Source organism: Vipera ursinii, assembly GCF_947247035.1.
Source record: "Vipera ursinii genome assembly, chromosome: 3".
In the NCBI taxonomy this organism is placed as follows: domain Eukaryota; kingdom Metazoa; phylum Chordata; class Lepidosauria; order Squamata; family Viperidae; genus Vipera; species Vipera ursinii.
In genome coordinates this window covers 4,204,872-4,485,216 of record NC_139516.1, presented here as the reverse complement: position 1 = coordinate 4,485,216, position 280,345 = coordinate 4,204,872, and the positions used below count along the sequence as shown (strand labels likewise).

General features: G+C 45.3%; 3 protein-coding genes across 6 annotated transcripts; 1 reads left to right on the top strand and 2 right to left on the bottom strand.

The window, feature by feature from the left end:
* Positions 1–27,616: 27,616 nt before the first annotated feature.
* On the bottom strand, positions 27,617–36,267 carry TNFRSF6B (TNF receptor superfamily member 6b). The gene is made up of 4 exons (XM_083360977.1): positions 36,094–36,267; positions 30,933–31,308; positions 29,188–29,382; positions 27,617–28,002 (listed from the first exon to the last, which is right to left on the bottom strand). The coding sequence occupies exons 1-4, from the start codon at positions 36,139–36,141 to the stop codon at positions 27,719–27,721; spliced, it is 903 nt and encodes a 300-aa protein (XP_083217103.1). The 5' UTR covers positions 36,142–36,267; the 3' UTR covers positions 27,617–27,718.
* Positions 36,268–74,133: 37,866 nt separating this feature from the next.
* Positions 74,134–221,503, bottom strand: RTEL1 (regulator of telomere elongation helicase 1). Of its 4 annotated transcripts, none has more exons than XM_083360825.1 (37): positions 221,386–221,503; positions 217,587–217,718; positions 212,459–212,657; positions 210,022–210,115; positions 208,353–208,434; positions 206,027–206,087; positions 202,174–202,249; positions 196,415–196,499; positions 195,359–195,424; positions 191,641–191,794; positions 189,042–189,080; positions 187,026–187,104; positions 181,375–181,472; positions 178,008–178,063; positions 166,821–166,868; positions 164,704–164,785; positions 159,293–159,425; positions 152,328–152,441; positions 144,037–144,077; positions 141,999–142,084; positions 140,192–140,269; positions 133,029–133,106; positions 130,428–130,571; positions 129,191–129,306; positions 127,331–127,454; positions 120,772–120,934; positions 116,213–116,364; positions 112,967–113,065; positions 107,579–107,789; positions 104,067–104,204; positions 103,039–103,179; positions 102,215–102,328; positions 98,770–99,015; positions 85,477–85,584; positions 82,978–83,100; positions 78,076–78,179; positions 74,134–75,540 (listed from the first exon to the last, which is right to left on the bottom strand). In XM_083360825.1, exons 2-37 carry the CDS (start codon positions 217,686–217,688, stop codon positions 75,448–75,450), a joined length of 3,927 nt encoding a protein of 1,308 aa, XP_083216951.1. In that variant the 5' UTR covers positions 217,689–217,718; positions 221,386–221,503; the 3' UTR covers positions 74,134–75,447. The 4 variants fall into 4 exon arrangements, with proteins under 4 accessions (XP_083216951.1, XP_083216953.1, XP_083216952.1 ...); XM_083360827.1 differs by having other exon boundaries at positions 98,770–99,012; XM_083360826.1 differs by lacking the exon at positions 221,386–221,503 and adding an exon at positions 221,072–221,169.
* Positions 221,504–229,592: 8,089 nt separating this feature from the next.
* On the top strand, positions 229,593–265,795 carry STMN3 (stathmin 3). Its single transcript, XM_083361043.1, has 5 exons — positions 229,593–229,608; positions 253,629–253,724; positions 262,088–262,263; positions 263,242–263,433; positions 265,340–265,795. Exons 2-5 carry the CDS (start codon positions 253,643–253,645, stop codon positions 265,397–265,399), a joined length of 510 nt encoding a protein of 169 aa, XP_083217169.1. The 5' UTR covers positions 229,593–229,608; positions 253,629–253,642; the 3' UTR covers positions 265,400–265,795.
* Positions 265,796–280,345: the final 14,550 nt, after the last annotated feature.

Sequence of the window (280,345 nt, the reverse complement as noted above, 5' to 3'; positions counted from 1 at the left end):
GAGGGGATACATGGGGAACTCATCAAATTTGCAGACGACACCAAGCTGGCAGGAATAGCCAATACTCCAGAAGATAGGCTTAAGGTACAGGAGTATCTGGACAGACTCGAACACTGGGCACTATGTAACAAAATGAAATTCAATGGTGAAAAAAGTAAGGTTCTACATTTAGGCAGGAAAAATCAAATGCACAGGTATAGTATAGGTGGTACCTTGCTCGATAGTAGTAACTGTGAGAGGGATCTCGGAGTCCTAGTGGACAATCCCTTAAATAGGAGCCAGCCGTGCGCTGCAGTTGCCAAAAAAGCCAACACAGTGCTAGGCTGCATTAACAGAGGGATAGAATCAAGATCACGTGAAGTGTTAATACCACTTTACAAAGCCTTGGTAAGGCCACACCTGGAATACTGCATCCAGTTTTGGTCACCACGATGTAAAAAAGATGTCGAGACTCTAGAAAGAGTACAGAGAAGAGCAACAAAGATGATTGGGGGACTGGAGGCTAAAAGATATAGGGAATGGTTGCTGGAATTGGGGATGTGTAGTTTAATGAAGAAGTGAGGGGTGACATGATAGCAGTATTCCAATATCTCAGGGGCTGCCCCAAAGAAGAGGGAGTCAAGCTATTCTCCAAAGCGCCTGAAAGCAGGACAAGAAGCAATGGATGGAAACTAATCAAGGAAAGAAGCAACCTAGAACTAAGGAGAAACTTCCTGACAGAACAATCAACCAGTGGAACAACCTGACTCCAGAAGTGGTGAATGCTCCAACACTGGAAGTTTTTAAGAAGAGACTGGACAGCCATTTGCCTGAAATGGTGTAGGGTTTCCTGCCTTAGCAGGGGGTTGGACTAGATGACCTCCAAGGTCCCTTCCAACTACTTCTTCTTCTTCTTCTTCTTCTTCTTCTTCTTCTTCTTCTTCTTCTTCTTCTTCTTCTTCTTCTTCTTCTTCTTCTTCTTCTTCCTCTTCTTCCTCTTCTTCTTCTTCTTCTTATTCTTCTTCTTCTTCTTATTCTTATTATTATTATTATTATTATTATTATTATTATTATTATTATTATTATTATTATCATTATTATTATTATTATTATTATTACAACAAACTGCAACAGAACACCCCAGACTTAACAACAACAACAAGACAAGCACCTGCAACATAACATCCTGGACTTAACAACTGTCAATAAGAAAGACAAAAAAGTCTGGATAGTGGACGTGGCAGTGCCTGGAGACAGCAGAATAGACGAGAAAGAACTGGAGAAGATAACAAAATACAAAGACCTACAAATAGAAATGGAAAGACTGTGGCAAAGGCAAGCAAGGGTGGCACCAAGAGTAATAGGCGCCTTGGCTGTAATCCCAAAACAACTGGAGCACCACTGGAACACCATCATCGGCATTGACAAATTCACCATTAGTCAATTGCAAAAGGCGGTCTTACTAGGAACTGCTTCCATCCTGCGACGAGATCTGTAATACCATCCAACATCCACATCTGCCTATCCCGTGTCCTTGGTAAGGACTCGATAGGCAGACAAAAATGCCAAATTCAGTCTGAGCATCTGGCGGACTGTGCGATGATCAATAATAATAATAATAATAATATAATAAATAAATAATAATAATAAATAATAGAGTTGGAAGGGACGGAGGTCATTTAGTCCAACCCCCTGCTCAGGCAGGAAATCCTATACCATTTAAGACAAGTCCCATGACGAGTTGGCCATGGCACACCTCTGGTCAATCCTGGTTAAATGAGGAAAAAGAATAGCCAGGATCAGTTAATAAATGAGTAAAAGTCAGGCACTGCATAGGTCCAGCACCTGGAGAGACACTAAAAAAGACGATGGCCCCCAAAAATTTCATTAGCCCTTGGTCCAGCACTGTCCTGAATGGGATTTGTTGCTCTCTTAACATTATGGAGATCTTCAGCCCAGCATAATGTCCCATGAACCTAGTTTGGTAATGAAACGTATGCAAGAAAACAACCCAGCTCAGAGAGCACCAGGGACCCCACAGTCCTCCTCCTCCTCCTCCTCCTCCTCCTCCTCCTCCTCCTCCTCCTCCTCCTCCCACTGATGATGTTCCCTAGTTTGGTAATGAAACATATGCAAGAAAAACAACCCAGCTCAGAGAGCACCAAGGACCCCACAGTCATCCTCCTCCTCCTCCTCCTCCTCCTCCTCCCACTGATGAAGTTCCCTAGTTTGGTAATGAAACATATGCAAGAAAAACAACCCAGCTCAGAGAGCACCAAGGACTCCTCGTAGGATGAAATTAATGTCTTTGAGTTTTATAATTTACTGCATTAAATGTTTTGTAAAATTCTAACCCATCCAGAATTCTTTGGGGCTGAAGTAGTCTAGAAATGTTGGACACGCACACACACATACTGGCAGTACATATTTGTAATGTTATAAGGCGGTATTTTTCAAGGTTGCCAACAGTGTTATAAATCCTGATGGAAGCAGGTGGAACTGACGCTCAAATTCCTTCCTTAATGCAAATGTTGGGCTGAAAGCAGAGTGACAGAGAGCTGCCTGTAGCTCTCTTTCAGGACCGGATTCTAACAGCATCTTATCCTGAGGTCTGAAGCGGGCTCAGATGGCCCCCAATGAGGCTATCTATTCTGTTAGGTTTTCCAAGGAGATCTTTAGTGAACATTTGCTTCAGATGCAGACGGAGCCCAATGTAAAATAAGAGCTGCTTCTGCAGAATTCAGGGTTGGTTCAAGAAAAAAAATATTACAAGCTTATTTTGATGTAAGCTAGCACCAAAAGTCACTTTGAAAAGAAAGCTTCCCACATCAAAATAGAACCAAACTCAGGCGAAGTATTAGCACTGCTTTACGGAGCCTTAGTAAGGCTGCACCTGGAATGCTGCATCCGGTTTTGGTCACCACATCACAAAAAAGATGTTTTTTTTAATCCCATTTATATCCCGCCCTTCTCCGAAGACTCACGGCGGCTTACAATTCTAAAGCACAAATCAATGTGCTTAGCGATAGGCTTCATTCTATGTATATGCCTGCTTATTAGGGCTTTCGCCCCCCCCCCCAAGTGGCATTATTACAAAGTCAGCTTAATTGCCCCCAACAATCGGGGTCCTCATTTTACCTACCTCAGAAGGATGGAAGGCTGAGTCAACCTTGAGCCTGGTGGGATGCGAACCTGCACTAATTGCATGCAGTGTTTCTCAGGCTCAGCAACTTTAAGATATACGGGCTTCAACTCCCAGGATTCCTCCAGCTGGCCAGGCCTCTTGGCTACAGCCTTTAATCTTGTTTATATCAGGGTTTCCAACCTTGGCAACTTTTAAGACCTGTGGATTTCAGCTCCCAGAATTCCCATGCTGGCTGGGATATTCTGGGAGTTTTGTTTTGTTTTTAATCCCATTTATATCCCGCCCTTCTCCGAAGACTCAGGGCGGCTTACAATCTAAAGCACAAATCAATGTGCTTAGCAATAGCCTTCATTCTATGTATATTTTATTTTATTTTATTTATTTTAATTCCATTTATATCCCGCCCTTCTCCGAAGACTCAGGGCGGCTTACAAGCTTAGCAGTAGCCTTCATTCTATGTATATGCCTGCTTATTAGGGCTTTCACACACACCCCAAGCGGCATTATTACAAAGTCAGCTTAATTGCCCCCAACAATCTGGGTCCTCATTTTACCTACCTCGGAAGGATGGAAGGCTGAGTCAACCTTGAGCCTGGTGGGACTCGAACCTGCACTAATTGCAGGCAGCTGGTGTTACTTAAGGAGGCATTAGCCCACTGCTCCACCAAGGCTCTTAATGTTGAGACTTTGGGGGAAAAATGCAGAGAAGAGCAACTCGCAGGATTCAAGGCCTGGAGACTAAAACATATGAAGAACAACTGCAGGAATTGGGTATGGCTAGCGTTGAAGGAAAAGTCTTCCATCATGGTTCAGTCCAAGCCGGGAATAAACAACATGGCGACTGCTTTAGAAAGAAGGTTGCAATTTATTGAAGAGGAGAGCCAGACAGGAAGATGGCTCTGGAAGAAAAGAGAGAGAGAGCAAATGTAGGGAATGGGTTTTTATACCTTCTGGAGCCTTTTGTTTGGAGTTGTTTCCTGTTCCTGTTTGAGGCTTTGTATTTCCTGTGTCCCTTTGGCATCTGTGGGTTAATCCTATTCTGTCTTAGAGTTTGGGTGGGGGTATCTAGATTTTAGGGGTCTTTGTCTTCCTAAGCTTCTAGCTGGGGCCCTCCAAACTTCCTGGATGGTTTACATCTGCATTTCTAGAGACCTGGTTTCTGCTTGGGGGAGGCAGACATCGATCTGTTAAGAAAGCTGGGCGTGCTTTTCTGCCTCTTGAAGATCCTTTGAGGAAATGTATTTTTCTGCCCTTTTACTATTTCGTTCTCTGTGGGCTGAATTCCCACACTAGTTTAATGAAAAGAAGGACGGGGGGGGGGACAGGATCGCAGTGTTCCAATATCTCAGGGGCTGCCCCAAAGAAGAGGGAGTCAAGCTATTCTCCAAACCACCTGAAGGCAGGACAAGAAACAATGGATGGAAACCAGTCAAGGAGAGAAGATAGAATCAAGATCAATACCACTTTACAATGCCTTGGTAAGGCCACACCTGGAATACTGCATCCAGTTTTGGTCACCATGATGTAAAAAAGATGTTGAGACTCTAGAAAGGGTACAGAGAAGAGCAACAAAGATGATTGGAGGACTGGAGGCTAAAACATATAGGGAACGGTTGCTGGAATTGGGTATGTGTAGTTTAACGAAGAGAAGGGTGAGGGGTGACATGATAGCAGTGTTCCAATATCTCAGGGGCTGCCGCAAAGAAGAGAGAGTCAAGCTATTCTCCAAAGCACCTGAAAGCAGGACAAGAAGCAACGGATGGAAACTAGTCAAGGAGAGAAGCAACCTAGAACTAAGGAGAAACTTCCTGACACTTCGAACAATTAACCAGCGGAACAACCTGCCTCCAGAAGTGGTGAATGCTCCAACACTGGAAGTTTTTAAGAAGAGACTGGACAGCCATTTGCCTGAAATGGTGTAGTGTTTCCTGCCTTAGCCGGAGGTTGGACTAGATGACCTCCAAGGTCCCTTCCAACATCATCATCATCATCATCATCATCATCATTATTATTATTATTATTATTATTATTATTATTATTATTATTATTATTATTATTATTATTAATCAACCAGTGGAACTGCTTGCCTCCAGAAGCTGTGGGAGGTTTTTAAGAAGAGTCTGGACAACCACTTTTCTGAGATGTTGTGTTCCAGATTCCCGGGAAATTCAGTTGTGTAGTTTCAAAACAAAAAAACAAAAAAAAAACAACCTCAAGAGGGTCTGGCAGCTCTTGAGCAAAGGACTTAAAAGGAGAATTACTAAATCAAGAGAAATGGGTTACGAAGCATGTTGGTGCTTTGCTTGACTCCAAATTCGGTTTCTTTGATGCTGGATTTCTGCGATGTTCCAGGAAAATTTGCAGCCATCGAGCAGGATTAGGCAGGCAGCCCTCTGAAGTTTCTTAGTAATGTCTCGGGGAAACGGAATGAGCGGAAATAGCAATTGTGTGAGATTGTAGTCGTTGTGTTCCTTGCCCTTTCCGGTTGGAGAGCTCCAGGTAAACATGAAAACTTGGCCAGTTCAAAATGCCATCCAGCTGGTGTCAATTCCGAGTTACCTGACCATCTGAAAAGAAGCTACGGGTGGAAGCTGGTCAAAGACAGATCCAACCTAGGATTAAGGAGAAATTTCCTGACAGTGAGAACAATTAACCAGAGGAACGACCTGCCTCCAGAAGTTGTGGGTGCTCCAACAATGAAAGTTTTCAAGAAGAGACCGGACAGCCATTTGTCCAGAATGATGTAGGGTTTCCTGTTTGAGCAAAGGGTTGGACTAGAAGACCTCCAAGGTCCCTTCTGACTGGTGTTCTGTTAAAAGGTTTGTTGTGGCAGAAGGACCAAAAATAAAGACCAGGGCTGACACGATAGCAGTCTTCCAGTATTTGAGGGGCTGCCCCAAAGAAGAGGGAGTCAAGCTATTTCCCAAAGCACCTGAAGGCAGGACAAGAGGCAACGGATGGGAACCAATCAAGGGGAAGAAGCAACCTGGAATTAAGGAGAAATTTCCTGAAAGTGGGAAAATTAATCAGTGGAACAACCTGTCTCCAGATGTTATGGGCGCTCCATCACTGTAGGTTTTCAAGAAAAGATGGGACAACTATTTGTCTGAATTTGTACAAGGAAGAGTAGCAGAAAACTGAAGAAGGAGGCTGGACCGGAAGACCTTCAAGGTCCCTTCCAACTCTTGTTATTCTTTTCTATTCTGTTCATCTGGGTTTCCCTTTCAACTCTGTTCTTCTGTTCTTCTGTTCCAACTCTCCCATATATGAATGAGAAGCAACAAGTTAACCAGAAACCGACAGACAACCAATGCAATGATCTCAGGTTGCGTGCAAGTCTGCCGTTTTCCAGATGAGTGTTTCCCACCAGATTATAATTACATATTCATCATGATGTTAGTCATGCTTATTGGATAGCCGTACGTAATTTAATCCATGCTTCAATAGGCTTTGTGGGAGTAAGTAATTGGAAAAAGATGCAGTTTGGGTATTTCCTGAAAGGTGTTTCGTGCCCAGACTAGGGAACATCATCATTCTAGCAAGGAGTGGAGTTTGCTGGTTATGGATGTAGAGTAGCTGGCTCTGCTGGTCTTGAACATAGAACAATAAGGTTGGAAGGGGCCTTGGAGGTCCTCTAGTCCAGCCCCCTGCCCACGAGAGGAATCCTATACCATTCCAGACTTTCTTTGGACTCGATGTAATGGGTACACATGATCATAGGAAGAGTAACAGAATAATAGAGTTGGAAGGGACCTTGGAGGTCATCTAGTCCAACCCCCTGCTCAGGCAGGAAACCCTATACCCTTTCAGACAAATGGCCGTCCAGTCTCTTCTTAAAAACTTCCAGTGTTGGAGCATTCACCGCTTCTGGAGGCAGGTGGTTCCACTGGTTAATTGTCCTCACTATCAGGAAATTTCTCCTTAGTTCTAGGATGGTTCTCTCCTTGGTTAGTTTCCATCCGTTGTTTTTTATCTTGCCTTCTGGTGCTTTGGAGAATAGATTCACACACACACACAAACACACACACACACACACACACACACACACACAAACAAACACCCTTTTCTTTGTGGCAGCCCCTCAGATATTGGAACATGGCTACCATGTTCACTTGGCTGGGGTTGGTTTCAACCTTGCTTGATATTTCTTGCTTAGGGTATGTTTTCTTCTTTGATTATTTAGTTCAGGGTTAGGCAACCTTGGCTCTTTTATGACTCATGGACTTCAACTCCCAGAATTCCTGAGCCAGCCATGCTGAGGGGAAAGGGAGAGGTTTCCAAGCTGAGCCATGCTGGCTGAGGAATGCTGGGAGTTGAAGTCCACGAGTCATGAGGGGGCCATAGTTCCCCCATGCTGGCTCAGGAATTCTGGGAGTTGAAGTCCACGAGTCATAAAAGAGCCAAGGTTGCCTACCTCTGGTTTAGCTGGTACCATTTTCAGTTTATCTGGGGGTCAGCTGCTGGGAATAACAGTCCTATGATTTGCTTTCTTCCTTGACCTTTGATGGTATTTTGATGGCACTTCCTAATCAAATCCAGAAATACTAGTGAATCCCTAGAAGCTTGGCATTGGGACAAATCAGCCATCAACAGGCACAAAGGGATAAATAACATCTACACACCATTCAAAGGAAACAATCAAAAAGGCCAGAAGGAAACAAAAAGAGCGAACTACCTCCTTGCCAACAATCAACACCCAGAGAAATGGATAACATCAAGATTAATGCTAGAACAACAATCAAGCAATAAATAATACGCCAATCAAGCAACTACCAACCCAGACAAGCAATCTAACAGTAAACAAAGCGTAATCAAGGAGCCACCAAGAATATTCTCACCAACACCCACAGGGCAAGCCATGTGTATATAAACAGTGGGCAAACCCCACTTTCTTCTAAAACTGATGATGTTACCTAGTTGGGTCATGAAACGTCCGCAAGAAAACAACCCAGCTCAGAAAACACCAAGGATCCCACAATCTTCCTCCTCCTCCGCACCCTGCACTCCTTTCTAGCACTAATCATGTTACTTAGTTGGGTCATGAAACGTCCACCATGTTCTCCTCCTCCTCCTCCTCCTCCTCCTCCTCCTCCTCCTCCTCCTCCTCCTCCTCCTCCTCCTCCTCCTCCCCCACACCCTGCACTCCTTTCTAACACTAATCATGTTACTTAGTTGTGTCATGAAATGTCCACAAGAAAACAACCAACCTCAGAAAACATCAAGGGTCCCTCACTCTTCTTCTTCTTCTTCTTCTTCTTCTTCTTCTTCTTCTTCTTCTTCTTCTTCTTCTTCTTCTTCTTCTTCTTCTTCTTCTTCTTCTTCTTCTTCTTCTTCTCCTCTTCCTCCTCCTCCTCCTCCTCCTCTCCTCCTCCTCCTCCTCCTCCTCCTCCTCCTCCTCCTCCTCTCCACACACCCCACTCCCTTCTAGCACAGAGGATGGTACCTTGTTGGGTAATAAAATGCCAGGGACTCCCTAACATTTTTGGATTTGAATTGGTCTAGCGAGTACCCCCAACAAAACACCGCCTAAAAGTCTCGGAAGGAAACAGCCCAGAGGGGCTTTCTTCATGGAAACTGACCCTCCAGCTTAACTGGAGGTGGCGCCAGCTCAACAATCAAGGAAGAAAACAACCAAGCTGCAAGGACCTCAGAGTGGGGTTTAAGAGCCAGCCTGGCGTAGCGTTGAAGGCGCCAGGCTAGAAACAGGGAGACTGTAAGTTGTAGTCCTACTTTGGGCAGAAAGCCAGTTTGGTAACCTTGGACCAATCACTTTCTCAACCCCCCCCCCCCAGGAAGGAATCAGTGGCAAAGCCGCTTCTGAAAAGCCTTGCCAAGAAAACTGCAGGGATAGTCCGGACCAGAGGTCCCCGACCTTTTGGGCACCGCGGACCGGTTACGTGGAGAGAGGTTTTTCCGCGGACCGGAGGGTGTGTGGTTTTGTGTGCTGCCTTCATCCCAGGGAGGGGGCTTTGCTTGTTTGCGCAGACTGGTTGCTGGCATGCCGCGGCCCAGTACCAGTCCACATACCGGGGGTTGGGGACCCCTGGTCCAGACAGTCTCTGAATATTAGACAAGATTCAAATGGCTTTTTTTTTAAAAAAAGGAGGGGAGAGGTTATCCTATTTATAAATGGTGATATCAGTCCCCCCCCTCTGTCGTGGGCTGAGTTGTCTGAAGGCCAAGTTCCCAAACATTCCTTATCCTTGTTAGATTTGGGCCTGGTCTAAAATGATGTTTCTTGGCGGAAATTGCCATTGAATGGGTCTATTTGTTGAGGGATTAAATCATAGAGGGTGGAGATTCTCGTTCTCCGAGCTTGTGGGTTGGTTTCCAAAGATTTCGTTAGCAGGCTAGGTGATGGGTCGGGTGTGAGTCATCAGAGAGAGGTTTGGGAGGGGTCTTGTGATGGGGAGGTTACTCCAGGTCAGGGTGGCTGAAGGATGTGAATTATCAGTGATAAGTATGAATGATCAGATTAAGGCCTTAAGGCATGCTGGCTCAGGAATTCTGGGAGTTGAAGTCCAGGAGTCATAAAAGAGCCAAGGTTGCCTACCCCTGGTATAGGTTCTACTGCTTGAGCAGGGGGCTGGACTAGAAGACCTCCAAGGTCCCTTCCAGCTCCTATTCTATTCTATTCTATTCTATTCTATTCTATTCTATTCTATTCTATTCTATTCTATTCTATTCTATTCTATTCTATTCTATTCTATTCTATTCTATTCTATTCTATTCTATTCTATTCTATATTGTATTTCTAGTCCGTTCCGTTCCGTTCCATATTCTATTCTATTCTATTCTATTCTATTCTGTTCTGTTCTGTTCTGTTCTGTTCTGTTCTGTTCTGTTCTGTTCTATTCTATTCTATTCCAGTCCAGTCCAGTCCAGTCCAGTCCAGTCTAGTCTAGTCTAGTCTAGTCTCGTAAACACATATTGGTTGCCAAACAACCAAATGTTGATCACAGGGCCATGGGGATGTTGCAACGGTCATAATAACTTTTAATGGTCGCAATAACTTTTTTTATTGTAAGTTCGAACTATCGCTTAATGAATGACAGCAGTCTTGCAATTTCTGAGGGGGGTGGGTGGGAGTCAAGCTCTTCTCCAAAGCGCCCGAAGGCAGGACAAGACGCAACAGATAGAAATGAATTAAAGAGAGAAGCAACCTGGAACTAAGGAGAAACTTCCTGACAGTGAGGACAATTAACCAGTGGAACTACCTGCCTCCAGAAGTTGTGGGTGCTCCATCACTGGGGGTTTTTATGAAGAGATTGGACACCCCATTTGTCTGGGATGCTTGAGCAGGTGATTGGACTACAAGACCTCCAAGGTCCCTTCCAACTTTATTTTTCTATGTTCTATGATTACCTGTATCATAATGCCCGTATAGCTTTTTTCTCTCTTGTATTATAACTTCAAGCAGTAATAAACAAATGATTTTAAGTCAAGGACTGCCTATATTCCAGAGTTCCTTCTTCAGTGACAGAGAACAGAGTTTATTCCTTGAAACAGGGTTTGGAACACGTTTGCTTTGCAACACACTTATATTTTAAGGTAGACGAAACAAATCTGGACATTCCATGTATTTGCTCATCCAGTTTCTGCTAATATAACTTCTTAGCCAACAGAGAAATGACTGTGACTGCCGCTTCTATAAGGTCAAATCATTCCTTGAAACCTAAAACTTGAAGTTTCATTTCCCCCCCCCCCCCAGTTTTGGGCAAACAATAAAAAATAAAAAAAAATCCAGAAGTGGTTTCCAAATTGAAACAAAACCAGTTAAAGTCTTCCCTTTGTCTAAAACAGTTTTACCAGCTGTGACTCTTTTACTTTTGATGACTCAGCTTTATACTCACTCTGACTCTTTAGCATACAGTAATGAGTATCATGGATATTAGTCATATCTTTTGGACTATTCAGAAGAAGTCCCCCCTTTTTTTTTTACCTCAGCTCTCTGTGTTTCAGTGCAAAATTTAGCAATTGATTATTTGATTAAGTATGAGTTTACAGCAAATGATTGTGAAAGCAATAGAATAGAATAGAATAGAATAATAGAATAGAATAGAATAGAATAGAATAGAATAGAATAGAATAGAATAGAATAGAATAGAATGGAATGGAATGGAATGGAATGGAGTGGAGTGGAGTGGAGTGGAGTGGAGTGGAGTGGAGTGGAGTGGAGTGGAGTGGAATGGAATGGAATGGAATAGAATAGAATAGAATAGAATAGAATAGAATAGAATAGAATAGAATAGAATAAGAATGGAGTGGAGTGGAGTGGAGTGGAGTGGAGTGGAGTGGAGTGGAGTGGAGTGGAGTAGAGTAGAGTAGAGTAGAGTAGAGTAGAGTAGAGTAGAGTAGAGTAGAGTAGAATAGAATAGAATAGAATAGAATAGAATAGAATAGAATAGAATAGAATAGAATAGAATAGAATAGAATAGAATAGAATAGAATAGAATAGAATAGAATGGAATAAGAATGGAGTGGAGTGGAGTGGAGTGGAGTGGAGTGGAATGGAATGGAATAGAATAGAATAGAATAGAATAGAATAGAATAGAATAGAATAGAATAGAATAGAATAGAATAGAATAGAGCTGGAAGGGACCTTAGAGGTCTTCTAGTCCAGCCCCCTGCTCAAGCAGGAGAACCTACACCATCTCAGACAAGTGATTGTCTGCTCTCTTCTTAAAAATTTCCAGTGATGGAGCGCCCACGATTCCTGGTGGCAAGCTGTTCCACTCATTAATTGTCCTCCCTGGCAGGAAGTTTCTCCTTAGTTCCAGGTTGCTTCTCTCTTTGATCAGCTTCCAACCATTGTTTCTCGTCCTTCCCTCGGGTGCTTTGGTGAACAACCTGCCCCCCTCTGCCTTGTGGCAGCCCCCCAAATACCGGAACGCTGCTATTATGTCTTCCCTGTTTTTTCTTTTCTTTAGATTAGCCAAACCCAAGTCCCGTAGAAGGGAAGCAGCAGAAGAACGAGAAGAGATCCATTTTTTCCCATTGGTTGAGAAAGGTATAATTTTATTAGAAGCCAAGTGCATCGCAGTAATGCATAGCCAGAACTAAGCCTTGCACGCCAAAATCCCTAAGTTCAACCTTTCCCTCCCTTAACTGACCCCTGATCCCCTAACTGACCATAGCTAACCCCCACTCCCATGACCAATCAGGTCCAAGCAAGATGTTTTCCGAACGGCCAGTTCGAGCATAGGTTGGTATCCCAAAGGGGCTTTTTGAAGAGGCAACTGGATTTCCTTGTTTTTCTTTGAGGACGTTTCGCTTCTCATCCCAGAAGCTTCCTCAGGTTCTGACTGGATGGTGGGGGAACGGAAGGATTTATACTCCTTGCAGACGGCTGGTCAATTGCCTTCTTTTAGAGAGTCGTTGAGGCCATTTGGAGGATTACCTGTGTCCTCAGGGTCACCTGAGTGGTGCAAATGGGTGAGAAGCCATCTTGGCTGCAGGATGTTTTTCAGCCCTGGGTCCCTCCCCGGTTGAAGACGGGCACAGGATGATGGGGACGAGCCTGTGTTGTGTGCATCTCCAACTGGAGCGCAAATGATTCCTGATTTTCTGGAAATCCATTCATGTTCCAGCACCGTTCAGTCAGAGCCGAAGAAGCTTCTTGGATGAGGGGGAGGGCGTTCTCTGTGGGCGCGCCAGACCTGTGGAACTGCTTGCCGGTCGAGCTCCGGATGGCCCCCGACCTTCGCTCCTTCCGGCGGGATCTAAAAACTTATTTATTCGAGCAATCCGACCTGGTTTTATGGATTAGGGTTGGGGTTTTAATATGGCTTTTAATTACTGTTTATATTTGGGCATAATATTTAATTGTTTTTTAACTTTTGTATTTCATTTTTATATTTATTGCCCTGTACACCGCCCTGAGTCCTTCGGGAGAAGGGCGGTATAAAAATTTAATAAATAAATAAACAAATGAGAAGTGAAACGTCTTCAAAGAAAAACAAGAAAGTCCAGAAAAAGCACCTTTGGGATAGCCGTGACCTGGATGACTGAGAATCCCCATAGACATAGGTTGGCATCCAGCTGCTTTCTTCCCCCAGCTGGGTGGCCTTGAAGCAGCATCTCGGGGAGACAGAGAAGTTACTTTCATTTTCCCCCTAGCAACCCCACTCCCATCCACCCCCCACCACCCCCCCACCCCCAAGTTAATGGCAGACTGTCACCATGCAGCACCACAAGTGCTCGTACTGTAATGCTCAGCGGCCCCTCTTTGACTACCACGCTCAAAACAGCATTTCATAATCTGTTTGTAGCTTTTTAGGGATCCTCAGCCCACAGTTTTGCAACTACAAAGGATCAGCCGTGGTCCATTGTGACTCATTCGTCTACGACTCCAGATGAACACAACAAGGACACAAAAAATAAAGCGGTTAAAGAGGATTGGTTGACTGTCCTAGTCTCCTCTGGTAAATTACAACAGGATGAATTTATTCTACCCTTGAGAACAGTTTAAAAGGAATATCCTGGAAAACATCACCATACCCGCATTTGGAACGCATTAGTTGTACATAACCATCTTGATAGGAAGGGGTTGGAAACAAGAAACGCAATCAAGGAGAAAACACGAGGAATAATCAAAACAGGAGTCACATCCCTTCTAAAACACATGGTCTGGTTTCAGTTAAGCCCTGGCTTTTGTTCTTTTACTCATCTTTAATTGTTGTTTGAGCTTTCCCAAGAGATCTGAAAGCTGGTGGTGTGTTTTTACTCTAGACTAGTTAGAAGTGGCGTTCGGTGCTATTTTGGTGAACGATGCTTGTTTTTGTTCTTAATTGCTTTAAGAGTATTTTCAAGGATGGGAAAGAACATTTAGGAATGAATAATGGCCACCACTTAAACGTTAAATCATTATGCACAAGCATGAACACAACATTATACTGAGAGAAGGGAATATTTGTAGCTCCGGGTTGAAGTGTGGGGTCCTTAGTGCTCTCTGAACCTGGTGGCTTTCTTGCAGATGTTTCATGACCCAACTAGGTAACATCCTCAGTGCTAGAAGGGAGGAGGAGGAGGAGGAGGAGGAGGAGGAGGACTGTGGGGTCCTTGGTGCTCTCTGAGCTTGGTGGTTTCCTTGCAGATGTTTCATGACCCAACTAGGTAACATCCTGAGTGCTAGAAGGGAGAAGGAGGAGGAGGAGGAGGAGGAGGACTGTGGGGTCCTTGGTGCTCTCTGAGCTTGGTGGTTTCCTTGCAGATGTTTCATGACCCAACTAGGTAACATCCTGAGTGCTAGAAGGGAGAAGGAGGAGGAGGAGGAGGAGGAGGACTGTGGGGTCCTTAGTGCTCTCTGAACCTGGTGGCTTTCTTGCAGATGTTTCATGACCCAACTAGGTAACATCCTCAGTGCTAGAAGGGAGGAGGAGGAGGAGGAGGAGGAGGAGGAGGACTGTGGGGTCCTTGGTGCTCTCTGAGCTGGGTTGTTTTCTTGCAGATGTTTCATGACCCAACTAGGTAACATCATCAGTGCTGAAAGGGAGGGAGGAGGAGGAGGACTATGAGGTCCTTGGTGCTCTCTGAGCTTGGTGGTTTCCTTGCAGATGTTTCATGACCCAACTAGGTAACATCCTGAGTGCTAGAAGGGAGAAGGAGGAGGAGGAGGAGGAGGAAGAGGAGGACTGTGGGGTCCTTGGTGCTCGCTGAGCTTGGTGGTTTCCTTGCAGATGTTTCATGACCCAACTAGGTAACATCCTCAGTGCTAGAAGGGAGAAGGAGGAGGAGGAGGAGGAGGAGGAGGAGGAGGAGGAGGAGGAGGAGGAGGACAGCTGTGGGGTCCTTGGTGCTCTCTGAGCTGGGTTGTTTTCTTGCAGATGTTTCATTACCCAATTAGGTAACATCATCAGGGCTAGAAGGGAGGAGGAGGAGGGGGAGGCAGGGCAATTAAAAGGGAAGAAAAGTGACATCCTTAATCATGTGAATGACTTGGAAAAGATTGCTAAAACTCTTTTCTTTGCTTAAGAAAGACATTGCATCTGCAGGGTGCGGTGGCTGGACCAAGATTAGTACATGGGAAAAAGCCCCAACAGTACCAAAATCCTGACTCACGCTGAAGTGTCATCCAGGAATCTGTAATGAAAATCAAAACAAACCAATTGTCATATCAGGAACTTTTCACAAAGTTACGAAGAGGGTAATTCCCTTTTGTTCTGGCTGAACCTCATCGTGGTTCCTTCTACACATGGGAGGGTGGAGGTGTTACACAACCCTGCCGTCGTTGCTGATACTACAGCTGCTTTCAACAACAATCGTGGTAGGAACATAACGAAAAGCTAAGGTTAAGATGTTGAACGAATACCGTAGATCAGGATTTCTCAACCTTTGGGGCTTTAAGGCCTGTGGACTTCAACTCCCAGAATTCCCCAGTCAGCTATAGCTGGCTGGAGAATTCTGGGAGTTGAGGTCCACAGGCCTTAAAGTTCCCAAGGTTGAAAAATACTGCCTTCGATGATGCCTACATCCCGGAAAAGTAGACAGGGGCCAAATCTTATGTTCCCTAATTGGCGTAAATCACAAGGACAGGTAGTCCTCAACTTACGACCACAACTGAGCTCAAAATTTCTGTTGTAACTTGAAACAGTGGCTAAACAAAATGTGTACGATCGCAAATGAGTCCCAAATTTTCCCTCGTTAACCAAGACAGTTGTGAAGTGAATTGTGCCCCATTTTACTATCCTTTTTTTTTTTTGCCACGGTTGTTAAGTGAATCGCTGCAGTCATTACATGAATCACGTGATTGTTAAGAGAATTTGGCTTCCCCTTTTCATTTTGCTGGTCGGAAGCTGGCTGGAGAACTTACGAAAGGGGGTCGCGTGATCCCGGAGACACGGCAACTGTCATAAATATGAGTTGCTTGTGTCTGGATTTTGATCACGTGTCCGCAGGGGTGCTTCAACAATTGTGTGAAGAATAGTCCTAAGTCAGGTGTTTTTAGCGCCATTGTAACTTTGAATATCACTGTAAGTCACGGACCACCTGTATGTATTGTCAAGGTTCCAACAGACCGAGACAAATAAAGCAGAACTCCAAGGCTTGCAAGTTCCTCAAAGAACATGTTTATTGATACAAAGCATCGGCACGTCAAAAGTGAAACCAAGTCTAAATAGATACGTAATGATCCCCAAAACAAAGTTAAGAAACCCCACCCCTAAAACTATGCAAGCTACTACGCTTCCCAATACATCTGCTTGGTGGGCTTTTCACGAAACGCCCAGCCTGCAGTTTCGGGAGCAGCAGATGACCTTGGTTCCCATGGGACAAAAATTTTATTTAAACTAATGAAGCACTTGGTAAACCCCCCTCCCTCCATGCTCTGCGTCAACCGAAAATGAGTAGGGAAAATGACTGCAGCCATGCTCATTTTCGAAGTTGACATGTACAATCCATCTTTATGCCATGGGACAAAGAGAACAGACCGGACAACCGTTTGTCTGAAATGACACAGGGCTTCCTACTTGAGCAGGTGGTTGGACTAGAAGCCCGCCAAGGTCCCTTCCAGCTAATTCTGTCATTCTCGGTCCCAACGGCAACTGGAAGAACTTAGTCATCTTCAGCTATTCTTGTTTTGAGTGACGTTTTTCCCCAACACGATCTTGCTGCAGTTTTGATGTGGTTGAGGGTGCTGGGATCCGCCCAGATGTTTCTGGTTCTTTCGGGCAGCTGTGCAGGGGCTTCAGCGCCCCTCCTTTTTAGCTGCTCCTGTAGCACAGCACAACTTTACAGAGGTAGGCAACCTCGGCTCTTTTATGACTCATGGACTTCAACTCCCAGAATTCCTGACTCAGCATGGCTGACTCATAGTCCATGAGTCATAAAAGAGCCGAGGTTGCCTACGCCTGGGATAGCCAGAAAGGCCCGTTTTTCAAATCCTCAACCTACAACCATAATTGGGACCAGAATTTCTGTTGTTAAGCACGCCAGTTAAGTGCGTTTGGGCCCAGTTTTACTTTGGCTGCAATTTTAAAGCGAATCACTGCAGTTGTTAAGTGGACCATGCGGTCGTTAAGCAGATCCAGTTACTGACATTGTTTGTCAGAAGCGCGCCAGGAAAGCCTCCAATGACAGTCATGTGGCCCTGGGATGCTACGATGTTTATAATTGTGAAGACTGGTTGTAAGTGATTTTTCCCAGTGCTGTTGTAATGGTCACTAAATGGATGGTCGTACGTTGAGGACTACCGGTATTGCACAGTGCTTGCCCAACCCACAGAGCTGGGCCTGTAGCTGATGCACCAGGTAGGTGATGCACCAAAAGAGCAGATGGTTTTTCTGGGTTTTACAGCTATCCACCCCAGCCCTGGCAGGATTTGCATTGACTCACCATCATTAACCAGCCAGGCTGTGGTGGAATGTGGTCTGGATTCCCAGGAGGGAGGGGCTGTATTCCTGAGGACCAAGAGTTAACGACGCTTAGATCATTTGGTTGGGAGAGACTCGAACACTGGGCTCTATCTAACAAAATGAAATTCAATGGTGAAAAAAGTCAGGTTCTACATTTAGGCCAGAAAACCCAAACGTACAGGTATAGTATAGGTGGTTCCTTGCTCAATAGTAGCAACTGTGAGAGGGATCTCGGAGTCCTAGTAGACAATGAGTTAAATATGAGCCAGACGTGTGCGGCAGCTGCCAAAAAAGCCAACACAGTGCTAGGCTGCATTAACAGAGGGATAGAATCAAGATCACGTGAAGTACTAATACCAAATTACAAGGCCTTGGTAAGGCCACACTTGGAATACTGCATCCAGTTTTGGTCGCCATGATGTAAAAAAGATATTGAGACTCCTGAAAGAGGACAGAGAAGAGCAACAAAGAGGATTAGGGGACTGGAGGCTAAAACATATAAGGAACGGCTACTGGAATTGGGCATATCTAGTTTATTTTATTTATTTATTTTATTTATTTTAATTCCATTTATATCCCGCCCTTCTCCGAAGACTCAGGGCGGCTTACAAGCTTAGCAGTAGCCTTCATTCTATGTATATGCCTGCTTGTTAGGGCTTTCACACACACACCCAAGCGGCATTATTACAAAGTCAGCTTATTGCCCCCAACAATCTGGGTCCTCATTTTACCTACCTTGGAAGGATGGAAGGCTGAGTCAACCTTGAGCCTGGTGGGACTCGAACCTGCACTAATTGCAGGCAGCTGGTGTTACTTAAGGAGGCATTAGCCCACTGCTCCACCAAGGCTCTTGTATAATGTTCTTGTTTAATGAAGAGAAGGACGAGGAGGGACATGATAGCAGTCTTCCAATATTTGAGGGGCTGCCCCAAAGAAGAGAGAGTCAAGCTATTCTCCAAAGTGCCCGCAGGCAGGATAAGAAACAAAGGATGAAAACTAATCAAGGAGAGAAGCAACCTAGAACTAAGGAGAAAGTTCCTGACAGTCAAAACAATTAACCAGTGGAACAACCTGCCTCCAGAACTTGTGAATGCTCCATTGCTGGAGGTTTTTAAGAAGAGACTGGACAGCCATTTGTCTGAAATGCTATAGGCTTTCCTGCCTGAGCAAGAGGTTGGAATAGATGACCTCCAAGGTACCTTCCAACTTCATTATTATTATTATTATTACAGAGTTGAGAAGGCTCCTCTCTAGCAACTCTCAAAGGATCTCTTCAGTGAAGGGACCTTGGTGCTCGCTAAGCTGGGTTGTTTTCTTGCAGACGTTTCACAACCAAGCTAGGTAACACCATCAGTGCCAGAAGGGAGTGAGAGCAAACGTCATTCCCTTCTGGCACTAATGATGTCATCTAGTTTGGTAACGAGACGTCTGCAAGAAAAGGCCTACAAGAGCACCAAGGACCCCTCATTTCAACTCTGAACTACAAATACTTTCCTCTATAGCGCTGCAAATAATTGCTTTGGTCTAGCAAGATTTCGGTCTGGAAGACAAGGACAATCCAGGAAACTGCTCCGATGGCATGGATCCATCTCCGGGCCCCTCTCCAGATGTGCGTTTGGAGGAGGAGGAGGAGGAGGAGGAGGAGGAGGAGGAGGAGGAGGAGGAGGACTGTAGGATCCTTGGTGCTCTCTGAGCTGGGTTATTTTCTTGCAGACGTTTCATGACCCAACTAGGGAACATCATCAGTGCTAGAAGGGAGTGGGGTTTGCAGAGAGGAGGAGGAGGACGATGAAGCCTACGGGGTCCTTGGTGGTCTCTCAGCTTGTTTTCTTGCAGATCTTTCCTTAACTAAGTAACGTCATCAGTGCTAGAAGGGGGTGGGGTTTGAGAAGAGGAGGAGGAGGAGGAGGAAGAGGATGACTCTGGGGGTGACCTTGGTGCTCTCTGAGCTTGGTGGCTTTCTTGCAGACGTCTCATGACCCAACTAAGTAATCTCATCAGTGTTAGAAGGGAATAATAATAATAATAATAATAATAATAATAATAATAATAATAATAATAATAATAATAAATAGAAGAGGAGGAGGAGGAGGAATTTGAGTTGACGGAGGAAAGCACAGAGCCGAGCGTGGGCCCGGATCAGGGCTTGGAGAGTGCTAGCCTGACGGAGCAGCCAGATCACGCCAGATCAATCAGACAAGTGACAGGCTGAGGCTGAGTTGGGTGACTTGCAGCTGCAGCAACTTGGCCACCTGCTAGTGATGAGGAGGAGGTGGAATCCATGCCTCCTCCTGATCCAAGGACAGGTGGAGCAGAGAGGAGGCAGGGACAACGCTGATTGGCCAGATTGCTTGCAAGGAGGCAACCTCGTCACTTGTGAAGAGCTGAACTGGCGTTGCCTCCTTAATCCTGCCCTAAGGACTTGAGCGTTGCTGGAGCAATAGGCCCAGTTCCGTGCCTGGTGTGCTTGGGTTGTGTTTACTGGCCTATGTGACTCCTGGATTGCTTTCCTGGACTTCATGTGTTGGACTCGATTTACTCAGTGATTCTCGCTGTGCTGAGCTTGGAATACGGATCTGCGCAATGGGTGTGTGCATGTGTGTGTGTGCTTTATGAGGACCTGTTTGGGTGGGAGTTTGAATAAACGCTTTCTGAAACAGATGACAGTTGGGGAGGCTTTCTAGAATAAGCACAAAAGAGTTCCCCCTCGTTGCACCTGCCTCTTTGCGGTCAGTAGAGTCAGGATGATCATTTGGGGTTGCATAAGAATAAATAAAAATGAAATCCAGACCACTGGGAGGAAAGGAGAATTCTTTATTTTCCCCAAAGCAAAGAGGTTTGCCTATGGAGGCAGTTACAGAGAAAATGGGGCACAGATTGTTTTATGGGGGACTGGTCCTTGATGTGGGCTTGAGGGGTGTGTGCTGGTTCCAGTGTGTGACACTTGAGGGGTGCGGCTGTGTGTACGCGTTGACCCCAGAGAAGGGGGTTGATTAAAACAAGTGTGATGGATTGAGAATCTTCATTGGAACAGTAAGTATTATCATTAGGTTTACATTGTGTTAATTGAATTTTGTGTGTTTGTTCATGGAGTATTTACCATTTGAAATGGGTTTTCAATTAATTCTTACGCTTTCGGTGCGTTTAAAGGATTTTGGAGGCTCCGACACTTTTCAAGAAGAGATTGGACAACCATTTGTCTGGAATGATATAAGGTCTGCTTCTTGGGCAGGGGGTTGGACTAGATGACCTCCAAGGTCCCTTCCAACTCTGTTGTTCTGCTAACCGGTGCAGGTTGTCCTCAACTTACAAGCATAATCGAACCCCAGATTTTTGTTGCTAAGTGAAACATTTGTTAAGTGAGGTTTGTCCCACTTTACGACTTTTCTTTACACCATTGTTAAGTGAGTTTGTTGTTGCTGCAGTTGTTAAGTTAGTAACACATTTGTTAAGTGAATCTGGCTTCCCCATTGACTTTGCTTGTCAGAAAGTCGCAAAAGGACGAAGTGTAGTTCTCTTCTCAAAGGGGGCTGACCCAGGCACTGTGCTTCAGGATCATTACCTCCTGTGATTCGAACTCTGTGCTTCTCCTTCGGTCGTTCACGATGCTGTTGTTGCTGCAGCTGCATTAGGCTGCCGAGTGTGGCCAAAAGCAGTAGTAGGAACGCCACAGTCAAGGTCAGCACGTGTCTCACGTTCATGACGCGCTTCTAGTCCTCATGACGCCACTGAATTCTCATCGAAAGTCCGGTGAGGAAGTTTTATTTATTTATTCAAATTATGGGCCACCCCATCGGGGCCATCAGGACACTCTAGGTGGCTCACACCCAGATACAAACGACAATAGGAAACATTAAAATATTGGAACGATAAATATTAAGATAAACCAAAATAGGTAAGGAAGGAAGCAATATATTTTTCATCATCAGAATAAATGTTCTCTGTGTCAGAGAACCTTTTGGGCACCAGGAACTGGTTCCGTGGGGAGAGGTTTTTCCGCGGACCGGAGGGTGTGTGGTTTTGTGTGCTGCCTGCATCCCGCGGATGGGGCTTTGCTTGTTTGTGCGGACCGGTTGCTGGCATGCCGCGGCCCGGGCCCGGTCCACGGCCCGGGGGTTGGGGACCCCTGCTCTGTATGGTGTCGCTCAAGAATGTTTCAGTAAGTGCAGGCAAAGAAGGACAAGGATTCATGGCAGTGGCTGTTTTGACCCCGGATAGAATGATCTGGAATAATGTGGCAATGTTAAGATGTGTGGACTTCAACAAGCGGACTTAGGCATAGCTCTGCTGTTTCGGGCTCCAGACTCTATTAGATACGTGGTTACACCTGCCACTTATCTTAGTCAGTTGGAGTCAGTAAACCGGTGCCGTGCGTTTCCATCAGCTGCCCTGTACGGCGAGTATAAAAAGACTCCGTTGGCAGAAAGACTCTGATCCTGTGGCTCAGGAGAGGTGGAGACCATTGGACACATACTCCTTCGATGTTCCTTCTACACAGCCATTCGGAAAAACCACCTCCTCCCCATAATTGACAGGTATCCTGGTTTGTTGGGAAAGTATTTATCTCCAGTGGCTGCTTAAGGACGGGCAAGCAATGATCACGGTGCAGGCGGCTAGACTCTGCGCAACGGCACTGGGGATTCGCCAGAAACACAAATAAATATTTTAGATCTTTTTAATAATGTTTTGTAAAAAATTTTATTCCGTGTTTTTATCCAGCATTGGACTATACCCAATGTATTCTTATTCTCAGGCCAGTAGGATTCAGTTTTTCTGAAGGAAGCTAGTTTATGTTGTACTGTCTGTATAACCAAGGCAGACCTCGGTTACCCATTGATTGCATCATTGATTGTAATATATTGCTATGTCTTCTTGTGTTGGTTCTGTCTACTTTTGTTTTATCTGAATGCTAAATTTACATGTTGGCCTTTGGCTGTAATAATAAATTGATGGCTTGAACTCCCAGAATTCCCCATTTTAAGGGTTTATTTTGGGGGCCAGAAGGATGAGTTGTCACAAACAATACCTAGGACACTTTTACCGGAAGAAGAAACGATTTTTGAAATGAGATGAAATGAACCTTTATTGTCAAAGTACAACCATGTGTACGTTGAGATTAGCTGACCCTCCCTTTGTGCTCCCACCCCCCAACACACAGGGACAACAAACCCTCCATCTTACAACACCATGTGAACCAACTACACCACACACCGGCCTCCCAAGTCAATTCTGCATAAAATTCACAAAACTTCACAAAACTTATTTCTCATTCAAAAGCCTAACAGCCCACGGATAGAAGCTGTTTTTCAGCCTGTTGGTGCGGCTGGCTATACTCTTGTATCTCCTACCCGACGGTAGGAGAGTAAAGAGATACCGTCCAGGGTGTGAGTCGTCCCTGAGAATTTTCCTCCCTCTTCTAAGGCAGTGAGTCCTGGCGAGGTCATCCAGTGGTGTCAGGGGACAGCCCACCATGTCTTGTGCTGTGCTCACCACCCTCTGTAATACTTTCCTATCCGCGGCTGTCAGACCAGCATACACAGCAGGAGTCAGTGTATTTATTAACATTTCAGCGACTTTCCCTTAATTGTACACAAGCTTAAAAAAATATAAATCTAAGAAAAATAAAATCTATGTTCTGATAGGACAGGAAGGCCTGGAGGAACGTTGTCCACAGGGTCGCGATGGGTCGGACACAACTTCGCAACTAACAACAACAACATGTTCTAAATCAGAGGTCTTCAAACTTGGCCCTTTTATGACCTGTGGACTTCAACTCCCAGAATTCCTCAGCCAAGCACGCTGGCTGAGGAATTCTGGGAGTTGAAGTCCACAAGTCATAAAAGGGCCAAGTTTGAAAACCCCTGTTCTAAATAATCCACTCTTTCCAGAGTGGCTTAACATGGGTCTTTGAGGCTGTGAGGACAAGCGATAACGAAGTGAACTTACGAAGTCACTCAGAAACGAAGGCACAGGTAGTCCTCGACTTACGACCAAGGTCGACCCCCTAAATTTCTGTTGCTAAGCGAGACAGTGGTTCGGTGAGCTCTGCCCCATTTTACGACCTTCCTTGCTGCAGTTTGTTAAAGCGAACCACTGCAGTTGTTAAGTTAGTAACACGGCCGTTAATTGAGTCTGGCTTCCCCCACTGACTTTGCTTGTCGTCAGGTCGCAAAAGGGGATCGCGTGACCCCTGGGGCCATGCAATGCAACCATCTTAAGTACATGCCAGTTTCCAAGCCTCTGAATTTTGATCACGTGACCATTCGGATGCTGCAATGGCTGTGTTAAAAATGGTTGTAAAGGTAAAGGTAAAGGTTCCCCCGCACATGCATGCTAGTCGTTTCCGACTCTAGGGGCCGGTGCTCATCTCCGTTTCAAAGCCGAAGAGCCAGCGCTTGTCCGAGGACGTCTCTGTGGTCATGTGGCTGGCATGACTAGACGCCAAAGGCGCACGGAACGCTGTTCCCTTCCCACCGGAGTGGTCCCTATTTTTCTACTTGCATTTTGTACGTGCTTTCGAACTGCTAGGTTGGCAGAAGCTGGGATGAGTAACAAGTGCTCACTCTGTTACGCGGCACTCGGGATTCGACCTGCCAAACTGCCGACCTTCTGATCGACAAAAATGGTCACGATCCCTTTTTTCCCCCCAGTGCCGTTGTAACTTTGAACGGTCCCCAAATGAACAGTCGTAAGTCGAGGGCTACCTGTACTAGACAATTTTACAGACAAAACACAAATTAGGTAGAAGGAAGAACTTTTATAAGGGTTGAAAGGCGATTTTCTTGCAGTCAAGGTGGGGGAAACAAGAGCGTTTCTTCGAGAATAATCAAGTCTGGGGAGCTTTTAATGAGACACAGTAAGTCCACGGGGTGCCAGAGGTGGCTTATCTGTTCTCCCCCACCATACCCCAAGGTCCACCTTCCTGGAAGTCCAGCCCACTGATGCTTCATCCCTGAATTTGTTCTGTGCTGCTGGGACCCACCACACGTGTGTTATGGAACCACTAAGATCAGCGCTTGTTGAGAAGGGACATGTCTGACCCAAGAAGACCACCCATCTCAGACAGCACCAAGGACCCCAAAGTCATCCTCCTCCTCCTCCTCCTCTTCCTCCTCCCTCCACACACCCCCTGCCTTCTAGCACTGAGGATGTTACCTAGTTGGCAGTCGAAACACGAGGACTGGGTCAGACGTGTCCCTTCTCAACAAGCACGGCCAATGTTAACAAGGGGCTTGTCAATCATGGTTTGAAAGGGCTTTGCTGGATAGGTTGCTTATTTTAACCAGAAAGAATAAATACAAGGATGTCTTGTCTTTTGGGGCCGCTCTCTTTTAAAGGAGCCCGTCTTTTTGTTCAGCTGAATAAAAAACGTAAAGCTTGGAGGCGACTTCTGGTTTCCTGTATTTTTTAACCAGCAAAACCTCCGAACCTGCACATCGGGTTTTGGCGAGCCAGCCCTTTCCAACCATGACTGACAAGCTGTTGGTGGGAAGCCAGAGGGAGGGGCTGCTACCCATAGCCAGGATTAGATCTCTCACTCAGATTCAGTTTCCCCCAAACTCAGAAACTGGGATTGGCGTGGGAAGTGAGTTCAAGGCTTGACGCTGGAAACGATGACCATCAACCCTTTGGCATGGACATCCCATGCCCGAGAAGGGGAAGACGGCTTCTAGTACAAGGTTTCCCTGCCTTCTCAACATGGATAATTCCCAGAATTCCCCATCCGGCACAGTTGAGAAACGGTGGACTCCTGGACGTTTTTTAAGCTTGGTTGTTTTCTGGGCAGACGTTTCGTGACCCAATTGGGTAACAACATCAGTGCAAAACATCACTCCCTTCTAGCACTGATAATGTGACCTAGTTGGGTCATGAAACATCTGCAAGAAGGCCACCCATCTCAGAGAGCACCAAGGACCCCAAAGTCATCGTCTTCCTCCTCTCCTTCCTCCTCCTCTCCCGTTCTCTTCCTCCACCTCCTCCTCCTCCTCCTCCTCCTCCTCCTCCTCCTCCCTCCACACACACCCTGCCTTCTATCACTGAGGATGTTACCTAGTTGGGTCATGAAACATCGCCTAGTAAACCATGAAGCTCAGGGAGCACCAAGGATCCCACAATTCAACAATGAAAGGTTGAGAAACTCTGTTCTGGTCAATCAGACACCAAATTCCCCAAGCATCTTGTACTCTCCAATATTTTGGGGTACAATATTTTGGCGTGGAGCTCCAGCATAATCTGGAGACTGTCAGCCACCTTACACACAGCTCAGGGCTGGCTGCAACCACTTGATCCATCCAATTTCCTTCCTTGGTTCCTTACTCACAACTGTGGTAATCTTTCCCCGAATGTGAAGAAACAGTTTGAGGACAAAAAAACGTCTCTGACGCTGAAAAGAAGGAGGCGCAGAGCAAAAGTAGACACACTACCCTTGCTTGAAACAGACCAAGATTAGACTAAGAAATGTAGATGTGCAGACATACGCAGAATGCACAGTGCAGAAAAGCAAGACACACAGGGATGGGCCCGTTCAGCTGCCTGTAACTGGTATCCTTGGAAACGATCACAAAACCATCACAACGTATTGGTATTTCTCAGAGTTTGGGTGCCTTACAGCTAGCCCTCAAGTTACGAGCATGATTGGGATCACAATGCCTCTCAGTACGGCATGTGGTCATTAAGTGGAGCTGCACCCAATTTTACAACCTTTTCTGGCGTGGCGGTTAAGCAAAACCACATGGTCATTAACTGAATCACGCCGTTGTTCAGCAAATCTGGCTTCTCCCTTGGTCTCTGCTTGTCACTGAGCCCACTGGGGGAAGGTTGCAAGCTGTGATCACGTGACACACACACACACACACACACCCAGGATGCTGCAGCCGTCATAAATAACACCAGTGGCCAAGAGTCTGATTTTTGATCAAGTGATCGTGGGACGCTGTACCAGTTGTACGTGCGAGGATTGGTCGTAAACAGTGGTGGGATTCAACCGGTTCGCACAGCTTTGGCACAACCAGTAGCTAATTTCTTGTTGCCCAGGCCCAGAATGGACTTCTGGAAGCGGCATCCACCACAGAGAACTGGTTGTTCACCTATTTGAATCCCACCACTGGTCGTAAACCACTGTTTTCAGTGCAGTTGTATCTTTGAAGAGTTGCTAAGCCAACAGTCGTAAGTCAAGAGCTACCTGTCCTTGGCTCTCGAGGTGATCCCCTATGAGGACAGGCCACCCCTGAGAAATTCACATTCTGGAAGAACAAACTTAATTCCTAGAAGCAACACCCCCCCCCCCAAAAAAAATTAATAATTCCTAAAAACAGCATACAGTCGCTCCAAACTAATCCCTAAATATAGGGCTATAATAATGGCCTCCAAAGGGAGGGACAGGCCAGCATGTTGACCCAACAGGATCTGGGCGCTTCCCAAATCTCTGAAGACCTCCACCTTGATCATCTACAGCAGGGGGTCTTCAAACCTGGCCCTTTTATGACTTGTGGACTTCGACTCCCAGAATTCCTCAGCCAGACACCTGGCTGAGGAATTCTGGGAGTCGAAGTCCACAAGTCATAAAAGGGCCAGGTTTGAAGACCCCCCCTCCCCTACAGGGTCAAAACGTTTGTAGCACTTCACCAAAATACACATCTGCAGAGACGTAGTCCTCCACTTAAGACCGGTCACTTAGTGATCATTCGAAGTTAGGAGAGATTTCTGGGTTGCATCCCAGAAGCGAACGCCATTTTCTAAGCAGTTGTAAGGAAGTTGCGGTCACTCCAAAATGGCGGCTTCTGCTGGGACACAGCCGCATGGTCCAAGGATGGAGGGAGGGACTGTTCTGCTTCCCTAAAGCAGTCTGCGCAGTGTTGGGTAGACTGCATTAGAGACAGAGAAAGACACACACACCCCCATTCTTTTCCACAGCACTTTTCTCTCCGCCCCCTCCCCCCCCAAATCCAGTGGTGGGATTCAGCCGGTTCGCACCACTTCGGCAAAACCGGTAGCTAATTTTTGGTTGCCCAGGCTCAGGAACGGACTTCCGGAAGCGGCATCCACCGGTTGTTTGCCTGTTTAAATCCCACCACTGCCCAAATCGATTGCCTAATAGAGACTGGGAAATCTGATTTTTTTTTTTTTAAAAAAAAGCTAGCTTTTGTATAAATAATTGAACTCGACGATCCAGGTCCGCGCAGTTGTGACCGACAATCTTAAGACCTGTTCTTACGACGATAATAAATCCCATATCAAGTTGTTCTCATAAGCCCACGGAGAATCTCTTCTGGATGCTCTGCAGAATGTGCACCAACTTCATCTTCTCCAGGGCTTCCTTGACCATCTCCCACGCTCGCTCTTTCCCGTGCAGGGTCTTGAGCTGGAGCAGGTAGGCGTGAAGGTCCACCTGGAGCTCTTCGGGGGCCTTCTTCTTCTCTGTCCCAGGAGGACTTTGGGTGAGCTTACGATACAGACGCCGGAGCTTTCGCGGGGACTTGAGTTGGAAGGCTACAAAGTCAAGGGCGGCCTCGTGACACTCCCCAGTCCCTAGAAGAGAATAGAGCGGGTGGGGAACACATCAAATAAGAGATGCTGGGCATAAAGCATGCCACTTTGGAGAGCCAGTTTGGTCTAATGGTTAAAGCACCAGCCTAGAAAGTGACAGTGAGTTCTAGTGCCACCTTAGGCATGAAAGCCAGCTGGGTAACTTTGGACCAATCACCAGGAGGCGGTGAGTTCTAGTCTCGCCTTAGGCATGAAAGCCGGCTGGGTGACTTTGGGCCAATCACCAGGAGACGGTGAGTTCTAGTCTGGCCTTAGGCATGAAAGCCAGCTGGGTGACTTTGGGCCAATCACCAGGAGACGGTGAGTTCTAGTCTAGCCTTAGGCATGAAAGCCAGCTGGGTGACTTTGGGCCAATCACCAGGAGACAGTGAGTTCTAGTCTGGCCTTAGGCATGAAAGCCAGCTGGGTGACTTTGGGCCAATCACCAGGAGACGGTGAGTTCTAGTCTGGCCTTAGGCATGAAAGCCGGCTGGGTGACTTTGGGCCAATCACCAGGAGATGGTGAATTCTAGTCCCGCCTTAGGCATGAAAGCCGGCTGGGTGACTTTGAGCCAATCACCAGGAGACGGTGAGTTCTAGTCCCGCCTTAGGCATGAAAGCCAGCTGGGTGACTTTGGGCCAATCACCAGGAGACAGTGAGTTCTAGTCCCACCTTAGGCATGAAAGCCGGCTGGGTGACTTTGGGCCAATCACCAGGAGACGGTGAGTTCTAGTCTCGCCTTAGGCATGAAAGCCGGCTGGGTGACTTTGGGCCAATCACCAGGAGACGGTGAGTTCTAGTCCCGCCTTAGGCATGAAAGCCAGCTGGGTGCCTTTGGGCCAATCACCAGGAGACGGTGAGTTCTAGTCCCGCCTTAGGCATGAAAGCCAGCTGGGTGACTCTGGACCAATCACCAGGAGACAGTGAGTTCTAGTCCCGCCTTAGGCATGAAAGCCAGCTGGGTGATTTTGGGTCAATCACCAGGTGAATTTTAGTCCCGCCTTAGGCATGAAAGCCGGCTGGGTGACTTTGAGCCAATCACCAGGAGACAGTGAGTTCTAGTCCCGCCTTAGGCATGAAAGCCAGCTGGGTGACTTTGGGCCAATCACCAGGAGACGGTGAGTTCTAGTTCTGCCTTGTGTTTCTAACTTGAGGACTACCTGTAGTCTCGGGGGGGTGTGTCTTACCTGAGCCCTCCTCTGAGCCTTTCCCAGGTGTGCAGGAGGTGCAGAGGGTATCATGGAACCGGGTGCCAGGCACGTTGACCTGAAGGCCTTGCACGGAGCAGTTCTGGTGGGCCTGGCAGGGATCTTTGCTGGAATGGTTGCTGGAAAAGGTCCCCTCTGTACAAACTCTGCACTGGGTATCTTCTTGTGGGTTGCCTAGAAAAATGGAAGCAGAAAAGGAGGTCTCGTTTATTCTCAAACTGCTTTCAGTGGCTGCTGCCTTACAGACAGTTTGCAGGAGTTGGGGAACTTTATAAATGCACGTCAAAATAATAAAGTAAAAATTTTAAAATGGGAGAAGAGAACAGAAGGCAAGGGAGAAGAAGGAGAATGGAGTGGGGTGTAGTGGAGTGGAGTGGAATGGAGGGGAGAGGAGAGGAAAGGAGGAAGAAAGTGGATCAGGAAGAAAGGGAGAGAGGGAGAAAGGGAAGAAGGAAGGAAGGAAGGAAGGAAGGAAGGAAGGAAGGAAGGAAGGAAGGAAGGAAGGAAGGAAGGGATCAGGCTCCCAAACCCTAGAAAGACAGACTGTGATTCTTCAAATATCTTTATCGTTCCTCACCCACCGACAGAATCTTGCCAAACCAAAACAGGCTACCTGCCCTATAAAGCATGTACTCTGGGAACTGTTAGGGAGGATCCGTCTTCACCCTCTTTCTCTCACACAAACCTTTTGAACTGAATTGTGTCTTGCTCCTGTAGGATGCAACCCCTCCCTCCTAGAACTGCAGACTACACAGGAAAGAAGGAAGGAAGGAAGGAAGGAAGGAAGGAAGGAAGGAAGGAAGGAAGGAGGAAGGAAGGAAGGAAAGAGGGAGCGACGGAGGGAGAGAGGAAGAAGAAAGGAAGGAAAGAGGGAGGGAGGAAGAAGGATAGAGGGAGGGAGGGTGGGAGGGAGAAGGGAACGAAGGAAGAAAGAAAGAAAGAAAGAAAGAAAGAAAGAAAGAAAGAAAGAAAGAAAGAAAGAAAGAAAGAAAGAAAGGGAGGGAGGGAGGGTGGATGAAAGAAAGGAAGAAATGAATGAAGAAAGAAAGAGCGGGTGGGAGGGAGAGCGGGAGGAAGGAAGGAAGGAAGAAAGAAAGAGAGGGAGGAAGGAAGGAAGAGAGGGAGGGAGGGAGGGAGGGAGGGAGGGAGAAAGAAAGAAAGAAAGAAAGAAAGAAAGAAAGAAAGAAAGAAAGAAAGAGTGGGAGGGAGGGAGGAAGGAAGGAAGGAAGAAAGAGAGAGAGATATAAGAAAGAAAGAAAGAAAGAAAGAAAGAAAGAAAGAAAGAAAGAAAGAGGGAGGGAGGGAGAGGATGAAAGAAAGAAAGGAAGAGCGGGTGGAAGGGAGAGAGGGAGGAAGGAAGGAAGAAAAAAAGAAAGAGAGGGAGGGCGGGAGGGAGGAAGGAAGGAAGGAAGAAAGAGAGAGAGAGAAAGAAAGAGAGAGAGAGAGAAAAAGAAAGAAAGAAAGAAAGAAAGAAAGAAAGAAAGAAGAAAGAAAGAAAGAAAGAAAGAAAGAAAGAAAGAAAGAAAGAAAGAAAGAAAGAAAGAGAGAGAGAAATGACTCATCTTAAAGTTGCTGAGAGTGAGGAACACCAGTGAGAAGAGATGCCTCTTCAGCCTTCCCACCAAGAGATGTCAGCCTGTTCCTGCTCAATCCCAGTTCATGCCCCCCCTTCCCCACCCCCACCCCCTGGAGCAGGGTTGCTGACTCCCTGCCCTGGTACTTACCAGGCTTCAGCACTCCACTTCCCAACGGGCACTTTGAGTGCTTGATGCAAAAGAGCGACTCGGCATGGTAGCCCGGCTTGCACTTGCACACCCTGTTGTGGGTCTTGTTGCACGGCACCACCTCCACCTCCAGGCTGTTACAGCGGATGCTGCAGTACAAGCACCTGTCCAGGTAGTTCCAATACTCGGTGTAGTGCTCGTTGGCACACGGCTGGCACACGGTGGGCCTGTCCTCCGTGCAAGGCTTAGCCATGCTCATCCCAGGGCGGCACTTCTGGCACAGCAGCTTCTTATGGCTGTTGGGGTCTTTCCATTCGAAGGTGTGCTGGGAAGCATGGGTCAGAGCACTCCAGAGCAAGACACTCCAAATCACCCACTATTGATGCGGGGGGGGGGGGGGAGGGGAGGGGGAGGAAGGAAGGAACGTTAGCAGAGATTCCCAGATACAGGCCAGTCCTCGACTTACGACCACAGGGCAGCCCCAAGTTTCCCATCGCTAAGCAAGACAGTTGTCAAGCGGCTTTTGCCCCCCCATTTTACGACCTTGTTGGCTTTCACTTGTTAAGTGAATCACAGCAGTTGCTAAGTGAGTAACACGGTTGTTAAGTGAATCCAGCTTCCCCGTGGACTTTGCTTGCCGGAAGGTGGCAAAAGGGGATCACCTGATCCCGGAACGCGGCAACCGTCGTAAGTACGAGTCAGTTGCCGAGCGCCCGAATTTTAACCACGTGACCCCGGGGGATGCTGCGAAGGTTGTTAAGTATGAAAAAACGGTCGTAAGTCACTTTTTCCAGCGCCGTCGAACGGTCACTAAACGAATAGCTGTAAGTCAAGGGCTACCTACGTAAAGCACGCTTTTCGATTCTGGCAACTTTAAAATCTGTGGACTTCAACTCCCAGAATCCCCCTAGTCAAAGTTCTTGAATCAACAGGCCCTCCCAGCTTGCCCAGGTGGGACAGGTGGATGAAACTGAGACAAGACAGCATCTGGATACCCTTCAAGGTCAGCCCCATGTAGAGTGTATTGCAGTAGTCAATTTTGAACCTGACCAGGGCAGGTGTGACTGAAGAGTTTTTAGAGCTTCAGATCTGAAGACTCTAGGTGAGATGGGCGGCAAAATAAAATTAAAATAATAAAGGAAAATAATGTAAACCAACTCAAATAAACCCTGGTTCTGACTTGTCCTGCCTTTATCTTCCTTTTTTTAAAAACTTTTAGAGGGGTGGGCTTCCACATCCTTCTGATGGGGATAAAGCATTGTAACTGGGGTCCCTCAGCTCATTGGGCTGAGAACAAAGATTCCTAGGACAACCAGCTTAAAGGTCCATCTGAATGGAGACCCCAACATCTGTTTAGACACCCCTTTTTTTTTTTACTAAAAGCTCTTCCCCACTTGCATGGAATCATAATATTTCTTTTAAATGTGTGGCTCACAGTCCCATCTCCTGCTAAACGTCTCTGGAAATTCTCAGTCATCCAGGTCATACTTATCCCGAAGATGCTTTTTCAGGAGGCAACTGGACTTCCTTGTTTTTCCTTGAAGACGTTTCCCTTCTCATCCCAGAAGCTTCTTCAGGTTCTGACTGGACGGTGGGGAATGGAAGGATTTATACTCCTTGCAGACAGCTGGTCATTTGCATCCTTTTAGAGTCGTTGAGGCCACCTGGAGGTTTGGAGGTTTATCTGTGTTGTCCTTCTACAATAGTCCTTTCAGCAGTTCCAAGAAGGCTCCACACCCCTTTGCACCACTCAGGTGACCCTGAGGACACAGGTAAACCTCCAGGTGGCCTCAAGGACTCTCTAAGAGAAGGCAAATGACCAGCTGTCTGCAAGGAGTATAAATCCTTCCATTCCCCACCTTCCAGTCAGAACCTGAAGAAGCTTCTGGGATGAGAAGCGAAAGGTCTTCAAAGAAAAACAAGGAAGTCCAGTTGCCTCCTGAAAAAAGCACCTTTGGGACATCTCCTGCTAGTAAGAGAGGCAGTCATTAGTTCTCCAGAGTTTAAAAGTGCAGCTTCTCTTGGATTCTTAGGGCAGCCTCAAGGTGGATAACAGCTGACCGAGACTCTGTTTCCAAAGACTCGCGAACAAAAGCACGGGCCAGCCATTCAGACATTTTAGGTAAAGGTAAAGGTTCCCCCGCACATGCGTGCTAGTCGTTTCCAACTCTAGGGGCTGGTGCTCATCTCCGTTTCAAAGCCGAGGAGCCAGCGCTTGTCCGAGGACGTCTCCGTGGTCATGTGGCCGGCATGACTAGACGCCAAAGGCGCACGGAACGCTGTTACCTTCCCACCGGAGTGGTCCCTATTTTTCTACTTGCATTTTTACGTGCTTTCGAACTGCTAGGTTGGCAGAAGCTGGGACGAGTAACAGGCGCTCACTCTGCTACGCGGCACTTGGGATTCGACCCGCCAAACTGCCGACCTTCTGATCGACAAGCTCAGCGTCCTAACACACTGAGCCACCGCGTCCCTTCAGACATTTTACACCCAATTAATTTTTTGTTGACTCAGTGACGGGTAGAGAACAGCAATGTGGAACGCTGAGTGCTTTTAGGGAGCCCCAAGCATAAAAGCTGATAATCCTGTGTGGGGTTCATGATGCTCCTTAAGCTTGGTTGCTTTCTGGCAGACATTAGATTAAGGTCATAAGTATGAAGGAGTATGAAGTCTGCTGCTTTTTTATATGCAGTTGCTTACCCTGGCATTGTTGGTGGGAGTGTGTTTTCCTCTCTCTCTCTTGGTAGTTCCTTGATTAGGACATTGTTTTCTACTTGAGTGTTTGTCTGGTGTTAATCCCTGCTTATCTGGGTTTCTCGTTCTTATCTGGGTTTCTCCGAGCTTTGCTGTTTCCTTGCAGAAATTCCATTACCCAACTAGGTAATATTGGTATTAGAAGGGAGAGGAGGAGGAAGAGGAGGAGGAGGAGGAGGAGGAGGAGGAGGAGCAGGAGGAGGAGGAGGAGGAGGAAGACTGTAGGGTCCTTAGTGCTCTCTGAGCTGGGTTGTTTTCTTGCAGACATTTCATGACTCAACTGGGAAACATCATCAGTGCTAGAAGGGAGTGGGGTTTGCAGAGAGGAGGAGGAGGACGACGATGAAGACTATGGGGTCCTTGGTGGTCTATGAGCTTGTTTTCTTGCAGATCTTTCCTTACCTAACTAAGTAACGTCATCAATGCTAGAAGGGGACGGGGTTTGAGAAGCAGGAGGAGGAGGAGGAGGAGGAAGAGGACGACTCTGGGGGTCCTTGGTGCTCTCTGAGCTTGGTGGCTTTCTTGCAGACGTCTCATGACCCAACTAAGTAATCTCATCAGTGTAAGAAGGGAGTGAGGTAATAATAATAATAATAATAATAATAATAATAATAATAATAATAATAATAATAATAATAATAATAATAATAATAATAAAAAAAGTTGGAAGGGACCTTGAAGGTCATCTAGCCCAACCCCCTGCTCAGGCAGGAAACCCTATACCATTTCGTACAAACGGCTGTCCAGTCTTTTCTTACAAACTTGCAGTGTTGGAGCATTCACCGCTTCTGGAGGCAGGTTGTTCCACTGGCTAATTGTCCTCACTGTCAGGAAGTTTCTCCTTAGTTCTAGGTTGCTTCTCTCCTTGATGAGTTTCCATCCGTTGCTTCTTGTCCTGCCTTCAGGTGCTTTGGAGAATAGCTTGACTCCCTCTTCTTTGGGGCAGCCCCTGAGATATTGGAACACTGCTATCATGTCACCCCTCACCCTTCTCTTCGTTAAAATGGACCTACCCAATTCCAGCAACCGTTCCCTATATGTTTTAGCCTCCAGTCCCCTGATCATCTTTGTTGAAGTGACTTGACCTACCAATGTTTGTGGGAGAGTCCCTGGAGGTCCCTTCATTAGGCTATTGTTTACTCTTTAATTGTTTTTCTGAGTTAACGATTCCTTGTTTGAGATATAGTTTGCTATTTGCATTCAGTATCTAGTCAGGTAACGAAACGTCAGCAAAAAAAAACCCCAACCAGATAAGATGTGAAACCTGAATATTAGACTTTGTGATGAATTGGATAATGGGAATTTTGGTAACTCAAAATCTGGAAATTATAATCGATGAATGTTAAATTCAAATACTAACGGGAAATTAAAAATTGGGAAAACTAATTAGGACATGGACTGTCTATAAAGATCGAATGTTAAAATAAGTCGGATAGGTGTCAGCTAAAAACGATTGATTAATTAACGATTAAGAACGTTACTTTTATTCAACTGATATAAAGATTTGTATCGGTTTGAGTATGAGACAGTGAATGCTAAGGAGAAAAGAGAGGAAACATTTAATGTGGTGCTTTGAGGTTGGTATTAAAGATACTTGTGAGTTATTGACTTATCGGTTAACCCAGCTGCCATGTTGCTTCTTAAATACTTGGATGTAAAATTAGAAAATCAATTTTAAAAAAATTAAAAAACAAAAAAAACCCAACCAAGCTCAGAAAGCACCCAGGACCTCACAGCTCAACCCAGAACTCTATTTTCTCCTGTTCAATGCAACCCTGTGCGTTGCTGTCACACCCTGGATTTCAAGGTAAACTGCCACTGGATCTGCCTGCTCAATTTGGTACCCCAGGACTTAACGTTAGAGTAAATCAACGCGGCCGTTCGTTCAGTCCGCCTTGGAAACGCTTTCTTAACATTTCTGGTGCTGGTGATGACCTATAAAGCCCTAAATGGCTTTGTCCGGGATATCTGAGGGAACACCTGCTGCCGGCATCAAGCTCCCTTCGTCCTGTGCGCTCCCACAGGGAGGGTCTTCTCAGGGTACCGCCGGTAAAAGATTGCCGGCGGACAATACCCAGGGGGAGGGCCTTCTCTGTGGGTGCGCCGGCCCTTTGGAACCAGCTGCCCGTGGAGCTTAGGACTGCCCCTGACCTTCGCTCATTCCGCCGGGACCTGAAGACCTGGCTCTTTGAGCTCTCTGGCCTGGACTGAGAGTATTAATTGGGGTTTTAACTGTATTTTAATTGCAATTGGGTTTTTAGTTCAAGGTTAGTGCAATCATTTTAATTGTTTTTAATTTTTGTAATTTGTTGTATTGTTTTTAAAAAACCTTGTGAACCGCCCTGCGTCCTACGGGAGAAGGGCGGTATATAAGTCTAATTTAAATTAAATAAATTAAATTTCTTACCTGGCATGGGTTTTGCTTTTTCTTGAAAAGGCCGCCAGCCCGATTCATTTTCCAGAAACTCAAGGTTTGTGCAAACTCTACGCACGATGCAAATTTCCTTTTTTTTCTTTCCTTTTTTTGCAATTCTAGAGCGGGAAAGGAAGACAAAAGCAACGCATTATTACCTCAAGTCCTTTTTTTTGTCAAAGCAGGAAAAGATTTGCAAGAATGCTTCCACCTGAAAAAAAAATTTCAAACTGCGCTTACGGGTAAAAGCCGGCAGAAAGTTTCTTCACAACCCACACGCATAAAAACGCCCCGTCATCTTACCTCAGACAACGATTATGGTTGCAACTAAATTCAGTTTCCCTTTTTTTGGGGGGGGATTTATTAATGTGGAGCGGAGATTTGCTCTCTCACACTCCTCCTCCTGGGCTCACATGCGCACAGATGGCCCTCAACTGACAGTCGCATTTTAATGCCCCATTTTACAACCTTTCCTGCCACTGTTGTTAAGTGGATCACTGCAGGCGTTCAATTAGCAATATGGTTGTTAAGTGACTCTGGCTCCCCCCCCTTGACTTTCCTCATCAGAAGGTCACAACAGGGGGATCACTTGACCCCGGGGACGCTACAACCGTCGTAAATACGAGTCAGTTGCCAAGCGTCCGAATTTTGATCCATGGGGGGAATGCTGCAATGGTCATAAGAGTGAGAAACGGTCACAAGTCCCCTTTTTTTAGTGTCGTCGTAACTTTGAATGGTCACTAAATGAATGGTTGTAAGCCGAGGACTACCTGTACCATTGAGGTGGCTGGCTGTATTACTTTAATCAATCAATCAATCAATCAATCAATCAACTAACTAACTAAATAACGGATGCCCTGGGTGCAAACCCACAGCATCTGGAGCATCACTTGAATCCCGCTGGCATTGACAAAAATCCCCATCAGTCAATTGCAAAAGGCAGCTTGACTTGGAACTGCTTAAAGAAATAAAGCGCGAAAAGAATGAGATGCAATTAATTCAGAATTTTAAGGGGAACAGGAGGACAAGCAGCCAGGGTGGTGGTAAGGGAGCACCTGAATTCAGCCAGTTTCGAAACTGGTTATTATGGGAAATGCCCCTTCGAGGCTTCCTAAAATCCTGCTGCATTTGGTGGGGGGGGAAGGGTCTTTTAACATTTGCTGAGGGTCTCAGCTTAGAAGATATTCCAGAAAAATCTTCTGCTATCCGCAGCTCTCAGAGTCCTCAAGAACCAGCTGGCGGTTTTCCACCTGCCCAACAGCCTGTGATACCTTTAGCATCACTGAACAGCAACATTTGCCTATCCCAGGTCCTTGGAAAGAACTCAATCAGTGGACAAAAATGCCAGATCCAGTCTAAACCTCTGGCTGCCCTCCAGTCAGCAGAATTAGCCTGCAATACTGCATTTTAACCATTGCATCACCAGGGCTCCTGGTGTGAAAGAATAGAATAGAATAGAATAGAATAGAAGAATAGAATAGAATAGAATAGAATAGAATAGAATAGAATAGAATAGAATAGAATAGAATAGAATAGAATAGAATAGAATAGAATAGACAGATTGTAGAATACAATAGAATGGAATGGAATGGAATGGAATGGAATGGAATGGAATGGAATGGAATAGAATAGAATAGAATAGAATAGAATAGAATAGAATAGAATAGAATAGAATAGAATAGAATAGAATAGAACAGAACAGAACAGAACAGAACAGAACAGAACAGAACAGAATAGAATAGAATAGAATAGAATAGAATAGAATAGAATAGAATAGAATACAGTAGGATAGGATAGGATAGGGTAATGCTGCTTGGCAAGCCCAAGTTTAGGACATTTTGCACGCGCTGTGCAAGAAATGGGATTCTGATTGTGTATGTCTGTATGTCTAGCTACATATAGATATTATATATTATATAATATTATGTATTGCAGATTATATATTATATTAGATTACATATATTATATTTTAGAATTTTATACACACACACACACACACACACATAAGGTAAAGGTAAAGGTTCCCCCGCACATGCCTGCTAGTCGTTTCCAACTCTAGGGGCCGGTGCTCATCTCCGTTTCAAAGCCGAAGAGCCAGCGCTTGTCCGAGGACGTCTCCGTGGTCATGTGGCCGGCATGACTAGACGCCAAAGGCGCACGGAACGCTGTTACCTTCCCACCGGAGTGGTCCCTGTCTTTCTACTTGCATTTTTACGTGCTTTCGAACTGCTAGGTTGGCAGAAGCTGGGACGAGTAACAGGCGCTCACTCTGCTACGCGGCACTTGGGATTATATACATATACATATACATATACATATACATATACATATACATATACATATACATATACATATACATATACATATACATATACATATACATATACATATACATATACATATACATATACATATACATATACATATACATATACAGAGCCTTGGTGGAGCAGTGGGCTAATGCCTCCTTAAGTAACACCAGCTGCCTGCAATTAGTGCAGGTTCGCATCCCACCAGGCTCAAGGTCGACTCAGCCTTCCATCCTTCCGAGGTAGGTAAAATGAGGACCCCGATTGTTGGGGGCAATTAAGCTGACTTTGTAATAATGCCGCTTGGGGGGTGTATGAAAGCCCTAAGAAGCAGGCATATACATAGAATGAAGGCTACTGCTAAGCTTGTAAGCCGCCCTGAGTCTTCGGAGAAGGGCGGGATATAAATGGAATTAAAATAAAATAAAATAAATAAAATATACATATACATATACATAAAATAAAGGGAACACTTAAACAACACAATGTACTGTATTCAATAGTAGGATGTCTTATTTCTGTTCCCTTTATTTTTTTGAGCAGTATACATACATACATACACACACACACACACACACACACACACACACACATGCGCGCGCACACACACACATATATATACATATACACACACACACATTACAGATTATATACACACACAGACATACAGACACCTCTCTTTCTCTCTCTCCCCCTATCAATATAATATATCACATCGCATCACATCATATCACATATCCTATCCTATCATACACATCAGTTCAGGGAACAAAGAAAAGCAAGGTTGCAACCCTAGAAGACAAGGCTAATTTAAATTTAGATCTCCGGTAGAAGCAAAGCGAGACTCGTTTCTTTTTCTTTTCTTTTTTCTTTCTTCCTGCGCTTTCGGCTATTAGTCTTTCTCCACTTTCCCTCCCTCCCCCCGCCGCCCCCTCTTTTCTTTCGTCTGAATTTATACCTTCCTGCTTCTTTAGGGTCTTTTGACGAGTTTTGTTTTTTTAAATATCTAACGAAAGAAAGGCGTCGGGACCAGCCGATGCCCGAGGTGGAGGCAGCCCGGAGGGAGCCTCTTCCTCCTCCTCCTCCTCCTCCTCCTCCTCCTCCCCGAGATCCAGCCTGGCGCAACGCCCGGCCGGCCCCGCTGCCTTCCCCTCCCCTCCCGGCGGTTTACCTTCCAGTCGCCGGTCGCCGGTCCTGTCTCGCCCCTGTCCCGTCCGGGACCTTATATTGTGGACGCCCTCCTGACTCCACCTCGAAGGAGGGCGGTTACACCCTGGAGGATCGTCTTCGCGCCTGGGATCGGCGGGGGCTGCCCCCTGACACCCCCGCGACCCCTACACCGGCCTTGGGGGGGTGGGGATCGCGCGTGTGGAAGGCGGAAGCCGAATGGGACCCTCGGAGGACATCGAGTCGAGCCCCCCCTGCTGGGTCCACCTCGAAGGTGGAGCCCCCCACCCACCCACATACACACTCCCGCGACCCCTACACCGGCCTTGCGGGGGGGGGATCGCGCGTGTGGGAGGCGGAAGCCGAATGGGACCCTCGGAGGACATCGAGTCGAGCCCCCTGCTGGGTCCACCTCGAAGGAGGGGGCTAAAGGCCAGAGGATTTGTCTCCGCGTGGGATCGGCGGGGGCTGCCCCCCCCCCACCCACATACACACTCACGCAACCCCTACACCGGCCTTGCGGGGGGGGGGGGGATCGCGCGTGTAGGAGGCCGAAGGGTGAAGCCGAATGGGACCCTTGGAGGACATCGAGTCGAGCCCTCTGCTGGGTCCACCTCGAAGGTGGAGCCCCCCACCCACCCACATACACACTCCCGCGACCCCTACACCGGCCTTGGGGGGGGGATCGCGCGTGTGGGAGGCGGAAGCCGAATGGGACCCTCGGAGGACATCGAGTCGAGCCCCCTGCTGGGTCCACCTCGAAGGAGGGGGCTAAAGGCCAGAGGATTTGTCTCCGCGTGGGATCGGCGGGGGCTGCCCCCCCCCACCCACATACACACTCCCGCAACCCCTACACCGGCCTTGGGGGGGGGGATCGCGCGTGTAGGAGGCCGAAGGGTGAAGCCGAATGGGACCCTTGGAGGACATCGAGTCGAGCCCCCTGCTGGGTCCAGCTCCGGAGCTTCTTGGGACGGTCGGAAGCTCAGCAAACCTCGCCTTAGCCGCTTTCCCGGTTGGACTTCCCCGCGTGGTTTCGAGCCCTTGGGTGCGCTCTTCCTGACTTTTGGATCGGAAGCGATCTCTCTTTCCTTAACGGATTTTCCCCTGGATCTATTGGGTTTTCCTTACTGACATCGCATCCAAATGGTGGGCTTCTTAATCCGGGCTTCTCCCCCCCCCCCCCACTCCGTAAACAAGCACCCTGCGAGGTAGGTTGAGCAGAGATGGGCAGAAGTCCTAAGAGTGGCAGAATGGCAGAGTCACAAAGGACCTTGGAGGGCTAATAGGAACCCAACTAACTACTGTGGGAAAAATGTATAAATTTAAATAACTGCGTTATAGGGAATAATGTTAATTAACCCGTATCTCCAGAAAGTTACTGGAGTTAACAGAATAACAGAGTTGGAAGAAATGGAACGAAACGGAACAGAATAGAATTAACAAAGTTGGACCTTGGAGGTCATCTAGTCCAACCCCCTGCTCAGGCAGGAAACCCTATACCATTTCAGACAAATGGCTGTCCAGTCTCTTCTTAAAAACGTCCAGTGTTGGAGCATGCAGAGCTTCTGGAGGCAGGTTGTTCCACTGATTTAATTGTTCCAACTGTCAGGAAGTTTCTCCTTAGTTCTAGGTTGCTTCTCTCCTTGATGGGTTTCCATCCATTGCTTCTTGTCCTGCCTTCAGGTGCTTTGGAGACCAGCTTGACTCCCTCTTCTTTGGGGCAGCCCCTGAGATACTGGACCACTGCTATCATGTCCCCCCTCGTCCTTCTCTTCTAGACCTACCCAATTCCTGGAACCATTTATCCTATGTTTTAGCCTCCTGTCCCGCAATCATCATTGTTGGTCCTCTCTGTACTCTTTCTACAGTCATCTTTTTTTACATTTAAACCAGGTTAATGAAAAGCGGAGAGGCCCTCGCCGTGATGTCCCGTTGCCTGGAGGCGGTCCAGGTCTGGATGGGGAGAAACAGGCTTCGTCTCAATCCTGCCAAGACTGAGTGGCTGTGCATATCGGCATCTTGGGCTAACCAGACTATTCCATCTCTAACGATGGGGGGTGAGGTGTTACCCCCCCCCCCATTGATAGGGCTCGCAACCTGGGCGTCCTCCTGGATTCACGACTCAATTTTGAAGACCATATAGGAGCCGTGACCAGGGGGGCTTTGGCCCAGGTTCGCCTGGTGCGCCAGTTGCGACCCTATCTGGACCGAGATGCCCTACGCACAGTCACTCATGCGCTCGTGACCTCCCGTTTAGACTACTGCAACGCTCTCTACATGGGGCTGCCCTTGCCTTGAGGACCACTCGGAGGCTTCAGCTGGTGCAGAATGCGGCCGCGGGAGTTGTGATGGGGGTTTCCCGATACTCCCATGTAACGCCTCTTCTCCGCGAGCTGCATTGGCTCCCGGTTGCCCTCCGGGTGAGATTCAAGGTGCTGGTGATGACCTATAAAGCCCTAAATGGCCTGGGTCCGGGATATCTGAGGGAACACCTGCTGCCGGCATCAAGTTCCCTTCGTCCAGTGCGCTCCCACAGGGAGGGTCTTCTCAGGGTGCCACCGGTAAGAGATTGCCGGCGGGTAACACCCAGGGATAGGGCCTTCTCAGTGGGGGCGCCTGCCCTTTGGAACCAGCTGCCAGTGGAGCTGAGGACTGCCCCCGACCTCCGTTCATTCCGCCGGGGCCTGAAGACCTGGCTCTTCGAGCTCTCTGGCCCAGGCTGAGAATTTTAATTTTAATTTTAATTTTAACTGGGGTTTTATTTGTTCAGGGACGGATATAATTTTTTTAAATCTGTTTTTAACTTTTGTATTTTTTGTTTTAATCACCCTGTAAACCGCCCTGAGTCCTTCGGGAAAGGGCGGTATATAAATAAAATAAAATAAATAAAAATAAATAAATAAAATCCTAGCATCTTGCTTTGGGTTTTAGACTCCCTGGGTGACCCTTCTGCAAACTCAGAAGTTCAGTTAATTGAGTAATCCGATTAAGTATGATGTGGTTACAATAAATCAGGGTTTAAGATAGACTATAGAGGATGCATATTTTTGTTTTTCTGAGTCAGGAACAAGCCCAAATTATTTTATGAGTCTGAAAGAAAACTGTGGTTCACCCGACGGTGTTGCGGGGGCCGGGGACTTTTTGAAATCTGTCAGCAGAATTATTGCTTTGTGTTGAATTTTGATAGCACGGTCTTAAAAGAAGAACGACGCTGCAAAAAAATTGATTTGGCAGACCTAGGCAGTTTTTTGCAAGGGGCTTTACTCATTTCTGGCTCATTTCGTTCATTCATTCGTTTAATCGTTCAGTCAATTTATATAGCCAGCTGCATCAAATCAGCAACTCTGGGCGGTTACGAAGAGTTCAATCGAACTGAATCAAATCGAATCTCCAAAGAAGCTTTTTCAGGAGGCAACTGGACTTCCTTTTTTTTTTCTCTTTGAAGACGTTTCGCTTCTCGTCCCAGAAGCTTCTTCAGGTTCTGACTGAATGGTGGGGAAGGGAAGGATTTATACTCCTTGCAGACAGCTGGCCATTTGCCTTCTTTGAGGCCAGGGGTGTCAAACTGCTGGCCCGCAGGCCGGTTGCATCATGCAGAGGCCACGCCCACCCCGGCTCCGGCAATGTGACAAAAATTGTGATACGTCGAGTTTGACACCCGTGTTTTAGACCAGGGCTTTTCAACTTTTTCACCGATTGTACCACTTTTAGGGTATGGCAATATTCGAATATCACCCACCAAGGTGTCAAAAACTTGATGACCCCCCCCAAAAAAACCCCCCAAAAAAACCCTGTTCAAAGTTGCAATTGCACTGAAATGACTTATGACCATTTTTCACACTTATGACCATGGCAGCATGCCCAGGATGCTTGGCAACCGATGCTTGGATGATTGGCAAGTGATTGGGATGCTTGGCAACGGATTCATATTTATGATGGGTCACAGTGTCCCAGGGTCATGTGATTCCCCTTTTGCAACCTTTTGACGAGCAAAGTCAATGGCAGGGCTGCTATTGGTGGCCAAGTGCTAAGGCGGGATTTCCTTCCCTCCCTCCCTCCCTCCCTCCCTCCCTCCCTCCCTCCCTCCTTCCCTCCCTCCCTCTTTCTCATTCCCATCTCCTTCTGAAGGAAGAATTTGGAGGGGGGAAAACCCATATTTTCCCTCTTCCATATATTCATCAAACAAGGAAAAGCCTCCAGAGACAGAAAAGACAAGCCGTTGAGGGAACTAGCTTAAAAAGGCGTATTTCCCTTTAAGAATTATCTACTGGCTAGAAAGGAAAGTTAAGGAGCCGGCACTTAAGAAAAAAAAATGTAGTAAGTATTGGCTGCCAGCTAAGGCAGCCTCCCCCAAATGGCTCCATTCATAAGTAAAGGATTGCTACAGGCAAAATCCATTCAGGAGAAAAATACTTCAAAATCCCTTGCAGCAAAACTTACAGCTAACAATAGCAGAGCAACAGAAGCTAACACCAGCCATCCGCCAACTAGAAATTGCCAAACATTCCTTAAGAACACAAAGTCCACATTGCACTAATCGGGAAACCCTATATACCATCCCGGACAAACGGTTGTCCAGTCTCTGCTTGAAAAAAAAATCCAGCGTTGGAGCACCCACAACTTCTGGAGGCAAGCTTTTCCAATGATTAATTGTTCTCACTCTGATGAAATTTGTCGTTCGCTCCCGGTTGCTTCTCTCCTTGCTTCTCTCCCATCCATTTTTTTATTTTTTATTTTTTTTTAATTCCATTTATATCTCACCCTTCCCCGAAGACTCAGGGCGGCTTACAAGCTTAGCAGTAGCCTTCATTCTACGTATATGCCTGCTTGTTAGGGCTTTCACACACACACCCCAAGCGGCATTATTACAAAGTCAGCTAATTGCCCCCAACAATCTGGGTCCTCATTTTACCTACCTCGGAAGGATGGAAGGCTGAGTCAACCTTGAGCCTGGTGGGATGGGAACCTGCACTAATTGCAGGCAGCTGGTGTTTTGTCCTGCCCTCCGGTGCTTTGGAGAATAATAGGGCGACCCCCTCTTCTTTGGGGCAGCCCCTCAAAGACTCATGTCACCCCTAGTCCTTCATTTCTCTAGACTAGCCATACCCAGTCTCTGCAACCATTCTTCATCTAATGAAGAACGGACACTTTTGAAGGCAGCCAAGTCCACATTCTGGACAGAGAGGACTGCTAGCTTGAAAGAGGGGTCAAAGAGTCATCCTACATTATGAAGGAGAGCGATATGACACCACTCATCTCCTGTTTACAACACAGTCCTTTCAGCAGTTCCAAGAAGGCTCCACACCCATTTGCACCACTCAGGTGACCCTGAGGGCACAGATAAACCTCCAAGTGGCCTCAACGACTCTCAGAGAGAGTACTAACGACCAGATGACTGCAGGGAATAGAAATCCTTCCCTTCTCCATCCTTCAGCCAGAAGTGAAGAAGCTTCTTGGTTGAGAAGCGAAACATCTTCAAGGTAAAACAAAGAAAGTCCAGTTGCCTCTTGGGGGGGGGAAGCACCTTTGCGTTTTCCTTATCACCTAACATCTGTTTCTTTCATCATATGCTTTGTAGTTCTTTTGTTTCTCATCCTGGTGATGGGACGTGAGATCTTTTGTCAGAACGGATTGGAGCCATTGTAGATCATGGCTGAGGTGTTAAGACTAGAGGCAGTGACAGGTTTTATTTCACCTTCAACCTTTGAAGCTCAGTAGGGATTTAAGTGACAGATTTTATTTTCCTGGGCTCCAAGATCACCGCAGACGGGGACTGCAGCCAAGAAATTAAAAGACGCTTCCTCCTGGGGAGGAAAGCCATGGCAAATCTAGACAGCACACTAAAAAGCAGAGACGTCACCCTGCCAATAAAAGTGTGTATAGACAAGGCCATGGTCTTCCCAGTTGCAATGTATGGCTGTGAAAGCTGGACCGTAAGAAAGGCTGAGCGCCAAGGAATGGAGGCCTTTGAACTACGGTGCTGGAGAAGACTCCTGCGAGTCCCTTGGACTGCCAGGCGATCAAACCGGTCAGTCCTAGAGGAGATCCACCCTGACTGCTCTTTAGAAGGCCAGATCCTGAAGCTGAAACTCAAATCCTTTGGCCACCTAACAAGAAGGAAGGACTCACTGGAGAAGAGCCTCATGCTGGGAAAGATTGAGGGCAAGAGAAGAAGGGAACGACAGAGAATGAGGCGGCTGGATGGAGTCACTAAAGCAGTAGACGTGAGCCTAAATGGACTCCAGAAGATGGTAGAGGACAGGAAGGCCCGGAGGAACGTTGTCCGTGGGGTCGCGATGGGTTGGACACGACTTCGCAACTAACAACAACAACAAGGGATTTAAGGTTACTCACCTCCTGTCAATCCAGGTGCTCCATCTGATCAGCCAACAAAGATGAGCAGGGGAAGTGAGGCTAAAACGTATGAAGAGTGATTAGAGGAACTGAGTATGTTTAGTTTAATGAAGAGAAGGACTAGGGGTGACATGATAGCAGTGCTCCAATATCTAAGGGGCTGCCCCAAAGAAGGTAGTGTGTGTTTGTCAACCTATTCTCCAAAGCACCTGAAGGCAGGGCAAAAAATAATGGATGGAAACTAATCAAGGAGTGAAGCAACCTACAGTGAGGCAAAAGGAAGAATTTGATCCCCCACTGAGAAAGAAATGATCACTCTATAATTTTAATGGTAGATTTATTTTAAGGGGGAGGAACAGAATAACCAAAATAATAATAATAATAATAATAATCTGGAAAAAGGCATTTCAAAAAAAGTTACAAATTGATTTGCATTTTAATGAGTGACATCAGTATTTGATCCCCTATCAATCAGCAAGATTTCTGGCTCCCAGGTGTCTCTTTATACAGGTAACAAAGTGAGATGAGGAGCACTCTCATAAAAGGAGTCTTCCTCATCACAGCTGTTACCTGTATAAATGACACCTGTCCACAGAAGCAATCAATCAATCAGATTCATGAACTCTCCACCATGGCCAAGACCAAAGAGCTTGTGTCAGGGACAAGACTGTAGACCTACGCAAGGCTGGAATGGGCTACAAGACTATTGCCAAGCAACTTGGTGAGAAGGTGACAACAGTTGGTGCGATGCTTCGCAAATGGAAGAAAGACACAATAACTCTCAATCTCCCTCGCTCGGGGGGGCTCCATGCAAGATCTCACCTCGTGGAGTTTCAATGATCATGAGAACGGCGAGGAATCAGCCCAGAGCTACACGGGAGGATCTTGTCAATGACCTCAAGGCAGCTGGGAACAAAGTCACCAAGAAAACAATGGGTAACACACTACGTCGTGAAGGACTGAAATCCTGCAGCACTTGCAAGGTCCCCCTGCTCACGGTGGCTTCACCTGCAAGAGCCTTGGTGGAGCAGTGGGCTAATGCCTCCTTAAGTAACACCAGCTGCCTGCAATTAGTGCAGGTTCGAGTCCCACCAGGCTCAAGGTTGACTCAGCCTTCCATCCTTCCGAGGTAGGTAAAATGAGGACCCAGATTGTTGGGGGCAATTAAGCTGACTTTGTAATAATGCCGCTTGGGTGTGTGTGTGAAAGCCCTAATAAGCAGGCATATACATAGAATGAAGGCTACTGCTAAGCTTGTAAGCCGCCCTGAGTCTTAGGAGAAGGGCGGGATATAAATGGGATTAAAAAAAAAAAGTTCCTAGCCCCTCTCGTCTTAAGTAAGACTAGCCAAGCAGCAACCTCCTACAACGGGTAAACGGAGCTTTCTCCCCGTCTGCAGGAGTTCTTGGCGTTCTCTGAGCTTGGTTGTTACTTATGCTGCCGATGTTACTTACGTTGGGTCATGAAATGCTTCCAAGAAAACAACCAAGCAAGGATTCCACAGTCCTCCTCCTGCTCCTCCTATTCCTTCTCCTCCCCTTCCACCGGCTCCTCCTCCTCCTAGCAAACCCCATTCCCTTCAAGCGTTGATGACATTGTTGGGTCATGAAACATCTGCAAGGAAACCACTAAGTTCAGAGAGCACCGAGGGGCCCTCATTTCAACCCCAAGCTACAAATATTCCCCTTTATTGGTACCACCCAACCAGTATAGAAACAAATGGCAGGAATAGCCAATACTCCAGAAGATAGGCTTAAGATACAGAAGGATCTGGAGAGACTCGAACACTGGGCACTATCTAACAAAATGAAATTCAATGGTGAAAAAAGTAAGGTTCTACACTTAGGCAGGAAAAATCAAATGCATAGGTATAGTATAGGTGGTACCTTGCTCAATAGTAGTAACTGTGAGAGGGATCTCGGAGTCTTAGTAGACAATCACTTCAATATGAGCCAGCCGTGTGCTGCAGCTGCCAAAAAAGCCAACACAGTGCTAGGCTGCATTAACAGAGGGATAGAATCAAGATCAAGTGAAGTACTAATACCACTTTACAATGCTTTGGTAAGGCCACACCTGGAATATTGCATCCAGTTTTGGTCACCACGATGTAAAAAAGATGTTGAGACTCTAGAAAGGGTACAGAGAAGAGCAACAAAGATGATCAGGGGGCTGGAGGCTAAAACATACAAGGAACCGTTGCTGGAATTGGGTATGTGTAGTTTAATGAAGAGAAGGGTGAGGGGTGACATGATAGCGGTGTTCCAATATCTCAGGGGCTGCCCCAAAGAAGAGGGGGTCAAGCTATTCTCCAAAGCACCTGAAAGCAGGACAAGAAGCAACGGATGGAAACTAGTCAAGGAGAGAAGCAACCTGGAACTAAGGAGAAACTTCCTGACAGTTAGAACAATTAATCAGTGGAACAACCTGCCTCTAGAGGTGGTGAATGCTCCAACACTGGAGGTTTTTAAGAAGAGACTGGACAGCCATTTGCCTGAAATGGTATAGGGTTTCCTGCCTGAGCAGGGGGTTGGACTAGATGACCTCCAAGGTCCCTTCCAACTTTATATTATTATTATTATTATTATTATTATTATTATTATTATTATTATTATTATTATTATTATTATTGTTGTTGTTATTATAAATCCCTTCTAAAGGAGAGCTGGATGCTTCATTCCCCCACCTGAACATCAGATGATGGTGCTGGTAGAAGTGAAGAAACTCGAAAACGTCATCCGCCCCTTCCAAGAGATTTGGACGATGTAAAAAAAAAGTGGAGGAGAATGGTCTTCACATCCAAACAATGTGGGAGATCACCCAGCCCAAGAGCATCCTGAAATGGATGGACTAATAAAAGAGGATATTTGCAGCTCAGGGTTGACATCTGGGGGTCCTCGGTGCTCTCCGAGCTTGGTTGTTTTCTTGCAGATGTTTCACGGCCCAAACTAGGTAACATCGTCAGTCTAGTTTGGGTCATGAAACATCTGCAAGAAAACAGCCAAGCTCAGAGGGCATCAAGGACGCCTCATGAGACAATGTTTCATCACAGATGTTGGCCATCGTGCCAGCCTCAGGGCCTTGTGACCATGAAGAGCTGGGGGGGTTCAGACGACTGAGACAGCATTCTTTGAAGCTGGGGCAAAGTGAGGAGAAGGGCAATCTGGCCGGTCTTAACTGTGTTGCAAGAGAACTGGGGACAGTTCCTGTTTTCAGGATTACTCTTGGGAGGGACGGCCAGTCAGATGTGCTCGGGGAAGTATGTGAGCGGAACAGGAGGACACAGACCAGTTAACTTTAAAGTCTCCCCCATGATCACAAGGAATTTCCCTGCCCGTTGAATAACATGAAGGCAACATTTGTAGCTCAAGGCAAGAACTGTGGGATCCTTGGGGCTCTTTGAGCTGGGTGGTTTTCTTGCAGACATTTCGTCACCCAACTAGGTAACGTCATCAGTGCCAGAAGGAAGAGGAGCTTGCGGAGAGATGGAAAAAGAGAGGGAGGAGGAGGAGGAGGACTGTGGGGTCCTTGGTGCTCTCTGAGGTGGGTTGTTTTCTTGCAGATGTTTCATGACCCAACTAGGTAACATCCTCAGTGCTAGAAGGGAGGAGGAGGAGGAGGAGGAGGAGGAGGAGGAGGAGGAGGAGGAGGAGGAGGAGGACGACGACTGTGGGGTCCTTGGTGCTCTCTGAGCTTGGCGGTTTTCTTGCAGACGTTTCATGACCCAACGAGGTAACATCCTCAGTGCTAGAAGGGAGTGGCATTTGCTCCCTGTTTATATACTAGTGGCTTGGTGGGACAACCGAGGAACTACCAGCTCAGACAAGCAGTATACAACAGTCTCATCAAGGAACTACCAAGAAAACAACAGTTGACAATTGTTCTAACTGTCAGGACGTTTCTCCTTCGTTCCAGGTTGCTTCTCTCCTTGATGAGTTTCCATCCGTTGCTTCTTGTCCTGCCTTCCCATTTATAACGCTGACTTACTTGGCTATCTACCGGTGAATGGGAAGTTCAAAGCAGAGACTTCCAACCAGCAGCAGTACCGGCAGCGTGGAATCTGAGCTAGCTGGTTAGAGAAAGAGACTTGTCTTTATGGACGATCCCTTTTTCTTCTGGATGGCTTTTGAGAGACATGGAGAAACTTCCTGACTGTTAGAACAGTTAACCGGCAGAACATCCTGCCTCCAGAAGTTGTGAATGCTCCAACACGGGAAGTTTTTAAGAAGAGACTGGACAGCCATTTGTTTGAAATGGTATAGGGTTTCCTGCCTGAGCAAGGGGGTTGGACTAGATGACCTCCAAGGTCCCTTCCTTCCAACTTTCTTCTTCTTCTTCTTCTTCTTCTTCTTCTTCTTCTTCTTCTTCTTCTTCTTCTTCTTCTTCTTCTTCTTCTTCTTCTTCTTCTTCTTCTTCTTCTTCTTCTTCATTATGTCGTATCCCTCCCACTCTGCTGAGAGAGGGCTGTTCAGTTTTGATCTAGATGGTCTCTTGGACCCCTCTTTCCAACCTCTGTCCAAAATGTGGTCTTTGTCGTCTCCCGAAGAGTGGCCTTAGTCTTTCCAATGCAGATGGACGGCTGAATCTTCTCTTGATGGGATTGTTCTCCCATGTTCCTTACAAAAGGAATAACAAAAGAGTACATGTCATCCTGGACTTATGACCCGACTGGGCCCAAAATTTCTGCCGCTAAGTGTGCGATATTTGTTAAATGCTTTTGCCCTGTTTTATGACCTTTCCTGCCACGCTTCTTAAGTGAATCATTGCACTTTGTCGAGTTAGTAAGACAGTTGTTAAGTGAGTCTGGCTTCCCCACTGACTTGGCTTGTCAGAAGGTCGCAAATGTTGATCACAGGACATTGCAGTCATCATAAATATGAGTCAGCTGTGAAGGTTCATAAATGTGAATCAGTTGTCAAGCTTCTGAATGCTAATCACGTGACCATGGGGTTGCCACAATGGTCACGAGGGTGAAAAATGATCATAAGTCACTTTTCCCCCCCAGCGTCGTCGAAACTTCAAATGGTCACTAAATGAACTGCCGTAAGTTGAGGATCGCCTGCATTCCTTCTGTAATGCATTCCTGATCTTTTAAGTCTTTTTCTTGTTTTGTGACACATCTGTCTGACTCATTTGCAGTATTTGAAGATTTAAGGAGATGACTGGCCCTCTTGTTTTGGCATGGACGTGCTTGCAGGCACACTTCCAGAGGAATTCATGTAACCTAATTTGATTGGCCATCAAGTTCTAAAATATTTTTTAAAATCAGTTGAACATCAGGGATATGGTTTCTAGGCTTTTGACAGAAAAATACTCAAGAGGTTACTCATGCCTTGCTAACCCTCCAAGATTGTGTTGCAGATGATTCAGAATTAAGAAACGTTATTTGAATTGCTGCTTGCACAAGTGATTTGCTGTTATTCTTCATCAATATGCAGATGTCCAGTGAGTAATTTGAGAACCGTAAATTGCCTTGCGATTTTTGTAAAGGATGAACCTGAGGCAAGATGCAAATAAATCGTTCTAATTTTTTACGTGTGTTTTCCCCATGACGAAACAGTAAAATATTTCCCTAATGTTTAAGGACTAAAATTTGCTCTTTTTTTTTAAGTGCTTGCTGAGCAATTTGGGTGGAAGGAAAGAAAATTTATTCCAAATCTTGCAAAACAATTTTGGTGTGTCCACAGGCCGTTTGGAATTCTAGTTTAGATGTCGAACTAAGTTATCTTTGATTTTTATCTGCTTCCTTTGAATTTCTAGGAGACCCTGGTGGGAGATAGTTGAATGGATACAAGTAATCCTCGACTTATGATTGCAATTGAGCCCAAAATTGCCGTTGTTAAATTAGTTGACTCTGTCTGTCAGAAGGTTGCAAAAGGGGATCACGTGATCCCGGGAAACGGCAACCGTCGTAAAAGTGAATCAGTTGCCAAGTGTCTGAATTTTGATCATGTGATCATGGGGATGCTGCAGTGGTCGTAAGTGTGTAAAATGGTCATAAGTCACATTTTTTCAGTGCCCTTGTAATTTCAAATGGCCACTAAACAAACGCTTGTAAGTTGAGAACTAGCTGTACAGCAAAGAAATCTTGTTATTGGTACTTATGGACAATCAAGTAGAAGAGACTGACGGCCCATTGATTTAATTGTATGTTAGCTGCAGCAAGATTATTGTGATGGAAAAATAATGAAATTCCCAGAGTTGGAGGAATGGATAGTGAAAATGACAAGAATTTGTAGCAATGTCAAAACTGAGCTGTCTGGAGATAGAAAAAAAAATAAAAGCAAAATAAAAAACTTTTCTAAAAGACTGGAAATCTTGTGTGGACTTTTTGCTGTCAGAAGAAAAACCACAGATTGATGATTTATGGATTTCAAGATTAAAATGGACGTGGATTACATACAGACGCGGAAGAGACATACAGTATCTAAGTGGGAGAAAAGGCTGCAAGAGTGTAATAATCTGTTGAGAAGGTTGCAAATCATCATATTTCTAACTTTAATCTTCCTTCCTTCCTTCCTTCCTTCCTTCCTTCCTTCCTTCCTTCCTTCCTTCCTTCCTTCCTTCCTTCCTTCCTCCCTCCCTCCCTCCGTCCCTCCCTTCTTTCTGCTTTTATTCTGTGAAAAATTCTTGACACATATAAATGAAAAAAGGAGAGGGTTGTTTGGTAACCTAGATATTCGTTCCAACAGTAGAGAATCTACTTAGAGCTATTCTTGGGTTCTTGCTGTTTTCCACGCTGTGCAGTTTTCTTGCAGGCATTTCGTTACCAGCTAACATCTTCAGGAAGACACCAAAAGCCCAGCAAACATTTGCCTAAGTTTTGGTCCCGGTTCTTTCACACTCAAGAGAACTTTGCATGTTCTGATTGCAATGCTATTTGTTATTTTCAAGCACGGCTGGCCTTTTGTGCAGTCTTTTCCTTAATTGTTTTTTTTTAAAAAAAGAGGCAAAAGGCGCCACAAATGTTGTGGGTGGTGGAGGGGGGAAAGACATGGAGAAGGACAGCGAATGCCTCGGTTATATAAAGATGACACACGAACCCAATCACTGTGATGGAACTTGCATCGTGACTCCAAAATGAAGTTACTACCCAGTGTTTCTCAACCTTGGCAACTTTAAGATGTGGGGACTTCACTTCCCAGAATTCCCCTGCTAGCAAGAGTGAATAATAATTTATTTTTATTTTTATTTTAATTCCATTTATATCCCGCCCTTCTCCGAAGACTCAGGGCGGCTTACAAGCTTAGCAGTAGCCTTCATTCTATGTATATGCCTGCTTATTAGGGCTTTCACACACACCCCAAGCGGCATTATTACAAAGTCAGCTTAATTGCCCCCAACAATCTGGGTCCTCATTTTACCTACCTGGGAAGGATGGAAGGCTGAGTCAACCTTGAGCCTGGTGGGATGCGAACCTGCACTAATTGCAGGCAGCTGGTGTTACTGAAGGAGGCATTAGCCCACTGCTCCACCAAGGCTCATAATAATAATAATAATAATTTTTATTTATTTTATTTTATTTTATTGGATTTGTATACCGCCCTATTCCCATAATAATAATAATAATAATAATAATAATAATAATAATAATAATAATAATAATAATAATAAGAAGAAGAAGAAGAAGAAGAAGAAGTTGGAAGGGACCTTGAAGGTCATCTAGTCTAACCCCCTGCTCAGGCAGGAAACCCTCTACCGTTTCAGGCAAATGGCTGTCCAGTCTCTTCTTAAAAACTTCCAGTGTTGGAGCATTCACCACTTCTGGAGGCAGGTTGTTCCACTGGCTAATTGTTCTAACTGTCAGGAAGTTTCTCCTTAGTTCCAGTTTGCTTCTCTCCTTGATTAGTTTCCATCCATTGCTTCTTGTCCTGCCTTCAGGTGCTTTGGAGACCAGCTTGACTCCCTTTTCTTTGGGGCAGCCCCTCAGATACTGGAAGACTGCTATCATGTCACCCCTCACCCTTCTCTTCGTTAAACTAGACATACCCAATTCCAGCAACCGTTCCCTATATGTTTTAGCCTCCTGTCCCCTAATCATCTTCGTTGCTCTTCTCTGTACCTCCCAGAATTTCACCTCCCAGAATTCCCCTGCCCAGCATGGGTCGATTTCACCTCCCAGAATTCCCCTCCCAGCATGACTGAATGTCAGCTCCCAAGTGCTGGCTGGGGGATTCTGGGAGTTGAAGTCCACACACCTTAAAATTTGGTAAGGCCGAGAAACACAGTCCTGCCCATCACTGTCCTGCCCAGATTGTTGGGGGCAATTATGCTGACTCTGTAATAATGCCGCTTGGGGTGTGTGTGAAAGCCCTAATAAGCAGGCATATACATAGAATGAAGGCTACTGCTAAGCTTGTAAGCCGCCCTGAGTCTTCGGAGAAGGGCGGGATATAAATGGAATTAAAATAAAAATAAATAAATAAATAAATAAAGCCGGGTGGAGGGTCAACGCAGCATCCAGAGACATGGGAGAAAGTGTGTTCTAGTCAGTGCCAGACCAAGGGAAGAGGTAAGAAGTCAGGATTGGCTGGACAGCTGTGTGAAAGTGAGAATCCACTTCTACAAAAGGCTTCTGGTCTGTAATTTTCTAGGGAGTTCCCAACCCTGGACCCACCAGGTGCAAAACGGATCATTTTCCTCAAGGTAATCAAGATCGCTAGGTGATTTCTAGTTTCTTCACAAAAAGCCCTATCAGGTTTTGTAGCCTCAACACCTTTTGGTTTTGGCCTTCTGCCTCGTCATTTCCTTGTCTGGCCTTTTTCTGGGGTTTCCCACTGATTTCCTATCAAGCTAAGCACGGAGTTAATTTTCCTGAGTTCAGCCACTGTTAAGTGCCCCCTCCGAGGAGCACACAGGCTGATTCTCTGCACAACAGTGTGAATGTGCGCACGACTGCAAGGCTCCATCTTCCTCCCCTGCTGACCCCAACGAAGTCTGCCTCCCAATTCAAAAGAGTATCTGTTTTTATCTCCCCCACAAGACGTATTTCTTTGTTATGTTTAAAAATAACAAAAGGCAGGGAACAACAGATTCCGGCACATCTTCCCCACAACAAACCTGTGAGGTGGGTTGGGCTAGGAGAGAATAACTGCTCCAAAATCACCCAGCTGGCTTTCACGCCTAAGGCGGGACTAGAACTCACTGTCTCCTGGTGATTGGCCCAAAAGGCACCCACCTGTCTTTCGTGCCTAAAATGGGACTAGAACTTACCGGCTCCTGGTGATTGGCCCAAAGTCACCTAGTCTGCTTTGATACATAAGGCGGGACTAGAACTCACCGGCTCCTGGTGATTGGCCCAAAAGGCACCCAGCTGTCTTTCGTGCCTGAAATGGGACTAGAACTTACCGGCTCCTGGTGATTGGCCCAAAGTCACCTAGTCTGCTTTGATACATAAGGCGGGACTAGAACTCACTGTCTCCTGGTGATTGGCCCAAAATGCACCCAGCTGTCTTTCGTGCTTGAAATGGGACTAGAACTCACTGTCTCCTGGTGATTGGCCCAAAAGGCAGCCAGCTGTCTTTCATGCCTGAAATGGGACTAGAACTCAACAGTTTCCTGGTGATTAGCCCAAAGTCACCCAGTCTGCTTTGATACATAAGGCAGGACTAGAACTCACCGTCTCCCGGTGATTGGCCCAAAAGGCACCCAGCTGTCTTTCATGCCTAAGGCGGGACTAAAACTTACTGTCCTTCTGGTGATTGGCCCAAAATCACCCAACTAAGTGGCTTTCGTACCTAAGGTGGGACTAGAACTCACCATCTCCCGGTTTCTATCTTGGTGCCTAGACCAAACTGGCTCTTTAAGTAAAATGAGGTCAGGCTATTCTTTTTCTCTGGGCTGTCAAATGGCTCTCGGTGTGGGAAAATGAGCTGATTTTTAGGAGGTGCTAACCTAAAGACAAATGAAATAAACAGTGACAACCAGCAAGACAGAGGAGACGGAGCCAGTGCAGAGAAGAGCAACAGATAATTAGGGGACTGGGGGCTAAAAAGGTATAAAGAATGGGGTTAGACTAGAAGATCTCCGAGGTCCCTTCCAATTCTGTTACTTATTATTAAGACAGCATTTGCAATTTTGCCTTGACCGGTCACACCAAATATCTACCTGTTCTGTACCAGCCTGCTACCGGCCCTGCAGAAAAGGCAGGGACAACCCCTTTTACAAGAAGGCAAGAGGCTGGAATTACACCTGCCAAATTTATTACTACAAAAACAAATGGAACAAGACAAACCAAGAAACAGGAGGTTTAAGAAACATGAACTATCCGAGCGGTTGCCTTCAGCAAACCAGCCCTCCCCACACATTCCCCTTATATAGAGTTCAGGGCGTGGCTTCTCTCTGCCTCCTTCCGAGGAGCCCCATTGCCTTCCTCCTACTTGACTGCCTCCTGCGTCGGGCGTCCTTGAACAGGGCCAGCTGTGGGTCATCTTCATTCACGCTGTCAGGCTCACACAGCTGGGTCTCCGTGGTGACCAAGTGGGAGGGGCCTGGCTGAGGGCTCTCATCAGCAAGATCTTCAACCCCCTCAGCAAGGTCTTCAACACCCCCCTCCTCCTCCTCTGAGTCGTCCGACCCAACTGCCGAACCCACAGGCTGACCCTGAATCACAACACTACCTGCCAGAAGATCAGTAGACCGCTTGTTCCCAACCAACAGGCAGATGAGCAGGAAAAGGGGGCGCAAATTAAAGCCCAAATTATGGGGAAGGGTCTGGAGGAAGAACCCTCCTCAATCGAAAACCCCCACGAATCAAATTCAACAGTGATGGGGAGTTTGTCCCTCTTAATCCAGCCCAAGCACAGAAGGTCATCTCAACTAACTTCCCCAGCAGAGAAAATAACCGTTCATTCCAGATTATGAAAATTACAGCATAAGGTTATTTAAATTCTGGACAAGGGGCAGAGATGGGAACTGCGCTGCGTATTCATATAGGGCTAGCTGGGTTTTCTAGCGCTGATTTAAACTGCAAGTCTGCGGTTTGGAAAGCATGACATTAGATAGTCGGGCAGTCAAATGCAAACTGAACATTTTTCCCCCCTGTCCTGAACTTGGCTACCCCCATTTAAATCAGACATTTCAATCTGAGGGTCAGGCGGTGCAAAACCCCTTCAGAAATCAAAATTTTCTAGGTGCTTTGCAAACAATTTTTTTTTAAAAAAAATGCAATTAAATGGGGGAAAGAATGAAAGACGGAGAAGCGAACGCCCATTCAGACAACTACAGATAACCCTCAACGTACAACAGCTCATTCAGCGACGGTTCGAAGTTACAACGGCACTGAAAAAAGTGAATTATGACCATTTTTTCACACTTAACGATTGTTGCAGCCTCCCCGGGGTCACATGATCAAAATTTGGATGCTTGGCAACCAGTTCATATTTGTGACGCTTGCAGTGTTTCCGGGGTCACGTGATCCCTTTTGTGACCTTCTGACAAGCAAAGTCAACGGGGAAGCCAGATTCACTAAACAACCAGGTTGCTAACTTCACGACTGCAGGGATGCACTTAAGAACTGGCAAGAAAGGTTAAAAAAAAATGGGAGAAAACTCACTTAACAAATGTCTCTGTTAGCAGTAAAAAGTTTGGGCTCTACTGAGATCGTAAGTCGAGGACTACCTATACGCAATTTTAATTAACTTTTAAGGTCAATTTTAAACTACTTTTGTCTCTGCGTGTTTTTTTTTTAATGTTCCGTTTTTATGTTTTTAATCCCTTATTCGTACACCGCCCAGAGTCCCTTTGGAAGGAAGGTGGGCAGTTGCTAAATAATGAGAAATAAAATATAATAATGAATTAATCATTTATGAAAAAAAGGGAAAAGCTGGAGGAATGGAGGCTGATCTCCGCCTCTGGCTTTAATTACCTGCATTGCCAGAGCTTAATATATATATAAGGTAAAGGTAAAGGTTCCCCCGCACATGCGTGCTAGTCATTTCCAACTCTAGGGGCCGGTGCTTATCTCCATTTCAAAGCCGAAGAGCCAGCGCTTGTCTGAGGACGTCTCCGTGGTCATGTGGCCGGCATGACTAGACGCCATAGGCGCACGGAACGCTGTTACCTTCCCACCGTAGCGGTCCCTATTTTTCTACTTGCATTTTTACGTGCTTTCGAACTGCTAGGTTGGCAGAAGCTGGGACGAGTAACAGGTGCTCACTCTGCTACGCGGCACTCGGGATTCGACCCGCCAAACTGCCGACCTTCCGATCGACAAGCTCAGCGTCCTAACCCACTGAGCCACCGCGTCCCTTTAATATATATATATATATATATATATCTTAAAATAGGAGTTTTAGAATAGGAGCTGGAAGGGACCTTGGAGGTCTTCTAGTCCAGCCCCGCTTGAACAGGAGAAGCTATACTTATGTCTATGGAGAGTCTCAGTCATCGAGGTCCTGGTTGTCCCAAAAGTGCTTTTTCAAAAGGTAACTGGATTTTGTTTTATAGCATAAAACAAAGTCCAACTGCCTTTTGAAAAACCACCTTTGGGTTAAAATAGGATCCTTAAAGTTAGCTGATTCCTGGACAGCTATGCATCACATAACAGGGGGGGGGAATTAATTAAAATTAAAAACAATTTGCAGACTTTTAATTGGTGTAATGAACAGTGAGTTTCTTTTTTTTCAGACATTCAAGCTTCCGTTTCACTTTTTATAAGTCTTGTAAAAGCAGACAAATCTTTGTCATTGGCCCTGGATATAGAGAAATCAATTCAAAGAGATATTTGAACATTCTCCAAGTCTGAGGGTTGCAGCTGAGGATAAAAGTATTAAACAAGTTGCCAATAAAAACTTCAACATGCATGGGGAATATTCCAATTTAACTGCAATTTCCCCTCCCCCCCGCCCAACTTTGATGTTTGGTCCATGGCAGCAAGGAACAAATTATATGTTAGCAGTTGTGGGTTTGACTTTTTTCTCCTTTGATTTTCTTTCACAATATAGTGATTTTTGGCAACCAGCAATTGCATGATTGTGATGATGTCGAACAGTCATTTCCTTCTAGAAAACTTGCATTTAATACTCAACTTGGATGATAGTGCCAGATTGATTTTCCAGGAACAGAGGGAGATGTGAAGAGTCAGCCTTGTCACACTCAGCAATTCTTGAATTCAAGAGTGATGGCCAAATCAAGGCAATTGTCCTAGCAGGCACATATCAGTGTATTTTCTTCCAAAAATCTCTTTGCACACTACCCTTAAGGCAAGGTTTTCCAAACTTGGCAACTTTAAGACGGTGGACTTCAGTTCCCAGAATTCCCCATGGCTGGCTGAGTTGAAGTTGCCAAGGTTGGAAATTTGCCTTAAGAGTAGGCAAGGAATTCTGGGAGTTGAAGTCGAATTTTGATCATGGGAACAGGAGACCACTGCAACAGTCATGTGTTAGGACTGCTTGTAAATCACTCTTTTCAGCGTTGGTGTAACTTTGAATGGTCGTTAAGTCAAGGACTAGCTTGTATGAACGAACAGCAAAAATGGATAACTCTATCAACCCTTGGGGATCAATGCTGACTACTTTAACAAATCGTATTATTAAAAAAATCAATCTAATGCAGATGCTTGACATGTTCAGATTCTTCAAGCAGTCCTAATAGTTGCTGTAAAGGAAGGAAAAAAATGTGCCTAATCTAACTAATTTCAATTTGATAAGGTCACTAAATAAAATTCTCACATATATTATGCCTAGACATTACATTACAAATAGATGGGGAAGAAATGGAGGTAGTGACAGATTTTATTTTCCTGGGCTCAAGATCACTGCAGATGGGGACTGTAGCCAAGAAATTAAAAGACGCTTGCTCCTGGGGAGGAAAGCCATGGCAAATCTAGACAGCACACTAAAAAGCAGAGACGTCACCCTGTCAACAAAAGTGCGTATAGTCAAGGCTATGGTCTCCCCAGTTGCAATGTATGGCAGTGAAAGCTGGACCGTTAGAAAGGCTGAGCGCCAAAGAATTGAGGCCTTTGAACTATGGTGCTGGAGAAGACTCCTGCGAGTCCCTTGGACTGCAAGGCGATCAAACCGGTCAGTCCTAGAGGAGATCAACCCTGACTGCTCTTTAGAAGGCCAGATCCTGAAGCTGAAACTCAAATCCTTTGGCCACCTAATGAGAAGGAAGGACTCACTGGAGAAGAGTCTAATGCTGGGAAAGATTGAGGGCAAGAGAAGAAGGGGACGACAGAGAATGAGGTGGCTGGATGGAGTCATTGAAGCAGTAGGCGTGAACTTAAATGGACTCCAGAAGATGGTAGAGGACAGGAAGGCCTGGAGGAAAGTTGTCCATAGGGTCGCGATGAGTCGGACATGACTTCGCAGCTAACAACAACAACAACAACAACAAGAAGAAGAAGAAGAAGAAGAAGAAGACATTACATAACACACATACTCCTCTTACGACCACAATCGAGCCCAAAATTTCCATCGCTAAGCAAGACAGTTTTTAAATGAGTTTTGCCTAATTTTACAAGCCTTCTTTCAACAGCTGCAGCCGTTAAGGTAGGAACCAGGTTTTTAAGTGAATCTGGCTTCCCTATCGACTTTGCTTGTCGGAAAGACACAAAAGGGGATCCAATGACACCGGGACACTGCAACCGTCATAAACAGTACTTTTTAAAGTACTGTTGTAACTTTGAATGATTCCTAAACAAATGGTTGTAAGTTGAGGACTGCTTGTATTCAAATTTGGACTATTCAAAGTAGAATAGAATAGAATAGAATAGAATAGAATAGAATAGAATAGAATAGAATAGAATAGAATAGAATAGAATAGAATAGAATAGAATAGAATAGAATAGAATAGAATAACAGACTTGGAAGGGACCTTGGAGATCTTCTAATCGAATCCCCTGCTCAGGTAGGAAACCCAATACCATTGCAGATAAATGATTGTTCAATTTCTTCTTTAAAACTTCCAGTGTTGCAGCATTCACAACTTCTGGAGGCAAGTAGTTCCACTATTTAATTGCCAACTGTCAGGGAATTTCTCCTTAGTTCTAGGTTGTTTCCACCCGTTGCTTCTTGTCCTGCCTTCAGGGGCTTTGGAGAATAGCTTGACTCCCTCTTCTTTGGGGCAGCCCCTGAGATATTGGAAGGCTGCTATCCTGTTCCTCCTCGTCCTTCTCTTCATTAAACTAGACATACCCAATTCTAGCAACTGTTCCTTATATGTTTGAGCCTCCAGTCCCCTGATCATCTTTGTTTTTCTTCTCTGTACTCTTGAGTCTCAAACATCTTTTTTATATCGTGGTGACCAAAACTGGATGCAGGATTCCAAGTGTGCATTATCTTTCATTATTTTTCTATCCAATAGGGTAATTGGTTCCTGCTGAACAGAAATAGGCAATGAAAAAATTTTAAACATAAATTTTCATATGTACTTTCATGGAAGCATAACAGTACAGTTATACTAAGACTAGGTGGATAATTTAAACATGTGGTTCACAAAGTCACAGCCTAATTATAGAAAGCAACATATATGCAAAAAAAAATATTACAGCACATATCCAGACATTTCAACATCTTGTTCTATTTTAGGATCTTCATGTCATTCAAGGGCTTTTGGTCTAATTTTTCTTCACACCCGATGTCTAGCTTATTTTGAGGAAGATTACTCAATATTACTACAAGGATGTGTAACTTCTTTCGATGTATTGCACAGTCACCTTCAACCTGAAATGTTCTGCTATGCCGCTTCTTGGCAAAAGCCTTTCCATTTAGCTCATGAACCCAGCCAAGGTTGATTCATCTAACACAGGCATAAGTGGTTCAAGCATGGTTGAGTAAACCAGGCAGGTATACATCAGTGATCTCAGATATTTAGGGCACTTTCCATTAAATATGTCATATCTCATCTTGGTGAATAAAGAATTAGCATTATATTAGGACTAATGGTACCTAATTCTGATTAACTGATTGATGACTAGATAACAGAATAACAGAGTTGGAGGTCTTCTTGCCCAACCCTCTGCTCAGGCAGAAAAGATAGGTAAGATAAAAGATAAGATAATTGATAATGACTATAACAGACAGATAATAGAGAGATAGAGATAAAGAATAGATCTATGACTATATAAATATATAAAATAGGTTACTATATAAAATAGATGATACGTAAAAACAGTGCTTTTTTGTAAAAGAAAAAGGTGCCGGAACTCACACATGTCATACAACCCGCCTTGCCTACCCTACAAGGTTCCATCCAAAAAAAGGTGCCGGAACTCCGTTCTGAACATTCTATGAGAAAAAAAGCCCTGCATAACAATATAGGAGACTGTAAAATAGATAAATGACTATATAATCTATCTATCATCTATCTATCTATCTATCTATCTATCTATCTATCTATCTATCTATCTATCTATCTATCTATCTATCTATCTATCTACCTACCTACCTACCTACCTATCTATCTATATCTATCTATCTATCTATCTATCTATCTATCTATCTATCTATCTATCTATCCATCCATCCATCCATCCATCCATCTTATCTATCTAGATCAGGGGTAGGCAACCTTGGCTCTTTTATGACTCGTGGACTTCAACTCCCAGAATTCCTGAGCCAGCCATGCTGGCTCAGGAACTCTGGGACTTGAAGTCCACAAGTCTAAAGGGGGCCATAGTTCCCCATGCTGGCTCAGATATTCTGGGAGTTGAAGTCCACCAGTCATGAGGGGGCCATAGTTCCCCCACGCTGGCTCAGGAATTCTGGGAGTTAAAGTCCACGAGTCATGAGGGGGCCATAGTTCTCCCATGCTGGCTCAGATATTCTGGGAGTTGAAGTCCACGAGTCATGAGGGGGCCATAGTTCACCATGCTGGCTCAGATATTCTGGGAGTTGAAGTCCACCAGTCATGAGGGGGCCATAGTTCCCCCACGCTGGCTCAGGAATTCTGGGAGTTGAAGTCCACGAGTCATGAGGGGGCCATAGTTCTCCCATGCTGGCTCAGATATTCTGGGAGTTGAAGTCCACGAGTCATGAGGGGGCCATAGTTCCCCATGCTGGCTCAGATATTCTGGGAGTTGAAGTGCGCCAGTCATGAGGGGGCCATAGTTCTCCCACGCTGGCTCAGGAATTCTGGGAGTTGAAGTCCACGAGTCATGAGGGGGCCATAGTTCCCCCACGCTGGCTCAGGAATTCGGGGAGTTGAAGTCCACCAGTCATAAAAGAGCCCAGGTTGCCTACCCGTGATCTAGATAATAGAGATAAAGAATAGATGACTATATAAAATAAATGTAGATAACTATATAAAATAGGAAGACAGACAAATTACAGTGTCTTGCTCTGTAGGGCTTCTCTAGAGAAGACTTAAAATATAACAGCGTTTTCTGAAAGCAATCATGAGGCCAAATCACAAAAATCAAATTCAGGAAAGTACAATCCTAGCAAAATGTAATAACTATTATCTGCAGAATTACTGTATTTGAAAGACAACAATAATGTATAAATCAATTTAAAGGGGGGAGAAAGACAAGTAATTGTTACCTACCTGATGGTTAATGATTGTGGATGTTTCCATCTATAAGAATATGGTTGTTATTATTATTATTATTATTATTATTATTATTATTATTATTATTATTATTATTATGACCCAGATTGTTGGGGGCAATTAAGCTGACTTTGTAATAATGCCGCTTGGGGTGTGTGTGAAAGCCCTAATAAGCAGGCATATACATAGAATGAAGGCTACTGCTAAGCTTGTAAGCCGCCCTGAGTCTTTGGAGAAGGGCGGGATATAAATGGAATTAAAATTAAATTAAAATTATTTGTTGGAAAATCAGTTGTAGATCTGCTCTGGAGAAGTTAACAGCATAGCATGCGAAACATTATTACGGGGCTTAAATCAGAAATCATTCTACCAATAAAATAATGATAATATACTTGTGTAGATTAAAAGAGCAATAGATTCTGGAAAATGAAAAAAAAGGGAGCAAGAGAAAACTAATGTTAACTTTTAAAAGTTAAAAAAATGAAACCTTTTTTGTCTAATAATAATAATAATAATAATAATAATAATGATGATGATGATGATGATGATGATGATGTTGTTGGAAGGGACCTTGAAGATCATCTAGTCCAACCCCCTGCCCAGGCAGGAAACCCTCTACCATTTCAGGGAAATGGCTGTCCAGTCTCTTCTTAAAAACTTCCAGTGTTGGAGCATTCACAGCTTCTGGAGGCAGGTGGTTCCACTGGTTAATTGTTCTAAGTTGTCAGGAACATCGGCAAAATGTCCAGGCTGCCTTTGAAGTGAACAGATTCTACTTAAGACCTGTGGATTTCAACTCCCAGAATTTCCCAGCCAGCCATGGTGGCTGGGGAATTCTGAGAGTTGAAGTCCACACGTCTTAAGCCATCAAGTTTAGTGGGACAGTCAAGGTTGCTTTGAGTTGATGTCATGCCTCAGATACCCCAGCAGATGGCAGCACATGGTTGACTTGAGTCTAGCCTGGGAAAATAAGCAAGACACAGCCTTGGGGGAAGGGGGCACCCCACCTGCACCCCAATATCCCTGGTCGGTTGGCTAGACTGTAAAGTCCCAAAAGCCAGGCAGTGTGAGTTACTTGAATACCAATGGCAAGAAAACTGACCTTAACAAAGGTGCTTTAGTCTTAAAGCTCACCACCTTAGTCTACAGATAGTCCTCAACTTACGACCACAAATTGGGAACAGAATTTCTGTTGCTAAGCAAGGTGGTTGTTAAGTGAGTCACGCTTGAGTTTATATGATCTTCTTTGGCTATGGTCGTTAAGCGAATCACAGGTTGCAAATGGGAATCCCATTGCCCCAGGATGTCGCAATCTTAGAGGCCTATTGCCAAGCACCTGATTTTGATCACGTGCTGATGGGGGTGCTCTGAGGGTCAGAACTGCGAGGACTAGTTGTAAATCAGTTTTTTTTCCCTTCAGCACTGTTGTCCACGCTGCAACGAATTTGACCTAAGGCTAAGCCATTTCTACTTGGTTTTCAGTTGCCACGGTATGGGAGGGGGGGATGTGTGCTTTTAAGGTTAGACAAAATAATGAATTGTCCCGTGGGAACCAAGGTCATTGCTGATTGCATTTTGGTGGGCTACAGTTTTTAGAAAGCCCATGCAAATAGTTAATTGAGGAATGTGATTTATGACATCGTGCTGGGTGGGAAGTTCAAGTTTGCAACATTATAACCTTTGGGAGGGAACTTGGCTCACTTTTGATGAGGATATTTGTTGTTGTTAGGATATTTGTAGCCAATAAATAAATATGTTCTTTAAGGAAACTTCCTGCCTTGGAGTTGTTTTTACTGGTCTCATCTATCACAACCATGACAGCTGTTCCAAGTTCAGACAGTTGCTAAGCACGTGACTGTAAGTTGAGGACTATGATGCATATCGAACTACAGGTCGCTCTTGACTTATGATCACAATGGAGTCCAAAATTGCTAAGTAAGGCAGTTGCTAAGGGAGTTTTGCCCCATTTTCCAACTTTTCTTGCCACGGTTGTGAGGTTGATCACTGTGGTTGTTAATAAGTGAATTCGGCTTCTCCATTGACTTTGCTTGTCAGAAGGTCGCAAAAGGGGACCACGTGACCTCGGGACACTGCGACCATCATAAACATGAATCAGTTGCCAAGCATCTGAATTTTGATCGCATGGGGATGCAGCGGCGGTCGTAAGTGTGAAAAACCATAAGAAGTCACTTCTTTTCGGCGGCGTTGTAACTCCGAACTATCGCTAAATGAATAGCTGTAAGTCGAGGACTACCTGTATCCATTTTAAGTCTCAGTGGGTTAGGACGCTGAGCTTGTCGATCAGAAGGTCAGCAGTTTGGCAGGTCGAATCCCGAGTGCCGCGTAACAGAGTGAGCACCTGTTACTCGTCCCAGCTTCTGCCAACCTAGCAGTTCAAAAACACCTAAAAATTCAAGTAGAACAATAGGGACCACTACGGTGGGAAGGTAACAGCGTTCCGTGCGCCTTTGGCGTCTAGTCATGCCGGCCACATGACCATGGAGACGTCCTTGGACAAGCGCTGGCTCTTCGGCTTTGAAACGGAGATGACCACCGGCCTCTAGAGTCGGAAACGACAAGCACGTATGTGCGGGGGAACCTTTACCTTTACCTTAAGGTAAGACATGAAATAGTTCCTCAAACGAAGAAGCCGAGAATCACCCCTGTTTACTGCAACATTTCTACAAGAATCCACTCTTTGTGGGATTTTAGTTTTACAGCACTTTTAATTTCATCCTGCTGAGCACCTGATTTTTCTTCCTAACTGCTGAAGGTAGGAAGGATGAGTTGTTCACCGTGATCAATCGATCCTAATCTGATGAGCCAACAGTTTTATAGAATTGCTGTCTTGATACATGCTGAAATGTGGTTAGGTTAGATTACCTGTTTCAAAAAAAAACACCAAAAAACCCCACCCAAACGCCTAATTTTTTAAAAAATTTCCAGCCTCGTCTTACAATTAAATTAAGCAGCCTTTGGGACTTTACCACCATCAACTTCCACACTGTGCTCTTCTAGCAATTATGCTGACCGTGTAAGAATCAGCTCAATCGTCATTTATTTCTGAAACAGCCCCACGCTTGTTAATGAAGTTGAATTTCTGCAAACAGTTCTGGGGTTTCCAGGTTAACAGTCCGATGCCTGCGGTATGCGAGCATCAACTTTCGAAAGTCAGTCAGATCGTGCAGCCAACCCAGTGCTTTTTTTTGTAAAAGGAAAAGGTGCCGGAACTCACACATGTCATACAACCCGCCTTGCCTACCCTACAAGGTTCCATCCAAAAAAGGTGCCGGAACTCCGTTCTGAGCGTTCGATGTGAAAAAAAAAGCCCTGAGTCAACCTTATCCCACCATCTTGATCGATTGCTGCCATTCGGCCCTTCTTGGGGCTTCCCTTGAAGACCGCGCCTGATCCTCACGTGCTGTAAAATGCACCCGTGGGAAGCAGGGACCCCTAGGGGTGCCAGCTGTTTCCCAAGCCTCGTTCCAGGTGTTTGGTTGGAGTTTGAAGGGTCAAAGGTCTGCCTCCTCCGTGGCTGAGGAACCGGTCTGGATCTTTTAAAAGATGTGCTTGTTGGCTTTCTGCTCTGCGAAATGATTTCCTAAGAAAAGGAACTTGGCGCCAGCCTCCTTTGTCTTTAGGGATGGATTTTTCTGTTTAGCAAGGCTGCTTCAGTGGTAATTAATAGTCGATTTGGCTGCTTGAAAGCATAGCTTTAAAAAAAAAAAGCGCCAGCGGTTCAACCTACTGGAAAGTGGTGGCAGCAGACCTTCCTTTTGATTTGTGGCTCCTGTTCCAAAGGTGATTTTCCACGAGGCCACTGGACTTCTTTGTTTTTCTTCCAAGCCGTTTGGCTTCTCATCCAAGAAGCTTCTTCAGCTGTGACTGGATGGAGTGGGAGGGGAGGGGGGAAGAGCTGAAGAAGTTTCTTGGATGAGAAGCCAAACGTCTTCAGAGAAACACAAGAAATTCCAGTGGCCTCATGAAAAAGCACCTTTAAGGATAACTATGACTGAGAATCTCCGGAGACGTGTGGTGCCTGTTCTTCAGAGGCGGTATTTTATTTTATTTTTTTAAAAAAATGTGATGATGCATGAAACCGTAGCTTTTTTTTAACCACTGTGAGTTTACTTAAGTCACAATTGACCATAGATTGGCCACTTACTAAAGAAGATAGTTGAAACTAATTATATGGAGCCAGTTTGGTAAAGTGGTTAAGGTGCTGCTCTAGAAACTGCGAGACAGTGGGTCCTAGTTCCGGAGCTGCCCCAAAGAAGAGGGAGTCAAGCTGTTCTCCAAAGCGCCCGAAGGCGGGACAAGAAGCAACGGATGGAAACTCATCAAGGAGAGAAGCAACCTGGAACTAAGGAGAAACTTCCTGACTATTAGAACAATTAATCAGCGGAACCACCTGCCTCCAGAAACTGTGAATGCTCCAACACTGGATCTTTGTAACAGATCCAAAGCTTCAGTTATCGCCAGCCTATGGCTTAGTCCTCGACTTACGACCCATTGCTTAGCAACCATGCAAAATTAGGGCAGGCCCCCAAAATGGGAATTTTGACCTGGATTTAAAGTCCTAATGTCCATTTCTCCTTGTGTGTGCTTAGCAACCAGCCTGGATTTGCAGCATCCTGGGGTCACATGACCACAATTGAGGACATTTTCTTTTCCCTGACACTGGCACTTGCTTCCAGTTTCTGGCAAATGCTTCCCCTTAATGACCACTTTACAATCGCCAGGTTCACTTAACAACTGCCCCCCCCAAAATGTTATAAAATCAGGCACAGTCATGACTTACAACCCATACCATAGGCTCACTCCAATGGTCAAGGACAGGGGTAGGCAGCCTTGGCTCTTTTGTGACTCATGGACTTCAACTCCCAGAATTCCTGAGTCAGCTTGGCTCAGCTTGGAAACCTCTCCCTTTCCCTCAGCGTGGCTGGCTCAGGAATTCTGGGAGTTGAAGTCCACGAGTCATAAAAGAGCCAAGGTTGCCTAACCCTGGCCAAGGAATACCTGTATGTTCAGGTCTGAACAGTCAAGATGAAAAAAAAGGGAGACACTCTACTCACTGTAGCCCATCAGCTCTCCCCCGGGGGCTTCTGCCACAATAAAGTACTCTGGCCAGTGAGCCAAGTATTGCAAGTAAAATGGAATTCCATACTGTGAAGGGTTTTAGGTTAAGGAAAGTTTATCTCGACCAATGGGCATTCAAGGACAAACTATGCATCAACAAAAAAAAACCTGCCTGCAGAAGCTGTGAATGCTCCAACACTGGAAGTTTTTAAGAGGAGACTGGACAGCCATTTGTCTGAAATGGTATATAGGGTTTCCTGCCTGAGTAGGGGGTTAGACTAGAAGACCTCCAAGGTCCCTTTCAACTTTATTATCATCATCATCATCATTATTATATTTTATTCATAAAACATGAACTTCAGTCAACTGAACACTCAAATTGACTGGGACTAACGGTTGACACGGGTTGCTGCCAGCATCCTAGGCATCAACCAGGTATCTCCTTAAAATGTAAGATGTTCCAAGTAGCACAGTTTTTTGTAGCTTTGCTGGAGTGATTGCAGGAAGCTGCAATTTCTTGATGTATTTTGCAAAGTTTTTGGACATAGTTCCCAGTGCCATGATGACAATTACGCGTTTCATCCATAATTGTGCAGTTTCAATGGCATTATATTATTATTATTATTATTATTATTATTATTATTATTATTATTATTATTATTATTATTATTATTATTATTCATCGCACAGTCAGCCAGATGTTCAGACTGGATCTGGCATTTTTGTCTACCTATCAAGTCCTTACCAAGGACCTGGGATAGGCAGATGTGGATGTTTGATGGTATTACAGATATCGTTGCAGGATGGAAGCAGTTCCTAGTAAGGCCGCCTTTTGCAATTGACTAATGGGGAATTTGTCAATGATGATGATGATATTATTATTATTATTATTATTATTATTATTCCCACATTAGGCATGAAAGCCAGCTAGGTGAATGTGAGCCAAACAGCAGGAGATTGTGAATTCTAGTCCCGCCTCAGGCACAAAAGCCGGCTGGGTGACTGAGCCAATTGCTTTCTCTAAGCCCAGCCCACCACACAGCGTTGCGGTTAGCAATAGCACTTAGACTTATATACCGCTTCACAGTGCTTTACAGCCCTCTCGAATTGGTTTACAGAGTCAGTATATTGCCTGCAACCATCTGCGTCCTCATTTTACCAACTTCAGAAGGATGGATGGCTGAGTCAACCTTCAGGTGGTCAGGATCGAACTGCCGAACTGCTGGCAGTCGGCAGTATTAGCCTGCAGTACTGCATTCCAACCGCTGTGCCACCAAGTTGTGGGAAAAACAGGAGGATGATGAAGGAATTAGAATACTGTCTTGAGTTACCTATAAAGTAATAAAGGTGAGATAAAAATCTACTAAATAAATAAGTAACAGAACATGTCATTTATTGGAAAAATACGAATATTGTTAAATAATTGAATAAAAATAATAAGATTGGTATTAGACAGATCAAAGGCAGGCAATCCATAGGCCCCAGAACCATTTTGCTACTCTGTGTGAACAAACAGTATTTCAATAGTGTCTTTTTTTTTTTAGTTTTAAAATACCAAACAAAGGCTAAAATAGATACGGAGATAAAAAGGTAAAGGTTCCCCCGCACATGCGTGCTAGTCGTTTCCGACTCTAGGGGCCGGTGCTCATCTCCGTTTCAAAGCCGAAGAGCCAGCGCTTGTCCGAGAACGTCTCCGTGGTCATGTGGCCGGCATGACTAGACGCCAAAGGCGCACGGAACGCTGTTACCTTCCCACCGGAGTGGTCCCTGTTTTTCTACTTGCATTTTTAGGTGCTTTCGAACCGCTAGGTTGGCAGAAGCTGGGACGAGTAACAGGCGCTCACTCTGCTACGCGGCACTTGGGATCCGACCCGCCAAACTGCTGACCATCTGTTCGACAAGCTCAGCGTCCTAACCCACTGAGCCACTGTGTCCCTAGATACGGAGATAGATGTGCTAATTTTGACAAACTCATGAAAAATAGCAAAAAAAACCCAAAACCAACCCATGGATTTGGTTGCCACCATCCTTGAGGGCCTAAAGGAAAGAAAGAAAGAAAGAAAGAAAGAAAGAAAGAAAGAAAGAAAGAAAGAAAGAAAGAAAGAAAGAAAGAAAGAAAGAAAGAAAGAAAGAAAGAAAGAAAGAAAGAAAGAAAGAAAGAAAGATTTCACTGAAAAAAAGAAGTTGACAATTTCCAGTACAGGTAAACTGATGACAAAGTGAAGGATGCTGCATGTGAATGGTACATTTCAATTCCTTGACAGATTAAAAACCATTTCTTTTTGCAAACCATCTCCCTAAAAGGTGATATAGCTGGGGGGAAAAAAAAGATATTTTCCTGTCAAGGAACTCCAGCTGAACTTTCGCTATAAAAACCGGATGGAAAATTCACGGCTGACAAAACTCAAAACTCCTTTTTTTTAAAAAAAACAACAACAAAGCTTCTTCCAAAACAAAGTCTATTTTTTAAAAAAATTGACTAGAAACAAACAGCCCTTGTGATTTCCACAAAGTAACGGGGAAATGTGATTGCCAACTTTTTTTTTTGATGATAAGACTCTTCCGTATACAATGGTTTCTTTTGAGTGATATTCCAGCTACTGCAATTACAGTATTACATTCCTTCTTCTGCTTTTATTTTCTTAAAGTTGATTCTACCCAGGTCCTTCAAAGCCCTTTATTGTTGATCCAGACAGCAGGATGGTGAATCATGGATTTATTCAGTACCATATTAAGAGAGGACAAGCCTGCAGATTTAATCAGATTTATTTTTTCCCCAGTTTACACCAAAATGAAACACAGAGAAAAAAAACCCCAATTACGCAGAGAAGTACAGGGCTCTTAAAAACAATAATTTAAGATGCTGTGATGTTTCAAGCACAACCTGGTGTTCAGTCTGTTGTACAGAACACAGAATAACCCAGTTGGAAGGGACTTTGGAGGTCTTCTAGTCCAGCCCCCTTGCTCAAGCAGGAGAACCTATACCGTTCTGGAGAAATGGTTGTCCCAATTTCTTTTTAAAAGCCTCCAATGATGGAGCACCCACAACTTCTCCAGTTCCATTAATTGTTCTGTCAGGAAATTTCTCCTTAGTTCTGGGTTAGGGTTTTGGCTTGTTAAGTTCCATCCGCTGCTTCTTTGTTCTGCCTTCTGGGGCTTTGAATAGGTTTGACCCCTCCTTTCTGTGGTAAAGGTAAAGGTTCCCCCGCACATGCGTGCTAGTCGTTTCCGACTCCGTTTCAAAGCCGAAGAGCCAGCGCTTGTCCGAGGACGTCTCCGTGGTCATGTAGCCGGCATGACAGGACGCCAAAGGCGCACAGAACGCTGTTACCTTCCCACCGGAGTGGTCCCTATTTTTCTACTTGCATTTTTTACGTGCTTTCAAACTGCTAGGTTGGCAGAAGCTGGGACGAGTAACAGGCGCTCACTCTGTTACGCGGCACTCGGGATTCGACCCGCCACACTGCCGACCTTCTGATTGACAAGCTCAGCGTCCTAACCCACTGAGCCACCGCGTCCCTTTCTGTGACAGCACCTCGAATATTAAAAGACTGCTATCGTGGCATCCATAGTCTTTCTCTTTGTTACACTAGACATCCCCAGTTCCTTCAACTGTTCATCTTACGGTTTAGCCTCCAGTCTCCTAATTCAGGGCTTTTCAACCTTTTCACCCATTGTACCACTTTTAGGACATGGCAACATCCGAGGACCACCAGTCGCCTAGCAAGGTGTCAAAAACCTGATGACCAAAAAAAAAAAAAAGGAAAAAAGTGACGAAGTACAGGTAGTCCTTGACTTACGACAGTTCGCTTAGCGACTGTTCGAAGTTACAATGGGACTGAAAAAAGTGCCCCCCAAGCCACAGTCGAGCAAGACACCTGCCTGCTCGCCTGGCGGCACTCTTCCTCCTATCCGAGTTTTTCATTGTTGTGGGCATTTCTGTTGAGGATTGGCAGCGGGGGTGGGATGGGGGAGGTTGATTTTTATTTCCCCCATCTGCTGGGTGGTTGCAGCAGGTTTGGGTTACTTCACATGATCCTGGGACAGTGTGACCATCATAAATATGAATCAGTTGCCAAGCATCTGAATGTAAATCACAAGACCCTGGAGACGCTGCAACATTCCAGCTGATCGGCACTTCTCCTGGGCTCAGCGGAAGCGCCAGGATCAGCGCCGAGCTACAGCTGGAGACTGGCGCTGATCCTGGTCCTTCCACTGAGCCCTGACAGCCCTGCAGCCATCTCTTGCTCAGGCTTATGCGGTGCTGTCATTCCCCTCCTCCGGTACCACTTTTCTAGGATGGTTGCGTACCACCTACCAGGTGCCACTGTACCACAGGTGGTACCCGTACCACTGGTTGAAAAGCCCTGTCCTAATTATCTTAGTTGCTCTTCTCAGCACTCTTTCTAGAATCACATCTTTTTTTTTTTACATCGTGGTGACCAAAACTGGACGCAGGATTCCAAGTGTGTGGCCTTACCAGTGCAATATAAAATACTATCACTTCATGTGAACTTGATATTGTAGGAAGTCAACCCCCACCCCCACCCCCACCTAGAGAATGAAATATTTTGGGGTATATTAAAAGAGGCAGGATAGAATATTTCCACAGAAGGAGAAATGGAGGGGGGAAAAAATTTCCCCTTTCCTCAGACACAAACCTCCATCTTTGTTAATGGAGATTTGGTAATCCATTCAGGAAGACTGGGGCACGCTATTTATAATGGGCGGAGGTGCGCGCGTACCTCCGCGCAAACGGGCAGCGGCGCCGCTCTTTGAGAAAGCTGCCGCGGCACGTTTGCAGGCTGCCGAAAGCGGCAGCTTTGCAGACGGGCCGTCGCGCAACCGGGAACTGGTTCCATCACACATAAAAAAAATGGCAAGCGCGCGCGTCCACGCATGCGCAAGAAAAAACATTTTGCGCATGCGCAAAACTTTTTTTGCGCATGCACGTGCATGGACGCACGCACGCGGCTCCCACTTTTTTTATGTGTGATGGAACCGTTTCCCAGTGGCTCTTTTCCTTTTTCAGGTTGCCGACCCCTGGCCTAGCCCATTTATGATAGCGTGACGTTTTGTAATTTTTCATTTTTGCAGATGAGTGGGACGCATTTTCTACCAGCGGAACATTATATATATATGTATACGCATAGCTGGTAGGAATGTGGGAAGTGGATGTGGGGAAAAAAGTAAGAGATGTTGAGAATTACAGGTAGTCCTTGACTTACATTCATTTAGTGACCATGCGAAGTTGCAACAGCGCTGAAGAAAATTGACTTATGACCGTTTTTCACATTTACGACTATTGCAGCATCCAAAATTCAGATGCTTGGCAACTGACTCATATTTACGACAGCTGCAGGGTGTCCAAGGGTCATGTGACCAGCTTTTACAGCCTTCTGACAAGCTAAGTCAATGGGGAAGCCAGATCCACTTAACAACCATATTAAAAGAATAAAAAGAATAATAGAGTTGGAAGGGACCTTGGAGGTCTTCTAGTCCAACCCCCTGCTCAAGCAGGAAACTCATACCATTCCAGAGAAGTGGCTATCCAGTGATCAAAATATACTTCACTGATCATTGTTGGATTTATGTAATTTATTCAAAGGTCTTGTTTTAAGGATAATGCACAAGGATAATAAATGGTCAATAAATTCAAATGCAATCCTAACAATTAAATCACTATGTCAGCCAAAACATTCACAAATCATCCTTGGTAAAAAGCCAATCCTGAAGTTATTATTTATTTATTATTTAAATTTATATACCGCCCTATTCCCGTAGGACTCAGGGCGGTTTACAGGGAAAATTAAAATACATAGTATACAAAATAAAAATCAATTAAAACTATTAATTAAATTACAGTCCCTGAAGTTAAACTAAAAGCCAATTAAGTTAAATTAAATTAAAACCCCTCAGTCTGGGCCAAACAGCTCGAAGAACCAGGTTTTCAAGTCCCGGCGAAATGAGCGAAGGTCGGGGGCAGTCCTGAGTTCCGTGGGAAGTTGGTTCCATAGGGCCGGCGCGCCCACAGAGAACGCCCTTCCGTTGGGAATAACCCGCCGGCATTCCTTAACCGGTGGTACCCTGAGAAGGCCCTCCCTGTGGGAGCGCACAGGACGATGGGAAGTTGATGCCGACAGCAGGTGTTCCCTTAGATAATCCGGACCCAAGCCATTTAGGGCTTTATGTGCCCCCATTCTAAAATAAACAATGGATCACATAAACATAGAGGCATCATTTAGGTTCTTTCTGCTTTTTCATCACTGCCTCAGCGATTTCACTTAACAACGGTGGCAAGAAAAGTTGTAAATGGGGCAAAACTCACTTAACAAGTGTCTCACTTAGCAACAGAAATTTGGGGGGGTCAGTTGTTGTTGTAAGTCGAGGACTACCTGTAATTTATTCCTTTGTTTAAAATACATGCCTATCCAGATCCCGTGGCAATTCAAACTAATGGGACTTAGTGGCAGCTTCATTTAATTCCTATTATAAGGACGGCAAAATAAAAAATAATAAAAATAAAAAAAAGTGAGAGGTGATTCTTCAGAGACAGAATCGAAAGCGCCACGCAGAGTCCATATTAGAAAGTCCTTTTTAATTTTCCCATAATAAAGACAATAGGCTTTGTGGTACCTGGCCTCGCTGCAAAGATCATTATTAGAAAAAGGATAACAAAACGTTAACTCTGATTTAAACGCCGTCTGGACCGACCGAAACGGACAGGAGCACTTCAGTGGTTCAAATATCTGGAGAATGCTAATGATGAAAACCCTGTGGCTTCTCTTAAGAGAAGAGGAACCCCAAGGGAACAGGGGTGGGGGTGGAGGGTCCAGAAAGGTGACTTAAAATAACTTGCAATATTTTTTTTTAGTTCCTCTTTCACACAGACCAGCTGGAGCAACCCACACAAGTCTGTGGATCCCATTGAGCATCTCAAGTATTCACTCTACTTGTCTTTCACGGGGGGATCTGGCCAGTAAGATACGGCCAAGTGTCTTCTCTTGGTATCCGCTTGACATTCTGGGCACTTCTTGGCAAGCTGTGTGGGGAAACACAAGAGCAGTCAAAATATGGCACTTTCCCCCCAGGATCCTTGATGCCTACACTGTTTAAGACGGTGAATTAAAGTCCAAATTATTTTTTTGTATTCTGCCTTTATTATTTTTACAAATACCTGAAGGTAGTGAACATGCCTTCCTCTTCCTATGCCAACCCCCTCCCGCCCCAAACAACAATCCTGTGAGGTGGATTGGGCTGAGAGAGAGAGAGAGAGGAATTGGCCCAAAGCCACCCAGTTGGCTTTCATGACTAAGATGAGACTAGAGCTCACCATCTCCTAGACTGGCCCAAAGTCACCCAACTGGCTTTTGTGCCTAAGGCAGGACTGGAACTCCCCATTTAATTAGCGCAGGTTCGAGTCCCACCAGGCTCAAGGTTGACTCAGCCTTCCATCCTTCCGAGGTAGGTAAAATGAGGACCCAGATTGTTGGGGGCAATTAAGCTGACTTTGTAATAATGCCGCTTGGGATGTGTGTAAAAGCCCTAATAAGCAGGCATATACATAGAATGAAGGCTATTGCTAAGCACATTGATTTGTGCTTCTTAGATTGTAAGCCGCCCTGAGTCTTCGGAGAAGGGCGGGATATAAATGGGATTAAAAATATATATATAAATAAATGCCAGTCAACACAGAACTTTCCGTGCAGGCACCTGGTGATCCCTTGTTACATTTGGTACCAACTCCAACCTCCAGACAATTGTGTAAGTACCACAGAAGTAGCCTCTGTTTTATGTTACATTGTACGGACTAGTACAGTAGATACGGCACTGACGTTGTGGCTGGCTGTTGCAATTGCTTATCTTGATTAGGAGACTACGCCTGGCAAAACCTTCCATTCCCACTCATTCTAAACTAGCCTTTCTAAAATAGTTTTATCTTGGTATGAGAAACTTTAGAAATAAGACCAGTCAAAGGGATTATTCTGACCACATACCAACCTCTGTGGGTTTCTGGTTAATGATGATAAGCATGAAAGAGTCATGCAATGTTATGTCTACTTTGGCTTCCTGGATTAGCAATCTTAAATCCAAAAACTCAGGACAGCTTCTTGCATTGGTGACCTCACAAATTCCCAAACTGCATCCAGCCAAAGGGCAAGGTGACCACTTGAGTTTCCTGTTTCCCTTCTTTCTTTCCAATCTCAACACTGTTTGGGTTTCCTTTACTAGCGGGTACAGATCTGTGGCCACCACCAGAGCCAATTTTAGTGCCTTTGACCTCCCCTCAACCATAATGTCTGAGACATCTATCTCCCTTTCCAGAAAACAGCGGTCACATTTTTGAAATATGGTTAAACCAACTTGAGGTTTGACGCTCCATGTCGTTTGTGTTCGCCCCGTATTAAGGGAAAATAATGTGCATTTGAAGGAGCCAACTGGTGCTTTACAAGGAACACAAAACTTCTATCCTAAATTTATTCTACACTTCTTCAAGGACAATTTTCACAAGGAAGCATCTGTCAGAATAATAATAATAATAATAATAATAATAATAATAATAATAATAATAATAATAATAATAATAATAGAAACATATACATCAATATTTATGAACTAACACAAAGTATCAGGAAGCTTTAGGCTGCATTAATAGAGGGATAGAATCAAGATCATGTGAAGTATTAATACCACTCTATAATGCCTTGGAATACTACATCCAGTTTTGATCATTGTGATGTAAAAAAGATGTTGAGACTCTAGAAAAAGTGCGGAGAAGAACAACAAAGATGATTAGGGGACTGGAGGCTAAAACATACAAAGAACGATTACAGAAATTGGGTAGTCTAGTTTAATGAAGAAAAGGATGAGGGGGGACAGGATAGCAGTCTTCCAATATTTGTGGGGCTGCCCCAAAGAGGGAGACAAGCTACTCCTCAAAGCAGAACAAGAATTATTTAAATTCTATTATTTAAATTCTATTCTATTCTATTCTATTCTATTCTATTCTATTCTATCCTATCCTATTCCATTCCATTATTTAAATTCTATTCTATTCTATTCTATTCTATTCTATTCTATTCTATTCTATTCTATTCTATTCTATTCTATTCTATCCTATCCTATCCTATCCTATTCCATTCCATTATTTAAATTCTATTCTATTCTATTCTATTCTATTCTATTCTATTCTAATTCTAATTCTAATTCTAATTCTAATTCTATTCCTATTCTGTTCTGTCCTACTCTACTTTTACGCTTTCAATATTTTATTGTATACCATCCAGAATACCTTTCTGGTGGAGATGGATGGTTCTTAATATGATAGATAGTTAGAGATAGTTAGATAGATAGATAGATAGATAGATAGATAGATAGATAGATAGATAGATAGATAGATAGATAGATATAGATAGATACGGTAAATGAATGGATGGATGGATGGATAGACAGACAGACACCCTGAGGTATTTGTAAAAATAATAAAGGCAGGATACAAATAAATAAATAGACAAAAATAAATCAGCTGACGCAATTTAAGACCAAAGGGGAGAAAAAAATGAAAACGAAAGCTAACCTTCAAGGCATTCTCCCAACATTCGTTGCAACATGTGAAGGAACACTGCTGGCATTTAAAGGGCACACCATGCTTAGAACCGCATTTAGCACACGTATAGCCACCTAAACAGGGAAAAGGAAGAAGAATGAAGTGGCTTTCACACCAGACCAATCCTTTGACCTCGCAGCAGATTCTTTCCTCCGCTCGAGCACTTGAAACACAGATGAAATGCCAGTCAGGCTTCACTTGCCAATAAAGGAGAATCTCTGTGGCTCAGGGTTGAAATGTGGGCTCTTTGATGCTCTCTGAGCTTGGTGGTTTTCCTGCAGACATTTCCTTACCCAAACGAGGTAGCATCGTTAAGTGCTAGTGTTGACGACGTTACCTAGTCTGGGTAATGAAACGTCTGCAAGAAGACAACCCAAAGAGAGCACCAAGGACCCCACAGTCTTCCTCCTCCTCCTTCTCCCCACTCCCTTCTAGCACTGATGATGTCACCTAGTCGGGTCATGAAACGTCTGCAAGAAAACCAGCAAGCAAAGAGAGCACCAAGGGCCCCTCCCTACTTCGCTTGCTTAAAGATAATTGTTTTCAGGTTGCGGAACCAAACAGAAGTTTCATGTTGATCTTGACCAGAGGGCCCAAATATGGAAAGATCTCTAGCGCAAAAAAGATGGCAACAGGAAAAGCTACCTACCCATCTCCACCCGACAACCAGAATCAAAGGGAAGTTTACATTTTTGTAATTCAGCCAAAGGAACAAATGTCAACCAAGACTGATCAGACAAGTTCTCAGAAAATAAAAAAGGTTTTCAGTCATTTGCTGAGATGGGCAGTTATAGAAATCAACCCATCAAACCCATCGCCGCGGCCTCAAAACACTCCTTTTTCAACCGGCTGACCTGGACTGGCAGGGATTTAATTATGTTTAATTTTTATTTTAATTATGTTTACAATTTTTAACTCTATTTTTAATTTTTAATTTTAATTTATTGTACAGAGGCCTTTAATTTTAATTTTATCTTAATTTCTGTATTTATTGTATATTATTGCTGTTAGCCGCCCTGAGTCCTTCAGGAGATAGGGCGGGATATAAGCCCCATTAATAAATAAATAAAATAAAACAAACTTCACAACAATATTCTGGCCTAGAAGAGTTTAGTTTCTGCCTTTCCTTTCCTTTCTTTCTTGTGTGTGTGTGTGTGTGTGTTTTAAAAATATTTATTTTAATTTGTAGGACTTGATTTATCAGCTAGCCTGAGAGATTTCAGTCGGGATAAAAAATAATAATAATAAATAATTTGATTACCCCCATTGCAAACTGATGTACTAAACTGAATAAATCCAAATACCCCAAATCAACTTCACAAGGATAATCTGATCTACATATAGCGGTGGTGGTGGTGGGGAATTATTTGATCCCCTGCTGATTTTGTACGTTTGCCCACTGACAAAGAACTGATCAGTCCGTAATTTTAATGGTAGGTTTATTTTGAACCTTTCTTGTCAAAGTACAACCAAGTATACGTTGAGATTGGCTGAGCCTCCCTTCGTGCCCCCACCCCCAACTTACAGTGACAACAAACCCTCCATCTTATTACATCGTGTGAGCTAATTGCACAACGCACCGGCCTTGCAAGTCAATTGTGCATAAAGTTTATAAAATTATTTCCCGTTCAAAAGCCTAACCGCCCATGGATAAAAGCTGTTCTTCAGCCTGGCTATACTCCTGTATCTCCTACCTGACGGTAGGAGAGTAAAGAGGTATCGACCAAGGTGTGAGTCGTCCCTGAGGATTTTCCTCACTCTTCCAAGGCAGCGGGCCCTGGCGAGGTCATCCAGTGGTGTCAGGGAACAGCCCACAATGTCTTGTGCTGTACTCACCACCCTCTGTAATGCTTTCCTATCCGCGGCTGTCAGACCAGCATACCAAACCACAATACAGTACGAGAGGACGCTCTCTATAGTAGACCGGTAAAAGAGGGTCACTAGCCGTTGTTCTACCCTGTTCTTCCGCAAGACCCTGAGAAAGTGGAGTCTCTGTTGGGCCTTTCTGGCCACCTGGGTTGTATTAACTTTCCAGGTAAGATCTTCACAGAGGTGGACTCCCAGAAATTGAAAGGAGGAAACTCTCTCCACACAATCCTCCCTGATGTAAAATGGGGCTGGTTCCTCCTTTTTTCTCCAGAAGTCTAGCACCATCTGTTTCCTCTTGCTGATGTTCAGGTGCAAGTTGTTCTCTGGGATAGTTTTTGTACCTCCCCCCGGAACGCTGTTTCATCCCCACCTGTAATAAGACCCACTACAGTGGTATCATTTGCGAACTTAATGATCGCACTATTGGGTATTATCACAGATACCACCGTTGTAGATATTAAATTGATGTTGAATTTAATTACGGCAGCGAGACTTTTAGTGGCGCAATATTGGAAGAAGGAAGAACTGCCGACTATAGAAGAATGGACTTTAAAAGTTTCTAACTTGGCGGAGATGGCAAAGATTTCAGCATACTTGAAAGAACAATTGCAACAGAGATATACCGTGGAGTGGAAGAGATGGATAGATTATATTCAGAATAAATATGGGACTAAAAAGTTTCACTTAGCATTTGAATAAGTAGCGGATTTATATGATGTATAATTAGCTTGTAGTTATTTTATTAAGAGTTAAAGTGCGATAGAATTTAATATCTTATTGTTGTTTGCATATTTTAGATTATGTTTGTTTGTATTTTTATACCCTGTATTTAGCTCTGGGAAGTCGGGGAGGGGGAAGGGGAGGGGAGGGGAGAGTTGGGGAGGTTTGGGGAGAGGGGAGGGGGAGGGGTTTTGTATTCAAAAATGTACTGTAAAACTTTTCAATTAAAAAAAATGATCGCAGTAGATGGGTCGGACGATACACAATCGTATGTGTACAGTGAGTACAGGTAGGGGCTAAGCACGCAGCCCTGTGGCGAGCCGGTACAAAGCTTCAGGGGGGGTGGATAAAACAGACCTGACCCTCACTGTTTGTAGCCGGTCCCTGAGAAAGTCTTTAATCCAATCGCAGATGGAGGAGGAAAAATTCAAGTGAGTCAGCTTTTCAATAAGGATGCTCGGCAAAATGGTGTTGAAAGCCGAGCTGTAATCAACGAAAAGCATCTTGACATAACTTCCAGGTTTCTCAAGATGACTTGCTACAGAGTGTAGAGCAGTAGCTATGGCATCATCTGTCGACCTGTTCCCCCTGTAGGCAAATTGATGTTTGTCGAAGCCCGGTGTTTATTTTAACAGTGAGACACAACAACAACAAAAAACCCAGTCATAACTGTTTTTGTGTAAAGGCATTCGTTTCATTTCTTCTTCGTCACCCAATGGAGACTTTAATCTGCTTTGCAATATATAATCTGCAACCTTCCATCTGTAGTTCCCATGTACAGGAACCCCTTGGCTTACAACCAAAATCGAGCCCAAAATTTCCATGGCTAAGCGAGAGAGCTCTTGCGTGCGTTTTGCCCCATTTCATGGCCTTTCTTGCCACCGTTGTTAAGCCAATCACTGCAGATGTTAAGTTAGTAACACAGCTGTTAACTGAATCTGGCTTCCCCGTGGACTGCACTGCAACTGTCATAAACAGAAGCCAGTTGCCAAGCAACAGAATTTTGATCACATGACCACAGGGACACTGCAGTGGTCACTAAGTGTAAAAAAAATGGCCATGAAGTGACTTTTTTTCAGAGCGATTGTAACTTTAAATGGTCACTAAATGGCTGTAAGTCAAGGACTGCCAGTAGCTGATAAGCCTTCTTTAGAACGGTGTTTCTCAACCTTGGTTGCTTTATGATATGTGGACTTCAAATCCCAGAATTCCCCAGCCAGCCATGCTGGCTGGGGGATTCTGGGATTTGAAGTCCACACCTCTTAAAAGGTTGAAAAAAATGGATTTAGAGAGAAGGGAACTTAATCTACTTAATCACGGAACCACTGACTGGTTCAAAATTGGGGAAGGAGCCTGGCAAGGCTGTATACTGTCGCCCTGCCTATTTAACTTATATGCAGAGCACATCATGAGAAAGGCAGGGCTAGATGAATCAAAAGTTGGAATTAAAATTGCCGGGAGAAATACCAACAACCTAAGATATGCAGATGACACCACTCTAATGGCAGAAAGTGAAGAAGAACTAAAGAGCCTCTTGTTGCGGGTGAAGAAGGAGAGTGCAAAAGTTGGGTTGAAACTCAACATTAAGAAAACCAAGATCATGGCATTTGGCCCTCTCAATTCCTGGCAAATAGATGGGGAAGAAATGGAGGTAGTGACAGATTTTATTTTCCTGGGCTCCAAGATCACTGCAGATGGGGACTGCAGCCAAGAAATTAAAAGACGCTTGCTCCTGGGGAGGAAAGCCATGGCAAATCTAGACAGCACACTAAAAAGCAGAGACATCACCCTGCCAACAAAAGTGCAGATAGTCAAGGCTATGGTCTTCCCAGTTGCAATGTATGGCAGTGAAAGTTGGACAGTAAGAAAGGCTGAGCGCCAAAGAATTGAGGCCTTTGAACTATGGTGCTGGAGAAGACTCCTGCGAGTCCCTTGGACTGCAAGGCGATCAAACCGGTCAGTCCTAGAGGAGATCAACCCTGACTGCTCTTTAGAAGGCCAGATCCTGAAGTTGAAACTCAAATACTTTGGCCACCTAATGAGAAGGAAGGACTCACTGGAGAAGAGCCTCATGCTGGGAAAGATGGAGGGCAAGAAAAGAAGAAAGGGACGACAGAGAATGAGGTGGCTGGATGGAGTCACTGAAGCAGGAGGCGAGAGCTTAAATGGACTCCAGAAGATGGTGGAGGACAGGAGGGCCTGGAGGAACGTTGTCCGTCGGGTCGCGATGGGTCAGACACGACTTCACAACTAAACAACAACACTTAATCAAAAGACACCCACCACCTATTGGAGAGAGAGGAAGGCTGTCATCGTCTATGGATTTTCGTAATCTGCTGGCCCCTCTCTCGATTTCCTGTGGGTCTGGATTTTGGAGCTGCTGTGGTGCTTCATTCTTGGAAGAATCTGCAGAAAATATTACATAATCACATTGCCAAGAACATACGGGACTCCATTCAGACAGCTCTCCCCACACACACTCCTGTGATATCTGTACAACCTCTCCAAGAAAATTTGCTTTAATTATTACTAAAAAAAAGCAGAATTACAGAAATCTTATAGGTGAAATAAATCAAGGTTTAACTGTCTTGCAGAATTCCAATTGGCACGATTCAGTTAGCCCCTTCTGATCTGCAGATAGGAAAGACGTATCCGATGGGACTGTCAATTTCTTAAATGTTTTCATAGCAATAGCAATAGCACTTAGACCCGTGGTGGCGGACCTATGGCACGTGTGCCAGAAGTGGCACGCAGAGCCCTTTCTGTGGGCATGCGCGCCGTCGCCCCAGTCCTAGGCCTTCAGCTGGGTTGTATAAAACCTTTTCGCTTTAGGCCTCCGCTGGCGTGTGGGGAAAAAAAAGATTCAATCAATCAATTTTAACTTCTCATGGGAAAAAAGAAAGATCTTGCAAAGTTGGAATTGATTGATTGAACTTTTTAGTCCCACTCAGGCTGCCATTACCACCGCACTCATGCCCACCCAATGGGCCACGCCCACCTGGCACCCAATGATACATAAGTGGGTTTTGGGTTGTAGTTTGGGCACTTGGTCTCTAAAAGGTTCGCCATCACTGACTTAGACCTATATACAGTGCTTTATAGCCCTCTCTAAGCGGTTTTACAGAGTCAGCCTATGGCCCCCAGCAATCCGGCTCCTCATTTTACCAACCTTGGAAGGATGGAAGGTTGAGTCAACGGTGAGCTGGTCAGGATCGAACTCCTGGCAGCATTCTACATTCTATGCACTGTGCCACTGGAGCTCTTTTATGGTTTTATGGAGTCATGCAAGTGAGATGGGCAGTATAGAAATTTGATAAACAAATAAAAGGCCAGATCCTGAAGCCGAAACTCAAATCCTTTGGCCACCTAATGAGAAGGAAGGACTCACTGGAGAAGAGCCTCATGCTGGGAAAGGTTGAGGGCAAGAGAAGAACGGGACGACAGAGAACGAGGTGGCTGGATGGAGTCACTGAAGCGGGAGGCGTGAGCTTAAATGGACTCCAGAAGATGGCAGAGGACAGGAAGGCCTGGAGGAACATTGTCCATGGGGTCGTGATGGGTCGGACACAACTTCGCAGCTAACAACAACAATAAAATAAAATAAAATAAAATAAAATAATGAGAGTATCATGATATGCTTTTGCCATCCCATTCCTTCCTCAGTTGGGGCTAACTAAAAGGGCCCCCATGTTGCTATTGGTCCTCTCTCAGCCCAAACTCTACATCATATGCCTAATTTCTAGGCATCTCTACTAAGTTACTAAGCACAGGTAACATTTCTGTTGCTAAGTGAGACAGCTGGTAAATGAGTTTTGCCCCATTGTACGACCTTTCTTGCCACGGTTGTTAAGCAAATCACTGTAATTGTTAAGTGAGCAACATGGTTGTTAAGTGAATCTGGCTTCCTCATTGACGTTGCTTGTCAGAGGGTCGTAAAAGGTGATCACATGACCCCGGGACACTATATCTATCTGGGCTAATGCCTCCTTAAGTAACACCAGCTGCCTGCAATTAGTGCAGGTTCGAGTCCCACCAGGCTCAAGGTTGACTCAGCCTTCCATCCTTCCGAGGTAGGCAAAATGAGGACCCAGATTGTTGGGGGCAATAAGCTGACTTTGTAATAATGCTGCTTGGGGGGGGGGGGCGAAAGCCCTAATAAGCAGGCATATACATAGAATGAAGGCTATTGCTAAGCACATTGATTTGTGCTTTAGATTGTAAGCCGCCCTGAGGTAAGGTAGATAAAAAATAAATACGAGCCGGTGGCCAAGCATCCGAATTCTGATCCTGTGACCGTGGGGATGCTGCAACGGTCGTTAAGTGTGAAAAACAGTCACGAGTCACTTTTTCAGAGCCGTTATAACTTGGAACAGTCACTAAACCAATGGCTGCCGGACGAGGAGTGTCTGTGTGCAGCAGTGTGATGTTTCCTTATAGAGGCTTTGAGCTTTCTTTAGCCCACTTTGCTAAATTTGCTGTAGGGATTTGACTCATCATTCTGAAATCCACCCGGCGTTCCAAGGTTGACAGATAAGTGTGTAATGTTCTACAAATCCAGCTAATGAAAGAAAAATCTGTATTAAGAATGACACCACAGTACGCTTCCCAGGAAGGTAAAACTCATCTGTTGAGTATTCTGGGTTGTTGTTGTTGTTTTTTTTAAAATATATATATATATATTTCAAATGACGACGCAAGCAATATTTTAACGATGAGTGTGGAAGTGCCAGTAAAAGAAGCACTGAAAATTGTCAGGGCGTTGTGCAGCGTAAAAGTTCTTACCAAGGCAATCTTCCTTTTTGTTCTCCTCTGGGAAAGCCATGCCAGTCAGCTCTCCGCACATCTGTAGGAACCGCTCCTTGTGATGCGGGCGGACGAAAGGAGCGAAGCCTATCAGAAAAACAAAGCAGCAGGTCACTTCCAAGGAAAAAAAACAAGAACATGTCTCATCTTCTCAGACAAATAGTCTATATGGAGATTCTCTTATCAGCCAGGTCATGGTTGTTGTTGTTTTTTGTCCCCTAAAAAGGCAACTGGATTTTCCTCCTGTTTTCTTGGAAAGCGGTTTTTTTTTTTTTGCTTCTCTTCCAAGAAGCTTTTTCAGAACCAAAGGAGTTTCTCGGATGAGAAATGAAATGTTTTGAAATAAAATACCAAGAAATTGTAGTTGCCTTGAGGGGAAAACAAAAAAATAAAACAAACACCCTTGGGACAACCAAACAAGGGAAGACTTCTCAGGTCCAAATTTTTTTTTTTTTTTTACACAGTAGAAAGACGAATGAAAATAGGAGCAAAGTAGGGGAGGAGGAAGGGAAGAAGAAAAAGTGAAGGACAAAAGGGACAGAAGGAAGAAAAAGGCATTGACCTCTTTAGCGCAGCAGCGTAAGATAATGCAATACAGCCTCAACCTTTACGCAATACAGGTAGTCCTCGACGTACGGCCGTCACTGAGCCCAAAATTTCTGTTGCTCAGTGAGACTCTTGCGAAATGGGTTTTGCCCCATTATTTGACTTTTTTTTTTTGCGCGCCACGGTTGTTAAGTGAATCCCTGCACTTATTAAATCAGTAACGGGGTTGTTAAGGGAATCTGGTTTCCTCGTTGACTGTGCTTTTCAGAAGGTCATAAAAGGTCATCACGTGACCCGCCCAGGACCTGAAACGTCGTAAATAGGAGTCGGTTGCCAAGCGGTTGAATTTTGATCACGTGACCAGGGGATGCTGATGCTGCAACGGTTGTAAATGTGAAAAATGGTCATGTCACTTTTTTCAGTAATGTTGTAACTTTGAACCGTCACTAAATGAACAGTTGTAAGTGTGAGGACTACCTGTAGTATATACTACTAGCCATTTCTGTAACGACAGCCTATCTCAGCGATGGCGAACCTTTTAGAGACCGAGTGCCCAAACTGCAACCCAAAACCCACTTATGTATCGTTGGGTGCCGGGTGGGCGTGGCCCATTGGGTGGGCGTGGCCCATTGGGTGGGCGTGGCTGCGGTGGTAACGGCAGACTGGGTGGGACTAAAAAGTTCAATCCATCGACTCCAACTTTGCAAGATCTTTTTTTCTCCGCGAGAAGTTGAAATTGATCGATTGATTGAACCTTTTTTTTTTTTTGCACACGGCAGCCGAGTCCTAAAGCGAAAAGGTTTTATAAAACCCAGCTGAAGGCCTAGGACTGTGGCGACGGCGCGCGTGCCCACAGAGAGGCTCTGCGTGCCATTTGTGGCACGCGTGCCATAGGTTCGCCACCACCGGCCTATCTAAATCAGCAGAATTCATAGCCAAAGTTTCTTTCTTTCTTTTCTCCACCTCAAGCACAAAATCCCAAAGTGGTTTCCAAGTGGAAACAAAAGTCAGCTTTATTCTCTTCTTTCACTAGGGCAGGCAAGTTCGCCATCTCTCCCAACTCCATCACTTTTTCCAGCCAGTCGTCCATTACAGAAATTAAAATATCTTTCCATGTTCATACACAGAGCCGTGCTGTTGCTGTCAGCACGTATTAACGACAAAATTCCAAATTCTTTCTTTTTTTTAAGTTCTTTGCCCATTAAGCCTAAAAGACAAGCCTCTGGTTTTTATCTTTATATTGGCTTTAAGAATCGTCTGTATTCAGATGTGAATCTTACTCCCAATTTAAAACCAGGAACAATCAGGTGACTGTATCCATCAAGCTGTGAGGCTAACAATGCCTCTCCCAACAGTGCTTCTAAACTATGCGTTTAAGATTTATGTAGAATATGGCCTTGAGAGGTAAAATACAGGTAAAGGTAAAGGTTCCCCCGCACATGCGTGCTAGTCGTTTCCAACTCTAGGGGCCGGTGCTCATCTCCGTTTCAAAGCCGAAGAGCCAGCGCTTGTCCGAGGACGTCTCCGTGGTCATGTGGCCGGCATGACTAGACGCCAAAGGCGCACGGAACACTGTTACCTTCCCACCGTAGTGGTCCCTATTTCCCTACTTGCATTTTTTTTACGTGCTTTCGAACTGCTAGGTTGGCAGAAGCTGGGACGAGTAACAGGCGCTCACTCTGTTAACGCGGCACTCGGGATTCGACCCTCCAAACTGCCGACCTTCCGATCGACAAGCTCAGCGTCCTAACCCACTGAGCCACCGCGTCCCTACAAAATACAGGTAGCCCTCGATTTATGAACACAATTGAGACCAACATTTCTGTTGTTAAGCGAGACATTTGTTAAAGTGCGTTTTGCCCCATTTTACGACTTTCCTCGCCACAATTGTTAAGTGAATCACTGCACTTTGTTAAATTGGTAACACAACTATTAAGTGACTCGGGCTTCCCCATCGACTTTGCTTGTCAGAAGGTTGTAAAAAGGGGATCACATGACCCTGGGAAAATGGCAACGGTCGTAAATAGGAGTCAGTTGTCAAGCATCTGAATTTTGATCCTGTGACCGTGGGGATGCTGTAATGGTTGCAAAGGTGGAAAATGGCCATAAGCCACTTTTTTCGCTGACGCTGTAACTTCAAAGGGTCACTAAGCAAACTGTTGTAAGTCGAGGACTACCTTTAATGTGTTTTTTTTTAAAAAAAAAATTGCTGAAATGACAGAATTACAGTCACGAATGGGTTAAAACCACAGCATGCTCTCTTTGGAAGGGCGAGGTTGAAATATGAAAATATGGGACAAAATGTGCCTTTCTCTTCCTGACTGAAAACCCAAGTTTTCTGGAAAATTGGAGAAATTTCCTCCCCCGCAAAAAAGAGGTCAACATGCAGAAAGGGGGGGGGGGAGAGAGAATCGGTCCGTGATGAAGTGTTTCCCTGTAACTACAGATTATTGGCTCTTAGGGCATGTGACATCATCCATTCATTCCTTAGTTAAGAAACCATAATATTAGCAGAAGGAAGATGACAAATATCCTTATCTTTTTATTAAGCTAGTTAAAAAAAACAACAACCCGCAAACTTCAAGAGGAAAAGATCGGCCCAGTCTTTACTACTAAGTGAATCATGTGTTCTGAAGAAACTGAAAACGAAGCCATTGTTAAACAGCGAAACGGTCTTCCGAGAACAACGGCGAGCTGTTCCTTGCTGGAGTTTTTCCAACAAGACCTAGGTGGCTCTTAAGTTGACTGCTAGTCTTTCTCAACCTTGGCAGCTTGAAGAAGGGTGGACTTCAACTCCCAGAATTCCCCCGCCAGCCTAGCTGGCGGGGGAATTCTGGGAGTTGAAGTCCATCCTTCTTCAAGATGCCAAGGTTGAGAAACACTGTGCTAGGTTATACATCCCTCTTTCTCCATCTCAGCCACGGGGGGACTTCCAACTCCCAGAATGCCCCGCTGAATTCTGGGAGCTGAAGCCCACCCGTTTGCAAGCGGCTAAGGTTGCTGAGAAACACTGCTTTGGTGGAATCCTGCACGGGCTGTGCAACTGTTCAGTTTTGGAAGAAGCAGCATTTGCAAAACTAGAGAGGGGTTCTCGTGGGCATTCGAAAGAGCTGGTCTAAATGGACCCTGAAGCATTGCACGGTTTTATTATAAGGTCCTTCCTGTGCCTGTATCCTGTGATTCTAGTCACCTGTTGTGATTCAGTGTCAGCCTGTGCTCCCAGCAGCTGAGTCCGAGGAATCTGAGGAGGAGGAGGAGGGGTTTGGAGAGCCTTCGGTGTTGGAGGGAGGCTGATGCACTGCAGGACTCTCAGCCTGGCCCCTTCAGTTGTGTTCCTCATGAGGCTCAGCTGTGTGAGGAGGAGGTGTGGGACTCAGAGGAGTCACAGCTGAATCTGTTCAGAGACGCTAGAAGCAGAAGGCAATCCAGCAGAGCCGAGCAGAGCCGAGCAATGAGGCAACTCAGTGAGAGGAGGAGAAGGCAGTGAGAAGCCACGCCTTGGGACCGATAATAAAAGGGGAAGGTGTGGGCGGGGCTGGTGGCTGAAGGCAACCGTTCGGAGACATTCTAAGGGAATCCTGGTCTGTTCTGGCTACTTCTGTTTAACTCTTGTTTGTTGACTCTTGTCTGATATTTCGATTCATTTCATTCATTGTCTGATATTTCGATTCATAATATTTTGTTGCTTTTTTTGTTTGAACTGTAAGTAAATTTGGGTTGGGTTTTTGCAGCCCATTGACAGTAAAAAGGAAAATAAGGTGTTGTCCCTAACACACAAACAGGGCCGGTCATAGGCTGGAACAGAACATCACCTTCAGCTTTGTCAGACTTTGCTTCTCCTCTAACAGGGATTTTTGAGCAACCATTGAAGCGCAAGAGAAAGAGGGAAGGAAGGAGGAAAGGCAGCCCGCCATATGTGATTCCCTCCCAGGGGTTCTAAACAGCCTTTCAGAGAAGGTGCCAAACAGAGCATTAACAATCAGCACCTCCCTTTTTCTGTTGTGTCTCTTAAAAACAGTAAGATTACAAACAGAAGAGGACATTTGTAGTTTGGGGCTGAACTGGAGGGGTTGCCGAGCTTGGTTGATTTTTTGCAGATGTTTCATTACCAAATCAGGTAACATCCTCAGTGCTAGAAGGGAGTAGGGTGTGTGGAGAGGAGGAGGAGGAGGAGGAGGGGTGCGCTCTGAGGTGGGTTGTTTTCTTGCAGACGTTTCATTATCCAACTAAGGAACATCCTCAGTGCTAGAAGGGAGGAGGAGGAGGAGGAGGAGGACTGTGGGGTCCTTGCTGCTCTCTGAGCTTGATCATTTGCCTGCAGACATTTCATTCCCGAAGTAGGTTACATCATCAGTGCTAGAAGGGAGTAGGGTCTGTAGAGAGGAGGAGGAGGAGGAGGAAGAGGAGAGAAGAAGGAGGGGTACGCTCTCAGCTTGGTGGTTTTCTTGCAGACGTTCCATTATCCAACTAGGTAACATCCTCAGTGCTAGAAGGAAGTAGGGTGTGTGGAGAGGAGGAGGAGGAGGAGGAGGGGTACACTCTGAGGTTGGTTGATTTCTTGCAGACGTTTCATTATCCAACTAGGTAACATCCTCAGTGCTAGAAGGGAGTGGCAACTGTTCTAATTCCCTTTTAGCACTGATGATGATTCAGTTGTGTTTGTTTTTGGTGGATTCTATGGGCCAGGTCTCTTCACATCTTCAGATCTTGCACTACTTCTTGGAGTTGTTCTATGCTGTGGCTGGTGTCAGCTTTCATGGTCTTTAGCCACTGTGTTCTTTGATGGCCTGGTTTTCCTTTTATCGCTGATAATAATAAGAATAATAGAATTGCAGGGGACCTTGGAAACCCTATCCCATTTCAGACAAATAGCTGTCCAGTCTCTTCTTAAAAACTTCCAGTGTTGGAGCATTCACAACTTCTGGAGGCAGGTTGTTCCGCTGGTTAATTGTTCTAACTGTCAGGAAGTTTCTCCTTAGTTCTAGGTCGCTTCTCTCCTTGGTTAGTTTCCATCCGTTGCTTCTTGTCCTGCCTTCAGGCGCTTTGGAGAATAGCTTGACTCCCTCTTCTTGGGGGCAGCCCCTGAGATACTGGAAGACTACTATCGTGTCCCCCCTCGTCCTTCTCTTCATTAAACTTCTTTCTGATTCTTCTCAACATAATTCCTTTCTCCGGTGAATTCCCCCGCGTGACATGGCCGAAGTCAGTGAGACGCAAGTTGTGTGATTTTTCCTTCCAGTGACATGTCTGGTCTTATGCGCTCTAGGACTTCTTCGTTGGTCACCTTTGCTTGTCCAGCACCACAGTTGAAATGAGTACATTTTCTCCCTGTCTTGCTTTTTTTTAAGATCCAATCACCGATGACAACTCAGAAAACAACTAAGGGCCCATACTACGAATAAGCAGAAATAGCCTCCTTTTTGCTTTATTTGTAAAGGTAAGGTAGATAAGCTTTAATTAAAGAGCCCCAATTTGGGTGATATGTAGTCAGCAGGAGACACCTGTCTGTCTTCACACTGAAAGGCATACTGTCAACGCTGCTCACGTGGTTGGATGCTCTTGCTTTGACAACAGATGGAAACGTAGCCATCTTTTCTCTATCGCTTTTAGAGTTCGTTGCTGCTGGGAGGGGGAATGTGGATGAGAGTCCAGCTAGCCATAACAATAATAACTCAGCCGTGGGAACCCAAGGTCACTGGGCCCAGAGTTGATTCAGCTGGGGAGATAGCGCGCATGCTTCAAGTTAATTGGGGAATATATGATTTATGACTGTTAATTGGAGGAGGGAATTGCACTTTGTTACTTTGTACCTAAGGTAAAGGTAAAGGTAAAGGTAAAGGTTCCCCCGCACATGCGTGCTAGTCGTTTCCGACTCTAGGGGCCGGTGCTCATCTCCGTTTCAAAGCCGAAGAGCCAGCGCTTGTCCGAGGACGTCTCCGTGGTCATGTGGCCGGCATGACTAGACGCCAAAGGTGCACGGAACGCTGTTACCTTCCCACCGGAGTGGTCCCTATTTTTCTACTTGCATTTTTACGTGCTTCCGAACTGCTAGGTTGGCAGAAGCTGGGACGAGTAACAGGCGCTCACTCTGTTACGCGGCACTCGGGATTCGACCCGCCAAACTGCCGACCTTCTGATCGACAAGCTCAGCGTCCAAACCCACTGAGCCACCGCGTCCCTCTTTGTACCTAGGGGAGGGGAATTCAGTTCTGGCTTCGATTATGTAGTGCCGATATTTTATTTCTCGAATAAAAGATTCTTTAAGGTTAAAAAAAATATATCTCCAAGTTCTTTTGAAGAGTTTCATCTGTTGGAACCATGACACATACATGGTTTACTCGCGGTGATAATTCTAAAAATTGTCTCGGACTTCTTCCTTCCTGAAAACCTTCCTCCACTGAAATTTTCAGACCACTAAAACAAACAAAGCTACAAATACTGCAGATCATAACTGCAGACAAAATGCTGTCATCATCTCCACTTTAATTTTAAGTATGTTAAAAGCACTATTTCTTCCTGTACTTTCAGGGCAGCCGAGTACAGACTGTTGACATAAAACATTGGCGAGGAATTCCTGCTTCAACTCTTCCACTGGAGTGCACTGGAAAACCCGTTTGGTTTCCTTTTGAGTTGAAATGTGGATTTCTGTTCAGGATTGGCTTCCTCTTCCATACAGTCTTAATATACGGGGAGGGGGAATGCAACATTTTAAAGGTTCTGTTAATAGGCCCTGTTATAAAATCACCTTTCCTAAGGAGGTCCAAGAAAAACCTTTTCCATGATGGCTCTCTCCCTGTGGAAAAGCAATCACCCAGAAACAAGATTGACCTTACCTTGAAAGACCCCAAAGAGATGCTTTTGCTAATGGGCCTAGGGATCCCAGACAGATACAGAGTAACAGATTAATAGAGGTGAAAGGGACCTTGGAGGTCATCTAGTCCAGCCCCCTGCTCAGGCAGGAAACCCTATACCATTTCAGGTATTTTAGAATACCTTGCCGACCCAAATACAAGCCAAACCTTATTGCCTGTTTCAGCCTAACCTAAGGCCATCCACAGGCTGTAGTCGCAACTGTGACAACTCATATTTGTGTAAAATTTTTTGGATTCCCTTTAATTCTTTGTTAGCAATCCAAAAAACTTTACGCACAAACACACATGTATATATGTGTGTCTGTGTCTCTGTGTGTGTGTGTGTATGTATATATATATATATATATATATATATATATATATATATATATATATATATATATATATATATATATATATATATATATATATTTGTTTTCGTAGATTCTCGCGGGTGTCTGTATGTGTAGATCTAGAGTCTCGGGTTTCTTCCCGCGTTCCTTTCATCTTCAGAAAGTTGTGGCGACGTTTCGACGAAATCTCATCCGTCATCATGCCATTTGGAAACCAGCATTGATAGAGAAACGAATTTCAGCAAACAAGGATTTAAAAAACCAACAAACAACCCCAAATGCCACCAGCCCCAGCAAGACTCATCCACACCCAGAACAAAAACTCTCCCACACAAAAGACAGAACAAGTCAAGCAAAAGTGCCATCACCCAAACAGAAGAACGCACACACGAACCTGACTGACCCATACCAGAGATACATAGCAGGTCCTCGAACTCGGAGCCAAACCAAAGCTCTGGAGGCCACTACACAGCCCACTCCTCAGGACACCAAATCACAACACTCAGGATATTACAACACAACAAAAAACCCCACCCATTCAGAACACACCCCACCCAACCAGAAGACAGCCACGCCTCCAACCAATCAGAAGACAACCACACATCCACCCAATCAGAAGACAGCCACGCCTTAGAACACAGCCCCACTGGCAGTTGGAAGGAAAGGAACAGACAGACCACGCATTGCTCCTGAAAGCAGCAGGAGGAACACTCCGGCCTGATGATGACGGATGAGATTTCGTCGAAACGTCGCCACAACTTTCTGAAGATGAAAGGAACGCGGGAAGAAACCCGAGACTCTAGATCTACATATATATATATATATGTGTGTGTGTGTGTGTGTGTGTGTGTGTGTGTGTGTGTGTGTATGTATATATGTATGTGTGTGTGTGTGTGTGTGTATATATTCTTAATAAATAAATAATAAATCGAGACATCTATTTTAGTGCTTTACATGGCAGGGTTTATCCATTTCCTCTCTTGAAAGTGTGGGGAAAAAGAGCTTGCAGCAATTATCGCCTGAGAGGATTCCAAAGACTTTGGGGCCTTTTGTGACTTGGGATCAACCCTGACTGCTCTTTAGAAGGCCAAATCCTGAAGCTGAAACTCAAATACCTTGGCCACCTAATGAGAAGGAAGGACTCACTGGAGAAGAGCCTCATGCTGGGAAAGATGGAGGGCAAGAGAAGGAGGGGACGACAGAGAATGAGGCGGCTGGATGGAGTCACTGAAGCAGGAGCCGTGAGCCTAAACGGACTCCAGAAGATGTAGAGGACAGGAAGGCCTGGAGGAACGTCGCCCGTGGGGTCGCGATGGGTCGAACACGACTTCGCAACTAACAACAACAAGTGACTTGGTATGCTTCACTTAAGGTCCTTAGGTGTGTTGACTTTTTTCAGGAGATCCTCTCCTGTATCTCTGCTCTGATCTGCCACGTTCTTTTGCTTCTAATAATAAGAAAGCCTGAAAACAGTACAGACAGTCCTTTACTTACGACCACAACTGAGTCCAAAATTCCTGTGGCTGAGCGAGACAACTGTTAGGTGAATTCGGCCTGATTTTACCAAACTATCTTGCTCACGGCTGTTAAGGGAATCACTGCAGTTGTTCAGTTAATAAGATGGTGGTTCAAGGCTTCCCCGTCGACTTCGCTTCGTCAGAAGGACTCGAAAGATGATCACGTGACCCCGGGACACTGCAACTGTCATCAGGAGGAGTCAGTTGCCAAGCGTCTGAATTTCAATCACGTCACTGTGGGGATGCCACACAGTTTATTTATCTTATTTATATCCTGCTTTTGTTATTAATTTTTTTAATTAACAGCCCAAGGTGATGAACATATTTAGTACACCTTCCACCTCCTAATTCCCCAAACAAAAACCACCCTGTGAAGTGAGTTGAATCGAGAGTCAGAATAATTGGCCGAAAGTCACCCGGCCGTCTTTCAAGCCTAAGATGGGACTAGAACTCACCATCTCCTGGGGACTGGTCCAAAATTACCCAACTGGCTTTCATGCCTAAAGCAGGACTAGAACTCGCGGTCTCCTGACGATTGGCCCAAAGTTACCCAGATGGGATTTCATGGCTAAGGAGGGACTAGAACTGACAGTCTCCCAGTTTCTAACTTGGTGTTTTAACCGTTAGATAAAAAGGTAAAGGTTCCCGCGCACATGCGTGCTAGTCGTTTCCAACTCTAGGGGCCAGTGCTCATCTCCGTTTCAAAGCCGAAGAGCCAGCGCTTGTCCGAGGACGTCTCCGTGGTCATGTGGCCGGCATGACTAGATGCCAAAGGCGCACGGAACGCTGTTACCTTCCCACCGGAGTGGTCCCTATTTTTCTACTTGCATTTTTTACGTGCTTTCGAACTGCTAGGTTGGCAGAAGCTGGGACGAGTAACAGGCGCTTACTCTGCTACGCGGCACTCGGGATTCGACCCGCCAAACTGCCGACCTTCTGATCGACAAGCTCAGCGTCCTAATCCACTGAGCCACCGCGTCCCTTAACTGTTAGATAAAACTGGCTTTTTCGGTTGGAAGGGGGAAGAGATCTTTCTAAGAGGCAGGAAACATCTTACAATTTTCTGGCACAGAAATAAAAGAAGTCATGAATTAATGACTAAGGGAGTGGAGAAATCCATCCGACAGCCTGTTGTGCTGATCCCTAGATATTATTTGTGAAACCGAAATGCCTTTTTCGAGGCTTATGTAATGTTGTTATATCCATATCCTCTGGCCTCACTTATTTGGGTTATGTCATGTGGGAAAATCCACTAGGGAAAGCCATTATGTTTGGAAGAATTAGCGGTAAAAGGAAACGAGTTGCCAAAAGACATGGTGGCTGGAAAACTTTAAAGCTGACACCGGGCAGAGCCTAAAACATTTCGAAGAGACAATGCAAGATCGGAGGATGTGGGGAGAGACGTGGCCCACAGAACTGCCAAGACTCGGACGTGTCTGAATGGATACCATCATCGTCATCATTACCATTACCATCCTTATCGTCATGATTATCACAATCATCCACATCCTATTTCCAAATTACAGGACCATATCCCATCACTTTAGGGGAATTTGAGGGAAAAAGAACTTGTGCAATTTCCAAACAGCCTTACCAAAGCCATTTCATTTTAAATTCAAATCAAGGGATAATGCAGAAACAGGAAATTAGGAATAATAAGACAGGATATTTTTCACATCTGATATAGTGCAGAGGAATGCAAGAGTGGACAGAAAGACAAAAAAAACAGATCCCTCTTTGTGCACATACTATGAAGATCTACTGATTTCAACAAGTTCATAAAATTTGTCAAGCTCAACTCATTCTGGTCCTTAACTATAATAATTGCTAGCATATCTTCAAGAAGATGGAGCCTGTCCTATTTCCTTTTTATGAGGCTTGACAAACTTCACAGAGGAAAAAGAAACTTTCAACGATTCATTTAGTGACCGTTCAAAATTACAACATCGCTGAAAAAAGTGACTTATGACCATTTCTCACAGTTACGACCCTGCAGCATCCCCCCATGGTCACAGGATCAAAATTCAGATCCTTGGTAACTGGTCCATAATATTTCCAGCGTCCCGGGGTCACACGATCCCCTTTCGTGATCTTCTGACAAAGCAAAGTCAACGGGAAAGCCAGATTCACTTAACAACTGCAGTGACTCACTTAACAACGGGGGCAGGAAAGGTGCATAAAACGGGGCACGACTCGCTTAACCTAGGTTTCACTTAGCAACCAAAAAAAAATATAATTGGGCTCAATTGCGATTGTAAGTCGAAGGCTACCTGTGCCGAACGGGAACCATTTCTAATGCCAAAGCAATGCCAACCAAAAGTTAAGAGAGCTAAGGCACAGTTTTCACAGCTGGGTGAGAGAATACTGGAATTCGTGAACTAATTCACTCAGGACCCAAACACTTCCTCGCCAAGCAATCGACATCCGGATAAGCAGAAATTAACCAATTTAATTCTTTTTACGATGGTTCTTCACCCGGAGTTACTGTCAAGATTAATTCTAGGCCAACAATCAAACCATAAACAGCACCCCAATCAAAGAACTAACAATTCAGGCAAACCAGTCAACAGTAAATCATAGCCTAGTGAAGGGATTACCTAGAACACTCCCACCAACACTGACAGAGCAAGCCACTAGCCCAGGGGTCAGCAACCTGAAGCAGTGAAAGAGCCACTCGGAACCGGTTCCCTCACAAAAGGAAAAACTGGGAGCCGCAAAAAAAATGTGTGCGCATGCGCGTACATGCGCGCATGCGCAGAACAGGGTTTGACCGAAGAGTGGAGCCAAGGCGAGATAGGCACTTACCCTGCATATTTGAATTGATTGGTTGAACTTTTTTAGTCCCACTTTTTTTTTTTTGGACTGCACATGGTAGAGGACTGGGAGCCGCAGGAGACGGCTGAAAGAGCCGCATGTGGCTCCGGAGTCGTGGGTTGCAGACCTGTGCACTAGTACAAAAAAGGAGAGCAACCTGAAATCACTTCCAGCCCTGATGATGTTACTTAGTTAGGTAGCAAAATGTGTGCAAGAAAACAGCCCTCAGAGAGCACCAATGACCTTAGTCTCCTTCCTTCCTTCCTTCCTTCCTTCCTTCCTTCCTTCCTTCCTTCCTTCCTCCCTCCCTTCCCTGTAGCCACCCATCATAAAACAGTAACTCTGGGTGACAAACCATCATAAAAACAAATTGGTTAAAACACAATACAGAAAAGAAATTGAATACAAGTAGCAGCCAAGAGATATTATAAGGCATCCGTGTCAACATAACCAGGAAATGGGGCCTTTCACACACTTGGCCCATCCTAATCCGACTGGTTTTCAAGGGCTTCTGAATGGCAAACAGGGTCAGGGGCTATCCTAATCTGAGGAGAAGGTGATCCCAAGTCTGCATCAGGATGACTAAATCAGGAGCGTTCAACCTTGGCCACTTTTAAGACTTGTGGCTTTGAGACAGCATGGCTGGGGAACTCTGGCAGTTGAACTCCACAAGTCTTAAAAGCTGCCATGGTTGAACGCTCCTGATTGAATAATCCAATCGTGACTGATGTTTGCTTAGGGTAGAAGGACCGACCGCCTGAGAGGATTCCTCTGAGCTTTCTCTATTCCCGTATAGAAATACTTGGGACTTCTGCAATTAATTACTTTCAGATTTGTTTTGCCGCCAGAATTTAGCAGTTGCCGAATTCCTTGGGGAAGGCAATGTTCCTCCCACCACGTGAACCATAATGCCCTTGACCTAACAAGGTATGGACACAGTTCGTTGTTATTAACTGCGAAGTCGTGTCCGACCCATCGCGACCCCATGGACAACGTTCCTCCAGGCCTTCCTGTCCTGTACCATCTTCTGGAGTCCATTTAAGCTCACGCCTCCTGCTTCAGTGACTCCATCCAGCCACCTCCTTCTCTGTCGTCCCCTTCTTCTCTTGCCCTCCATCTTTCCCAGCACCCAATGTTGGGAATGATGGACACAGTTCAGCTTACTCTAAAAACAGCCAGAGAGGCACTTACGTTGTAGAAGGTGAAAATTCTCTGGCTTTTCCGTAGTGAGGCCCACCACCACAGGTAACATTGAGTCGTAGTCGCCTGTCTTCTTGTAGTCGAGGAGTGCTGACCTAAAGGTATTAAAGCCGGTTTTGTCCAGGGACGTCTTGAGGTCATTCAAATAAGCCGACAGACGTGTCTGTTTGTCATTCTCCTTTGCGGTACTGAACAAACTTCGGGGGCAGTCATCAGACACCTTGGCGCTGCTTTCTCCTGAGACAGAACACAGAACAAAGTCTCTAAACACGGCGGGGAAACCCAAGTTACCTGGGTTCATTTGGACCTGCGGGTTTTTGTGGCTACTTCTCGGAAATAACTGAGCTCTGAACACAGGTAGCCTTCGACTTACAGCCTTTTTGTTCAGAGATCCTTTAAAACAGACATGTCAAACACAAGGCCCGGGGGGGCTGGATCCAGCCCGGGAAGTGGTTTCACGCGGCCCGCAAAGCCATCCTGGAAACAGTGAGGGAACGGCCCCCGCTGCCTTGGCCCTGGCCCAGAGACCTTCCTTCTGCCAGAGACCCTCAGATCTGTCCCACTCCTGCCCAGGCCCCCATAGGCACCCTTGATGCCAACGATGTAGAGCTGGCTAAGGCCACCCAGTAGGCCATATGCACCCTAGCCACGCCCACCCAGTAGGCCACGCCCACCCAGCCCCTTGAGGGGCAACCGCAATGCTGATGCGGCCCTCAATGAAATTGAGTTTGACACCCCTGCTTTAAAAGGTACAAGGGAACTGAGAGAAAACAAAAAAAAAAGACTTATGACTGTTTTTCACACAACCACTGCAGGAACCAGAGGGTCACGTGATAAAAATTCAGATGCTTAGCAACTGGTATGCATTTAGGACAGGGGTAGGCAACCTCGGCTCTTTTATGACTCATGGACTTCAACTCCCAGAATTCCTCATGGAGTTGAAGTCCATGAGTCATAAAAGAGCCGAGGTTGCCTACCCCTGATTTAGGACGTTTCGAATGACCCGGGGTCATGTGATCCCCTTTTGTGACCTTCCGACCAGCAAAGTCAGTGGCGGAAGCCGGATTCGCTTAACAATCGTACGACTAGTTTATCAACTGCAGTCGATTCCCTTTCACAAACTGGCGAGAAAGGTCAGAAAACGGGGCAGAATGCACTTCAACGCGTCGTCTTGCTTATCAACGTGAGCTCAATAGTGGTCGTTAGCCGAGGACCACCGGTAAATGGTTCTTGGATGTTGCAGGGACGGTAATGGGAGTCTTGACCCTTTGGAGTGGGAGAAGACTTCTAAGGTTACTACGGAAAGATAAAAGCAAAGAGACGGGTCCTCAAAACAAAGCAAGGTTCAGTCTTTTTGCTGGAGGTACAAATGACCAGACTAAAATAATCATATCGAATTGTTACTCTGGATCGAGTTCCCTGGAGAAGACAAAAGGAAAATTGTCAAGAAGATGGACTTGATTACAGCAGTGATGGATGCACTGTTAAAGAGCTAGGAGACGGACATATCATCCTGGAGAAGGTGTATCTGCTAAGAGATGACACCAACTTGATGGCACATAATCAGTTAATCCTGATTCTAGGTGTGGTCTTCATTAAGTTTAATCCAAATATTAAAAGGTAAAAGTTCCCCCGCACATGCGTGCTAGTCGTTTCCGACTCTAGGGGGCCGGTGCTCATCTCCGTTTCAAAGACGAAGAGCCAGCGCTTGTCCGAGGATGACTCGGTGGTCATGTGGCCGGCGTGACTGACACGAAAGGCGCACAGAACGCTGTTACCTTCCCACCGGAGTGGTCCCTATTTTTCTACTTGCATTTTTAGGTGCTTTCGAACTGCTAGGTTGGCAGAAGCTGGGACGAGTAACAGGCACTCACTCTGTTACGCGGCACTCGGGATTCGACCCGCCAAACTGCCGACCTTCTGATCGACAAGCTCAGCGTCCTGACCCACTGAGCCACCACGTCCCTTAATCCAAATATATCAGGGGTCAAAACACTAAGTAACTTTAAGACTTGTGGGCTTCAACTCCCAGAATCCCCCAGGCGGACTTCAACTCCCAGAATTCCCCAGCCAGCGCAGCTGGCTGGGGAATTCTGACAGTTGAAGTCCGCCTGGGGGATTCTGGGAGTTGAGGTCCACAGGCCATAAAATTGTTAAGTTTGGACACCCGGATATACTTGGGTTAAAATAAAGGCAGGCCACTCGTAATCCATGCAGCTTGTAGAGCAGAGATGTTACAGGAGGAAAGTGAGGGATGCCTATCATTGCATGGCTGCATTCTGGACCAGCTTAGCTTCCTGGTAGTCTTCAAGGATAGCCCCGTGTAGAGTATGTGGCAGCAATCCAAGCTAATCCTGGACCTTTTGAATTCTAAATTAAGACTACTACCTAACAGCAGTTTTCCCTGGTAACATGGTAACCTCTTCGTGATCTGCTTGGTTTCCCTATATCGGAATATCCGGAAAGCGCATATTCTAGCTGGGTGGCTTTGGGCCCATCACCAGGTGACGGTGAGTCCCACCTTAGGCATGAAAGCTGGCTGGTGACTTTGGGCCAAGTCCCTCCATCTCTTTCAACCCAACCCACCTTACAGGGTTATTGTTGGGAAAAGAGGAGGAGGAAAGTGTACAATGCCCTTTCTGCCACCCTGAGTTGCTTATAAAGTAATACAGGGGGAATAAAAAGCAAGCAAACAAATAAATATTTTTTTTTTTTGCTGGGCAGTACGTCAAGCCCTAGGAAATTAGGCGAGATGGAGGAAACGAGAACTTTGCAGATTTTGGAAATGTGTGAAACATTGAAATTAATGTTATTTCTTTTGAGTCTCCCCTCTTTATTGTTCTTGGAAAACCCAGACTTGCACCCCTTTACATCCTCCTTAGCAACTTTATTACTGTTTTCTCCAGGTTGCTGTGCATCATCAGAAGCAGCTTTTGCATTTTTCAAAGCAGAAACCAGAATATAACGCAATAAATTTTCTCATTGTAAAAGCATGTGCAATCCCATTACCGAGAAGCAGACTCGCCCTCTTACATTAGTAAACCAGAAGTGAGAATTATTGCTCCGAGCTACACACGCCACATTTGTTAATCTAGATTCAAAGTAACAGAAATACTTCATTTCCTGCTAAAAGAATTACAATTCTCTGTTTTGAACTCCACACTGGATGACTAATGAGCAGCAGAAGGGTAAAAAAAAATATTCCTTACCTGGGGCCTAAATCTTCAAAAGAGCATTTATAATAATAATAAAATTGGAAGGGACCTTGGAGGTCATCTAGTCCAACCCCCTGCTCAGGCAGTCCCTCTTTCTCCCAATTCAAAGTCTTATTTAGCTTCCATCCCAGTGTGAGTACGTGACTGAATACAGTTTTAACGATGAACTGGAAATGAAAAGCGCCCTACAGATATTATCAGGAACTTTATTTAAGGCGTACCTTTTGCATTTAAATCAGCCGTCAGGTGGGATCCGCCTTTGTTTAAATGCTGCACGGAATTAAGCTGTTTGGTGGAATCTTCCAAAAAAGTAATTTTCTTCTCACATTCCCGTCCTAAAATCAAAGAAAACCAGATAAGAGATACTGGCTGGCTGGCTGAAGGAGGGCAAAGCTTGAGAAGCGATTACCACACTGGTCCCCAAACTTTGCAGCTTGGCGGCCCAGCCTGTCCCAAGGGAGGTATGTTTGTGGCAGGAGCACACGCACAACTCCATTTGTTTGAGTGGCGGCCGCATGGTCCCTCCGCTCACGTGAATACAGCGTGCGAAGGTGGAGGGTAGAGTAGAATAGAAGGGAGCTGGAAGGGACCTTGGGGGTCCTCTAGTCCAGCCCCCTGCTCAAGGAGGAGAACCTATATACCCGTGGTGGCGAACCTAGGGCACGGGTGCCAAAGGTGGCACGCAGAGCCCTCTCTGTGGGCACGCGCGCCATCGCCCCAGTCCTAGGCCTTCAGCTGGGTTTCATAAAACCTTTTCACTTTAGGCCTCCGCCGCTGTGTGCAAGAAAAAAAAAAGGTTCAATTGATAAATTTCAACTTCTCGCGGGGGAAAAAAAAGAAAAAAAAAAGATCTCGCAAAGTTGGAATTGATGGATTGAACTTTTTAGTCCCACCCAGGCTGCTGTTACCGCTGCAGCCACGCCCACCCAATGGGCCACGCCCACCCGGCACCCGATGATACACAAGTGGGTTTTGGGTTGCAGTGTGAGCACTCGGTCTCCAAAAGGTTCGCCATCCCTGCCCTATACCATCTCGGATAAGGTACCTGCGCTTGAGCACGAAGCTCCACTCGTGTGAGCAGCAGGCACTTCAGCTCGCGCACGAAGCTCCCCTCGCGTGCCCCTCTCTCCCGCATCCTGGTTTCGAACAGGCCATGGCCTGGTAGTGGGCCGCGGACCGGGGACCCCTGGTTTAGCAGCAAAAACAACAAATGCATCCGAACACCGAGGGTCATAAAACCCTCCCAAGAAATAATTCAATTAGCTGGCGGTAACAAAGCCATACTCCCCAGGCCAGATAGGCAACAGATACATATTTTAAGTTAAGTAGAAATGTTATTATTGATTTATTATTATTTATTAAATTGAATAACGACACTCATCTCGCTATTAAGCCACTCTGGGCTGTTTATAGCAGAGATCCCCAACCTTTTGGGCACCAGGGACCGGTTCCGGGGAGAGAGGTTTGTCCGGGGTCCTGAGAGTGCGTGGTTTTCTGTGCTGCCTGCATCCCACGGATGGGGCTATCCTTGTTTGTGTGGACCGATTGCTGGCATGCCACGGACCAATACTGTGCTGATTCCTCGCCAGCCAGTGGATCTGGCTGCTGAGTCTGAGGAATCAGAGGAGGAGGAGGAGGAGGAGAGGGGGGGGCCTGGAGTGACATCAGAGTCAGAGGAAGGCTCTGAGGAGCTCCGAGACTTACAGTCGGAAGCTATTAAAACTTTAAGCATGGAAGCTGCAGCATTAATACAAACAGATTTATTGACAGCGGCTGACAGCAGGTGGGAGGAGAAGTTCCTGGGAAGATTCAGGTCCATTTAATCCCAGGGATTTTATCAGTTACTGATGAAGAAAATGGGCAAAGAAACCTAGTCATTTTTTTCCTTGTTAAGGTGGATTTGCTTTCTTTTGAGAGAGCTTGAAAGAAATGCCTCCACAGAGGCAGAAAGCAAAAACTGGTTGGAAGAGGACGCTCTGTTCTGGCGAGAGCATTGTTACTCTTTTCCTGGGAAAGGGGTGGCTTCTGTGAAAAATACATTTCAGTGCCGCTGGAGCTGCCAGTTGGCCTCACCTGCATTTTCAGCCAATAACAATCTATCTTCTTGCAGAAGGTTGTGCTCAGGTTTGTATCCGCAACCGACTCCGGTCAGGGAACGGCAAGCTTCGTCAAACTGCTTTTTGTGCTGAGGCCGAATAAACTGGTAAAACTCTGGCAAATTTAAAAAAAGAAAAAGAAAAAAAAGAAGGAAAGACGGTGACAGAAGTTAATAGGGTCAAACGCTGGCCCCGTTTCTGCCAAAATGCAGAGTGCATTTCAGCAGGTGGAAATCCAGCACTGTGGTTAATGATGCAAACTTGGTTAACGATTCAGTGTATATCACACCTGCCACAACTTAAACCTCTAGGTAGAAACGATCCTTGGCTCCCTTTGTTGAGAAAGGTATAGTTCAGAGGTAGGCAACCTTGGCTGTTTTATGACTCGTGGACTTCAACTCCCAGAATTCCTGAGCCAGCATGGGGCAACTATGGCCCCCTCATGACTCGTGGACTTCAACTCCCAGGATTCCTGAGCCAGCATGGCTCAGCTTGGAAGCCTCTCCCTTTCCCCTCAGCGTGGCTGGCTCAGGAATTCTGGGAGTTATTTATTTATTTATTTTATTTATTTAGATTTATATACCGCCCTTTCCCGAAGGACTCAGGGCGGTTTACAGGGCATTTAAAAGAAAGTCAATACAAACGTTAAAACAAATTTAAAAAGATTAAATAAAACCCTGAGAAAAATAAAAAACCCAGTTAAAATTAAAATTAAAAAATTCTCAGCCTGGGCCAGAGAGCTCGAAGAACCAGGTCTTCAGGTCCCGGCGGAATGAACGGAGGTCGGGGGCAGTCCTAAGCTCCGCAGGCAGCTGAAGTCCACGAGTCATAAAAGAGCCAAGGTTGCCTACCCCTGTTATAGTTTGTTAAGAGATCAAATGTACTGGAGTATTGCAAAGCCAGAACTGAGAATCGTGCCCCAAATCCCTAAGTTCTGCTTTTCCCTCCCTTGACTGTCTCTCACTGCCCAACCCTGCGTAGCCAAGGCAAGATGTTCTCCTAACGGTCCAACTGCAGTTTGGCATGCAGCTCCCTCTTCCTTCCAGCTGGGTGACCTTGAGGCAGTGTCTACAGAAGGCACAACGCTTACTTCCATTTCCCCAAGCATGCCCTCCTTTCATTACCCCCTCCCCATAGTTCATGGCAGTCCGTCACCGCATAGCATTGAAGCACAAGCAAGCACAAGGTGACAGCTGACAGCGTAGGAGTGGCCTATCTGCCAGTGGACCTCCCCCTGCCCTCCCCCCCCCGAACACACATCTTAAGGCTGTTGCCGAAATGGGCAAAACAATGGTTTTTCAACAGTAGTTTTGTTGTTTGGGGACGAAGGTTAAGACAGGTCTGTGAGTCCTCCGGGAGGCATAATGCATCTCTTTCTACCTTAGTTCAACAACTGGTTTTTGCCTTCAGCTGTCACTTAAAAGTCCTTTTAATTGGCAGTATCTTCAGGCTCCACAAGGAGAACTTAATTCACCAAAAAAGCCAGTTTGGTGTGCTAGGAGGCTGTGAGCTCTAGTCCCGCCTCAGGCGTGAAAGCCAGCTGGCTGACTTTGGGCCAATCACCAGGAGATGGTGAGTTCTAGTCCTTTCATAAGCATGAAATACAGCTGGGTATCTTTGAGCCAGTGATTCTCAGAGGGTGTGTCAGAATCCATTTATATCACATTCATAAATGTATGTTTAAAACATTATCCCCCCCCCATGGATTCTGCCATCTCCCGAGGAAGGAGGAGCGCATGTGGATTCAGCCTGCCTTAGGTTATTCCAAAGACCAAGGGAAACCTTTTGAATTGGGGGAACAAAGGGGAGGGTTAGGGAAGGAGGCATCTGGCCTGTGTCTCCATTTGAATCTGTAAAGGAAGAAGGCAATAACCGTAAAGATTCGAAGTTCCCTTTTTCCCACGAAAGGGATGACACGAAGTAAAATGATGGGGGGCTGACCAAATGGGGTTGAGGGAAGGGGGGTTGAACCGGGAACCCTTTATAAAGTTTCAATTTGTAAAACAATACCAAGTCCTGTCTTGTATTTCCACAACCAAGCATGTCCTAGTAAAAAATTCCTTTTGGACTAGAACTGACTCCAAGAGGTTTTTTTTCCTAAAACGTGGATTGGGGTGGGTCCTGACAGAGTGATTGTGGGAAAAATAGGAACAGGAACAGGAGATACATTCGTTAGGTTGGACTGTATCTGTGTTAAGTGTATCTCTGTGTTACTATATATCATATTTATTAACATAGTAATTAATATTATTTAAGAAAATATTATAATAAATAACAAATGCATACGAAGCCAGAATTGAGAAGAAAGCAACAGACAGCAAACACCACTTCTACAAAGAAGCTGGAGAAACAGCGGATTTCCTAGTTTCTTTCTGCCTGCTGCAACAGTGTCACACAGACTTACCACAAACAATGGCATGACAAAGTAGCAACAATAGTAAACGGAAAGATCTGCAAGAAATACCCAGTTGTCTGCAAGCAAGAACTGACGGGACCCCAAAAAGAAAAAAAAATAAGCTAAATTGCTCTGGGACTTTAGAATTCAGATAGACAAGCACTTGCCATATACAATGGTGGAGCAGTGGGCTAATGCCTCCTTAAGTAACACCAGCTGCCTGCAATTAGTGCAGGTTCGCATCCCACCAGGCTCAAGGTTGACTCAGCCTTCCATCCTTCCGAGGTAGGTAAAATGAGGACCCAGATTGTTGGGGGCAATTATGCTGACTTTGTAATAATGCCGCTTGGGGTGTGTGTGAAAGCCCTAACAAGCAGGCATATACAGTGCATAGAATGAAGGCTACTGCTAAGCTTGTAAGCCACCCTGAGTCTTCGGAGAAGGGCGGGATATAAATGGAATTTTTTAAAAAATGTCAAACTGAACAAGTGTCGATAAGAAAGACAAAAAGAAAGTCTGGATAGTGGGCCTGGCAGTACCTGAAGACAGCGGAAGAGGAGAGAAAAGGACTGGAGGAAATCACAAAATACGAAGATCTGCGAATAGAAGCAAAATGACTGTGGCAAAAGAAAGCAAAGATAATACCAACTGCAAGCCCCAAAACACCTGGAGCATCACCTGAATGCCCTCGGCATTGACAAAATCCCCATCAGTCAATTGCAGAAGGCAGCTTACCTTGAAACAGCTGACATCCTGGGGCTTGATGGGGAGATAAAAAGGTGATTATCTAGTTCAAACATCTGGCTGGCTGAGCCACCAACCGTAATAATTAAAAAAAATTATTCTGTGCGCTAGCCATAGCGGTTACTGCGCCTGCTGCAGTACGTGACACCCTTGTTAGAAACCATAATCCCCTAACACTGTAGCTACAGATGCAGATGCAATCAGCAGAAGGAAGCCTTTGGAACTATATTTAAAAAAACCCAACAAAATATTAATCAAAGTATTAACAAAAGGAATGCAAGTACTATTGAATCCCTCTTTGTTATTCATACATACTATTGCTACAAGACAAACCTGGGCACTTCAAATACCTCGCATTAGGACGTGGGTGTTTTGGTCTTCTAAGAAAAGTCCACTCAGCTGAAATAACATAGCATTGAAATCGTGTTTTCTTTTGTACTGATGGAGGGTTTCTGAAAATACATCAAAATTTTGCTGGCTCAGAGATTTCTTCACTGCTGTCATAAAAGCAACAGCTCTAGCTGTCTTGGGGTCCGAAGAATCAGGTACCCCACTAGTTTGCTGTAAAATAAAAAGAGAGAGAGAGAGAGAGATCATTCCCCTGCCTCTCCATATATGCCCAGATTTTTTTAGCCATCTTCATTTTAACTATTTTTTTTCCTTCCCTTTAAATATCTTTACTGTCTAAATCCCCTCCAAATATTTCCCAGAACGAATTTCAGAATTCCAATTGCTACTATACTTATTTTGTTTTATTTTTATTTATTTCTATCCCACGGTTATTATTTTTACAAATAACTCAAGGCAGTGAACATATGAAACATACCTTCCTCCTCCTATTTTCCTTACAACAGCCCAGTGAGGTGGGTTGGGGGGAGAGAGAGAGAGAGAGAGAGAGAAAGAGAGAGAAAAAGAAAGAAAGAGAAAGAGAGAGGGAGAAAGAGACAGAGAGAAAGAGAGAAAGGAAAGAAAGAAAGAGAAAAAGAAAAAGAGAGAAAGAGACAGAGACAGAGAGAGACACAGAGAGAAAGAAAAAGAAAGAAAGAGAAAGAAAGAGAAAAAACGAGAGACAGAGAGAGAAAGAAGGAAAGAAAGAGAGAGAGAGAAAAAGAAAGAAAAAGAGAGGGAGAAAGAAAGAGAGAAAGAGAAAAAAAGAGACAGAGACACACAGAGACAGAAAGAAAGAGAAAAAAGAGAGAAAGAAAAAGAAGGAAAGAAAGAGAGAAAAAGAGAGAAAAAGAAAGAGAAAGAGGAAAAAAAGAGAGACAGAGAGAGAGATTGGCCCAAAGTCATCCAGCTGGATTTCATGCTTCCAAGGCAGGACTAGAACTCCTGGTCTGCTGGTGACTGCCCCAAAGTCACCCAGCCAGCTTTCAGGTCTAAGGTGAGACTCGAACTCATGGTCTCCCACTTTCTAGCCTGGTGCCTTAGCCCAGAGGCCCCCAACCTTTTAGGCACCAGGGACTGGTTCTGTGGGGAGAGGTTTTTCCACGGATCGGAGGGGGTGCGATTTCGTGTGCTGCCTGCATTCCATGGATGGGGCTTCGCTTGTTCCAATGGCCGAGTTTCTGGTATGCCGTGGCCCGGTGCCGGTCTTTGGACCGGGGGGCTGGGGACCTCTGCCTTAGCCAAGAGACCAAACTGGCCCTTAATTTATCTCTTACGCCCTAGTGAATATTTTAAATGTTATCCTTACTTCTAATCTTGCAGGCATCTGTATTCTGTGAAGAATGGCCTAGTTAAGACTTGAAGAAGGAAGAAACTTGTGGAATGTTTTGAGCATTTTCTCTCTGATGAGACATTTTGAATCTACTTGAGGCTGCTTTTTTCCTTAAGGCCCCAAATAGTTCCTTGTGGAGACAAGTAGATTGCAAACAGCCAAGATTACTAGGAAACGCTACCCTGAAGTAAATATGAGTTCAGGCAGATGAAAGGAACTCTGGGTCCTTCAATTCAAGCTTGTCGAATCATGCCAGCTATGATTCTCCTGAATTTCACCAAAATAAAGTCTGCTTCACCAAAATAAAGTGTGCTTCAAAAGCAAAACCATGTAGAGTTCATGGCGGTAGTCTTACTAGGTCCTCAACAGTGGAACGGCGGCTTGCCTTCGGAAGCTGCGGGTGCTCCATTACTGGAGGTTTGTAAGAAGAGATTTAAAAGCCTGTATCTAAAATGGTATAAGGCAGGGATAGGCAACCTTGGCTCTTTTGTGACTCGTGGACTTCAACTCCCAGAATTCCTGAGCCAGCCACGCTGAGGGGAAAGGGAGAGGTTTCCAAGCTGAGCCAGGCTAGCTCAGGAATTCTGGGAGTTGAAGTCCACGAGTCATGAGGGGCCCATAGTTCCCCCATGCTGGTTCAGGAATTCTGGGAGTTGAAGTCCGCAAGTCATGAGGGGGCCATAATTTCCCCCATGCTGGCTCAGGAATTCTGGGAGTTGAAGTCCGCGAGTCATGAGGGGGCCATAGTTCCCCCATGCTGGCTCAGGAATTCTGGGAGTTGAAGTCCACGAGTCATGAGGGGGCCATAGTTTCACCATGCTGGCTCAGTAATTCTGGGAGTTGAAGTCCACGAGTCATGAGGGGGCCATAGTTCCCCCATGCTGGCTCAGTAATTCTGAGAGTTGAAGTCCACGAGTCATGAGGGGGCCATAGTTTCCCCATGCTGGCTCAGTAATTCTGAGAGTTGAAGTCCACGAGTCATGAGGGGGCCATAGTTTCCCCATGCTGGCTCAGTAATTCTGAGAGTTGAAGTCCACGAGTCATGAGGGGGCCATAGTTCCTCCATGCTGGCTCAGTAATTCTGGGAGTTGAAGTCCACGGGTCATGAGGGGGCCATAGTTCCCCCATGCTGGCTCAGTAATTCTGGGAGTTGAAGTCCACAAGTCATGAGGGGGCCATAGTTCCCCCATGCTGGCTCAGTAATTCTGGGAGTTGAAGTCCACGAGTCATGAGGGGGCCATAGTTCCCCCATGCTGGCTCAGTAATTCTGGGAGTTGAAGTCCACGAGTCATGAGGGGGCCATAGTTTCCCCATGCTGGCTCAGTAATTCTGAGAGTTGAAGTCCACGAGTCATGAGGGGGCCATAGTTCCTCCATGCTGGCTCAGTAATTCTGGGAGTTGAAGTCCACGAGTCCTGAGGGGGCCATAGTTCCCCCATGCTGGCTCAGTAATTCTGGGAGTTGAAGTCCACAAGTCATGAGGGGGCCATAGTTTCCCCATGCTGGCTCAGTAATTCTGGGAGTTGAAGTCCACAAGTCATGAGGGGGCCATAGTTTCCCCATGCTGGCTCAGTAATTCTGGGAGTTGAAGTCCACGAGTCATGAGGGGGCCATAGTTTCCCCATGCTGGCTCAGTAATTCTGGGAGTTGAAGTCCACAAGTCATGAGGGGGCCATAGTTCCTCCATGGTGGCTCAGTAATTCTAGGAGTCGAAGTCTCTTTGAACCCTCTTTCAAACCAGCTGTCTTCTCTGTCCAATATGGACTTTGAAAGAGTGGCCTTTGTCTCTTAAATGCAGGTGGAGTGCTGATCTTGTCCTGAAGGGTTTGTTCTCCTATGTTGTGTCATGAGTATATGAAGTGGTTGTTTTGTTTCCCCAATGTACAGATCTGCACATGGCTCACTGCATTGTACTGCACATACCACTTTGCTCAGTTCGTGTCTTGGGTGTTTTATCCTTGGGGTGGTCAAGCTTCTGCCTTAGTGTATTTGTAGGTTTGAATTTGAATTCCTTGGACTGCAAGGCGATCAAACCGGTCAGTCCTAGAGGAGATCAACCCTGACTGCTCTTTAGAAGGCCAGATCCTGAAGCTAAAACTCAAATACTTTGGCCACCTAATGAGAAGGAAGGACTCACTGGAGAAGAGCCTAATGCTGGGAAAGATTGAGGGCAAGAGAAGAAGGGGACGACAGAGAATGAGGTGGCTGGATGGAGTCACTGAAGCAGGAGGCGTGAGCTTAGATGGACTCCAGAAGATGGTAGAGGACAGGAAGGCCTGGAGGAACGTTGTCCATAGGGTCACGATGGGTCGGACATGACTTCGCAACTAACAATAACAAAAGGTTTGAATTGTGCACGTATGTTGTGTTGGCTGAAGATCCTCCTGAGTTTTTCCGACATCCCTGCAACGTGTGGAATGACAACGTTGCTTTGTTTACTGTCCTCTTCATTGTCTATTATGGAGGAGCAACTGTTGGATCTATTTCGGGGATTTGACGAAGGCCCACTTGGGAAAGGCCCACACATTTTAAGGGATTCCATGATGTGTTTTAGTTCTTTTTCTTTCCCCATCTTTGTTGTTAGGTGTCCAAATAATTGTCCTTAGCCATACCAACCAGACAAACACAGCTGCTGACTTGCGTCACATGCTGATTATGTTTATTTGCAGCTTAGTGTGTGCAGTAGTGCAAAATCTAACCCATTGGGCCAGCTGATGGTTCAGTGGAGAGGGAGCGACGACGATGAGGAATTTGATTCAAGAACCTAACAAAACAAGAACTACAAGAGAACTACAGTTGCGGCGGAAAAATATTTTGCTTAGTGCTGAGGATCAAGCAAATTCTTGTAAGTACTTGGAGCATTAAGACATGGGCTACAAATAGTATATGCAGAAAGCTAGCATAAAATATTTAGAAGGAAGCTAGGAAATTGTCATGTTTAAAAGGAAACAAAACGTAACACACTTGTTTGTACAGTCACTGTTTCCTACAGACAAAGGAAAGGGGATGGAATGAGTACAACAGCTTTGGAATATCGGTAGTTCTCGACTTAACGTCCGCAACTGAGTTGAAAGTTTCTGCTGCTAAGTAATACAGTGGTGAGTTTTGCCACAGGGCTTTTCTTGCCACAGTTGTTAAGTGAATCATTGCTAAGCTAGTAACATGGTTACTAGCACGTTAAGTGAATCTGACTTCCCCATTGATTTTGCTTGTCAGGTCACAAAAGCTGATCACATGACCCTGGGACACTGTTGTCATTGCCAACCATCTGAATTTTTGCTCACGTGACCGTGGGGATGCTGCTGCAGTCACAAACGTGAAAAACGGTCATTAAGTCACTTTTCTCAGTGCCACTGCAACTTTGAACAGCCGCTAAATGAACTGTTGTAAGTTGAGGACCACCTGTAATAAACATTGTGTAAAAGCCAGGCTCTTATGGACAGAGGTGACCCTATAAAGCAAGGCTTTAAGATCTGTGCATTTCAACTTGGTGGAGCAGTGGGCTAATGCCTCCTTAAGTAACACCAGCTGCCTGCAATGAGTGCAGGTTCGAGTCCCAGCAGGCTCAAGGTTGACTCAGCCTTCCATCCTTCCCAGGTAGGTAAAATGAGGACCCAGATTGTTGGGGGCAATAAGCTGACTTTGTAATAATGCCGCTTGGGGTGTGTGTGAAAGCCCTAATAAGCAGGCAGATACATAGAATGAAGGCTATTGCTAAGCACATTGATTTGTGCTTTAGATTGTAAGCCGCCCTGAGTCTTCGGAGAAGGGCGGGATATAAATGGGATTAAAAAAAAAACCTCCCAGAATATCCCAGCCAGCATGGGAGTTCTGGGAGCTGAAATCCACAGGTCTTAAAAGTTGCCAAGGTTGAAAATCCTGATATAAACAAGATTAAAGGCTGTAGGAGGAAAACACCTTTCCTCCACAACAGGTTAAGAGATTGTGAGAATGGGGGAAGTGGGGGGGTGTGTGTCATCTTTTTACATCCTTTTATAGCCAATTCAAGTTCCACATACCAAACCGCTGACTATCTTGATTTTCTTCCTGCCACTGCCTTTCTGCTGATCCATCATTTTTTTTTCATACTGAAGGGACAGAGTTGACAGACGCTTCGCCTATAAAAGGAACAAGGTTGATAGCAAAGGTAAGCAATTTTTCAGAGATAATTCCAGGAGACCACAAAAACTGATTTGTCACTAAATCCTACAGTCGGTGGGCAAAAAAAATAATTTGATCTGCGGGAAGACCCTTGAAGTGAAGAACAAAGCATTTATAGCTGATAGTTGTAATTTATTTCTTTGTTCATTCATTCATTCATTCATTCATTCATTCATTCATTCATTCAATATTTATATTTATATACAGGTAGTCCTTGACCACAATTGAGACCCAAATTTCTAATGCTAAGCAAGACAGCTGTTAAGTGAATTTTGCCCCATTTTATGACCTTTCTGGCCAAAATTATTTAGCGAATCACTGCAGTTGTTAAGTTAATAACACAGTTGCTAAGTGAATCTGGCTTCCCTATTGACTTTGCTAGTGAGAAGGTCGCAAAAGGTGATCACATGACTCCGGGACACTGAAACCGTCATAAATACATGCCGGTTGCCAAACGTCTGAATTTTGATCACATGGCCATGGGGGGGGGGGAAATGCTACAATGGTCACTTTTTCAGAGCTATGTAACTTCAGATGATTACTAAATAAACTGCTATAAGTGGAGGACTATTTCTTTGCGGCTCATCTGGGAGGCTTACAGCACAGCATTTATAGTGCTTTATTCTTATTATATTCATATTGCTGATTGCTTTATTCTTTTTAACATTATAAGCCACATCCAGAATCACCTTGTGGTTGAGATGGGTGGAAAATAAATTTAATAAATGAAAAAATAAATAAAGCATAAGCAGCGGAGGTGATTTAAGACAGAAACCCATGATTTGAGCAAGTGGGATTTCCCTCCTGAGAAATAAATGCTGACACTTAAGTGCCAAAGAACAGTCAAATTGTTCATCTCACACATCCTCTCCATGTTAAAAAAAATACAACCAAAACACTTGAGCGAGTACAGAAATTACTAGAAAGAAATCCAACTCAGAAAGGAAAAAAAAAGCAAAAGGTGAAACAGCAGAATCAAACATTTCTCAACTAAGCTGTACGATTAGCAGTGCAGCTAAGAAGAAGTATGCCGAGGTGGGGTGTGTGTGTGTGTGTGTTCTGCTTCTTCTGCAAATGTTTTAATCCTTAATCCATTTGTGAATCAGAGTTTTGTACTAGTTCAAGGGAAAGCAACCCGCTCCTTTTAAACTCTAACATTAAATCACAATATTGCCCAAGGGTTCAGGATGCCCTTACAAATTTAGAAAACTATTGTTGATACTAAAATATCTTCAATCAAATGGAAGACTCACTACGATTTATTTAGTGACTGTCCAAAGTTACAAATGGCACTGAAAAAGTGACTTACGACCTTTTTTCACATTTATGACTGTTGCAGCACCCTATGGTCACGTAATTAAAATTGGGATGCTTGTAATTGGCATGTATTTATGACGGTTGCGTGTCATGTGATCCACTTTTGCAAACTTCTGACAAGCCAAGTCCATGGGGAAGCCAGATTCACTTAAAAACCGTGTTAGTAACTTAACAACTGCAGTGATTTACTTAACAATTGTAGCAAGAAAGATCATAAAATGGGACAAAATTCATTTAACAACTGTATCATTTAGGAACAGAAAATATGGGCTCAACTGTGGTCATAAGTCGAAGGCTACCTGCATAAAAGATTTTTTTTTTTAAAAAAATATGTATTTGATTTATTTAGTGCAGCATCTAGGTCAGGGGTATCAAACTGCCGGCCCACGGGCCGGACGCATCATCCGGAAGCCACGCCCAACCCATTTCCGGCAATGGCAAAACAGTCCCGATACGTCTTGCGACGTCACGTGACATCACGGGTTTGACATGTCTGATCTAGGTCTTTCCCAAACACAAACTTCTCAAAACAGTTTACAATGAAATAAATATTATACCATGACTCATCCAGTGGTGGGATTCAAAGAGGTGAACAACCGGTTCTCTGTGCGGATGCTGCTTCTGGGCCTGGGCAGCAAAAAATTAGCTACCGGTTCTGCCAAAATGGTGCGAACCGGCTGAATCCCACCCCTGGACTCATCCTTCAATTTCAAGAGTTTTAAGGAAGAGAAAGGGAAAGAGAATGCCTGCCTTGCTTAATAGGTCAACTTCAGCCACCCAAATAAGCTCACTGAAGGCAGTGCCAGCTGGGGACCGCGGAAATTTAAGAGCAACGTATTTAGAGAACTGTTTATGAAAACTGACTTAAGAGTTACTGGAAAGATCACAGTATTTCCGGGTATCAAATTCTTGGCACTGAATGCATGGGAGTTCAAGTAGTTGTTAGAAGTGGACATATGACTAGGCAAAAATCTTCTAATTTCGGCACTATGCGGCAAGTGAGGTTCCTAAACAACAGCTAGAGCCAATCTTGAAAAATCAGCAGGGCAGACTTAGAAATTAATAATTAAGTTAACAATTTAGGTAATCCAGATCTGTTTTATCATCCATCCATCCACCCACCCATCCAATGTATTCATCCATCCATCCACAGTATCTATCTCTCTGTCTGCCTAATTTTTAAGACTCTATCATCCATCCATCTATCTATCTATCTATCTATCTATCTATCTATCTATCTATCTATCTATCTATCTATCTATCTATCTATCTATCTATTTATCTATCATCTATCTATCTCTATCTATCTATCTATCTATCTATCTATCTATCTATCTATCTATCTATCTATCTATCTATCTATCTATCTATCTATCTACCTACCTACCTACCTAATTTTTAAGACTCTATCTGTGTCTGTCTGCCTAATTTTTAAGACTCACTCACTCACTCACTCACTCTATCTATCATCCATCCATCCATCCATCCATCCATCCATCTATCTATCTATCTATCTATCTATCTATCTATCTATCTATCTATCTATCTATCTATCTATCTATCTATCTATCTATCTCTATGTATTTGTCTAACTATCTGTTTAATTTTTAAAAGATACCCAGGGCATCTTCCAAAACAGCCTTTAAAGCATGAATATCGTTGTGAGAAAACTCACAGAAAATTAAAGGCAGGAGAAAGCTTATGTTTATGTCACTGCCACCCACATCACAGAAATTCTATATAAAGGAGACCTAAATGCGCTCGGCCAATCCAGCGCCTGTGCATACCGATTCCTCTCCTGGCCAGCATTTCTCCTGGTTTGTTTCATTACAGCTTTTATCGTTGTGCTCCAGGGCATCCAAGAGGCCTGCAGGCTGCCTTCTGGAAGAGGATGATGGGCCCTGCTCATAGGCCATGTATGCCCCGGCTTCTCCGTTACCTGAGACAAGAAACAGAGCCTGATCAATGCATTTCAAATAACATTGTTTCTTTGTATTCTACTAAGGCAGGGGTCCCCAACCTTGCCAACTTTAAGACTTGTGGACTTCAACTCCCAGAATTCCCCATTCTGGGAGTTGAAGTCCACAGGTCTTAAAGTTGGCAAGGTTGGGGACTCCCTGTACTAAGGGACAGGAAGTGAAGTGAAAGAGGAGCAGATCCAATCGGTCCAATATGTTAAGAATATGTTAAGATATTTAATTTAATTCCTGGAGTAAAGCGTATAATGGGCCAGGACACACAGTGGTAGTTGACCGATTGGAGAGGGCGGGCTCCTGCGTGAGGCAATCTGTGCTGGGATTGGTTGTTTTGGGTGTGGAGGGGGCATTTCCCTCCACATGCAAGAGAGAGAGTTGAGTTGCACTTGTGTGTGCACGCTGTCCACCTCTCGTGCAGCCCAGTTCCAAATAGGCCATGGCCGTGGGGGGTTGGGGACTCCTGGTTTAAAACAGTGAATCGTAAAAGTCACGGAACCAAAAGTAAATGACAACACAAGAAAAACCAATTATGGTAAGAGCAATTATTTATTTTATATTTATTTTTATTTTATTAAATTTATATACTGCCCTATTCCCGTAGGACTCAAGGCGGTTTACAAACATACAAAAATTAAAATCAGATTAAAAATTAATTAAATCAAGTCCCCAAAATTTAAACTAAAACCCAATAAAAATTAAAACCCCTCAGCCTGGGCCAGACAGCTCAAAGAGCCAAATACCCCCTTCCCCCCAAGCACAAGAATATATATATATATATATATATATATATATATATATATATATATATATATATATATATATATATATATATATATATATATATATATATATATATGGATCTTTGGTTATTCGGGTTTTTCCCCGCGTAGAACTAAAGGTGTAGGGGCGACGTTTCGACGGAATCCCATCCGTCATCATCAGGCTGGTGGCCTCCTTAACTCCCTTTCACATATATATATACACACACACACATACACACATACATATATATATACACATACACACACACACACACACACACACACATATATGTGTGTGTGTGTGTGTGTGTGTGTATACATATATATATATATATGAAAGGGAGTTAAGGAGATAATAAGGATTTGGGGACCTGACAGAAGTGCAATAGAAATAAAGCAAATTATCTGCTGCCTTAGACAAATGGCTGTTGAATGACCTTTTGTAGCCCATTGCTGAGCTGGGTCCTAGCTGGCACGGAAGATGTTACCTAGTTTGGTAATGAAATGTTTGCAACAACCAAGCTCAGAGAGCACCAAGGACCCCTCATTTCAACCCCAAGCTACAAATATTCTTGGTTATTGGTAACACAATTATGAAGCATGCAAATGGAATGATTTGGTGTACATTGTGTACAAGGCCACAATATAAATTAATGGGGCTGAATAGCCAGGAATGTTTCATCTGTTGCAGGATGTCTCAGAACTTGAAAGACTAAACTTTCCATGAATAAAAAAAGGCAAATGAAACAGCTGGACCAAGCCAACATGCAGTTATTTTGAAACTGTGTCTCATGCAATGTCATTGTTACACTGGACTTTACAAAAGGACACAAAATTAACACTTGCATGTCAGGAACTGTATCACTGTTGCTGTTTGCTACACTTAGTTTGTTAAGATTTTTATCTTGCCTTTATTATTTTTATAAGTAACTCAAGGCAGTGAACTTACCTAATATTCCTTCCACCTATTTTTTCCACAACCAAGCTGCATTGGGTGCTGGTTAGCTTCTGGGTCCAATTCAGTGTGTTGATAATGGCCTTTAAAGCCCAACTTGGCATGGGGGCTAGGTTACCTGCAATTTCTCCTTAGTTCTAGGTTTCTTCTCTCCTTGATGAGTTTCCATCCGTTGCTTCTTGTCCTGCCTTCGGGCGCTTTGGAGAAAAGACTGACTCCCTCTTTTTTGGGGCAGCCCCTGAGATACTGGAAGACTGCTATCATGTCCCCACTTGTCCTTCTCTTCATTACATACCTAATTCTAGCAACCGTTCCTTATATGTTTTAGCCTCCAGTCCCCTAATCATCTTTGTTGCTCTTCTCTATACTCTTTCCGGAGTCTCAACATCTTTTTTACATCGTGGTGACCAAGACTGGATGCAGTATTCCAGGTGTGGCCTTACCAAGCCCTTGTAAAGTGGTATTAATACTTCATGTGATCTTGATTCTATCCCTCTGTTAGTGCAGCCTAGCACTGTGTTGGCTTTTTTGGCAGCTGCAGCACACGGCTGGCTCCTATTTAAGTGATTGTCCACTAGGACTCCAAGATCCCTCTGGACTGGTCAAGGGAAGAGGGCCAGGTAAAAGAGTGGGGAAAGTGTAACTTTTGTGTGGAAATCTTCAGATCCAGCTTTACTTTCGCTGCAACCCCTTAATTTTAGTAAAAGAACCTAACCCTTCAATCAAATGCAATTGAGGGCCTTTCTTTCCCACATGTCCAAGCAAGGGCAGGTCTGACAAAGGGTAATGAAGATGAGATGAGAAACAGGCTTCAAAAGAAGGGACAGCTTAATAATAAGATACAGGGACGTGGTGGCTCAGTGGGTCAGGACGCTGAGCTTGTCGATCAGAAGGTTGGCAGTTTGGCGGGTCGAATCCCGAGTGCCGCATAGCAGAGTGAGCGCGTTACTCGTCCCAGCTTCTGCCCACCTAGCAGTTCGAAAGCACCTAAAAATGCAAGTAGAAAAATAGGGACCACCACGGTGGGAAGGTAACAGCGTTCCGTGCGCCTTTGGTGTCCAGTCATGCCGGCCACACGACCACTGAGACGTCCTCGGACAAGCGCTGGCTCTTCGGCTTTGAAACGGAGATGAGCACCGGCCCCTAGAGTTGGAAACGACTAGCACGCATGTGCGGGGGAACCTTTACCTTTAATCTTTGCTTACAACCATTCACTGAGTGATCATTTGAAGTTGCAACAATGCTTTTAAAAAAAAGGCTTATGACCGGTTTTCACACATTTGCAGCATCTTATGATTAAAATTCTGGTGCTTTTGGCAACCGGCATGTATTTATGATAATTGCACTTGTTCCGGGATCATGCAATCGCCATTGGTGATCTTCCCAGCCGGCTTCCAACAAACAACGCCAAATGGGGAAAGAGATTTGCTTAACAACTGATGATTCACTTAACGACTGCAGCGATTTGCTTTACCCACTGTGGTCAAAAGGTCATAAAATGGGGCAAAACTCACAATTGTCTTGGTTAGCCGTGGAAATTTTGGGCTGAATTGTGACTGTAAGTTGAGGTCTACGTAAAGCACAAGATTACAAAGAGAGAGGAAGGCAAGTAAAATCACTCTTTCCCCCCCCCCTCGAAGAAGACCCTCATCTATGTCTTCTTTAATGCCCTACATGGCATGGTTCCGGAATACCTTGGTGAGCACCTGTGGCCGGCGTCAACTTCCCTCCGCCCAGTACGCTCCCACAGAGAGGGCCTCCTCAGGGTACCACCGGTCAAAGAATGCCGACTGGTGGCCCCCAGGGGGAGGGCGTTCTCTGTGGGTGCGCCGGATCTATGGAACCATCTTCCGGTCGAGCTCCGGATGGCGCCTGATCTCCGCTCCTTCCGGCGCGATCTTAAAACCCATCTTTTTGAACAAGCTGGCCTGGCCTGATGGGATGGGGTTGGATTTTATAAATGGATCTTAACTTTTAATCTGTATTAATTTATTACGGGCACTGTTGTTTAATTACTTTTTAATAATTTTTAATTTTTGTATCTTGTTTTTATGTATTGCCCTGTTCACTGCCCTGAGTCCTTCGGGAGAAGGGCGGTATACAAATTAAAATAATAATAATAATAATAATAATAATAATAATATAATAATAATAATAAAAATAATAATAATAATAATAATAATAATAATAACTGCCTTGCTTAGCAACAGAGGTTTTAAGCTCAATGATGGTTGCAAATGGAGGACCTTCTGTACTCGGGTTTCCAGAAATACTGTACAGGTAGCCCTCAGCTTATGATCACAGCTGAGCCCAAGACTCCTGCTGTTAATCCTAACCACCTTTCTCGCCACAGTTGTTAAGTGAAGCACTGATGGTTAAGATAATAGCACGGTTGTTAATTGATTTGGCTTGTCAGAAGGTCACAAAAGTTGATCACGTGACCCCCGGACACTGCAAACGTCATAAATTATGAGAAAACTGCCAAGCGTCTGAATGTTTGTTCCCGTGACCATGGGGATGCCGCCAGGGTCGTTAAGTGTGAAAAACGGTCCCAAGTCCCTTTTTTTCAGTCCCGTTGTAGCTTTGAGCAGTCATTAAATGAACTGTTGTAAGTTGAGGACGCCTGTACATGTTAAAGAGAGGGATATACTGACCGATCCGCTTCCTTTTCAGACTAGGAACGTGGTCTTCCAAGACGCTGGCTTTGGGCCCAGTAGGGAACTGCTTGCAGGGAGCAAAAGACGACGCAGAGGGAGATTCATTGTCTTCTGCAGTGACAGAAGAAGAAAGATGGCGAGGAGGGGGCGCCCCTGGCATCTGTGCAGAAATGAGAAACATTACATTATAGGGAGACAATTTTATTTCTTTTTTAATATAGATTTTATTAGTTTTTATAGGGTTAGGGATAAGGTGGGGTTGGGGTTAGGGTTAGGGTTGGGGTTTTTCCAAATAACATTTTCAATATTTAGCAAACAGCATAGTGTCTGGGTACATGTATTTAACTAACAATAATAGATATAGTCGGCAGTTTGGCGGGTCGAATCCCGAGTGCCGCGTAGCAGAGTGAGCGCCTGTTACTCGTCCCAGCTTCTGCCAACCTAGCAGTTCGAAAGCATGTAAAAAATGCAAGTAGAAAAATAGGGACCGCTACGGTGGGAAGGTAACAGCGTTTCGTGCGCCTTTGGCGTCTAGTCATGCCAGCCACATGACCATGGAGACGTCCTCGGACAAGCGCTGGCTCTTCGGCTTTGAAACGGAGATGAGCACCGGCCCCTAGAGTTGGAAATGACTAGCACGCATGTGCGGGGAAAACTTTACCTTTAATAGATAGAGTTAATTATCATAAACAATATGTTAAATTAATCACAATAGCCTCCTTCTTACCAAGATATGTTCAAAATTACCTATCACGTTCCTTTCTCTCTGACTCATTTTTCTAGCCATTGATAGAAATTATCCCATGTTCTAAAGTACACGGAATCTTCTCTTTAATCTTTAGTCAACCTATCCATTTCTGCACACTCTAGAATTTTCTTAATTAGTACTTCTTCAGTTGGTAAGTTTTCCTTTTTTCAATGTTGGGCAAATACAATTCTTGCTGCTGTTAATAGGGGTAGTATTAGATATCTGCAATCTTTCTCAGAATTGGCTCCTATTATTCCTAACAGAAATAATTCTGGTTTAAAGTCTATTTATTTTTTAGTCATTTTCTCCAACCATAAATGTATTTTAACCCAAAATCTTTTTGCTTTGGGGCGCGTCCACCAGATATGATAATAACTATCTGGTCTTTGTTGGTATTTCCAACAGCTGTTTAAAGTATTCTTAAACATTTTTGCTACTCTCCCTGGTGTCATATGCCATCTGTAAAACATTTTTGGTAAGTTTTCTTTATATGGCACTGCTTTAGTTAATTTAATATTCCTTTCCCGTAACTTTTGCCAATCTTCTAGGGAGATGACTTTCAAATGACCAACACAGGTAGTCCTTGACTTACAACAGTCTAGTTAGTGACCATTCAAAGTTACAAAGCCACTGGGGGGAAAAAGCGACTTACGAATGTTTTTCAATGCTTACAACCGCCGCAGCATCCCCGCGGTCATGTGATTAACACTCACATGCTTGGCAACTGTTTCATGCTTATGACCATCGCTGTGTCCCCAGATCACGTGATCATCTTTCGATAAACAAAGTCGACGGGGAAGCCAGAGTCACTTATGACCACCGCGGCAAGAAATGTTGTAAAATGCGGGGAAACTCTCTGGACAAGGGTTCCACTTAGGAACAGGAATTTTGGGCTGAACGGTGGTTGTAAATCAAGGACTGCTTGCAGTCACAACTTTGGGAGGGGGGGGGCAGGGAAGTAGCAGTAACAGGAGAGAGCAAAGCCGAATGGAATGCTAACCAGCATTTTCTGTCCTCTGCATTCAGAGGGGTGGCTGAAATTGTTGGCAATGAGGCAGGAGACTTGAGAAACTCTAAAAAAGCTCTAAAAAGGGGGGGGGGCAATCCAGAAAACTACAGCCTGCATGTTCTAATACAGAAGATGCCACTGCTGCGTCGTTTTTTGCCTCTGGTTTGTTATTTTTGTACCTAAAGCTGTTTATATTTATAATTTTTTTTTGAACGGGAAGCTGGTCTGAGTCACTGCAGAGTGAGATGGGTACCATGTAAAATGTGATCAACGAATATTATAAACGAATATTTTGCCATACCCTTACTTCTTTTTAGAAACAAAGGTCTTTCTGGCATCGAGATATTACCTAGTTTGGGCAGTGAAATGTTTGCAAGAAAACAACCCAGTTCAGAGAGCACCAAGACCCCACTGTTCTCTTCTTCTCCGCAAACCCCACTTCAATTCTAGCACTGATGACGTTAACTTAAGTTTGGTAAAGTTTGGTAATGAAACGTCTGGAAGAAAACAACCCAGGTCAGAGAGTACCAAGGACTCCTCATAAATCTGTTATCAAATACGGTATTACTGAATACAGCTGCTCAAGGCCATTTGTTGTTGTTAGTTGCGAAGTCGTGTCCGATCCATTGCGACCCTATGGACAACATTCCTCCAGGCCTTCCTGTCTTCCACCATCTGCTGGAGTCCATTTAGGCTCACGCCTCCTGCTTCAGTGACTCCATCCAGCCACCTCATTCTCTGTCGTCCCCTTCTTCTCTTGCCCTCAATCTTTCCCAGCATTAGGCTCTTCTCCAGTGAGTCCTTCCTTCTCATTAGGTGGCCAAAGTATTTGAGTTTTAGCTTCAGGATCTGGCCTTCTAAAGAGCAGTCAGGGTTGATCTCCTCTAGGACCGACCGGTCTGATCGCCTTCCAGTCCAAGGGACTCACAGGAGTCTTCTCCAGCATCATAGATCAAAGGCTTCAATTCTTTGGCGCTCAGCCTTTCTTACGTCCAGCTTTCACTGCCATACATTGCAACTGGGAAGACCATAGCCTTGACTATACGCACTTTTGTTGGCAGGGTGATGTCTCTGCTTTTTAGTGTGCTGTCTAGATTTGCCATGGCTTTCCTCCCGAGGAGCGTCTTTTAACTTCTTGTTTGCAGTCCCCGTCTGCGGTGATCTTGGAGCCCAGGAAAATAAAATCTGTCAAGGCCATTTAGTGGTCTTTTATACAGTAGGTCTATACAGCGATGCTCCCCCTTCAGATATGACAGTCTTCTACCGTCCCTTCTTTTAATGTCTGATCAGAAACTTCACTCAGGCCTTCCTGCTATGCGTATTAGAAAATGAATGTTTTATTCATTTTATGTAGTTATTACGTTTATATGCCACCCATCTCACCCATAAGGAGATTCTAGGCAGCTTGCAAAGGGTGACATGCTCGTTTCAATCGATTGTTTTCAGATATTATTTTAGTACATGAGTTGTTACGCATTTTAAAATGTTCTCTTGGAAACTGCTTTGAGATGCTTTGGCATTAGAATTGGTACGTATGCACACAGACTGTATCTTGGCAGTAAATAGGAATCTCTCACTTATAAAACATAATGATCTGATAGCTTGCAATTAAATTTAGTTACATAGTTACAGAAGACTTCTAAGGGATTTTGGAGGTCTTCTAGTCCAGGGCTTTTCAACCTTTTCACCCATTGTATCACTTTTAGGATACGGCGACATCCAAGCACCACCAGTCGCCCAGCAAGGTGTCAAAAACTTGATGACCCCCCAAAAAAGGAAAAAAGTGATGAAGTACAAGTAGTCCTTGACTTACGACAGTTCGCTCAGTGACTGTTTGAAGTTACAATGGCACTGAAAAAAGTGCCCCCCGAGCCACAGCCGAGCAAGACACCTGCCTGCCCGCCCGGCGGCGCTCTTCCTCCTGTCCGAGGTTTTCATTGTTGTGAGCATTTCTGTTGAGGATTGGCAGCGGGGGTGGGGTGGGGTGTGTTTGGTTTTTATTCCCCCCCCCAATCTGCTGGGTGGTTGCAGCGGGTTTTGGTCACTTCACATGACCCTTGGACACTGTGACCGTCATAAATATGAATCAGTTGCCAAGCATCTGAATGTAAATCACAAGACTCTGGAGATGCTGCAACATTCCAGCTGATTGGCGCGTCTTCTGGGCTCAGCAGAAGCGCCGGGATCAGTGCCAAGCTCCAGCTGGATCGTGGCGCTGATCCTGGCGCTTCCGCTGAGCCCTGACAGCCCTGCAGCTCCAGCCGTCTCTCGCTCAGGCTTGTGTGGTGCTGCCACTGGTTCAGCTCATTCCTCTCCCCCGCTACCACTTTTCTAGGATGGCCATGTACCACCTGCCAGGTGCCAATGTACCACAAGTGGTACCCGTACCACTGGTTGAAAAGCTCTGTTCTGGTCCAACCTCCTGCAAAAACAGGAGACCCTAACTGTTTCAGACAAATGGGTGTCCAGTCTCTTCTTAGAAACCTCCAGTGTTAGAGCACCCACAACTTCAGGAGGCAGGTTGTTCCACTGGTTAATTATCCTCACTGTTAGGAAGCTTCTCCTTAGTTCTAGGTTGCTTCTCTCCTTGATGATTTTCCATCCATTGTTTCTTGTCCTGCCTTCTGGTGCTCTGGAGAATAATTTGAACCCCTCTTTTTTGGGGCAGCTCCTCAATTACTGCAATACCGCTATCATGTCGCTCCTGGTCCCCCTTTTCTCCCGATTGGCCATACCCAATTCCTGCAACTGTTCCTTCCTGTGTTTTAGTCTACAGGCCTTTAATCATCCTGGTTGCTCCTCTCTGCAATTTTCCCAAAGCCTCAGCATTTTTTTTCATAACGCGGTGAACAAAACTGGATGCAATATTCCAAGTTGAAATTTTAGAATTTCAACCGTGGAAACAGGTTAATCTTCCTGGAGTGATCATAGCCATCTTGAATTAACTGGAGGTGTTTTTTTTGGGGGGGGGGCGCTAAGGTTCACCATCGTACTGAGCCTTGTATTCCTGCATTGATTGGTCAGGGGGGCAGGCATAAACAGAGTTAAACAGGCAGGACAGTGAACTCATGAGAAAGTAATGAAGTCGGCGAGACTTGCGTCAACCGCGAGAAGGGTGAGCGTCAGTAAAACAAATAAACCAAATGTGAGGGAATATTCAAACTGTTCTTGAAAAGAAACATCCATTTGCCATCAGAGGAAATTTCAGCTCTTAAAACGGGCGCAGCAACTGCGTAATTGGAGCAGTTCTTAAAAGAGTTATTTATTTATTCCTAGGAAAAAGAATGTCCTGCTCTGCCAAATTCCCACTTGAGAGAATTCCCTAAAAATAAAGCTATCAAGCCACTACAAAACAGATCAGCTGTGCTGATTCACTCCAAGGACTGAACTCAGTCCCCAATTCAATTGACTGACTAGATCGGGGGTGTCCAACTTGCAACGCCACGTGACGTGTCGTGATTTTTTCCCCCATTGCTGGCAATCGGGTAGGGGCGGTTTCGGCATGACCCATGGGATGGCAATCTGACACCCCTGGACGAGAAAGTCTATGGAAATTCTCCATCATTCAGGTCCTGGTTGTCCCAAAGGTGCTTTTTCCAAAAGGCAACTGGACTTTCTTGGGTTGTTTTTTTCAGGAGCTGAAGAAGCTTCTGAGATGAGAAGCAAAACATTTTTCAAAGGTAAAAACCAAGCAAGTCCAGTTGCCTTTTGCGATAACCAATCGGATGAAACAGCCATCTCAAGTCAAATGAATTACAAAATGGGACCCAATTGTTATCCTAACAGGCTTGGAGGTAAAATTCAGAGGAGACCCTTGCACCCGAGTGGGTGATCGAAAAGTGTTTGGATATATTTTATATTGTTAACTAATCCAAAGGCCTTTGAACTTAAAATTACCAAACAAAATAATTTAGTGTTTCAACCAATTAGGAGGCCTTGGTCCTTCCCTGACCTTGGTAATTTACTTGCAGACGTTTCGTTACCCAAACTAGATAACATCATCAGGGCTAGAAGAGAGTGGAGGTTTGTAGAGAGGAGGAGGAGGAGGACTGTGGGGTCCTTGGTGCCCTTTGAGCTTGGTTGTTTTCTTGCAGATGTTTCATGACCCAACTAGGTAGCATCACCAGGGCTAGAAGAGAGTAGAGGTTTGTGGAGAGGAAGAGGAGGAAGAGATCTGTGGGGTCCTTGGTGCCCTCTGAGCCTGGTGGTTTCCTTGCAGACGTTTCATTATCCATACTAGGTAGCATCACCAGGGCTAGCATCAGTGGACTAGCACGGATGATGTTACCCAGTTTGTTAATGAAACGTCGCCAAGAAAACACCCAAGCTCCGAGAGCACCAAGGACCCCTCATTTCAACCCTGAGCTACAAATACCTATTTCCAAAAATCTCCTTTGACTCCTCCCTGTTACACTGGAAGGCATCCAAACACTTTTGTTAAAAAGGTATTAGGTCAAACTGACAATAGCTGCTGATCCTGAAACTGGATCAAGATTCCAAAAAAAAAAAAAAAAAAAAAAGGCTGCGGACAAATGCTTTAAATGTCTGACGTCCTCACCAAAGCAGAACCTCAGATAATTTGGTGACTTTCTCCCCCCACCCTCAAGGTGTTGCTGTTTTATTTTTTTTATTTATTTTTATTTTATTTTAATTCCATTTATATCCCGCCCTTCTCCGAAGACTCAGGGCGGCTTACAAGCTTAGCAGTAGCCTTCATTCTATGTATATGCCTGCTTATTAGGGCTTTCACACACACCCCAAGCGGCATTATTACAAAGTCAGCTTAATTGTATACTTACAGACTGTTGGAGAGTACGGAAGAATTGAGAAACGTCCCTGATAGCATGTCCAAAGTTTTCATAGGTTTTAACGTGCGGGCGGACCCAGGAGGGCAAGTTGGCTTTTGTATCCGTCTGCGTGAACCTGTGGGGAATTGAAGACTTATAGTCAGCCCTGACAAGAAGATTACAGGTAATCCTCAACTTACGACCACAACAACCCCAAATTTCAGCTGCTGAGCGAGACATCTGTTAAGTGACTTTTGCCTCATTTTATGACCTGTCTCGTCACCGTCGTTAAGTGAATTACCACCACTGTTACTAATTTAAAGCTGAACACTGAGTTTGCTTGTCTGATGGTCAAAAAAGGTGATCACGTGACCCTGGGACACCGAAATCAGTATAAATAGGAGCCGGTGGCCGATCGTCTGAATTTTGATCACATGACCACGTATGAAAAATGGTCGTAAGTCATCTTTTCCACCCCCCCAGGGCTCCGTTATAAATTGAGAACTACGTACGTTCCTAACCCTTTCTTACAATATATTCCCAAGGTATTTTAGAAAGGGAATGGAATTGGCCGAACGCTTGGCGCTCTTTGACTGCCATTAATGAAAAGAAGCACTTCGAAACCTGTACTTGCGAAATATTACAAAAACCTTAAAATTTAAGAGTTAAAAACTGCTGCCTTGGGTTTTTTCTAATAAAAGGCCTGGGGGCTAAATTGTATGATGAACGACTGAGGGAGCTAGGTATGCCTAGCACAGGGGTAGGCAACCTTGGCTCTTTTATGATTTGTGGACTTCAACTCCCAGAATTCCTGAGCCAGCCATGCTGAGGGGAAAGGGAGTTTCCAAGCTGAGTCATGCTGGCTCAGGAATTCTGGGAGTTGAAGTCCGCAAGTCACGAGGGAGCCTTAGCTCCTCCATGCTGGCTCAGGAATTCTGGGAGTTGAAGTCCGCAAGTCATGAGGGGGCCATAGTTCCCCCATGCTGGATCAGGAATTCTGGGACTTGAAGTCCATGAGTCATAGAAGAGCCAAGGTTGCCTACCCCTGGCCCTAGCATATCATAGAAAAGGATTAGGGGGGACACGGTAACTATCTTCAACTACTTCAGCAGCTGCCACACAGAAGAGGGGATTTGATTTATTCCCCAAAGCAGCAGAGGGCAGAAGTTATGGGTGGAAGCTTGCTAAAACAGTGATCCAACCTAGTAGTAAGGAGAATTTTTTTGAACACAGAGCAATTGATCAGTGGAATAGCTTGCCTCACAATCTTGTGGGTGCTCCATGACTGGAAGTTTTCAACAATAAACTGGGCAACATGTGTCTGGGATGAGCAGGGGGTTAGACTAGGCCTCTGAGGTTACTTCAGGCCCTAGGATTCACAAATCCTCTTTCCCATCCCCATTTGGCAGAGAATCTTCCCCACAGCTTTTTTTTTTTAGTACAGGTAGTCCTTGACTATAGAGTCCAAAGTTTTTGTGGCCAAGTGAGACATTTCTTAAGTGAATCACTGCGGTTGTTAAGTTAATACACAGTTGTTAACGGAATCTGGCTTCCCCATTAATTTTGCTTGCCAGGAGGTTGCAAAAGCTGATCCCGTGAGCCCAGGCGTGGCAACCGTCATAAATATGAGTCAGTTGCCAAGCGGCCAAATTCTGATCACATGACCATGGGGAGGCTGCCATGGTCATAAGCGTGAAAAAAAAGCGTCATAAGTCACTTTTTTCCAGTGGTGTTGTGCCTTTGAACGGTCAGTAAATGAACTGTTGTAAGTCAAGAACTACCTGCGCAAATATATCTGATCTCTACATTCAGTAGATGAGAAGGAATAAGTTAGCATTAATGGTAGAAAAGTCCACTGGGAGGTAAAGACACCTTTGGTCGCAGAGGAAAATGGCGCCATAATCTTGCCGATGTCGGATAACTCTTCCGATAGCTTGGTTCACGGCGCGAGAAGCCTGCTGCTTGTACCAGGTGCTTCCAGACAAATACTAAATATGGCGGAAAGAATATAGCTGTCATGGTTCCGACAGATGTGAAAACTCTTCAAAGAACTTCGAGGCGTTGTTTACCTTAAAGAATCTTTATTCGAGTAGCATAGCATCGGCACGTACATAGTCGAAGCCAAAATCCTAATTTCCCCTCCCCTGAGCACATAGTATCAAAGCACAATTCCCTCCTCCAATTAACAGTCATAAATCACATTCCCCAATTAGTTTGAAGCTCGCCATTTCTTATCATCTCTTATTTCAATAACCTTGGTTCTCACGCTAGGTTCAGCCTTATTGTGTCTAGCTAGACTCTCAGGCACATTTTCCACCCACCCCTCTCCCCAGCATCATCGAACTCTAAAAGCGAAAAAAAAGAAAATGGCTGCATCTCCATCTGTTGCCAACGCAAAAACATCCAATGTTAGCAGTGTTGACATCAGCTTTATTTTACAGAGCTGTCTTCTGTTTTTTTAATTCCCAGCCTTTACAGAAAAAACAACAACAAAACAGAAAAAGGCCAGGCAAGGGTTTAAAAATTTCATCCGTGCTCCATCTTACGAGAACAGCTATGTCAGTGTTTTAATCTATAGTTAGTCAGAACAGGGGAAAGTTGCAGGCCCAGTTCTGGCAAATTACTTAAACCGCTATCCAAAACAAAATCCCAATTAAACCTAGCAACATAAAGGAGCTTGTCACGTATTTGATGTGTACATCATTCTGTCTAGACTGCAGACAGATGAGAAGACTGTGATTTACTGGTAGGCTTCCATAATAATTGAAGTGGAAAACAAGATTGTCTGTTTCACATGTAACAAGGGCAATAGCCACAAACTACCCCAAATATCCTACCAAAATGATGAGTGCTAAGAATGTTTACGAGCTCGGTTCATTCCGTTTGGAAAGCATTCAGCAACAATGCCTGTAGCCCAAGAAATCAAGACAGAAATCCATACGAAAAGAGGGGAAAGAACAAAATCCAGATTTACCAACTCAAAAACAGGCAGGATATTCCTGGTGGAGTCCAACGAGGCCATTGCAAGGTCAAAAATGGAATGTTTTGGAAGAAAACATTTCAAACTTTGACATGTTTTCTGTGATCAAAGCAATGTCTCTTGCCTTACCTGCCTATTGGCATCTTTTGTCTTCATCTCATCCAAAAATTGCATCTTTAACATGATCCTGGGGTCTTTGAGAGGGGGATATGGAAGCCCAGTGATGATGACGCCTCGTCCATTCTTATCAGCAAAGTCCAAACCTTCGCTAGCCTGAAGGCAAATCATGTGTTTTATCAACATGTCTACAGGAAATCAAGGTGCTGCCTCATATTGCATCATACACTCAGAATTTTTTGACAGGTGGGGTGGCAGCTTAGTCCTGGTGGCGCAATGGCTAAATGCAGTATTGCAGGCAAACTGCCCACAGCCTGGAGTTCGATCCCGACTGGCTAAAGGTTGACTCAGCCTTCCATCCTTCCGAGGTCGGTAAAAGGAGGACCCAGGTTGTTGGGAACAACATAGTGACTCTGTAAACCAGAGTGCGCTGTAGAGCATTGTAGGGGTGGTGTATAGGTCTCAGCACTATTGCTTACGTTTAGATCCTAAAGGAAATCAACCCCGACGGTTCTGTGGAAGGACAGATCCTTAAGTTTAAGCTCAAATACTCTGGCCACCTAATGAAAGGACAGGACTCCTTGGAAAAGACCCCGATGTTGGGAAAGATGGATTTTATTTTACAGCTTATTCACCAGAGACAAATTCCTTGTGTGTTCAATCACACTTGGCCAATAAAGAATTCTATTCTATTCTATTCTATTCTATTCTATTCTATTCTATTCTATTCTATTCTTCTATTCTATTCTATTCTATTATTTTTTTATTCTATTCTACAATCTGTTTATTCTATTGTATTGTATTGTATTTCTATTCCATTCTATTCCATTCTAATTCTAATTCTACTCTACTCTTATCCTCTGTTCTGTTCTGTTCTTAGCTTTGCCCGATTTTGAGGGCTCCCGAGAGTTCTGCAGAGGTCAATGAAAACCTGCCATCCAAAGAGTTAATAACTGTTTGAGTCTTTAGCCTCCTTCTCACACCCTGGACGGTACCTCTTTACTCTCCTACCATCGGGTAGGAGATATAGGAGTATAGCCAGCCGCAACAACAGGCTGAAAAACAGCTTTTATCCGTGGGCTGTTAGGCTTTTGAACGGGAAATAATTTTTATAAACTTTATACAGAATTGACTTGCGAGGCTGGTGTGTGGTCCAATTAGTTCACATGGTGTAATAAGATGGAGGGTTTGTTGTCACTGTGAGTTGGGGGGTGGGAGCACGAAGGGAGGCTCAGCTAATCTCAATGTATACATGGTTGTACTTTGACAATAAAGGTTCATTCATTCATCCTTGCTGTTTGCTGTTCAGTTGCTAAGTCATGCCCGATTCTTCTCGAGTCCATGGACCACAGCATGGCCAGACCAACCCCCTGTCCTCCACTTTCTCCCGGACTTTGCCCAAATTCATCTTCATCGGGACAATGGCACGATCTAATCATCGCCTCCTCTGTCGTCCCCTTCTTCTCTTGCCCTCCATCTTTCCCAACATCAGGGTCTTCTCCAATGAGTCCTCCCTTCTCATTAGGTGGCCAAATTATTTGAGCTTCAGCTTCAGCATCTGTCATGGTTCCGATGAGCTCCGAGGCAAGAAGTTTCCTTAAAGCACATATTTATTTGGCTACAAAGTATCAGCACGATCAAAAGTGAAACCAAGACTGAAGTTCTCTCCCAAAGGTTACAATGTTACAAAGTGGAACTTCCTGCCCCAGTAATATGTCATAAATCACATTCCCAATTAACTACTTGTGTGGGCTTTCTAAGGGAAGTTTCAGCCCGCCAAAATGCAGTCAGCAATGACCTGGGTTCCCACGGGACAATTTATTGTTCTGTCTAAACTTAAAAGTATGTCCCCTCCCCCCTTCCAATTCTGTGGCAACCAAAAACTGAGTGGAAACGGCTTCAGCCAAATTCGTTTGTAGCGTTGACACTGTCCTTCTAAAGGACAGTCAGGGTTGATTTCTTTCAGGATCGACTGATTGGATCTCCTTGCAGTCCGGGGGACTCTGAAGAGTCTTCTCCAGAACCACAATTCAAAAACAAGCCCCCTTGCACTCTTTTGGCAATCAGACGATGACTTCCAGTGCATGCAAGAGAGCAGTGTGTCTCAATCTTGGCAACTTTTAAGATGTGTACACATCTATTCCCAGAATTCCTCAGCCCACAAGCTGGCTGTAGATCGGAGGAAATGCAATGTGTGCAAAATAAGCCACACGCAAAGCCTCAGGTGGTACTATGCAGTCGATGTCGGCTTATCCGGCAAAGTTAATTGGAATTGTACCTGATTATTATTTGGACAGGAGAACACTGGCGCTAGTTTTTCAAACTTGGCAGTTCTGAGATGTGTGGAGCACTTACCAGAAGTGCTGGCTTGGAAATTCTGAGAGTTGAAGGTCACCCATCTTAAAATTGCCAAGTTTGGAAAAAACACTGCTATGGAACATACTCAGGTTTATGCTGACCTATATAGCTTGAATATAAACCGCTCTCATTCTAGAACTTTACGATTCTGGATTTTGAACTGGGACAGGATCTGAATTTTAAAAAGTAACAGCAGTCACAATATATATATATATATAATATTTAAATACTGTATATAATTTGAACGGCACGTACCTTTCCCCGGCACACAGCCAAGAAAATAGCACCATTTGATTTGGGGCAGACAACCTTTTCATAATAGGCATCCATAACCTAGGGGAGAAATTAAATTAATTCAAATGAAAAGATTAACAGACTGTACTTTTATCTAGCAAGAATACATGGGATAATTTTAGAATCCTGTTTTATGCTTCACTCATCGTGTGTAATTAAACAAATAGAACCATCTCTCATTGGAAAACACCCGCAGATATATTCATGCAGAAGCTGAATGACATCACTTTCCAAGGAAAATTTTTTAAAAAAACCACGCTTATTATTTGTGTCCGTTATGTTTTGGGAAGCTACGTGCAAGGCAATACATACTTTAATTATTTCGTGCTATAGATGCCAATAAAGGAAATGCATGAATTAGGAAAAGAAGACACCAATGATTTCATTAAAGAAATGCGAATTCACTGAATTGTGGCCTCATAGAGATGCTCATGATCAGTGGATATGTTTATCAACAAACTAATGTCAATTAAGGGGAACGATGGCTCAGTGGTTAAAGACATGGAGGTTGTCAGCTAGTCCCTAGTTTGGGTAATGAAACATCTGAAAGAAAACAAGCTCAGAGAACCCCAAGGACACCATGCACTGTTCTTTCTGGATACACCTAGTTAGTCTCACTAGAACATTAACATCATGCACTGTCTAAAGGGTCCTGCATGTGCATTCTCCTCAGAGTGAATCCAGATGAAGGAAGATATTTTATTCCAAAATGTACTTAGTTCTTTTGGAAGTATTTAAGAAATAACATTAATTCTGGAACGGCTGCATCCAAAAGAGAGTACCATATTTTCCGGCGTATAAGACAACTGGGCATATAAGACGACCCCCCCCAACTTTTGAGATGATTTTCAAGATTTTTCGTCTTATACGCCGGAAAATCAGCGAGCCTGGGAAGGCACACCCTCCCCTCTCATTGTGCAGGAAGCAGGGCAGGCTGGCATCTGGCGGGAGCCAGCAGGGCAGTCCTGCGCACGTGCGTGCTCCCTGGCTGTTAAGGAGCACTACTTAGCAGCCGGGGAGTGCGCACGTGTGCAGGACTGCCCTGCCGGCTCCCGCCCGACGCTCTTCCCTCTTGAGGCAGCATCGCTCCCCGGCTCCTAAGGAGTCCTCAGGGATGCTGCCTCAAGAGGGAAGAGCGTCGGGCGGGAGCCGGCAGGGCAGTCCTGCACACGCACTCCTTAACAGCCAGGGAGCGCGCGCGTGCGCAGGACTGCCCTGCCGGCTCCCGCCAGACGCCAGCCTGCCCTGCTTCCTCCACAGTGAGAGGGGAGGGCGTGCCTTCCCGGGCTCGCTGATTTTCCGGCGTATAAGTCGACTGGGCGTATAAGACGACCCCCCAACTTTTGAGATGATTTTCATGGGTTAAAAAGTCGTCTTATACGCCGGAAAATACGGTAATAAAAAAAGGGTCTGATTATACCAGCAATTACAGGTCCTCTCTGTAACTTTCTGTGTTGGAAAAAACTGAAAAGCAATCAGCAAGGTATGTTTGCATGAAAAAGCTAGGAATTCACTTCAAGTGCAGGTAGTTTTCGACATGCAATTGGTTCATTTAGTGACCGTTCGAAGTTGCAACGGCACTGAAAAAAGCGACTTGTGGCCAGGATTTTACTTACGACCACTGCGGCATCCCCACGATCACGTGATCGGATTTGGGGCACTTGGCAACTGGCATTGTATTTATGACCGTTGCACTCTCCCAGCGTGATGCGACCCCCATTTGTAACCTTTCCAGCTGGCTTCCAGCAACCCAAGTCAATGAGGCAAGCCAGATTCGTGTAACAATCACTGATTCACTTAGGAACTGCAGTAATTCGCTTAACAATTGTGGCAAAAAAGTCGTAAAATGAAGAGAAACTCATTTAACAAGTGCCTTCCTTAGCAATGGAAAATTTGGGCTCAGCTGCGGCCACAGGTTGAGAACTACCTGTTAATTTATTTATTAGCATTAATTCATGAAGAAAATTCATATGGCTGCTCAACTCACTCACAGTGACTCCAGGTGACTTACAAAGATAAAACTCAACAAAACTCAATCAACACACACACACACACACACACACACACACACACGCACACACGCACACACACAGACACCCTGGCAACGACAGTCAGATCAGCCACGTTATGGGCACCATACCACTCTGGGATCCCTAGGCCAGGGGTAGGCAACCTCAGCTCTTTTGTGACTGGTGGACTTCAACTCCCAGAATTCCTGAGCCAGCCATGCTGAAGGGAAAGGGAGAGGTTTCCAAGCTGAGCTATGCTGGCTGAGGAATTCTGGGAGTTGAAGTCCACAAGTCATGAGGGGGCCATAGTTCCCCCATGCTGGCTCAGGAATTCTGGGAGTTGAAGTCCACGAGTCATGAATGGGGCCATAGTTCCCCCATGCTGGCTGAGGAACTCTGGGAGTTGAAGTCCATGCGTCATAAAAGAGCCAAGGTTGCCTACCCCTGTTCTAGGAAACTCTATCCAGACTCTTTTCTCTATTCAATATGTCTAGGACTACCTACTTGAACAGGGGGCTGGACTAGAAGATCTCCAACCCTATTATTCTACATTATATGCTCTAGTTCTGGGGTCTCCAAGCTTGGCAACTTCCACTCCCAGAATTCCCCAGCCACCTATGCTGGGGAAACATATAGGTCAGGGGTAGGCAACCTTGGCTCTTTTATGACTCATGGACTTCAACTCCCAGAATTCCTGAGCCAGCATGGCTCAGCTTGGAAACCTCTCCCTTTCCCCTCAGCCTGGCTGACTCAGGAATTCTGGGAGTTGAAGTCCACGAGTCATAAAAGAGCCAAGGTTGCCTACCCCGGCTCTAGGCCTACTGGCAGAACCGGGTCTTCTGGGGCAGGGATAGGCAACCTTGGCTCTTTTATGATTCGTGGACTTCAACTCTCAGAATTCCTGAGCCAGCCATGCTAAGGGGAAAGTGAGAGGTTTCCAAGCTGAGCCATCCTGGCTCAGGAACTCTGGGAGTTGAAGTCCGCAAGTCATGAGGGGGCCATAGTTCCCCCATGCTGGCTCAGGAATTCTGGGAGTTGAAGTCCATGAGTCATAAAAGAGCCAAGGTTGCCTACCCCTGTTCTAGGGCTTTGTGAAAGCGTGTCACGGTGAGGGCCAATCTCATCTCCTTAAGGATGATGCCAAGAGAGGGGACCCGTCACATTCCATGCCTCCCTGCTCTGGTGGATCCAGTAGATGTGGCTGGGGAAAGTTGGCCCTTCAAATAACCCAACTGCAAGTCATGCAGGGCTTCAAGGTCACAACCGGCACCTTGAATGGGCAGCCAATGCAGATCCTGCAAGAGAGGTGACACATATGCAAATCCAGGCTTACACAAAACCATTCAAGCCACCTGTCAAACTCTACAGACGAATTTGGCTGAAGCCATTTTCCCTTCGTTTTTTGGTCGCCGCAGGATGGGGGGGGGGGCGTATGTGTGCTTTTAAGGTTAGACAAAAAATAATAAATTGTCCCGTGGGAACCAAGGTCATTGCTGATTGCATTTTGGCAGGGGCCACAGCTTGGTTAGAAAGCCCACACAAGTAGTTAATTCGGGGAACATGATTTATGACACATTGTTGGGGTGGGAAGTTCAACTTTGTCACATTGTAAACTTTGGAGGGGGAACTTCAATCATGGTTTCACTTTTGATCCTGCTGATGCTATGTAGCCAAATAAATATGTTCTTTAAGGAAACCTTTTTCTTTTTTACTGGTCTCATTGATCGGAACCACGGCACCACCGCATTATGAAGCAACGGACACGTCTGGATATTTTTCCAGGGCAGCCCCATGTAGAGTGCATAATAAAAGCGAAGTCCTGCGTTCTTCCCGCTTGCAAGTAATCAAGATTGGAAAACACCACATTAGTTCCCACTCCTTGTGAAACAAGCCCTCCAAAAAAAAAATTAAACTACTGAAATCTATTTGCGACTAATGTTGTAATAATATATTAATCAGTATTTAACTAGAGAGGATAATTATGGGTATAATGTCCTTTTCTAATGCACCTTTATAATGCTTCGATTGTTTTGTGTTTTGTGGGGTTTTTTTTTTGTCCTTTTGGAATTTTTTTTGAGTTTTGTATTTTGAATTTCAACTTTGTTTTTAATAATAATAATAATAATAATAATAATAATAATAATAATAATAATAATAATAATAATAAAAATAATAGGAAAACACTGCTTTAAACTAAGAGTTGCTACCGTTCATGATAACTGATCAACTCATATTAGCCCTGGCCTCTTCCAGCTGCAATAAGAAATTCATCAGTTATTGGTAGGGCAATATTGTGAGGTTATTGGTAGCGCAATATTGGAAGAAGGACTGCCTGCCTACTATAGAGGAGTGGATGCTTAAAGTGTCAAATTTAGCAGAAATGGCTAAGATTTCTGCTTACTTGAAGGATCATTCACAAGAAAGATACATTTCGGTTTGGAGAAGATGGATAGATTATATTCAGAAAAAATATGGGACTAAAAAGTTCCATTTAGCTTATGAGTAAATTTTAGATTGTTATAATTTTTTTTATAAGTTGGATATTTTAGAGTGTTTGTAATTATGTTATAGGCGGGTTAAAGTGTATTATGTATTTGGTTATTTATATAGTCGATCAGTGTTAGCTAGATTACGATTACTATATATTTGTAACCCTGTAACCAGCTTTGGGAAGTGGGGGAGGGGGAGGGGGGGGTTAGGGGTTAGGGGATGGGATAACATTGTAACCTTTATAAAACTTTTGAATAAAAAAAAATTCGTCAGTTGTGCTGAGCAAAAGAAAACAGAAAAATCTCACACAAGGTCCAAAAAATACAAAGAACACATAATTCTTTCCCTGTTCCCAAGGGACAGTGCCTTCACTCTTACTGAGTAAAAATAGCTTTTTTTAAATAACTCAGCATTTACTAATCCAGTGTTTTCCAAAAAATGATGATATAGTGACCATGGCCCCAAACCATGTAGCCTTTAGTTGGCAACCCCCAGAATGGTGGGTCACGCATCGGTTGCCCAATACCCCCATTAGCCCACTGACTGGGTTTGCAAAATTCATTGCGTCACCAACAATCAAAGAAGCTGGTTTTTGTATAATATCCACAACCCCCCCCCCAAGAGCTAAGTGAGATTTAAAAACAATCTCAAACTGGCGGGATTTTACCTGATCTTCTAAATCAGAGGTAGGGAACTGTGGCCCCTTTATGATTTGTGGACTTCAACTCCCAGAATTCCTGAGCCGACCAGTCCACAAGTCATAAAAGGGCCATAAGCTCTCTACCCTTGTTCTAAATAAATAAATAAAATGACCTATAGAGTCATTTTTGTCCTGTTATATTAGCCCAGGCTGGATGCGTTGTGCCGAAACCGCACCCACCCCATTGCCGGCAATGGAGGAAAAAGTCGCGATACGTCACAACACGTCACGCGACGTTGCAAGTTTGACACCCCTATATTAGCCCATCCCATCAGGTCAGGCAGAGATGGTATGGTGGACTCAACCAAAGAAGTCCAACTGGCGGGGGTTCAGGAAGACTGTCGACATTGCTCCCTTCCTATGGAACAGTCTCCCTCTTTCAGGAAAGGTGTAAAAAGATGGTTCTGTGGCTGTGACGACTCTCCTAGATCTCTCCAGGTGTCAGTTTGGAGGAGGATGAACCAGTCCTGGGCACGTCAGGAGGGGAGGAGTTGGTCAATGGCTCTCAGCAGCTGGCTGAGAGGGCATTGGCTGAAGCACAGCTGCAGCAGGACAGCCCCGAGGCTTCAGGTGGGGGAAGTGTGCCGCTGCAGCTGGCCAGCGATGAGGGGAGGAAGTGCTTTCTGCACCTGATTCCAGAACAGGTAGGGCAGAGAAAAGGCAGGAGCAGTGAAGGTCAGCCCAACTACTCGTGAGGAGGCAGCCCTGTCCCTCTCAATGGGCTGCATCAGAAGCTGGCTATTTAGCCAGCAGACAGATGGAGATGAGGTTGGAGATAATGCGTTCCATGCCTAGCTGCCTGTTTCTTGGTGGTTGTGATCGCTGCCTTGCTTTGGATCGACTCCACACCTTGATTTTGGATTGTGCCCTGTGAACTCTTGACTTTTCTTTCTCTTGTGTGGTGGATTTAATTTTGCCTGGTAGATTTGTCTTGTTTAGGGAACTTTCAAGTGCCTTGTGGAGTCATTGGCCATTGCTCTATGGCAGGGTTCTTCAAACTTGGCCCTTTTATGACTGTGGACTTCAACACCCAGAACTCCCCAGTCAGCATGCCTGGCTGAGGAATTCTGGGAGTTGAAGTCCACAAGTCAAAAAGGGCCAAGTTTGAAGACCTGGCTGAGGAATTCTGGGAGTTGAAGTCCAGAAGTCATAAAAGGGCCACATTTGAAGACCTGGCTGAGGAATTCTGGGAGTTGAAGTCCAGAAGTCATAAAAGGGCCAAGTTTGAAGACCCCCTGCTCTATGGACTATCATCGGTCTGCTTTTGGCTAGACTTAATTGGGACAGTCTGGGTTTTTGGTGAAGGCAGCTGCTGGGGAATATTAACAAATTGCTATGTATGTGAGTGAGTGAGTGAGTGGGGACAGCACACTGGCTTTGTGTCTATGGAGATTCTCAACCATCCATGTTATGGTTGTCCCAAAGGTGCTTTTCCAAAAGGCAACTGGACTTTCATGGGGTTTTCTTTGAAAACATTTCGCTTCTCATCCAAGGAATTTCTTCAGTTTTGAAGAAGCAGAACCCCGAGCACCTTAAGAGAATTGAAAAACATTATCCAGAAGACTTGAGGAGGACTTGTCCGTGCACTCTTTTATGATCAATCTCCCCTCAAGGGCCAATTCTGGGCGGATCTCTTTCAAGAGTCGTCTTGAGGCATAACCCTTATTGGAACCTCAAAGCATTAAACTATCATCATCTAATATTAGGAATATATTTTGGCTCACTTACATTTTACATCTTTCTGGGCCAAATATTTTTCTTTAGTCAGCAAGCCGAGGGTAAAATTTATGAAAGCTGCTGAATCCATCACTAAGCCAATTAGTAAGGAAATCTCAAAGGGAAGTGATGGTGCGAGGGCTCTGAAAGAAAAGTAATTTCTTAGGGGGAAAAAAACCCACAACAAATTACGATGAAGTCTGACTGACCTCTGTGAACGTTCCTTTATGCCTCGGTTCTACAAACATGGGCTTCAGTGCTTCTATTTTTCTTCCAATATCATGGGCCTGGCAGAGCAGAGACAGAAGAGATGAGATTAAAATAAGAATAGGGAGGACTCCCCCATCGTGTAAGGGAGGGCTCTCCAAACCTGGCCACTTTAAGACTTGTGGACTTCAACTCCCAGAGTTTCCCAGCCAGCATGTCATGGCTGGCTAGGGAATTCTGGGAGTTTTTCGAGGAACATAAAACAATAAGAGTTGAAAGGGACCTCTTCAAAGCCTCCAGTGACGGAGCACCCATAACTTCTGAAGGCAAGTTGTTCCACTGGTTATTTGATCTGTTAAGGAAGTTTCTCCTTAGTTATAAGTTGCTTCTTTCCCTGACTAGTTTCCATCCATTGTTTCTTGTCTTCGGGTGCTTTGGAAAATAGGGTCACCCCCTCTTCTTTGTGGCAGCCCCTCAAATATTGGAACACTGCTATCGTGTCACCCCTAGTCCTTCTTTTCTCTAGACTATCCATACCCAGTTCGTTTCAGCCTCCCACCCCCGAAACATCTTTGTCGCTCTTCTCTGCACTCTTTCTAACGTCTCAACATTTTTTTTTTATAATAAGGTGACTAAAACTGGATGCAGTATTCCAGGCGTGGTCTTACTAAGGCTTTATAAAAAGATAAAAGGTTCCCCCACACGTGCGTGCTAGTTGTTTCCAACTCTAGGGGCCGGTGCTCATCTCCATTTCAAAGCCGAAGAGCCAGGGCTTGTCCGAGGACGTCTCCGTGGTCATGTGGCTGGCATGACTAGACGCCAAAGGCGCACAGAACGCTGTTACCTTCCCACTGGAGTGGTCCCTATTTTTCTACTTGCATTTTTTACGTGCTTTCGAACTGCTAGGTTGGCAGAAGCTGGGACGAGTAACAGGCGCTCAAAGTGGTACAAATACTTCATGTGATCTTGATTCTATCCCTGTTAGTGCAACTTAGGGTTGCATTAGATTTTTTGGCAGCTGCCGCACAAGGCTGGCTCATATTTAAGTGATTGTCCACTAGGATTTCTGGCTGAGCAAGGGGTTGGACTAGAATCAGGGTCAGCAACCTGAAACAGTGAAAGAGCCACTCGGAACTGGTTCCCTCACAAAAGGAAAAACTGGGAGCCGCAAAAAATGTGCGCGCATGGGTGTACATGTGCATATGCACAGAACAGGGTTTGACTGAAGAGTGGAGCCAAGGCGAGATATGCACCTACCCTGCATATTTGAATTGATTGTTTGAATTTTTTTAGTCCCACTTTTTTTTTTTTTGGACTGCACATGGCAGAGGACTGGGAGCCGCAGGAGACGTCTGAAAGAGCCGAATGCGGCTCTGGAGCCGCGGGTTGCAGACCTGTGGACTAGATGACCTACAAGGTACCTTGCATCATCATCATCATCATTATTATCCCTCTCACAGTTACTGCTGTTGATTCAGATTTCACCTAATCTGTATTTGTTTTATATTTGCTTTTCTCTACACGGAGTTTCATTTTGTTGGATAGGGGCCAGTGAACAAGTCTGTCAAGATCCATCTGGATCTTAAAAGCCTATCATCTAGGGTGTTTGCTATTCCTGCCAGCTTAGTGTCATCTCCAAATTTGATGAGTGACCCTTCTAATCACTCACCTAAGTCATTTGTGACTTCAACTCCCAGAATTCCCCAGCCAGACTGTTGAAGTTGAAATCCAAAGTCTTAAAGTTGCCAAATTTGGAGACACCCCCCTCCTGATCCAAGGGCTAGTCTGTTCCCCAAAGTAGAAACCTACTCTCCAATATTCCAGGTTTTTATTCATGATCGGATATGAAGGAAAAAACACCAGGAGTCCATTTGGTATTATTCGGACAAGATTAACTGCAATAAAAAACAGAGAGTAGGTTAAACCAGTTTTACCTGACCTCAGTACTGAGATAACATTTGTTTTTTTAAATGCCTTTGGACATTCCTCTTCTGATCTACAGGCAATCCTCGACTTACGGCCACAATTGGGACCAGAATTTATGTTGTTCAGCCAGACAGATCAATCCAGGGATAGATAGATCCATCATCCATGGGGTTGCAATGGGTCGGACACGACTTCGCAACTAACAACTATCCATCCATCCATCCATCCATCCATCCATCCATCTATCTATCTCTCTCTCTCTCTCTCTATCTATCTATCTATCTATCTATCTATCTATCTATCTATCTATCTATCGTCAACAAAAGTGCGTATAGTCAAGGTTATGGTCTTCCCAGTTGCAATGTATGGCAGTGAAAGTTGGACCATAAAAAAGGCTGAGCACCAAAGAATTGAGGCCTTTGAACTCTGGTGCTGGAGAAGACTCCTGCGAGTCCCTTGGACTGCAAGGCGATCAAACCGGTCAGTCCTAGAGGAGATCAACCCTGACTGCTCTTTAGAAGGCCAGATCCTGAAGTTGAAACTCAAATACTTTGGCCACCCAATGAGAAGGAAGGACTCACTGGAGAAGAGGCTAATGCTGGGAAAGGGTGAGGGCAAGAGAAGAAGGGGACGACAGAGAATGAGGCGGCTGGATGGAGTCACTGAAGCAGGAGGCGTGAGCTTAAATGGACTCCAGAAGATGGTAAAGGACAGGAAAGCCTGGAGGAACATTGTCCATGGCGTCGCGATGGGTTGGACACGACTTCGCAGCTAACAACATCCATCCATCCATCCATCCATCCATCCATCCATCCATCCATCTATCTATCTATCTATCTATCTATCTATCTATCTATCTATCTATCTATCTATCTATCTATCTACAGGCTGACTCTGTAAACCACTTAGAGAGGGCTGTAAAGCCCTGTGAAGCGGTACATAAGTCTAAGCGCTGTTGCTCTCCGTTTCCTGCCTCACTGGGTGGAGCAGGCCAACATATTGGGACAAAGGCACATACAGATGTAAATGCAGAAACCACTGCATTATATGACATCAACTTGTAAGGTCCCCTTGAGTACTCTGGACTGACAGCTGCTTTCCAAGAGTGGTTCCCAGAAACAGATTTTAGAGCCCACCAGCTCTTGAAGAATCACCAGTGGCAGACACGGTGAAGGCCATGTCAGCGTTTGGGGTTAGTTTCCTCCTTCAACCCTCACTTATTCTGCTCCTTGAGCTCTGTGCCCTATCAGCTGCATGTTCTGAACCAGCCCTCTTCTAACAAACCCCTTATCAGAAAGAAGAGACTGGAGAGCGTCCAAGGCTAAAAGGCTTCTGCCAAGATTTAATTACGCAGTTAACAAAAACACTAGAGCTTGTCTTCTCAAGCGGAAAAGTTGCTTTCAGCAACCAGCCCCTCCCCAAACACTCCTTTTATAGAGAGCTCAGGGCGTGGTCTCCCTGTGCCTCCTCCCGAGGAGTCCCATAGCCTTTCTTTGTTTGTTCCTGCTCGACTGCCTCCTGCGTCGGGCGTCCTTGAACAGGGCCAGCTGTGGGTCATCATCCTCCGCACTCTCGGGCTCACGCAGCTGAGAAGAGGTCCCCGGCTGAGGACTCTGCAAAGCCTCCAAACCATCATCAGCCGGTTCGTCTCCCTCCTCCCCCTCATCTGAGTCCTCCGATACGTCGGAGCCGGCTGTCGGACCCACAGGCTGGCCCTGAGTCACAACACTGCATGGCGGCATTCAGTCCTGATGTCATGGTTCAGACAGACAATTTAGCACCATGAACTGGGCATGGAAAAGAGATTCCAAACAAGCCCGTTTCATCGCTTGCTCAGGACTTCCCTCTGCCCAGAAGCTAACCAAGATGTTCATCTGTAGAGTTGACACCTGACTTGCACCCGGATTCTTTTCTGCCTTACCTATGGTTTTCCCAATGGCAGACAGACATTCTTCCGTAAATCTGTAAATAAAAGAGAGAAGGGATCCCATCAGCACGCAGCTTTCAGGTGTTAGGACAAAGGTCGTAAATTTCCGGGAAAAATGTGCTAAAACTGCTTTCCACGTACTCAAGCTTCGACTGGCATGTGGGAACACGTTTACACGATGGCTGCAATTAAATCCCGTCTTCAGTTAAAATTCAAGAGAGGAAATTATAGAGGAGTCACTCAAGCTACGCAGCAAAAGAAGGGCAAAACAAGACGTTTCGTGCAGAGTGAGGAGAATTAAATGTAGGAAAATGGCAATGCTGCCAATGTAACTAGTTCAACTGGAGAAATCTTAAGCATCAGAAATGGCTTGGTTTAGGGCAGGGATGGCGAACCTTTTAGAGACCGAGTGCGCAAACTGCAACCCAAAACCCACTTATGTTGGGGGCAATTAAGCTGACTTTGTAATAATGCCGCTTGGGGTGTCTGTGAAAGCCCTAATAAGCAGGCATATACATAGAATGAAGGCTACTGCTAAATTTGTAAAGCCACCCTGAGTCTTCGGAGAAGGGCGGGATATAAATGGAATTAAAATTTAAAAAAAATGTGCCGGGTGGGCGTGGCCCATTGTTGGTGGGGGTGGCCCATTGGGTGGGCATGGCTGCAGTGGTAGCGGCAGACTGGGTGGGACTAAAAAGTTCAATCAATCAATTCCAACTTTGCAAGATCCTTTTTTTTTCCCCGCAAGAATTTCAAACTGATTGACTGATTGAACCATTTTTATTTTATTTTTTTGCGCACGGCAGAGGCCTAAAGCGAAAAGGTTTTATAAAACCCAGCTGAAGGCCTAGGACTGGGGCGACGGTGCACGTGCCCACAGAGAGGCCTCTGCGTGCCGCCTGAGGCACGCATGCCATCAGTTCGCCACCACGGGTTTAGGGGTTGGCTATGTGATTTATTTAAAGCAGGGGTCCCCAAACCCCTGGGACATGGCCCACTACCGGGTCTTGAGCCGTTTGGAACTGGGCTGCGGAAGAGGCAGGCAAGCACACACGCATTCCCACTTTGCACAAGCATGACTTGTTTTAGGAGCTGTGCATGAAATTCTTCTATTAGCTTTGCTGCTGTCCTAGGGGGAAAAATTCTCTTATTGTCAATCAGCTGCATTTAGATCACAGAAAAAGTGGCCTGGTCTGGCGTGGCTGAGAGGCTAGATTGTGGCTAGCAAATCCATTTACAGTATTTATATCCATAAACCTGAAGTATCTCTTTATTTCAGCCCCGTCTGGGGATGAGGTTGGGGGTAACGATACAGCTCTGTAGCAATTATCTGCTTCATTTTGATACTTGTATTTATTTGAGCTCAATACAATTGTCTGTGGATCAATTTAAATGGGGGACCTGAAGACCTGGCTCTTTGAGCTTTCCGGCCCAGGCTGAGAGTTTTTAATTGGGGTTTTTAATTGGGGTTTTATATTTTTCAGGGATCAAACTTAATTATTTTTAATTGTTTCTTAACTTTTGTATTGTATTGACGTTTTTAAATACCTTGTAAACCGCCCTGAGTCCTACGGGAAAAGGGCGGTATATAAATTCAATAAACTTAAACTTAAACAGAAATATCAGCGGAGTCCTGATGGATTGTACCTTTAGTTCAACAGCCTGTCCTTACAATGGCCAGACATAATGAGCTGTGAGAACAATATGAGAGACAGAAGAAAGAGCTACAGCCTACACCACAGTCAGTTTGAATCCAAAACCAGAAAATGTCATTTGAGAAAATATTTTCAGAATTGACCTCTGGAACTTTAAAAGGTCTGTTACTCTTCAGTTGACGATAAAAGGAGCATTAGTTGTTGTGACATGGGTTTTCTTGTTTAGACTACCTCGAAGGACAGTCACAAAGGGACTTCCCAAGGAAAAGTCCACTAGTCTCTCAGCAGACAAGTTCACAGGCAGCTCCATTATCGTCAAAGTGAAGAGTCGCTGTTCCCCATCACCTCATTGATTGCGCCAGTCTTTTTGGGACGTCTGCACCACATTTCACAGTAGTAAATCCCAAAGTTGACGTATGTCTTGTGTAAAGAAAAAAAAAACTTCCTTTATCTGGCCAAAGTCTTCCACGATCCAATTTTATTGGGTGATCTCTAATTTTTTTTGGCAAGGGGAAATAGCTTCTCCTTCTCCATTTGATCCAGACCAGACCTAACAGGTAGTCCTCAGCGAGTTTTGCCCTGTTTTATGACCTTTGTTGACAGAGTTGTTAAGCGAATCGCTGCAGTTGTTAAGTTAGTAACACAGTTCTTACGTGAATCGGGTTTCCCCGTTGACTTTGCTTGTCAGAAGGTCACAACAGCGCATCACATGACCCCGGGGACGCTGCAACTGTCATAAATTTTAAAATGTTTTCTAATTTTAATTTTATTTATTTTATTGGGGCTGTTAATTGAATTCTTTTTAACTTTTGTATTGCTGTATTTTATTGTTGTTAGCCGCCCTGAGTCCTTCGGGAGATAGGGCGGCATATAAGTCCCAAAAATAAATAAATGAATAAATGAATGAATGAATGAATGAGAGTCAGTTGTCAAAGGTCCAAATGTAAATTATGTGACCGTGGTCATCAGTGTGAAAAATGGTCATAAGACACTGTTTTAAGGGCCACTGTAACTTTCAACGGTCAATAAATGAACGGTCGTAAGTCAAGGACCGCCTGTAATTTTGCAGCCCTCAACTGTGTCCCCTCTACTTCTTTTCTAGAGTAACGCCCCCACCCCCCAAATGGCACAATCTCTCCTTGTAGGGAATCGCTCCGGCCCCTTGACCGTTTTAGTTGTCTTCCTCTGAACCTTCCAGGGGTCTTCAAACTTGGCTTTTTTATGACTCATGGACTTCAACTCCCAGAATTCCTGAGCCAGCATGGGGGAACTATGACCCCTTCATGACTCGTGGACTTCAACTCCCAGAATTCCTCAGCCAGCATGGGGGAACTATGGCCCTTCATGACTCGTGGACTTCAACTCCCAGAATTCCTGAGCCAGCATGGGGGAACTATGGCCCCTTCATGACTCGTGGACTTCAACTCCCAGAATTCCTGAGCCAGCATGGAGGAACTATGGCCCCTTCATGACTCGTGGACTTCAACTCCCAGAATTCCTGAGCCAGCATGGGGGAACTATGGCCCCTTCATGACTCGTGGACTTCAACTCCCAGAATTCCTGAGCCAGCATGGGGGAACTATGACCCCTTCATGACTCGTGGACTTCAACTCCCAGAATTCCTCAGCCAGCATGGGGGAACTATGGCCCCTTCATGACTCGTGGACTTCAACTCCCAGAATTCCTCAGCCAGCATGGGGGAACTATGGCCCCTTCATGACTCGTGGACTTCAACTCCCAGAATTCCTGAGTCAGCATGGAGGAACTATGGCCCCTTCATGACTGGTGGACTTCAACTCCCAGAATTCCTGAGCCAGCAAGGCTCAGCTTGGAAATCTCTCCCTTTCCCCTCAGCATGGCTGGCTCAGGAATTCTGGGAGCTGAAGTCCACGAGTAATAAAAGAGCCAAGGTTGCCTACCCCTAGTATAGTTCGTTAAGAGATCAAATGGTCTATACCTGGTCTATACCTTCACTACATGTAGTTCTCAACTTACAACCAGTCTCCAATCTTCGCTTTTTAGCGAAGGTTGTTGAGAGTGTGGTGGCGCATCAGCTCCCTCTGTTCCTGGAGGAAACTGATTATCTTGACCCGTACCAATCGGGTTTCAGGCCTGGGTACAGCACGGAGACGGCACTGGTCGCGCTGGTGAATGATCTCTGGCGGGCTCGGGACAGGGGTCATTCCTCTGTTCTAGTCCTATTAGACCTCTCAGCGGCTTTCGATACCATCGACCATGGTATCCTGCTGCGACGTCTCAGGGGGTTGGGAGTGGGGGGCACTGTTTTGCAGTGGTTCTCCTCCTACCTCTTGGGCCGTTCGCAGTCGGTGTTGATGGGAGGGCAGAGGTCTGCCCCGAGGTCTCTCGTTTGTGGAGTTCCTCAGGGGTCGGTTCTCTCTCCCCTCCTGTTCAATATCTATATGAAGCCGCTGGGTGAGATCATTCGTGGTTTTGGGGTGGGGTATCATCAGTACGCCGATGATACCCAAATTTTTCTTTCCACCCCAAACCAACGCAGTGATGCCCTCGACGTGATGTCCCATTGCCTGGAGGCGGTTCGGGTTTGGATGGGGAGAAACAGGCTCAGACTCAATCCTGCCAAGACTGAGTGGCTGTGCGTACAGGCATCTCGAGTGAACCATTCTATTCCATCTTTAACGATGGGGGGTGAGGTGTTACCCCCCGTCGATAGGGCTCGCAACTTGGGTGTCCTCCTGGATTCGCGGCTCAGCCTTGAATATCATACAGGAGCCGTGACCAGGGGGGCTTTTGCCCAAGTTCGCCTGGTGCGCCAGTTGCGACCCTATTTGGACCGAGATGCCCTACGCACAGTCACTCATGCGCTCGTGACCTCCCGGTTAGACTACTGCAATGCTCTCTACATGGGGCTGCCCTTGAGGACCACTCGGAGGCTTCAACTGGTGCAGAATGCAGCCGCGCGAGTTGTGATGGGGGCTTCCCGATACTCCCATGTAACACCTCTGCTCCGCGAGCTGCATTGGCTTCCGGTTGCCCTCCGGGTGAGATTCAAGGTGCTGGTGATGACCTATAAAGCCCTAAATGGCTTGGGTCTGGGATATCTGAGGGAACACCTGCTGCCCGCATCAAGTTCCCTTCGTCCTGTGTGTTGTGATTCAGGGTCAGCCTGTGGGTTCGGCAGTTGGGTCGGATGACTCAGAGGAGGAGGAGGGGGGTGTTGAAGACCTTGCTGAGGGGGTTGAAGATCTTGCTGATGAGAGCCCTCAGCCAGGCCCCTCCCACTTGGTCACCACGGAGACCCAGCTGTGTGAGCCTGACAGCGTGGATGAAGATGACCCACAGCTGGCCCTGTTCAAGGACGCCCGACGCAGGAGGCAGTCAATTAGGAGGAAGGCAATGGGGCTTCTCGGAAGGAGGCAGAGAGAAGCCACGCCCTGAACTCTATATAAGGGGAATGTGTGGGGAGGGCTGGTTTGCTGAAGGCAACCGCTTGGATAGTTCGTGTTTCTTAAAGCTCCTGTTTCTTGGTTCGTGTCTTGTTTGTTTTTGTAGCTATAAATTTGGCAGGCATTCAGCCTCTTGCCGTTTGTAAAGGGGTTGTCCCTGCCTTTTCTGCAGGGCTGGTAGCAGGCTGGTACAGAACAGTGTGCGCTCTTCTCAGGGTGCCGCCGGCAAAGGATTGCCGGCAGGCAACACCCAGGGGGAGGGCCTTCTCTGTGGGGGCGCCTGCCCTCTGGAACCAGTTACCCGTAGAGCTTAGGACTGCCCCTGATTTTCGTTCGTTCCGCCGGGACCTGAAGACCTGGCTCTTTGAGCTTTCCGGCCAGGACTGAGGATTTTTTAATTTTTTAACTTATTGTAATTGGGTTTTTAATCAGAGATATAGGGGTTTTAGATTTTAATCAAGGAAAATTTAATCTATTTTAATTGCTATTAATTTTTGTATTGTAATGTTGTTTTAATTGCCTTGTGAACCGCCCTGGGTCCTACGGGAGAAGGGCGGTATATAAGTTTAGTAAATAATATTAATATTAATTTGTTTAGTGACCATTCCAAGTTACAATGGCGCTGAACAGGGTGTATAACCTTTTTTCACACTTACGACCATTGCAGCATTCCCCAGGGTCAAAACTTAGCCGCTTGGCAACTGACTCGTATTTATGACGGTCGCAGTGTCCCGGAATCACATGTTCCTCTTTGCAACCTTTTGGCAAGCAAAGTCAGGGGGGGAGGAGGGGGGGGAAGCCAGATTCGTTTAATGACCATGTTGCTAACTTAACAACGGCACAGGTTCACTTAACAATTGCGGCAAGTAAGGTCGTCAAATGGGGCACACCCTACTGAACACACCTTCACTTAGCAAACAGAAATTTTGGGGTCAACTTTTTGTGGTTCATAGGTCGAGGACTACCTACCGTATATATATCCTTTTTTGAGGTGTGGCAGCAACCAGAATCGTACGCTTTATTAGAGGGGCCAGTCTCCTCCTCCAACTGAGAGTCGTGGAGTTTTTCAGAGCCTTCCTCTGACTCTGATGTCACTCCAGGCCCCCCTCCTCCTCCTCCTCTGATTCCTCAGACTCAGCTGCCGGATCCACTGGCTGGCGAGGAATCACAACACTAATACAGGTAGTCCTCGTCTTACAACTGTTCACTTACCGACCATTTGGATTTATAACGGGAGTGAAAAAAGTGACTTGTTAACCTTTTTCACATGACCGCTGCAGCGTCCCCATGGCCACGTGATCAAAATTCAAACTCCGGGCAACCGACTCATTTTTATGACGGTTGCCTTGTCCAGGGGTCTCGTGATCACCTTTTGCGCCCTTCTGGCAACCAAATAAATGGGGAAGCCAGATTCATTTATCAACCTTGTTACTAAACTTTAACAACTATAGTGATTCATCTAAAATTGTGGCAAGAAAGGTCATAAAGCGGGGCGAAATTTCACTTAACAACTGTCCCGCTTTAGCAAGAGAGGTTTTGGGCTCAATTGCGGTCGTAAGTCAAGGACTGCCTGTCTGCGGTTAACCTTTTCCTGCAGCCCATACCCACAGTGTCAACGGCTTCGCCGAACTGCTCATCATTTGGGCACTGGGGTGCATTTTGTGTCTGTCTTGTGGGGATGACGCCACAAAGTTTCCAAACCTTTTACTCAAGGGGAAATGAGGGCTGGCCCTGATCCCAAACCAAAGACGCTCTTTTGACTTCCTGATGCTGTGTGTCGAAGAAAAACAAGAGTGGTAAGCACTCAGCGTCAAGGAAGTCAGATATTCAGTAAGGCCTGGAGTTAAAATGGGTAATGTCTAAATGTAAAAAGTATTCATATAAATTTAAGAGTCAATCAAATAGCTATGGAAGGAATTAAAAGACCAAAACACCTAGCCAGCAATCAGTGCCCAGATAAGCAGAGATTAACAGCAAGATCAACACTAGACCAACAGCCAAATTGTAATCAGGGAAACATTCAGAGAGTTAACAAACAGGCTATTCAAGGATTCTCCAAGAACGCTTCCACCTACCCCGACTGGGCAAGCCACTTATCTTTATGTATCAGCAAATCCCCCTCCTGTCTAGCACTGATGCTGTTACCTAGTAGGGTAATGAAATGTCTGCAAGAAAACCAAGCTCAGAGAGCACCAAGGACCCTACCTCCTCCTCCTCCTCGCAAACCCCACTCCCTTCCAGCACTGTTGCTGTTACCTACTAGGGCAGTGGTGGCGAACCTATGGCACGCGTGCCAGACGCAGCACTCAGAGCCCTCTCTGTGGGCACATTTGCCATGCGCCAGAGATGGCAACCGTCCCTCTTCAAGCAACCGCCCGCTAACTCGCCGAGTTCCCACGTGGCTGGATGCATCCCGGCACGGCTGGTTCCCCCCGTCCCGTCCCTCCTGGCCTCGCATGCTCTCCTTTTCCTGGGCACGACCCACTGCATCTCCTCCTCAGCTGTCGGTCGGCCATCCAGCTCAGAGGCAGCTTCTTTGAACCTCTGGCGGTGGGCAGCGGAGCCCCAGAGTGTGCCGGGCGAGGGGCCAGCAGGCTGTGGCTGGTGATGGACACCGTTGGCCCCCATGCACTTGCTGGCTTCTGTCTGCGAGGGCCGATGATGTCAGACAGCAGCTGCCCCAGCCCTTGCCTTGCCCCATGGCAATGGCACCCCCGCCCTGCCTTGCCTTACCCCGCAGGACGAGACTCCTGCCTACCGCCCCACCTGCCAGAGATGCCCTGGATCTCCTCCATCCCTGCCCACCACCCACAGGTGTCCCTCCCCACGAGCAACATTAAGGTGACCACGCCCACCTTGGTCACACCCACCCAATCTGCCATAACCACCACAGCCACGCCCACCCAGTGGGCCATGCCCACCTGGCGATAAATAAGTGGGTTTTGGGTTGCAGTTTGGGCACTCGGTCTCTAGAAGGTTCGCCATCACTGTAGTAGGGTAATGAAAATGTCTGCAAGAGAGTATTACAGAGCCCGCAGTTCCACGCTAAGCTTAAGATATTCTCTTCTGTTGGTTAAAATGTATAGCCATGATAACTATTATGTGTAAAGCACTTATATCGGTACGTATTTCTCCTTGAATGCTTAAGTGAACGCTTGAATGCTTAAAAAGTTTGGGGGATACCAAACAGGAAATAATTCATTACCTTTTATCGTAAGTGGAGCACAGCAAACCTCCATCTGGTCCCTTGGGGATGATTCCTACACAAATTTGATGTTTATCGATCACATGTGGGTTTTCCAGACACACTGGGAACGGTCTAAAGAAAAGGAGAAAGTCAACATGAGGTAATCGACGTATTATGGAGATGAGCTCCATGGCTTAATGCTTGTCTATTTAGTTCCTGAAACCAGGCAGAGGAGAAGGCAGCCACCCGTAGGTTCTTAAGAAATCCAGGAATCTGCGGTACCATTGCAGGTGGCCCTCGACTTACAACAGTTCGTTTAATGACCATTCCAAGTTACAGTGGCTATTGAAACAAGTGACTTAACGACTGTTTTTCACACGACTGTTGCCGCATCCCCAGGGTCATGTGACCAAAATTCACACACATGGCCATTGGTTCACATTTATGACAGTCGCAGTGTCCCAGTGTGTGTGTGTGTGTGTGTGTGTGTGTGTGTGTGTGTGTGTGTGAGAGAGAGAGAGAGAGACGTGATCCCTTTTGGTGACCTTCTGACAAGCCAAGTCAATGGAGAAGCCAGATTCACTAACTAAACAGCTGCAGGGATTCACTTAAAAGAGGTGGCAAGAAAGGTTGCAAAATGGGAGAAAACTCACTTAACAAATTGTCTCAGTAAACGGAAATTTTGGGCTCAATCGTGGTCCTAATGACAAGGACTGAGTGTATATATTCATTAATTCATTCCTACAGTCTCCTCAATTATGCGCACTGTTTCCTGGCAGGAAGGATGCTAACATTTTTCACACAAAGAAAAGAGAATTCCTTTCCCTAAGGAAGTTGTTTGTTCCCAATGACATTATTTATTACTTGCATCAATTGTAATCTCCATCCTGACACTTACCAACATTCTGTTCTTATTATCCAGAATAATAAAAATAGAACAGGAAGGGGAGAAAAAAAATCTTTTTCCAAGTATATCATGCAGATAATTGGCCGGGGTAGTACATGATGACTTGAAATGGACATTAATTTTTCTAAAATAATGCGGTGTAGAAATAGACTGAAATCAGTCCAAAGCAAAAAAATTGGTGCTTCAGACTTAGGTGCTGCTGCAGAACATCTGTTGAGATTCATACAAAATTATCACAGCCTTCACATCAAATGGAACAACTTAAAATTCACATTGTGTATGAGTTAATGAGAGTTACCTTGCCAACAAAGGTGAGGAGTCAAAGCTATGGTTTTTCCAGGAGTAATGTATGGCTACGAGACTTGGACCACGTGGAAAGCTGAGCGTGGAAGAATCAGTGCTTTCAAATTATGGGCCTGGAGAAAATCCTTGAGAGATTCCCTTGGACTGCAAGGAGATCCAACCAGTCAATCCTAAAGGGAGTCAACCCTGACTGTCCTTTGGAAGGACAGATCCTGAAGCTGAAGGCTCAAATAATTGGGCCACCTAATGAGAAGGGAAGGGACGCGGTGGCTCAGTGTGTTAGGACGCTGAACTTGTCGATCAGAAGGTCAGCAGTTTGGCGGGTCGAATCCCGAGTGCCACGTAGCAGAGTGAGCGCCTGTTACGCGTCCCAGCTTCTGCCAACCTAGCAGTTCGAAAGCACGTAAAAAGGCAAGTAGAAAAATAGGGACCACTACGGCAGGAAGGTAACAGCATTCCGTGCGCCTTTGGCGTCCAGTCATGCCAGCCACATGACCATGGAGACGTCCTCGGACAAGCGCTGGCTCTTCGGCTTCGAAACGGAGATGAGCACCGGCATGTAGAATCGGAAACGACTAGCACGCATGTGCGGGGGAACTTTACCTTCACCTTTAATGAGAAGGGAGGACTCTGCCGAGAAGGTCCTGATGTTGGGAAAGTTCAGGGGTCTTCAAACTTGGCTCTTTTACGACTTGTGGACTTCAACTCCCAGAATTCTGGGAGTTGGAAGTCCACAAGCCATAAAAGGGTCAAGTTTGAAGACTTGTGGGAAAGATGGAAGGCAAAAGGAGAAGGGGATGGCAGAGGATGAGATGGTTAATTAGGGTCATTGATACAATGGACATGAATTTGGGCAACCTCCGGGAGACAATGGAGGACAGGCAAGGCTGGTGTCCTGTTGTCCATAGGGTCATGAAGAGTCAGACATGACTTAGTGACTGAACAATGACAACAACATATAATAGTCCCGTACAATAATCAAGTTTAAATGCATCTCTATTCTATTCTATTTCTATTCTATTCCATTCCATATTTTCTATTCTATTCTGTTCTGTTCTGTTCTATTCTACTCTACTCTATTTGAAGGAGATGAGCAGTCTAGAAACATGAAAAACATACGAACAAACCAGAATAATCACCTAGGGGCCTTTTTTAACTGGCTGTCCATTAATCCCGGTAAGTAAACGTCTGCTTAAAGTTGAATGTTGATCTTTACAATTCTTTCTATTGTTATCTGCATTTGAACCCAGAAATTTCTGGCTTTTTTTTAACAGGCATGATAAGTCCACTAAGGCATGATAAAATTGTCAAGCGTTCAATGACATTTCCGGACACGACAAAACTGACTGTTGGCGAGCCACGTTCGAGTTCTATCAAGTGCAAACATAGCCATAACGGCGGGTGGGCAAAAAGATTCCTTGACAATCGCAAAAGAAAATGAAATGCATTGTTCTGTAACAGGAATTGGGGAGATAATGACAACCGTGGAAAATCCCTGAGTTTTTCCTTTTCGGTATCCCTACTGTCAAGATTATTCTGATTCCCAGGGGAAATGCCAAACAACTGTTTCCTTTACAGAGTTAATTTTTAGTCTGGAGGCCGATCTGCCACACCTTGCCCTGGAAGACCGGGGAATCTCCCACTTTCAAAATCTTCAGGAAGCTTTGAAACCGGTTTCCTGGAAGATCTTTAAAAGTCTCGGAATTGAGGCTGGAGAGCTCCTAGGGCCAGAAATTTTACATTAATTGGAAAGTTTTATCCTTAAACATCTGGGTCCCTAACGTTCTTTTTCAAGAGGCAACCGGACTTCCTTTGTTTTTGTTTTTCCTTGAAGACATTTCACTTCTCATTCAAAGAAATGAGGATGAGAAGTGAAACGCCTTCAAGGAAAAACGAAGTCCAGTTGCCTCTTGAAAAAACACATTTGGGACAACCGTGACCTGGATTATTCAGAACCTCCAGAGATACTTAGATATAAACCATATTTGTTTTATTGTAGGTCGCCATCGTGTGGGGACCCAGGAGAGCAGCGGTTCTATTGAACATTATTGATGGATGTGAGAATACTATGGATTCTGGATTTTGCTGTATGGGTTTTTTTAATGTTTTTTTCTTTATTTATTTGCCTCCCATCTTTATTATTTTTTACAAACAACTCAAGGTAGCGAACCTGTGCAACACCCCTTCCTCCTCCTATTTTCCCCCACAACAACCCTGTGAGGTGGGCTGGGCTGAGAGAGAATGAATGACCAAAGGTCTTCCAGTTGGCTTTTGTGCCTAAGGCAGGATTAGAACTCACAATCTGCTGGTCCAAAGTCACCCAGCCAGCTTTCTTGGCTAAGGCGGGACTAGAACTCATCGGCTTTCTAGTCTGATGCCCTAACCGCGAGAGTTGTCTTGGGAGTTTCCCGGTACTCCCATGTTACACCTTTGCTCCGCGAGCTGCATTGGTTACCAGTTGTCTTCCGGGTGAGGTTCAAGGTCTTGGTGATGGTTTTTAAGTCCTTACATGGCATGGGTCCGGAATACCTCGGGGATCACCTGCTGCTGGCGTCAACTTCCCTCCGCCCCGTGCGCTCCCACAGAGAGGGCCTCCTCAGGGTGCCTCCAGTCAGAGAATGTCGGCTGGTGGCCCCCAGGGGGAGGGCCTTCTCTGTGGGCGCTCCGGCTTTGTGGAATCAGCTGCCGGTTGAGCTCCGGATGGCACCGGATCTCCGCTCCTTCCAGCGCGGGTTAAAGACCCATTTATTTGAACAAGCTGGCCTGGCCTGATGGGGAATTACTTAGGGTTTTAATACTTATATATATTTTTTATTGTTTTTTATTGTGGGCAATAATTTAATTCTTTTTTAACTTTTGTATTTTTGTAGTTTTAAGATATGCCCTGTTCACCGCCCTGAGTCCTTCGGGAGAAGGCCGGTATAAAAATTTAAATAAATAAATAAATAAATAAATAACCACTACACCAGGGGTAGGCAACCTTGGCTCTTTTATGACTCGTGGACTTCAACTCCCAGAATTCCTGAGCCAGCTTGGGTGTTGGATAGGGATTGGTGGGTGAGAGGCTTGAATGAGGGATTGTAAGTTGCATGTTTTGCTTTAGTGCAAGGCATTTAATATTTCTGGTTTTAATATATTTAGGCACTGTGCTTTATTATTAATATTTATTTATTTATTTATTTATTTTATTTAGTTATATTTATATACCGCCCTATTCCCTGAGGACTCAGGGCGGTTTACAGGGAATTAAAAATCCAAAATACAAAAATTAAGAACAAATTAAAAAGTATTAAATTAACCCTGTAGTCAGTTAAAAAGAACCCCAAATTAAAAATTCTTCCTCAGTCTGGGCCCGAGAGCTGAAAAAGCCAGGTCTTCAGGCCCCGGCGGAATGATCGGAGGTCGGGAGCAGTCCTCAGCTCCACCGGCAGCTGGTTCCAGAGGGCAGGCGCTCCCACTGAGAAGGCCCTATCCCTGGGTGTCACCCGCCGGCAATCTCTCACCGGCGGAACCCTGAGCAGACCCTCCCTGTGGGAGCGCACTGGGCGAAGGGCGTTTGATGCCGGCAGCAGGTGTTCCCTCAAATATCCCGGACCCAGGCCATGTAGAGCTTTATAGGTAATAACCAGCACCTTGAATTTCACCCGGAGGGCAACCGGAAGCCAATGCAGCTCGCGGAGTAGAGGTGTTACATGGGAGTATGGGGAAACCCCCATTACAACTCGCGCGGCCGCATTCTGCACCAGTTGAAGCCTCCTTCTTTTCATTGCTGCTTGGGAGATTCGCAGAGCTCAGCACAAGATGGTCAGCTTCATTTGTTTCTTCGTTTGTTTGTTTTCTTTAAATTGATAAAATATGAGATAAATATGCATCCCAATAAAGCGTCCCCGGGTGGCTTATAGATGGTAAAAAGATAAATAGAAAAGCAGTTAAAATTTTTAAAAATATGCACATGTAATTTTTTTTAAAGTAGACCTCTGTATTATTCATTTACTTGATTGTGCCTCCCTTGTTTATTTTTATTGTTTTATTCCTTTGTTATTGTTTTTTTTTAGCTTTTTTATCTTTCCCCCCCCTTTGTTATTGTTATAAGCCACCCAGAAATAGCCCCATAGCAAGAAGGGCAGCAAATACATTTTAACACACAAACAAGTAAATAAATACAGACCGTTCAAATAAGTAAATATAGAGCCAGTTTGAATAGAGGCAGTTTGGTCTAGTCCAGGGGTAGGATGGTCGCGTACCACCTGCCAGGTGCCAATGTACCACAGGTGGTACCCGTACCACTGGTTGAAAAAGCCCTGCCATAGGGTAAGGGCTCCTAGGGAAAAGCTCCCATAATGTGGTGGAATGCAGTCTGGATTCCCAGAAGGGAGGGGCTGTCTGGTGGGCAGGAAAAGGGTTAAGAGAGGGTATACCTATAGCTATTGCAGATTCAGGTAGTCCTTGATTTACGACAACTGAGCTCAAAATTTCCGTTGCTAAGCGAGACAGTTGCTAACTGAGCTTTGCCCCGCTTGACAGCCTTTCTTGCTACAGTTGTTAAGAGAATCGCCGTGTCATGGCTCCGACAAATGCAGTACTTCAAAGAACTTCCAAGGCATTGTTTACCTTAAGGAATCTTTTATTAGAGTTGCATGGCTTCGGCAGGTACATATAGGGAGCCAAAATCTGAATTCTCCTCCCCTGAACACATCCTATCAAGCACAATTCCCTCCCTTAATTAAACGTCATAAATCACATTCTCCAATTAGTTTAAAATGCAAACTTACCCTCCTGTTTAACAGCCCGCCCAGTTCTTATCTTCTCTTATTACAAACAGTCCTGAGATACGTTCTCCCTACCCCTCCCACCCCCACCCAGCGTCCACTAATACCTAACTCTAAAAGTGATATACGAGTTAAAGGAAGGCTACATCGCCCTACGTTGTCAAGCAAGAACATCCAATGTTAGCAGCACTGACACACTGCAGAGTTGTTAAGTGAATCTGGCGTCCCTAATGGACTTGGCTTGTCAGACAGCTGCAAAAGATGATCACATGACCCCGAGACACTGCAGCCATCATAAAATAAACAGCCAGTTGCCAAGCATCTGAATTTTGAGCACGTGACCATGGGGATGCTGCAACAGTCATTAAGCGTGAAAAACGGTCACAAGTCACTTTTTTCACTGCCGTTGTAACTGAATAGCAATAGCAATAGCACTTATATACCTCTTCACAGTGCTATACAGCCCTCTCTAAGCGGTTTACAGAGTCAACCTCTTGCCCCCAACAATCCAGTTCCTCATTTTATCGGCCTCGGAAGGATGGAAGGCCAAGTCAACCGTGAGCTGGTCTGGATCGAACTCCTGGCAGTGGGCAGAGTCAGCCTACAATGCTGTCTTCTAACCACTGAGTCACCAGGGCCCTTCCTTCCTTCCTTCCTTAGGACTTAGCAATAGCACCTAGACTTATATACCACTTCACAGTGCTTCACAGCCAAGCAGTTTACAGAGATAGCATGTTGCCCGCAACAATCCGGGTCCTCATTTTATCGACCTCGAAAGGATAGAAGGCCAAGTCAACCTTGAGCCGGTCAGGATCAAACTGCCAAACCTCTGGCAGTTCTATCCACTGCGCCACCACGGCTCTAATAAATACATAATATTGTTGCTGTTGCTTTGGCTGCAGCTGCTGCTTTTATGTGCAGTTTGGGGTCACTTTGACTGAAGTGGTCTATAAATTATTTTTTTTAAAAAAAATCAATTCAAAAAGGAAACAAACAGGACTCACATCTGCATCTCCAAAGCGAAAGAGGAAAGCGGGGTTAGGGTGCCACTTGTCAGAATGATGGTACGGACGCCCTGACGAACCAACTCATGCATGCTGTACCCAGGGCTGAAACACCAGTAGCTCAAGATCTTCCCTGTATCAAATGAATACCAAGACAAAATGTTAGAGAAGGGGGGGGGTCTTCAAACTTGGCCCTTTTATGACTTGTGGACTTCAGCTCCCAGAATTCCTCACCCAGCATGCCTGGCTGAGTAATTCTGGGAGTTGAAGTCCACAAGCAGGGGGTCTTCCAACTTGGCCCTTTTATGACTTGTGGACTTCAGCTCCCAGAATTCCTCAACCAGAATTCTGGGAGTTGAAGCCCACAAGTCATAAAAGGGCCAGGTTTGAAGACCCCTGTGTTAGAGCACCGTCAAGTATCAAATTAAAGAAGGTAATTACTTGCATGCTTTTACATGGCCAAGTGTCTGTAAACCTGGAGTGACTTCATCTTCCTAACCTGCTTAAAAGGTAAAAAAGGTAAAGGTTCCCCCGCACATGCCTGCTAGTCGTTTCCGACTCTAGGGGCCGGTGCTCATCTCCGTTTCAAAGCCGAAGAGCCAGTGCTTGTCCGAGGATGTCTCCGTGGTCAAGTGGCCGGCATGACTAGACGCAAAAGGGGCACGGAACGCTGTTATCTTTCCACCGTAGTGGTCCCTCTTTTTCTACTTGCATTTTTACGTGCTTTCGAACTGCTAGATTGCGTTTAGTTCAACCTAACCTGCTTAGGATGAACTAAAAGCAATCGTTTTCCACTTTTTCTGTGGCCCACCTCAGATCTGTACAACAGTGGTGTCCCTGATGTTCTCTGGCTTGGTTGCTTTAAAACATGCATTTCATTATCCAACTAGGTAACATCATCAGGGGCTGCCCCAAAGAAGAGGGAGTCAAGCTATTCTCCAAAGCACCCGAAGGCAGGACAAGAAGCAATGGATGGAAACTGATCAAGGAGAGAAGCAACCTGGAACTAAGGAGAAACCTCCTGACAGTGAGAACAATTAACCAGTGGAACAACCTGCCTCCAGAAGCTGTGAATGCTCCAACACTGGAAGTCTTTAAGAAGAGACTGGACAGCCATTTGTCTGAAGTGGTATAGGGTTTCCTGCCTGAGTAGGGGGTTAGACTAGAAGACCTCCAAGGTCCCTTCCAACTTTATATTATTAAAAAGGTAAAGGTTCCCCCGCACATGTGTGCTAGTCGTTTCCGACTCTAGGGGCCGGTGCTCATCTCTGTTTCAAAGCCGAAGAGCCAGCGCTTGTCCGAGGACGTCTCCGTGGTCATGTGGCCGGCATGACTAGAGGCCAAAGGCGCACGGAACGCTGTTACCTTCCCACCGTAGTGGTCCCTATTTTCCTACTTGCATTTTGACGTGCTTTCGAACTGCTAGGAAGGCAAGCTGTTCCGCCTGATTAATTGTTCTCACTTCTTAGGAAGTTTCTTCTTAATTCCAGGTTGCTTTATTCCTTGATGAATTTCCACCCATTGTTTCTTGTCTTGCCCTCTGTTGCTTTGGAAAATAAGTTGACACCCCCCCCACACACACACACCCTCTTCTTTGTGGCTGCCCCTTAAATTGAGCAACAAATTTGATAGGGCAATAAACTTCAAAATTCTGGGTTCTGTTCCAAGAATTGCTACGTGCACGCCTTATCCATTGTAATGCTTCTCTGCAATATTCACAAAACATTTAAACAGAACCCAAAGACAAACAATGAAGTTCTTTTCTCTTTTTCCAACGAAATCTGTTTCTGAACTGTAATGTTTATAAGTGTTCCTGAAATTAAGGACAAAGCCCGTTTAAGTACAAAGAGGGGGATAAAAGGCAAGCGTTGCTCCGGAAAAGCAACGGAAAGTAATTCCCTGCAGAGAAAACTCAGTTCGTGGAATATGCCTCATTGATCTTTGACAGCCCTATTGTCTTTGTAGTCATTACTTGATAAGTACCCCTGAATCGCCTCTCTGGCGTCACAAAGCTCACCATGGCTTATATGCAATCAAATATTTTTGCTTGCTGTTGCGTAGAGTCGCAACCCTGGTGGATTTAACAATTCAATCTGCCCCTTATTCTGGCGCATCTCTCTCTCTCCAGAGCTACTACTACAGGTACCCCTTGACTTAGGACCACGATTAAATCCAACATTTTTGTTGCAAGTGAGGCAGTTTGTTCAGTAAGTTGTGCCTCCTTTTGTGACTTTTTCTGCCGCAGTTGTTAAGGGAACCGCTGCAGCAGTTAATCAGGCAGTTGGTTAAGTGAATCTGGCTTGCCCTATTGATGTTATTGTCAGAAGACGGTTGGGAAAGTTACAAGTGGGGTGTGTGTGTGTCAAATGACCCCAGGACAATGTAATTGTCACAAATGCATGCCGGTTGCCAACTGCCTGGATTTTGATCACGTGAGGACACTACAATGGCTGTAAGAGTGAAAAATGGTCATAAGTCACGTTTTTCAGTGCTGTTGTAATTTTGAACAGTCACTAAACAAACCGTTGTAAGTTGAGGACTGCCTGTAGCCCAGTTCAGATTTCAGTGGAATAGTCTCCAGGTCTCTGCTGCAAATGCAGCTGGGGAAATTAATCTATAAGTCAGGGGTCCCCAACCCCCAGTCCGTGGACCAGTAACGGCCCGCAGCATGCCAGCAACCGGTCCGCACAAACAAGCGAAGCCCCATCCGCAGGAGGCAGGCAGCACACAAAACCACACACCCTGCGGTCCATGGAAAAACCTCTCTCCACATAACCGGTACCTGGTAACTAAAAGGTTGGGGACCTCTGCTATACAGTAGTGGCCAAAATTGTGGCAACCTTTTGGGGAAAGTATACAGTAGAAATGCCACCCGTGGTTAAGTTTCCACCCATTTTTCTTCTAATTTCTTTCTAACTGTAGCCTTATTCACTTAAAAACACTATTTTACATTGCTTTCTGGGCGAACAGTCAACTCTTGGCACTGTTGCTTTAATTTTATTACGATTTATAAGCTCGCTAAATGGAAGAACACACACACACACACACAAACCCCAACCGACTTGATAGCGATCACATAACACACTGACAAATGTCCTTCCTCTCAGCTTCGATACATGACATCAATAACCGGATCCTACTGTGATCTGATTGGCTCGTTGCCAAAACAAGGTGACACCCGATTGGCTCTTAAACGCTCGTGCTCATTGGCTACAATCGGATGAAGGAAAGCTACCTGATCTCAACCTAAGCAAGTTGTGCTTCCTTTTTTCTGGTTATTCGGCTATAGCTTTTCACAGAATACAGTACAGATAATTGAACAAACTATGCTGCGTTACATTCTTGACTAAATTATCTTTCCGTTGATATTTTATGGTACTACTCCCCCCCAAAAAAAGTGGGTTTATTAGCCATCGAACCTCAAATGTACACTTTTCCCAAAAGGTTTCCACAATTTTGGCCACTACTGTAAGTGATACGTGGAGGGAACTGACCCCATTTCAGGGGTGTCAAACTGGCGGTCCATGGGCCGGATGCGTGACGTGCAGGCCACGCCCGTCCACCCCCGGCTCCTCCAAGGCAAAAAACGTTGCGATACGTCACAGCAAGTCACGTGACATGATCGAGTTTGACACCTGTGCCCTATTGGATCAGGTTGAATAGGTAGATAAGTACAGAAAAAATTATCTCGAGGTCCAGACCCATATAGGGCAGGGGTCCTCGACCCCTGGGCTGCAGCCTGTTCGGAACCGGGCTGTGCGACTGGCACGTGAGCCCGTGTGTGTGTGCGCGGCTCCACTTGCGCAAACGACGCATTGCCTTCCCCTCATGTGGATCTATCCCCTCTTCCCCCTCTCGAGAGCTGGGCTGCCAAGCTGGGGACCGCTGATATGGGGCAGGGGTCCCCAACCCCCGGTCCGTGGACTAGTGTAGGACCGCAGCATGCCAGCAACCGGTCCGCACAAACAAGCAAAGCCCCATGTGCAGGATGCAGGTAGCACACAAAACTGCGCACTCTGCGGTCCGCGGAAAAACTGCTCTCCACGGAACCGGTCCCTGGTGCCCCAAAGTTTGGGGACCATTGATGTAGGACGCTAAAAGGGGACCAATCAGGTGTGGAATCACACCGCAAGCCAACAGCCCAGCTCCCAATCCTGCAGGGTGACCGGAGTATGCTGCAGTACATTGTCCAGGCCATCACTGGCTGGGGAATTCTGAGAGTTGAAGTCCACCCATCTTAAAACTTGTCAAGCTTCAGAAACATTGCTGAGATGTTCTTCCGGGTCGCGTTGTAGTTCTCCAAACGATAGGTAAGCGGGGTTGTGAGCAAAGCTTCTTGGTCCAGGAAAGGACACAACTGGCACACAAAATCATGCAGAAGCCCAAGGAAGGAACAGCCTCCAATACAGGTAGTCCTCGAATTACGAGTGTTCATTTAGTGACCGTTCGAAGTTACAGCGGGACTGCAAAAAAGTGAGCTGCGACCGTTTTTCACGCAACCATTGCAGCATCCCCGTGGCCATGTGAACAAAATTCAGACGCTGGACAACTGGCTCATATTTAGGACGGTTGCAGTCTGTCCCCTTTGGCGACTCTCCGATCGGCAGTCAACAAGGAAGCCCGATTCACTTAACAACCGTGTTGCTCACTTAACAACTGCAGTGATTCACCTAACAACCGTGGCCAGAGAGGTCGTCAAAATGGGGCAAGATTCACTTAAGATCCGTCTCGCTTACCAATAGAAAATTGGGGCTCAGCTGGCTTCGTACGTCAAGGACTAGCTGTGCTTGCCTCAAAGGTGCTTTTTTGCAAAAGGCAACTGGACTGTTTCTGCCCGAGGAAGAAGAAGACGTTTCGCTTCTCATCCAAGAAGCTTCCTCGGTTCTGGCGGGATGGAAGGAAAAGGGGATCCCATCATCCAGTCACAACTGAGGGAAGTTTCTTGAATGAGAAGCGAAACGTCTTCTTCAAGGAGAAACATAGCCCAGTTGCCTTTTGAAAAAGCACCTTTCAGACAACTAGAACCTGGATAATAATAATGATAATAAAGTTGGAAGGGACCTTGGAGATCATCTAGTCCAACCCCCTGCTCAGGCAGTAAACCCTATACCCTTTCAGACAAATGGCTGTCCAGACTCTTCTTCAAACTTCCAGTGTTGGAGCATCCACAACTTCTGGAGGCAGGTTGTTCCACTGGTTAATTGTTCTAACTGTCAGGAAATTTCTCCTTAGATCTAGGTTGCTTCTCTCCTTGATTAGTTTCCATCTGTTGCTTCTTGTCCTACCTGAAAATCTCCGTAGACATTTAGCCTCCAATAGTGTCCATCACAACGACATGCTAAGTTAACAGCCAAATAAATTGACCGCTATAGTTTACGCCAAGCTGTAACATGTTTAACCTCCCAAGTTACCGTTTTTTTTAGTTGGCAATGAGCTCCACGTATCGGTCTTGGGCTTCCATTTTGTATTACTGTCATCGGGATGGATATGGACCTGGGTAATTAGGCAGAAGAAGATAACGTCAAAGAACAGGAGATGAACCTGAATGTCTAAAAGGGGTCTATGCTTCCGTAAAAGGAGTGCGAACCACCATCTAGTACAAGTTGCATTCCACAAGAGGTTGTTAGGTCCATTTCTCCAATTAATCGTCAACCAAATCTTTAGAGTTTACAATTCCCATCCTTCCAAGTTAAGAGATGACAAACTTGGGAGTCATCGTAAAGGAGAATTTCAGTGATCATGCTAAAAATCCCTAAACTAAACAGACATTTTCAGGGGAATTAATCTGTCAGCTTGAACATGACAAGTTAGAAGGCCAAGGATTACTGACAAGCTGGGGAAACACCGTGGAGGTTGAACAAAGCTCTGGAAATGAAAACAACTCCTAAAAAGAAGCTATGTTTATGAAAAGCTGTCTCTTTGTTTTTCAAAAGCCCACAGGTTTTTTTTTGGCTCTGCTGCATTACATAATAGTTTTTTTTTATTTGTATCCCCCACTTTACTTTCATAAATAAAGCAACAAACGTACTTACTATTCCTTCTTCCTCCTATTTTCCCCACAACAACCCTGTGAGGTGAACTGGGCTGAGGGACAGTGCTGGCTCAGGAATTCTGGGAGTTGAAGTCCACAAGTCATAAAAGAGCCAAGGGTCGCCTACCCCTGGCCTAGGCCTACGCCGCTTTCTGACTTCTGGACTTCAACTCCCAGAATTCCTGAGCCAGCCACGCTGAGGGAAAAGGGGGAGGTTTCCAAGCTGAGCCATGCTGGCTGAGGAATTCTGGGAGTTGAAGTTCACAAGTCATAAAAGAGCCAAGGCTGCCTAACCCTGAACTAGACCAAAATGCTTCCCTAATGCCTGAATGATCTCATTCAACCAGTGTTTCTCAACTTTCGCAACTGTAAAATATTTGGACTTCTTAATTCCCAGAATTATCCTAAAGTTGCTAAGGTTGTAAAACCACTGCATTAAGTTGTGTTATATGCTGGACCCAAACAAATGCTTACAGTTGCCTAAACCAATTAATGAGATCACTGCTGTCTCCAATAAAATGCATTCTCTGCTTTAATCTGTAAACAGTAGTAGTAAATGTTTCCATCTTTGGCTTTGTTTTTAGCCTCCAGCTTGGTCAATGAATCAATTTCCAGTGTGGTTGTGTTCTGGTTTTTGGTTTAAACTGCGAGCATTCTTCTATAATAGAATTAAGTATCTGGAGGGCATCAGATTGGGTAAACGTTCAGAGAGATTGTAAGGGCTGTCAAGAAATAGGATTGCATTTTAGGAAAGAGTTAGCTTAGAGCCAGCTATATCTGGTAGCTAGGGCACCAGGCTAGAAGCCAGGAGACGGTGAATTCTAGACCCATGTTAGGCATGAAAGCTGCTGGGTGATCGTGGGCTGATCACTAGGAGGCTGCGAGTTCTAGTCCCACTTTAAAGGTAAACATGCGTGCTAGTCATGTCCGACTCTAGGGGCTGGTGCTCATCTCCGTTTCAAAGCCGAAGAGCCAGCACTTGTCCGAGGACGTCTCCGTGGTCATGTGGCCGGCATGACTAGACGCCAAAGGCGCACGGAACGCTGTTACCTTCCCACCGTAGTGGTCCCTATTTTTCTACTTGCATTTTTTAAGTGCTTTCGAACTGCTAGGTTGGCAGAAGCTGGGACGAGTAACAGGCGCTCACTCTGCTACGCGGCACTCGGGATTCGACCCGCCAAACTGCCGACCTTCTGATCGACAAGCTCAGCGTCCTAACCCACTGAGCCACCGCATCCCACTTTAGGAAGTACTAAAAAAAATCTTTTTAAAAAACCCAGTGTGGTTAAACTGAAGAGCTCTGAAACCTGTGCTTTCCATTTCCTTAAAATGTAGCAGCCATTTAAGCTTAATCTAATTTAAGGTGTTCTATTTAGGTGCCGCTTGACTCCAAACAATGCTCGCTTAGCCTATTGAAATCGCACAAGGATTCGAAATCACACTTTGATTTTCCAGCAGCTAAAGCACGTATCACTGCCTTACAAGGGCGTTACTTACCTTATAGTATTTTGATGTCCCTTCAGATGGCCCAAAATTAAAAAGAGTCTACAATAGAGGGGGGGAAAAAACTAGAATTAAATGGGTGACAAATCCAGCCACATTTCTAGCAGGTTGTTTTTTTTTTTAAAAAAAATCTATATTGTGTTTTCATTGCTTGTAAACTGCCTGGCTGTGAGCGAGAAAGCAGCTACACAATTTTTTTAAAAATAAATAAATAAAACAAATGCCTTTCCCTTATCAGCAAAAAAGGATTTCAGTATGATCTTATGATTTTGCTGGGTCTCTGGTTTGCCTTTCATGGCCTTAACTCAACAATCCGACTGAAAGCATGGCGAACTAACAACGTTTAAAAGGTGCACTTTTTAAAGCAGTTTTGTTGCTGTTGTTCTTGTTGCTGTGAGTTGCGAGGTCGTGTCCGACCCATCGCGACCCCACGGACAACGTTCCTCCAGGCCTTCCTGTCCTCTACCCTCTTCTGGAGTCCATTTAAGCTCACACCTCCTGCTTCAGTGACTCCATCCAGCTGCCTTATTCTCTGTCGTCCCTTTCTTCTTCTCTTGCCCTCCATCTTTCCCAGCATTAGGAAAAAGTAATTAATAGCCAGCTTGGGCTAGTGGTTAAGGCACCAGGCTGAAAGTCAGAAGGCTTAGGCACAAAAGCTGCCCTGGGTGACTTTGGGCCAGTCACCAGTAGACCAAGCTAAATCCAAAAGCGCTAGCCATCAACAGGCACACAGAAACAACATCTACTACAGGAAGGAACAAAGGCACAAACACAGATTAGGTGAGACCTGGCTCAAAAACAGCAACTGTGAGAGGGACCTCGGAGTCCTAGTGGACGATCGCTTGACCATGAGCTGGCCGTGTGCAGCAGCAGCCAAAAAAGGCTAATACAATCCTGGGTTGTATAAACAGAGGGCATAGAATGCAGATCACACGAAGTATTAGTACTGCATTATAAAACCCTAGTAAGGCCACACCTGGAATACTGCAGCCAATTTTGGTCACCTTATCACAAAGAAGATGTTGAGAGTTTGGGGAAAATTCAGAGAAGAGCAACTAAGATGATCCAAGGCCTGGAGGCTAAAACATACGAAGAACGGCTGCGGGACTTGGGACTGGCTAGTCTGAAGAAAAGAAGAAATAGGGGAGACAGGATAGCAGTGCTCCAGTATCTGAGGGGATGCCACAAAGAGGGGAGTCAAATTATTCTCCAAAGCACCAGAGGAACGAGGACGAGAAACAATGTTTGGAAACTGACCAAAGAGAGAAGCAACCTGGGATTAAAGAGAAACTTCCTGACAGTGAGGACAATCAACCAGTGGAACAGCTTGCCACCAGGAATCGTGGGCGCTCCATCACTGGAAATTTTCAAGAAGAGACTGGACAATCACCTGTCTGAGATGGTATAGGTCAGTGGTGGCGAACCCATGGCACGCTTGCCAGAGGCGGCACTCAGAGCCCTCTCTGTTGGCACGCGTGCCACCGCCATCAGCAGTAGGTCCATCAGGCTGCCACCGCCGCCCAGAGCAGGAGCCCCACCCAGCACAAAGGAGGCAAAGCTGCTGACTAGCAAGCTCGAGTAGAGGTGGTAGAACAGAGGTCACCAACCACTGTCGATTGGTGGACTGGAAGAAAAGGGAGGGGCTGCAAATGGGGCGGGGCTAGTGCCTGTTTGATACTAACTAGCCCTGCCCTGTTCTTGTGTGGTGCAGCGCCTTGTATCTGCACCCCATGGTGTGGCGGTGGCCATTTTTGCGCCTTGCAGCACGGGGGCCCAATTCTGCGCCCCCGGGTTTTGCGTGCCAGAGGCGGCACTCAGAGGTGCCTCCCTCCCCCCCCGCCCCGAGGGCATTATAATGCTGATGCGGCCCTGGCACTTTGCAATATATAAGTGGGTTTTGGGTTGCGGTTTTGGCACTCGGTCTCTAAAACGTTCGCCATCACTGGTATAGGTTCTCCTGCTTGTTAGGCATATGGTGTTAGCCTACAATGTTGGGTTGAAAATATATTAACCATAATGCTATGTCTTTAAGAAGTTAATTGGCCAATGGGTGTGTAAGTGTTCTCATGGCCATAAGAGGAAGCTAGGAACGTAGCTTCTCTCTCTCTCTGAATTCACTGATCACTACTATTACTGTTTTTGCTCTGCTGTTGGTTTACTACTGTTGTAACCTGAACTGTGTATTGACCTCTGGACCGGTAAGAAGACTTTGTAGCTTGGACTGTTGCTATTGTTTATGACCTGGACTGTTTATTTTTTGACTGTGCATTTTTGTTCTTACACCACCTCAAAGTAAAATATTTTTTGCTTTTAGAACTCAGTGTACTCCTGTGTGTGACTTTTACTACTCTCAGTACCCTTCCTTGTCTGTGCAACTCTTTGGTAGCACAAGGAGACCTCTGCACAGCAATCTGCACAGCAAATTCCTTAACACTGGTTATGGGCCCAGGCCTGTACTGAGAGTTAGTACACACAGTATTCCTAGCTGGGTTTGTGTTAGTTATTTGGTGTAAAATGGCACAGGAACTGTTGTCAGGCATCTCCTGGATAACCCGGTTGGATGGGACAAACTATGTTTCCTGGTCCACGAAATGCTGCTTGCTTTTGCGCAAGGAAGGACTATGGACTGTTGTAAATAACCCACCAGATACTACTGCTTGGGATCCAGATGACGAAGAGGATGCAAAGAAGTTAGACAACGAAGCAATGAGAAAGCTCTTTGCATTATTGGGCTAACACTGAATGACCAGCAGCTTGTCCATATTCGTGGTGAGGAGTCTGCTGCTAGGTGTTGGGATGTTTTGCGAAGGCTTTATGTTCGAGACAGTGTGGGTGCACATATACACCTTACACGTAAGCTGTTTAGGGCTCGTCTGCAGAAGAATGGAGATATGCTGACCCATTTAAACTACATGAAGGCAACTTTTCAAGAGCTTCATGAAAAGGAGCTGATTTTTTCAGAGTTGCATCAGGTCTACATCATTCTGTCATCTTTGGATGAGAGTTATGATGGGTATGTTTCTTCTTTGGAAGTCCTGACCAGAGAGGAACTGACACTGACTAACATTACTGGGAGACTGCTGGAAGAGTCCAGGAGGAGGCGTGACAGAGACCAGCTGAGAGAGACACAGCCACAAGAGGAGCAGCCATTTACCACTGCTTACAACGTCAAGAAATGTTATTCTTGTGGGGCAAAAGGGCATATAGCCAAATTCTGTAGAAAGGGAAGAAAACAGAATGTGAATAGCAGTGGGAAGGCTAAGAAGGGCATTGGTTTGGCTATTTCTGGTGAATCAACATCCAGAAATAATGAATTGTAGGTTGTTGATAGTGGGGCTTCACAATGCATTACTAAAGTGAAAAAGAGGTTTGTTAATATGAAAAACAGCAACCAATATGTTTCACTAGCCAACGGTTGGAGGATGAAGGCCTCTGGTGAAGGTAATTCCTATTGTCCATGCATTGATGAACAGTTACCTATGTTATATATACCTAAACTAAGATTCAACCTGTTATCTGTAAGGGAATTGGTTAAAGTTGGGTTTGTGGTAACATTCAGAGGGGAGCAATGCACTATTGAAAGGAATGGATCCTGTGTAACTGCTAATTTGAAAAATGGTTTATTCATTCTCACAAGTAACCAGGTTAGTACAGTTAAAGCTAACTCAATATGTGAGAACAAGAAGCCACATGATGAGTGTATACATTTATTGCATAGGCGGTTAGGGCATGTAAACTTTAACTCACTACGTAAAACAGTTGAGTTAATAGGAATTAAACTGAAGCCATGTAGTAAGTATTTGAATTGCAATGCCTGTAATCAGGAAAAGAGTAAGGCAACTTCTGCAAACAGGTTAAACGGCTTCAAAACAACTGTTCCTTTGGAAGTTGTGTTTACTGATTTAATTGGACCCATGAAGCCAAGTTTAGGAGGGTCATGTTATATTTTAAGTATATTGGACCACTACTCTCGTTATGGTTTTTGTTATCTGCTTAAGTCAAAGGCAGACACTTTCCAACAATTTGCAAACTGGCTGAAGTTTGTGGAGAGAAAAACAAAGAGAAAGGTTCAGTGTATAGTTACTGATAATGGTACTGAATTTACAAACAAGCGTTTTGTTGATATGTTAGAATCAGCTGGCATTGAGCATAAACGTTCAGCCCCTTATAGGCCTCAACATAATGCTTTTGTTGAGAGACGTGGGCAAACGTTACAAGCCATGATGAGAACCATGTTAAAAGATTCTGGCTTAACAGATAGACTGTGGGGGGAGGCAGCAAAATGTGCAAACCATGTTCTGAATATAGTTGTTAATACTTCTACTGGTAAAATACCATACACAATATGGCATGGTAGAAAACCAAACCTTGATTACCTGCACACGTTTGGCACCCCAGCTTGGGTCCACATTCCTGCACAACTCAGGAGTAAAGGCCAACATAGGGCTAGGCAATTATACTTCGTAGGTTACGAAGCTAACCACAGATCCTATCGTTTCTGGGAACGAGGCACAACTAATGTATATAACAGTGCGTGTGCAAAATTCCTTGAGCACGTTGGTTGGGATAGGTTAGAGCAAGAAACTGTTAATACTGATCCTCTAGTGTTTGAGGACTCCTCTGATAACATAACTAGTAATGATAATATATCTCCTGTAAATATAAAAGATGAAGAGGAGATAGGGGAGATAAAAGATGAAACAGAGGAAGGAAAGGAGTCAGAAATTCAAAGCCCTGTAATTCCTTGGCGTTCAACGCGCATCAGACATCCACCTGATCGCTATGAAGCTAGTATAGTATGTCAAGTTAGTGTAGAGCCATCTAACTATGATGAGATCAGGATGTATCCTGAAAAGAAACAGGCATCATGGAAAGCTGCAATGAACAGGGAGTTGAAGTCTTTGCAGGATCTTAAAGTTTATGAGAAAGCAAAACTGCCACCTGGTGAGCAAGCTATAGGTTGCAAATGGATATATAAGATAAAGAAGGCTGTAGATGGGACTGTTACCCATAAGGCACGTTTGGTTGCACAAGGTTTTGCCCAAACTACTGAGGATTATGACGAGGTGTTTGCACCCAGTCTGAGGGCAACTACTTTAAGTCCATTAGACAAAAGCACATAAGCTTATCTACAATAGAGGCTGAATTTTCATGTCTATCAGTGTTATGTACAGAACTGCTAGTGTACAAACAATTATTGTTAGATATGGGTTTAAATGTAAATGATCCATTTATTGTGTATGAGGACAATCAAGCTGCAATAAAGATGGCAAATAATGCTGCAGTAAGAACAAGATCTAAATATACTGATTTTCGTTATTTAAATGTCAGACAATGTGTCAAAGAGAAATTAATACAGCTAGAGTATTGTTCATCTGATATAAATATTGCAGACCATTTTACGAAGGTACAAAGTGTTGTGAAACACAACGCTAATTGTGAAAGAATGTGCATAAGATTGTAAAAGTTATATATTATTCTACCCAAAGGGGAGAATGTTAGGCATATGGTGTTAGCCTACAATGTTGGGTTGAAAATATATTAACCATAATGCTATGTCTTTAAGAAGTTAATTGGCCAATGGGTGTGTAAGTGTTCTCATGGCCATAAGAGGAAGCTAGGAACGTAGCTTCTCTCTCTCTCTGAATTCACTGATCACTACTATTACTGTTTTTGCTCTGCTGTTGGTTTACTACTGTTGTAACCTGAACTGTGTATTGACCTCTGGACCGGTAAGAAGACTTTGTAGCTTGGACTGTTGCTATTGTTTATGACCTGGACTGTTTATTTTTTGACTGTGCATTTTTGTTCTTACACCACCTCAAAGTAAAATACTTTTTGCTTTTAGAACTCAGTGTACTCTTGTGTGTGACTTTTACTACTCTCAGTACCCTTCCTTGTCTGTGCAACTCTTTGGTAGCACAAGGAGACCTCTGCACAGCAAATTCCTTAACAAGGGGGCTGGACTAGAAGACCTCCAAGGTCCCTTCCAGTTCTATTCTATTCTATTCTATTCTATTCTATTCTATTCTATTCTATTCTATTCTTTTCTTTTCTATTCCATTCCATATTTTCTATTCTATTCTATTCTAATTCTATTCTATTCCATATTTCCTATTCTATTCTATTCTGTTCCATATTTTCTATTCTATTCTATTCTATTCTATTCTATTCTAATTCTATTCTACTCTATTCTATTCCATATTTCCTATTCTATTATATTCTATTCCATATTTTCTATTCTATTCTATTCTATTCTATTCTATTCTATTCTATTCTATTCTATTCTATTCTAATTGTATTTACTCTATCCTACCATTCAAGAGACAATCAAAAAGCTAAAAAGGAAAGAAAAGGACCGAAACGCCGCACCAGCATCCAACATCCAGATAAGCAGAGATTAACACCAAAATTAATATTAGACAACAATCAAGCTGTAAGCAATACCCCAATTCTAGGAACTACCAACTGAGACAAACAATCCAACAATAAGAACGCTCCCACCAACACCATTAGGGCAAGCCACTTGTAGAGAAGTGGAGAGCAAATCCCATTCGCTTCTAGCACTGATGGTACTACCTAATCAGGTAATGAAGCGCCTGGGACAGGGGTGTCAAACTGCTGGCCCACAGGGCCGGATGCGTCGCGACAAAACCGCGCCCACCCCATTGCCGGCAATGGGGAAAAAGCTCTGATACGTCGCGCAACGTCACGTGACGTCGCGGGTTTGACATGTCTGGTCTGGGAGAAACCAACCAAACTCAGTGAGTACAAGGGACCCTAAAGTCCAGCCCTGAGCTACAAACATTCTCTTGTATTGGTATGGATGGTTTTCCTGGTAAGCTTTCTGACTTCTGGCAAAAGCCATTCCTTTTTTAAAACTGTGATCTGAGGGTGATTCACATCAGTCTGCTCGTCCCAAAGAGGCTTTTTCACGAGGACCGGCCGTCTGCAAGGAGTATAAATCCTTCCATTCCCCACCCTCCAGTCAGAGCTGAAGAAGCTTCTTGGGGGAGAAGCGAAACGTCTTCAAAGAAAAGCCAAAAAGTCCAGTTGCCTCCTGAAAAAAGCCGCTTTGGGACAACCCTGATATTGATGCCTCTCATCCTGATTAGACGGCAGAATTGCAGCCACCCCTGACTTCTATTGGGGGAATGGGGACCATTAACCCTTGCACATCTTACGGTTCCTCTTCGGTTTCCAACAGATGCCTCAGGAATTTCCCAGTCCTCGACTTAAGAAGAGTTCATCTGGTGACCGTTTGTCAGAATCCATTTATATCACATTCATAAATATATGTTTAAAACATTATTTTCCCCCCCCCCCCATAGATTCTGCCATCTCCCGAGGAAGGAAGAGTGCATGTGGATTCAGCCTGCCTTAGGTTATTTCAAAATCTTTTGAACTGGGGGAACAAAAGGGAGGGTTAGAGAAGAAGGCATTTGGCCTGTGTCTCCATTTGAATCTGTAAAGGAAGAAGGCAATAACCATAAAGATTCGAAGTTCCCTTTTTCCCACAAAAGGGATGACACGAAGTGATGGGGGGCTGACCAAATGGGGTTGAGGGGAGGGGGGTTGAACCGGGAACCCTTTATAAAGTTTCAATTTGTAAAACAATACCAAGTCCTGTCTTGTATTTCCACAACCAAGCATGTCCTAGTAAAAAATTCCTTTTGGACTAGAACTGACTCCAAGAGTTTTTTTGTTTTCCTAAGACGTGGATTGGGGTGGGTCCTGACACCGTTCAAAGCTAACAGCGGCACTGAAAAAAGTGACCTCTGACCATTTCCCACAGTTGTAACCTTTGCAGCATTCTCACAATCATGTGATCAAAATGTAAATGCTTGGCAACTGGTTCCTATTTATGACCGTTGCAGTATCCCAGGGTCACGTGATCCCCTTTTGGGACCTTCTGACAGGCAAAGTTGTCGGAGCATGCACAGTCTTACTGCACTGAGGTAACCCGGGAGTAAATGCAGTAAACCGTGGTTTGTATTTAATTATTTATTTATTTAATTAAATTTTTATACCGCCCTATTCTCGAAGGACTCAAATGGTGCTTTGCATTACACTATCTACAATATATGCTAGGAACAAAATACATACACGGGGTCATTCAGCACTTACAGCAGGAAACGGACGAGAGAGGAAGACTCCAGCAAGGCCTTCCCTTTTATACTCAGGCTCTTAAAGAGACACAGACCCTGCTGGCTCTTAAAGGGACACAGACCCTGCTTGCTCTTAAAAAGACACAGATCCTGCTGACTCATTCCTATCATTGCATCATCCACCTTACATTACATCAGCTGGTTAGCCTTTAAATCATTACCCTGACAAAAGTCAATGGGGGAAGCCAGATTCGTTTAACAGCTGTGTTACTAACTTAACGACTGCACTGATTCACTTAACAACTGTGGCAAGAGAGGTCGCAAACCTCACTTCACAAATGTCTCACTTAGCAACAGAAATGTTGGGCTCAATTGTGGTCGTTAAGTCGAGGACTACCCGTAATCTAGTAGGCAGCATTATTTTGGGCTGTGCGACTGAGTAGGATCCTCCTGCCAGCCCCCTTGGTGCTATTTTTGATCAGCATTCCGAGACTAACTCGCTGGATTGTTTTTATGGACCTTTTTCCTACTGCAGGGTGTAAGCTGCTTACGGCCATATAAACAGATGGCATAAAAATTGTTGGAACTAAATAACGGGCGATAATTTTTGCTCCTGCTGTGAAATCCTTTTACTATTTTCATTTTAGCATGATGTAAAATGGTAATGAGGATGATCAAAGCAGCCAGCCCTTGGGGGGAGACTGAAAGAACAGAAGTACAGAAAAGAAATGATTTTATGCAAAAACAGATGATTAAACTCTCGGAAAAGAGACTGATTCTTAAACCAGGTCAGTTTCACACCCAGTAGCTCTGTTTCCATAGCTTGCTAAGTTTGTTTGAACCTTGGTTATGGTTTTTGAAGAGGTAGTTCTTGCTCAGCAATTGTACAGGTACAATTACAACCATAATTGAGCCTAAGATTTATGTGGCTAAGCGAGATAATGATGAAGTGATTTTTTTTTGCCCCGCTTTACCACTTTTCTTGCCACAGTTGCTAAGTGAATCGTTGCAATTGTCACCACCCCGGTTGTTAAGTGAATCTGGTTCCCCACTGACTTTGCTTATCAGGAGGTCGCAAAAAGTGTTTACGTGATTCGGGGACACTGCAACCGTCATAAATACGAACCTGTGGGCAAGCGTCCAAATTTTGGTCATGTGACCATGAGGATATGGCAACGGCCGTTAAGCCTGAAAAATGGTCGTGCCGCTTTTTTTTTTCCAGTGACCGACTTCGATCGGTCACTAAACGAACTGTTGTTAAGTCGAGGACTACCTGTAATTGGAACCGGGAACTCCATTGCGTGACTGCACCGTTGTGGGACCGCAGTTGAGCCACTGCCGCCTGCCGTTCTTAGGAGAAGCCCGCACGGTGGCAGCATCCCAAAGTCACGTGATGGCTATTGGAGACCTCCAGACGGCTTCCTCATCGATTTTGCTTGTCAGAAACAAGCGCTGAAGATCACAATAAGGCAATCATGTGACTGCGGGGCACTGCAATGTTGCAATTGCCAAGTGGTCTGCAAGCGTCTGAATTGCAACCGCAGGACTATGGGGATGCTGCGAAGGCCACAACTGCGAGGACCATCCTAAGCCCCTTTCATTCAGCGCGGTTGTCATTTTGAACGGTTGCTTTGCAAGCGGATGTTAAATGAGGCCTAACTGTACTTATGCCGGCTTAATTAGTTTAGGTTTTAATGAACTGAGCAAACCTAGAAAATGAGTAAATTTGAGAACCAGGCCAAGCACGCACTGTACCTTCAATGCAACTACCAGATAGGAATTGTGGAGCCACTGGATTTGCAGTTAATCATGCTAATGCAGTTAATAAAATCTTTGAACTTTTGCAGATGAGAAAAAGCATAGTTTAATCAGAATAGAGCTGCTCAGACTGGAAACCCTATACCCGTGGTGGCGAACCTATGGCACCCATGCCACAGGTGGCACGCAGACCCCTCTCTGTGGGCACGCATGCCGTCGATCCAGTCCTAGGCCTTCAGCTGGGTTTTATAAAACCTTTTCGCTTTAGGCCTCCGCTGCTGTGTGCAACAACAAAAAAAGGTTCAATCAATTTCAACTTCTCACAGGAAAAAAAAAGGTCTCGCAAAGTTGGAAATGATTGATTGAACTTTTTAGTCCCACCCAGTCATGCCCACCCTATGGGCCACGCCCAACTAATTGGCCACAACCACCGAATACACCACGCCCACCCGGCACCCGACGATACACAAGTGGGTTTTGGATTGCAGTCTGGGCACTCAGTCTCTAAAAGGTTCGCCATCACTGCCCTACACCCTTTCAGACAAATGGCTGTCCACTCTCTTCTTACAAACTTCCAGTGTTGGAGACCCACAACTTCTGGAGGCAAGGCATTCCAATGATTAATTGTTCTCACTGTCAGGAAGTTTCTCCTTAGTTCCAGGTTGTTTCTCTCCTTGATTAGTTTCCATCCAGTGACATTTGTCCTGCCCTCTGGTGCTTTGGAAAATAGGTTCGAACCCCCTCCCCCCTTCTTTGAGGCAGCCCCTCCAAATATTGGAATATTGCTATCATGTCATCCCTAGTCTTTCTTTTCTCTAGACTAGCCATACCCAATTCCTGCAACGGTTCTTCACACGTTTTAGTTCCAGGCCTTTAATTGTTGCAATGAAACAGCTACTTCTGGTTTTTTTTTGTTTTTTGCTAATGTATACTTCTATCTCTGTGTTATGTACCTAAACAGGGGTTAAAAGCAACTTGATGGCACATAATCAATCCATCAATCATGGATGTGTTATAGTAGAGAGCACCATAGAGTCTAAAGCACTTTTTTTTCCCCAAATACAGCAACTTTTTAAGATGTGTGGATTTCAACTCCCAGAAACCCTGGCCAGGACATATTGGAAGCGCAGACATTTTAAGGTTGCTGAGTTTGGAAAAACGCAAAGAGTGTATCTCTTTTACCGTATCCTAATTAATTCAATGAAAAGTAAAGCTTGGAGAGTCACCTAGTGGTGGTTAGGAAAATATCAAGAACGATGAACATCAAAAAGAAATATATATTTTTAGGTATTGAATTCAAGAACTAAAAGTTTACCTGAATTACATCTATAAATTTATGCAGTCCAGCAGTGTTAGTGACTGTCCCAGAACCTAGAATATATATATATATATATGAAAACAGTATTTCTATATATCCCTCCAAATATGCACATTATAAGCATACCTTGAATGCACTGTTTCCCCATTGTGTTATTCACTACCATACGTACAGCAGGTTTAGAAGATGGCGTTAAATAAAATTATCTAAGATTCTGAACACTTTTTCACAATGTGAACCAAAACCTCCTCCAAAGATTGGCAATCAATGATAACTTTTAAGAGAAGAGGGTCCTTGGTGCTCTGTCGGCTTGATTCTTTTCTTGCAGACGTTTTATTACGAAACTAGGTAATGTCATCAGTGCAAAAGAAGTAGGGAAATCAAATATGCAGGTCATTTCATGGAGGTTTCTTGGTGACAATATGGAAACAGTTTGCAAGGTCTTCCAAGGTGCTACTTTGACTATCCAGTCTAGCCTACTGCCCTAGAGTTTCCTGGTGGTCTCCTATCCAAGTACTAACCTGGACTGACCATAAGTGCTTTCCAAGACAACAGAACAAGAGATTTGGAAGAGACCTTGGAGGTCTTTTAGTCCAACTGTCTGCTCAAGCAGGAAACCCTATACCATTTCAGACCAACGGTTTGTTGTTAGCTGTGAAGTCGTGTCCGACCCATCGTGACCCCATGGACAACGTTCCTACAGGCCTTCCTGTCCTCTACCATCTTCTGGAGTCCATTTAAGCTCACGCCTACTGCTTCTGTGACTCCATCCAGCCACCTCATTCTCTGTCGTCCCATTCTTCTCTTGCCCTCAATCTTTCCCAGCATGAGGCTCTTCTCCAGTGAGTCCTTCCTTCTCATTAGGTGGCCAAAGTATTTGAGTTTCTGCTTCAGGATCTGGCCTTCTAAAGAGCAGTCAGGGTTGATCTCCTCTAGGACTGACCGGTTGGATCGCCTTGCAGTCCAAGGGACTCACAGGAGTCTTCTCCAGCACCATAGTTCAAAGGCTTCAATTCTTTGGCGCTCAGCCTTTTTTATGGTCCAACTTTCACAGCCATACATTGTAACTGGGAAGACCATAGCCTTGGCTATACGCACTTTTGTTGGCAGGGTGACGTCTCTGCTTTTTAGTGTGCTGTCTAGATTTGCCATGGCTTTCCTCCTGAGGAGCAAGCGTCTTTTAATTTCTTGGCTACAGTCCCCATTTGCGGTGATCTTGGAGCCCAGGAAAATAAAATCTGTCACTACCTCCATTTCTTCCCCATCTATTTGCCAGGAATCAAGAGGGCCAGATGCCACGATCTTGGTTTTCTTAATGTTTAGTTTCAACCCAACTTTTTCACATTCCTTCTTTACCCGCAACAAGAGGCTCTTCACTTTCTGCCATTAGAGTGGTATCATCTGCGTAGAGCAACGGTAGAGGGTCTAACTTCTTCTTACGATCCTCTAGTGATGGAGCACCCAAAACATCTGGAGGAAAGGCATTCCACTGACTGTTTTTACTGTCAGGAAATTTCTCCTTAGTTCTAGGTCACTTCTCTCCTTGATCAATTTCCATCTATTGCTTCTTATTCCACTCTCGAGTGCTTTGGAGAATAGCTTGACTCCCTCTTCTTTGGGGCAGCCCCTGAGAGATTGGAAGATTGCTGTCATGTCACCCCTCGTCCTTCTCTTCATTAAACTAGACAGATCCAATTCCAGCAACCGTTCTTTGTATGTTTTAGCCTCCAGTCCCCTGATCATCTTTGTTGCTCCTTTGAACTCTTTTTTGTATTATTCAGTCAGCTGCTATACCCTACTGAGGCACGTGAAAATTTACATGGAAAATGTAAAGAAGATTGCAATGCACACTGTGAGACTAGGGTGAAGCTGCCATACCTAAAGATGAAGCAGGGTGGATAAAAAGCCGGGAATGTGGTCTAAAGGATCCCTTTGGGAGCTATTATTTCCTGCCCTTATTTTTATAAACAACTCAAGGTGGCAAACATGCTTAATACTCCTTCTTCCTCCTATGTTCCCCACAATAAACCTGTGAGGTGGGGTGGGCCGAGAGTGAGCGATTGGCTCAAAGTCACCCAGCCGGCTTTCACGTCTAAGGCAGAACTAGAACTCATTGCCTCCTGGTGATTGGCCCAGAGTCACCCAGCTGGCTTTTATGCTTAAGGTGGGACTAGAACTCCCAGCTTCTTGTTGCTTGGCCCAGAGTCAATGTTTTGTGCCCAAGGCAAAACTAGAACTCGTGGAAAGAAAGGGGGGGAAAATGTCACCTGAACCAGGCAAACAAACTTGGGCCTGATCACCTGGGAAACCTTTTCCCCAAATCCCATTAACAGCTACCAAATTTGTCAGTCAACAAGGCAAGAGTTGCTGCCAGTCTTGTGAATAAACAAAGCAAGGTTTTTTTTTGGAGTGGGGGGGGGGAATAAAAGGGGTCCAGAAGCCCACCCACTCTTTGAGTTCTCTTTGGATCCAGACTGGGTCGCTTCTGTTCCTCTGATTAGTGTCTGGCAGCCTAGTTGAGGCAGGAGAAGAAGCAACGGATGGAAACCAATCCAGGAGAGAAGCAACCTAGAACTAAGGAGACAATTCCTGACAGTGAGAACAATCAGTCAGTGGAACCACCTGCCTCCAGAAGCGGTGAATGTTCCAACACTGGAAGTTTTTAAGAAGACACTGGACAGCTATTTGTCTGAAATGGTATAGGTTTCCTGCCTGAGCAGGGGGTTGGACTAGATGACCTCCAAGGTACCTCCCATTTTTTTATTATTATTATTACTATTATTATATTTTGTTGTTGTTATTAAATGCCCATTCAAAGTTACAATGGCACTAAAACTGATGACCAGTTCTCACACCTTTGACCACGACAGCATTCCCTACAGTCTCGTGATCAAACTTCTGGTGCTTGGCAACCGGCGTGTATTTAAAATGGTTGAGGCATCCCAGGATTCTGGGATTGTCATTTGCAATCTTCTGAAGCAGCTTCTGACAAGCAAAAGTCAAAGGGGGAGAGAAGCCCGAATCATGTGCTTCACTTATCAACTGTATGGAGTCGCCTAACCACCATGGCAAAAAAAAAGTCACAAAATGGAGCACGGCTCCCTTGACAGTTGTCTCACTTAACAACAGAAACGTTGGGCTTGATGTGATTGTAAGTCGAGGACTATCTGTAATAAACTATTAAGCCAGCTACTCCCACCCATCCACCCGGACGGCTTCTTTTTTTTTTTTCTGAGCTGACCAGAACAGATGAGGCAAAATTATTACCTTTCACAATCCCTATATTAAATTTTTTCCAAACTTTTCCACCCTCCTCGAGATATTTTTCCCCCCCGTCTCCTTAAAAGTGAGGTCTTATACTTACGGCCAGCTAAATACTGCACAATCTGTTCCAGTGATTCACGGAGAGAATTCTGAGTTTCGTACGTGATTTGAGCCTTTGCGAACAAGTCAAATATGTAGCTAGAGATTCAAGCAGAAACATACTGTTAAGGAGGTATTTTTAGTACATCCTGAAAGGAAGCAGCAGCCTTCCCATCTCTGTGGGATGAAAAGCATGCTGTTATTCCTCACTTACCAAATCTGATTTTCTTTTTTTTTCTTTTTTTTTTAACTTGCCACAAATCTTCACTACACCACCCACACTTGACATTGGATTCAAAAAGAGGGGGGGGGGGAAAGGAGAGACGAAACAGTAGATTTTACAGCTCAATGCCTCATTGGAATTATACAGTCAGCAGAAAGCACAGCCTCGTTCTGCAACGGCTTATTCCAAGTTTCCCTGCAGAGATGAACACTGCATCTCGTTTCACAACGAACTATTCTGAATAGTTGAATTGGGCATTAGTATTTAATATTTTTTAATTTTTATATATTGTATTTTATTGTATTGCCCTGTACACCGCCCTGAGTCCTTCGGGAGAAGGGTGGTATAAAAATTAAATTAAATAAATAAATATTCTGGAATAGTCTGATTTAAGGAGAGGGAAGTCAATGTATTTACACACAAACGTTTCGGCCCATCTTAAAGCACAGGTTGTTGTGAGGGTGACATGTAGAGAAGAGCAGCCACTGCCTGGAGTTGCTGAAGGGAAAGCAGATATGATTATGGTTCTGGCAGAACCAGCTCACTACAAACCCCATCTGCCGAGGAATTTTGGCTGGCGAGGTCTGGAAGACCCTTTTCTACCAGGGCTTCGTCTTGCCGCCGGAGGCGAGAGCCACCCCCGCCATCTTAATCCTCAGGAAGGGCCTTAAAACCCGACTCTGCCAGTTGGCCTGGGGCCCCGATGGAGAAGCGTTAGGCTGGAGGCGGTTGGTGCAGTAACAGAGAAGGCACAGCCTCTGCTGCTAACCTGGGATCTCTCACTCTGTAATTTAATAATTTTGTTAATTTTAATCGGATGGAACAGAATATTTGTAGCTCAGGTTCAAACTGTAAGTGTTCTATGAACCTGTTGTTATCTTGCAGACGTTTCATTACCCAACCAGTGACATCGTCAATGCACTGACAATGTTAGATAGATAGGTAAGATAGAGAAGAGATTTAGAGATGATAGATAAAGAGTAGAGAGATAAGATAGATAATAGAGAAGCTAGATAGATAAGAGAAGCTAGATAAGATAGATAAGAGAAGGTAGATAGGTAGATAAGATAGGTAGATAAGATAGTTAAGATAGGTAGATAAGATAGATAGATAAGGTAGATAAGAGATAAGTAGATAAGATAGATAAGAGATAAGGTAGATAAGATAGATAGATAAGGTAGATAAAAGTAGATAAGATAGATAAGAGATAAGGTAGATAAGATAGATAGATAAGGTAGATAAGAGATAAGTAAATAAGATAGATAAGATAAGGTAGATAAGATAGATAATCTATCTATCTATTAGATAGATAATCTATCTATCTATCTATCTATCTATCTATCTATCTATCTATCCATCCATCCATCCATCTATCTATCTAGAGACAGACACACAGACAGACAAGATAGATTTTTAACTGTGGGCACAATGGCACACATTAAAAATGAAATTTAGTTGCCTGCCCTCAAAGTGTTACTTAGTTGGGTAATCAAAAGTCTGCAAGAAAACAACCAAGCCCCCATAATTTTAATCCTTTTCTTATATTCATAGCCGCTCTTGACTCTCTATTTTTATTACATCGCAAGCAGCCCAGTCTCCTCCAATCACAAGGCAGCCTATAAATGTAGTAAATAAATAAAGAGCTCTCTTGCATTATCTCCGTTGTTTCCCCCAATGCCGAGGAAAGCAGGCTCCGACTTTGCGCAAAGACTTTTAATTATTAAATGTGCTTAGCGAGAGATCTAAGAAACGCAGCCTGCCAGCAGCCTCCTTTCCAGGGCGCTGAAAGTGGGAGGATGAGGACCCAGATGGGACCTTTGAAGCTTTCTTTTATACGGGAGGGGAAGAGTCAAAACGAGCACCTTGAAGCCTCACGTGTGCCTGAAGAGCTCGGTTTTAACTAGGATGGCAGACCTGCTCATTAGCAGGCCTTCCCCAAAAGAGGCACAGGTGCCACTTGAGACCCACTGCCCGGAGCTGCTCAGAGCTACATCTGGTCTTCAGCCTGGCATGTGTGAGCTGGCAAGGGGTGTACTTCTGCTTTACAAGCATCTTAAGCTCTTTGCAAGATGTCGTTTTGTGGCTGTTCCTTTACCCTGCGTTCTCCGATTTCTCTTAGACCAGGGGCTTTACAACCTTTTCACCCACTGCACCACTTTTAGGATACGGCAACATCCAAGCACCACCAGTCGCCCAGCAAGGTGTCAAAAACTTGATGACCCCCCCCAAAAAGGAAAAAAGTGATGAAGTACAGGTAGTCCTCGACTTACAACATTTCGCTTAGTGACTGTTCGAAGTTACAATGGCACTGAAAAAAGTGCCCCCCGAGCCACAGCCAAGTAAGACACCTGCCTGCCCGCCTGGCGGCGCTCTTCCTCCTGTCCGAGGTTTTCATTGTTGTGAGCATTTCTGTTGAGGATTGGCAGCGGGGTGGGGGTGTTTGGTTTTTATTCCCCCCCTCCCCGTCTGCTAGGTGGTTGCAGCAGGTTTTGGTCACTTCACATGACCCTGGGACACTGTGACTATCATCAATATGAATCAATTGCCAAGCATCTGAATGTAAATCACAAGACCCTGGAGAGGCTGCAACATTCCAGCTGATTGGTGCTTTTTCTGGGCTCAGAAGCACCAGGATCAGTGTGGAGATCCGGCTGGATCCTGGTGCCAATCCTGGCGCTTCCGCTGAGCCCTGACAGCCCTGCAGCTCCAGCCGTCTCTTGCTCAGGCTTGTGCGGTGCTGCCACCGGTTCAGCTCATTCCCCTCCCCCGCTACCACTTTCCTAGGATGAGGAAAGGTACTTCCTACGCGAGTACCACCTGCCAGGTGCCAGTGTACCCCAGGTGGTACCCGTACCACTGGTTGAAAACCCCTGTCTTAGACCTTAGCGTCAGAGCTAGGTAGTCCTACGGGGCAGTCTCTCCTCCTCTCAGGGCTTCCATGTCAAACTCTAGATCACATCACGACTGGCTGTAAGCTGAAGCCATACAGGTAGTCCTCGACTTACAACAGTTCGTTTAGCAACCGAAGTGATAACGGCACTGAAAAAGAGAGGCTTATGACGGTTTTTCAGTTGCAACCTTTCCAGCATCCCCACGATCACGTGATCAAAATTCAGACGCTTGGCAACTGGTTCATATTTATGACGGAATTGCAGTGTCCCAAGATCGTGTGATCTCCTTTTGCGACCTTCTGACAAGCCAAGTCAATGGGGGAGCCTGGTTCACTTAACAACCGGGGTGACCAACTTATGAACTGCGGTGATTCACTTAACAACCGGGGCAAGAAAAGTCCTAAAACGGGGCAAAACTCACTTAACAAATGTCTCACTTAATGACATAAATTTTGGGCTGAATTGTATATCTCTATATAGTCCTCTACTTAGGACAGGTGTCTTCAAACTTGGCCCTTTTATGACTTGTGGACTTCAACTCCCAGAATTCAGACCCCTGACTTAGGACCACAACTGAGGTAAAATTTCTGTTGCTAATTAATACAGTTGTTGTGAGTTTTGCCTCCTATTCCGACTTTTTTTTACCACAGTTAAGTGAATCATCGCAGTTGTTTGTTAAATAATCTGGCTTCCCCCTTGAGTGTGATTGTCAGATGGTCACAAAAGGGGATTCCAGGACACTGCAACCATCATAAATATGAACCGGCTGCCAAGCATCTTAATTTTGATCATGTGACCGTGCGAGTGCTGCAACGTATGCAAGTTCGTTTGCTAAGACCTTCTAGACTTCTATAGAGAAAATTTTCTGCAGAGGAAAAACAACCCCAAATGTGATTGCAAAGAACAGTGTAAACGGTCAACAAAATGGCAAATGCTGTTCGACTTAACTAAGTGGTGTGCCTTAGGGCGGTGGTGGCGAGCCGATGGCACGCGTGCCAGAGGTGGCACTCAGAGCTCTCTCTGTGGGCACGCATGCCCTCGCCCCACCCCTGCCTCCCCCAGAGGCCCCCTTTTCACCAGCAGCCCCGCAGAGGAGAGTCACCCCCAAGCGTGGCCCACGCAGACCAGCGCAACCAAGGACATGGCAGCCGGGCAGCAGGGACAAGACTCCGCCCTCGCGTCCTGTCACGCGCAGTTGATGCTGCAGGGTGCGGGTGGAGGGCATGGCCGCCTTGGCGCTGCTGGGCTGCCTGGGAGATATGTGGCGGGCCATGGAGGTGGTGAGTGGCCCTGCGGGCAGGCAGGGTGGGGGCGGTTTGGGGGCACCCAGTCTCTAAAACAGGGGTGTCAAACTGCCGGCCCATGGGCTGGAGGCATCCTAGCAAAACTGCGCCCACCCCATTGCCGGCAATGGCAAAAAAAGTCACGACACGTCGCGTGACGTTGCGAGTCTGACACCCTTGCTCTAAAAGGTCCGCCATCACTGCCTTAGGGCAACATCTCCAAAATTCATATAGAGGTAGCCCTCACTTATGACCCTTCACTTTTTGTTTCTTAGAGTTGTTTTTTTTAAAAAAAAAAATCCCATTTATATCCCACCCTTCTCCAAAGACTCAGGGCGGCTTACAATCTAAGCACAATCAATGTGCTTAGCAATAGCCTTCATTCTATGTATATGCCTGCTTATTAGGGCTTTCACACACACACCCCAAGCAGCATTATTACAAAGTCAGCTTAATTGCCCCCAACAATCTGGGTCCTCATTTTACCTCCCTCGGAAGGATGGAAGGCTGAGTCAACCTTGAGCCTGGTGGGACTCGAACCTGCACTAATGGCAGGCAGCTGGTGTTACTTAAGGAGGCATTAGCCCACTGCTCCACCAAGGCTCCCACTTTTTTTTTTTAACACACTACTCAAGGTGACAAACCTACTGATAGTCCTTCCTCTTTTTAACTTCCCCATAACAACAACCCTGTGAGATGAGTTGGGCTGCGAGACAGTGGTCGTTAAGACGGGACTAGAACTCACCGTCTCCCGGTTTAGCGACCATTTGAACTTAGGTCGCTGAAAAAAGGGACTTGTGATCCCTCCTTACACTTACGATGTTTGCAGTGCTCTGGGGTCATGTGATTTGCCAGCCAGCTTCTCTCCTTGTAAGAGAGACGAGCGGTGTAACGTTTACTAAAACTAGCCAACAAACAAACATATGTACATGCAACCAAAGTCAATGGGGAAGCTGGCAGGGAAGGTTGCAAATTGTAATCACATGCTCTCTTGCTTCACCACCGTGGTCGTTCCCTTAATGACCGCAGGGTTAAAAAAAAAAAAAGGTCGTAAACTCAGGTCCGGTCGTATGATGCCCCGCTTAATGACCACCCTGTTTAACGAGGAATTTTCCAGTCCCAATTGTCATTGGAACAGGCTGGCCAAAAGAGAAGCATGCAAAAGTAACGATTACAGTAACGCCAAGTTGGAAGAGATGGTGTGTGTGGGTTTTTTTTATAAAAAAAAAAGAAAAGAAAAAAAATTGAAATATACCTTCCCTCTTTCGTGAGTCCATTTTGACCCGATGGGAGTTTTACGTCGTCGATAGCGCTTTCGAGCTGCAGGAGAATCCCTTTAAGGCATATATAAAGAAAAAAAGGGGTAAAAATTTTAAGGTAGTTTACAAATGGATGCTCCCCTTGAGGCCAGCCCACTCTTCTTTCCCCTCAGGCCAGGCTGGGATGACTCCCCTGGGGTGCTTCCTCAAACGCTAGTTCAGGGGAGAATGGGGCAGTCCTCGACTGGCAGCCGAGGGCTACGAGCCAGGAGTGGAGAAGCCTAGCACGGGGCAGCAACCAGACTCGCAGCCGGCTGAGCTAGAGACAGAAGAGGCACAGCTGCAGTTGGGAAGCCCAGAGGCTTCGGGTGGAGAGGGCAGTGCAGGTGAAGAAGAATCGTCTCCTCCTCCAAATCGGAGAGCAGGTAAGGCGGAGAGGAGGCAGGCGCAACAAAGGTCAGCTAGGCTACTTGCAAGGAGGCAACCTCACCCTCTTGATGAAGCTGCACCAGGAAGCAGTTATTTAGCTCAGCATAGGGGGTTTGCTGGAGAAGACTCCTGCGAGTCCCTTGGACTGCAAGGCGCTCAAACCGGTTAGTCCTAGAGATCAATCCTGACTGCTCTTTAGAAGGCCAGATCCTGAAGCTGAAACTCAAATCCTTTGGCCACCTAAGGAGAAGGAAGGACTCACTGGAGAAGAGCCTCATGCTGGGAAAGGTGGAGGGTAAGAGAAGAAGGGGACGACAGAGAATGAGGTGGCTGGATGGAGTCACTGAAGCAGGAGGCGTGAGCTTAAATGGACTCCAGAAGATGGTAGAGGACAGGAAGGCCTGGAGGAACGTGGTCCATGGGGTCGCAACGGGTCGGACACGATTTTGCAACTAACAACAACAAGGGGAGTGAAGCGATGCCAAGAACAAGGTGTCCATTTCATTGCTGTGTGTTCTTGCTTTGAACTTTGGATTGCACAACTGTGGACTTGCCTTTGCCTCGGGTCTTGCCTTTGCTTTGGGGATTGGCCTTTGCCTAATGGACTTGCCAGCACTGTGGGCTGGTGCTGGCATAAGGAATTGCTGGGGAATGCTAATTCAGGCTTGGAAGCCTCAATAAAGACTCCTAACGCCCATGGTGGGTGTTTGTGTGTGTGTGTGAGCGGGACAGCACACAGGAAGATACTCCCTGCTCCTCGGCAAGCCAGGGACCTCATCTGCTTAGAGTAGTGCATAGAAGAAAGTGAGGCATTGACTCTGCTATATGTACGCTGAAGGGCATCACACAGGTTTTGAAGAACCATTTTATTTATTTATTCATTCATTCATTCACTTTTTACACCCACCTATAGATGACCATTGAAACTCAAGTCCTTTGGCCACCTCATGAGAAGGAAGGACTCACTGGAGAAGAGCCTAATGCTGGGAAAGGTCGAGAGCAAGAGAAGAAGGGGACGACAGAGAATGAGGCGGCTGGATGGAGTCACTGAAGCAGTAGGCGTGAGCTTAAATGGACTCCAGGAGATGGTAGAGGACAAGAAGGCCTGGAGGAACGTTGTCCATGGGGTCGCGATGGGTCAGACACAACTTCGCAACTAACAATAATAGATGACCAGGCTTAGCCTGAGGAGGGTCAAGCGCCTCATCCCTTCGTGCCCACAACAGATCTAAGTCCAGCCCTCCTTGAATTCCATTGACGCCTATCTACCACCAATTTGTCTCAAGCATTAGTAATTCAGATTCTTGTTTACAGGTAGCGTGGAATAGACTCGCACTTATTTGGGACCTAACCCAGGCTCCCAATTTCTTGCACACACGACACCGCCCTTCTTACCTAATGATTCTGGGAGGTTTACAACTTCATTTTATACTACATGCAGCTGAGACTTTCACCCCTGTTGTTAAGTCCCCCTTGTTTAGTACTGTCACATCTTTGAACAGATGCTGAATGAGTGGATGTTAAGCGAGGACTACCGCTGCAGGATTATTTTGGTTAAACTCCACAAGGAAAAAGGTACTTACGCTTTATTTTTGCTATATCTTCAATTTCCATGTTTAGCCCTGTTTAAGAAAAAAGAGTTTTCCTTCCGTTTAGACTTACAGATGCCACCTTTTTTCTATCATTCTATATGTTCATGTAAAGATAAATGTTTTCATAAGATCCTGTATCTGCCCCTATTATTTAGAGATTTATTTCAGACTTCTGTGGTGGGTGAAAAAAATTAAAGACAAGGTGTTTGTTCAAGAATGCTAACAGAAATCTTGCGAGCCGCTTCCGTTTCAAAACAGCCATGCTGCACAATCACATGGAGACAGCTATGCCCACAGCAGAACACTAATAGCTCTCTCTTACGTTCATCAAATCATGCAGAGTTCGATTACTCCCCGACTGGAAAAAAGATAAAAAGAAACTAGACCTTTTGACAAAAAAAAGAAACTCTATAAACCTCTTCAAATACCAATGCCCCAAATTGGCCCAGAATTGCAGAGTTTCATCACCCCTACTGCCAAATTCCCTCCAAAGAACGGCAGTGGTTGTGTATAAACGCAAGAGACAGTGGGAAGATGATTTCTTTCTAAATCATCTCACAATCATTTATTTAAAGTTAAAGGTAAATCCGGGATGGGAAAAAAATAAAACATTGCGTCTTCGCTTTGATGACTGATGAAACTTCAGTTAGCCTAAAATGGAACTGCTTAATTCAGGGGTCTTCAAACGTGGCTCTTTTATGACTGGTGGACTTCAACTCCCAGAATTCCTCAGCCAGGCATGCTGGCTGAGGAATTCTGGGAGCTGAAGTCCACAAGTCGTGAAGGGGCCATAGTTCCCCCATGCTGTCTGAGGAATTCTGGGTGTTGAAGTCCACAAGTCGTGAAGGGGCCATAGTTCCCCCAGACTGGCTGAGGAATTCTGGGAGCTGAAGTCCACAAGTCACGAAGGGGCCAAAGTTTCCCCCATGCTGGCTCAGGAATTCTGGGAGTCGAAGTCCACAAGTCATAAAAGGGCCAAGTTTGAAGACCCCTGACTTAATTGCTAACTGGGATTGGCTTGTCTTGACTACAAAATGTCACTGCTTCTAGTTTTTTTTTCTGGCCCACGTCAACATTTTGCAGATTTTTTTAAAGGCTTAAAAGAGTTTGAGATGAATTCAATGCTTTTTTCCCCCTACTATCTGTAGCTGTTTGGATGCTTAGGTTATCCTCATAGTCCCCCTTCCACTCAAGTTGTCCTTTTAACGTGAGGCAAAACCACGTTGATAGGTGTTTCAAAGGTGCTTTTTTTCAAAAGGCAATTGGACTGTTTTTTCCTCCAGGAAGAGGAAAAAGGTTCGCTTCTCATCCAAGAAGTTTCATCAGTTCTGATTGGATGGGGGTGGGGAGGGGTGAAATGGAAGGGTTTAGTTCTGACTAAATTAAATCCTTCCTGCCCCTCCACCGTTCAGTCAGAACTGAAGGAAGCTTCTTGGATGAGAAGTTCTTCCTCAAGGGAAAAAAACAACAGTCCAGTTGCCTTTTTGAAAAAGCACCTATGAGACAGCTATTTTGCTTGCAAAGTAGTTCCCAACTGTTTTCGGATGGTTTTGCTGAAAATCAGCACTTTGGGGTTTTGGAGAAACTACTACATCACAGTGAATAATGGGTTCACACTTACAGCCGTGAAGCTTGCACTTATTACTGTGTTTGCTTAAGAGCCTCTGCAAAAAAATATGCCATCAAATCAGGCTGGTCACATAATTTGACCAATTTTATGACCATCATATGACCATAATGGGCAGGTTCCATTACGGTTGTATGTCGAGGATGAACAATAACAGGGGTAGGCAACCTTGGCTCTTTTATGACTTGTGGACTTCAACTTCCAGAATTCCTGAGCCAGCATGGGGGAACTACGGCCCCTTCATGACTCGTGAACTTCAACTCCCAGAATTCCTGAGCCAGCATGGGGGAACTACGGCCCCTTCATGACTCGTGAACTTCAACTCCCAGAATTCCTGAGCCAGCATGGGGGAACTACGGCCCCTTCATGACTCGTGAACTTCAACTCCCAGAATTCCTGAGCCAGCATGGGGGAACTATGGCCCCCTCATGACTCGTGGACTTCCACTCCCAGAATTCCTGAGCCAGCATGGGGGAACTATGGCCCCCTCGTGACTCGTGGACTTCAACTCCCAGAATTCCTGAGCTAGCATGGGGGAACTATGGGCCCCTCATGACTCGCGGACTTCCACTCCCAGAATTCCTGAGCCAGCATGGGGGAACTATGGCCCCCTCATGACTCATGGACTTCAATTCCCAGAATTCCTGAGCCAGCATGGGGGAACTATGGCCCCCTCATGACTGGTTGACTTCAACTCCCAGAAATCCTGAGCCAGCATGAGGGAACTATGGCCCCCTCATGACTCATGGACTTCAATTTCCAGAAGTCCTGAGCCGGCATGGCTGAGCTTGGAAACCTCTCCCTTTTCCCTCAGTATGGCTGGCTCAGGAATTCTGGGAGTTGAAGTCCATGAGTCATAAAACAGCCAAGGTTGCCTACCCCTGAACTATACTATCAAATAATACCCTCCACTCTTTTGTGGCCCGGTCAGTTCGTACGTTCTTGTGGACTGAGACAATCTACCTGAATTGACAAATTCCGTATTGAATTCAGCGTTCAATTCATTCCGTTGAATTTTTTTGGCTTGGTCTTCTAAGACGTCGTTGATGGCATCAATAGCTAAAGCTAAGTCACAGGGAGTCAAGTCAAACGATGACAATTCTTCACACAGCTGCTCCTAGAAAGGGAGGCGGGGGAAAAATCTAAACATTTGCATTTCATCCGCTGCACAGTAATTTCGCATGTTTGTGCAAGGGCAATTCTTGCGCTGCAACGACAGTGGCATCCATAGAGTCAATTAAAAAAAATCCTTTTCAATACGCTTAATTGGCTACTTCCAGCAGAATCCAAATCTTCCTGACTTCCGTTCTGGTTGCTGTTGTCAATCAATACCAGATGCCTTGGAACATGGCATAAACTGTTGTACAACTTTTTTCCCCAAGGGGAAAATTTTATATTTTTGCTGCATTACTTCAGGAAAGCCCTAAAATAACTTCAGAGAGTCCTTAATATTCCCCATCTGGCTTCAAATTAAAAGACTTAAGGGTGTCTCCTTTGTGGTAAACAGAGGAGGATAGCACATTTTTCTGAAACAAGGTATTAGTATCAAATTCTTCCAACACTGGAAGTTTTTAAGAGGAGACTGGACCGTCGTTTGCCTCAAATGATGTAGGTTTTCCTGCCTGAGCAGGGGGTGGACTAGATGACCTCCAAGGTCCCTTCCAACTTTTTTATTATTATTATTATTATTATTATTATTATTATTATTATTATTATTATTATTATTATTATTATTATCTGCACTGATTCACTTAGCAACTGTGGCGAGAAAGGTTGTAAAATGGGGCGACATTCACTTAACAACTGTCTCACTGAACAACGGGAGTTTTGGGCTCAACTGTGCACAGAGGAGTGCCTGTACTCACAAGGCAGCCTTACCTATTTATGATACTAAGTGTAAAAAGTGGAGAAAAACATGGCATTTAAATACCGTTACGTGCCTCTCAAGCAGGCCACGTGAAATGAAATGAAAGGCGCTCACTACAGGCCAAACCTGGTTTCCCGTTTTTCAACAAGAACACACATCGTAACAAATCTGGAAGCCAACCACTGCACATTTAATTCAAAATGTACTCTTAGAATTATCCCTGGATAACAAACTAGGGTGTTTCTCAGCAGGTATTGCCATTAAGATGCGCTCTCCGTTCAAATTAATCATTTACACTTCGTGTTTTTTTCATTTAATGGTGCACGGCCAAGCGAGACTCAGCAGGGGTGTAAAGGGAACCCACTCCTTAGACCAGAATACCCTAGCAGTCGTTATCAACTTGTTTTAAGAATGATTTGGAGGCGGTGCAAAAAAGGGAATATTTCCCAGAGGATGAAACAGGTAGTCCTTGACTTAGGACCTGTCAAAGCCACGACAGAACCCACAAAAGGTTCTTAGGACCTGGTTCCGAACCCCTCATTCTTCTCTTCATTAAACTAGACATCCCCAATTCCAGCAACCGTTCCTTATATGTTTTAGCCTCCAGCCCCCTAATCATCTTTGTTGCTCTTCTCTGTACCCTTTCTGGAGTCTCAACATCTTTTTCACATCGTGGTGACCAAAACTGGATGCCGTATTCCAAGTGTGGCTTTACCAAGGCATTGTAAAGTGGTATTAACACTTCACGTGATCTTGATTCTATCCCTCTGTTGATGCAGCCTAGCACTGTGTTGGCTTTTTTGGCAGCTGCAGCACACGGCTGGCTCATATCTAAGGGATTGTCCACTAGGACTCCGAGATCCCTCTCACAGTTACTACTATTGAGCAAGGTACCCCCTATACCAGAGGTAGGCAACCTCGGCTCTTTTATGACTCATGGACTTCAACTCCCAGTATTCCTGAGTCAGCATAGCTGACTCAGGAACTCTGGGAGTTGAAGTCCATGAGTCATAAAAGAGCCGAGGTTGCCTACCCTTGCCCTATATTATACCTGTACATTTGTTTTTTCTTGCCTAAATATAGAACCTTACTTTATTTCAAATTTGTGGTTCTCTTTTCTGCTGCTGTCTGTGACGGGTATCATGCTTTTGATGATAATTTAACCATGTTTTGATCCCATTTAGTTTGGCCTTTGCTTGTTATTACCATAGATGCTTCAATTTTATGGTGCCAAGAGTGTTCCAGACCTAATGTGCCTATTGCTTTATTTATATATTTCTGCTACACCAGGGAAGTTTTAATTTTGTGGTAAACTGCCATGAATCTGCATGCAGTTGGCAGCCAGGAAACCCAATAAATAAAGAGGCCACTGTAAGCCTTGTAATAGAACAAAAAACAGTTCTGTAAAGGTCTGCATTCTGTAAAGTCTTTTATGCAGAAACAACTTAAATCCGACTGTGCTTGCTCATTTACTATTAAATAATATTTTAACAACTGGTCCCCTGAGGAAATGAGATAAAAATATAATAATATCCTCCATTCCACCCCTAAGGTCTAGTAATAAAGGAAATAACTTCGAATATAAGAATTCTAAGGGAGCAAGTGGCCAGACTGTAAAACATGTCCAAATTAAACTTAGAATATATATATATATGTTCCTTCTGCCAAGGAGGTGGTTTTACAGTTTATCATTATTACACAAATTCTCTACTGCATGTTTTTGGTGATTCAGCCTTTCCATCATTTTATTGCTGAAGGATCTGTCTAATGACTGTCTCTTGCCTGCTTAAAGTCTCTTGAAATATTATTATTATTATTATTATTATTATTATTATTATTATTATTATTATTATTATTATTATGAAGAAGAAAAAGAAGGTCGGAAGGGACCTTGGAGGTCATCTAGTCCAACCCCCTGCTCAGGCAGGAAACCCTATACCAGACATGTCAAACACAAGGCCCGCGGGCCAGATCCAGCCCGCAAAGTGGGTTCATGTGGCCCAGAAAGCCATCCTGGAAACAGTGAGGGAACGGCCCCCACTGCCTTGGCCCTGGCCCAGAGACCCTCCTCCTGCCAGTGACCCTCAGATCTCTCCCACTCCTGCCCAGGCCCCCGTAGGCACCCTTGATGCCAATGATGTAGAGCTGGCCATGCCCACCCAGGCCATATGCACTCTAGCCATGCCCACCCAGTAGGCCACGCCCACCCTGGCCACGCCCACCCGGCCCTCTGAGGGCAACCACAATGCTGATGCGACCCTCAGTGAAATTGAGTTTGACACCCCTGCCCTATACCATTTCGGACAAATGGCTGTCCAGTCTCTTCTTAAAAACTTCCAGGGTTGGAGCATTCACCGCTTCTGGAGGCAGGTTGTTCCACTGGTTAATTGTTCTCACTGTCAGGAAATTTCTCCTTAGTTCTAGGTTGCTTCTCTCCTTGACTAGTTTCCATCCGTTGCTTCTTGTCCCGCCTTCAGGCGCTTTAGAGAATAGCTTGACTCCCTCTTCTTTGGGGGAGCCCCTGAGATACTGGAACACTGCTATCATGTCACCCCTCACCCTTCTCTTCATTAAACTACACATACCCAATTCCAGCAACCGTTCTTTCTATGTTTTAGCCTCCAGTCCCCCAATCATCTTGGTTGCCCTTCTCTGTACTCTTTCTAGAGTCTCAACATCTTTTTTACATATATGTATGTATGTATGTATGTGTATGTATGTATGTTGATTAATAAGACTTGTCTGCAAAAAGGGGAACCTAAATATTTTCCAAAGAGCACAAAGTAGGAACAAGCCAACTGTATCTTTACTTACCACATTGTGAGCTTCATCAAGTATTACTACGGCCCCCTTCAAGTCCAGGTTGTGAGCTCTTCGACTCTATGAAAGAGCAAAACACAACACTTGGTCTCACTTAGTTACAATACAAGTAGTCTTCAACTTGTGACCAGAATGGAGCCCAAAATTTCTCTTGTGTTGCTAAGTGAATTTTGTTCCATTTTGCGCCCTTTCTTGCAACGACTGCTAAGTGGATCACTGAAATGGTTAAGTTAGTAAAGTGACTGTTATGTGAAGCTGGCTTCCTCACTGACTTTGCTTGTCAGAAGGTTGCAAAAGGGGATCCCCCCAGGGGATGCTGCAACCGTCACAAGTATGAGTCAGTTGCCAAGGGTCTGAATTTTGATCACATGACCAAGAGGGCTGCTGCAACGGTTGTTAAGCATGAAAAACGGTCATAAGTCAATTTTTTTCAGCACCGCTGTCCCTTCAAACAGTCACTAAATAAATGGTTGTATGTCAAGGCCTACCTATGCTCCAACAAGCAAAGGCAATGGGAGAAGCCGGATTCACTTAACAACTGCATGATTCACTTAACAACCAAGGGACAAAGGTCATAAAATTGGGCACGACTCACTTAACAACTGCCTTGTTTAGCAATAGAAATTCTGGTTGCCATTGTGGTAGTAAGTCAGGGGTCTTCAAACTTGGCCCTTTTACATCTTGTGGACTTCAACTCCCAGAATTCCCCAGCCAGGCACACTGGCTGAGGAATTCTGGGAGTTGAGGTCCACAAATCCTAAAAGGGCCAAATCTGAAGACCCCTGTAGTAAGTCAAGGACTACTACAGAGATAGATAGATAGATAGATAGATAGATAGATAGATAGATAGATAGATAGATAGATAGATAGACAGGCAGGCAGATAAACACAGAGATGACAGAGATATTAGATGATAGAGAGAGACGGGGTAGAGAGAGATGATAGATAGATAGATAGATAGATAGATAGATAGATAGATAGATAGATAGATAGGCAGGCAGACAGACACACAGACAGACAGACAGACAGACAGACAGAACGAACATATACCTTTGAGTCCAGCAGATAGTTATAAGGCATAAAAATGATTTCGGCTTGCTGTTTCAAACTCCGAGAAAGATAATAAGGGCAAACTCTGTTTAAAGAGAAATGGGGAAAAAAAATACACAAAGCCATCTAAATTAAATTGTTTTCAATATTGTGTTTTAACAAGAACTGCCTGCCATCTTTTTAATGGATGACCAGAATGCTACATGCCAAGACATCTAACTTGTGATTTGGCCCTAAATGCATTAGGCACTATTAAGTCAAAACAGCCGCCACAGGGCTATTCCGGCATTTTCGGTCATCCAATTGTTTTAATACTGACATAATGCTGCTCCTTGTAATTTGTAAGTTCCATTTTAGCCTACGACCAAGGATAACAAAAGTATGGATAATGAGGCCATGAGTCTGTAGAAAGATGCTGAAACTCAAAAACCTGGGGGAAAGCCCTGGGGGAAATAAGAAGGAATGCAAAGACTGAGGAGCTTGGTGAGTATACAAGAGTCAGTGTTTCTCAACCTTATCAACTGGAAAATGCGTGGACTTCGACTGGCTGAGGAGTTTTAAGAGCTGAAGCCCTCATGTCTTAAAAGATGCCAAGGTTGAAAAATATTGCAATAGGAAAGTTGGCAGCAGACCGCAGGAAACGTGCAGCTCAATAAATACTTTTACGTACATGTACAATATACTGTATTGGAATCTCCCACCATGAACATGGTTCATGACATTCTTTACTGTAGATCAGGGGTCTTCAAACTTGGCCCTTTTATGGCTTCTGGACTTCAACTCCCAGAATTCCTCAGCCAGGCATGTGTGCCTGGCTGAGGAATTCTGGGAGTTGAAGTCCACAAGTCAAAAAAGGGCCAAGTTTGAAGACTCTCTGCTGTAGATAATAGGTTCTATATTCATCAGCCCCAATGGCAAAAGTCACATTATTTATCAGTCCAACCTATAAACTTCTAAAATGCTCATGTCTGTAATTTTTAACCCAATGAAACGGTGTATTATAAAGCAAAACATTTCCAACCTAGCTACTGCAAATGGAATCTACAGAATTGCATCCAAAAATTGCCACCCGTGGCTCCCGTGAAATTGAAATTTGGCAAATTTGTAAAACATTCTACATCAAAATGATCATAAAACAGTTTGTAACCTAATATAAAATGTCATAGAACAATTTGCCGGGTCAGCTCCTGATGTTTGAGGGTGCTACACGCAGTTCAGTATGGGCTACTTCCAAGGCATCTCTGAAAAGAGATGAACTTTTTTTTTAAGAACTTTGCCAGTACATGGGAAGTTCAGCCCTAGTTGAAGGCATTTGAGGAATCTGGTCAGGAAATATCTCTGAAGTGAGGACCCGGGGGTCATGGGTTAACTTTGTTGTTGTTAGTTGCAAAGTCCTGTCCGACCCCTCGCGACCCCATGGACAACATTCCTCCAGGCCTTCCTGTCCTCTACCATCTTCTGGAGTCCGTTTAGGCTCATGCCTATTGCTTCAGTGACTCCATCCAGCCACCTCATTCTCTGTCGTCCCCTTCTTCTCTTGCCCTCAACCTTTCCCAGCATGAGGGTCTTCTCCAGTGAGTCCTTCCTTCTTGTTAGGTGGCCAAAGTATTTGAGTTTCCACTTCAGGATCTGGCCTTCTAAAGAGCAGTCAGGGTTGATCTCCTCTAGGACTGACCGGTTTGATCACCTCGCAGTCCAAGGGACTCGCAAGAGTCTCCTCCAGCACCGTAGTTCAAAGGCTTCAATTCTTTGGCGCTCAGCCTTTCTTATGGTCCAACTTTCACTGCCATACATTGCAACACAGGTTATCTAATATGATACTAAAACTTTTGTAACCTTTAACTGGGTGAGACTGTGCACCATAAGACAGCCATTTTTGAACCAAGGTAGCTGAAATAAGCTAATTTACAGAATGTGTCCAAAATCTGGCACCCGTGGGATTGAAATTTGGCAAATCTGTGGTCGGAGTGGTTGCGCCACTGCGTTACTGTCCAGATGTTCAAGAGACAAATCCTTCCACAGGCCAGGTAAACCAATCCCTCCTTCAGCCCTTGGAGATCGGTCCTGCCCTAGCCTTCCAGAGGCCAGGTAGACCAATCCTACCACTGACTGCTGGAGGATAGTCAGAATGCAGTCAAGCCAGCAGAAAGTCGGAAGTCACTGCCGTTCCTATTGCTATTTTGCCCTTGATCATTCCGTTCCTTCTGTTTAGATAAAGAAGTTTCCCTGGAAGGGTGAACCAATGGGTCACAGATGGTTTGGTTTAATTTATAAAATCTTCTATGGCCCCAAAGCAATTCTGAGCAGCTTACAAGAAATAAAAATAACGGAGAATATTTGTAGCTCAGGGTTGAAATGAGGGGGTCTCTTTGGTGCTCTCAGAGCTTGGTGGTTTTCCTGCAGACGTTTCATTACCCAAATTAGGTGACGTCCCATCAGTGCATTCCCCCTTCTAGCACTGAGGATTGTAGTTTGGGTAATGAAACACCTGCAAGAAAACAACTCAGCTCAGACAGCACCAAAGACCGCTCAAATAGAAAGCAGGCTAACAACAACAACAACAAAAAACATAGTATCCAAGGTCAGAAACAAATCCAGTTCCTAAAGAACATTAACCAAGATTGAACTAGCAAAGCTTGCTCAATCACATGGTCTGTGAGAATAGCCAGGTCTTTAATGCCTTACAAGAGATCCACAAGGTCAGGACCACCAACATCATGGCTGTAGCCAGTGGTGGGATTCAGCCGGTTCGCACCAGTTCGGCAGAACCAGTAGCTAATTTTTCGTTGCCCGGGCCCAGAACGGACTTCCGGAAGCGGCATCCGCGCAGAGAACTGGTTGTTCCCATATTTGAATCCCACTGGTGGTAGCCTGGGGACGCCACAGGGAAAGCACAACTCCTGGGCCTAACGAGGTAGCGTTGTTTAATGGACTCAGAGGAACGTCTTTCCTGCTACATTTGGTGATGCGAGCAAAGAAAAAGGAAGACACGACAGTCCCACAAATAAACCAGAGATTACGCTGTGGACGGCTTTTATAGGTAGCAACCGGCATCTTAAATTGCATCCAGAATCCCATTGGGAGCACTGTGGTTATATAGAAGTAATGAGAAATGACCCAAAGTGCCCACGCCGCTTATTCTGCATCAGCTGCAGCTTCTCAAGGGAACTCGACGTAGAGTCCATTACAGTAAAACAAATGAGATGACTAAGGCATGAATCACTGGGATGTGAACGAGGCCTCCTGGTCCAGGAATGGGCGCAGCCGGTGCCCGAGATGAACTCTTGCAAAGTTTCTCCTCTCCGCTGTTACCATCTGCTCTTTGATCAGAATTTGTGAAGCCAGGAGGACACGGACACACACACACACGTTGCACCTCAAGTCTGACTGGGGAAAAAGACCCTTCGTGCAAGGCTGAAGATCGAAAAATCTCGCAGTCCTGAGGGCCTTAAAACCCACAGCCATTCAGCCTTGCTGTGGTGGAGCCCAAGTCATATATTCCGTACTTAAGTACAAAATATTAATAGATACTATCTTTATATTTTAAGACTTTTAAATGTAAGGTGCCGGGGTTGCCACCTTGAAAGCCCTTCGTGGCTTGGAAACAGGTTATCTGAGGAATCGTCTCTTGCCGGTTACATCCACCTGGCCTACTAACTACAGCCGTGGTCGCGGACCTATGGCACGCGTGCCATGGGTGGCACGCAGAGCCCTCTCTGTGGGCACGCGCGCCATCCCACCAGTCCCAGGCCTTCAGGAGGGTATTGTAAAACCTTTTCGCTTCAGGCCTCCGCTGCCGTGTGCAAAAAAAAACAAGGTTCAATCAATCAATCAATTTCAACTTCTCACGGGAAAAAAAAGATCTCGCAAAGTTGGAATTGATTGAACTTTTTAGTCCCACCCAGTCTGCCGTTACCACTGCAGCCACGCCCACCCAATGGGCCACGCCCACTCGACACCTAATGATACCTAAGTGGGTTTTGGGTTGCAGCTCGGGCACTCGGTCTCTAAAAGGTTCGCCATCACTGTACTAGAGCAAGGAGCCAAGGAAGTGCCGCGGGTCCCATCCCCTTAGGTCCGTACATCTAGCGCACAGGTGTCAAACTGCTGGCCGGCGGGCTGGATGCGTCAGGCTGAAACCGTGCCCGCCCCAGCTCTGGCAATGGGGAAAAAGTCGCGATATGTCACGACACGTCACGTGACATGGCAATTTTGACACCCCTGATCTAGCGGGACCCAGAAGGGCCTTCTCCGTGCTGGCTCCCTCTCTTTGGAACATTATCCCTGCAGAAATTAGATTGGCAATCTTTCGGAAGGCCCTGAAGACGTGGTTTTGCAACTGGGCCCAGGAAACCCAGAGGGCGATGGAGCCCATGAAACGGTTTATTTGTGTGCTGTCGCCCGGGAGGGGAGTGGTGTGTGTGGTGGCATTGTTTTATATCTTATTTTTATGTTTATTTATGTACTTATTTTCTATTTTGTTTTTCACTCTTGCAAGCCGCCTAGAGTCGCTGTGAGTGAGCAGGCGGCCCTGTAAATATTCCAAATAAAATAAATAAATCTTAAATGAATTCTTGGCTTAGTGTTAAATTTCACTGATTATACTGTACGCCACCCACAACTCCTCTCTGAAAGGGATGGATGGCTAAGAAATATGAAATGTAAATAAATAAATAAATTCTGTTCTCCCCTATTTACATTCCCACAGCTTCATGACACTTGAGAAAGAATCTGGACAGTATCATTTGGTTGGCCTGGGGTAGAGTTGTATTACTAGGAGCCCTGGTAAGTACAATGGTTAAACGCAGTACTGCAGGCTAACTCTGCCCGCCGCCTGGAGTTCGAGCCTGACCAGCTCAAGGGGGCTCAGACTTCCATCCTTCCGAGGTCGGTAAAAGGAGGACCCAGAATGTTGAGGGCAAGAAGCTTGACACCGTAAACCACTTAAAGGTTCCCCCGCACATGCATGCCAGTCGTTTCCGACTCTAGGGGCCGGTGCTCATCTCCGTTTCAAAGCCGAAGAGCCAGCGCTTGTCCGAGGACATCTCCGTGGTCATGTGGCCGGCATGACTAGACACCAAAGGCGCACGGAACGCTGTTACCTTCCCACCGCAGTGGTCCCTATTTTTCTACTTGCATTTTTACGTGCTTTCGAACTGCTAGGTTAGCAGAAGCTGGGACGAGTAACAGGCGCTCACTCTGCTACGCGGCACTCGGGATTCGACCCGCCAAACTGCCAACCTTCTGATTGACAAGCTCAGTGTCCTAACCCACTGAGCCACCGCGTCCCTTGTAAACCACTTAGAGAGGGCTGTAAAGCACTATGGAATGGTACATAAGCCTAAGTGCTATTGTTAGGTGTCCTCAGCCTTGTGATGAAACGTAACTTGTGCCAAGAGAGGGTGACCTTGCCCAGCTTCACATAGGTGTTAAATAAGCTTGAGTAAACAATAGGGGGGAATCTCACAAGGCCACCTGTAACGAGCAATGTAAAGTTTGCTTTATGGACGATCACGATAAGGCACGTAAAATAACTTGGTGTACTCGTGAACCCGGTACAACCGCAGGACCAACGGATGACTTGAGCGTGCTTTCAGCACAATCTCAGCAAAAAAAAAGCATCAAACTGGCCTTCGGTTCTGTAAACTATGCGGATAAATCTGGTTTCCCTTTCGCCATTTCGGCTCAATGCTTAAGCCACGCAGTTATTGAGCTATGTCCTCCCAGAAAGCAAGACAAGAGTTTAAAGAAGAAGAGACCTGTGTTTGTTTCCATTTTTGACCAGGTCTTCAATGTCCAAGATGTGATTGATCAGGTCTTTCTCGGTGCTTTTTTCTACATGAAAAAAGGAAAAAAAATATAATGAGGTTGTATATTGGAAGTTAATACAATTGCAAGCGTCGCTGTCCTGGTCTCTCGTCAATCAGCATCAAGTCTGTGGCGCACCCGAGGCCTGATAAAACACCGGTACTCTTATGTGAGAGCAGATAAATAGAAAAATCCTGGTTTAGTCTTCAGGCTAAAAGAACCTGGGTAGTCAAAATCTAATTTATTTATCTTTCCTATTTCTCCCACTTTCCTCAGGGAAGGGCTAATGCTAACAGTGGATCAACTGTGTGCTTATCTTGTACTCAAAATACAAATTGGGTATAAATTCATAGAAGGCCTTTTTAAGCAAAACATCATCTGGCATGATTTGTAACGTTAAAACATTAGCACAAGGTTTTTGCAGAAGGAACGGCCTTCAAGACAGGAGGAAAAACCAAGGATGGATAGAGGTCAAGAAAATAATTTGAGCCCTCTACCTAGTTCACATCCATGAAGGGAGATTTGGGGGAGGGGGGAGAGGAAGAAGCACAGTCAGACTTGCAAGATTCTGTTATGGATAATCCTTGACTTACGACCAATCGCTTAGCAACTGTCCGAAGTTAGCAGACTTGTGACCTGATTCCAAAGTTCCAACGGTTGGCAGGCCCCGAGTCAGGTGTTTTGGAAGCTCAGCAACTGGCCTGGAGGTATGGCTGTTTGCAGTGGTCTGTGGTCACCTGACCACAATTTCCTCCCCCCCCCCGCAAAAGCATGAAGTAGTAAAACAATGGGTTTGCTTAATGACCATGTAATTGCTTAATGACTGCAGGTTCACTGAACAACCCACGGGGATTCACTAAACAACTGCCGCAAACAAAGGCCATCAAATCAGGCTGCTCGCGTGATGGCCTCCTTTACAATTGTCATGACTTATAACCATAATGGGCAAGGTTGTAAGTCAAGGACCATCTGTAGTGTACCGGTAGCTAATACGATAAAAATAACACTGAGCAAAGTGGCGTTGGTTTCGTAAGACTGGTCTACCTTATAGGGCTCCTGTTATTTTCCTCAAAAGCAAGGAGGGACAGCAAGGAACAAAATGGGGTGTCTTGAGTTTGTTAGCTATGTGGGGGCTTGATAATACCTCTTGCTAGAAGCATATTCTTGACTTGGGGCTCCGGAAAGGCTGGGTGGGGGACATGGTGTTATTTTGATACCATGGTAGCTGTGGCTAAGGCATCAGGCTAGAAAGGGGGAGGATGAGTTCTAGTCCCGCCTCAGGCATGAAAGCTAGCTGGGTGACTTTGGGCCAATCACCAGGAGACGGAGAGTTCTAGTCCTGCCTTAAGCATGAAAGCTAGCTGGGTGACTTTGGGCCAATCACCAGGAGATGGAGAGTTCTAGTTCCGCCTTAGGCATGAAAGCTAGCTGGGTGACTTTAGTCCAATCACCGGGAGACAGTGAGTTCTAGTCCTGCCTTAAGCATGAAAGCTAGCTGGGTGACTTTGGGCCAATCACCGGGAGACTGAGAGTTCTAGTTCCGCCTTAGGCATGAAAGCCAGCTCGGTGACTTTGGACCAATCACTGGGAGACTGAGAGTTCTTGTCCTGCCTTAGGCATGAAAGCTAGCTGGGTGACTTTGGGCCAATCACCAGGAGACTGTGAGTTCTAGTCCAACCTTAGGCATGAAAGCTAGCTGGGTGACTTTGGACCAATCACTGGGAGACAGTGAGTTCAAATCCCACCTTAGGCATGAAAGCTAGCTGGGTGACTTTGGACCAATCACCGGGAGACAGTGAGTTCTAGACCTGCCTTAGACATGAAAGCTAGCTGGGTGACTTTGGGCCAATCACCAGGAGACAGTGAGTTCAAATCCCACCTTAGGCATGAAAGCTAGCTGGGTGACTGGGCCAATCACCAAGGTACGGTGAGTTCTAGTTCCATCGTAGGCATGAAAGCCATATGGGAGACTTTGGGCCAATCAGCAGGAGACAGTGAGCTCTAGTCCAGCCTTAGCTGGGTGACTTTGGGCCAATCACTCTCTCTCAACCCAACCCACCACGCAGGGTTGTTGTTTTGGGGAAAACAGGAGGAGTGTTGGGATATGTTTGCTACCCTGAGTTATTTGTAAAAATAGTAAAGGTGGGATACAAACAAACAGACAAACATAGTAGCCTTCTACACACAACCAGCACCATTTTTAAATGGAACCTGTTTACTGGAATTGTGCCCATGCTACTTCCTTGCTACGCCTTTCCTCTTGTACGGTTTACTTTAAAATAAATGCGTCTTCCAGATATCGGTCAACGAAACCATTAGCGATAAGGACGCACATCCTCTCAGCGAACCCTGAAGGAAACCGGCTATGTTTAATAGGGCTGGAGATTCTACCTACCGTGCTGAGTCCACTTTAATCAAGTCCTGCTGCTTTTATTTGATTCATACATTAACACCACAACATTAATTCGTCACCCGTCCACAGGGTTTTGTTTTTTTTTTAAAAAAAAACCTGTTCCAAGATGAAAGGGACTCAACACGTTACAAGCATGTTACAAGCTCAGCTGGCAAGCCAGGAGAAGAGATCCCTGACCTTTTTCTAAACTTGACTGCAGCTTCCAACAGAGTTCCTCCTTAGTAGTCCTCAGCTTACAAGAATTTGGTCAGTGACCATTGCATGTTGCACATAGTATCTTTTAAATGTGTGTTAGGTGTGTGTACCCTCTGAGAGCAAGCAGCTAAATTTCATCTTTTTTTAAAAAACACACAAGTTTTCAGTTAAACTCTACATATTTAGAAAGCATCGTGATGACTAGGTAATCAGCGATTCAGTAACAGAGTTTTCAGTACATAATTCAGGTTCCATTATCAAAACATCCTTCTCAATTTCCCTTAACATTTCATACAACCAGTTTAAACTAATACATTTCTAGAAAGAGCATGGTCAGTTGAAAAATTTGTCAATTCAATTTCACTGAGATATATCCATCTCCTGTTATTAAAGTTTACCTAATTTTAATTTTAATTATATTATTCAAATTTAGCCTTTTAACATCCCAAATAATGTTCACAACCCAAATTTCCCTTATTTCATTACAGCCAAAACTATAGCATCTAACACGTATGCGGTGACTGAGTAGCTATGTTCTACCTAGTAAACATCATCTTTAATTCACGCTGTTGTGCCCACGGGGGGGGGGGGGGGAAATGACAATAAAGGTTATCCGTCCGAAGTTACAACAGCACTGAAAAAAAGAGATTTATGACCCTTTTTCACACTTAGGACCGTTGCAGCATCCCCACGGTCACATACTCAAAATTCAGAGGCTTAGCAACTGACTCATGCTTATGACGGTTGCAGTGATCGCGGTGAGCTTTTGCGACCTTCCGACAAGCAAAGTTGATGGGGAAGCCGGATTCACTTAACTGTGTTACTCACTTTAACAACTGACAAGAAACGTGGTGTAAAAAGGAGCAAAACTCACTTAACAAACGGCTCAGCAACAGAAATTTGGAGCTCAACTGTGGTAAGTCGAGGACTAGCTGCAATTCTGTGACCATAGGATAATGTGGAAGAGCGAAACTGAGGTTTATTGCTTCAAAACCTCATGATACAACCCATATAGGAACCCTTGAATTTATTAATTAAATTTATATGCCATTTTGTCTGAGATGATGTGTAGGGCTTCCTGTCTGAGCAGGGGGTTGGACTAGAAGACCTCCAAAGTCCCTTCCAACTCTGTTATTCTGTTACATTCCCATCAACAACCACCTTATTCAACATCAGTCAATATCCACCCCACTCACCTTCCACGTTGTTGTAGAAGTGACAGGAGCGACTTGACACTTTCATATGACACAAGTGGATCTGCGAAATCAATTAAAATCCAGTTCAGCGCATCACAGCGTGGAGCTAAAATAGGTTCGTAAGGGCTTGTGTTTAAATTCACCCCAGCAATATGGTTTGCAACTCCATGCAGAGGAGACTGGTCTGCTTAAGCTGTGGCATAGTGGACGTATTACCCTTCACGGGGTTGATTGGGGAATGCTGGGAGTTCACAGTTCTTAAAAGTAGCCCAGGTTGGACACACCTGCTTTCATAGGAAGCCCTCTACTCTCTTTTTATGACCCTGTAATCCCTTAATTTGGGGTAGAGTCAGGGCGACTAAATGGAGCTGGGCATTTATTGACCGGATGCCCTTCCTGACACCATGCACAGAGTTGGCAGTAGATATTTTTCCTTTGCACCCTAGGACAGAAACAGGCTTCGACTCAATCCTGCCAAGACTGAGTGGCTGTGCATACCGGCATCTCGGGTGAACCATTTTTGCCCATCGTTAATGATGGGAGGTGAGGTGTTACCCCCCGCTGAGAGGGCTCGTCCTCCTGGATTCGCGGCTCAGTTTGGAAGATCATATAGGAGCCGTGACCAGGGGGGCTTTTGCCCAGGTTCGCCTGGTGCGCCAGTTGCGACCCTATTTGGACCGAGATGCCCTACGCACAGTCACTCATGCGCTTGTGACCTCCCGGTTAGACTATTGCAACGCTCTCTACATGGGGCTGCCCTTGAGGACCACTCGGAGGCTTCAGCTGGTGCAGAATGCAGCCGCGCGAGTAGTAATGGGAGTTTCCCAATACTCTGATGTAACACTTCTTCTCCGCGAGCTGCATTGGCTTCCAGTTCCCCTCCGGGTGAGATTCAAGGTGCTGGTGATGACCTATAAAGCCCTAAATGGCATGGGTCCGGATTATCTCGGGGAGCACCTGCTGCCAGCATCAGCCTCCCATCGTCCTGTGCGTTCCCACAGGGAGGGCCTCCTTAGGGTTCCGCCGGTTAGGGAATGCTGGCGGCTGATTCCAAGGGGGAGGGCATTCTCTGTGGGCGCGCCTGTCCTATGGAATGAACTGCCGGTAGAACTTCGGACTGTCCCGGACCTTCGCTCATTTTGCCGGGACCTGAAAACTTGGTTATTTGATCTTTCTGGCCTGGACTGAGGGGGTTTTAATTTAACTTTAAATTTTAAATTTTAATTTGTTTTAATTGTGGCTAGTTTTAATTTAATTCTATTTTAATTGTATTTATTTGTATTATTTTAATTCGCCCTGCAAACCGCCCTGAGTCCTTCAGGAATAGGGCGGTATATAAAATCAATTAAATAAATAAAAATAAACTAAGATTGAACTCTCGCCCTTCCGAGTGGGAAGCAACCATCTTCACCACTTAGGCCACCAGGCCACTCATAGGAAGCTGTCTACTAAAGGATATATAACAATAATAACGTCATGGTTCCGACAGATGAAACTCTTCAAAAGAACTTTGAGGTGTTGTTTACCTTAAAGAATCTTTCATTCGAGTAGCATAATATCGGCACTTACATAATCGAAGCCAAAAACTGAATTCCCCTCCCCTGGGCACATAGTATCAAAGCACAATTCTCTCCTCCAATTAGCAATCATAAATCACATTCCCCAATTAGCTTGAAGCACACACAGGCTTCCTCTCCAGCCCTCCAGCCCACCAATTCTTTATCAGCTCTGGGCTCAGTAACCTTGATTCTCAGGCTAAGTTTAGTGTTGTTATGTCTAGCTGGACTCTCATTCACACACACCCCTTCCCCAGCATCATCTAACTCTAAAAGTGAAAGGAAGGAAATGGCTACATTTCCATCTGTTGTCAATGCGAAAACATCCGATGTTAGCAGCGTTGACAAATAATGGCAATAGCACCTCAACTTATATACTGCTTCACAGTCTTTTACAGCCCCTTCTAAGCGGTTTACAGAATCAGCCTCTTGCCCAAAACTATCTGGGTCCTCATTTTACTGACTTCAGAAGGATGAAGGGCTGAGTCAACCTTGAGCCGGTCAGGATTGAACTCCTGGCAATCGGCAGAATTAGCCTGCAATACCACATTCTAACCACTGCGCCACCACGGCTCACTATAAAAGAAAGTGATGTACAATATCGGAAGACAGGGTTCCTGCAGAGGTGAAGGGGCAAGTTAGTGCTTCGAACCGGACTTGCAAAAACACATGATAAAATTAAATGTTGCACTAGGGAACTGAGTTCCCTATCAAGCACAAGAGCAGCAGGTTAATCTTGGGCTGGCGTCATTTTGCACCTATAGTTTTACCTGCATCTGATTGTTTTCCTGCTTTTTAACATCAGGGTGGATGCAAAGCTGGTCTCTGGATCCCAACACGCAAACTTTGGGCCTGTTTGAACAACAAGAACAGCAAAAGTTCCAGAGTACTGCCATGTAATGTAAAAACACAGATCAAGAAAAGGAAAAAAAGGTGGCCCATTTTAGCTTAAAAAACAACAACAGGAAAGTAACGTGGGGGCAGAGTAAGGCAATAAGCGAGATAAATGGGCATCTAACTATACAACATGGCTAGAGAGATGCTCTTCGCCCTCTGTGAAAATACTGAAGTCCAGTTAAATGAAAAGGACCAGAAGTGACATGATAGCAGTATTCCAATATAAGGGTTGACACAAAGAGGAGGAAGGGGGTGGGGTTTCAAACTTATTTTTCAAAGCAGCAGAGGGCAGGACAAGAAGCAACGGATGGAAACTAACCAAGGAGAGAAGCAACCTGGAATTAAAGGAGAAACTTCCTAACAGTGAGAACAATTAATCTGTGGAACGGCTTGCCTTCAGAAGTTGTGAATGCTTCAACACTGGAGGTTTTTAAGAACAGACTGGACAGCCATTTGTCTGAAATAGTATACAGCAGCGACCTCCCCAACCTTTTGGGCACCAGGGACCGGTTCCGTGGAGAGAGGTTTTTCCACGGACCGGAGTGTGGTTTTGCCTGCATCCCATAGATGGGGCTTCGCTTGTTTCCGCGGCCCAGTTTCTGGCATGGCGTGGCCCGGTGCTGGTCTACGGACCAGGAGTTTTTTTTATTATTATTTTAATTCCATTTATATCCCGCCCTTCTCCTAAGACTCAGGGCGGCTTACAAGCTTAGCAGTAGCCTTCATTCTATGTATATGCCTGCTTATTAGGGCTTTCACACACACACACCCAAGCGGCATTATTACAAAGTCAGCTTAATTGCCCCCAACAATCTGGGTCCTCATTTTACCCACCTCGGAAGAATGGAAGGCTGAGTCAACCTTGAGCCTGGTGGGATGCGAACCTGCACTAATTGCAGGCAGCTGGTGTTACTTAAGGAGGCATTAGCCCACTGCTCCACCAAGGTTTAAGATCTGCTGCCTGATCAGGGGGTTGGACTAGAAGACCTCTAAGGGCCCTTCCAACTGCTATTGTGTTATCCTTAAACATAGCTGAAGGAGATAAATCCTCACAGATAAAAAAAGAAAACACTTTTTCGACCAGCATCATTAAAACTACCATGAAATGCACTGCATGATGGGAGTGGCGGACCCCAACTTGGACCGCTTTAAAATGAGATGAAATAGGCTCAGCTGGATAAATCACCAGTGGCTAACACTTGTCTAAGCTATTTATGATCTCCATTATCATTTGCGATAGCCTCCAAGCAGCAGTTGAGACAAAGTACTTATTCCAATTAGGTTCTGCTTGTTGGCTTCCAAGAATTTGATTCGTCTCTGCAGATGAGAATCTTGGACAAATATAAGCTTTTGGTCTGATTCAGTAGGGTCCTGCTTTTTATTTGGATGTGTTCTTTTACTGTGGCTGCAGGCTAAGACAGGTTGTCGTTGTTTTTCCCCCCCAGATCACTGTAATAAACAAGCATGCTTCTGAAATAAATAAGGCGAGGCAGCTATAAACCCCAGGATCGTTCACACTTGAAGTCGAAATTCTTTCTTTACCTGTAAATGGTATTCTTCAATTCACTGATGACCTGAGCGAGCTGAGAATGTGTTCTGGAGGCATAAATTATTTTAGGGACATCGCTGTAATAAACTGTCAAGCGGAGAAAGTGAGAAAAGGAGACGGGTGCAGGAGGGAAAAAGGAGGAGACAAAAAAAATAGTTTGTGTTTAGTAACTAAATATATCCTAGGTCTCTTTTTTTTTCCTTGCTGGTGCTATGGTAACAATTTAGCCTGTGGAGAAAGTCTGGGAATTTACAGCCCAACTGCCCACCTAACGGAGAAAATTGCATATATTTTTTTTACTATCTTCAACAAGGAGATTTGCTTTGAAGCACTTCTGGATAAGCATCCGCAAACGACAGTGAAAATGGATGCCCTGGTTTGCAGTACTTGAGGTTCTCCCCAGACAACATACGGCAGGCAGGATTCTCAAGCTTTTCTCATCACCGATTTCTGCTTTTGCTGCAAAGAAGGATTTCAAGGCATGTGGTAATATTTTTACTAGTGCACTTCTTTCAACTTCCATCTTCCCTAAACTTTCAAAATTCTGAAGTGCTGCAGGAAAAGAGGGGACCAGTCTTACAGGTAGTCCTCGACTTATAATCCCCATTCGGACCAGGATTTCACTTGAGAAGCAAAGCAGGAATTAAGGGAGTTATGGCCAGTAGTTGTGGGGTTTTTTTAACCACTTTTGCCGCAGTTGTTAAACAAACCGCTCGCAGATGTTAGGTGAATCTTGAGGCTGTTAAGTAAATCCAGTTCCCTGTGTTGACTTTGCTGGTCAGAAACTGGGCCGGGAAGGTCGCAACTGGCAATCAAGGCAAACCTGGACACCACAGCTGTCACTAAGCGAATATGACTTCCCCCGTTGACTTTGCTGGTTGGAAGCAAATTGTGGGAAAGTCACCAAGGGTTATGGTGTGAGGCCAGGATGCTGCAATTACATCACACAAGAAGGTGTTTAAAAGGCCAGTGCTCTGACAGGTGAACACAATTCAAATCACACTGATCACACACACACACACACACACACACACACACCCCATATGGAGATGAAAGGTTGGCAGCCAAATCACCAAGCTGAGAGATCAAACCAACAGGCCAACCACCATCCCGAGCTACTAATCATTTTACACACACACCCCAAATTTTGATCAGATCAGAGGATACTGCAAAGGTTGTAAGTGTGGGACTGGTTGTAAGTCGCTTTTCTCAATGATGTTGTAAGTTCAAATGGTCACTAAACGAATGGTTGTAAGTTGAGGACTATCTGTATCTACCAACCTGCTACTTATTTATATTTATATTTATATTTATATATGTATAAATTTTTTGGCTTGCTAACAAAGAATAAAGGGAGACCGATATGATCATTTCAAATATCGGTCTCCCTTTATTCTTTGTTAGCAAGCCAAAAAAATATTTACACATAGATGGCCTTGGACTAGGCTGAAACAGGAAATAAGATTTGTCCCATGTCTGGGACTAAGCAAGTGTATTCTGAATGCTTAACAAACATTATATATATATATATATATATATATATATATATATATATATATACACACACATACACACACACACACACATACATATATATATATACATATATATACATATGGAAAACATATATACATATATTTATATATACATATATATACATATATACATATATACATATATACACATATATACATATATACATATATATATATATATATATATATATATATATATATATATATATATATATATAATCAGAAGTGCTTAATATTTTATCAGCAACACATTGTCTAGGTTCCAACATTTAACTTACTAATAAGTGTTAAATTCCTTTCTCCCTACCTCATTTTTCTAACCATTGATAAAAGGTATCCCATGTTCTAAAGAAGGGGTGTCAAACTGCTGGCCTGCAGACCAGATTCGTCATGTGGAAGCCGCGCCCACCCCATTGCCAGCAATGGCAAAATCGTCCCGATACATTGCGCAACATCACACGATGTTGCAAGTTTGACATCTGTTCTAAAGTATACTGAATCTTCTTTCTCTTTCATTTTCAATGTCAATCTATCCATTTCTGCACAATCTTAATATTTTTTTAATTCACTCTTCCTCCATTGGTAAATCTTCGTTTTTCCAATGAGCGAATGCAATTCTCGCTGCACTTAATGCATGTAAAATTAGATATATACGCTCTTCCTCATAATTTCCTACAATTATGCCTAACAAAAATAATTCTGGCTTAAAATCTGTATCGGTTTTTTGTTTTTTGTCATTTTCTCTAACCCGTGTGTATTCTTGACCAGAATCTTTTAGCTTTGGGGCGTGCCCACCAAAGATGGCCAACCTGCTGCTTCTTATCCTTACATCCTACTCTACGGTCAAAAATCTCCTTGTAAATGTTACAAGGCCTTCCAAATGAGCAGGAAATACCTGAAACTTCGGTCCCGGTGACAGCATTGCCCCAAGACGACGAGGGTTTATCTGGAAAGAGCTCAGCTCCTTTCAATCGCTGAGCAATTTTCTGTGCGGTAATAGCATCCTTGAAGTGGGCTTGCCATGCCAAGGTCGAGCAAAGGAGGCATAATGTCTTCCCTGTGCCTGTTGGGCTCTCCAAGATCCCATTCACTTGCTGAAATGAGAACGAAAAGGAAGGGGGGGAAATGGGGAAAATATTTACTTAAAGCACCGGACAAGGGTATTTCCACACGGTCATTCTACGCGCTTCACAAAAGGCACACAGGCGTCTACCATACACTGCAAGCCCAGCGAAGGACAAAGTCTTGGCCTTATCTATTTCACAGATAGCCCTCTATAGCCATGGTGGCGAACCTATGGCACGGGTGCCACAGGTGGCAAGCAGAGCCCTCTCTGTGGGCACGCGGGCCATCGCCCCAGTCCTAGGCTGAGTTTTATAAAACCTTTTCACTTTAGGCCTCCACTGCCGAGTGGGGGGGGGGAAAGGTTCAATCATACTTCTCCCAGGGGAAAAAAAAAGATCTTGCCAAGTTGGAATTGATTAATTGAACTTTTTAGTCCCACCCATTCTGCCGTTACCACCACAGCCATGCCCACCCAAGGGGCCACGTCCAGCCGGCACCCGACGATACTTAAGTGGGTTTTGGGTTGCAGTTTGGGCACTCGATCTCTAAAAGGTTTGCCATCACTGGTCTATAGCCTGTCTATCTACAAGTAATCCTCAACTTACGACCACAGTCAGGGAGAGAATTTCCATTTGCTAAGCAAGGCGGTTGTTAAGCAAGTCACGCCTGATGTCGTGACCATTTTTTTTGTTTGTTTGTTTGCCGTGGCTGTTAAGGGGATCACTAAAGGGATTAAGTGAATGACATCGTACTTGGTGACTGGCCCCCAAAAGCTCACGGTCGTTAAGTGAATCCAGCTTTCCCCACTGACTCTGCTTGTCGGAAACCAGCTGGGAAGGTTACTAATGGCGATCACGTGATCTCGGAGACACGGCAACCTCCATAAATGTGTGCCAGTTGCTGAAATTTGGATCACCTGAGCTTGGGAATGCTGAAATGGTCGTAAGTGTGAAGACGGGTCGTAAGTCACTTTTTTTTTCAGGGCCGCTGTAACTTTGAACAGTGAATGCTTGTTAAGTTGAGGACTCCCTGTACAGTCTTCACTTTAGTAACCCATTGTATGGCTCCGAGAGTCTCACAAGGTGGATGAGACCAACCTGGGGTTGTGTGTGTGTGTGTGTGTGTGTGTGTGTGTGTGTGTTGGACTTTGCACACTTAAAGAGAGGAAATGATAGCTCTCTGCCATCTGCAGAAAAATCCTGAAAGAATGTGGTCCCCATTCCTTACCACTAACCCACCTGACATTCAATGACACCGTAACATTATTGGCCATGCCCTAGGCCAGTGATGGTGAACCTTTTAGAGACCGAGTGCCCAAAGTGCAACCCAAAACCCACTTATGTATTGGGTGGGTGCCAGGTGGGCGTGGCCCTTTGGGTGGGCGTGGCCCACTGGGTGGGCATGGCCCACTGGGTGGGCATGGCTGCGGTGGTAACGGCAGACTGGCTGGGACTAAAAAGTTCAATCAATCAATTCCAACTTTGCGAGATCTTTTTTTTTCCGTGAGAAGTTGAAATTTATTGATTGAGTGAACCTTTTTTTTTTTTTGCACATGGCGGCAAAGGCCTTAAGCAAAAAGGTTTTATAAAACCCAGCTGAAGGCCTAGGACAGGCGATGGGGCACGTGCCTACAGAGAGGGCTCTGCGTGCCACCTGTGGCACACGTGCCATAGGTTCGCCACCACGGCCCCAAGCAACCATGGAGATGGTTTTCAGAGAGAAATGCGACACCACCACACCCAACCGTTAAAAAAAAATGCCCATCCCTGGCCCAATTACTGTCTCTATACTGTTCGAGAGATTGTTCATTATCCCTAGCGAAATGCTGCCAAACAGCGGCAAAATTAGTCTGCATTCTGCTTATACAATCATGGGATACAATCTGCATTTAACTCTTTGCCTGACGTAATAAAAATCCATTTTCCGGTCCATAGCCGTAAGAAGCAAACGAATCAATCAAAGGTATTTTAAACTATGCAAGCTTTTATACTGTGGCACCTAGAGAGAACAACACCCTCCAGTAGTAAGAATAAGCATCATCACAATAGCACGGCCAAGGTATCCTTCTGCAAATCAAATTTCAAAATGAGGTTAGGTCCCCTGAGTAGGGCAATGATAATATTTACAAAACGGTCCGTGAGCAAAGTAGGTCCAAAAAAAAACACCAATTTACCTTGCGGTATTAAGCAGGCGCAGAATGTGTTTTCTGACTTACTAAAAAAAATTAGGAACAGACTGCAGGGACGTAAGGGGCTTCTTAAGTGTTTCTTTTCCTTCATCAAGAGAACCCACCTACCTACTTCTCCGCTTCCAGATCTCACTGGCACCGAGGAGCAGGGACTGAGACAAAGGAAGTGCTAAGCAGGTTTCGTATGTTCCAAAGGCATCTGTTCTGCCTCGGGTAAAAATATATGCAGAATCCCCAAAATTGTATGACGATAAAGAGTTAACTAAGCCAATTTCAGGTCTGAGAAGATCGTATCGATTATGTCTGCAATGCTTTCAAAGCAGTTCCAAAAGGCTTAAGGCCTGGTAGTGGACGGGCGGCCCAGGGGTTGGGGAACCCCTGCTATATACCACCCCTCGAAACTCAGTCCTCGTAAGCTTATTTTCAAGAAATCTAAATCTAGCAAATGATACATAGATTTTAATGGGTTAATCCATTAAATCGCAGAACAGTCATTTTTGCAACCAGCTATGTCAGATTTGGCAGGAAATGTTATGAAGCCATGCGAAGCACTCTGACCGAAATAACCTTGCCCTTCTTAATATTTAGCACTAACCTGGATCTTTCTTCTTGCAGTTTTACGTCCGTGATGAGCGCCTTTAAACCATCTTCATTTTCAGATCAAAAGATCTGTTTATTAGATATGTACTGCTGCCCTTATCATCTGACTCTGGGCAGCTCACCATAATAAAACTACAAACCATAAAAAACAAAGGAAGACTAAAAACCTAACACCTTAATCATCCCCCTAGGGCCGTGGTGGCGAACCTGTGGCACGCGTGCCACAGGTGGCACGCAGAGCACTCTTTGTGGGCATGTGTGCCGTCAACCCAGCCCTAGGCCTTCAGCTGGGTTAAATAAAACCTTTTCGGCTGAGGCCTCTACCACCGTGTGCAAAAAAAAAAAAAGTTCAATCAATTTCAACTTCTCGCAGGAAAAAAAAAAGATCTCGCAAAGTTGGAATCGATTGATTGAACTTTCTAGTCCCACCCAGTCTGCCGTTACCACCACAGCCACGCCCACCCAATGGGCCACGCCAACTCAATGGGCCACGCCCACCTGGCACCCAACAATACACAAGTGGGTTTTGGGTTGCAGTTTGGGCACTCGGTCTCTCAAAGGTTCGCCATCACTGCCCTAGGGCGTCCCAACTCCCAACCACGGTCCAAAAATGCTAGGAAATTTCTAGAAGCTTGGCACCGTGACAAATTAGCCATCAAAAGACACATTGACATAAACAATATCTATAGATTGTAAAAGAGACAGTCAACTAGCCAAAAAAAGAACAAAAAGACCAAAGCACCTCTCCACCATCAATCAACACCTAAATGAGCATAGATTAACCCCAAGATTAATATCAGATCAACAATCAAGAAGTAAACAATACCCCCCCCCCCGTCAAGAAACTCTCAAAGAAGCCAAGAGTGAAGAGCCCAAACCAAGAATCTCTTAAGACCACCCTCACCAACAGGGACAGGGCAAGACACCAGAATATAACCTGAAAGCCAATCCCACTCCTTACTAGCGCTGATGACGTTACTTAGTTTGGATAATAAAATGTCTGCAAGAAGACAAGCGTGTTCAGAGAACACCAAGGACCATTTCAAATAGTCTCCTTTCTTTGATACTCAACTGTACCTCTCTGCCCCCGGTATACTAGATAGATCAGGGGTTCCCAACCTGGGGTGCGAGACGATATTCCAGGGGTGTGCAAAAACTTGGGTTCAGAAGTTTCAAAATTATAGGGTATGTGCATAATTCGTTATTTCCAACTTTTGTTAAGGGGTACGAGAATATATCAGAAGCGTTCTAGAGGTGTGGGGTATAGAAAAGGTTGGGAACTGCTGAGATAGTCACTTTTTACTGTGGGCACACTGGCACACATTAAAAATGAAAAATAATTTCTTGTTCTCCAAAGTGTACACATACAGAACACACATTTAAACATGCCATATACAACACATGTACAAACTTTCGCCCTTACATATAAATAACATATATTAATCACTGCATCTTGAAAACATAGCTGAAAGAGGAAGCTTCAGAGTTCACAAGGTTAGTACTGTATGTATGGCACAAAACTGTGACTGAATCTGAATGTTCTGCTTCGGATACCACGGAGCCCCCCCCCTCCCAGAAGGGAACAAGGAAAACTGGTTGTGAAGAGCACATGTCGTGTCCCAGACCATCTTGCGGACCCTGCTCAAGCAACGCTTCTGTGCCACGTCCTGGATGGGAGGGAGGAAACTGCCAAGGATCTTTTCGGCCGTCCTCACCACTCTCTGCACCGCCTTCCTGTCCGAAGCAGGGATGCTTCCAAACCAGACTGTGATGCCGTAGGACAGGATGCTCTCGATCGTCCCTCTGCAGAAAGTGGCGAGGACAGGGGAAGGAAGATGTGCTTTTTTCATGCAACGCAGAAAATGCAGGCGCTGCCGTGCTCGTTTCACCAGGGTCTCGCTGTTCAGCGACCAAACGAGACTAAATGATGCTGCTGCTGCTGCTGTCCTGTCTGATGCCTGGAGGCTGTAAAGCTCTAGAATGGTAATAAGCAGCATTTTGAATTGGACCTTAAGCACATCCATAGTATGGATGCAACATTGCTAAAACAGAGACATTTTGATCACTTGAAGCTTCAAAGGCAGTCCCATGTAACGCGTCAAAAGTTTCTTTCATCTGATACACATGCAGGCTGAATTATGCTTTACGTAGGATTTCATCAAATGCTTACCTTATGCAGGCACTCAAGCACTTTGGACATATATTCCTCCTGACATTTGTAGGGTGGAAATGGAAAGTCAATAGTAATGCCATTTAATTTTATTGTGGGCATATTTCAACTACCGTCTCAGGATCACAAAACCTAAAATCAGGAATATTGTTCCATTAGTACTAAATATCAACAAGACAGTTCATAATCTCGCTAATTCTACTTCAGCAGTCAGATTTCCTTTTTTTATTTAATTTTATTTAGGTATCAAGTTTGTTTATCCCTCCATCTCACCACAAAAGAAATTTCCTTTAAAATCTACCATGTGTTTTAAGAAATCCACTCTATTTGACCCATTCAGTCATGATGAACTCTACATATTTCCAAGATCGCTGCAAACTCTACTTTTAAATAGGTTCAGAATATTACAGAAAGAGCAAGCAATTAAAACCCCAATTTTACTGTGTGGGCTGATCTGTAAAAAAAATGGCTTTATCTCCTCTTCCCCTTGTTAATGGAAGGTCAGCTACTAACAATGCTAAGACATTTTGCAGTAATGAATTAGTCAGATAATAGGTATTAGAAGCCAGTGATAAATCTTCATAACAATAGGCATATTATTTAGCTAGAAACAGGATTTATTGCCTTTAAAGAAATGATGGAATGCTTGAAGACAAATTTCCTATTTATTTTGATTTGTTACAGCCAAATTATAACTAGTATGAAATCTTAATTAATCCTCTCAAAATCTTGGTTTTAATTAGTTATTTCATTGCTTTAATTAGTTTTTATATTCAATAATTATGGTTGGTTTTGTTGTACACTGCCCAGAGTCACCTTGTGTGAGATAAGCAGCCATGTCAATTTGATTAAATAAATTTAGGAATTCTAGTGAGTGTAGGATTGTAATTAATGTGTCGGATCAAGACTAGAGTAACCTGTTGAAATTCACTCTCAGTAAGTCTCTTTGGTTGACTTTGACCCAACCATTCTACCAACTCAACCTTATTCCATTTTAACTATAATTGCAGAAATAAAGGGAGATATTTAAGTAAGCCATCTTCAACTCCTTGATAAAGTTGGGATACAAGTTTAAATAAAAATCATTAATCACAGGGAAAACTTAAGTTTTAAAAATGTTGTCTTCTGTAAGCCATTCCCTGATGTGTGAACTTATTTTAGTTCTATCTTTTGGACAATTCAAGAAACAGTTTTCCCTTTAGGAACAGATGGGAGAAGCCACCTGTGAGTGTTCTGCAGGGAATCAGCTTTACTTCTTACATACTCTTCTTTTGTCCTCTATGAATACCTCCATTAGATATTCAGGAGGACATATTATATATATAATGTCCATTAACAAATCTCTGCTGCAATTTTCCCCTTGTGAAATAGGGGGAATTCACTGTCATTACAGACAGAACAGAATATTTGTAGCTCAGGGTGGAACTGTCGGGTTCTTGATGCTCTCAGAGCTTGGTTGATTTCTCGGCGACCAGAGTCAGTGCACTGAAGATGTTCCCTATTTGGGTAATGAAACATCGGCAAGGACTCCATAGTCCTTGCTGTCCTCCATCCTGCAAAATCCACTCCGTTTTAGCACTGATGATGTAACCTAGTTGGGATAATGAAACGTCTGCAAGAAAATAACCAAGGTCAGGGAAGCACCAAGGACCTCAGTCCTTTTCTTCCTCCTACCACCCCCTCCTCCTTTCTCCTTCTCCTCCACTGCCTTCTAGAACTGATGACACTACCTAGCTGGGTCATGAAACGTCTGCAGGGCAACAACCAAGCTCAGAGAACACCAAGGATCCCACAGTCCTCCTCCTCCCATTCTGATTTCTTCACTCTGAAAATCCCTTCTAGCAGTGATGATGTTACCTAGCTGGATCATGAAACATCTGCAAGAAAACCACCAAGCTCAGAGAGCACCAAGGACCCCACAATCCTCCTCCTCCTCCCATTCTGACTTCCTTCACTCTGCCAACCTCACTCCCTTCTGGCACTGATGATATTACCTAGCTGGGTCATAAAACGTCTGCAAAACCACCAAGCTCAGAGAGCACCAAGGACCCCCCAGTCTTCCTCCTCCTCCTCCCCCCTGCACTGATGTTACCTAGCTGGGTCATAAAATGTCTGCAAGAAAACCACCAAGCTCAGAGAGCAGAAAGGACCCCACATTCCTCCTCCTCCTCCTCCCATTCTGACTTCCTTCACTCTGACAACCTCACTCCCTTCTGGCACTGATGATGTTACCCAGCTGGGTCATGAAACGTCTGCAGGGAAACAGTCAAGCTCACAGAACACCAAGGACCTCTCCTTTCAACCCTGATATACAAATCAGGGGTCTTCTAAGTGGGGAAGGCCTGCTGGCTCGCTTAGGTATATTAAATAAATAAATAAACCTTTATTGCCCGGGATACTTGCAGGACCATCTGCTGCCGGGAACGACCTCCCATCGCCAAGTACGCTCACACAGAGAAGGCCTCCTCAGGGTACCGTCGGCTAGACAATGTCGGCTGGCGACCCCCAGGGGGAGGGCCTTCTCTGTGGGAGCGCCAGTCCTATGGAACCAACTCCCCCTTGAGCTCCAGATGGCCCCGGATCTCTGGTCCTTTCGCCGAGGCCTCAAAACACTCCTTTTCCACCTGGCTGACCTGGACTGACAGGGATTTTAATTATGTTTTTAATTTTTTAACTCTAATTTTTAATTTATTTTAAAAAAAAAAATTAAATTTTTAATTCCATTTATATCCCGCCCTTCTCCGAAGACTCAGGGCGCCTTACAAGCTTAGCAGTAGCCTTCATTCTATGTATATGCCTGCTTATTAGCTCCAAGGTCCATTTTATTATTATTATTAGTAGTAGTAGTAGTAGTAGTAATAATAATGCCAAGCGGCATTATTACAAAGTCAGCTTGATTGCCCCCAACAATCTGGGTCCTCATTTTACCCACCTCGGAAGGATGGAAGGCTGAGTCAACCTTTTAAATAAAAATTTTAATTTTTATTTATTCTACAGGGGCCTTTAATTTTATTTTATTTTTTATTTTAACTTCTGTACGTTATTGTTGTGAGCCGCCCTGAGTCCTTCGGGAGATAGGGCGGCATATAAGTCCCAATAATAAATAAAATAAATAAATAAATTGTCCAAGTACAACACGTGTACATTGAGATTAGCTGAGACTCTCCCCCCCCCCCGGTGCTCTCTCTCCCCAACACCCAGGGACAACAAAACCCTCCATCCTACCACACCATGTGAACCAGGGGTCTTCAAACCTGGCCCTTTTGTGACTTGTGGACTTCAACTCCCAGAATTCCTCAGCCAGCCATGCTGGCTGAGGAATTCTGGGAGTTGAAGTCCACAAGTCACTAAAGGGCCAAGTTTGAAGACCCCTAAATTGTGAACCAACCATATTCGCTTCCCTTTCGGATTATCAAGAGGTCTGCAGCCCCTCCTCCCCCCCCCCGCCCCCAAAGACCTGAGCGGTTTACAAAACAAAGACGCACCTTCATTTCAAAAAAACACAAACCAACCACTCCCCGCCTCCCCCAACTCGTCTCCGAGGGTCATCAGGGTCAAGTCCCGCCGGAGGCCCTCAGCGGCCTAGGTGAGAAAAGGCTCCCCCATCCCTGCCCCCCCACATTCTGAGGGCCGCCGGCGGGCTCCCCCTTTCCGGCATGACGGGACCCGGAGATATCGGCCTCCCGACTTTCTACTCGGGTGCGGGTGGGAGAAAAAAAAAAAGGGGTGGGGTGGGTCCAGGCCGGCCCGGGAGAGCCTCAAGCCGGGCGGCCTCCTCCGCCGGCTCCCCTCAACGCACCTCGGCTGAAGCGCTCCGGTTCGCAGACCCCGCGCGCCGCCTCACGTGGCCGCGCTCTCGCCGCCTGATTGGCTGGGCGGCTCGCGCGCGTTTGGCGCGCGCTCACGCCTCGAGCGGCTCCGGCGGGAGGGGAAGGAAAAAAAAACAAAAAAACAAAAACTCCACAAAGCTCTCGCGAGAGCTTCTCGTTGCCCGGGCAACTCTCCTCTCTCTCTCTCTCTCTCTCTCTCTCTCTCTCTCTCTCCACGCCCGTTTCCATGGTGAAGCCATCCTCTCTCTCTCTCTCTCTCTCTCTCTCTCTCTCTCTCTCTCTCTCTCTCTCTCTCTCTCTAAGACTACAAACCCCATGGTTCCGAGCCGGGGACCTAATTGGGCGAAGTGGTGGAGTTTGTAGTCCGAGGAGCCGTGCTAGGCTAGTCTGAGCAGGAGGCAGTCAGAAATCAAGGGGTCCCGGGGGGGGGGGGTATCCGAGTGGGGTCTTTCAAGTGATGGGAAATGTAGTCCATCACTACAGCCGGAGGGAGTCCCAGTAGGAAGGATGGGATCAGTGTAGAGATAGTCCCCGATTTACAACCACAATGGAGCCCCAAATTTCCGTTGCTAAGTGAGAGAGCTGTTAAGTGAGTTTTGCCCCATTTTACGAGCTTTCTTGGCATAGTTGTTAGAATAGAATAGAGCTGGAAGGGACCCTGGAGGTCTTCTAGTCCAGCCCCCTGCTCAAGCAGGAGAACCTACACCATCTTTCTCAGTTCCTGCAACAATTCATCATACGCTTATCCTTCACTCCTCTAATCATTATTGCTCAACTCTGCACTTTTTCTAAAGTCTCTTATCTTTTTTTGTATTGCGACCACCAGTCACTTGTCTGAAATGGCATAGGTTCTCCTGCTTGAGCAGGGGGCTGGACTAGAAGACCTCCAAGGTCCCTTCCAGCTCTATTCTATTCTATTCTATTCTATTCTATTCTATTCTATTCTTCCACTCCATTCCATATTTTATTTTATTTTATTTTTTAATTCTATTCTATTCTATTCTTCCACTCCACTCCACTCCACTCCACTCCACTCCACTCCACTCCATTCCATATTTTATTTTATTTTATTATATTATATTATATTATATTATATTATTATATTATATTATATTATATTATATTATATTATATTATATTATATTATATTATATTATATTATATTATATTATTATATTATATTATATTATATTATATTATATTATTATATTATATTATTATATTATATTATATTATATTATATTATATTATATTATATTATATTATATTATATTATATTATATTATATTATATTATATTATATTATTATATTATTATATTATATTATATTATATTATTATATTATATTATATATTATATTATATTATATTATATTATATTTCTATTCTATTCTATTCTATTCTATTCTATTCTATTCTATTCTATTCTATTCTATTCTGTTGTACTCTATTCCATTCTATTTATTCGATTCCATTCTATATTCTGTTCTATTCTATTCTAGAGAAACCTATATGCAGGTCAAAAAGCAACAGTGAGAACTGGACACGGAACCACTGATTGGTTCAAAATTGGGAAAGGAGTCCGGCAAGGCTGTATACTGTCGCCCTGCCTATTTAACTTATATGCAGAGCAGATCATGACAAAGGCATGGCTAGATGAATCAAAAGTTGGAATTAAGATTGCCAGGAGAAATATCAACGACCTAAGATAAGCAGATGATACCACTCTAATGGCAGAAAGTGAAGAGGAACTAAAGAGCCTCTTGTTAGGAGTGAAGAAGGAGAGTGCAAAAGTTGGGTTGAAACTTAACATTAAGAAAACCAAGATGGTGGCATCCGGCCCTCTCAATTCCTGGCAAATAGATGGGGAAGAAATGGAGGTAGTGACAGATTTTATTTTCCTGGGCTCCAAGATCACCGCAGACAAGGACTGCAGCCAAGAAATTAAAAGACGCTTGCTCCTGGGGAGGAAAGCCATGGCAAATCTAGACAGCACACTAAAAAGCAGAGACATCACCCTGTCAACAAAAGTGCGTATAGTCCTTGGATCACCTTGGACTGCAAGGTGATCAAACCAGTCGGTCCTAGAGGAGCTCTGTTCAAAGTTCTTACTTCTAAACAAAGGACAGATTTCTGTAATTAAAATTACAGGGGCAGAAGAGCTCACAGTTCCTAGGCCTTCTTAACTTTCTCTCTCGCACATAAAGTAATTTTAGCAAGTAATTTGATTTTTTAGCTATTGGTTATAATGATTTTGTACATAATCTTCCAAAGTAAAAGGTCTGCTACTGCTACTACCCTGCCAACAAAAGTGCGTATAGTCAAGGCTACGGTCTTCCCAGTTGCAATGTGTGGCTGTGAAAGTTGGACCATAAAAAAGGCTGAGCGCCAAAGAATTGAGGCCTTTGAACTACGGTGCTGGAGAAGACTCCTGCGAGTCCCTTGGACTGCAAGGCGATCCAACCGGTCAGTCCTAGAGGAGATCAACCCTGACTGCTCTTTAGAAGGCCAGATCCTGAAGTGGAAACTCAAATCCTTTGGCCACCTAAGGAGAAGGAAGGACTCACTGGAGAAGAGCCTCATGCTGGGAAAGATTGAGGGCAATAGAAGAAGGGGACGACAGAGAATGAGGTGGCTGGATGGAGTCACTGAAGCAGTAGGTGTGAGCCTAAATGGACTCCAGAAGGTGGTCGAGGACAGGAAGGCCTGGAGGAATGTTGTCCATGGGGTCGCGATGGGTCGGACACAACTTCGCAACTAACAACAACTATTCTATTCTATTCTATTCCATTCTATTTATTCCATTCCATTCCATTCTCTATTCTATTCTATTCTATTCTTTACTTAGTAAAATTAATTAATTAAAATCTTTAGATTTATACTGTTAAATCCGGACATTTCTAGGCGTTTGCTTGTTTGTCTGTTTCTTTAAAGAACAGAGTGGGGAATTGTCAAGTGCCAAATGCGAGCGTTGAATGGCCATTTCTCCAAACGGAGATCAAGATGATGAAACCCGCTTACCCTAAGTCCGGCTTCATTCCTGAAACTGCGGTGTGGCTTGCTTGACAGCAACCCCGAAGGATCTCGCCACAGCTTTCCAAGGCGGCCTTTTGGCTCCTCAGTCCAACCTGCGGCCTTGGGATTCCCTGCTGGTGCCCCATCCAAGCGGTTCCCCCCTTTTTTTTCAAGGTCAGCCAAGGTCAGCGAGGTCCCGATGAGCAAAAGCCAAACGGGCCAGGCAGGCTAAAGAGGGACTTTGCCAGGCTGCCAAATGAGACACGCTTGGAGGATCCAGAGGTAGAAAGGCCATCTCTGCCTGCCCCTTCAGCCCGTCAGTTAGTAGGAGCTGCCATTAACGAAGAGAAGAGTGAGGGGTGACATGATAGCAGTGTTCCAATATCTCAGGGGCTGCCCCCAAAGAAGAGGCAGTCAAGCTATCCTCCAAAGCGCCTGAAGGCAGGACAAGAAACAACGGATGGAAACCAGTCAAGGAGAGGAGCAACCTGGAACTAAGGAGAAACTTCCTGACAGTTAGAACAACTAACCAGTGGAACAACCTGCCTCCAGAAGTGGTGAATGCTCCAACACTGGAAGTTTTTAAGAAGAGACTGGACAGCCACTTGTCTGAAATGGTATAGGGTTTCCTGCCTAAGCAGGGGGTTGGACTAGATGACCTCCAAGGTCCCTTCCAACTTCTTCTTCTTCTTCTTCTTCTTCTTCTTTTTCTTCTTCTTCTTCTTCTTCTTCTTCTTCTTCTTCTTCTTCTTATTATTATTATTATTATTATTATTATTATTTTATATTATTATTATTATTATTTTATATTATTATTATTATTATTTTATATTATTATTATTATTATTATTATTATTATTATTATTATTATTATATCAGGCCGGAGAAGTCAGCGGGAAAGTTAAGGTCAAGCCATTGGTCTTGCCGAATGACCAGATTTTGTTTTCTTTTTTTTTTTTTTTTTGAACCGAGGCCAGTGAGTTATCAGAACGATGATTCACTTTAAAAATGTTCCTTACCGTGCTTTTTTTCCCCCTTCCTTCCTTTTTCTTTTTTAAAAAGAAATCTTTCAGATTGGAAAGCTTCGAACAGAAAGCCTTTCTTTTTGTTTTTTTCATCGATTGAATTTAAGCCGCTCTGACAGCCTTTTCCCCTCGGAGGAGCAGGGGCGAAAGGCTTATTAATGAAGCCACCATTTGCACAGCTGAGTTCCTGCTAAGGAGGGGGATGCTCACTTCCCCCTCTTCTGCTTGACGCTGTTTTGGGCAAGGGGGCATCGACCAGCTTTGGATTTTCGCAGAAGCGGCCTTTGGTTCCTAGCTTAAGTTCTGGCACCGGGGGAAACGGCGATTTTTACTTCTTTTTAATCCCTGTTGCATTAGTGCTGGTTAATGGCTGCAAAAAGTAATATTATAATAATAATAATAATAATAATAATAATAATAATAATAATAATAATAATAATAATAATAATAGAAGGGACCTTGGAGGTCATCTGGTCCAACCCCTTGCTCAGGCAGGAAACCCTGTACCACTTCAGGCAAATGGCTGTCCAGTCTCTTCTTAAAAACCTCCAGTGTTGGAGCGTTCACCATTTCTGGAGGCAGGTGGTTCCACTGGTTAACTGTTCTGTCAGGAAATTCCTCCTTAGCTTCAGGTTGCTTCTCTCCTTGATTGGTTTCCATCTTGTTTGCTTCTTGTCCTGCCTTCAGGGGCTTTGGAGAATAGCTTGACTCCCTCTTCTTTGGGGCAGCCCCTGAGATACTGGAAGACTGCTATCATGTCCCCCCTCGTCCTTCTCTTCGTTAAACTAGACATCCCCAATTCCAGCAACTGTTTGCAGGATGGAAGCTGTTCCTAGTAAGGCTGCCTTTTGCAATTGACTGATGGCGAATTTGTCAATGCCAGTGGTGTTAATGCCAATGTTTTATTATTATTGTTGTTGCTGTTGTTATAAATATTATTAATTAGTTATTAATTATTATACCCCAGTTCAGAACATATCTGTGGGGAAAAAAGGACCGAAATGATGTTAGGCATCCTCAAAAGCGACCCCAGGGATCATCTGCAGTAGAGGAGGACCTTCCTCACAGGATTGTTGTAAAGATAACGGAGAACGTGTATTGAAAGTACTCGAATCCCCGCCAAGACGTGATCTGAATCCCGAGAAGCCCAAAAATGATAACAATCGTAGGGTTGTTGTTGTTGTTTTTAAATGAACTTGTAGGTAGTTCTCTACTTATGACCATAATCGAGCCCCAAATTTCTGTTGCTAAATGAGACATTTGTGAAGTGAGTTTTGCCCCACTTCACGACCTTTCTTGCCTCCATTGCTAAGTGAATTGCTGCATTTCTAAAGTCAGTATGGTAGCTAAGTGACTCCAGCCTCCCTAGGGATTTTGCTTGTCAGAAGGTCGCAAAAGGGGATCAGGTGTCCCCGGGGACACTGCGACCGTCATAAATATGAGTCAGTCGCCAAATGTCTGGATTTCTATCACGTGACCAAGGGGAGGCTGCCACGGTTGTTCAGTGTGAAACACGGTGGCCAGTCCCTTTTTTCAGTGCCGCTGTAACTCCGAACGGTCACTAAACGGATGTCAAAGCAAGAACATCCGTTGACTGTTGTAAGTCGAGGACTGCCTGCGCTACCTATATTGGGAGGATCTGCAAAACTCTCTTGAGTTCTTAAGAAGTTAAGGAAAAGAGATTGAAGAGACGGCGAAGAGAAGGATAATTGGGGTCAGCAAAACTGCAAAAGGACGCGGTGGCTCAGTGGGTTAGGACGCTGAGCTTGTCAATCAGAAGGTCGGCAGTTTGGCGGGTCGAATCCCGAGTGCCGCGTAACAGAGTGAGCACCTGTTACGTGTCCCAGCTTCTGCCAACCTAGCAGTTCACTAGCATGTAAAAATGCAAGGAGGAAAATAGGGACCACTACGGTGGGAAGGGAACAGCGTTCCGTGCGCCTTTGGCGTCTAGTCATGCCGGCCACATGACCACGGAGACGTCCTCGGACAAGCGCTGGCTCTTCGGCTTTGAAACGGAGATGAGCACCGGACCCTAGAGTCGGAAACGGCTAGCACGCATGTGCGAGGGAACCTTTACCTTTACCTTTATAGTAGAAATAAAAATACCCAGTTTTGTAGAAGCCCTTAAAAAGACACTTTTATTTATAAAGGCTCAAACCATCCTGGGGAGGGAGGGAGGGAGAGAGAGAGAGAGAGAGAGAGAGAGAGAGAGAGAGAGAGAGAGAGAGAGAGAGAGAATGAGAGAGAGGGGGGGGGAATTGAATGTTGACTAAAGGGCAATTTTAATTTTCATTTATTTCACATTTTTATACAGCTGATGCCCCTCTTTCAGACCCACTCAAGGTGGCTCCCAATTAAAGATTAAAAAAATCAACCCTGGCTGCTCTTCGGAAGAAAGAGGGAAGATGGGAGGCCAAAGGAGAAGGCGACACAGAGGAGAGAATGCTTAGATAGGGTCATCAAGGCCATGAATGTGAATTTGGACGAACTCCAGGAGACGGTGGAGGATTGGGGTCGGGGGTGGGGGAGGCTGGCATGTGTGGTCTACGGGGTTGCAAAGAGTAGGACATAACTTAGCAACTGAACAACGAATTCCCCTGTTTGCCTCCTGGTCCGCAGTCCAGCCCTAGGCACGGATTCAAATTAAGAGTGAGAATTTTCTGGATTTCTGTCACGGGAACCTAGAGGGGAGAAGTCCAGTTGCAAAGACTAAAAACAACAACAAAAAAGTGAGCTAAATTGCTGGGCACCTGCTTGGAGCTTGGCAATGCCAACCTCAGCCAAGGGGAACCCAACAGCTGGCGTCTTCTGGCCATGTTAACCCAGTTGCCCCTTCCATCTCCCGAGGCCTTCAGCGAAATCTTACCCAGAGCTTTTTTAGGGGGAAGTCATCCCCTCCTGCCTTTTTCTCCCTGTGGTTTGCAACTCCCCGATAAATACGGAGGATCCCAGAGAATAATAAGAGTTGGAAGGGACCTCGGAGGTCTTCCAGTCCACCCCGCCTGCCTGAGGCAGGAGACCTCATGCCAGACAAGTGACTGTCCAGTCTCTTCTTAAAAACCTCCCGGGATGAAGCGCCCGCAACTTCTGGAGGCGAGCAGTTCCACCGGTTAATTGCTCTCGCCGTCAGGAAGTTTCTCCTTAGTTTTAGCTTGCTTCTCTCCTGGATTAGTTTCCATCCGTTGCTTCTCGTCCTGCTTTCAGGTGCCTTGGAGAGCAGGTTGGAAACCCCCCCTCTTCTCTATGGCAGCCCCTCAAATACTGGAAGGCGGCTCTCATGTCCCCCCTGGTCCTTCTCTTCATTAAGAGCCTTGGTGGAGCAGTGGGCTAATGCCTCCTTATGTAACACCAGCTGCCTGCAATTAGTGCAGGTTCGAGTCCCACCAGGCTCAAGGTTGACTCAGCCTTCCATCCTTCCGAGGTAGGCAAAATGAGGACCCAGATTGTTGGGGGCAATTAAGCTGACTTTGTAATAATGCCGCTGGGGGGTGTGTGTGTGAAAGCCCTAATAAGCAGGCATATACATAGAATGAAGGCTACTGCTAAGCTTGTAAGCCGCCCTGAGTCTTCGGAGAAGGGCGGGATATAAATGGAATTAAAATTAAAAAAAAATAATAAAAAAAATAAACTAGACATACCCAATTCATGCAACCACTGTTCACGTTTTAGCCTCTCAAGAACAACCAATGGGTAGCCGGTCCCACTCTTGTCTGCGCCGAACAAGAGAAAGGCTGCCTTGGGGGAAATCTCCCATGTTTGGGTGTGTCACTTTGGTCCAGAGCCTCTCTACATCACCCCCAGAAAGTGGAAGGCTTTGGCTCCTCAATGCCAAGCCTTGCTAGCCAGTTGAGTCTTCTGATCTGCGCACTCATCCCTTTTCTTCCTTTCTTTCCCTTTAGCCTTCCCCCCCTCCCTCCCCTTTGCACAGACGTTCCCCCCCCCCCACTCTGTCTCCTCCCTTCTCGGAAAGCCACAGCCCCCTTCCAGCTGAGTCACAGCTCTCCTGGCTTCCACAGCATTGCAGCACTCCCGCAGCACAAGGCAGCTCTCGCCACCACCACCTTCTCCTCCTCCTCCTCCTCCTCCTCTGCCTTCTGCTGCCGTCCTTCCACCGCCCATCTCAGCACCCCCACCATGGCCAGCACCGTTTCAGGTACAGTAAAACCAGGGATGGCTTTCCATCCTTGGGCTTTCTCTGCAGGGCGTCTCCTTCCAGGGGATCTTTCTTTCTCTTCCTTCCTTCCTTCCTTCCTTCCTTCCTTCCTTCCTTCCTTCCTTCCTTCCTTTCTTTCTTTCTTTTTCTTTTTCTTTCTTTCGCAAAGAGTTGAGGCAATTCACGCTTCTCCTTTCCGAGCCTAAGGGTCTGGGTGGGTGCGTGGGTGGGTGGGTGGGAGAGAAGGGTTTTTGTTTCCCCCCCCCCCTGCAAAGCTCTATCCAAAAAAAAGCTCACCATCGTTGTCTTTGATTTGATTTGATTTTGCTTTTGGGGGGGGTTTCCAGGTTGCATGGGTGGGCTGAGGATAAGGTAGATTTGACTGGACGTGGAACAACTGCATGATGATGATGAGGAGGAGGAGGAGGATGGATTTCTGTACCCGGTGGGAAGTCCAAAAGGAAAGGGAACGTGATTTTTATTTTTATTTTTTTATTTTATTTACCTAAAGAGCAGGCCTTTGGGTTATAGTTAGCCGAATCAGAGGCGGAACGCTGCAGACTGCTTCAGAAGGAGTGGTCCCTCCATGGCGCTGAATCAGACCCAGCACACGCGCCACGACGGTCTTTTCCCGCAGGGGCTGCATAGCTGCACCCTGTTGCCTTCTCAGGGAAGAAGGCCTGAATGGGGGTGTGGTGTGTGTGTGTGTGTGTGTGTGGTGGGGGGGAGAAGGTGCAAAGAGACCTGCGGGTGTCCTATTCTAGGGACATTTCTGGATGCGCCCGCTTTCCGATCCTAAACGTGTCTTGGGTTACGCCTTCCACCTTTATTTTATTTTTTTAAGCGGATGGAAGGATGGTGTGTGAATATAATTGGACCCGTCGGGTAACCTAAAACAATAGACAATTTGCAATTATTATTATTATTTTTTTTGGTTAAGAGATCTGCCATCCTGAAAACAGGCTCCTTTTAAAACGTGTCGGGGAGAAACGCATGTCATCCCAGAAAAAACAATAATTAAACAATAATTTTTTTAAAAAAAACAACAACAAAAGGACAGACTGGATGTACCCCTAGGTCTTTTTTCTTCTTCTTCTTCTTCTTCCCCTGCCGTTGGCTTTCTATGTTTCTGTTTCAAAAGAGTGTTCAAAATGGAAACCACAAATCACCTTCCATCGTTTGTCTTCCTCTAAAAAAAGAGAGAGGGGGGGGGAGAGAGGGAGAGAGAGAAAGAGAGGGAGAGGATGGGGAAGGGAAGAGAAGAGAAGAGAGAAGGAAATATAAAATAAGAAGGAAGGAGGAGAGCAGAACAGAGGGAAGAGGAGAGAAGAGAAGAGGAGAGAAGAGAAGAGAAGAGAAGAGAAGAGAAGAGAAGAGAAGAGAAGAGGAGAGGAGAGAAGAGAAAATATAAAATAAGGAAGGAGGAGAGCAGAACAGAGGGAAGAGGAGAGAAGAGAAGAGGAGAGAAGAGAAGAGAAGAGAAGAGAAGAGGAGAGGAGAGGAGAGGAGAGGAGAGAAGAGAAAATATAAAATAAGGAAGGAGGAGAGCAGAACAGAGGGAAGAGGAGAGGAGAGGAGTGAAGAGAAAAGGAAATATAAAGTAAGAAGGAAGGAGGAGAGAAGAACAGAGAGAAGAGAAGAGAAGAGAAGAGAAGAGAAGAGAAGAGAAGAGGAAATATAAATAAGGAAGGAGGAGAGCAGAACAGAGGGAAGAGAAGAGGAGAGAAGAGAAGAGAGGAAATATAAAATAAGGAAGGAGGAGAGCAGAACAGAGGGAAGAGAAGAGAAGAGAAGAGAAGAGAAGAGAAGAGAAGAGAAGAGGAAATATAAATAAGGAAGGAGGAGAGCAGAACAGAGGGAAGAGAAGAGGAGAGAAGAGAAGAGAGGAAATATAAAATAAGGAAGGAGGAGAGCAGAACAGAGGGAAGAGAAGAGGAGAGGAGAGGAGTGAAGAGAAAAGGAAATATAAAATAAGAAGGAAGGAGGAGAGCAGAACAGAGGGAAGAGGAGAGAGAAGAGAAGAGAAGAGAAAAGGGGAGGAGAAGGAGGAGAGGAGAGGAAAGGTTACCGGGAGGGCCTCTGCCTAAAGATGCTCGGAGGCAGCTGGACCGGGAGATGCCTTCGCCAAAGGAGCCGCCCACCCACCCACCCCCCTTTCTTGCCGCTGGCTGGAGGAGGCAGGCGGGGGGGGCGAGAGGCTGGGGCAGCAGCTCCCCCCCGCCCCGCCTCCTGCAGACTTTCCCCGCAGAAATGGCCTGGGTTAAGCCAAGGACTAGCCCGGGTCCCTCTCTGCCTCGGGAGTGGAAGGAAGATGCTGGGGCTTTGGTGATAGGGTGGGGAGGGGAGGGGAAACAGAGGAAGGGGGGGGGAGGAAGCACCAGGTGCATTCCCCATATGGTGCTTGCAAACAATCTGCTCCTTTGCCCCCCCCCACCCCCACCCCCAGGCGATGTATTTCAATTCACTGACCACCGCAAAGGTCTCTTCCATCCGAAAAAGCTTTGCCTTGGGGGGATCTGACGGGCCCCCTCTTGTCTTCTCTAAGCCGGATTAGCAGTTGCGATTATTGGATGGAGGGAACAACGGGGTGGGGGGGGGAAGAAAGAGAGAAAAGCAGGGCTGGCCAGGTAAGGGGGGGACTGCCGTAAAAAAAAAAAGAAAAAGATGGAAGAGATTAGCCGAAGACAAAGCAGAGAGCCCTTCCTACCAGCCCCATCACCACCCACCACCCCCCTTCTGCGGGAGGGTGACATCCAACCAGCTGAGATGGATGGATGGATGGATGGAAGGATGGATGGATTTTATCCCCTGGATGGATGGATGGAAGGATGGATGGATTTTATCCCCTGGATGGATGGATGGATGGATGGATGGAAGGATTTTATCCCCGTGTGAATCATCGCAGACCTGTTTCATCCTCAGCCTCCTGCCCCCTTAAAAGCAGGAAGAGGCTAACAGGAGGAGCAGGTCAAGAAAGCAAGCAAACCAGGGTTTGCAGCTGGGGGAAAAAAACCAACCCAACCCAATCATACATTATCTTTGCTCTGGCCCCTTCAGCATCTTTCACCTGCTTCCATGACCGATATCGGCTTCCCCAAAGGAAACACATGCTCGGTGCCCGCCGGGTGGGGGAGAGAGAGGGGGAGTGAAGCGTTGCACCCAGCCGGGCATCTTGCAAGGAGCCCCAGATGTTCCAGCTAACCAAGCAGCCACGCCTTCTGGAAGGTCCTTCCGCCAAAGAGGCTGCAGAAAACCCCCCTGCAGATGTGCTTGCAGGCCCTGGCAGTCGGGTGGGGAGACGCCACTGGGCCCATCAACCACGAGAGCAAAGCTTGAAGCAGTTGAAAGAATCCGTTGGCGTTTTTTCTTTTGTCGTTCTTTTTTTTTAAATGAAAAAAAAAATCTTCTCGTCCATCTTTATCAGCTGGCCCGGAATCTCGGCACACAGCGATGGCCGGCCTATAAATTTAATAAATAAAACAAAACACAATTCAGGAATTAATTTGAGGGGGCGTGGATTTGGTCCACCGGGTTGGGCGTCTGTGGCGGAAGGGATGTTGGGGACTGGGGAAAAGATATTTCTCCCCCCCCCCCGCTTCCTCAATATCTTCGGCCGTAGGAGGAAATAACAGAAGAACATTTCTGACCGCAGAAAAAGACCCGGTGGTCCGACCAGTCCCCCCCCCCACTCGAGTTTGTTTGCTTTTTTTCCTTTCCTTTTTTAAAAAATGAATTTCTTGTGTTTTAATTATTAGTTTTATAGCTTACGTGTTTTTAATCGTGCTTTTTTTGGTCGGAGGAGATTGCCTTGACCACACCTTTTATCTCAGGATGTGATCTGGAGATCTAGTCAGCCTCCACCACCCCCCTTTTTGGGGGGTGTGGGGTGGGTGGGGGAGATCCACATATTATTAGGGAATGGCAGATGTCGAAGACAAAGGAAAAAAAAATTGTGTAGCTTGTGTAGGGAAAAAAATAAGGTGTGGGCCTCCCTCCCTGGCTGAAAAAGGGTGGTTTTCTTGATCCGGAGGAGCGAAATAATAATAAGGGCTGTAGTTATGTTTATTTGGCGATGCCCTACATCTCTAGTACTAAGAGATTAAGAGAAGGAAGGTGGGGCCACGGTGAATTTGGCAAACCAAAGTCTTCTTTAAACGTTTAACCCTGGAACTCATTTTCTGGTTCCACGTGCGAATCCAAACAAAGGGCTTCTAAGGGGATTCTCAAGTGATCCAAGGACACGGTTGTCCCAAAGGTTGTTTTTTCAAGACTTGCTGATTTTTCTCTGAAGGCGTTTCGCTTCTCCACCGAGAAGCTTCTTCAGCTCTGCTTGGTGGAGAAGCGAAAGGCCTTCCAAGGAAAAATCGGAAAGTCCGGCGGCCTCTTTGAAAAAAAGCAACCTTTGGGTCAACAAAGGTTTGCATTTATTTATTGATTGATTCCTTCTCATATATTTATGTCCGGAACGCCCAAACCTGCATCTCGTTCGGTAAGGCTGATTAGGAGAGAGAGAAAGGGGAAGAGAGAGAGAGAGAAAAAGGCAGGTTGAGAAGACTTTAGGACCGACAGTCAGTATGAAATGGCGGGTTGGTTGAAGGAGCCATGAGGTCTATGGGGGACTCTGAGTAACCATACGGACAGATCTTCTCCAGGGCCGTCTGCCCCTAATCTAGTGCTTCAGGTCTTCCAAACGTACTTCTATCAGCCAGCTAACCGAGCCCCAATTCTTCTCTTTTCTTCCCCCTATGCCAGTTTTATTAAAAGCTCAGCCTTCGCATAGTCAGTGTGCCCAAAATATCCTAGCTTGAGTCGGGCCCTTTGTGCCACGAGGGAGGAAACCCACCCCGCCACTAAGATTGCCAGCCCATTCGTTCCCTCCTCCAGAAGTTGTGTTTGATCCATCTGCAGACGTCCTTAGGTCGGCTCTTGAACAGAAAAGATGCTTATCGTGGACATCTGGAGCGGGGTGGGGTGTGTGTGTGTGTGTGTGTGTGTGTGTGTTTAAGCATAAAATCCCTTATTTGATCCTGTCCGTACACTTCGAAGACAAAAAGACGCTCTGAATCTGCATGAGCACCTAGGAGAGTTTCAAACAACTACACACCTAACCGTTTCTGCAAATGGCACGGCTGGGTCGACAAACTCTCATCTGCATTGTTTTTTTTTTAGGGGGTTGGTTGGTTTTGGTTTTGGGTTTTTTTCGCAAAAAAGGAAAAGTACAGACAGGTTAATTCCCGTGGAGGATTTCAGCGTGGCGGGTGAGGCAATAGAGAATTGAAGCTGCAGAGCTGGCCTTGATAGGAGTGGCATATACGCCTTTGCACATAAAAAAATAAGTATCTGAGAGACAGATTGGTCTGGTGGTCAAAGTACTGGGCTGGAAACCAAGAGACCGTAGGTTCTAGTCCTGCCTTAGGCATGAAAGCTAGCTGGGTGACTTTGAACCAATCACCGGGAGACGGTGAGTTTTAGTCCCACCTTAGGCATGAAAGCTGGCTGAGTGACTTTGGGCCAATGGCCAGGAGACGGCGAATTCTAGTCTCATCTTATGCATGAAAGCCGGCTGCATGACTTTGGGCCAATCACCAGGAGGTGGTGAGTTCTAGTCCCGCCTCAGGCATGAAAGCCAGCTGGGTGACTTTGGACGAATCACCAGGAGGCATTGAATTCTAGCCCTACGCTAGGCATGAAAGCCGGCTGGGCGACTTTGGGCCAATCACCAGGAGCTGGTGAGTTCTAGTCTTACCTTAGGCATGAAAGTTGGCTGGATGACTTTGGACGAATCACCAGGAGGCAGTGAATTCTAGCCCTACTTTAGGCATGAAAGCCAGCTGGGTGACTTTGGGCCAATCACCAGGAGACGGTGAGTTCTAGTCCCGCCTGTCAAGCGCAGGGAAAATCAGGAGATTCAGGCAATCTGACCAACTAGCAGTGAAGGGAAATGAGCGGGAGATAAGAAAAGCATTCGAGTTGGGCGGGACTTAGATCACTGGCCCGCAGCCATTTGGGCCCCAGGGACCGGTTCTGTGGAGAGAGGTTTTTCCCGCGTACCGGAGGGGGCGTGGTTTCTTGTGCTGCCTGATTTGTGGATGGGGCTTCGCTTGTTTGCTTGGCCTGGGTTCTGGCATGCTGCAGCCCAGTTCCAGCCTGCAGACCTGGGTTTGGGGACCCTCTCTTAGATTTATTTTATTATTATTTTTTTGTTAGATTTATATACCGCCCTTTCCTGAAGGACTCAGGGCGGTTTACAGGGTATTTAAAACAACCAGTACAAAAGTTGAAACAAATTAAAAAGATTAAATCATCCCTAAAATTAAAAACCCCAGTTAAAAATTCTCAGCCCGGGCCGGAGAGCTCAAAGAGCCAGGTCTTCAGGTCCCGGAAAAATGTGCGAAGGTTGAAGGTCGGGGGCAGTCCTAAGCTAAGATGTCTTGCGAGTGTGCATGGACTTGTGACTTAGGACACGTTGGAACTCCCCCCCCTTTCTTTGGGCTCAGCCTTGTCATCTCTACACCTCCTAGCTGGGGGACTTTGCAACGCCCCTCTCTCTGAGCCCGGCCCACCTGACTGGGATGCTGTTGTGGGGGAAAATGGGAGGAGAAAGGAGAGTTAGAAACGTTTGCTGCCTTGAGTATAAAGTGATAACGGTGGGATAAAAATGAACTGATTGATCTTCAGTTCCCTCAGTTTAATGCAGGGGTCTTCAGCCTTGGCCTTTTTATGACTTGTGGGCTTCAAGTCCCAGAATTCCTCAGGCAGCATGCCTGGCTGAGGAATTCTGGGAGTTGAAGTCCACAAGTCATAAAAGAACCAAGGCTGAAGACCCCTGATTTAATACATTTAATAGAATTCTATTCTATTCCATTCCATTCCATTCTATTGTATTCTGTATTCTATTCTATTCTATTCTATTCTATTCTATTCTATTCTATTCTATTCTATTCTATTCTATTCTATTCTGTATTTCTATTCTATTCTATTCTGTATTTCTATTCTATTCTATTCTATTCCATTCCATTCCATTCTATTCTATTCTATTCCACAATCTTTCTATTCTATTCTATTCTATTCTATTCTATTCTGTTCTGTTCTGTTCTGTTCTGTTCTATTCTATTCTGTTCTATTCTGTAATTCTATTCTATTCTGTTCTATTCTATTCTTTTTTTTAAGTATTGTTTTAAATTTTAAATTTGGCCATTATATTTAATCGTTTCTAACTTTTGTATTCTGTTTTTATATTTATTGCCCTGTACACCACCCTGAGTCCTTCGGGACAAGGGCGGTATAAAAATATGATAAATAAATAAATAAATAATAAATATTCTATTCTATTCTATTCTATTCTATTCTATTCTATTCTGTATTTCTATTCTATTCTGTATTTCTATTCTGTATTTCTATTCTATTCTATTCTATTTTATATTTAAACACATGAAAAGATTCACTTAACAACTGGGTTATTAACTGATCAACTGCAGCTTAGCAAAAGTGTCAAGAAAGATCGTAAGATGGGACAAAAGTCACTCAGCAAATGCCTCGCTTAGCAACAGAAATTTCAGGCTTGTGATCAGAAGTCGAGGATTATCCGTGTTTCACACCTCCATCCTTGGTGGAGCAGTGGGCTAATGCCTCCTTAAGTAACACCAGCTGCCTGCAATTATTGCAGGTTCGAGTCCCACCAGGCTCAAGGTTGACTCAGCCTTCCATCCTTCCGAGGTAGGTAAAATGAGGACCCAGACTGTTGGGGGCAATTAAGCTGACTTTGTAATAATACCACTGGGGGCGGGGAAGCCCTAATAAGCAGGCATATGCATAGAATGAAGGCTACTGCTAAGCACATTGATTTGTGCTTTAGATTGTAAGCCGCCCTGAGTCTTCGGAGAAGGGCGGGATATAAATGGGATTAAAAAAAATATATTCAATGTGTACATACTGTAAGTATAACTGGGCATATTTGGCTATGAGGGGGAAGCACCCATTCGGCCCAGAGCTGCAGGATCTTTCTACAGGGAATCTTTATCGATACTTACGGACCACCCTGGAGTTCAGAATTTACGTTGCTAAGCGAGAGATTTGTTAAGTGGAGCTCTGCCCCATTTTACCACTTCCCTTGTCACGGCTGTTAAAGGAATCGCTGCGGCCGTTAAGTCAGTAACACGGTCGTTAAGTGAATCTGGATTCCCCCATTGACTTTGCTGGTCAGGAGGTCGCAAAAGGGGGATCACGTGACACACACACACACACCGCCCCAGGGGACGCTGCGACCGTCGTAAACACGAGCCGGCTGCCCGAGCCTCTGAACTTTGATCCCCTGACCATGGGGAGGCTGCGACGGTCGTTAAGCGTGAAAAACGGTCGCAAGTGGCTTCTTCCAGTGCTGCTGTAACGCCGAACGGTCACTAAATGGTCGGTTGTCAGTCGAGGGCTGCCTGTGATTGGCGATAAGGAGGAAAGTAGCCACTTGGCCCCGGGGCCGCCTTGCAGGATAATTGTGTCGGATGAACCCTGTGTACGGTGACTCATGCGCTTGTGACCTCTCGTCTGGACTACTGCAATGCTCTCTACAAGGGGCTTCCCTTAAAGACCACTCGGAGGCTCCAGCTGGTACAGAATGCAGCCGCGAGAGTTGTCTTGGCAGTCTCCCAGTACTCCCATGTTACACCTATGCTCCGCGAGCTGCATTGGTTACCAGTTGTCTTCTGGGTGAGATTCAAGGTTCTGGTAATGGTCTTTAAGGCCCTACATGGCATGGGTCCGGAGTACCTCGGGGATCACCTGCTGCTGGTGTCAACTTCCCTCCGCCCAGTACGCTCCCACAGAGAGGGCCTCCTCAGGGTGCCTCCGGTCAGAGAATGTCGGCTGGTGGCCCCCAGGGGGAGGGCCTTCTCTGTGGGCGCCCCTGATTTATGGAATCAGCTGCCGGTCGAGCTCCGGATGGCACCGGACCTTCGCTCCTTCCGATGTGGTCTGAAGACCCATCTATTTGAACAAGCCGGCCTGGCCTGATGGGGGATGTGTTGGGGTTTTAATGGGGATCTTTATATTATTATTGATTGTTTTAGCTGGGCTACTATTTAATTCTTTTTAATTTTTGTATTCTGTATTTTTATATATGCCCTGTTCACCGCCCTGAGTCCCTCGGGAGATGGGCGGTATACAAATATAATAAAACTAAACTAAAACTAAAGTAAAAAGAAAGGCTCCTTCGCCACTTGCTTGCCCGCTCTCTCTTTCTCTCCCCCTCCTCTCATTGCACCCCCCGCACCCCCCTCTTCCACTAAATAGGATTTGGGCCCCTGGGGGGATTCCGCCGAGTCGTTTCCTTCCTCCGTAGCGCCAGCCGGGATCTGGGGCGACAACAAGGCTGCAGTGTTGATGGTCTGAGAGCTGAGCAGGCTGTTCTTCGGTTTCCTGCCTGGCCAGAGTCAAAATGGAAGCCGGGGTACAGGATGGATGGACGCTGATTAATCCCAAGCGAGGTCTGAAAGATGCTGGCTTCCTTCCCTTCCTTTCACAGCACTCTGCTCTTTTCAACTGCAGCAGGAGGCATGTTGGCCTCATCCTGGGAAGCAGAGGAAGCCGGAGATAAGGAACACGCCTTGATTTGCATTTCGCTCTTCCCACCGCCTGGGAAACCATCTTAGCTACTCTGCAAGAGGTTGCTCTCCTTCCTTCCTTCCTTCCTTCCTCTCTCTCTTCCTTGTTTCCTTCCTTCCTTCCCCTTCTTCCCTTCCCTCCCTTATTCACTGTCTCCTCCCTCCCTTTCTTCCTTCCTTCTGTCCTCCCTTCCTCCTTCCCTGTCTCCTTCATTCCTTCCTCCCCTTCTTGCCATCCTTTTCTCCCTCATTCCTTCCTTCCCTACCTCCCTCCTTCCCTCCCTCCCTCTCTCCTTCCTTTCCTCCCTCCCTCTCCTTCCTTCCTTCCTTCCTTCCTTCCTTCCTTAATTCATTCTTCCCTCCCTTCCTCCTTCCTTCCTTCCTTCCCTCCCTTGTTCACTGTCTCCTCCCTCCCTTCCTTTCTTCCTTCGATCCTCCCTCCCTCCCTCTCTCCTTCCCTCTGTCTCCTTCATTCCTTCCTCCCCTTCTTGCCATCCTTTTCTCCCTTCCTCTCTCTTCTTCCTTCCTTCATCAATTCATTCTTCTCTCCCTTCCTCCTCCCTTCCTTCCTTCCCTCCCTTGTTCCCTGTCTCCTCCCTCCCTTCTGTCCTCCCTCCCTCCCTCTCTCCTTCCCTGTCTCCTTCATTCCTTCCTCCCCTTCTTGCCATCCTTTTCTCCCTCCCTCCCTCCCTCCCTTCCCTCCCTTGTTCCGTCTCCTCCCTCCCTCCCTTCCTTCTGTCCTCCCTCCTTCTCTCCTTCCCTCTCCTTCCTTCCTTCCTCCCCTTCTTGCCATCCTTTTCTCCCTTCCTCCCTCTTCTTCCTTCCTTCATCAATTCATTCTTCCCTCCCTCCCTTCCTCCTTCCTTCCTTCCCTCCCCCTCTCTCTTCCTTTCTCTCTCCCTCTTTCCTCGTTCTCTTAGCTAAACTGCTCTTTAGCTTGGACTGCTCGCCTGAGATATGGTGGTGTTTAGTCTCAAAATAACAGGTAACCTGTTTAGCATGTACAGACTTTCCAGTTCTGTCTCCGTGGATGGATTTGTTTTTTTTTTTTAAAGCAGCTATTTGGCAGGCAATTTTTGGTTTTGGGGGGTTTTTTTTGGGGGGGGGGAAACAGCACTGCAATTATTAAACCAACCGGACGCAAATATTCTGTAGTGAATTTCCTGCTGTTACTGATCTTCAGCGCTGCAGGACACATAGGCATATTGTGATCGCCCATGGATTTTTTCCCCTTTTTTTAATGGGCGTGAGTGCCATTTTCTATTCTCTCTCAAAATTAAAAAAAAAGTGAGGTGGTGCCTGTCCTCCACCGGGCAGGTGCGGAGAAATGGCTTCCTTGCCTTCCACCCTGTCAATCAGAAACCACAGCGGTGCATTGGGCTGGAGAAAGTACAGGATCTTGCAAAGCAAAATAATAATAATAATAATAATAATAATAATAATAATAATAATAATAATAATAATAATAATAATAATAATAATAATACTCTTCCAGAGTTTGGTTTTCCTTTACTGGGCTGGCAATATCAAATCTGGGTCATCTGCAATCTCAGTCAGCAGATTTAGACTGCCGCAGTTGATGGATGCAGATTTGCAGTACTATTGCACAGGCAAAAATACGTACGCTGTGAGTAAAACAAGATTGCAAGCAGTTTTATCGCCAAAGCAACCCCACAATAAAAATGAACCAGAAAGGCTGACACAGCTACAGGGGCAGTTCTGTAGGCCTGGAGACTAAAACATACGAAGAACGGATGCAGGACTTGGGTTTGGCTGGTCTAAAGAAAAGAGGAAATAGGGGAGACATGATAGCAGTGTTTCAGTATTTGAGGGGCTGCAACAAGGCAGAGGGGGCCAGGTTGTTCACCAGAGCACCAGAGGGAAGGACAAGAAACAACAGTTGGAAACTGACCAAAGAGAGAAGCAACCTGGAATTAAGGAGAAATTTCCTAAAAGTGAGGACAATCAACCATTGGAACAGCCTGCCACCAGAAGTTGTGGGTGCTCCATCACTGGAGGTTTTTAAGAAGAGACTAGACAGTCACATGTCTGAGATGGTGTAGGTTCTCCTGCCTGAACAGGGGGCTGGACTAGAAGACCTCCAGGGTCCCTTCCAGCTCTATCCTATCCCATCCCATCCCATCCCATCCCATCCCATCCCATGTTTTCTCTTCTCTTCTCTTCTCTTCTCTTCTCTTCTCTTCTCTTCTATTCCATTCCATTCCATTTTTTTCTATTCTATTCTATTCTATTCTATTCTATTCTATTCTATTCTATTCTATTCCATTCCATTCCATTCTATTATTCTATTCTATTCCATGATTCTATTCTATTCTATTCTATTCTATTCTATTCTATTCTATTCTATTCTATTCTATTCTATTCCATTCCATTCCATTCCATTCCATTCCATTCCATTCCATTCCATTCCATTCCATTCTATTCTATTCTATTCTATCCCATCCCATCCCATCCCATCCCATCCCATGTTTTCTCTTCTCTTCTCTTCTCTTCTCTTCTCTTCTCTTCTCTCCTCTTCTAATTTCTCTTCTATTCTTCGCTTACAGCCATTCATTTAATGACCATTTGAAGTTAAGAAGTGCACCGAAAAAAAAGTGACTCACGACTTTTCCACGCTTATGACCGTCGTCGCAGCATCCCTGGGGTCAGGTGGTCAAGATGCAGAGGCTTGGCAACTGACTCCTATTTATGACGGGTTGCTGTCTCGCTTAGGAATGGAAATGTTGGGCTCAGTTGAGGTCGTAAGCTGAGGACTACCTGAGTTTTGTATGTCAGCACCACGCTTTGGGATTGGAGCTTGATCTCTCTATTGCAGGGGTAGACAACCGTGGTTCTTTGATGACTCGTGGACTTCAACTCCCAGAATTCCTGAGCCAGCCATGCTGAGGGGAAAGGGAGAGGTTTCCAAGCTGAGCTATGCTGGCTGAGGAATTCTGGGAGTTGAAGTCCACAAGTCATGAGGGGGCCATAGTTCCCCCACGCTGGCTCAGGAATTCTGGGAGTTGAAGTCCACAAGTCATGAGGGGGCCATAGTTCCCCCATGCTGGCTCAGGAATTCTGGGAGTTGAAGTCCACGAGTCATCAAAGAGCCAAGGTTGCCTACCCCTGACATAGGTGGTACCTGGCTCAATAGTAGCAACTGTGAGAGGGATCTTAGTGAACAATCACATGATTTGTGGACTTCAACTCCCAGAATTCCTGAGCCAGCATGGTTCAGTTGGAAACCTCTCCCTTTCTCCTCAGCGTGGCTGGCTGAGGAATTCTGGGAGTTGAAGTCCATGAGTCATCAAAGAGCCAAGGTGGCCTACCCCTGCTCTATTGCGAGAGTGGGGAAGGATGGGCCAGGGATTCTGGGAGTTGAAGTTCAAAGGTCGTAACAAGGCCATAGTTCCCTACCCCTGCCCTATTGTAACAGCACTTCGTGGTGACCATAAGCTTATCTTTTCGCTTTGGTCAGTGCATTGTATCTTCAGTCTGGGCAAATTCATCCCAGTTTTTATTTAGAAGGCAAAGTAATCTCTCCTCCTCATTAGGACTGAAGAACCTGGTGACCGTGTTCATGCCCTGTTGGTGGCAATGTTGTAGAGGTCCACTGTTGCCTTTTTCTGGGAAGGTTGTGGTTTTGTGTTTTTCCTTTTTTCCTGGTCTACAGCCTGAGCATCTCCTGGTGGTTTCACATCCCAGCACTAACCGGCGCCACATGCTTTTGTTTGCGAGATTAGCCAAGGATGGCTAGGCGATACCATCTACGCTGGCTTTTTCCAAATAGCCCTAATATTGTTACAATTGTAGAGAGCTACTTTCCTTTAGTGGCTCAAGGCACCAGGCTAAAAACCGGGCGGCTGTGAGTTCTAGTCTTGCCTTTGGCACAAAGCCAGCTGGGTGACCGTGGGCCAGTCCTCCTCTCTTGGCGCTAGGAAGAAGGAGGCAAGGGTGATCCATTTCTGAGAATCTTGCCGGGAAAACTCCAGGACATTTATCCAGGTAGGCTGAGCCCTGAGGGCGCAGTGGTTAGCCTGGCTGAGGAATTCTGGGAGTTGAAGTCCACAAGTCATAAAAGGGCCCAGGTTTGAAGACCCCCTGCTCTAGAGATAGGCATATCATCATGAAAAAGAAATAGACTTTCTTGCCAATTTCAGCACCGTGGCTGGCTGAGGAATTCTGGGAGTTGAGGTCCACATGGCTTCAAGTTGCCAAGGTTGGAAAACCCTGCTCTAAACCGCAAAAACAAGCAAAATCTCTGTACGTGCCAAGGTGCATTACACTCACCAGGCACCAAAACCTTGTGGTTTGTTAGCTCCCATTTATAACTTCCCAAGCTATGTGCCTAAGGGATAACAGAGTTGGAAGGGACCTTGGAGGTCATCTAGTCCAACCCCCTCCTCAGGAAGGAAACCCATTGCCATTCCAGACAAAGGGTTGTCCAATCTCTTCTTTAAAACTTCCAGTGTTGGAGCATTCACAGCTTTTGGAGGCAGGTTGTTCCACTGGTTAACTGTCCTCACTGTCAGCAAAGGGCCTTGACCAAAGGGCCAAGTTTGAAGACCCCTGTTGTAAGGATATTCGGGAGATTAAACAGATGGAAACTGACCGGCCCAATGCACAGAACATACTAAGATGAAAACGGAGTTTCCTCAATAGGCTAACCCACCAGCTGCTCAATCCTACCTTAGCTTTGATGGTAATTAGCCAAACCATCACGCCCTTCGACCTCTGTGCGAGTGTTCGACAGCTTTGCTGGTTTGTTCCAACCACTCACCTGCTGGTCCCACGAGAACCAGCTTTAGTGAGAAAGCAAAGTCCTAGGATTTGCAGGGAAAATCAGTAGCAGAGTTAGGAAGGTTTTATGCATCTATCAACCTGAACCAAAAGTGGACCATTGATCGGTGCTTCAAGCAATAATTGATATGTTTCCCATTCTAGTGCTGGCATTGTTCATCCGGTTTTCCCTCATTAAGAGGTACCATTTAATCCCCCCTTTCCCCCCCCCTCTGTTGGTCCTTCTCTCTTTCAATGTGCATTATTGATTTTCTGATCTATGAATCTGTACATATATAAATCTGAAATGAGCCCTCTGGAGCGTCAGCTTTTAGACAGTTGACTTCATAATGTCCTCCAACTCTAAGGAGGCAACAATATAACACAACTCATGGTCTAAACATGGCTGCTGGCCGCAACAGACAATCCTCGATGCAGATGGGTATAAATGCACATTTCTTAAAGAATCAAAATAATTCGAGCTTGTCAGAAGACACACGATTTATTTATTTTTTAATCCCATTTATATCCCGCCCTTCTCCGAAGACTCAGGACGGCTTACAATCTAAAGCACAAATCAATGTGCTTAGCAGTAGCCTTCATTCTATGTATATGCCTGCATATTAGGGCTTTCGCCCCCCCCAAGTGGCATTATTACAAAGTCAGCTTATTGCCCCCAACAATCTGGGTCCTCATTTTACCTACCTCGGAAGGATGGAAGGCTGAGTCAACCTTGAGCCTGGTGGGACTCAAACCTGCGCTAATTGCAGGCAGCTGGTGTTACTTAAGGAGGCATTAGCCCACTGCTCCACCAAGGCTTTTGATGCTTTTGCTCAGAATCCTGCAGGCTTTTTTAAAAAAATATATTTTACTTTGAAATCTTGTAATATTTCAGGTGGGAAGGCCTAAATTATTTGAGCCATTAAAGTATTAAAGTTGTTTGTATTTAATTTTAGACCTACCATATGTCCATCAACCAAACTGGGTTTTGTCTGCTAGACCGGCAGTCCTTGACTAACAATTGTAATTGACTCAGCAATTATGGATATAAGTCGCTCTGGTCGTTAAGTGGGCCATCTGGACCACTTAACAATTGTCTCACTTAGCAATGGAAATTGTGGTCATAGGTCAAGGCCTACCTATATCTGACTGGCTGGAATTTGGAGATCTGGAGTTGGATGCCCCTTCAGACAGAATTTTGTCAGCCTCAGCTTGTTCTATTTCAAGCTGATTATCGCACAGCAATGTAATTAAGGAAATGGCAATCGTCTCAGAACGAAGAGAGAGAACAAGACAATTCTTAATTGAGTGCCAGAGCGATTTCCTCCATTTATAAAATAGGAACTTTGGAGAGCTTCAAGAAAGGGAACGATTACTCTGGATGAGATCAACATAGAGAGCTGTAAATGGGATGAGTAAACTCAGCCATCTCAGCAGAAGTAGCAGCTGAGCAAATTCTCCATGAGCCCAGCTCAAGATCGGACCACGTTAGACCTTGGATGGGAGAACTCTGAAGGTTATCAAGCTAAACCAGGGCTCTTCAAACTTGGCCCTTTTATGACTCGTGGACTTCAACTCCCAGAATTCCTCAGCCAGGCACGCTGGCTGAGGAATTCTGGGAGTTGAAGTCCACGAGTCATAAAAGGGCCAAGTTTGAAGAGCCCTGGTCTATACCTACAAGACTATTTTCTCTACAAACACAACCACCCACAATCGCCATCTCTCTTTTACAGAGCTGTTTTGTTTGAGGATGGCTGAATCAAGGAGGCGTGGTGCTGAACGGACAGCTCCTCCAGGTTCACCAAAAGCCTTGCAGACCCGAACTATTGACTGTGGGAAGTGATGTTTGAGCAAAAAACCCAACGGTTTCTTTTATGTGTGCATGTATTTATTAATTGAATTGATATGCTGGCCGTCTCACTATCCAAAGCCACTCGTCTGGGTGGCTTACGATGCAAAAATCCCCCACAAAAGTAACAACACTGACAGCCGTTAGATAAAACTAGGAACAGAGCGGATACGGAGGTGGGATCTTCTCCCTTAAAGTCCCAGCAGCGGCTTCCACTGAAAAGTACCCCCCCATCAAAGCCCCAAGACAATGGGCAGAGCCAGGTTTTGAGGTCCTTCCAGATGGCTGAAAAGGTCGGGGTGGACCTCACCTCCAGTGGCAAGGAGCTTCAAAGGGCGGGGACCATGGAAGAAAGAATAGCAGAACTTGGGGGCAGCATGAAAAGAGGGATCAGCCTAGAATTCCTACGTAGTCACAAGAGAACTAAGTCCAAGTCCCTTATCCAGGTGCTGATCATTGGTTGAGAAGATTCTCATGCACAGGCCTGTAGCAATAAATCAGCTGAATTGAACCTTTTGTGCTGAACAGGGGCCACGACAGAAAAGACCCCGCTTCTGGATCCCACCAGCCAAAATTCCTTGACTCATACTTATGACGGTTGCAGTGTCCCAGGCTCACGCCATCCCCTTTCTGCGGGCCCTCTGACAAGCAAAGTCCATGGGGGAAGCCCAGATTCAACTTAACCAGCATGTGACTAATTTAACAATGGCAGTGATCCCCTTCCCAGCTGTGGCAAGTAAGGGGCAAAACTCACTTTAAACGCTATCTCGCTTCACCACCGACATTTTGGGCTCGGTTGCGTGTTGTAAGTTGTCGAGACTGAGGGATAGCTTGAGAGCTGTGAAAGAAGGGGCCAAGGGAAGGACAACCTGGCCTTCTCTGTGGCTGACTAGCCTCTCCATGCAACTGCTGTGGGATCAAAGAGGGCTGACGTTGCAGTCCCACTGGATGGCCAGGGCAGTTCACGGCAATTGTGTCTACCAGTTTCCTCCCCCCCCCCCCGTCGCTTTCTCTGATTCACCCCCTGCCGAGAGAACTGATCCTCCCCTCCTTGGGATGCCTGTTGTCAGGAAACGAGTAATTACTCCTGATCACTGGCGCCAAGATGGAGCGACAGGGTCCCCAATGCCAGGAGCTGTGTACACCCCTCGCCTCATTAGCTTTCTTCCAACAGCTGGTCCCTTTGTCTTCTGCTGATCTCTACCTTCTGGGTGAAGTGGGATCTTTATGTTTCGGGGCATTGATAAAAATATGAATGGCACAACAGATTCCCAAGACTAGGGTCACTTGTAAGACATCACGGCTGAAATGCGGAAGGCCCTGCCAGAGATGTAGCATGGCAAGATCCCGGGGAAATAACAACAACAACAGTAGTAGTAGTAGTAGTAATAGACACCTTGGGTGCAATCCCAAAACAACTGGAGCACCACTTGAACACCATCATCGGCATTGAAAAATTCACCATTAGTCAATTGCAAAAGGCGGCCTTACTAGGAACTGCTTCCATCCTGCGACAAGATCTGTAACACCATCAAACATCCACATCTGCCTATCCCGGGTCCTTGGTAAGGACTTGATAGGCTGACAAAAATGCCAAATCCAGTCTGAACATCTGGCTGACTGTGCGATGATCAATAATAATGATGATGATGATGGTGGTGGTGGTGGAAGGGACCTTGGAGGTCATCTAGTGCAACCCCCTGCTCAGGCAGGAGACCCTATACCATTTCAGACAGATGGCTGTCCAGTCTCTTCTTAAAAACTTCCAGTGATGGAGCATCCACAATATCTGAAGGGAAAGCCTTTCCACGGATTAATTGTTCTAACTGTCAGAAAGTTCCTCCTTAGTTCCAGGTTGCTTCTCTCCTTGATGAGTTTCCATCCGTTGCTTCTTGTCCTGCCTTCCATCTGACGCTTTGGAGAATAGCTTGGCTCCCTCTTCTTTGGGGCAGCCCCTGAGATATTGGACCACTGCTATCATGTATAATATCTGTCATGTTACTCTAGTTTTACTCTTTGCTCTCTGTTCATCTCAGATGTGTTCGCACCAAGATTTAGACCTTGTTGTTGTGTGCTTATACAGCTAGTCCAGAGGTGTCCAACCTTTTGGGCACCACTAGGGACCAGTTCCGTGGAGAGAAGTTTTTCCGTGGACCGGAGGATGCGTGGTTTTGTGTGCTGCCTGCATCCCGCGGATGGGGCTTTGCTTGTTTGTGCAGCCCGGTTGCTGGCATGCCACAGACCGGGGGTTGGGGACCCCTGAACTAGTCCTTGACTGTTGCTAAGTGAGACTGTTGTTAAGTGAATTTTGCCCCAGTTCTCACCCCAATTAAGTAATCGGCTGCAGTTGTTGAATTAGTAACACGGTTGTTAAGTAACATCTGGCTACCATATTGACTTTGCCTGTCAGAAGGTCACAAAATGGTGATGTCACAACCGTGGGACACTGTGACCATCATAAATATGAACCAGTTGTCAAGTACCTGAATTTTGATCGCGTGTCCGTGGGGACACTGCAATGGTTGTAAGTGTGAAAAATGGTTCTCACTTTTTCACTGCTGTTGTAACTTCAAGTAGTCATTAAACGAACGGTTATAAGCTGAGGAATACCTGTAATAATGCCTAGCAGTTAGTATTGACCTTGGCTATGTGTATGTTGTGGGGTGTGTGTGTGTGTGTGTGTGTGTGTGTTCATTTTGACTCATGATGTGCAGTCCAGCGGATTAGATTATTGTTAATTGTACTACACTAATCCCCAAATTTGTTATCCTTTACAGCAATCACTTAACAGGTTTTATGTGTTGTGAAAACAGCCCTACTTCTAACAATAGATACAGGCTTCAAATGACGATGCTTTATTGTATTACGATTATATCCAATTCTCCATAGTGAAATCCATTATTAATTAAATGAGAAATGCCAAGTTTGGGATAGTTAGACCTATTGAGACTAGGCATTTTTATTTAATTATTTTTATACACGAATTGAGATCAGCTTTTTTTTAAAATGACTCCTGACGTAGATCCAAACTCCACCTATAACAGACTGAAGAGGATGTTTGATTTCCCAAATTCATTCTTGGAACTAATGTTCATACGCTGTTTAGTGCTGGACGTAAAAATTAAAAGATGGGGGGGGGATAAGGCACATGGGAGGAATCCTTTGTAAAATAGAGTGGAGCCAAACATTCAAAGCCAAGTTTGGATTTAATGCCAGTTTTGATTTTTCTTTATGGGTTAAGCGTCAGAGATCTTAAAGCAAGAGTTCCCCAACCTTTTTGGCTTTGCAGACCGAGGGGGGGGGGGAGAGGCAATCCTTCCATATGTGTGGCGGGCGAGCACACGTGTGCAGCTCCACCCGTGTTAGTGGTGGGGACGTGCACCCACTGCTCGTGCAAATGGGGCACCCACCAATTCCGTGGCCCAGTTCCGAACAGCTCAAGGCCTGGTAGTCTTAAGATGTCATTCATAACATTTCCCTCTTCAAGAAGGTTGAAATGAGGGGTCCTTGGTGCTCTCTGATCTTGGTGGTTTTCCTGCAGACGGTTTATTACCCAACTAGGTAATATCAGTGGTAGGAGGGAGTGGGGGTTTGCAAGGAGGAGGAGGAGGAGGAGGAGGAGGAGGAGGAAGGAAGGAAGGAGGAGGAGGAGGAGGAGGAGGAGGAGGAGAAGGATTATTGTGGGGTCCTTGGTATTCTCTAATCTTGGTGGTTTTCTTGCAGACATTTCATGACCCAACTAGGTAACATCATCAGTGCTAGAAGGGACTGTGGGATGTGGGGAGGGGGAGGAGGAGGAGGAGGAGGAAGAGGAGGAGGAGGAGGAGGAGGAGGAGGAGGAGGAGGAAGAGGAGGACTGTGGGGTCCTTGGTGCTCTCTGAGCTTGGTTGTTTTCTTGCAAACATTTCAGGACCCAACTAGGTAACATCATCAGTGCGAGAAGGGAGTGGGGTATGCACAGAGGAGGAGGAGGAGGAGGAGGAGGAAGAGGAGGAGGAAGAAAAGGACTGTGGGGTCCATTGGGGGCTGTCTGAACTTGGTGGTTCTCTTGCATACATTTCATGACCCGACTAGGTAACTGTCAAAGATGAAACTTTGGCAGTTGTGTGCCTCTGCATTTCAACTTGAGTAAGGAGGGAATAGGGTTTGTGGAGAGGAGGAGGAGGAGGGGAGGAGGAGGAGGAAGAGGACTGTGGTGTCCTTGGTGCTCTCTGAACTTGGTGGTTTTCTTGCAGACGTTTCATGACCCATCTAGGTAACATCATCAGTGCTCATGACGATGTTACCTACAGTAGTTTGGGTTAAGGAAACGTTGACAAGAAAACAAGCAAATTCAAGACAGGACCAAGGACTCCTCTTTTCCATCTTCCAATTTTACCCCAGAAGCAATTTGGTGAAATAGGTTGATCATACACACCTTAACCGGTCCAAAATTACCCGGTGAGCTTTTGTGACTAACAGCGGATTTTAACACGGTCTATACTCTAACCACTGCACTGCACATCTAAAGTCTGCTGCTTGAGCAGGGGGTTGGACTAGAAGACCTCCAAGGTCCCTTCCAGCTCCATTCTGACGGATTGGACGCTACAGGTGTGACAACCGGTTTCCATGGCTGCATACGTCAGCCACGTTGATGCCCACCGGGTTTCCTCTTTCCAAGCAACAGGTCCGAGTTGCAAAACATTTGATCGAGCTGGATCACTGTCTTATCTAATGAAGCAACTTCCCTGTGAGTTTTTCAGAGGCAAACAGAGGAGAACGGAAGATAATTATGCTGAGATGCAGCCTGTGTTTTGGCTCAGGGCCATCCCGGAGACATAAATTCCTAACTCCACTTTATCTTCACTAGTTGATCAGCGATAACATCACCCGACACTAATTATGCCAGTCACGCATTAGGGCGCGATTAGTTTCGTAATTTATGTCTCCCCGATCAGAGAAACATTTCCTTGGTTATTGCAAATGGAACTTTCTCTCTGGGAGCTGCCTAACCCTATCCCAGCGGACCGGTAAGATTTATCTCCTCCCTTTTAACATGCATGGAAAGTTCGGGCAATTTCCCGAAATATGGATTTTTCCACGTGCATTTGAGGATTGAGGTGTGAGTAGCTGCAGAACTCTGCATGGGTGATCATCTTTTTCCCCCGATACCAGTGCTGCAGTTATTAACAGACTTTAACAGAATAACAGAGTTGGAAAGGTCCTTGGAGGTCATCTAGTCCAACCCCTTGTTCAGGCAGGAGATTCTATACCGTTTCAGACAAATGGTCGTCCAATCTCTTCCTAAAAGCCTCCAGTGATGGATTACCTACAGTCTCTGAAGGCAAGCTACTCCATTAGTTGATTGTTTTAACCATTAGGAATTTTCCCCTTAGTTCCAGATTGCTTCTCTCCTTGGTTAGTTTCCATCCGTTGCTTCTTGTCCTGCCTTCGGGCGCTTTGGCGAATAGCTTGACTCCCTCTTTTTTGGGGCAGCCCCTGAGATATTGGAAGACTGCTATCATGTCCCCCCTCGCCCTTCTCTTCATTAAACTAGACATACCCAATTCCAGCAACCGTTCTTTGTATGTTTTAGCCTCCAGTCCCCTGATCATCTTTCTTGCTCTTCTCTGCACTCTTTCCAGAGTCTCAACATCTTTTTTTTATATATAATATGGTGACCAGAGCTTCTTGCAGTATTCCAAGCATGGTCTTATTTGAATCCACCATTGTTACGACCTATTTTATGTCCTTTAATTACCGTGTTATGGCTGGGCACGCCGTCAGCCAGATGTTTATACTGGATTTGGCATTTTTATCCTCCTATCAAGTTCTCCCCAAGGACCTGAGATAGGCAGATGTTGTTGTTTTAAAGGTAAAAGTACATATAGGTTATAGCAGTGATGGCGAACCTTGTAGAGACCAAGTGCCCCAAAGCTGCCGCTGCCCCCACTCTGCCCCCCCACCCCACCCCCGCCCTGCTCACCCACAGGGCCACCCATCGCCTCCACGGCCTGCTGCAGATCACCCAGGTGGGACAGCAGTGCCGTGGCAGCCACGCCCTCTGGCCACGCCCCACAGCATCATCTGCGTGGAATGGGGTGTGAGGGCAGAGTCTTCTCCCCGCTGCCTGGCTGTCACGTCCTTGGCTGCGCTGCTCCATGAGGGCCACGCCCGGGGACGACTCTCCTTCAGGGGGCTGCTGGTGAGGAGGGGGCCGCAGTGGGAGGCGGGGCTGGGGCTCCGAGTCTCGCCCTTGGCACGCGTGCCAGAGGTTCGCCACCACCAGGTTATAGTATACAGTTGTCCTTGGCTTACAATCGCTCTTTTAGTGACAGTTCAAAGTTACAGCGGCACTGTAAAAAATGACTTAGGGCTGGGGTTTTCACACTTACGACCGTTGCAGCGTCCCCAGGGTCACGTGATCGAAATTCGGGGTGCTTGGCAACTGGTGGCGAGTCTGCTAACATTGGACGTTTTTGCATTGACAACAGATTGGAGGTGCAGCCATTTTCTTTTGCTTTTGCTTAGAGTTAAAGCTAGACGATGCTGGGGGGAAGGAACATGCACGAGAGTCTAGCTAGACATAACAACATTGAACCTAGTGTGAGAACCAAGGATATTGAAATAAGAGATGATAAAGAACTGGCTGGCTGGAGAGCTGGGGAGGAAGCCTGCCCTTCAAGCTAATTGGGGAATGTGATTTATGACTGCAGATTGGAGGAGGGAATTGTGCTTTGATACTATGTGCCCCAGGGGAGGGGGATTCAGTTTTTGGCTTCAATTAGTGCCGATGCTGTGCTACTCAAATAAAGATTCTTTAAGGTAAACAATGCCTCAAAGTTCTTTGAAGAGCTTCATCTGTCGGAACCAAGACAAATGGCACGAATAAAGATTCTTTAAGGTAAAGAATGCCTCGAAATTCTTTGAAGAGTTTCATCTGTTGGAACCACGACAAATGGCATGCATTTATGACAGTTGCACTCTCCCGGGTTCGTGTAATCACAATTTGTAACTTTCTGAGCCAGCTTCTGACCAACAAAATTAATGGGGGAGGCCAGATTCGCTTAATGACCACAGGATTCACTTAACAACTGAAGCAATTCGCTTAATGTCGGTGGCAAGAAAAAGTCATCAAACTCACTGAACAACTACCTCGCTTAGCAATGGAAATGTTTGGTTCAATTGCGGTCATAAGTCAAGGACTCCCTGCATTAAGTCTCAAGAAACAGCCGTTGGTTTAGAAGACAATGAAAGAGCTTGTGAACGTGGCTTATATAAGAACATGACACATGCATGGGACCCAGGGGGTCTGTGTTAATCATGCGTGCCCAAATTTTTGGATAGTTTCAAAAACTAGGGTTTTTTTCACCCCCAAGCAGTGGGTTAGGATGCTGGATAAACCTTTCTCAAAATGGGTTAGAATTCTGAATATTGGTTTTGGGGACTCTCACTTTGCACTGTTACTTGTTGCATTGTCGACGTTTTATGTTTATTGTTTATCCCTGTTTATTAATCCTATCTTAGCTAGCCAGAGTCACAATCTGCAACTTGTGGGGTCCTCTCAATGGCATAAATAAACCAATAATATTTCAAAGCCTGCTTGAGGACTGATTCTAGGTCCCAGAATTCCCCCTTGACCTTCTTCCCATTTCCTGTAGCGTCAAAGTATATTTCTGTGGCCCACGAAAGAGAACAAGCCAACTTTGGTCACGGTGGGTGGGGTTGACGGGATCAGCCATCCACGGAGAGGGTGAGATTATGCAAAGCTGCATTAAAGCATGCTCGACTTACATTTTTGTTCTGCTTTTTTCCAGCTTACAAAGAGAAAATGAAAGAACTCTCTCTGCTTTCGCTGATTTGTTCCTGTTTCCACACCCAGCCCCACCCAAACACCATCTACCAGTATGGAGGTAAGTGGCCCACCTGCGTTAATGACCTGCAGAACAACAAACTCCTGCCTTCTAGAGATCTCGGCACTACAACACCCACAATTCCTCTTGCTAGGTCAAGGAGAAACAAAAACATGGAAGACCAACTGCAGAAGACCGGCTTCGTGTTTCTGCGAACTGCCGTCTCTCTATAAATATTGGTGGGGTTGTGTGTGGTGCTGGCTTTGTTGCTGTAAGCGGGTTGGTTGGCTGTGTTGTTACATCCTGATTGTTGTTACATCATCCAATCAGGATGTAACAACACAGCCAACCAACCCGCTTACAACAACAAAGCCAGCACCACACACAACCCCACCAATATTTATAGAGAGATGGCAGCTCCGATCACGCTTTGCTTGCACAAACACGAAGCCGAAGACACCAGCCTGAAGATGACGAGTGGGACCTTGTCGAAACGTCGCCAAGACACTCTCAATCTTACACGGGAAAAGACCCGAATACGCCAAGACCTTCATACCTATACCTGTGAAAATCTATGAAAACAAATATATAGGACGCGGTGGCTCAGTGGGTTAGGATGCTGAGCTTGTTGATCAGAAGGTTGGCAGTTTGGCGGGTCGAATCCCGAGTGCTGCGTAACAGAGTGAGCGCCTGTTACTCGTCCCAGCTTCTGCCAACCTTGCAGTTCGAAAGCACGCAAAAATGCAAGTACAAAAATAGGGACCGCTTTGAACAGTGTCTTGCATTGCTTTGCTAAGGTTCCCATTTATTTATTGTTAATTTATTAGATTTTTATCCCACCTTATTTTATAAATGACCCAAAGCAGCAAACATATCAAATACTCCTTCTTCTTGCGGTTTTCCCTACAATAACAATTCTGACAGGTGGGTTAGGCTGAGAGAAAATGAGAGAAAATGTGCCTAAGGCGGGACTAGAACTCACCGTCTCCTGGTGATTGGCCCAAAGTCACCCAGCTGGCTTTTGTGCCTAAGGCGGGACTAGAACTCACCGTCTCCTGGTGATTGGCCCAAAGTCACCCAGCTGGCTTTTGTGCCTAAGGCGGGACTAGAACTCACCGTCTCCTGGTGATTGGCCCAAAATCACCCAGCTGGCTTTCGTGCCTAAGGCGGGACTAGAACTCACCATCTCCTGGTGATTGGCCCAAAGTCACCCAGCTGGCTTTCATGTCTAAGGCGGGACTAGAACTCACTGTCCCCTGGGGATTGGCCCAAAGTCACCCAGCTGGCTTTCATGCCTAAGGTGGGACTAGAACTCACTGTCTCCTGGTGATTGGTCCAAAGTCACCCAGCTGGCTTTCATGCCTAAGGTGGGACTAGAACTCACTGTCTCCTGGTGATTGGCCCAAAGTCACCCAGCTGGCTTTCATGCCTAAGGTGGGACTAGAACTCACTGTCTCCTGGTAATTGGCCCAAAGTCAGCCAGATGGCTTTCATGTCTAAGGCGGGACTAGAACTCACTGTCTCCTGGGGATTGGCCCAAAGTCACCCAGCTGGCTTTCATGCCTTAAGGCAGGACTAGAACTCACCGTCTCCTGGTTATTGGCCCAAAGTCACCCAGCCGGTTCTGATGCCTAAGCCGGGACCAGAACTCACTGTCTCCTGGTTTCTAGGCCAGCAACCTCATCCCTATGCAAAAATGGCATCAGGAGAAAAAAGCTGAGATATACAGTATGCAAATAAAATAAGTCGAGTTTTAAAAAGAACAGTTCATACAGTCACCTGCAAATCACCGGACTCTGAGTAATGAAGTGATGTACATGCGCATGTGACTCAATCCTTATTTTCTTTAACTCCCAAGGAATTCAGTGAGATCTCTTTTTTGTTTTTTTAAAAAAATAACACCTCTGCTTAGAATTGCAGATGTACTGCAGAAGTGTGCCACTTTGCTATAAGCTTAATTAGGTTTGGTTTTAGCTTTATTCATTTATATTTATATTTTGCATACAGAAAGCGCCCGTCTCCTTCACACTCTTTAGCTTTGCCTATTGAATGAACATAGACCATTTTGATACTGTGTGTCAATGGTGGCTTTCGGCTTCCTGGATTGTACAACCCCAGCCTCTGTGGCTTAGAAGTATTCAGCAAATCGTGGTTAAAGATAAGCTACTGTGGGAAGTCAGCCCTCCCCCCCCCCCAGAGAAGGAAATATTAAAAGGGCAGAAAAATATATTTCCTCAAAGGATCTTAAAGAGGCAGAAAAGCATGCCCAGTTTTTCTTAATAGCCCCCAAGTCTCCCTCCCCCAAGCAGAAACCAGCTCTGTAGAAATGCAGATGTGATAATCCATTCAGGAAGGTTGGAGGCCTCCAACTAGAAGCTTAGGAAGGCAAAGACACCTAAAATCTACATACCCCACCCAAACTCTTAAGACAGGAGATAATAGGATTAACCCACCAATACCAAAAGGGCACACCCAGACTCAGGTCAGAATACATGACACAGGAAATACAAAGCCTCAAACAGGAACAGGAAACAACTCCAAACCAAAGGCTCCAGAGGGTATAAAACCCCACTCCCTACATGTGCTCGTCCCTCTTTTTTCCTCCCAGAGCCATCTTCTTGTCTGGCTCTCTTCTTCCACAAACTGCAACCTTCTTCCTAAAGCAGTCGCCACGTTGTTTATCCCCGGCTTGGACTGAACCATGATGAAGACTTTTCTTTCAACATTACCCAAACTGAACTGCTGCTTTATTTAGCCATAGTTTTTAAATAGATAAGATTTGTGGGTCTCCCACCTTTATGATAGTCAGAAAACTGCTAAAAAACAAACAAACCATGATTCTTCTTCCAGGCCTTGGGACAAGTGTGGTTACAAGATCCCTTTTAGTCATATTTCCCTTCTTGAAGTCACTCCCATCTCTCTTTTTAAATTTTTATGCTTTCAATTTGTGAGCTGCCCAGAATTGACATGGACTCAGGCAGCCTAGATCCCTCCCAGCTTTATTATTTTTATAAACAGCTCGCGGCAGTGAATACACCTGCTATGCCTTCCTCCTCTTGTTTTTCCTACAACTATCCTGTGAAATGGGCTTGGCATACCCAATTCCAGCAACCGTTCCTTATATGTTTTAGCCTCCAGTCCCCTGATCATCTTCGTTCCTCTTCTCTGCGCTCTTTGTAGAGTCTCAACGTCTTTTTTACATCATGGTGACCAAAACTGGATGCCGTATTCCAAGGGTGGCCTTACCAAGGCCTTGTAAAGTGGTATTAACACTTCACGTGATCTTGAACAGCCCTCTCTCAACAGAGTGGGAGGGATATGACACCACCTACATACTATTTACAACGCAGTCCTTTCAGCGGTTCCAAGAAGGCTCCACACCCATTTGCACTATTCAGCTGACCCTGAGGGGACAGATAAGCCTCCAAGTGGCCTCAACGACTCTTAGAAAGAGTACTAACGACCAGAGGATCGCAAGGAATATAAATCCTTCCCTCCTCCACCATCCAGTCAGAACCGAAGCAGCTCCTTGGGATGAGAAGCGAAACCTCTTCAAGGAAAAACAAAAACAAAAAACCAAGGTCTAGTTGCGTTTTGGAAAAAGCACCTTAGGGACGTCTCCAAGAAAGGGGAAAAGGCCAGCCAACTTTAGACCAATCGGTCTGGATGTGTTCATTACACAGAGCGCTAATGCCTCCCACAGCAGGAAACCACCATTTATGTCAACGGCCAAACTCCTGCCGAGTGGAGGGGGAGGTCCACAGGGAGGACACGGAGAGTCAAGAGTGATGCAAGCATTGTCATAGCGTTAGAACACACAGAGCTTGTAGTAACTTTGCAAGCCTGGTTTCATCATTCTGGTTGAAACCAGGGCCCACCGCTGGCCTCACATTAAGCCTGACAAAAGACGAAGGGAAATGTTGGTTAAGCCTTGGGAGAGATGGCAGAAAGCAGCCTCGTACAGACAGTCCTTGACTTACAGCAGTTCATTTAGTGACCGCTCAAAGGTACATCTATTCAATGCTGCAAACATTGACATGTTTTTGCACTGACAAGAGACAGCCTGTTACTTTAACTGCTTCGCTTGGGGGGGGGAGGAAAACTACCCGGATGTTGTGAGAAGATTAGAAAAGCCCGCATACAGAATGGGAAGTGAAACCTCATATGTAAAACTAATTGGATAATGTGATTTATGACGTGTAGATAAGGGCGGGGATTGTGTGTGTGTTACGATGGGTTTCATGGGGAGGAGAGTTCAGATTCTGGCATCCCTCCACGAGTGCCGATGTTTCATTTCATTATTAAGATTTTTTAGATAAACAATGCTTGCGTTTTGTTTGAACTGTCTCATTGATCGGAACCATGACAACGTCATTGAAAAAAAATGCCTTAGGGCCATTGTTCACACTTACGACGGTTGCAGCATCCCCCATCGTCAGGTGATCAAAATTGAGAAGCTTGGCAACCGACCCACATTTACGACAGTTGCAGTGTCCTGCTGGGGGGGGATTGTGATCCCCTTTTGCGACCTTCTGACAAGCAAAGTCAATGGGGAAGCCAGATTCAGTTAACAACCGTGTTACTAACTTAACACCTGCAGTGATTCCCTTCACAATAACAACAACAACAATAAAGTTGGAAGAGACCTTGGAGGTCATCTAGTCCAACCCCCTGCTCAGGCAGGAAACCCTATCCCAGGGGTCGGCAACCGGAAAAAGGAAAAGGGCCACTCAGAACCGGTTCCATCACAAGAACAAAAAAGTGGGAGCCGCAAAAAGTGCACGCGCATGCGTCCACTCACGCGCATGCGCAAAAAACATTTTGCGCATGCACAAAATGGGAGGCACCTGCGCGGCGATGGGTCTCCCCTTTGGAGAGGTGCACGCCGTCCCGTCCGGAGACCTGCCGCGTTCGTCAAACATTGACAAACACGGCAGCTGTGCAAACGGGATGGCGGCGGTTTGGAGAGTGCGCGCGCACCTCTCCCAAGCTGCCGCCGTCCATCGGTAGGTCTCTGTACGGGATGGTGGCAGTTTGGAGTGGTGCGCGTGCACTCTCCAAACCGCCGCCATCCCGTTTGCACAGCTGACGTGTTCGTCAATGTTTGACGAATGCGGCAGGTCTCCGTCCAGGATGGCGGCGATTTGGAGAGGTGCGCGCGCACTCTCCAAACCGCTGCCATCCCGTTTGCACAGCTGCCGTGTTCGTCAATGTTTGACGAACGCGGCAGGTCTCCGTCTGGGATGGCGGCGGTTTGGAGAGGTGCGTGCGCACTCTCAAAACTGCCGCCATCCCGTTTGCACAGCTGCCGTGTTCGTCAATGTTTGACGAACGCAGCAGGTCTCCGGACGGGATGGCGGCGGTTTGGAGAGGTGCATGCACACTCTCCAAACCGCCGCCATCCCATTTGCACAGCTGCCGTGTTCGTCAATGTTTGACGCACACGGCAGGTCTCCGGACGGGATGGCGGCGGTTTGGAGAGGTGCGCGTGCACCTCCGCCCTTTGGAAAGGTGCGCGCGCACCTCTCGGAACGGGCGGTGCCACTCATTTGAAGAGGTGCGCGCGCACTGGGCGGAGCCGCGGGTTGCCGACCCGTGCCCTATCCCATTTCAGACAAACGGCTGTCCGCTCTCTTCTTAAAAAGTTCCACTGTTGGAGAATTCACAGCTTCTGGAGGCAGGTTGTTCCACCGGTTAATTGTTCTAACTGTTAGGAAATTCCTCCTTAGTTCCAGGTTGCTACTCTCCTTGATGAGTTTCCATCCGTTGCTTCTTGTCTCGCCTTCGGGCGCTTTGGAGAATAGCTTGACTCCCTCTTCTTTGGGGCAGCCCCTGAGATATTGGAAGACTGCTATCATGTCACCCCTGGTCCTTCTCTTCATTAAACTAGTAAAGGTAAAGGTAAAGGTTCCCCCGCACATGCGTGCTAGTCGTTTCTGACTCTAGGGGCCGGTGCTCATCTCTGGTTCAAACCCGAAGAGCCGGCGCTTGTCCGAGGATGTCTCCGTGGTCACGTGGCCGGCATGACTAGACGCCAAAGGCGCACGGAACGCTGTGACCTTCCTACCGTGGTGGTCCCTATTTTTCTACTTGCATTTTTATGTGCTTTCGAACTGCTAGGTTGGCAGAAGCTGGGACGAGTAACAGGCGCTCACTCTGCTATGCGGCACTCGGGATTCGACCCGCCAAACTGCCGACTTTCTGATCGACAAGCTCAGCGTCCTAACCCACTGAGCCACCGCGTCCCAAATTCATTAAACTAGACATACCCAATTCAAGCAATTGTTCTTTGTATGTTTTAGGTACAACAATAGTTTTTGCTCTTTTGCTCATCATGTCCTCATCGTATTAAAAACCTTGGGCCTTGATAGAATTTGCAGCTCAGCATTGAACTCTGGGGGTCCTTGGTGCTTTCTGAGCTTGGTGGTTTTCTTGCAGACGTCTCATTACCAATCTAGGCAATATCATCAGTGCACTGATGACGTTACCTAGTTTGATAAGGAAAGGTCTCCAAGAAAACCGCCAAGCTCGGAGAGCATCAAGGAGACACACTCAGGGTCCTCCAATGAAATTCTGTGCAGATCAGGACCCATAAAATGATTTACACAAAGTGTGGCTAAACCATACACGTTCACTGCCATCAGAGGTTATAATGGTCACCACTTTTTTTTTTAAAGGCCCAGACAGATTCATGGAATATCAGGCATAGTAGGGTGACTACTACTACCTTAATTAGCATTTATTTATTTATTTTACGCTGCTTCTATGCTAGCCGTTCCTGACAAGGCATCAGAAGCGGCTAATCCGAAACATCAGCTGCTAAGAGAGAAATACTGAAAAAATGGCTAATTGGCCACTGATCCAGGTTTATGATAAACCTTGGTAGATTCAGCAAAGGACATCTTATGTTTTTAACCGGGTTTGAGCAATTTGTCAGTGGCCTGTTGGCTCCGTCACAGTAAACGCTGGATGCGTAATTCAAAAAACCTCCTGACACTTAGAACAGCTAACCAGTGGAACAACCTGCCTCCAGAAGCTGTGAATGCTCCAACACTGGAAGTTTTTAAGAAGAGACTGGACAGCCATTTGTCTGAAACGGTGTAGGGTTTCCTGCCTGAGCAGGGGGTTTATAAAGCAGAGCTTTATTTCCTCCTTTATATTCGATCCATTTTTACCAGTCAATGCATCATCTGAATATCCAAAATTTTCCATTTAAGTACATTGTCCCCATATTTTCATATTTCAGGCACTGTAAAAACACTGTACTTATCTATCTGCGTATAATCTCCTTTCTGATCAGCTTATATTTCACTTATGTTCGCAAAAGTTACATCATCTCAATCTTTTTACCTTTCACATATTGCAAAACATACTGTACTACTCAAATCTCTTCTCCCTCTAGTTTCTAGGGCCCCTTTAGGTTCAAAGTTCTGTGTTCTTTTAACCACATTCAAACAAGTGTTGGCTCCTGTAATCCTCTATCTCAGTCATGGGGAACCTTTTGGAGACCGAGTGCCCAAACTGCAACCTAAAACCAGCTTTTGTATTGTCGGGTGCCGGGTGGGCGTGGCCCATTGGGTGGGCGTGGCTGCGGTGGTAACGGCAGACTGGGTGGGACTAAAAAGTTCAATCCGTCAATTACAACTTTGCGAGATCTTTTTTTTTCCCGCGAGAAGTTGAAATTGATTGATTGATTGAACCTTTTTTTTTTGCACACGGCGGCGGAGGCCTGAAGCGAAAAGGTTTTCTTAAACCCAGCTGAAGGCCTAGGACTGGGGCGACGGCGCGCGGGCCCACAGAGAGGCCTCTGCGTGCCACCTGTGGCACATGTGCCAGAGGTTCGCCGCCACGGCTGTATCTGGTAGTAAAGTAAAGGTAAAGGTTCCCCCGCACATGTGTGCTAGTCGTTTCCGACTCTAGGGGCCGGTGCTCATCTCCGTTTCAAAGCCGAAGAGCCAGAGCTTGTCCGAGGATGTCTCCGTGGTCATGTGGCTGGCATGACTAGACGCCAAAGGTGCACGGAACGCTGTTACCTCCCCACCGGAGCGGTCCCTATTTTTCTACTTGCATTTTTACGTGCTTTCGAACTGCTAGGTTGGCAGAAGCTGGGACGAGTAACAGGCGCTCACTCTGTTACGTGGCACTCGGGATTCGACCCGCCAAACTGCCGACCTTCTGATCGACAAGCTCAGCGTCCTAACCCACTGAGCCACCGCGTCCCTTTGATGTATCTGGTAGTACGGCGAGTCAAATCTCTTGAATCGAGACAGACCCATTTAAATACTTGGGTGAGGGATTCTCGACTGTATGGGAGACAACTAAACGGAGATGGCGAAGAAAGAACTTGTTCATTAATAAGGACCAAAAAGGATGCCACAATACTTCCCATAAAGTCTGACCAATAACCCTTTTCACTTGCTCAGATATGGAGGTCAAGCAGTTGGACAAGAGGGCTTCTGGCCAAAGCTTTGAAGTGATTTTGAAGTCCCCTTCTGACCTGTCTCCAGACAGCCCCATCCTCTCCTCTCCCCCCAAGAAGAGGGATCTGTCCTTGGAGGAGCTGCAGAAGCGACTGGAGGCTGCCGAAGAGAGAAGGAAGGTAACTCGTGCGTCGCTGACTGATCCTTCCCCAAATTTTATCTCCAGAAAAATGCTCGCAGTTCCTTGGTGGCAGCTAATAGCTTGCCTTGTCAGTGCTGTTGAGACTGTTCTCGGTGGTTCCTTGATCAGACTGTTGTTTATGGAGTTGGCTCCCAGAATCCCCCAGCTAGCCAGAGTTCAAATCCACAAGTTTTAAAGTTGCCAAGTTTGGAGACCCCTGTCCTGAAAGAAGGAAGGAAGGAAGGAAGGAAGGAAGGAAGGAAGGAAAGAAGGAGGGAAGGAAGGAAGGAAGGAAGGAAGGAAGGAAGGAAGGAAGGAAAGAGGGAAGGAAGGAAGGAAGGAAAGAGGGAAGGAAGGAAGGAAAGGAGTGGGGAGGGAGGGAGGGAGGAAGGGAAGGAAGGAAGGAAGAAAGGAAAGAGGGAAGGAAGGAAGGAAAGGAGTGGGGAGGGAGGAAGAGAGGAATGGAAGGAAGGAAGGAAGGAAGGAAGGAAGGAAGGAAGGAAGGAAGGAAGGGCAAAACAATGCTCAAGCGCACACAGACCTATTATTTGCATATGAATGGACAATGGCTGCTGGGGAATTCTGGGAGTTGACATCCACAACTCTTAAAAGTCACCAAGCTTGGAGATTCCTGTTCTATAGAGAGCCCTGGTGGCGCAGTGGTTAGAATGCAGAATTGCAGGCTAGTTCTGCCGACTGCCAGGAGTTCGATCCTGACCGGCTCAAGGTCGACTCAGCCTTCCATCCTTCCAAGGTCCGTAAAATGAGGACCCGGATTGTTGGGGGACCAAGAGGCTGACTCTGTAAACTGCTTAGAGAGGGCTGTAAAGCACTGTGAAGCGGTATATAAGTCTAAGTGTTATCGCTGTTATTATTGCTATTGCTATATCAACTTAGGACATCTTCCCAGTCGGTTGGCTATTCCAGGGCTCCTGAATTCCCTCTGATTTATGGGTTTGTGGGGGTTTTTTTGCAGAACCAGGAAGCTCAAGTCCTGAAGCAGCTGGCAGAGAAGCGCGAGCACGAGAGGGAAGTGTTGCACAAGGCCCTGGAGGAGAACAACAACTTCAGCCGGCTGGCTGAGGAGAAACTCAACTACAAGATGGAGCTCAGCAAGGAGATCCGCGAAGCTCACCTAGCCGCCTTGAGGGAGCGACTCCGCGAAAAGGTGAGCCCGGCAACCTCCCCGCTAACCAGATCCCAACAGGTCACGTCTTTGACCCCAAGCCGCCCCAACGGTGAGGCCCTGGGTAACGCAGAAGAAGAAGAAGGACGAAAGAGTAAGTCGCAGCAACGCGTATCCCAAAGGTGCTTTTTTTCACGAGGCAACTGGACTTCCTTGTTTTTCCTCTGAAGACGTTTCGCTTCTCATCTGAGAAGCTTCTTCAGGTTCTGACTGGCTGGCGGGGAATGGAAGGGTTTATATTCTTATGACACCCCCCCCCTTCGAAGGGTGCGGGACCATGAACGGATTTCCAGAAAATGATGCATACAGGAACCCTTTTGCGCTTCAGTCTGTGATGCAGACAATACATCCCCATCATCCTGCGCCCGTCTTCAACCGGGAAGGGACCCAGGGCAGAAGACATCCTGCAGCCAAGAAGGCTCCACCCCCATTTGCACCACCCCTCAGGTGACCCTGAGGACACAGATAAACCTCCAGGTGGCCTCAACGACTCTCTAAAAAAATGCAAATGACCAGCTGTCTGCAAGGAGTATAAATCCTTCCATTCCCCCACCATCCGGTCAGAACCTGACGAAGCTTCTTGGATGAGAAGGGAAATGTCTTCAAAGAAAAACAAGAAAGTCCAGTTGCCTCGTGAAAAAAGCATCCTTGGGACAACCAGGACCTGGGTGACTGAGCATCTGCATAGACAGCAATGCATAGTGGCTAAGATGGACACCAACTAGTGCCGTGGGTAGGACACACCTGGTGGGGGAGACTGCCCTGGAATCGAGCAAGATCTTCTCAACCATTAAAGGAGAACATTTTAGCTCAGAGGAGTCCCGGATGCTCTCTCTGAGCTTGGTTGTTTCCTTGCAGACGTTTCATTACCCAACTAGCGCTGATGAGGTTACCTAGTTTGGGAAATGAAACCTCTGCAAGAAAACAGCCAAGCTCAGAGAGCACCGAGGACGCCCCTTCTCAATCATACCAAACATGCTTCGTTGAGTTTGAACTTTCAAGATGCGTGGACTTCAGCTTCCATGGCTGGCTGGGGAATTCTGGGAGTTGAAGTCCATGAGTCTTAAAAAGTGACAACGTTGGGGGGAAAAATGCTCTAAGAGGCCCTCTCTTCCTCCCCCAACTTTCCACCCTCAATCCTTGATAGGTAGTCCTTGATTTACAACAGTTCATTTAACGACCGTTCAAAGTAACTGAAAAAAGTGACTTCTGACCGTTTTTTTACACTTATGCCTACTGGGGCACCCCCGTGGTCACGTGATCAAAATTCAAATACTTGATAACTGACTCATATTTATGACGGTCGCAGGATCCAGGGATCATGTGACCTTTTGACAAGCCAAGGGGGAAGCCAGATTCACTTAACAAACTGTGTGACTGACTTAAGTGCAGCGATTCAATTAACCACTGTGGCAAAGAAAGATCATACAATGGAGCAAAACTCACTTAACGAATGTCTCACTTAGCAACATAAATTTTGGGCTCAAATTTTGGGCTCAAAAGGTCGAGGACTAGCTGTAATGGTTGTCAGGATGTGACAATAGTCTATATTAAATGGTGGTTTATTTTACACACTATCTACAACATCATACACCAGGAACAACATACGTACACATGCTAATACAACAGGATGCAACAAACTGCAGTTACAGCAGGAAAGGAAAGAGACAGAATACATCAGCGGAGCCTTCCCTTTATACAAAGGCTCTTAAAGAGACACAGACCCTGCTGAGTCATTCCCATCATTACATTTTAAATCTTACATTACATAAGCTGGTTAGCTGTTCAATCAATACCTTGGCAGGACAGTCCGTCCTGCCATTGATGTGCTTATCCCTGCAAACCATTGTCCTGCGTTCACACCCATTATCACCTCCATGTTTTTCAGGAACTGCACGCAGCTGAAGTGCGTCGAAACAAGGAACAACGGGAAGAGATTTCCGGATAAGTGGCTTTTCTACACAGCTAGCACCTGCTTCCTAATAACTAACCGACCGATCCCAACTACTACTTCTTCTTCTTCTTCTTTTTTCCGTCTAGACAGGGCAACATCCGGTTTCTCCATTTCTTTTCGTCTCCCCTTTTCCCTGCCCTCCGGTGTACGAGCTCCATGTCTTTCTCCTCACTGTACCTTTTAAACATGGAAGTTCATAGAGACCTCCCAGCCTTGAATATAGCATCCATCAATCAGCTTTTTTTTTTCCCTTTGGGCTGTTCAGAACAAAACCGCAAGATCATTTTAACCCACAAGAACTAAGGGAACACTTGCGAGGTGTTTGGCCGCGTTGCGAAAAGGCTGCTCTCTGTGAACCCCCATCGGTCTAATTATTCGCCTCCCCCCGCCCCCTCCCAGCCAAGGAGACTGGTAAAAGAGGACTCTTTCCCCCTGTCAAGGCCTATCTCTCAAACCCCATGCTGAACGGAGGCATCTTGAGTTTAAGTGCACGCTGCAAATGGAAAAGCAACTTCCTATTTGCAAATGGGGGTGGGACACACACACATCCAAACCACGATCTGCAGTGGGTTTTTTTCCTTCTTCTTCCCGGTTTGCCTGGGAGAGAGAAAAAAAAAATCAAAAAAATCTTACGAGGCCCCTGCTTTCTCGTTGAGGAAAGTTACGACTGAACAGTTGACCCCGTTTCGATTAAGAGACACCTTTTTGCTTTCTTGATTGGTTTACAGGAGAAGCTTGAGTTGGAAGAGGCTATTAAGGAAAAAAAAATCCAAACTCAAATCTAATCCGGCTTTTTTTTTTTAGACTGAACGGTACTTTAGTTTCTCTCCAGGTTTTAAGGACCGCAGAGTCCTTTAAGGGGCTTTGGCTAGACAGCGGCCCACCAGATCTTGGCCGAAGGCTTGTCTACGGAGATGTTAAGCTAATTTTTTTTCTGTAAAGGTGGAAGGCCGTTGCCGGTAGCACTGCCTCTTTTGTCTGTCTGTCTGCTTTGCAGGAGGTCCCACTCTGGCAAAAGATATTAAGAATGGGGAAAAAACTTCAATCTCAGTTATAAGTACGGTGGGAGTCTGTCTGAAAGAAAGGCTTGAGAAACATAAAGAAAAACGGGTGAAGATGAAGTTTTGAATAGTTGAAAAGGTCAGTAAGAACTGATCTTCCTTTTTTCCCCCCCAAAATGGATCAGGCAAGTTTCACACACACCCCACCCCACCACCACCACCACCCCGAACTGGCAAAAATATAGGCCGGCATAGATCAAGTGTGACTGTTACTTTTTTTTTTTCATTTACAGCTCATCTTTCGGTTTGCAGCACTTTAAAAAAAAATAAACACAAAGAGAGTAAAAGGCTTATTTAAATTGCAGGGAAGCAAACAGGAAGCAACATACGATCATCCCAGCTTTTGTCCGTTCCCAAATGCATGGCATGAAGATAGGACTTATGAAGGCAGGATGTTTTAATGCTTGGAGGTTTCTAGCCCCCATGGCGAGGGTTTAATTCAGCCAAATATCAGAGCGAGGGCTGTTTCCAGCTGACCTTCGCAGGGCTCCTATCTATGTTGTTTTAACCCAAATATAAAGAGGAATTTTTGCACCAGCTCTTCTACTGGGGGGGTTGGGACTGGTGTGTGTGTGTGTGTGTGTGTGTGAGAAATGGGAGAGATCTACTATTAAATTTACTCTGGCAAGTTGGTTTGCGAGTGGGGCTGGCAAATTGATGGGCCTGAATGGCTGTGAGATTAGAACATTTTTTTGGTTAGTGACCTATATGATGTAGGAATGGTGAGAACGGACTTTCTCAACCTTGGGCCCTTTTAAGACGGGAGGACTTCAACTCCCAGAATTCCCCATTCAGCATGGCTGGATGGGGAATTCTGGGAGTTGCAAGCCCACTTGGTCTTAAAAGGGCCCAAGGTTGAGAAACGCTAATATAGGTTGATTCACATCACTTGTCATTAACGTTATCACCATCACCGGGGGACAGAAGATCGTGTGAACGCTTGTCTTGGGTCAGGCCAGGGTCTTATCCGGCATTACTTTTTCTTCCGGATGTTCACAAGGAGGTGGAGACTGAAGCTCTCCCCTCATTGGCTCCTTTGCGATTGGTATATGAAGGCAGGTTACCTCTAACATAACCTTCAAGACCAGAAGTGGGGAATGCTCCATCACTGGAGGTTTTTAGGAAGAGACTGGATAGCCATTTGTCTGAGATGGTATAGGGTCTCTTGCCTGAGCAGGGGGTTGGACTAGATGACCTCCAAGGTACCTTCCAGCTCTGTTATTCTGTACCTCTTAATAGACTAGTCCTCCATTAATTTTTGCCATTCTCTTTCAAAGCCATCCAGGTTAGAGGCCACCTCCACATCTTTTCATCATGAGTTTAAGAGATGCATTAGGCGCTGTGGTTGGCGAAAGGCAGCTTACATTTCCTCTGCTGTTTAAGCAGTTCAAAGTGCTACTGAAACTCAAATGTTATTTCGTTGGATTAGGGCTAATATGTAATATTATAGGGTTCTTCTGTGTTTATAGGTGGCAGTATTCCGATTTGAAGTCTACAGATCAGGTTTCGTTTTATAAGCCAAATGATTTTGGGAAGTCAGGAACCAAGGTCTACATATCTGCAAAAGTGTCCACTTTCAGTGACATGGAAGGAAGGAAGGAAGGAAGGAAGGAAGGATAGTCTACAGAAAAATTATAATTCCCTACTCTCATTAGTCATAAAGGGAAAACAAAACAAAACGTAATTCCCATGCATAGTTTCTAAGCATTTGTAGAAAGAAAGAAAGAAAGAAAGAAAGAAAGAAAGAAAGAAAGAAAGAAAGAAAGAAAGAAAAAAAGGAAGGAAGGAAGGAAGGAAGGAAGGAAGGAAGGAAGGAAGGAAGGAAGGAAGGAAAAATTTTTACAGAAAAATTATAATTCCTTACTGTCATTGGTCATAAAGGAAAAACAAAACAAAATTTAATTCCCATGCATACTTTCTAAGCATTTGCAGAAAGAAAGAAAGAAAGAAAGAAAGAAAGAAAGAAAGAAAGAAAGAAAGAGGGAGGGAGGGAGGGAAGGAAGGAAGGAAGGAAGGAAGGAAGGAAGGAAGGAAGAAAAAATCTACAGAAAAATTATAATTCCTTACTGTCATTGGTCATAAAGGAAAAACAAAACAAAATTTAATTCCCATGCATACTTTCTAACCATTTGTAGAAAGAAAGAAAGAAAGAAAGGAAGGAAGGAAGGAAGGAAGGAAGGAAGGAAGGAAGGAAGGAAGGAAGGAAGGAAGGAAGGAAGGAAGGAAGGCTTCTACAGAAAAAATATAATTCCTTATTCTCATTAGTCATAAAGAAAAAACAAAACAAAATGCAATTCCCATGCATACTTTCTTAGCATTAGTCAAGAGATTTCTAAACAAAAACTATAATTCTCATGCCTAATTTCTTAGCAAAGAAAGAAAGAAAGAAAGAAAGAAAGAAAGAAAGAAAGAAAGACTTTTAAACAAATCTATAATTCTCATATCTTCTTTTTTAGCATAGGAAGGAAGGAAGGAAGGTAGGAAGATTTCTACAGAAAAATTATATTTCCCTATCATTAGTCATAAAGGAAACATAAAACAAAATCTTAATTCCCATGCATGCTTTCTTAGCATTAGTCGAAAGAGACTTCTAAACAAATGTATAATTCTCACATCTTCTTTCTTAGCGGAAGGAAGGAAGGAAGGAAGGAAGGAAGGAAGGAAGGAAGGAAGGAAGGAAGGAAGGAAGATTTCTACAGAAAAATTGTATTTCCCTACTATCATTAGTCATAAAGGAAAAACAAAAATGTAATTCCCGTGCATGCTTTCTTAGCGTTAGAAAGACACTTCTAAACAAAAACTATAATTCTCATGTCTACTTTCTTAGCACTGAAAGAAAGAAAGAAAGAAAGAAAGAGAGGGAGGAAGGAAGGAAGGAAGAAAGAAAGAAAGAAAGAAAGAAAGAAAGAAAGAAAGAAAGAAAGAAAGAAAGAAAGAAAGAAAGAAAGATTTTATGGCACAAGTCTCCTGAACAGAAGACAAGAGGCCAACATAGGTTTTGATATTGCTGTGCTACACTAGGAGTTTGGTTAGACTTACTTATGCTGGTGACCTTTTGTTTCCCACCCCAAATTTCTCTGATTTATGCTTTCCTTCCTTGTAAATAACCTATGCAAATCCAACATTGGAGTTTTTGGTTTTGAGAATCTGTATAAAGCAAATAATATCAACACAGCATCAAAACCCCAGCTTTTGAGGACTCTTGAGGTGGGGTTCAAATTGTCCCAGCTAGAACTCTTTGGCCTACCGTCGTCTGAACTATTAGGGTAGCTAGGGGTCTCCAAACTTGGCAACTTTTAAGGTTTGTGGACTTCAACTCCCAGAATTCCTCAGCCCAGCCAGGTAGATGAATCAGGGCTGAATTGTGCCTCTTCCTGTACTCTTTTGCCTGGAAAAGGCAGGAGAAAAAAGAAATCCATATTCTCCAAGCCATAGAAAGATTCCTGGACAGTCATCCAGCCATACATCTTACAGGCTTTCAGTTGATAAAATAATGTTATTTGAGCTTGACTGCCAGCAAGGGATTGCAAAAACCCAAAATTAGTACATAAGGTTGTAAATATAGCAGGTCAGAGGCCAACTTAGTTGATGTCTTGAACCCTCCAGATATAAAACGAAAGCCACGGTCAAATCCTCAAGCAGAACAATCCTTTACTTTCTTTCCACTTTCCAACCCCTGCATAAAAACTTGGCTGTATCCCTCTCCATCTTCTATCTGGGAATGAGATCAAGAAAATCCTCCTGCTTCCAAAAGCCTTGGCTTCGTTTTTGAGGCAGTCCTCAACAATGAGAAAAAAAAATAACCAAGGGGACTTCTTTCGTATCTTTTATTAAAAGGAGTCAAATGCAAAAAAAAAAAAAAATATCTGAAGATTTACAGGATTTCCCTGCGTCATCAAATGGTAGCCAATTCCTTAAAATATCGCTGCGAAGGCTGGCTGATCTTTCTTTCATTACTGATTTGAGTTCTAAAAATTATCGGGGGCCCGATAGCAGCAACTCTCAGGGCAAGATACACTAAATGTAGCTGAAATATTATTATTTTTTTAACAAGCTAATTAACAGCCAAGGAACAACCGAGGGGTCAATACTATACTGCCTGCCTGAAGGGCTGTGCTTAACGCTCCTGTGGCCGTCTCTTCCAAGTAGCAGGTTCAATAAAGATTTTGCACTCTTAATGTCCTCTCCCTTAATAACCTGATCCCGATTCATAACATAGGAAACAAATGACAAAGTTATCACTGATCCACTATGACCATGTTTGGCCTATATTGGCCATAGAGGCGAAAATAGTCAAAGTATCTGTTTGCCTGCCTGCCTGCCTTTCTATCTATCTAATCTCATACCTGCTCCAGCTAGGCCCCTAAGAAAGAAAGATTGAGTGAAGTGATGGGTTCTTTTTACTAAGGATTAGTGGTTGAAAAAAAAACAAACAAGGCTAGAACTGAAGTTCCCACGCAAAGCGTTCCAGAATTCATTCTGTCTGTCTGTCTGTCTGTCTGTCTGTCTATCTATCTATCTATCTATCTATCTATCTATCTATCTATCTATCATCTATCTATCTATCTATCTATCTATCTACCTTTCTTCATGTCTGTGTCCATATCTATCTATCTATCTATCTATCTATCTATCTATCTATCTATCTATCTATCTATCTATCTATCTATCTATCTCATACCTGCTCCAGCTAGGCCCCTAAGAAAGAAAGATTGAGTGAAGTGATGGGTTCTTTTTACTAAAGATTAGTGGTTAGAAAAAAAAGCAAGGCTAGAACTGAAGTTCCCACGCAAAGCGTTCCAGAATTCATTCATTCTTTCTATCTATCTATCTATCTATCTATCTATCTATCTATCTATCTATCTATCTATCTATCTATCTATCTATCTGTCTGTCTGTCTATCTATCTATCCATCTATCCATCCATCTATCTATCTAATCTCATACCTGCTCCAGCTAGACCCCTAAGAAAGATTGAGTGAAGTGATGGGTTCTTTTTACTAAGGATTAGTGGTTGGGGAAAAAAGCAAGGCTAGAACTGAAGTTCCCACGCAAAGATCTATCTATCTATCTATCTATCTATCTATCTATCTATCTATCTATCTATCTATCTATCTATCTGTTATTTATTGTATTGGATGCTGACCTGACTTTGGAACGCAAAATTATACCCCAATGCCAACTTCCTGAATAGCGTATGCGTGTATTCCCTTGAGTAACTAATACCCAATCCTAGTCTGGGGTTTCCAGGTTTCGTTTTGTTCTAAGTTCTCCTGGATCTCTAAAGTCTTCTGTCTTTATAGCCTCTGATTAGATCCCTACTGTGGCTTCCCAGGCACCAGATCTAAACAGGATGTGGGAAAGATCTTGGGAGACAGGAACAATCCGATAAGAGACAGCTGGTCTCTCCGCTGCATAACGGGTAGAGAAAAGGGATCAGGAAGGGATCCTTCTTAGCTTCCTGGGCTGTAAAAGAGTAGGAGAATTGTTCTTTCAGATTTGCAAACTTCAGCTAATGTAGCTTTGCAATAAACCGGTCCGTCTGCTTGCGACTGCCGTCAGGTCTACCTGGTAAGGCTGACCCCAGGATACGACCTTTCAAGAACCGCCTTGCCATTTTGTGAATTCTAGTGATGTGACAAGTGCCACTTTGAGGATGCTTGTGAATTCTCAGCCTTCCCTAGATTCTGTGCCTTTGGGGGGCGGGGGGGGGACAGGAACAGCACTGCTGGCTGAGGAATTCTGGGAGCTGAAGTCCCCCAAGTCTTAAAGTTGTCAAATTTGGAGACCTCTGCTTTAGAATTCAGAAACGGGGTCGACATCTGTCAAAAAAAAAAAAAGAGATGGGAGCGTGCAGACGAAGGGCGAGTGAAATTAGGTTATGTCTCAGGGAGAGTGTGTTTTATAGGGACATCGGCGTGAATGCTCTTCTTAGATCGACAGAAAAATCATAGCTTGTTTTCAGAAAGTGAAGTGGCCTCAGGGACTGATGGGCAAGGAGTGAAGACATGGAAAGAGCATTCAAGAAATCTTTGGGGGGGGGGGAGAATGGATAATTTCCACGGATTACCTGTAGCATAGAAGAAAGGTAAAAGATACAGGAAAACTAGATAGACAAAGGTGGATGTTCTACCCATTGAACTCATCAAGGAAGGCAAACAACCAGCTGGAGGTTGGGTGCATTCAGGGCTTTTTTTCTCATAGAACGCTCCGGAGTTCCGGCACCTTTTTTGGATGGAACCTTGTAGGGTAGGCAAGACAGGTTGTATGGCATGTGTGAGTTCTGGCACCTTTTTCTTTTACAAAAAAAAAGCACTGGGTGCATTGGTTCACTTTCCCCAGGATACAGTATCTCCAGCCTGCCATTCCTTAAAAAGAAGTCCTGAGCAAGCATTTTGTCTTGATATCCAAAGAAAAAGGGCCATTAGGCTGAAAAAGATTTTTTTAGTTAACTTAGAAAAAAAAGAGAGCGCCGTTGGTGGCATCATCAGGGTTAAGAGGTAATATGTCTGGGAACAGGATAGAAGAACTGCGTTAAGAGATTCTAGATAATCCATCAGTTATAAAGAACAATCATTGGTGAAAGCACCGGCCGATAACACAGAATTGTCTTATCCACATTTGTTATATTGAAAATAAAGAGTTACCCGTATATACTTGAGTATAAGCCGACTCGAGTATAAGCCGAGACCCCCAATTTCACCCCCCAAAACTGGAAAAAGTTATTGACTCGAGTATAAGCCGATCCGCCGTTCTGCAAGCTGGATCCGCGCTCTGCAAGCCTCTGCCGCCAGCAGAGGCTCGATCCGCCATTTTGCAAGCCTGAATACACAGGAATACCCTGTGTGGCCGCGGCTCTCGGGGAAGCCCTGGCTGTCCGCTTCCTCGCTCCATGCTGCCATTTGGGGCCCGCGCGTTCCCCGGGCAAATCGTGGCACCCAGCAGGCGAGGAAACACGCCCGCTCCAGTCGCCCCCCTTCCCTCAGGAGACGCGAAGCAAGTGACCGCCCGGAGCTTACCGAGGACTTGCGCGCGGCCGAGGCTTCGGTGCTTCCAGGATCGCGCGCACCTCTCCCAAGCCGCCGCCGTCCGGAGACCTGCCGAAGTTTGGGGAGGTTTGGGGAGGTGCGCGCCTCCCCAAACCTCCCCAAACGTCGGCAGGTCTCCGGACCTCCGCGCCCTGCCTGCCTGCTTCTTTCCGCAGCAGAAAGAAGCAGGTAGGCAGGGCACGGAGATCCGGAGACCTGACGACGTTTGGGGAGGTTTGGGGAGGTGCCCAAACCTCCCCAAACGTCGGCAGGTCTCCGGACGGCGGTGGCTTGGGAGAGGTGCGCGCGATCCCGGAAGCACCGAAGCCTCGGCCGCGCACAAGTCCTCGGTAAGTTTTTTTTGTTGACTGGAGTATAAGCCGAACTGGAATTTTTCAGCCCAAAAAGTGGGCTGAAAAATTCGGCTTATACTCAAGCATATACGGTAAATAAATTCTAAGGGAAAATAGAATTGCCTGTAAACGTCATCACCCGTGTTATCCAGGTGGGACCTGTGAAAAAAATGTCTGCAGGACGATGATGATGATGATAGTCTTAGTTGCTGTGGTGCCGTGAGCTTGTGTGGTGTGTAATTCAGACTTGCTGTAAATTTAGGCTTATAGTATTTTGAGTCTTAACCATTGATCTTTTTAACTCTGTGTGGCCACAATCAGAAATGCAAGTTGCCTCAGGAGTCCAAGCAAAACAGTGCAACATTCCTGCCCGCAGTGATCCATTTGAGGTCAGGAGACAAGTAAATTGGGCAGAAAATTGGAAGTTAGCTTTTAAGTAAGAGAGACTGAACTGAGTATTGCCGCAGAAGGATGAAAAAAGCTGCCTGGCGGATATTTTGAGGAATGTTCCATTCAAGTGGAACCCCAGAATTGGACATTTTGGTACATGTTTGAATTGTGCTGGCAGAAATCTCCTTCCAAAGTGAAGAAAAGACCCAGCCTTGATACCACACTGCTGACGTTGGTTAATTTTAGTTAGAATTCATTTTTAACGTTGGCTTTCTACATCTTAGCAGGTTTTATTTATTTTATTTATTTATTAATGGGACTTATATCTCGCCCTATCTCCCGAAGGACTCAGGGCGGCTAACAACAATAACATATAATAAGTACAGAAATTAAGATAAAATTAAAATTTAAAGTCATCTGTGCAATAAATTAAAATTAAAAATAAATTAAAAATTGTAAACATAATTAAAATGCCTGTCAGTCCAGGTCAGCCAGGTGGAAAAGGAGTGTTTTGAGGCCGCGGAGATCTTGGGCCATCCAAAGCTCAGGGTTGCACAAATTTATTTATTTGAGAATTTATGTGGCCCCCTGCTCACTTTTAGTGACTCCAGGTGGCTTATAAAAAAACAACACAGACTGATTGTTTTAGAGTAGGGCTACCAGTTCTGATTGTCAAAAATGCAACCCTGGTTTATGATGCCATGCACTGTAGAAAATTCAGAAAAATTGGCTACTTCGGTAAACTGTGTTCTAAAGAAACCTGCCCCCCCCTCTATTTTGCTTAATGATTGTGTTCACACTTATGTTTCCTGTGCCACCAGTGCTGGCTGCCAGCCAAAAAGATAGGGAACCTGGATGCCTGCCAGAGTCCAGTGATAGGCAAAACGTTTCGAGTCTTCTAACTAGCATCTTACGGCAACAGGTGTGGGGTGCACAGCTTTAGCAAAGGCCGAGGGCAGAAATTCAGTAAGCAAGTGACAAATCCAGGAGGAAAAAAAGAAACAAAAAACACACAGGACGGTGGAATCCACAGCAAGATAGTTGGCTCAACCAGTTGGCTTTCAGCCTCTGCACCCAGGGAGCAAGGCCCATATATCTGCCCTGCAGAATAGGTGCTCCCAACGCTGGAGGTTTTGGGGCAACCATTTGTCTGAAACGGTGCTTGAGCAGAGGGTTGGGCTAGATGACCTCCCAGCCCCCTCCCAACTCTTTTATTCTATTATTCTCCGAACCGTAGACAGCTGTGGCCTGGATTCTTCTGCTTTTATTTTCTTGGCACGTTTCTCAGATCTAAGGAGTTTTATCACGTGTCTCTGCTTAGGAGGGGGTGGCCGGACTTGAGGGTCTTGGGAAGGGGGTCAGTGATGGCAGGCAAGGGGTCCTGTGGGCTCGCTGGATTTGCTTTGTGGGTCTGGGGGCGTCACCAGGAGTGGAATCACCCACACCAGGTCTATGGTCTCTAGATGTCCCGGCTTCGCTTCATCCCCATCTTTTATTAAGGGCCCAGCAGCCCAGAACATTAACCAGACAGCTACAAATCTAGCAGCTGTGTTTGCACAAATGTGGGAAGCCTGGTTGTGTGTGTGTGTGTGAGCGCAATGCCCATTTAGCATGTTGCACAAACTCGCCTCCTTTCGGGAGCGGGGCCTTTGGCGTACTTTGCAATCCCAGAAAATGAATTAATTCAGTAAGACACAAATTTTTACACCGCCTAACTTTCCTGCTAGAAAGAGAGGAGCGAATTGGGTTCCTAGGACATCGGGGCGAGGTGCCATTTTAAGGACAATATCCAGCTCTCCGGGAGCTTTCTCGTCTTCCTAATTCCACACGGTATCTGGAGGCACTGGTGTGCAAAATTGTGGGATGACGCACAGCCCGGTTTATTGTACGGCTCTTCCAAGGCGTAGATGGGTCCGAGTCTAGGATTACAGGCTAAAGGGGTTGATTTGTATGCCCCTCTGCTTTTGCTATTTATTTATTTATTTATTTATTTATTTATTTATTTTTGGGACTTATATTCCATAGCCGTTCACGAAAGGAAGAAACTGGCCCAACTGAAAAAATACATTTCGATGTCAGGGATGCCTTTGTGCTGTTAGAGCTAATGTGGTGCAGTCAGAGGTCACAATATTGTGTTTCAGTCAAATCAGAAACAAGGATGGGCGGAACAGCCTTCAGCATCCTTCTCCTACCTACCTAATCGCCTTGAAATGCGCTGGTTTGAACCAGTATTTCTCCATCTGGGCAACTTTAAAGACGAATGGACTTCAACTCCCAGAATTCCCCAGCCGGAATCCTGGGAGTTGAAGTCTGTAGGTCTTAAAAGTTGCCAGAGTTGAGAAAGCACCCTCAATGTCTCTGCCAACTGGGCTTCCTTGTGAAAAATACCTGATGGCTTTGAGGTTGCAGAAGGCTCTCTTCTGACCGTCAGTGAATTCGGCCACATTTGTTGTTGTTGTTAGCTGCGAAGTCGTGTCTGACCCATCGCGACCCCATGGACAACGTTCCTCCAGGCCTTCCTGTCCGCCACCATCTTCTGGAGTCCATTTAGGCTCACGCCTCCTGCTTCAGTGACTCCATCCAGCCACCTCATTCTCTGTCGTCCCCTTCTTCTCTTGCCCTCAATCTTTCCCAGCATGAGGCTCTTCTCCAGTGAGTCCTTCCTTCTCATTAGGTGGCCAAAGTATTTGAGTTTCAGCTTCAGGATCTGGCCTTCTAAAGAGCAGTCAGGGTGGATCTCCTCTAGGACTGACCGGTTGGATCACCTCGCAGTCCAAGGGACTCGCAGGAGTCTTCTCCAGCACCATAGTTCAAAGGCCTCAATTCTTTGGCGCTCAGCCTTTTTTATGGTCCAACTTTCACAGCCACACATCGCAACTGGGAAGACCGTAGCCTTGACTATACGCACTTTTGTCGGCAGGGTACTAGCAGTAGCAGACCTTTTACTTTGGAAGATTATGTACAAAATCATTATAACCAGTAGCTAAAAAATCAAATTATTTGCTAAAATTACTTTATGTGCGAGAGAGAAAGTTAAGAAGGCCTAGGAACTGTGAGCTCTTCTGCCCCTGTAATTTTAATTACGGAAATCTGTCCTTTGTTTAGAAGTAAGAACTTTGAACAGAGCTATAACTTTGTGGCACTATTAAGCCAAAAAGAAGTCAACAATACTCTTGTGCTAATGGACTACATCTCACATTAAGAAATCAACGAATCTGCCCGAAACCAGCTTGTCAAATCTTAAGTCAAATCTGATTCAAATGTATGTTGATACCTACAGTAACTTGGCTTTCCTTTGGGGTGGTGTTATGTTGCTGCATTGTGAAACAAACCCTAGTGTTAAGAATAAATGTGATGCCCTCTTTCTGGTGCCCAGTAGCTATTCTCTGAGCAGTGCGCGACGGTGGTTCTTGCTGCTGCTCGGTTAGTATCTTCCATGAACTGTAGGTATTTTCTCGGTTGCCTGATGCTACTGGCGCCAGCGCCTCCAAAGCTTACGTAGCAAGGTGTGGTTACGTACCTGCGTGTTTTAAGAGTTGCCAACTGCGACATCGTCCAAGTGCACGTAGCAAAAGCCACACACACGTACACACAAAAAAAACCCGGATGGCTTGAGGCAAGGAAGGCGTGCTTATGGTGCTACTGATGATATTCCACAACAGATTTTTGTATTAAGAACCAGTTCTTAGCCGACATGGACCTGATTAATGGCCCCCGCTTGGGCTCCTGCAAACTGTTAACTGACAAAAAAAACAGAGCAATGATGGTTGAATGCCAGAGAGAAGACTGACATCTGGAAAAAGAAAAGAAAAAAAGGAAGGAAGAGTCAAAGATGCTGGAATGTAGATTCCATGAGGCAGGTGGAACAGCTCTCGTTGGCAACCTTCTTCTGTGAAGGCCACGGTCCCCGGAGGCATCTAGTCGGAGCTGAAGGGGCGAAGGAAAACTTGTCAAAACGTCAGCAGCCAAAGTGCGCCACTCCTTCCAACCTGAAAGGGAACTTTTTCTCTTACAGGTGTGTTCTAGATGTTCTACGATGAGCATCACTATTTAAAGTTATGTTACGTATCATTGTAACCAGGTAGCACAAGCAGCGCTTAACAGGAAGTTTTCAAAAAATAACAACAACAAAAATAAAACACACCTGTACAGCAAGCAAAACTTAACTTTTCTGGTATTTTATCAGGACCGTCCTCCCGTTTTCTCCCAAAGTCTAGTTAAATGTGATTGGCCTTGCATAAAAGTCACTTCTTAGGGTGCAGTGTGTGCTGTGTTTTTTTTTGGTTTGGTCTTTCCAAAGACGCGGAAAAGTAAGGAAGTGTAACGGTGTCATGAATGGTTTGGGTTTTTTTTCCATACTTGAGCCTAATAATCCGATTCCTTTAATTTCACAATGCATTTCATCGTCAACTTGAGGTTGTTGTTGTGCAAAAGAAGTGATTAATGAGGAAAAACAAGAAATAAACTTGGTATGAAACCACAACTCGCCATTTTTATTTATCTATTGACTTTTTTTTAACCGCAGTTTGTTTTCAAGTGGTTTTCTAGAATAAACAAAAAAACAATAACCCGCCTATTGATAAAACCTGGGGAAAGAGAGAAAGAACTTTTATTTCTTCGTGGATTTGCTCTGTTTGTAAACATTCCCCAAAAGTATTTTTTTAATAACCCGATACACAGAAGACACCCAATTAGATTAGGCGACCATATACTGCAGGGGTCTTCAAACTCGGCCCTTTTATGACTTGTGGACTTCGACTCCCAGAATTCCACGCGTGCCTGGCTGAGGAATTCTGGGAGTCGAAGTCCACAAGTCATAAAAGGGCCATGTTTGAAGACCCCTGCCATACACCCGTGTTGGGATTCAGCCGGTTCGCACCACTTCGGCAGAACCGGTAGCTAATTTCTTGTTGCCCAGGCCCAGAATGGACTTCCGGAAGCGGCATCCACCAGAGAACCGGTTGTTCACCTATTTGAATCCCACCACTGGTCGTAAACCACTGTTTTCAGTGCCGTTGTATCTTTGAAGAGTTGCTAAGCCAACAGTCGTAAGTCAAGAGCTACCTGTCCTTGGCTCTCGAGGTGATCCCCTATGAGGACAGGCCACCCCTGAGAAATTCACATTCTGGAAGAACAAACTTAATTCCTAGAAGCAACACCCCCCCCCCAAAAAAAACCCCAATACTTTTAGTAATTCTTAAAAACAGCATACAGTCGCTCCAAACTAATCCCTAAATATAGGGCTATAAATAATGGCCTCCAAAGGGAGGGACAGGCCAGCATGTTGACCCAACAAGATCTGGGCTCTTCCCAAACCTCTGAGGACCTCCACCTTGATCATCTACAGCAAACCTGGCCCTTTTATGACTTGTGGACTTCGACTCCCAGAATTCCTCAGCCAGGCACACCTTTATTCTAGTGGAACAAAAGTAGTGCTAAGGGGAAAAAATCAGAAACAACCTTGATCTGCAACATGTTTCTCAGCAGCAAATTATTTTGACCAAGGGGGGGGGGGAGATGGAAATTGGTAACACTGCAGAGGGAAGGCCACATACTGGCAACCCAAGAACAAAAAATACATACTTCTGCTCCCTTCGGTTGCCACAGAATGTGGAGGGATCTCAAGAACTGGACATTAGCAAACGCATGATGGCTTTGAAGGTACGTATATGAAACTTTAAACCAGCAGGATGTCTCAAGACTCACAGACGTTGAGGCCACGAAATCGACCCCCTCCCCATACAGCAATGACACGGACCCTCCGTAACAGATGCCCTAGCAATGTCAGACACACAGAGCTTCTGGGGAAACAGAAGTGAGCTTCTTGATTCTGCTTTGCTTTCTTTGACAAAACTGAAAGATCTCATAACAGCCTCCTACAGATGGGAGACACCCAGCACACACACAGAAAAGACAGCAATAAATATGTCCATCAATATTTATTTGTGAGATTTACAGCTTGCCTTTCTTTCAGGTCAACCTTTACATTGCATTTTTTTTTTAATCTACACAATCCCAAGTCTGGGCAGTAGGCTGAGAGAGGAAAATTGATCCAGAGCAACTGGGGGTGGTCTCTTCAATACCGCCCGCACATCTTCTCCGTCACCA

Bases quoted from the DNA above. Each gene is read 5' to 3' on its own strand.
- TNFRSF6B (XM_083360977.1), bottom strand. From the start codon at position 36,141: ATGAATCGGGCTGGCGGCCTTTTCAAGAAAAAGCAAAACCCATGCCAG. The intron at 31,309-36,093 runs GTAAGAAATTTA...CCGCATCAATAG, and splicing joins AAAAGCAAAACCCATGCCAG to TGGGTGATTTGGAGTGTCTT. The intron at 28,003-29,187 runs GTAAGACACACC...ATTCTCTTCTAG, and splicing joins AGGCTCAGAGGAGGGCTCAG to GGACTGGGGAGTGTCACGAG.
- RTEL1 (XM_083360825.1), bottom strand. From the start codon at position 217,688: ATGCCCACAATAAAATTAAATGGCATTACTATTGACTTTCCATTTCCA. The intron at 144,078-152,327 runs GTAATGAATTAT...TTTTATTTACAG, and splicing joins TGCTCCACTTACGATAAAAG to ATTTACGGAAGAATGTCTGT. The intron at 75,541-78,075 runs GTTAGCTTTCGT...TTCCCCACACAG, and splicing joins GTTGGGAGAATGCCTTGAAG to CTTGCCAAGAAGTGCCCAGA.
- STMN3 (XM_083361043.1), top strand. From the start codon at position 253,643: ATGAAAGAACTCTCTCTGCTTTCGCTGATTTGTTCCTGTTTCCACACC. The intron at 253,725-262,087 runs GTAAGTGGCCCA...TCACTTGCTCAG, and splicing joins CACCATCTACCAGTATGGAG to ATATGGAGGTCAAGCAGTTG. The intron at 263,434-265,339 runs GTGAGCCCGGCA...CATGTTTTTCAG, and splicing joins GGGAGCGACTCCGCGAAAAG to GAACTGCACGCAGCTGAAGT.